Below are 265614 nucleotides of genomic sequence, written 5' to 3' on the forward strand. Positions count from 1 at the left end.
ATTATAACAGGAATGTTTCTGTCAGTAATGTAAATGCTATTTTAAATTATATATTTGGACTGCAATATCTCAAGTCTTCTAACATTATATTTAACCTACTTCAAAAGCCTTGTTCTGATGTTATTTAAATATATATATATATATATATATTACATTTTACTTGTATGTATATATATATGTATATGTATATGTATATGTATATGTATATGTATATGTATATGTATATGTATATGTATATGTATATGTATATGTATATGTATATGTATATAAAATACGATAAAAGAAAACCTTGAAAAATGCGTTTTTCACTCCAAACGTGAATAGATAATAATCTCCCTCGCATCACCTGTCATAATAATTTCCTGTGTGTATTTCTTAGAGTTTAATTTCAGATTTGTATAATACAATATGTAAATGAAAATTCTGTTTTTCTGCCTCGCAGCGCTATCTAGTGGCTCAACGATGAAAAAAAATGCTACGTTTTGTGCCGTCGGAATTATTTTCAACTAAGCCGGTGAAGGTCTGTAGTGCGACGGAGCACTGTGTACAACACATCTATATACAATATATACTGTTTCCAAACCATAAATTGATCAACTTTCCACTTGCATCTCAAAATATAAAATCAAATAAATGCAAATATGATCCATACGCAGTAATGCGTTCGCATTTCCGAGGGTCATTGAACCTGTTACAGAACCCTCGCACCTACGTCATGACTGTGGGACGGAAAGAGGTGAAAGGTAGCGCGTCGCTGTTGTGCTCTGCAAGATTTCAGTGGGTCAGCTGAAGGTATCGCGGCTCAAACATGAATTCTTGTCGATATTTGTTGCTTTTTAATTCGGTTCGCAACGGGAGCAGACTGCTGACACGACCGTCTAAAGTTCGCCAGCAGAGGTTTTTCAGGACACACTCCAGACAACTAGCCTATGCCAAGGACTTGTTTCTTGGTCAGTTGAACAAGGTAGGAATGAGTCTGAACTCAAGAGCTATTTGTTTGTTTAAGACACAAAAACATTGTTTAAACGGCATTCATTAGTATTGAATTTATTTCACCTAATATGAGTAGAGGTCAAGCTGAACAACATTCCTTTTCTGTAAGGTAAGGTAAGGTAAGGTAAGGTAAAACTTTATTGATCCCTCAGGAGGTCTCCTTTGGGAAATTGTTTTTTTACAATAGCCAGCAATTTTTCATAAACAATAAAAAATAATACATAAAAAATAAAATAAGAAGAACATAAAGAGGAAGAACAAGATGACACAATCTAAGTCTAAAGACAAAGACAAAGAACATAGGTCAAGGAAAGAAAAACAACAAAGACAAAGATACAAAGACTAACATGGAACAGAACATCCAGATACTCTCACTCCACTCCTGCCCCCGAACTCAGAATTGTACAATTTAATAGCCCGAGGGATGAATGAGTCCCTGAGTCTATTTGTTTTGCACCTGGGTAGGAGCATTCGTGCACTCATTCTGCTTCTCTGCTCACTGATGACAGTGCTGAGAGGATGACTGTCATCGTCCATGATGGACAGTAGTTTGTTCAACCTTTGAACACCTTTTGTAAACTGTAAAGAAATATTATTACACGTATACTATGAAACCACCCCTCTGAAAAAAGATATGGAGGTTTATTATATACAACTATTTTTTTCCCTTAATTTATTGTTATGTTTTTTTCAGCCGTTGGTTGTTGAATGAGAGCCTTTTCTTATTTATGCTTACAATTGGCTACTTGATCAGCTCAATATATATCCCAAGTTATAACGAGTTTTTTTTTTTTTAACTTTCACCATAAGTGTTATATTAATAGTGCAAATAAAAGCAAAACATTCATTCCGAGTCTTTAAAGTGACTGAACCTTGGGGAAATATAAACAAAACAAGTGCTGTGAACCGTCTTGTCAATCTTGAAAGATTGACAAGTGTGTGCAGGTTTCAGTACAGCCACTGGTTTCCAGGAACCATTATCCTGTCTGATGTGCCGATGAGCAGAGAAGAGAGCGGTTTTGCAGATCTGTTGTCATAAGTCTGTTGGTGGCACTGACGGACCTCTCTTCTGTCATGCACAACTTCCTGAAGAACAACCTGTGACTGAAGCTGCTGGGCTGTCGTTGGTAGAATCGAGCGTAACCCACGGCTCATGAGAAGTTGTGCTGGTGACCCTTAAGGTTGTCAACTGGGGTGTTGCGGTATTCCAACAAACTTAAGTATGGGTCTGTGGTTTTCAGCATAGGGTTTGTCCATCACTCGCTTTGACGTTTGAATTGTTATTTCTGCAAGGCTATTGCTCTGTGGGTAGTGGGGGGGCTTGTGGTAATGTGGGTGAAACCCCATGATTCTGCAAAGCATTTGAATTCATGTGTACTGTAACATGGTCCATTGCCACTGACCACAGTCTCAGCAATACCATGCCTTGCCATTGCTGCCTTGAGTTTGGCAATCACTTCTCTGGAAGTGCAACTATACACCCTCAGAAGTTCAAAGAACCTACTGTAGTAGTCTACTATGACAATGTTATCTTTCGACTTCCAGGTGAAAAGGTCAGTACCAATTGTCTGCCAAGGTCTCTCTGGTATTACCTCCGTTCCTTCATGTAACGCTCGGTCATGATATTCAATGGACTTCCTTGACAGCGTGTCAGCTACTGGAATGTCCTTTCCTGGGCGTTGAATGATGTTGATATTATATTTTTACAGCTGTAAAATCACCCTATGTAGCCGTGGTGGTGCTGCTGTAAGCTGTTTTTTAAGTATTGCTTCTAATGGCTTATGGTCTGATTCCACAATAACGCTGTGGCCATACATGTATTCATGGATGTGCCAAACAGCACAGCATACAGCTCCTTCTCTATTTGTGTGTAATTTTCTTCAGTGCTGTTGAGTGACTTAGATGCATAGGAATAGGTTTCTCGTCCTACAGCATCACAGCGCCAAGGCCGTTTTCAGAGGCATCCACTTGCAGTCGTAACTCTTTCTGGGGTTCAAAATAAGCAAGTACTAGGCCTAGCTCCTTTGTTATCAGTTCTTTCATAAGTTTGATCGTTTGTTCGTGCACCGCATCCCAAACAAATTCGTTATCCTTTTTCAGCAGCTGTCGTATTGGCACATTTATGTCGGAGAGATGAGGAGCAAACCTGACTAGGTAGTTTATCATTCCAAGAACATTCTCTAGCTCCGCCTTGCTCTGTGGTGGATGCATTTCTTTGATCGCCTTTACTTTGTGTGGGTCTGGCTTTAGACCTTCATGTGACAGAGTGTGCCCAAAGTTAATCACCTCCGACACACATGTGGCATTTTTCAGGGTTCAGCCTTACCCCTCTCTCTTTGGTGCGTTGAAGCGTGGCTCTTAGATTGCGTCATGCTCCTGTTTGGTCTTTCAAAACACAAGAATGTTGTCAACGATGGCTGACACACCCTCAAGGCCTTCATATGTAAGTAAGTAATATTTGTAGAGCGCTTTTCTAGACCAGGGTCACAAAGCGCTTAAACAATCAAAACAATACCCAATAAAATATATACTATCATCCAACCGTCGCTGGAATTCATCTTGGGCTGAGATGATCCCAAAATTGCAGTCTCGGGATGCGGTATCTGCCGAACAATGTGTTAAAGATGGTTAACATCGATGACTCATGACTTAGTTTGATCGACCAGTATCCTGTTCTGGCATCGAGACCACTGAAGAATTTAGTTCAAGCGAGCTTTGTGGTAGGTTCCTCTTAGGTAGGTAGAGGGTAGTGAGGTCCCGGTAGGGCCTTGTTTAAGGGTCTAGCGTCCAAACATACTCTCAGTTGTCTGGTTTTTCAACAACGAGTGCGTTTACCCAGTCTGTGGGCTCTGTGACTTAACAGATTATACAAAAAAAATTTCCATGCTGTCTAGCTCGGTTATTAGTCGGCCACGCAATGCTATAGGAATTTGACGTGGTTGGCAGACAACAGGTGTGATCTTTGGGTCAACACTGAAATTGCATTTGCCTGGGAATTCTCCCTTCCCCTAAACACGTCTGCATATTCCTCTATTGTGCTTTTTGAATTGGTGTTGAGTCGATCCACTTTAAATCGGACTCTTTTTGGCAGTGAGCTAAACTCACTAACTATAAAACATCAGCTAAACATCAGCATAAGCCTGTTCATTGCTATGGTCGTCATTTTCAACGGGGATGCTATCGATGAATAATCCTGGTTGGTCAATCTCATCATCTTCTGTGTCTTCTCCAGCTGCAGCTGTGTTTTCTTTAACATAACTCTCATAACTCTTAACTCTCCGCAGTTAAACAGAGTTGTCACATTCAACGGTGTGACCACAGTGACACCTTCTGGCCGAAATGTATAACATTTTTTAACAGTTATAAAGAGTAGTTGAACTATGAATGTGACTAATGGAATCAAGGGCACTTATTATTGCACTTTTCATCTTGTTTGTAATGTCTGAATATTATTTGGCACAGGGACCAGGTTTACTGAAATGGATCATTGGCAGTTCAAAAGTACTGCATTCATGAATTCTGTTCTCATGTTCTCTATAGGAAGAGGTCTTCCCCTATCCCGAGATTGGAAATGAAGAATTGGCTGAGATCAACCAGCTTGTTGCACCAGTGGAGAGGTTCTTTAATGAGGAAGGTAAAAATCAGATTCAAGTCTAGCAAATATGAATGTTTGCTGCATTTTATTGACCCTGGAAAGACCGAGTAGTGACACATCTCTCCAGAGATGTTCTCACTCTCACTCATCATTATGAATGAACTAAAATGTTTTCTGTTAAATGCTTCTGTCTTTCTTTCATCTCTAGTGGACTCTTCAAAAATCGATAGAGATGCTAAAATCCCCCAGGAAACTATGGATGGATTAAAGGCCCTCGGTCTGTTTGGCATCCAAGTTCCAGAAGAGTATGGTAAGTAAGTAAAGGTTTTTTGTAAAGCGCCTTTCTAGACCTGGGACACAAAGCGTTTTAACAATCAAAAACAATGCACAGTTGAAATATACTTTAAAAGATCAAGACACATAAGACAAACACAGGAGTACCAGAAAGTCAGGGAAAAGCCTGAAGAAATAAAAATGTCTTAAGATGTTTCTTGAAGGAGTCAGTAGATCATCAAACACAGAGAGAGAGGAAGATCATTCCAAAGCTTAGAAGCAACAGTCTGGAAGGATTTCTCTCCTCTGGTCCGGAAACATGTTCAGGAACCATCAGTAGATTCTGATCCACAGACCTCAGAGCCCGAGCTGGGGTGTAAGGCTGGATCAGATCACTGATGTAAGGAGGAGTCTGACCATGAATAGATCTGAAAGTAAGAACCAGAATTTTAAAATTGATCCTGAAAGAAACTGGCAGCCAGTGAAGAGTTTTAAGGATCGGGGAAATGTGAGTTCTTCTACTAGAGCAGCTCAGAATTCCCGCTACAGATGATTTCATCCCTTATTTACCGAACTCCTACCATACATTTGACTTTGAAATGTATTAATTGAGGCACTGGTAGTTAAAAAAGAAAATGCCTTTGATACCATTTGATCCCCAAACGGCTCTCAAGAAATCGAAGATAAAAGATAGGAATTAAAGATAAATATTTGTATTTCTCATCAGAGTCACAAAAAGCTTTTTCTCTTAAATTAGCAACACATTACAACAACCACAACAATTGTCTCTGTGCTGGTCACTAACCTCTTCCATGTCTCTGCAGGGGGTCTTGGATTGTCCAACACCATGTACGCCCGCCTGGGAGAAATCATCTCATTAGATGCATCTATTGCAGTGACACTGGCAGCACATCAAGCCATTGGACTGAAGGTAAAACTGATTTCTTAGTAACTCTTCACTCAGGTTTTTCCATCTGTCCTGATTTATGTCCCCAAACATTCTTTTCAGGGAATTTTGATTGCTGGGAGTGAAGCCCAGAAAGAAAAGTATTTGCCAAAACTGGCATCAGGAGAACACATTGCGGCCTTCTGTCTCACAGAGCCTGGAAGGTAACAGACTAGAATCTCAATTAGTGTCTGTGGAAGTGATGAATAAAAGAACCACAAGACCTGAGGGGAAAATGTTGGCCTGTGAGGAGACGGTAGATCTTCCTGATGAGAACTCATCTTAACCATTATAACATTATAGATAGGGTAAAGAAAATGAAAGATGCTGGTTTGAATCTTCCATGATGGTGAAAAAAACCTTATTCCAATAGAGAAAATGACACGTACAGTGAAATACAAATAGGTGATTTAAAAAAGCATTGAAACCTGTTTTGGTAAAATCTGGCGACCGATGTTCACAATAATTGAATGATAACTGAAACGGCACATTTGAACATAAACACACATGTAACTATTTCTCAATAGCACCATCTGTTGTTTGTGTTGCAGTGGAAGTGATGCTGCTTCCATTCAGACCAGAGCAACTCTGTCTGAAGACGGCAAAACGTTTCTCCTTAATGGCGCCAAGGTAAGTTCCGAGCGTCACATTTTGTTGACTTGTTTTCTCAACGGCTTCTCTCAACCAGATTTGGATATCAAATGGCGGAACGGCCGACATCATGACTGTTTTCGCGAGGACGGAGGTTGAGGTGGACGGAGTAAAGAAGGACAAGATATCTGCTTTCATTGTGGAGAGGGCGTTTGGGGGCATCACCAGCGGCAAGCCTGAAGACAAGCTAGGCATCCGAGGCTCCAACAGTAGGTTCAAACAAGTCTATTCAATGAGAAGAATCACCTCTGAATCTTACTTGAACATAAACAGCTTGTGAAGTGGCCTTCGACAACGTCCCGGTCCCTTTGGAGAATGTGATCGGTGAAGTCGGCGGTGGATTCAAGGTAAGCGGTCTAACCCCACATACTTGTCACGTGATTGAGCACAACACCTCATACTTTGCACTGTTTTCACTGTTTAGATCGCAATGAACATCTTGAACTCTGGGAGGTTCAGCATGGGAAGTTCGTCGGCCGGGATGATTAAAAAGCTCATCGGTAATACACTCTGATCTCTGTGTTTCATCAATCGCACTTGGATAAATGTCTCGTCTTCACTATGTAACCTGTTAAGACCTTACATGCTTACTATAACGTTTATAAACTCAACTGTCCATGTTTGCTCTAATATTAAGATGCTTTTAAAATAGTGATGGATTGATGAGGCTTCATCTCTGTAGCGAACACTCCTTATCACAGGGCTCTACAAAGGGTTCCACAAAGGGCCACGGTGGGTGCAGGTTTTGTTCCAACCAATCAAGAGGACACATTTTAACCCAATCATAAGTCTTAAGAGTTTAATCAATTCTCAGTCTGGTGTTGCTTGTTTCAGCTGAAAGAGTATTGGTAAAATGTACATGCTTGATCAGTTGGAACAAAACCACTTTGAAGTCCCTTGGCTTATCATGATACTGTGTCTTTACTTTGAAAGGCCTCTAGATGGAACTCCCAAGTTTGAAAAGCATGAATCGTTCCCTATTTCAAGCCCCCACTAGATGGCACTCTTCGCTCATCTTAAGCAACATTCTCTACGAAACCTATTGCTTTGGGCGTCACTTACTAAGCTCAAAATATGAGGATGTTGTTGAATAAAGGTTTATGACTACTTGACACTTGTACAGTATTAAGCTCTGTATTTCCAAATAATCTTATTTGAGAGCCTTTTAAATGCTACTATATCCCAATTGATCACTATAATAGACTTTAATTAAATCACTATGAATTGTTTTAAATCACCCCTTCCACGTAGTTGTTCAAAGGCAGAGATGCTGATAGAGTGAAATCATACTAATGTATATTATTTAAATAATTAAATGGAATATTGATGAACATGCCGAGTGCTGTGTACTCCCGTGAAACTGCTTTCATTGTTATTTTTCTGATTATTTAATTTTTTGTGTTTTTTTGTTTTTTTTAGAGCTGAGCTCAGAGTATGCTTCGACAAGGAAGCAGTTCAACAAACGTTTAAGTGAATTTGGAATGATTCAGGTGATCAATTTAAGATTCATTCATCAATTACTGATTTTTCTTTCTAAAAAAATGTATATTTTATATTTAAATATTGTTTTAGTCACAATGCCTGTCCGGTTCCTTTCTTGGTTACAGAAGCATGTATAATGTTAGTTAATTATAGAAATGTACAAATTAGGATTATGAATTATTTGTTGCCATATTAATTCTCTTGCCTTTTAAGCATATATTTTATTGGGTATTGTTTTGATTGTTTAAGCGCTTTGTGACCCTGGTCTAGAAAAGCGCTCTACAAATATTACTTACTAACTTACTTACCTATATTGAATTGTAGTTTCTGATAATTATGATAACATATCTTCAACACTTAGACCTTCAACTTTATTGATAAGATTTTATTTCAGTGAACTAACTTAACTTGTTTTTCACATTGAGAACGATTTTTGTTCTGTGGTGGTTCACACTGACTGGGGATGTTTGCATCATTAATGCAGGAGAAGTTTGCTATCATGGCCCTCAATGCCTTTGTGATGGAAAGCATGGCATACTTGACTGCAGGCATGATGGACAGACCTGGACTCCCAGACTGCTCCATAGAGGCCGCCATGGTCAAAGTAAGACTTTTACTCACTAAACCATCGAGTTGGTTGAATAAATTAATTGTTGGTCAAATCTAATCCCTGCTGCAGGTGTTCAGTTCAGAAGGAAGCTGGATTTGTGTGAGTGAAGCTCTGCAGGTTCTGGGGGGTCTCGGCTATACCAAAAATTACCCTTATGAGCGCTACCTCAGAGACTGCCGCATCCTGCCCATCTTTGAGGTACTTGTATTTCTTCTGAAGATCCAGTGTGTCACTGTTTCTCCTGATCTCTACTAACTGACCTCACCAATGATGGTTATAACTGTGTCTTGTCACAATATATTACTCGCTGTCTGTTGTGACTAATGAATTCACCAGACAGTTAAAAACAAAGTAGATAAATGTTAATGATGATATGTTATAAAAGATAAGGGAATGGGATTTTTGATAGCAATTATAAGGGTAAAAAAATGTTGTAAAGGTAAACAAATTAGTTTGGTGAATGAGAGAAAAAATGGAAATATATCGAGCATCAAAGAATGAAAAGAAATCAAATTCCAACTCCTACTTCCTGTTTGGTAAATATACTTTTTTTTTTAGCCCTTCGACTGCTAAAAGATTTTGGCCCCTTGTATGATTGAGTTTGACTCCATGGTTTTAATCTGTTTTAGCGATCAAACCTGAATCTACTTTTAAACCAACACACGTCCAGGGGGACAACCGTCTATACATTACTGTAAATGTGTCTCTTATTATCCAAATAATATTGGTATTTATATAATACACATGAAACTAATGTGGCCCTTACCAACTACTGTTATCTTGATTCTATTTTTTTTTTTTTTTTCTGGTAATTTCGGAAGATTTACAGTTTGTTTTTCTGGTTAAATGTATTAAATAAAGGTGCTGGTGACTTTAAGGCCTCCGTCTAATTTGGGAAACAAAAACCAGCAGCCTGTCAAGCTACTGCCTTTTAGCTGCTTTCTGCTCATGTACTTCTCAAGTTCCACCAGCAGATGTCGCGTTAGCACTGTTATCTTTAGTGGACTAGTGACGCTCGCAGGTGTTTCATTGATTTTGTTCTTTATTAGCGAGTTTTCTGACCAAACTATCCCTTGATCTTTGCTTTCAGGGGACCAATGAGATTTTGAGAATGTACATCGGTCTGACGGGGATGCAGCACGCTGGCAAAATCCTGACCGGGAGGATAAAGTAAGAAAAGTACTAGTTCATTAAAAAGTAACTACTGCAGTTCCGTTTTTTCCTGGAGGGAAAACCTGTGGCTCCTGTGGCTAAATATTTACCTGTGATGGATGTTTCACATGTTTACTATCTAATGAAGAGACCAGTTATTATTATTATGATTTGATCATAATGTCTACAATCTATTGATCTCACACAACTGATTTACTTGGTTTAACCTTTTTAAATGAATAATTTTAATAAGCATTAGATTCATTTTGTTATTTTCCTGGACTCATGTTTGACCTCTGCACCCCCTACAGGGAGATGAAGAAGGGAAACTTCGGAATGGCCATGGCCATGGTGGGCAAGAAACTAAAGTTGTCAATGGGCGGTTCGGTGGACTTGGGTCTGAATGGGAAGGAAGGCGTGGTGCATCCGAGCTTGGCGGTAAACCATTGTAACTGTTTTGTTAGATTAGAAAAGTGGATAATTATGGTCATTTCACTGATCAAGACAATTTCCATTAACGTTCCCAGAGAAAACCTCGGATTACTGAATTGTAAAAGTTACACCAGACTGATGATTCCCCACAACATGGTGCTCAAGATCTTGTTACTGATATAGACGGACTGTCTTTAATATGAAAGGCCATGTGTGCGTTTTTATTCCTTTTTATTGTTCTTTCATGCATCTTGTTTAATTTTCACCTTTTCAACTATAGATCACTTGTTATACAGGCTGGGCACACGTTGATTGATGTCGTATTATGTATTATGTACCTCTTTCTAAATGCAGCGATCTCTTCCACACAGGAAAGTGCAAATTTGCTGGAGCAAAACGTGGTCTTTTTTGGCCACACTGTGGAGAGTCTGCTCTACCGTTTTGGAAAGGTAGGATTTTGATGTCTTTTGCATTCTTGAAGCGTTTGTTATTTTCCTGCTTAGGTTCTCCAATATCACGGATTCATATTTTCCAGTCCGTCTGAGCCGAAGTTGATCTGCTGTCGCAGACGTCGTCCTGATACCGCCGTAAATATTAACTTTCCGCTCATCAAGAGCATAGCAAGTGTCGCCTGGAGACTCTTCCCGAGCAGTCTCTCACCAAGGCTTCCAAATAAATCACTGTCCCCCGAAGGATTCACGAATGTGCCATAGAGCAGCTTGACGTGAGCAGACGCCAAAATTAAATCTTTATTTTCAAACTGGCTGCTCTGACTTTCAAGTCTTGAAACGTTTACCAACCAGAGGAAAAATCGCATTCATCCGCCTGGACCATCAACTCCAAAATGTCAGAGACCAGGTTTAGTTTATGACCAGAAGCTCGGCTGATGTCAGATGGGTGAGAGATGTCTGTAGACATTCATGAGAGAAGAACCCATTTTTCTTTCTGTATTTGTGAGTTGAGTTGCTTTCATTCCCACGGGAACTGTTGAGCATCCATCAATCTTCTCCTGCACTCCTGGTACTTTAGAGTCACGCTAAGACCCAGACCTGCGGAACTGTGGACGAAATCCTCTTGTTTTCAATGGGACTTCCCTTGAGCTGGATTGAAAGCATAAAATCAATGTTATCAACCTGTTTCATTAACAACTGTATCTTTGATGAGCTTGACAATCCAGAAAAATCTGTCCATTTTTAAATATTCTTTGGCTCTGATCGACTAATTCAATGAAACCTGGCGTTATTTTCGCTGAGAGTGCCATCTTAAATATTAGTATATATCGAACATCCAAGCTTATAACAGTTGGAACTCTACTTCCTTTAGATAATTATACATTCAGTTTGGACGGCGAAAGGTTTTGGCATTATGTTTAACACCGCAGATCGTAAAATTAAAACTTGACTGATTTGTTTTTGAAGTAATTTAAAAGTTAAAGTTATGTGTGTGAGGCGATCACAGAGGGACCACCATGTTGAGATCACTAAATGAACAGTGGAAAAGGAGAGCGATAGTCCATCATTCTCTCACTTGGCTCTTTATTTCCATTTTCTAAAATCTGTACTTTGAACGGAAAAGCGATTTAGACTTGGTCCAGGAGCGGGTTCGATTCAAGAGAGCTCTGTAAGTGACCATTATACATGTGTCTGGACTTCAGGAAAGGTTAATGAGCAGCAGTGTTGGATAATAACCAGTGCCGTGGGAGGGTTTAATGCAATCACTTAATATCTAGTTCCACTTGTATAGAGCTTTTCTATGAACGACTTATTTCTCCCTGGTGATTCCAAAAGTCACACACGTGTCTCTTCTCGCTCTAGTCCATCGTAGATGAGCAGCTGATGCTGAGGAGAGTCGCGGACGTCCTGATCAACATGTACGGCATGACCGCCGTCCTGTCCAGAAGCAGCCGCTCCATCTGCATCGGCCTGAGGAACCACGACCACGAGGTGCGTCGGCGTTGAGGACAAATGTTTGACTATAAGTTTGTCCTTGAGTTTGACATCAAGGGGACGTTGTGATAATTACATATAATAATGATGATGGTGATAATATTTCCCCCACAATCCCCTCATTATGGCTCTATTTTGAGTCCATGTTTTGTCCGAAACTTGCTTATGTCGCCAGCTTAACGTCAATGCTTTGGACATGTGGGATTATTTGGTAAGAGAATAGGAGGAAGAAGACAATGAGGTCTGTGTGTATTGTCAGTGTGTGTGTGTGTGTGTGTGTGTGTGAAGGTTGGGGGGGAGAAAATAATTGAGTTAGACTTTCATCTCATCTCCACTCGTATTTAAATCCCTGAATATGAAACTAATTTCCGTGTTTTCTACTTGAACCACTATAAGTCACACTTTCATGAAAGTGGATTCTGTTATTTAAGAAATGAGCTCAAAAATAAATCTGTTCCATCACAGAGATGTTTGACTGTGTTCAGCTCCGGGCTCTCTCCGGCTCCATCTAAACCAGACCATCATGAGAGCAAACATTTCCATTTTTCCCGAATGGATTTCGGAGAAAATATGGCATCAATTTTCAAACGTTCATTCAAGTTTTAAAAAAAAAACGCCGCCTCCATGTGGGGTCGGCATGTTTGAGAGTTTGAAGTAGAAATATCCCACCAAGGCTGCTTCTGCCCCCCCCCCTCAGGAGTCTTTTGTTCTCTCGTTGTTCCTCAGGTGCTGCTCACCAACACCTTCTGCTCCGAGGCCCACTTTAAGAACAACTACACCATGATGCAGCTGCAGAAGAGTAAGTAAACACTCAGACAAATTGAGAAGAGACAGTCTTGTTTCTTGACTGAAGGAGCATCAATCCCTCTGTGTTGCAGACGCTCCTGAGAACAACGACGCCCACATCAAGAAGATCGCCTCCCAGGTCCTTGACAACCGGGCCTACGTCTGCTCTCATCCTCTGGAAAGAAACTTTTAAAGTGGAATTAATTTAAGAAGCAGCTTTCCAACTTTTGCACATAAGATCATTACAAACGGATGACAATACTGACGAATGATTCTGTAGAAATTAAAAATGTTTCTCAACAACCATTGACTTCTGATTTATCTCTTGAAGGAAAGAACACTGTAGTCGTCCAGGTCATATCCCTCATTGTTTCTCTCGCTCCGTGGACCTCTCTCTTTTTTTTTCTCTCAGTCTTTTCCTTAAGTAAGTAAATAAAAAAGTGATTATTTGTAAAACGCCTTTCTAGACCAGGGTCACAAAGCGCTTTAACAATCAAAAACAATACACAGTTAAAATATATACTTTAAAAGGTCAAGAAACATAAGACAAACAGGAGTTCTAGGAAAAAAGGGAAAAACCTGCACAAATGAAAACGTCTTAAGATGTTTCTTGAAGGAGTCAGTAGATCATCAAACACAGAGGGAGAGGAAGATTGTTCCAAAGAAGCAACAGCCTGGAAGGATTTCTCTCCTCTGGTCCAGAAGCGACCAGTAGTAGAGCCATCAGTAGATTCTGATCCACAGACCTCAGAGCCCGAGCTGGGGTGTAAGGCTGGATCAGATCAGTGATGTAAGGAGGAGTCTGACCATGAATAGATCTGAAAGTAAGAACCAGAATTTTAAAATTGATCCTGAAAGAAACTGGCAGCCAGTAAAGAGTTTAAAGGATCGGAGAAATGTGAGTTCTTCTACTAGAGCGGGTCTGAATTCTCGCTGCAGAGTTTTATATTAACTGCAGGCGAGACAGATCCTTCTTGTTAAGACACGAAAGTAAACTCTTACAATAGTCCTTACTCTATCTCTTTTTCTTTCTATTTATTTTCTACTCTCTCAGAATCAAAGTGAATTCTCATCTCTGTTTCTCTCCATTTTTCTTGCTCTCTAAATCTACACTTTGTTTGTGGAGCAGTAAGACAACATTAGAGATGGATAACGCTTATAAAAAAAGAAGGTTTATTCTTTACCCTTTATTGCAGGAGGTAATGTTGCCATTAAATAACTACAAAATAATGCGTCTATAGAGCAGAACCTGGGTCTGGTGGTTCTACTTTGGATGCTACACAGCCTCCTCCCAGAATGCAGAGCACAAAAGAGTGCATGTGTAGGGTGAGTATAGAGTCTATTATAATACCAGTGGAATTCGCCTGCATCTGGATCTTTAGATGTCCATGACGGTGGTGAGGATGCTCTTGTTAACTCGTTCCATGTTTGGATACTCAACCCATCCCCCTTCTCAACCCTGCTATGGTGTTTATCCTCGTGTAACGAAGCAGAATCAAGTTCTCTCCCCGATTTCTTGAAAACTAAACTTAAACTTCCTCATGATGTCCCACGAAGAAAGGAATCTCTTTTATTCTGCTGGTTGATGAATATTAATTTATCCTAACTGATCAATTTTTATAAATGTATTTGAACTCCTGATTGTAGGTTGATGTTCCTGCAAAGTGTCAGTTTTATGTCAAACTCATTGGAGAGAGGATCCTGTTATTAGAATTGCTTTGAACTTCCCGAAAATGTCCTGCTCCTGCCAAGAAGTATCTTCCACACACGGCATGACTTCTGGATGTGAAATCCTCCGATGCAGTGTGGGTGTAACTCTCGATGGTGTCCAACATCTGCATTTCTGCTCAATACACACAAACGTCTTTGTCAGAAAGAACTCTTCCCACACGTTAACATCCGGAAAACAAAACACGTGGAATGAACAGGACTCTCGCAGCTGTCTTTTCCTCTTAGGATCTCATACTGGCTTGTTTTCTTATCCCTCCGCTGACAGAGGTACCAGCTCTTGAATTGAACCTGGGGGGGGGGACAGTGACTTCAGTTGAGTGAACATCAACTTACATTTTATTTATTTTAGCCTGACTTTTGTCTGAATATATTGCAGCAAAACTGTGATATAAATGAAATAATGGAATTTCAAATAAGGAAATCTCTATTTATGAAGATAGTTTGATGTCATGTTGACTTAATAAAAAGATAATAAGGGCAAGATTGGAAAAACAAAGTCAACTTTGATGAGCGTCAGGCTGGGAGTCACGTCTCTTTTACACGATATGAAGTTCATATTTATTGCCCCACATCTGCTCATTGTGAGGCAAAGATGATGGATTTTTTTCTGAACCACTGTGAGTAGGATTATTCTCAAATATCAGACAGAGTTTCTGCTTTTAATCGTTTAATATGGAAGGATTTTTTTTCGTGATCTGCCTCATGATGACCTCACATAACAAAACAAAGATTTCTAAATGACGATTAAAGACGACGCTTGAATCATTTTTTTAAATCTTCAGTGTGAATAGATGGATGGATAAATAAACTTTATTGATCCCTCTGGAGGGAAATTGTTTTTCCAGCTCACAGCAAAGCAGACAATAGATTCATGAAACAAGAACACTAACAAAGTGCAATAAAAAAAGAAAGTGAAAGATGACACAATCTAAATCTAAAGATAAAGAACTTATTTCTAAGAGAAAAATAACAAAGAAAAAGGATACAAAGATTAACATGGAATAGAATCATCTTTTCACTCCTGCCACCAAACTCAGAATTAAACAATCTAATAGCATGAGGAATGAAATGAATGTCATGACATGTTATGAAATTTAACTTGATGATGAATCAATGCAGTTCCGCTATGTTGGTTATGCAGTCTGACATATTTTATGCATCATAACTTCACCTTATACTTTTAAATCAATGGTCCATAACCACAGCATTAGTTTTGTCAATTTATTAAAAAGAATAGTAGTGAAAAAGAGTAAAAAAATAATCTTGTTGCAGAGAAACTATCCCAGAACTCCTACTGATTCATCGTTAAGATGACATGTATTTCTACAGATTTGGTTTTTGCAAATCGTGCAATTTTATTTATGGTGTTTTTGACTAAAGAAGCAGAAAAAAAAAGCTGACATTAAAGTGGTCCGGGTGCAAAAAGGTTTAAGGGCCAAGGCTTTAAATGAAGACCAACAATTTGTACTTTGTGAGGCTCCACTATGAACTTCATTCATTCATTTTCTACCTCTTTATCCCTTATCGGGGTCACTCACTCACTTACTCACTCACTCACTCACTCACTCACTCACTCACTCACTCACTCACTCACTCACTATATAATATTATACTTCCCTTTGGACAATTTCCCCAAGTTTCCAATCAGCCTCTGTATGTTTTTGGACTGTGGGAGGAAACCGGAGTGCCCAGAGTACCCAAGCAACATGGAGAGAACATACACCAATGTGCCAAAAAACTGTTTGCATGGTTCAATAAATATTCTAAACGTAAATAAACTTGTAAAAAAAAGAGACGTGTAATTGTTCCGTCACTCATCTTCTTGCAATTGACCGAGAGTCTTCAACACCAGCTTTACAATCAGACCCTGTCAAGCTGTTCTGTTATCTGTGGCCAGAAAGTACTGCCGTGACTTATGGACCCTCTCAACTAAGAGGACATGTCAAACACTGAGGGCTTTCCTCACTTCGCACACTGAGTGTAAGATGTTGCAGAACTGAAGCCAAGATTCTGATTCATGGAAGTCAATGTGGGAACCCAAGTTCTAATGGCTGAGAAGAATCACCTGTTCCTCAAGCCTTCCTCTGTGTGTGTGTGTGTGTGTGTGTGTGTGTGTGTGTGTGTGTGTGTGTGTGTGTGTGTGTGTGTGTGTGTGTGTGTGCTTGTGTGTGTTTTATGATTTGCAACAGTGATAAATGTTATAGTGAGGATGTATGTCTCGGAATAAAGTCATGATGCAGGTTCAAATTTTGTGTTTCTGTGGAATTAAATGTAGGTAGAACTTGATTGATTTTTTTTAATTGTTTTTTTCCAATAAGCCACAGCAATACAGCAATTTTTCATTAAAAAAAATAAGAACAAGAACAAAGAGAAATAAAGAGAAAGAACAAGATGACAAGATTAACATAGAATATAACATCATGATATTTTTACTGCACTCCTGCAGTAAGTCGAAAAAAAATGTATGTTTAATTGGTTTGTTATTTTATTAATTATTATTTTGATATGTGTCATAAACTCCTCAAAATATATATTTATTACAGAAAAGGGACAAAAGCGGACATTGGCCATTTCCTTTACTAGACCATTTTAACAATTACACTTATATCTACATATCTATGTATTATAAATCCGTCCAGGAAACTCCCTGCTTCAGACCTTGGCTCCCGTAAGGATGTCTCCCACATCATTTAAAGTCACAGTGTCTTTGTTGTAACCTATATCTGTACGTGTTGCCGGCTGTTAAAACTGTTGGTGCAGGTTTGATTCCAGGAACTTTAGCCTCTCTATGTTGACTTTATCGTCATGCTAGCGTGGGTTTCACCTCATCATTCAGTTTTTCTTCCAACAATCCTAAAGCATAAGTAGGTAAATCTATATTTAAAAAATGGGCCACAGATGTAAACGCTTCTTTATCTACTGTATATCTGTGTTCAGTAAAGGACACTTCTTGATAGTCCTCAGCCTCCTCATGACCCCAGAGATTGAGTCAAAGAAAATGAATGGATGTGAGAATAAACACTTAAGTTTCAAGGAAATGTTAATGCAATCTGTAATTTAAAATAACGGAATTTTGATTTAAAATATTAGATACTAGTTTTATTTAGGACTTTTTATATATGTGGGGAAGTTTGTTGTATCCTTCGTAATAATGACTGAAAAGTCTGGGGATTTTAACACATTGTAATTAAGTAAGTAAGTAACTTTTATTTGTATAGCGCTTTTCCAGACCAGGGTCACAAAGCGCTTAAACAATCAAAACAATATTCAATAAAGTATATATTTTAAAGGTCAAGATAAAACTGATAACACAACAGGAGTCCCAGAAAATTAGGGAAAAGCCTGAACAAATAAAAATGTCTTAATATGTTTCTTTAAGGAGTCAGTAGATCCATCAAACACAGATGGAGATCAACAGCCTGGAAGGATTTCTCTACTCTGGTCCTGAAACGTGTTCAGGAACCATCAGTAGATTCTAATCCACAGACCTCAGAGCCCGAGCTGGGGTGTAAGGCTGGATCAGATCAGTGATGTAAGGAGGAGTCTGACCATGAATAGATCTGAATGTAAGAACCAGAATTTTAAAATTGATCCTAAAAGAAACTGGAAGCCAGTGAAGAGTTTTAAGGATCGGAGAAATGTGAGTTCTTCTACTAGAGCAGGTCAGAATTCTCGCTGCAGAGTTCTGAATCAACTGCAGGCGAGACAATTCCTTCTTGTTAAGACATGAAAATAATAATAGTCCAGGCGAGAAGACACAAACACATGGATTACAATAATGGGAGAATATACACTTAAGGTTAAGTATCGAGGAAAAGTTAATGCAATCTGTAATTTAAAATAATGGAATTTTGAAGTAAAATATTAGATGCTAGTTTTATTTAGGACTTTTTATATACGTGGGGAAGTTTGTTGTATCCTTCATAATAACGACTGAAAAGTGGGGATTTTCACACATTGTCAAGACCTCATGAGGTCTGACACAAACTACAAGTTCCCTAGAATGATCCATTTGTATTCCTGACCCACCAGTGTCAACACTTGAGAATATTCCAAATCCAGGCTGCAGGTCTGAGATCTGGACACAAATGGACTCATTAAAGCTGCACCTCTGACAGCATCAACACACACGTACCTACATCGAGTCAATGTGTATATTTATTTTACTTCCTGACTCATGGTTCTAAAACTGGGACTCCTAGAAAACTCTCCATGAGGTTTACACAACTGGTGGCAATTATTCCCCGACACTGTCATGGTTGGTGGTTGGAGAGTGAGGTGGTGGGAGGAACCCCTGCTTTTGGGGGAGTTTTTTTTTAGGGGGGCTGTGCTACTTTCAAAAATCTTGCTCCCACACACGCCCACTTCCAGAGTGTTCCCTGAGAAGCGGTCCACAGTGCTCAGGGGCCCCGCACGATCCAGGGTCTTCGGAAGATGCGGCTGCGGAGCGGCGAGGATGGACGTTGATCCATACAGGCGCCCGGCGCGCAGGACGCAGTGGATCGTCAGCACCCTGGCCTACCACTACGGCCTGGACCGAGGCGTGGAGAACGAGATCATCGTCCTGGCCACTGGGCTGGACCAGTACCTGCAGGAGATATTCCATCATCTGGACTATAACGGCGCGGGGAAGATCCCGGCGGAGGACTTCGACATCCTGTGCGGGATCCTGAGACTGAACAAAGAGGATGGGGGCCCCTCGGAGGAGGAGGACCTCACCTTCAGGAACTTCCACGCCAACCTGTGCGGGTACTTCAGCACCAGAGCCGGGTGTCAGTACGAGGACGGCAGGAGGCTGGTGGGCGAGGACAGCGAGCACATCGAGACTCAGATCCGCCTCAGGGGTCCCCTGAAGCGCCGGGAGAAGCCGCCCGTGGCCCCCGCGGACGCGACGCCCGGGAGACGTGGGTCCGGATGTAGACTCGGCTCCTGCTCCAGGGAGTGTTACGAGGAGATCGTGGCTCTCGAGGAAGCCGAGGACCGCGTCGCGAAGCTGGAGGAGGAGAACGAAAGTCTGCGGGAGCTGATCGAGGACATGCGGGCTGCGCTGCAGAGCAGTGACGCCCGGTGTCTGGCTCTGCAGGTGAGCACACCTGCACACACCTGCGCACTCCTGCACACACCTGCGCACAACTGCGCACACCTGCACACACCTGCGCTCACCTGTGCACACCCGCGCACACCTGTGCACACCTGCACACACCTGCACACACCTGCACACACCTGCACTCACCTGTGCACACCTGCGCACACCTGCGCACACCTGTGCACACCTGCACACACCTGCGCTCACCTGCACACACCTGCACACACCTGTGCTAGTCATGCCACATGCAGGTCTCATAAAACATAGTTGTCCTTAATACTGCATTGTTTTAAATCCATCTGGACCCCAAGAAAAAATACCTTTGGGGTCTTTCAGTGGAACATGTGCTGGTCGAATGTATTTATATTCAATGTCTTTATGTATCTGAGGTGAATGACTTAAAATGCAACTTTACTGACTGACTCACATGTTTCAAATGTTCAAGACTTCCTCTCCAAGATGCAGTAAGTCTCTCATCATGATGATGTTTGTAAGTCCTTACTTTTAAAGTTCTTCCCCTGTGTCGAATCTCGCAAAACGAGAGCTTATGAGATGTGATGTAATATTGGGTTTCACTCCTCCTCCAGTCGTTTGAATAACACTGCACTTTGTTTATGCTATGAGTCCCTTGGAGGTGGAGATTTTCGGGATTGATGACAAACCCCAAATCTTGACCAATAACGTCAAAGTGGGTGTAGTTATTGTAAACAAGTGTTTTCAGTGGGAGGGGCTTAAGCACATTTTCAAATGTAAATATTTAAATGAAAAGAGAGTTTTCTACTAACATATACTAATGAGTACAATGGAGGTCCAACATCCATTTAAGAGACACTTTAACACATTAGTTCCTTTTTATCATTTTTTCCAATGAATGAAGATCTGAAAGAAAATGATCTAAAATGTATTTTAATTTAATTTCATTATTTAAAAGGAAATCATTGTTGATACAAGGTATGTTTGAATCGATATATCGTATTGCTTTTATGTCGAGTACATCTAACTAAATTTTTTTTACATTTAAAGGAAGTCATTTCTGAACAAAGATAAAGTACAACAGTTATCTTATCTATATAGTCATTGTTATACCATAGCCTGTGATAAATAACACACACAATCCAGACAAACCTTTGTCAGCAAGATCTATGGTTTTTAACAGGATTTTGGTTTGTGTCAATATTTCACCAGTAAATAACCAGAAATAGAAAATAATGATGTTTGTATATAACTTTCTTCTGAGCGACTTCACTATCACATGTTTTCAATTTGTTGTCGTTTATACGTGGTCCGAACATTTGTCAGTTTAACTGGATAAACATTGAAAATCACTGATTCATTTAAAAAATTATTTCACTGTTTATTATCTTTTGGTTCATTTCCATCCCCTGATAAAATGACCAAGGTAATTATACTCACCAGACCAAACAATATCTGAAAATCATATATATTAAATATTGTTGGACAAAATCTAACAACGAACACAAAGGACTTTTAAAGCCAAACCTTTTGTGTGCAAACAGATAATAATAAACCCTGTGTTTATACTTAAGTATTTTGTTTTAGAAAATAATGGCTTTCGTTCTAGAAACAAACCACACATAAGTAGAACCTGGTCATTAATATCTTTCTCTCAGGTCTCATCTACATCATTCACAGGGTCGTCATGATACTTTTAATGAATTGAATTATCCAGTAAGAACATTACTTACAACAGTTTATTGTCCAATTTTTGTAGACTGACTCATGTCCCTTTGGTTGTTTTTGTTAACTAAATAATTTTAGAAGACCAAGAAAAACTCAAAATAATTCCTCTTATCATGGCCAGTCAGATACGATGTTGATCCACCATGCAGATTCCCAATTTCCATCAAGTTGTAACTGCCAGCTCCCACATTGTCATCCATCTCCAGACCTGAGTCAGTCTCTGAAAATGTGTTATGGTCTGCACAGGTGGGACTGTGGAAGAGTCACTCCAGACATAAACCAGACGAAGGATGCTTTGTGGATCAGCAGAAACTCTCTGTTGACAAAAACACTTCCAGCCTCAGCAGCTGCCCGTACAGCAGCTTGAAGAGCGTCCAGGACATCATCCACGAGATCGAGGTGCTGCAGGACTCCAGAGACCGTCAGGCCGAGGAGGCTCTGTTGTCCAACCGGCAGCTGGAGCAGGAGCTATGGAACTGTAGAGAGACTGTGGCGGCGCTGGAGGAGCGCAACCGCGTCCTGAAGATGGAGCAGGGGGCGATGAGGAGGAAGGTGGAAGAGGCCCGGCAAGCCTTGCTCACCGGTCTCGGGAAAGTGAAAGAGCTGGAGACCAAAGCTGGGCATGTACCGGTCCTGCAGAGACACATCCTGCAGCTGGAGTCAGAGCTGCTCTTCTACAGGTCAGTTACAGGAGATATGATTCTGCCTTAATGATCCACTAGCATCCAGAAATGACTGATTAATTTGACATCCCTTTACCATTTCTCTATCACATTACGAACACTTAAATACAGTGCTATACAAATATACATAAACATTTTAAATGTTTTTTTCAATATATTTATTTATAAACAAATATAGTTACAAATAATAAGTATCATGTTTATTTTTGAGTGTTGATGATTCGCCAGAAGAGAAAATAAACGCAACCTAAACAAACAATGAGAACCTTCACAGACAACATGAAAAAAGTTAAATATTATTTTAAATGATGCTAATATTGTAATTTACATTTCCATTGTTATTGTTTATGTGATATTTTTGTCCGCACAAAGACCCTGAATTGAAAATCTGATATTGTTGCTGTGATTTTATTTTCTTTGACTTTTGTAGACATGTTTGGTCAGTTTTTATGTTTGTCTGGTTTACTGTAGAAAGTTACTTAGTGTAGCTCACATCTCCACTCTTGTTAATGTAGATGACAGATTTGTGACTTTGAACCTTTGATTCTCAATTTGAAAGTTCTTGGTCGTTTGTTTGTTGGAGAAACTGACTTGCAACCTGGATGGTAAACATAATAATAAGAGCTGAATCGTGCATAACCATCTTAACAGTAAGTAAGTAAGTAAGTCATTTTTATTTGTATAGCGCTTTTCCAGACCAGGGTCAAAAGCGCAACAATCAAAACAATATTCAATAAAGTATAAACTTTAAAGGTCAAGATAAAACTGATAACACAACAGGAGTTCCAGAAAATCAAGGAAAAGCTTGAACAAATAAAAACGTTTTAAGATGTGTCTTAAAGGAGTCAGTAGATCTATCAAGCAAAAACATTATTTAAAAACTGTGTGTTTTTAAATAATGGAAAGTCCATTTGTTTATCAAAAGAAAGTCCATTGGTTTATCAAAATATTCTCCTAAAACTATTGTGTGCTTTCATGGTCATTTAACATCACATATCAGAGGTCGAATAAATTGCTTCTTCTCTGATTCTCAAAAGCAAGAAATACTAATAAGCAAGAGTACATGTAACAAAACCCTTTAAAATGATTTGTGATGTTCTTCCTCTCATACAAAAATAACTCCCATATTTGTGGGTTTTATAGTCTCGGATGGGTGTTGCCTTTCATGTGTATTTAGAGTCATTCAATCTCCTGCTACTGTGTCTTCTCGGGAGCATCAGAGAAAGAATTGGGCTTGATGACCTTGAAAAGAGGAGCTGGAGGTGGAGGTGGGTTGTGGTGTGAGAGGAGATCTGGGGCAGGAATCTCAAGCACCAGCGAGTTTTTCTGTGTATATCAGCTCTGACTGGACAAACAGAGCACAGCTATGATTCCGCTGTCGACTCTCAGGCCGACATTTTTCAATGGAAATCGTGCACGTCCTCATGAGACCCCCGGGGTCAAGACTGACCCTCCACGAAGCGTTGGCCTCTCCTGACACAGGCCTGGTCCCTGGCTTGCGCGCCTGCGGTAGTCTGCTGCGGCGTTTTTTGTGACGCTCTGATGTGGTCGGGCGTCACTATTTCAAACCTCGCTGTGTTTAACTTCATGCAACAGGCGCCGTGTGTGGCGCGGCTGACTCCGCTGCTGCCGGTAAATAGTCATTGTGGCCGAGGTAACGTTGTAATTGGACAGTTAGCAGGACGCACTTTGTTTATCTCTTCCGTCCGATCACGTAATCAACGTGTCTGCGGGTTAGAATCCGACATACATATCATCCTAAACCTACTTTCAAGAGGAATATATGAAAACCCCCGTTTATGTCCACGCCCGGTCTAATCTACGCCGACTGCATTCCCAACCTTTTCAGAAACCCCCCATTCATACCCCTGATGTCACATAATTCAAGCTCACAAAGGCTGAGACTTGTCGAGAGAAAGCGCCATTGAGCCAGGAGCTCGGCCCGACTGACCATTCAGCCTCGTCGCTTCGCTCCCAAACAAACAAAGCCATATAGGCACCCCCGTCCTATGGATCTTAGCAACCCCGGCTTTGTGAAGGCCCCCGTCTCAAAGACGCAACATTTGGTCGTCTAAATCCTCAAGCAAAGTCTGGATTAGTGTTTCTCTTTAAACCTGCCGTGAAATGTTAAAATATCTGGTTTGGATGACAGAGTTTGTGTAAGAGATATAAGCAATGAACTTTTGTCTACATAAAATTATTATTATTCTTCATGTCATGTATATATGAATATGTAATCAAAAATTAGCAATAAAGGTCAATATTTTTTGTTTTATTCTGATTTACAGTGTCCATTTTAAGATATTATGGAGTTAAATTAGGTGTAAATCCTCATCAAACTTAAGGTGGAGGTTCTATTGGTGTCAAGCAGCACTTAAAGGAAAACTAATGTGTTGATTTAAGTGTGTCTTGAATAGATGTTGGACTCTATTGTATCATCAGTATGTGTCTGTTTGAAAGATTTGAGTGAGCGACTCATGAAACCCATTAAAACAGTTATAAAAGCACTCAAACAATTACGTTTTTAATAATAATTTCACTATAGACAGACTATAGTGGATGAGAAACAGACTAATCTACGTACCTTAACCTTAGATACACTCCATCATTGAAGACATTGAAATGAAACCTGATTTTAGTTTGTTTGTTCATATAATTTTGGTTTATTATTATAATTATTATTATAATTATTATAATTATTATTATTATTATTATTATTATTATTATTATTATTATTATTATTATTATTATTATTACATTAAATTATTCTGGAGAGTAATGAGAATTTTCCACAGCATTATCTGTTGAAGACTTTAACAGAACTATCTTATATTTAAGCTCAATAAAATGAAAAAGTGTTGTTTTTTTTTGTATGTATATAATTATTTTTATTTCTTTTCTGTTTTTGTTAAAAAATATTTTACCACGATAACATGAGTTTATTAAATACTATCTAAGAACTGTCTTAGCCACAGATTGTGTGGTCCTGAGTACGTTTTAATTTGATGGCGAACACGCCAAAGTCTGTCTGAACTATACAATAAAGTCTCTAGTTTCCTATGCTATTGAAATTTGACATTTTTCTAAAGGTTTTTCTTATCCAAAAACACAAAAAAAGCTTGTGCCTCAAGAGGTTAAATATATGTTTAGGAAAATTAGAAGTAATTAGTCCTTAAATTGAATATTTTAGATTTTGCAGATATCTAAAACAAATTTCTCTTGTCCCTTGCGTTATCCCTGGGTCAAGGTGACCTAAAGGCCCGAACAAATGCGTTTGTGGTATCCCTTGTGCATATGTATTTCTGGAAGCCAGGGAGCTCGTTCACCTTAACCCGTAGGCAACACAATGGTTAATGTAAACCGACCAGTCGGAGAGATGTTGTTTGATAATCGAAGCGAACGAGCTGCAGAAACCAGGAAGAGCAGCATCGACAGACCGTCCATTGTCTCTGTAGTTTAACAGTCGGTATCAAAGGCACCAACGTTCCCACAAGCCAAACCCAAGTCTGTTTTTGTTTTCACCTTGAGTATTTAAGGATCTTAGCAAGCATGTGAGGTTGGTCAGCAGCAGATGTGTGAAAGGTCCCTCGACTTCCTTCTTGTGGTGATTTTCGTGTAATCTATCTCCAGTTAATAAGCACTCTTCCTTTTCCCATCCACACGCAGCTGTAGTCTGTTTAAAATGTGGTCATCAGGAAACTTAAGATGTGTGGGTGTCGTTGCGTAACACGCCTGCGATTGCTTTGGATCGCATGCATGAAAGGACTAAAGTCCGAGAATGTTTGCACGTCTGCAAATCGAGGCATCACTGCGAGGTGAATCCGTCTCTGGAGGGTTGGTGTGGCTCAGAGGGTTTTTGAACAATAGACACTGACAGACAAAAGCGAGAGGCAAGGAGGGAGGTCTGCGAGCTGAAGGAGGTTGTTCTAAACTGTAGTTTCTTGAAAAAACATCCATAGTAAAAGAGAAAATAAAACATGTTGGACACTCTTTCTTGAGCTGTCCAGATGTCAACTCCTCAGTGCCCTCACAATGTCTGCCCATAACTTGGGGACCCCAGGGGAGACACAATCTTTCCAGGCATTTGGTTCTCTCCGCATGGTGCCCGAGGGGGCAACAGGGTTTGACCGGACCCCAGTCGACCATTTCTCAGCCGCGGCACAAGAGTGGCAGCATTGTGTGCTGCAGGTGCTGCGGCGCTTTCTTGTTGCCTTTAAATCATGCGCGGAAAGACGAGCAGGAGGGAGGCGTGTTGTTCTTGAACCCACTTCAAAAACCTACACTTCCATGTGGTGACTTTTTTTTTACAGTTAACCGTTTCTCTTAGTGGCGAGAGGTAACGCTGACATCAGCAGAAATAAATCACACCCATATTCCTGTATATTCACCTTTACTTTTAATGCCCTGCCTTGTTGACTTTTACAAGCTGTTCTGAACGATGCTTTCTAGGGAAACACCAGAGGCCCCTGCTTTTCCTTTCCCCCCAACTTCATTCTGCTCGCACTTTGGTGGTGAAGGAAGACTGAATCAGCCCTATTTCCATCGTGGGCTTCACCACAGGATGAAATCTCATCGTTTCCTGACGTCCACGGGCCGTCGTGACGAGTGGTCGCCGGTCAGAGACAGACTGAGTTTGCAGGAAAGCATACCTGACAGAAAAATGAACTTAAACGAAATGAAAAAACTTGATTTTGGCAGCATATTTGACTGGAAATCCTTTTTAATGAATGGGTAGATGAAACAGCTCTATAGTGAAGACACTGTATCATAATGGTATTTTTAAACAGGTTTATTGAATCAGTATATTGGAGCAGTACAACTTTATAGGTTAGGTTAGGTAGAACTTTATTGATTGGATCACATCAATCCCCTGCTTTTTTGACGTAGTTTAGGCTCCAGCCTACAAGCAAAATCAAATATATTTGAATGACAATTCAAACTCATTTGGTCGACTGAGTACACTGTCCCAGTTTCCTTGGGTGAGAGGCGGGGGGACACCCTGGACAGGATACCAGTCCGTCTCAGGGCACAAAAAGACAGACAACCATTCACACACACACTCATAACTATGGACAATTTCCCCAAGTTCCTCTGTATGTTTTTGGACTATGGGAGGAAACCGGAGTGCCCAGAGTAAACCCAGGCAACACGGGGAGAACATACAAACTCCACACATAAAGGTCACAAGTTGGCTCCCTCCCGGCCTGGAAGTGAACCGGCAACCTTGTTGATGTACAGTGGCTTTAACAGGCTTCACCAGGTTTAATCTTCGACATGATTTGTACGTAACATGTTACTATTTATTTTTGTTTTGGAGAAGAATACAGCAACAAATCCATTGCAAATCTCCTTATAGAATGGCAGCCATATTTGTAAACCTAAAGTCAAACCGTCCCTTTTACAAAAGTCCTCTTGATAAATAACTGGTGTATAAACATGAACCCCCTCTCGTCTCCAAGTTCAAGCTGGGAAATCAATGACCTTTGCCTCCAAAATAAAAGTCGTCCTGTGACTGATGACACCTGAAGAAGGAAAGCGTTCTTCTGGGAGCAAAGGGTGGGGGCCCGAGCTGGTGAAAGTTTACGTCAATGCCATGCTGTGATAAACACAGGGATGGCTCCAGGGGTCCTGAGTCTAACAGCAAACAGCTGGACTCCCCCTGCAGAGCTACAAAGGCATCAGACTGCTATTAAGCCAACATACAGGATGTCATTCATTAAAAACGCCCTGACTGAGCACGCTGCAGCCTTTAAACCTATAGGAGGAGGAGGATCATCTTGACACGTTTCGGTGATGATATCGCCTCTTTTAGCTCCACGTCCATACATTTGTGTGCTTAAATTGTAAACGTTTTAGGGAAAAAAAGAAACGGCATTAAGTATATACAGACTCCGCATTCCAGGCTACTGACCTCTCCCAGAGTCTCTGGAGATTTTGAATTTATCAACCTTTTCAGCGTGTTGGGAAGTCTCTCTGGACTTGATAGTTTCACTTAAACATCTCAGGACAGGACCGGGTTTGTTTAACTGGTTCATAACAATTGGAAAATGAAACATCGTAAAAGTGCACCTTCCATTTAAAAACACAAAGTCCCCCATTGATAGCGAATTTTCTTTTTAGTTTTAGGATGGTGAAAGAAAATGTTAAAACTGATGGCTAGAAGATGGCTACTGATATTAATATTAAGTGTCTTTGTCATTCTAAAAATATTATATTACACTATGAAGAATGTTATACTGTATTATATGAACATTTAATGCATTTTTTTATTCGTGACATTTAGCTGAAAGTCTGGAAAAGCACAGCCTGCAAGTTATTAATTTCACATGCCTTCATAAAGACGTAGCAAAACAATAAATCATCTCGAATGAGTAAAGAATTCGATCGTTCCACAGCAAGAACGTACATTTGGGTGTAATGTGTAACAATATAACCACTGCAACTATTTAGTCTTTTTATCTTTACTTAATGTCTTAAATCAGTGTCAAAAAGCACATTTTGTCACGTTAATGTTGATTTATTTCAGTGTTTTGCTCTCTGTTTTAAAGTCTTTCAACAGTTTTACGCTATGTTAGCGTAGCATTTTCCTACAGACATGCTATTATAAACGGTATTCAGTCATGAGGCAGATTTCAACAGTGTGGCCTCAGATCTGTCGAACATAAAGATATTTATTTGTCTACTTTACTTGATTTGAGCACTTTCAGAGAGCGTTGATCATGTTGATATTCAAACTGTCTGTGGTGCAGTATTCACTTGTCGTCATGTTTGAAGAGGGGAAACCCCTTCACTGGGTCATTCAAGAATCGGACGGTCGCCACGGCAACCAGAAAGTCTTCAGTGTGCTCAACATCCATGCAGCAGTGACTGCAGCTGCTGTTCCATAAGGGGGACGACGACTTGCCCCGTTTTTTTCACTCGGTCCCCCCCCAAACAACACGTCTCTCTGATTGATCGTCTGAAATTAAGTTGCAATTATTCACCCTCCGGAAAGTCTGTGCAACAACAACAACGGCTCGGAACCAGACACGGAATCATTTTGTGTTACAGCGACGTCAGCCTGCTGCCAACACAACATATGCATGAGTGACTTTTTTCTCTGTCTCCTTTTTTTTTTTTTTTCGCCAAGACATCATCATCTGGAAGCACTTATTCCTTGATTTAGAAAGGCCCCCCTATCAGATTTCCCCTCGCACAAAAGAGCGGAGGGCAGGGAAAGCTCAACTATTTCTAACCCTACGATTGGTCCATTCAAATGTATACTTCTCTGTTGAGAATATATATATATTGAGAACAACTTTCATCTTGTGCCGCGCTTCACGTCAATTATTATGATTATACCTAATTCATTGCAACTCTCGTAGCCTCTGACCCACTTTGCAGTAAAACTGTCTTTTTGAAATATTGTCTGGCTTCAATTACCACACCCACTTTTGGCATTCAACGTTGTCTGCTTTTATAAAATTATCATAGCAATTGGATACTTTGTTCGTTACACACGGGCTTGCAGCGTTTCATGTTTCCCTAGATGCTCGAGGAAAATGTTCCTGGTTGTTTTGATTGAACTCTGATTTTTGATACTTTGATCTTTTATCTTTGCACCTTTATCTGTAGTTACTCGATCTGTTGTCTGACATGAATGATGCTGTAAAAGGAACGATTGGACAATATAAACGTGGATCATAACTCTGTACTTTTTATCTTTCAGGTTTAAACAACTCACGAGTTTCTACAATTGTTAAGTGTCTGCTAGAGGATCAATTATTTTATTGATATGATTCAGAATTAGCATAATTTTACCATCAGTACACAAGTGTTTTTTGCATACAGAAACCCAATATTAAGTTGTGACCATCTTGGAAATTCGCTAGAATTGTGTCAAGAAACTGAGTTATGAATCTGCGATGAAACCGTGGCCATCTTGCTTGAAAATATTTTGTCAATTATTGTTGACTTGTCAGTCAAATCAACCAAACCCCTTCATTCAACACATCCAGGTATGCAGATTGAACTGACTTTAATATATATATTTACATGTAAGTAAGTAAGTAATTTTTATTTGTATAGCGCTTTTCCAGACCAAGGTCACAAAGCGCTTAAACAATCAAAACAATACTCAATAAAGTATATACTTTAAAGGTCAAGATAAAACTGACAGGAGTTCCAGAAAATCAAGGAAAAGCCTGAACAAATAAAAACGTCTTTTTATTTGTGTACAGTGTGCGTCAATAGTGAATTGAAATAGGAAATGACTGTGTTAGATCAGTAAAAAAGATGAAAAAGGTGAAAATTGCAGAGTGCAACAATGAAGCCAATGGCTCAGAAAAGTTGTACGTCGTGTACCATCAGTAAATTAAGTTTTTAAACCAGGCTGTAAATATGTTACAACTTGCAATAAAAGTTTTTTGATTGTGTGTGTATGTGCATCAAGTACACGCCCTTTTTTGGCATAATATTATTAAATTATACAATTTTAATGTTAATGTTAAATCATCTTTAGTACTGATTAGAAATGGAAATGCATGTAAAAGATAGAGAAAGACCACCAATGGAATCATTCATTTTTATTTATGTATTAAATGGACTTTTTTGAAGAAACAAAGAAAACAAGGCAAAGGTAAATTGTAAAAAGTAAAAGTAAAAAATGTATTTGCCACATATATCCATAAAAATACATACTTTATAATCAGTAATAACAATATATAACATAAATATATTCTTGTCTTGTATTATCTACAGTATATTTCACAATATAGTATACTATATATGTATATACTAAGCAGATATCCATATAAATACATTATATACACACTACATTATTGTTATTAATATCCCCGTACCTTAATACCATGTATTCATTTAACCACCAACACTATAGTTTTTATAGATATCTTTTAAATACTGTATTTATAATTAGTTTCATGTTGGTCTCCAGATGGTCCCACAAAGTCACTCCATGTCTAAATGTGCAAATACTTTTCATATTATTCCAAGCCTTTTTTAAAGTCTAAGAGTCAATCCTAATGCTACACATTACACCCCTTGATATTACCCCTACCCCTCCATTATGCGAGTGACCGTGAGACGAGGGTTGTCTCAATTCTGAGTTGGATGAAGGAGAAGGGTTAGGACGGAGGGCCATACTCCTATAAGACACACTTGGGCTGCGTCCCAATTCTACGCCATACACCTACCCCTTAGCCCTTCGTCTACCCCTTAAAAAGCAGTGTCAAGGGCTTGAGGTAGAAATATTCCACTAAGGATTGGGACAGCCCTGCTATTGACTGATTGCTATGTCGTATGAAAATATGTTTTGAATTGACTCACAGGCACGTGCATAATGAAGAGGTGGGGCTACGATGGAGGGGTAAGGGGTAGTCACACTAAGACATATATATTTTGCCACTATGTTTTTTGCAAAAAATCTTCTTTTCCAACATATACAACAACTGTGCCATTACGTCTCGGTTGATCATGTGCATATGTGTCGGCTTTCAGACACTCGTAGATTATAGACTCACGTCTGACTTCTGCTTAAGGTCTGAGGTGTCAAATGTGCGCCTGACAATGAGCTCGGGTTCGGACCGCGCCATGATGCTCGGCGGCAGGACCGGGCAGAGATGTTGCTCTGAATCCCAGCACGATCGGCGTTCCCCGACCGGACGGGCGGTAACGACTCCGGACAAGAGTGAGTTCATTCATTTACGTGTAAACAAAAGTAGCACGATGTGCTGACACGTGAACGTTTGTGGGTTACAGTGGAGGAGCAGCTGTTCCGCTCGGTGGAGGGTCAGGCTGCATCTGACGAGGAGGAGGACAAGTGGACGGGAAACCAGCAGAGACAAGTGGATGAAGTTAAAAAGATTCTGACACGGTTGTCCGGCTGCGGAGAAAGGTGCTAACTATGGATTGTAAATCCTAAATCACGTGACAGAAGGGTTTTGCTCATTTGTTTTATTCATGCGGTATTGCTGTCCTTTTCCAGACATTCGACACTAATTGTAGTCTTTCAACAGAATCACAATAAATGAATTGATGTACTAGTTTAAACATTGACCCTCCACACTTTATAGATCCCTGGAAAAAAATAATTTGGGAAATGTACCTCCATATAGAATATAATATCAATCTCCCTGATTATTTACTTCACTGAATGTCCTTCATTTAATAGTTTAAATAACACGTGTCAGAGACGATTGTTGAATGATTGTCGAAAATAAAATGAAAGTAAATAATTTTCATGTTGATACCATGACCTGTATATATGTATGCCAGTTTATAGGACAATTAAAATGAACAGATATTACATCAACAATTAGATAAAAAGTGTAATGGGAGAGGAAACTTAAGATTGACAATACCACAGTCAGAATCACACTTCCTGTTACATACAGTCCAGCAAATCTTTTCGTCCCTAGTCTAAATTAAGATTTTTTATTTCCCCCCTTGCTTTTGTGATGAGTTGATGAGGCCTCATGAGGCAGCTGATGCCGTATCATGATACAGTTTGAAAGGCCACTAGATGGCAATGTCGGTGAAAATGATGCCAGGTTTCATTGAATTAGTAGATCAGAGTTAAAGACTATAAAGCACTAGATCACGATGCAGTATCAGTTGTAGATATATTGAATGAAAGTAAATTAATGTTCATGTTGATACCATGACCTGTTTATATGTATGCCAGTTTATAGGACAATTAAAATGAACAGATATTACATCAACAATTAGATAAAAAGTTTAATGGGAGAGGAAACTTAAGATTGACAATACCACAGTCAGAATCACACTTCCTGTTACATACAGTCCAGCAAATCTTTTCGTCCCACGTCTAAATTAAGATTTTTTATTTTTGTGATGGGTTGATGAGGCTTCATTTGGAAACTGATGTAGTATCATGATACAGTTTGACAGGCCACTAGATGGCACTGTCAGTGAAAAGGATGCCAGGTTTCATTGAATTAGTAGATCAGAGTTAAAGATTATAAAGCACTAGATCATGATGCTGTATCAGTTGTAGATAACTGAATAAAAGCCTTCACAAAACGTTAAAAACAAAACCTTTTTCAGGCATAGAATCAAAATGTGTTTCTGTATTTAACCTGTATGCTACTCTATGTTACTTAACTTTATTTGTTTGCTGTGTCTCTGTGCAGATGTGAAGACAAGGCTTTCAAAAAGCTGATGTCTAACTTCGGGAGCTCCCGCAGCGAAGAGAGCTGCAGTGCCGTCGTGGAGATGCTGGAAAGGGTAACCAAGTTACACAAGCAGCTGGAGGAGAAGGAGGGTCGAGCCGAGGCCGACGCAGACCAGGTACGAGCGACCTCTGGTCCCAGAGCCTCTCGCTGGACTGTTTACTCTGCTGTCGTCTCTGCTTGAACAAATGACTGCTGTGCTGCACGCCACCCGTCATCTGGAAAGAGTATATATATGTATGAAGTCGTCCTAGATTACAGAGAGCTCCTGATTCTTGTTATACAAGGAGAAGCATCCAAGTCACAGCTGGTCTGGTCCCCTCCAACAGCATCAACCAAAACAAACTATCTTAATCAGTGTGTGCGTGTGTGTGTGGGTGTGTTTACAGCTGCTTTTCGACGACCACAGAAACACTCCTCTTTGGCCCGCATGACACCGAAGGAAATGGCTTAAATTGAGGGTCTGTTGTAATAGTGGAAGAGCGGAAGGCAAATGTGAAGTCATTTGTTCCCAGTGGTCCTCGTCTCACCGAGAGCATGAAGGGAATCTAAACAGTTGGAGAGACTTTGTTGATGAATAGGAAGTGATGGATGGTACGTCTGCCTTTATTAAACAGTGATGAAGATTTGCTGTGATTCCAGGTCAGAGTAACACAAGCACACTGTCGCTCCAGTGGTTGGTTTATACTTCATTTTTTCTTTTTTTGGACCTCGTCTTAAGGATGAATGATTTCATTTGGTACCATGTTACAAAATAGTCCCAGAAACTACACTTACTCTGAGGTACAATCCTCTTATTATGGTGTTCAACCATAGTACCGTAGAGTATAACTTTTTATCCTTAACTTTGATAAACGGTCCGAAATAGTTCCGCTGATGCAACAAAGGAAAAGTACAAACATGTCACCATCAGTGTGCAGCCTGATGTAAAAAAAAAGGTGTGACTCGTCAGAATATGTTCAGAAATTAGACCTGGAAAGGGAGAAACTTGGACGGACTCAGACCAAGGGAACGTCTCTGAGTCACCTCAGGAATCTTGGAGCGATGGAACGGACACAGGAATCTGGTCAATGGATGGTTACTCGAAGGTCGAGTCTAATGTTCTGCCTCTGGCTCAGATCCTGGTCCAGGAGCTGCAGCAGAAGGCCGAGGAGACGGAGCTGCTGCAGATGGAGCTGCAGATGCTGGAGACCGAGCGGGTTCGTCTCTCTCTGGTGGAAGAGAAACTCGTGGACATCCTGCTGCTGCTCCAGCAGCTCCGAGACCTGGTTCGTCAAGACTCCTATATAGTGTACACTGTGTTGTTTAAAATGCATGTATACCACTCAAAACACTTGCATTTTCTTACTAATAAACATTATTTAGTAATTGTAATACTACTATAGTAATGGTAGCTTGTTGCAGGAGCCATATGAATGATCCGCAATACTTGGTAGTTAAATAAAGTTTTCTATTTATTTGTAAACTGAACTGAATCATACACTTGCTAGACCAAATTACCTTTGTGTAATACTTAAATATTTTAACGATAAGAAACTAAATGATTTAAATCTGAAATTAAACAAAAAACCTATAATTTGTGAAATCCAGGAGATACCTTTTTTTTCTACCATTGCGGTAGTATAGATGAATCCATCTGTTAAATATTAAATGATGCATGAGTCACAATTTCAAAGGTTAATCTGTGTGTGTGTTTTATTATATTATAATATTATATTTTCATCGATAAACTAAAATGATTGTCCTCACGACTGGCTTATCCAGGAGGATTTTGTGGAAATGAAATGAAGCATTGTACTGAATACAACTTTGAGGCTACAAAATCAATGCTACCGTGGCCACAATGATGGACCGTTTCTAAGATGACTATAATGATTAATTATGATAAAATATACCTTTTTTTCTTCTGCCGAGTCTGCAGAAAAGTTGAGTGAGTAATGAATGCAATGTTAGTTAGCATTGTATATTTAATATCTGTGTTTGTACATGCTAGCTAGTATATGCTAGTGTCTGTGGCACAACCAAAGGTGAGCTAAAGGAATTGGTTCGAACCTTATATACACTGTTGCTGACGCTAATGTGTACATGTTTTTCATTTTCAAGAGTCTTGTGAGAGAAAGAAGAAAATGAATAAACAAGCTTATATATATATATTTTTTTTATATAAATTATAGCATATTAGCAAAAGGCATTTTGGGAAAAGATAACTTAAAATTATAGGAATATATTTTATTTTATTTGTAGTTTACTTTACTCTTATCTAGTGATGGGCTGATGAAGCTTCATGAAGCAGTGTCATGTTGTTTAGAGGTCAGTAGGGGGCGCCATTAGTTTAAAAGTGATAAGTAAGTAAGTAATTTTTATTTGTATAGCGCTTTTCTAGACCAGGGTCACAAAGCGCTTAAACAATCAAAACAATATTCAATAAAGTATATAATTTATGTGATGTACAGTTGTTCAAAACATGAAGCAGTGCTGTGTTGCCGTGGATAGCAGTTAAAGCTAAATGAATTAGTCTTTCGAGTTTCATTAACTTCCCGGATAGATGAAACTTGACACCAAAATAAGTTTGATTGTCATTTGGACGCTGAAACATTGCTTTGACACAAAAAAAAAAATGTTTTGGTTTTCTCATATGAAGTCAATTAAGTGGAAAAGTTGTGAGCAAACTTCCCTTCACATGATCTGAAGTTCTTCTAGTTCATTAAAAATCACTTCTTCTGTAGGTTTCATTTAGGGAACGCTCCGGCGTGACCGACTCTTGGCTTTGATTAAAGAAGCCACAACACATGAATTTCACTTGCTGAACATGTGTAAGAGGTTTCTTGCAATTACACCAGCCGGGTTTCTGTTAAAGAGCCGTTTTGTTCTCTGAGAACTCTTTCTCCCCCTGCTTTGTTTCAGAATGTCTCACGCAGGTCTCTGGGGAAAATCCTGCTCAGCACATTGGAGTCTTGCAGCGACCCTCAACACGGTGAGTGGAGCCCGTGTGCCCCATAAAATCAATGTGAGCCTTGTGAAACGTGATAATGAAAAGCTACAGTTTACAGTGGGACTGGATCCAAACCTCTTTGTTGCTCCGCTCCCTGAACGCTCACATCTGTTTCTGCACAGGAAAGGCCCACATCCTGGAGGTTCTCAATGCTCTCTATCATGAACTGGCTGCCTGTGAGGTTTTGTCGACGGGTGGACTCTTGCTGCGCTCGGTGAGCCAGCAGTCGCTCAATGCGCTCGTCATCTCCTGCTAAGAAAAGCCTGACCCCTGCCGGAGTCGAGCAGCTCCACTTTAAGCTTGGTCTCTTTGAAATATACAGACATTTAAATTCCTGTCAACACTCCCAACTGTACACTGATAATGTATATATTGTATAATAAAGTTAATCTACCCACCATAACCACCAGGAACCTTCAGCGGATGTCTCCATGGTTCTGGTCTTCAAAAGACAAAGCTATGAACTGGTGACTGGGTGATGAGTTACTCGTGCATATAAAGGAGATTCAAGTCTTGATGTTTCTTCTTTGATCCTTGAAGTACTTTTGACAGTTGGTGAACACATCGAGCTAAGAGTCACCAAACCAGAGCTTTTGGTTTAGTTACCTTTGTGTTGAAACAGCTATGTGAATAGTAGCAGAGCAGGGATGTAGATTCTGCTTTTTTTATTTCTTTTAACTGTTTAAGCTGTATAAATGATGTATTAAACATTTTTTTATTTGTTCATTGTTGGTTTTCTTTCTTGTGGGTCGAAGGAGTAATCACATTGTACACCGACGTTCTTCCTCATCTTCCCTGCCTCAAACCACGGAGAGTTAATCTCAGCTTGAATTAAACCATTCATATATTGGAACAAACGTTGCAGGGGACAAAGGATTTCCCTTAAACCGTGTTGCTAAGTCGAAGTTACCTGCATTGCTTGAGGCTTGTTTTGTAGGTTTGAACCACCAATATCGGCGATGTAGGCCCCTTTAGATAAATGATTCCACTTTTCTTACTCAGACTCATGCCCTTCTTGATACTTTTACTTAAACGCGTTGGTTCCCAGTGACTGAGCATTTTTACACACAGACACTTTTTGGATATCATGTTTAAATCAATGAATCAGGATCGTGTATAGATCAGCTTTCCACAGCTCTTTCTCTGTTTTCTGTTTTTTTGTTGTTGTCCAGTGGAAGTGTATTACTGTGGTATTTAAACCCTATTGTCGTACATGTCGAGGCAAAATAAGTGAAAGTATTATGTAATACGTAGTGTATTTGTTACAGACATCTCCATCACCAATATAAGAAAGCAAATTCAAAATTTGCTGGATATGAGTCCAACCTGGAAAGCAAAACCTGATCAGCAGTTTCAAAATAAGATGAACATCAACCAGGAAAACAAAACGAAAAAATAGTTTTCTCAAATGCAGATATATCAAATATGTCAGGGTAACTAGCATTTAATGAAGCAAAATTAACCGTCCAACTTCAATATAACTTTAAATTATACTTGGAATCACAATGCTAAAATGTATTAAATGAGTTCTGAGCATATATCTTGAATTGGTTTGAACAAAGAAACAGATCCAAGGTGCCAAGATGGCTTTATTCTTTGTGGCTTTTATGTGACTTTGTTACAAGACGAGTGCAGTATATTTATTTTATTTATTCTACAGGAGGTGAAGACGACACTCTTCAGTTAGACACCTGTCTAGGTTAAGTAAGTAAGTCATTTTTATTTGTATAGAACTTTTCCAGACCAGGGACACAAAGCGCTTAAACAATCAAAACAATATTCAATAAAGTATATACTTTAAAGGTCAAGATAAAACTGATAATACAACAGGAGTTCCAGAAAATCAAGGAAAAGCCTGAACAAATAAAAACGTCTTAAGATGTTTCTCTCAGGTTATCACCACTACCACTGCTAACATCGGAACTAATGTAGAAAACTCTGTCAATAAACATCAATTGCGTTTATGTTTAAAGGTGAATAGATGTTGGATGCTTTGTTTTCCAACATAAATACAGATATCTACTATTGAAAATCCCTTTAATTGGTAAGCATATTTGTTCTATGCGATTGTATTAAAAAGAGATTATAATGGCAGGTCTTTATTTACCTTAGCATCATGTTCCTGGCACATTTGTTCTTGAAAATGAAAGTTGCCATTTAAACCTCCAGACGTCTATAATGTATATTGCATTTAATGTTTGTAATCATGAACTTATTTAATGTCTTGCAATGAAGCATAATTTAGGTCAAGGACCCAAGATGGAGAGCGATTGCTCCGAGTGCTACAACAAGGAATTGGGTGAGTCACAAGCAATTTTTTCTTTCTTTACTTGCTTAATGTTTTTCAGTGATTTTAAGCTACGGACTCATTCTTACTGTTCAATTATGTGAAAGACTTTATAATGATATTATAGCTGGTCAATTAGAAAGAGTTATTTTCCTGATGACAGTCGGGCCCCAATAAAGTGCTCTATCAGCCTTATTTTAGGAGCTTTTAAATGACATTGGACCCTAGAAGAGCACTGTAATAGCTGCCTTTTAATAAAATACATTTACTTAACATTATGTAGAGAAGAAAATAGTTTTTTGGGGTGAATTTTAGAGAGTATGTTCATATTTCTTATGACTTTCTTATCAGCTTGTAGGGTTAAAATAATTGAATATTGATGAATGTGCTTATAGTCCAATTTAATTACATTGTGTATTACATGATAAGCAAGAGACATTTCTCAACTATTGTAATGAGGAGCACAGGGATTTCAGGTGACCCCAGAAAATACAAATAGGTCCTATAATATATTATAAATGCAATACCTGTTGAATACATGTTATATAAAGTGATATCTGTAAATTCAACTACTTTTCCCCGGTTTTTAAAGTTTAAACATTTTGAATATCTACAGGCAAAGCCAGTTATTTCAGCTAGTCTTTTCTAGTTAAAATCTGAGAAGCTATGCTATGCTGTGTAAACACATCCTTTAGCCTCGCAACTTCATTTAGGTCAGTCTAGGTTAGTCATCATTCTGCGATGCCAGTTTATGTTAACTGTCTGGTGGGGGTTGCTGAGCAGTCGTGGCGCCCCAATAGTTTACTCATTGGGAGTGATGGCTCAGAGTTCATGAAAGTAAGGTCCTTTGCAAAAGCCAAGTTTAGGCTGCATTTTGAACAATAGAATTTGAGTTTTTTTGGTAAATAATATTTGTAATAAAATTTCATAATGAAAATAAAATTTCCTCCTGAAAACCTCAGGATTTTTTTCAGTCTTTCCAGATTCCTCGAGTGATAATCCAACACAGTGTGCGTTGACACTTTATCTTTCTTGCCAAAGTCTTGTTATTTGTGTTTAAATGTAGATGATTCATATAACCAGAAGCTCCTGACTGAGCACGAGAGATATGAGAAACTGCAGCAGAAGTACCAGCAGATGCAGGATGACTACAAGGAGCAGCTGAGGGCAGCCGATGACAACAAAAGCCAAAGTCTAGATGAGCTCAGATTGTTCTACGAAGCAAAGCTGCAGGAGGCGAACCGGCTGTCGGATCACGTCAGTGCGAACGTTTGAGTGGTCGTGTCCTCGTGTCTTGAATATAACGTCTTCATAATCCTGCAGTGGCAGACGTTCTCAGAGCAGGGGAAGTGTGAGTTTGAGGAGCACTTGAGGCAAGCGGAGGAAGATGCCGACAGAGGGTTGTATGATGTTCAAACCATGTACAACAAGAAACTACAAACGGAGAAGGAGAGCAACACGCGCCTGATGAAGGAAAGCAGTATCATGAAGCAACAGGTGAGTCACGTACCTGTGCTCCACTCATGGATCTGTGAAAAGTTCTCCACACCTTTGCTTCCTCTTACTTACTTGGCTGAGGCTGTCGTCACAGATCTACCACCAGCAGAGACAGATCCAGGACAAATGTATAGAGAATGCACAGCTCAAGCAGGAGCAGCAGAAGCTTCAGGGTTTGATTCGTAATCTAGACAGTGACATCGCGACCCTGAAGAGGAAGATCCTCGAGTATGAAAAGACCAAACCGGATCAGGTTAGTATTTTGCCGATTACATTTTGTTTCAATTACACATCAGAAATAATAGAGAAGCACTGAGACAGCACATACCTGCACCAAGGATGTTTGTCTTTGACATGACCTTAGGTCATAAATACACCAAACCATAAAAACAACTTTCATAATTCAAGAAATTGTAAAAGTTGCTGAAAGCGTTTCCTCACTGGGAACTGAACTTTCATGAAAGCACAGGATTTCTTGCAATACAACACCAGGTTGTTGGTTCAGGTGTTTTCCTGCATTTCAAGCTCCAGCGATTGTACTTCACATCCATAAAACATACTGAATAATCAACTACAGCACAACATGTTTCACATGGAAGTTGATTTATTTTAGTGAGTTGATTGTTTATTGTTTTATAAAGGGTTTATTGATCTTATTTATTCATTACTTATTCTTATTGCTACCTTCAATTGTCCATGCGTTTATGTGCTGGATGCATTTGTATTGACCATGTTTTATGGGACTTAGGCTGCAAACTCAATTGTTTTTTTTAAGGAATAAGGAGCTTGTTTGAACTAAATTGAATTGAAAATGTGATCTATTTTTTGGTTTAGCTGGAAATAAACAGGACACCACCAATATTGGATCACATATATGTTTGCCCAGTTTCTAAAGAATTCTGAAATTATTTCAATAGTTATGCTTGTTACAAACAAACCAACATGGACAGAATCATGAATTCTGTGACAAGGTAAATGTTTTCTGGTGATAGGACAGTAAGATGTTGGATCTTTAACCCTCAAATAGGAGAAACTAATTCAATGAAGCAGTTTGTATATAAACAATACACAGTTTGGGTTTGTCTTTTACATTTAAATATACATTTAGTTAGTGTAACAATCTATCCTCAGTGCAAGTGACTTTGTAAAGCTCCATCTTGAATCAACGTCACAAAAGAAAAGTTATTTTTAGTGTTTATAAAGTTGGTTAAAAACGTCAAGATTCAGTACATGCATCTCATGGAGTGCCTCAGGGTTCTAATCTTGCTCCTCTTGTCTTTCTTACCAAATAACTTTCTACAATATGGTCAACATCTCATGTTGCTATGGAAGAACTACTGAACATAAATCCACTCACACTTACAAGATGATTTTCAAACACTAGCATGGATCTGGAAAGTTACTTTAAATATACATTTGTTGTTTCAATGGAGCTGATTTGATTCTAAGTGTTTGGTCAGGCTCATGATCTACGACTGCATGTACGAACTACTATGATCTTGTTCCTCTCCATGTACACAGGAAAGAGTCATCTCTGAACTCAAGAAGAAGAACCATGAACTGGAGAAGATGACCTACAACCTTGACTCCCAGTTGAATGAGTTAAAGAAGCAGGGTGGTCCTGCACCGGAGATATTCATGGAGAAGGAGAGGAACCAACAGGTGTGAATAGACGTCTCACTGAAATGAGACACAAGGTCATGTCCCCATTTTGCATGCATTTTGTGGTCAAAGCACACCTGGAGACAAATTATCATTTATGTCATCACTTTCACGTTTTTCAGGTTTCAGTTTCATTTTTAAAAAACACACATTATTATTGTACCAGATCAAAGGATTGATATATAAGAAAGAGTTCATACAGTAATTTGTTGTTTTGAACAGATGCAGTTCTAGTCATTTAAATAAAATTCTGCTGTATTTCAGACTCAAGCGTTTTAGTCAACAACCTTTAGTTTACACTAGCAGGGCTGAATATTGCAACAGAAAGAAAAAAGAAAAAAAGGATTGGAATAAGCAGTTATTAATACTAATACATGTATTTGCAAAGTTCCATACTTCTACAACTGTTTAATCTTTGAAAGTATCTGCAAAATCAACATTCTCTTCTATGGTAATGATATGTGGGGTCATTTTTATCTAATATTAGCATGTACTTCTAAGTAAGCAGTGCAATTCTAGAGGTGCAGAATTCTATATTCTTGCTTGTAATTGTCAATCGTCTCTGAGACAAACAGACATAACTTGTACAAAATCAGCATTAAAAATGTGGTATTACATGTGATATTTTTGTACTTCCTCAGCTAGAAGAGGAACTGGTGCAAATGGAAAAGAACAACATTCACATGAAGCTGTGTGTCGCTGACATGAAGCTCAAACTGAAGACCAGAGATCATGAGATTGACAAAGAGAAGCAGAAGGTGACTGAACTTTATCAAGTTGATTTTAATTTTGATTGAAGAGAAACAACTTTGAAGTTACTTTAATGAGAGCCAGTCTGATGAAGCCATGTTAAGTCTTCCAGAATCAAACTTTCAATCAGCAAGAAATATATTGATTTATGGTAGAAATATTAACGAGCTGACAGGAACAAACAAGAATTTTAAAATGTCTTCATTAATGTTCAGCTGAAAGACTTGCAAATACACCTCGAACGCCTCAAGTGCGACCTCTACAACTGCGGCAGCTTCATCCAGGAGCCGAAGAAGTTAAAGGACCGAGTGGTACAGATCGTCGCTCACTACGTGCGAGATGGTGATGAGGTCGGTGGTTTCTTTGTTGGCGACGGAGTTCCTACTAAAAAAATCTTGTTTCTGTTCTCAAGCTGGAAAACAGTGAGCTTGATGATCTTCAGAAGGCGTTTCAGCGTCAGAGCGAGCACCTGGAAAAGACGGTTGCCTGCCTCAAAGCCAGACTGGCAAAATGTGAAGAGGAACACGAGAAGAAACAAGTGAAGCTCATGAAGGTAAAATGCTTCCTTGACGTGCCACAGGTTTCTCTTTGATATAATGCTTATTCTGAAGGTTCCAGAGCATCACATTGCAGGTCTGCCTTGAACAATATTGAACCTATTCTGTCCTTGACTCCACAGGCTAACGTGACGCTGGTAAACCAAATCAATGAACTTCGAAGAGATCTGCTAAAAACCCGGATTGAGTTGAAGAACTGCAAGATTCAGCTGGATATGGTGAAGGACAAAAAGCCACGCATATAAACAGGGAGAGGATCGTCCACCGAGTTTAATGTCCACCAACCATCTGCTTACTAAGATCTACAGAATCAGAGCTCAAGAGACTTTTTGTCTGGTGATGAATATTACAGCCAACATTTGGAAAAACCAAGTGACCACAACAAAAACACCACAAACAGCTTCCACACAACACATGGTCACATTCAGTACTGCGGGCTGGAGTTGATTTACCAACTCGCTGAGATATAAATGAGGCCAAGGTGAATTATATTTGCCTCATTTTGTGTGTGTGTAAAACAATTGTTTAACTAGATGATTAAAAACAGACTTTCCTTACACATGAAAAACAAATGATCATTCAACAATTACTTTTGTGTATTTATAGTGTGATACTGCGAATTTAGTGCAATAAGAAAAGTGCAAACAGAAGGTCAGAGTTGGTACAATACTGGGGAGAAAGTCTTAAATTTCTGTAATCACATGAAATATCTCCATTTCTTTTGAAATTGTGTTGGTTTTTTATCCTTCAGAACCGCATAGTGTGTATATTTGTGTGAATGGGACTTTCCTGGTTAAATTAGAATAAAAATAAAAACTGTCTACTATTTATCGATGTATTCTTTTTATTTATGGGTCTATTTATGTGTTAATCTATCAAAGGCAAAAAATGTATATAAAGCAGCAACAAGTGCTTAAAATCTCCGTCCAAAAAGAGAATGGTTTGTGTATAAAATTATTATATCACTATCACCCAACATTGGTCCAACATTTCCTTACATAGATTATATTCGCATGTGTTTACTTTTTAAAGCAACAAAAGGCATTGATATTGATATTGCACATTTATTCTTGACCATTTAGAATAGAATAGAATAGAAAGGCTTTATTCATCCCCAGAGGGGAAACACACTTTCACAACAGCGCAGTTGGAAGAAAATAAAGTGCAAGGAGAAAGAAATAGTACAAGAGATAATACAAAATAAAATAAAAACGATCTTAAAAATATACAAATTATTTACAAAATTAGAAATTGAAATTGAAATTTTAACTCATCAAATTGAAAGTAGACTTTGATACTGATCATAATTCTAGGATTCAAGGAGTTTGTATCAGCAGCCCAGTTACCTAAATGTATAAACTAGTCTACTATCAGTTCATCTGTGTTCCCCAAGATGAAGTCTGGATCATATCTATATATATTTCTGAACAGCAATACCAATGATTTTCAATCTGACTTCAATATTACCATCAGCGTCTAGAGTTTGGTTAATTCATTCATAGTCATCTTTCAATCCAATGGAAGTGTATTTACATTAGTATGCAAAACACTAACATTAAAGTTAAATACATGTTTGTGATTACAATATTCTTCCTATAAAACTACGATTCCTACATTTTAGACTTTTTTTTCTCCTGTTTTATCTCTGAGAACTACTGCTGAAGACCTTCAGCATAGATGTGAACCATGAAGACAAAAAGAGACATTTAGATTCAAATGACTAGTATGTATCTGATGTTGACCATCTTGTCTGCTGCAAGGTAATCGTAAATTGTGTTGCTAAATAAGGGGGAATTCACCTGAAATGCCATTTTAGGTCAATATATACATTTAAAAATGGGAATTATTAAAAAGAACATTTTAAAAAATCCATTTATCACATTGTAGCAGTACATTTTATCACAATCCACATGGATTACAAATTTTGAGTTTTCTTTTAGCCATATTTATGATGTTGAGGGATCATTACTTTGAGTTATCCCTCCTCTTGTGTCCTGAATATTTGAGCAGCTTTTACTCCCAACAATGAAAGTTATACTATCTTAGTATCTTACACAAATAAAAATGGAAACTAATACAGAACAATTTAGAATTAGAATTAGAAAGAATTGGCAAAACAAATAACTGAGTCTTCCAACTGGAATGGAAAGTGTCACACTAAACTAAAATGCAGCACGAAGCGTGTGCTGATTCTCCAATACAGCAGGTGGCGGTAATGCTCTTATAATACTGGTGACCCCTTTACACTAAACAATAACAAAAAGAAGAAGAAAAGCTACTTCCGGGTTCCGTGTACCGTTGTGATCGACGATGGCGGAGACTCTGCTAGAGAAAGTCTGCATTTTCTCCCGCAGACCTTCACGCTTCCTGTCCGAAACAACAGCCGAGGTGTTCCTCGCAGACCTGCTCCGGGAACTTCGCGATGACAGAGCCAGCGACAGCACGAAGGTAGGAGTCAAAAAGTCCCGTCTGTTGACACGCATGCTCAGTATGTTCCCGGTGCTCCCTCAGGTCCTGCTGCTCTCGCCGCTCCTCGAGCACCCGGCGCTGCTGTGCTGCTCCCCGGCGGTGGGAGAGGAAACCGCCCTGGAGCTGACCTCCGTCTTCCTCCAGTGTCCCGCCAAATCCGTGCCGCTCCGCTGTCACCTCCTCCTGGCTCTCACCTCCGTCCTGGTCTGCACCTCCTGCGTGGACACGCGTTCCCACGCCACCCAGGACTTCCTGGACCTCCTGCTGAAGCTGGTCCAGGATCTCCATGGCGACGGTGGTCTTCGGACCACTGCGGGTGACTGTCTGCGGGAGATGGAGGCCTGCTGCCCCGGTCTGCTAAGCCAGCGTCTGGAGCTGCTGGTCAGTCTCCGCCTGAAGGAGAACTCAAGACTGCACCAGGCGTATGCAGGACTTTACACTCTGGTCCTGAGGAACAGTGTTCATAAGCTGGCCAGAGCAAGTGGATCTACTGCAGAACATCTCAAGGCTCTTCTTGGGGTGGGCACCTCAGTTTCTTGGGAAGCGGAGCAGAATTCTCAACCCCTGACCAGGGATGACTCGACTCTTCTGTCCTCGCTGGTTCTGGGTTCTGCATTCCCCACTCTACACACCGGCCCAGACTGCAAGGAGCTACGCCTGATTCTGTCCTCGCTCCTGGAGGACTCCTACCTGCTGACCCCACCTTGTCAAGCAGCTCTTCTCCATAGACTAGTGGAGGTGGTTGCCATGGTGCCCGGTGTCGTTCCCACAATCTTTAGAGCGCAACTACTACGACTCCTAGGCACTAGTGAGGTAGGGGTTAAAAAAAACTTTCAATATGTTATTTAATAACACAATTTTTTTTTGCATTTTGTTACATGACTGCAGAGGTAAAAATACCCGGTTATAAATGTTTTATTTTCAACTCTAACCGTGTTTAAACTTTGAATATCTGCCACTATAAACCAAATAACTTGCATAACCAGATTATGAGAAGAATGGTGTGAATAGTAAGTAATACATTGCTTAATAGGAAGCTCTTTTGTGGTTAAATTCACTTGAGAAAATGTAATTCAGCATCTGTTTCACCTGGTGGGACATCAGGTTCAGATGTGTGTGTTCCTGGCAGAAAAACAGATTTTTAAATACCAAATGACCTACAATGTCAATAAAAAGAGGTATTTTTAAGTAAGGTAAACCAACGACAGTCTCTTTTTTTTTCATCTTTCATCTGGCCTTTCAAAATTAAGACTTTGCTTCTGCTGTATCATGAAGCATCATCAACCCATTACCAACCCTCTGTTAAACCTTCTGCTACTTTCAATTGCAGTCAAAAGTTTTGTTGCGATATCATTCATGATATCATGACATATGCTATTTATATAAAGGAGGTAGAGACAAATCTAGTAATACAATACACATGCAAGAATAACATATATACAGTAGGGAGAGAATATATTTCTGATATTGCTTGAATATTTGACGCAGAATTTACAGACTCTACAGACGGCTCTTGACGAATGTGTGACCCTCTTGTCTTAAAGTCAAAATGTCTCTCTCTCTCTTGCAGTTGAGTCTGTTCCACTGCACGCTGCTGATGAAGTGTGTGTTCACCGACAGCCTGTTCAGTGCCGAGGACGAGGCCTTCATGCTGAAGCGTCTGGTGGTCCTCTCGCAGCACCCTCTCCTGACCACGCCGGAGAAGCTTTTCTACATGGACTGTATTTTGCACTTCCCTGAAAACAGGCCAATCAGCTGCGATGACGTGGACGAGTCTCTGCCGGTGCTGCTGACCCCTCGCCTGGCCTTGCCTCTCCTGCCCACCATACTCAACGACGGGGCCACCATGCTGGCCCGGTTCAACCTCCTGTCTTTAGTGTACCTGGAAGAGGGCGAGGAAGGGGACGGCCTCGACTTCCTCTACGAACACCTGTGTTCCTTGCTCAGGGTTGTGGAGAACGGCAGCAGCAGGGAAGTGGTCGCGACTTTCTTCAGAGCCGCCTTCCTGTTCCTGCGTCACTTCAGCGGCGTGGATCGGTACTCCAGCAGCATCACGCAGAAGTTGTGCCTTCTTTACGAGCGTCACTCACACTTGGCGCCCAACATTATCAACCTGGCCAATCAGACCATCGAATGCCTTCCCGAGTCGCTCTGGGGTGTCGGCCTGCTGAAGGCGATGCAGGAAGTCATAACGGGTTCCTTGTGCAGCGGCCCGGATCGACGAAGCCTGCGCTGGCACCTCATGGTTTTGGCCAGAGTCGCCAAGGAAGCAGACATCACTCAGCACGGCACCCTGCACTTCCTTTTCAGCGCGTTGCCGTTCTTAGATGCCGACTGGCGCCTGGGGAACGCAGTCCTGGCAGTCTGCCGTCAGCTCTTGGTCCATCCCACCCTGGACTCTCTGCTCACCCGCCTGGCCGACCTCTTGCAGCATCTGGCCTGTTACTATGGCGACACGGATATCCAGGATCACGCCCGTCTCTACTACAGCCTCGTCACCACCTTGTCGGGAGAGAAGCTGGCCGGAGTGTTCGCACAGGGGGTGAGCAACGGGGGGAGTCGGGTCAAGCCGCGCTCGTTGAGCTGCATCATGGCTGAGAGTGAGGGGCTGACCAGTGCGCTGACCATCCAACGGACAGATGGACCCATTTTTCAACTGGTGGCCAAAAATGAGTCCCCACAAGTTCAAGAGGCTTTTTTTTCTGCAGGTGTTCCGACGCAGAAATCTCTGGGACTGGAATCGTACAGAGCTCAGTTCAGCGACTCAAACACACACTCTGAGATTTGCCTGAAATATCAACTGACTTACATAAATGAGCAGAATCCCACTGGCTTCAACCAGCTGTTCAGTATCTTCCTGCACTGCAGCATCACAGACCAGAACTACGAGGAACTGTGCGACATCAGTGTTCCCTGTCTCTTCAGAGAAAGACCTCCCCCAGAAGTGATTCTGAGACTGAAGCCCAGGCGTCCCTTTCCCACAAAACTCTGCATCAGTGGCATTTTCAGCACGGCAGACGGTCTCTGCTGGCACACTGTCCTGCCAGACGTCCACGTGACCTTTCAGCAGATCTTCACTCCTCCGCCTTGTCCTCCAGCTTGGGACAATAGTCAGTCTCTGTGTTTGTTTGACGAGTTGTGGGAGGAAATCGAGGCTCAAAGTAAGGAGGGAAGCGACTGCACTGTCAGTCTGTTTTGTTGCCAGCTAAAGGCAACACAGCTCAAGAAACTAGTCGAGAAAAACGTTGGTTCCTTTCTCGTATCAAATTCATCCGAGGACAGAGAGGAGTACAAAGTGCTGGTCTTCCTCCCTCCGCAGTCTCACATGCTGCTGAAGATCGTACCAGAGGAGGACGCTGTCCACTTCAACATTTCTACAGACGACTGGCAGATCTTACCTCATGTCAATTCTCTCCTGGCCACCTTGACAGGCTGCCAGGAGAACATCGGGTTATGATGCACATGATGAGTCACACGTTTTCCATTTTAACATTTTAGTCGAATCAATCTTGTCCCTTTAAAGCACTTTAATTCCATAAAATGACAAACCTTGTTTTAATTTAAAACAAATGTATTTTTCTTGTACCAAATTAAACAAATGTGATTAAATCGTTTACAATGTCTTAAGTACATTCATCTGTAGAATTAAGGAAACAGACACTTTTCTCTATTAATATATATTAGTATTATTAAATCAGCTGGTGTTTCATTGGTAGTATTTTGGCAAATCTTTATCTCAGTACCTTGCCTTTTTTGGAAGAATGTTCCGTTTACATATTATAGTTTTAAGGCGAAAAATTCAAAATAGAAAGAAAAATCACAATTTTATTTCAATTACTTAACTAGTAGAATGTTCGTTTAGCTCAGGATTTGTTCAGCTCTTTGGTTTGCCGGAAGAGGGCGCTAGACTCCCGAGTGTGTATTTTGCAACTGCTCTACTTATTTATTTCTTTGCCATTTGGTTTCTTTTTTGTATTGATTTATGCATTAACTAACTCCTGTCAGTGTTGCCTTCTTTAAGAAGGTTCTCGTTCACATCCCCATATCAGTCAAAATCCGTGAATATTAACAATAATAAAGTATCCTAATAAAAAGTAGGTCATCTTGTTTGTACAAATGTATAATAAGTAATTTACAACAAAATAAATGTAGCAGTTCTTGTATTTCGTTATAAATATATTAAATGGCTTTATTTTGGAATAACTGTTCATTGATATCAAGATGCGAAATCAAAAAGTTGTTACACATAATTAACAGAAAAATGGAGTAGATATTAAAAGAACAACCACACAAATATATTAAAGGTTATAAGGCAACATTACAAATAATCAACTTTGTCAAAACATGCCCTTAAGGTGTAGCAGCAAATATGTTAATAACATATGCTCAAATTGTAGCTAAAAACTAGATGCCAAAACACTGGTGCATTGTTACCAGGGTGGAGGCATCAGAGATAGAGTTCTAGAACTTCAATGCGTAAAGTAAATGTATCTGCATGACCTCAAACTTGATTCAAGTTAAACAAGACCTGATTGTCTCTATAAAAAAAAAACTCTTTCCCCAAATCTTCTCAATGGTTTGGGGAAAGTCCTTTTAGCTGACGTGGGTACAGAGATGCCGCAGGAACTCTCCCTGTGTTGTTGAATTTTCAGGAAAAACGGCTTGACAGAAGTTGCAAACGTGAGACTGAAATGCCAAATCTGACGTCAGGAACATCCCAGACTGATTATCACCTCTGTCCGCTCCAAGTGTCTGCAAGAAAGTGAGGTAAGTAAGTAATAGTCATTTGTAAAACGCCTTTCTAGACCAGGGTCACAAAGCGCTTTAACAATCAAAAACAATACACAGTTAAAATATATGCTTTAAAAGATCAAGACACATAAGACAGACACAGGAGTCCCAGAAAATCAGGGAAAATCCTGGACAAATAAAAAGCTCTCAAGATGTTTCTTGAAGGAGTCAGTAGATCATCAAACACAGAGGGAGAGGAAGATCGTTCCAAAGCTTAGGAGCAACAGTCTGGAAGGATTTCTCTCCTCTGGTCCTGAAGAGTGATCAGGAACCATCAGTAGATTCTGATCCACAGACCTCAGAGCCCAAACTGGGGTGTAAGGCTGGATCAGATCAATGATGTAAGGAGGAGTCTGACCATGAATAGATCTCATAGTAAGAACTGGAATTTTTAAACTGATCCTGAAAGAAACTGGCAGCCAGCAAAGAGTTTTAAGCATCGGAGAAATGTGAGTTCTTCTACTAGAGCCGGTCATTCTCGCTGCAGAGTTTTGTATCAACTGCAGGCGAGACAGCTTCTTCTTGTTTAGACACAAAAATAAACTGTTACAATAGTCCAAACGAGAAGATACAAACGCATGAATTAAAAGCTCCAGATTGTGTTGCCGCTCACCCTGGTGGTTCTGCCGAGGTCCTCCGTGGGTCTTAGAGTTGATGTGGCAGTTTCCTGACAGTGTTGAGGTACATTCATGTTCAACTGTGACCTATCATCAGCGGAAACATCTGGTTCTTTCCCCATATGTCTGGAGGTCCGTTGGACCCCAGAATGACCTGCATGATTGTGAGCCGCCCCTGAAACTTTGACGTTATCATCTCCACTCAAGATGGCAGCAACAGGAGGTATTCCACCTTTAAAACACAGTTAAAAATAAGTCAACCAGCAGAATCGCGGACAAAAGGAAGCGATAAACCTTGTTGTTGCATTGTGCTTGTGAGCTGCTGCAGAAGAGCGGCTTGTTTTAGACATAAGGACCTCAGCTTCATGAACTGCTGGAACAGTTCATTGTATGCTTCCTCCATCCCAGCAGTCCTGCAGGGTCAGACGTTATGAGCTAAATTAATTTCAAAGTTGCTCCAAGATCTTAAAGCCATGTACCTTTTTAACATCCTATTAACTTTCCATGCAGCTGCATGACTCTTTAGTGAGCAACAGTCTTTAATCTAAACATTATCTGTGGTCTGAACATTTTTAAAACAATTTTGGAACAAGGTCGACCGCAGTCGAGGTAAGGAGAGTTGAAGAGCTGTCACCGTGAACATGACACTTCCTCACTTGTGTGGTTCATCGAGTTCAACGCTTGTAAACGTACACTTGGTTCAACTTGTTCTACGATGTCGTAAAATGAAAGGCATGAGGAAGTGGCTGTCAAACACCATACAGTTCAAATGTTTAATCCTCTTTTTATTTATTTATGATAGCATGTATTATAACTGAAATAAAATGACGATCTAAGATATGGCCTCTTTTTTTTTGCAAATATTTGTTAATTTAGGTTAAGTTTTACAGATTGACACAAGAAGCAACAAACAAAACAAGTAATACCTACGAAACTATTTAATAATATTTGACACCTTACCGAGACTGACTGGGAGCTTCTGGTTTCTTTTCGTTGACAGTGTAGGTGGCTTGTCTTTGCCGAACCATAAACTCTTAAACCTTCCTCGAGGCTGTCTGTGAAAAGTAGTATTTCATAAACATCCTTGTTCTTCTTTCAGAGCAGGAAGTAAGTACGGAGAGTCAAGTGGCTCTAAAAGGCAATATCAAAATATGAGTATTGTGTAATGACAGTATCATGGGAGTTCTTCATAAACCCTTGTTTTTCCTGTTTTTACATTCTTGATCATCATAAAATACATCAAGCTGGTGAATTGAAAGTCTTTAAACAATGTCACTCAAGCTCTGCACACGTGTAGAATTTGATCTTAATAAATATAATAATATAATATAAAACAGTAGAAAACATAAATAATACAAAATGTGTAACTCCTTCAATTCATTTTTACGCTACAAAAATAATGAGCTGGACTTTCTACCTCCAATATCAACCAAACCTGTAGTACCCTGGAGAGAATTGGTATCTGAACCATATCCCCTTGGGTCCCCCAAAGGATCCTCTACTACATTAGCTCCCATGTTTTTTCTTTTTCACATGATTTGATTTATTCACCCAGTCCAGAGTGAGGGACATTAAATCAAGACTGTCCAGTGCAAAATCCCCAGGAGTATAAATCCATCATGTCCAACTCTACTCAGACGTGACCCCCCAACCTAGACTTCATACTCACCGTTGAAAACACGGTGCTCACTTCTTCCCACGTAGTTAAACCTCTGGGTGTGATACGTGACCAACCGGCCAACTCTAACTAGATCCTGCAGGTTCATGCTACACAACATCATGAGGATTTGGACGTTTTATTTAACTTTCTTTAGGTTCCAATTGACTCGAAGCAGAAATAGTTACGGTTTGTATTCAGTCATGTAAACGGAGGCCTAGGAAAAAGTGTCATGCTCATATAATTTTACATTAATGTACAAGAATCTACTTGTATTTTATCAAAAGAAATGCAACATAGTGCTGTATTGAGGTCTAATATTGATTTGAAAGCCAACTTTTTAAGCATTATAAATTATTTATGACTGAGCTAAATCCCTGGTATGTTTATTTGGTGAGACACAACACTAGCTTATGCAAGGGGCAATATAGGGTTTGACTCAGAACACTTTTAGCTGGGATGACCGCCAGCAGAGTCATACAACCTCCTGAGCCAGATCCAACAAGACTGAATCACAGTCAAGGACAGTTCGACTCATCGCCGGGATAAACTGCAACTGTTCCTCGATTATGTGACGGGAGTCTATGGTTCACTCAGCGAAACTCAACGTCATGCGGGCTTGCACATCTTTTCAAAAATGTTTTATACACCGACAACAATAAAAACCCAGATTGAAAAAGTTTGAGACGGATTAGTAGGTCAACCAGTCCAACCAGTGCAGTTGGGTATCGGGGCCAGCAAGGTCATATCATCTGTGTCTGTAGTGACCTACATACTAATATTTCTCTCCTTGAAATAGCTTTTTTTCCGTGTAGGTTTCAGCCCAACGACAGAAATCTTAGTTACTTTAGTAAACCAGCTTTATGAGAAAAATGCATCTCTCCCTTTTCCATATCTCCATTGGCCGAGACAGAACCTGACTTCATACCACATTCCAAGATACCCCTGGGTCCCGCTCGGTTGCAATTTGGGTAGGAAATAAATGGCTGAAAAAAAATACTGGAACATTACGGGTACATTGCTGCTTATCAACAGGTGGTTTGTGTGGTCTAAAAATAGAGCTACATTCAGACCAGAGTCTTCCATGCCTGCTGGTTGTCTACTTGTGTGGAGCTGTATTTTATGTCCTCCATGTCCACCACTGACAGCTGTGGTCCGAGGGAACACCTTGTGATCCGACTGGGATGCCAGTTCCTGCTCTTCAGACGTGTTATGCAACTGTGCCAGAGATACGAGCAGCCTCAAACTTGCTGACCTCAGCGGATTGGATCTTTGTCATGTCGATCGCACATTTCTTTATATAGAAATAAGTGAACGGCAACAGCAGTCGTTTTGTGACAATTTGTTATACGATTGTTACCACAAAGGAGAATTCTGCCACTAGAGAGAATAAATATTTGGAGTGTATGATTTCCCATCTGTTAATCAATTGATTTTGTAAGATCGTATTATTTAATATTAAGTAAGTAAGTAATATTTATTTATATAGCGCTTTTCGAGACCAGGGTCACAAAGCGCTTAGACAATCAAAACAATACTCAAAAAAGTACATACTTTAAAGATCAAGATAATACTGAGAACAACACATGAGTTCGAGAAATTCAAGGAAAAGCCTGAACAAATAGAAAAGTCTTAAGGTGTTTCTTATGACATTCAGTCTTTAATTGGTTATATTTACCAAATTTTAGTCCCAAAAAAATCATGTCAGGATTCTTGAGGATCTTCACCCTGTTAGAGATTTAATGGATGTTGGCAGATGCCAATACCAGAGCAGTCTGAAGGGGAAAGAAAGGCATTATTTCTGAAATCTCTTTATTAGTTGATTTCGTGGATTTATCAAGCATATCATCTATATAAAACTGTTACATCAGGAGAGTACATTAATTTGCCCTTCAGCACCATAAACTTACTTACTTACTTATGCACTTATCAGCCAAATGTAAGGACAATAACTGCACAATCCTCGACATCACAACCTTTCAGCCAATTCAGTAAAAACAAGTTGGCTGGAATGTCGGCAAAAGACTTCTACAGCAACGATAAAATGTTGTAATATTCTACCCAAGTTTTCTGAAAGAAACTATAACTGTAAAACTATATATGTTTTTGACGCACAAAAAAGTGAAAATTAACAAGAAGGAGCTGTCTCGTCTGCAGTTGATTCAGAACTCTGCAGCGAGAATTCTGACCCGCTCTAGTAGAAGAACTCACATTTCTCCGGTCCTTAAAACTCTTCACTGGCTTCCAGTTTCTTTCAGGATCAACTTTAAAATTCTGGTTCTTACTTTCAGAGCTATTCATGGTCAGGCTCCTCCTTACATCACTGATCTGATCCAGCCTTACACCCCAGCTCGGTCTCTGAGGTCTGTGGATCAGAATCTACTTATGGTTCCACGCACACGGCTCAGGACCAGAGGAGAGAAATCTTTTCAGGCTGTTGCTCCTAAGCTTTGAAACAATCTTCCTCTCTCTTTGCGCTTGATGGAGTCTACTGACTCCTTTAAGAAACATCTTAAGACGTTTCTATTTGTTCAGGCTTTTCCTTGAATTTCTCGAACTCCTGTGTTGTTCTCGGTGTTGTCTTGATCTTTGAAGTATGTACTGTTTTGAGTATTGTTTTGATTGTTAAAGCGCTTTGTGACCCTGGTCTCGAAAAGCGCTATATAAATATATATTACTTACTTACTTACTTACAATAATAATTATAATAAAAACTACTACTGGTTTACTGGTTTTAAAATAGCCAAGTAGAATTCAGTGCACTGGTGACAGTTGCTGAGAGGAGATCACTGGACAAACTACTGTCCATCATGGACGATGACAGTCATCCTCGGAACACTGTCATCAGTGAGCAGAGAAGCAGATGCAACACTAATAGACTCAGGGACACATTCATTCCTCGGGCTATTAGATTGTACAATTCTTAGTTTGGGGGCAGGAGTGGAGTGAAAGTATGATGTTCTGTTCTATGTTAGTCTTTGTATCCTTTGTATTCGTTATTTGTCTTTGTTCTATGTTCTTTATCTTTAGACTTAGATTGTATCATATTGTACTTTCTTTTTTTTTCTCTTTGTTCTTGTTTTTATTATTTTTTATGAATAATCGTCTGTATTGCTGTGTCTAATTGGAAAAACAATTTCCCGAAAGAGACCTCCTGTGGGATCAATAATGTTCTACCTAACATAACCTAACCTAACCTAACCTAACCACCCACTAAGAAGTATTCTTTAGAAAAGCTTCTGATTTAAGACACACTTTAATTATTTTGACTAAGCAGCACAAAATCGATGGATGGTGGAAAGACAGATGGATGGATGAATGAATGAATGAATGAATGAGTGGATGGATGGATGGATGGATGGATGCATGCATGCATGGATGGATGGATGGATGGATTGATTGATTGATTGATGATGGAATGGTGGAAAGATGGATGAATGGATGGATAGAATGGTGGAAAGATTGATGGATGGATGGAATGATGTTATGGTGGATGGATGGATGGATTGATGGAATGGTAGTATGATGGATGGATGGATGGATGGATTGATGGATGATGGAATGGTGGAAAGATGGATGAATGGATGGATAGAATGGTGGAAAGATGGATGGATGGATGGATGGAATGATGTTATGGTGGAAAGGTGGATGGATGGATGGATGGATGGATGGAAGGATGGATGAATGAATGGATGAGTGGATGGAAGGTTTCGATGGATGGATGGATGGATGGATGGATTGACACGTGTGAGTCATCAACTTATGAACGTTGTTGTCCTATTAAACAGGGGCGCAGTCCTTCGTTACTATCATCAAGCTCTTCCTCAACACTCCATCCTTATTTAAAAACTATCCACAATTCACAAGACACCAAGTTCCCAGTCTGGCGTGAAGCTTGAGAAACGAGAAGCCTTGAGAAGGCAGCAAACCTGCCTGTTGGTGTGTGTTTGTGAAGAAAAGAAAAGACATCAGATTTGATTTAAAGTCACAACGGTTTACTCATAATGAGGAGAAGTGAAATGATGAGTAAACTGTTGTGACTTTATATCACATCCGATGTCTCTTCTTTTCTTTACAACTTTGAGTCCTCTTACCATTCTGAAGTTTGTGTTTGCAAAACGATCCGTCCAGGTTGTTCCTCGCCTCTCACTTGATGACAGCTAATGTATAATGGGCTCCAGCCAAACCTGGTGTGCTAGGACTTTCCAGGACTTGGCAGACAAAGAATATACAAGTCATCGTACATCATGATGTTCCGATTGCAGACGACACGACGTAACACTCAAATATGTTCCATCATTTAGCGCTGAGTAACGTAACGTAGCACAACACACAAATATGGAGTTACAGTTTCTATTTGGTGGCAGTCGGTGACACACGCCGCCACTCCGACCGACCGTCTGTATGTTTGCTGGTTCGCACCATGTGTGTGCTCTGACCTTGAACCGACCGCACACCCGCACAACGTTCTTTGACCTTCCATGTCTTGTGACCACCTGATCTGTGGAGGGGGGGCGGGGGGTGCTCTTGGTAATGTGTCTGTGAAGGCGTGCATGTGTGTGTGAGCGAAGGCTTTGCTGTGAATAACTTCTAGACACACAGCCAAGAACTGTCAACTGCCAGTGCAACACTATCCTTCCAGTCAATCTTGTTTTATAATTGTACCATTCTCATATTCGCCAGCTGAAGGCACAAGTTGCCAGTTCTCAGGCAGAAACCCGCAATTCAGTCATGATCAATATCTTTTTTTTTTTTCTTTTAATAATTTAACAACAACACAATTGGAATTCAAATATGGCAAATGATTAACCAAATGAATGATTGTGTTAGTCAAAGAAGATCACCTAAGGGGCAAAATATCTTAACAATGTACATCACAGGCAAACAAAATGTATACAACCAGACCTTCTGTAACAGGAATTATGAATCTCGTGAGTTTGTTTTTTCATTTTTGTAGGCTCGATTTATCTTTATTATCCTCGTCTCGTTATAAGTTGTTTCTGTTCCCTAAGTAAGTAAGTAATAGTTATTTGTAAAGAGCATTTCTAGACCAGGGTCACAAAGCGCTTTAACAATCAAAAACAATACACAGTTAAAATATATACTTTCAAGGTCAAGACACATAAGACAAACACAGGAGTCCCAGAAAATCAGGAAAAAGTCTGCACAAATAAAAATGTCTTAAGATGTTTCTTGAAGGAGTCAGTAGATCATCAAACACAGAGGGAGAGGAAGATCGTTCCAAAGCTTAGGAGCAACAGTCTGGAAGGATTTCTCTCCTCTGGTCCGGTAGTATGTGTGCGGAACCATCAGTAGATTCTGATCCACAGAGTCAGAGACTTAGAGCCCGAGCTGTGGTGTAAGGCTGGATCAGATCACTGACGTAAGGAAGAGCCTGACCATGAATAGATCTGAAAGTGAGAACCAGAATTTGATCCTGAAAGAAACTGGCAGCCAACGAAGAGTTTTAAGGATCGGGGAAATTTGAGTTCTTCTACTAGAGCGGGTCAGAAGTTGAAGGAAACAGTTTCTGATCAGTTTTCTGCAGTGTCGAAGAGACATGTCTTTATCAAATACAACACCCAGGTTTCTCAGGCTCAGTTTGACAGACTGACCTAAGTCACCCAAGTACTGACTCAACCCTGGAACCTTATCATCAGGAGCAATAACCAGAGTTTCAGTTTTGTCCACATTTAGCTGCAAAGTATTTTTACTCAACCATGGAGTCAGTTGGATCAAATGAGCAGTTGAGCTGGATGTCTTCAGCAAAAAAGTGTTTCCTTCAACATCAGTTTAACTCTTATATAGACATTACTAATCTGGCTTCGTTATCTTATTTTACACTTGACATATTTATATGTTTAAAAGATAACATTGAGCAAACCGCCTGCGAACCACATCAAATTACTTGGCAGGCCAGATTTTGGCCCAGAGGCTTTAAGTTTGAGGTGTACTTTATAGATCTAAATCAGGTGTCCCCAATCCTTTTTGCGCTGCACACCAACTTAATTTCGCTTTTGCAGTCACAGACTAACCCTTCAGATAAAATCAATATAAATAAATATTGTTTGTCTTTTACTCACTTTCACGAGTTTAAGGTTTCTTTTTTTCTGTAAGACTTGACCTCAACAAGCTCTTCATGTGTCACTTCAGAGAACATATACTTATTTTTCAAAACAAAACACCTTTCAGACAGCAGTTCTCAATCAAAAATAAATTATATAAATTATTACGGACCGGGGGTTGGGAGCCAGATATATAAATGGATCAGTCAATCACATCTGCAGTTTGAAGGCTGGTTTAGGCTCAACCCAACAAGCAAAAGCAACTATCTTTTAAGTAAGTAAGTAAGTAATTTGTATTTATATAGCGCTTTTCCAGACCAGGGTCACAAAGCGCTTAAAAAATCAAAACAATATTCAATAAAGTATATACTTTAAAGGTCAAGATAAAACTGAGAACAACACAGGAGTTCCAGAAAATGAAGGAAAAGCCTGCACGGATAAAAACGTCTTAAGATGTTTCTTGAAAGAGTCAGTAGATCCATCAAGAGCAAAGAGAGAGGAAGATCGTTCCAAAGCTTAGGAGCAACAGCCTGGAAGGATTTCTCTCCTCTGGTCCTGAAACGTTCTAGTGGAACCATCAGTAGATTCTGATCCACAGACCACAGAGTCCGAGCTGGGGTGCAAGACTAGATCAGATCAGTGATGTAAGGAGGAGCCTGACCATGAATAGATCTGAAAGTAAGAACCAGAATTTTAAAAGTTAATCCTGAAAGAAACTGGAAGCCAGTGAAGAGTTTTAAGGATCGAAGAAATATGAGTTCTTCTACTTGAGCAGGTCAGAATTCTCGCTGCAGAGTTCTGAGTCAACTGCAGGCGAGACAGATCCTTCTTGTTAAGACATGAAAACAAACTGTTACAATAGTCTAAAGAGAAGACACAAACGCATGGATTAAAAGCTCCAGATCATGTCGTGAACATTTTCCTAAATTAAGAGATTTTTCTCAGTTGAAGGAAACAGTTTCTGGTCAGTTTTCTGCAGTGGTGAACAAGAGACATGTCTTTATCAAATACAACACCCAGGTTTCTCAGGCTGAGTTTGACAGACTGACCTAAGTCACCCAAGTACTGACTCAAACTTATTTGGATGAGTGGATAAACTTAGTGTATTTACAGTACATTTCTTTATCCAAGCAGGTCAGTAGATACATTTGTATGGCTTTTTATATAACTAATTCCATTCTGAAATAGAAGAGTAACAATTATTTTCCTAACTGGAAGTATCATCAACTTTTACTGTTGGTGTGTCTTTGCTAGAGTCAGTACATTTGTGTACATTTGTTTTGTACTTTCTTTCACGTCCAAGTTTAACTTTTTTTTTTGCCTTTGTCATGGCGGTCTGCAACACATACTGTTTCTGATGGTCACATGATGCCATGTAAAGTAAAACCTTATACTGTATATGTTCAGGCTTTTCCTTGATTTTCTGGAACTCCTGTTGTGTTATCAGTTTTATCTTGACCTTTAAAGTATATACTTTATTGAATATTGTTTTGATTGTTAAGCACTTCGTGACCCTGGTCTGGAAAAGCGCTTTATAAGTAAAAATGACTTACTTACTTACTTATAAAGGGTATTTTTAGTACAATGAAGGATTTGCCGGAATGACTTTGGTGTGAAACTAAAGGTGATGAAAATGGAACCAGTATTGTTTTTAGGATCACTGATCAAGTGAAGAGCAGGTGTCCATAACAGTGGTCATTTGATGTTAAAATATGTACAGGTCTTCCCCATTCATTCATACAATGGTACTGATTAAATGATTATCTTAACCAAATAGATACATCTACTGAATTTACAGCAATTCAAAAGTGGATTATGAACGTAAATTGATATCATAATTCTCGGTATCAGAAACATATAAAATACTCTGTTGAACTGAGAAGGGCATAACCAGAACACAACAGCAACTGTAGCACAAACACATTTGCACATTGCGTCCTCCTTCTGACAAGCCTGACAATTAAAATTCACTTATGAAGCTAATCCTGTTGGGACTGAAGCGAGCTGTCCGACGTACAGTTATCGCAGGGTTGGCATGAGCGATGACGTCCACCGACTCGTTTATCACGAGCCCGCCTTTGGACAGGGAGGCCAGATCCAGTTACAGAGGTTTCTATGGACTCAACAATGGTGTGCTATAAATATCCTCTCGACCGAGGGTTTTCCATTCTTAACAGCACACCCACTCGCATGCTGGTGTGCTTTCACAAATATATGTAGAGATGAGAACGATCAGGAGCTCGACAAATGATCACACATGACATTGTTTAAGCATTTTTTTTAATCTAAATCTCTGAGGAGAAAAAACTGTGCAGAAAAGCTCTATTTAAAGCAGGTATTACTGGTGTGTCAGGGAACATAAATCCATAGGTATGATAGAGGGGTACATAAGAGCGCATAGGGGCCCCAAACAACACTAAACACCTTGACAGCGTTATTTACAGCTCAATCTATCAATAAAACAACAGGTGCAACATCCGCATAAACAAACAAACCTATTAGCTTTCATCTCGCTGGAACAAGAGCGAGAGAGAGGGAGGGGCAGAGTAGGCCTGGACGGAGGCTGAAGGAGTCGTGACAGAATTAAAACGAAGAAGTTAGGTAGTAGGATTCTAGTCTAGGATTGAAACAAGTTTGAATCTATTAAAGGTGTTATTCTTCTTGAAGCAGGTTAATTTATCTTTACCACCCCTTAAAGTGCCACTAATGTGTTGTTTAAGTGTGTCTCAAACGGGTGTTGGACCTCTATTGTACTCATCAGTATGTGTCTGTTTGTACAAAAATATCTTTACATTGAAATACTTACGTTAGTAAATGTTTTCAAGCCCCGCCCACTGAAAACATTTAATTTATCTGGAGATGAAATCTTGCTTACTATAACCACACCCACTCTGCTGTGATTGGTCAAGCATCAAGGTTTGTCAGCGTGTGTCTCCATCTTCAAGGGACTCGTTGTATAAACGAAGTGGGGCCTGATTACAGCTGGCTGGAGGAGGAGTGAAGACAGTTGTTGCGTCATAATGGGTGAATGCGTAACTTAGTGTAAAGCGTTTTGGCTGCTGAATAAGCATAAAAAAGCAATATATAAGTAAGAGCCATTTACCAGAAAGGACGCCGCTCTCGTAACATCTTGTTTGCAGAGATTTCAGACGGGTGAGAACTTTATAAAGTAATAACTTCCAAACATTGTCATGATGAGAGACTGGGAAGCATGTGAGACTGTTTTACATGAAATGTGTGTGTATTGTTTTTGATCATGTTAAACATGCATATTATTAGTAACTACATTAATGAGTCTGTTCCCAGGACACTTGGGATTTAGCAATATGGGTAAAAACGAGTGTCATTACTAACCTAAGCTTGACAGAAACGGCACTGTTTCCTACTTACTTTGATTACATTCATTGGTCACTATTACAGTACTTATTTAAATATATGATTGGCATCACTTTACAAATAATAACACATGTTTACTTACCTATAAATAATTATTTCCTCGTGTTTTTCTGTCAGTAAGAAGTGGTCTCCTAATAAAAATTGAAAAGGAACATCAGCAGTGCCAGATAAAGTTGGACATCGTGTTGGGGTCGAGGAACATTTAGCAGTCAAAACATAATATGTGCAGGGTGTTGAATGCCAAAATGACAGTGTTGTATGTCAGGGCAGTGGTCACAAGCTGAGGGGTCTGAGGTTTGGTCTCACATCTAACATTTCCCCTTTTGGTAATTAAGCTCTGACTGGATTTATGGCGGGGTCAAGCCATCAGGAGGAGGCAGAGAAAGTGCTGCTGGTTTAAGACCAGAAAAATTGACTCCATCAGGTGACAGAAAATTGGCACATTTATAGTTGGTTAAGTAACTGTCATAAAACTGAGACTGAACTTAAGAGGGGTCTTAGCTGTTTTTCCTAATCAAAGCTAACTCATATTATAGGGGCTGTCGGTACATTTAAAACAACTTAAAATAATGATTTCAATGATGTAACCTATCAGGTGTTACTATCTCAGGCGGCTAAGATTTTGCTCTTTTTTATTCTTATTTTTACCGTCTTATCTTCTATTTTGTTCAACTAATGAATTCTTTCCAATCAATGCATCATTTCAACAGATATTATGGTTTGGGCTTCAGGACAACGCTACATTAGGATCTACAGTAAACCAACATTGGCTACAGCGTTGTCCAGTAGAAACCATAAGTCACTCCTTAACTATGATGGAGATATATAAAGTATGTTCTGCAGAATGAGGGACTTTATCTTGGGCTCTTCAAATGAAAGTGTATCCTAACTTTCTCTTTGTTCAACCTCCAGTTAAACCAGAGAAAAGACACCAAAGGAAGAACCTCTTTGTAGATTCCTTCAGGTCAACAGAATAAGTGACTCCAACCCAAGGCTACGCTCGATGACTAAAGAAAAAAATATTAATACACAACTGCCCAAAAATCTCAATTGTATCAAATTATCCGACAGAATTGAAAAGCTGAATCTTCATGTTCTTCCTCTGTACATTGGGAACATGATAAGTGCCATAATACAGGCTTTCATCTTACCTCCTCCCCTTCCTCTTCAACACTCTTTTTCCAGTCAGTCAGCCAATGCCAAACTCCAAAGAAGCAGAACTTGGATTGAGATCAAGTGTTCAGCAGCTGAATGGAGCCGGTGCTGCGGTCCGCATGGCACGGTGTCCTGTTTCTCCACTCAGGGATGTTGCCAGCATTCACACCATTTTTACTAAACACCAAGTCAGTGAGAAGGAGACAAGGGAATACTCTTAGTACCATTTCGTCACATCATTAATATATATCTACATCAGGGTATCTCATTAAGTGCTGCATTAATGTAAATATGCTCAAATGTTTGTTTCTGGCTCAAGTTACTGAATGTCAGGCATCACATTCTCATGTGTTTTATTGAACTGCTGGACTTTCTCAGCTGTCTTATTTCACTATGTCAACCAGTCCACTTCTTAAGAAGAGTTGGAGTTGCATGGCCTTCGATCTACTTCTCTATGTTGGTTTTTTGAACAACGTTTTAGTCCTTCCGGCCACAGACTGAAGTATGAAGCAGTTTTCCTGGATGTGGACCTTCTTCTTGGCTCTTGTGGATCTTCTTCTTGGCCTCTCAGCAAGAGATTTTAGGAAAACTCCTTAAGGCTACATCGAGAAATTCTTCACGAAAGTATTGTGGACCAATCTGTTGATAAAAGAAAGCCATGGTGGAATCCAACTCTTACTGGAAAGGATTCCAACTCATTACTGAAAATGGGACCTATAGAATGACACTGGTCATGCAGTGAATAGCCCGTGTGGTTAAATTTTGTACCCCATACTCCCGGAGAACCACTTCCACAGGGTAGATCGAAGCCTTCACCAAGACTAGAAACATATGAAAGGGTTAGGCAAACTCTCATCAAGCTTCCAAGACCCTGCTGAGGGCATATTTGGCACACTTGAGTAGAGATGAGCAGAGAGATGGCGATAGTGATATTCTTCACACCTCGGCTCATCTACAGACTTAAGCTATAAATAATACTAAAGAATTGAAGATTCATCAAAGCTGACAATCTTAAGCAAACATCTTAAAGTTTTTATCTGGTAACAAAATCTTTTAACCATTTTTACATTGAACTATATTCTTATAAATTGCGCAACCATCTGTGGCAAGCATGCTTTTATTATGTATAGCTTAAGACTATAGATGAGCCAAGGTGTAAAGAATCATCATCAGTTTTGCCTGTGGTAGTGGTTCTCCTGGAGCAATAAGTTGGAATCCTTTCCAGTAAGAGTTGGATTCCACCATGGCTTCCTTTTATCAACAGATCGGTCCACAATAATTTCATGGACAATTTCTCGATGTAGCCCAGCGAAGAGGTTCTTTAATTTTCTGACCATAGAAACGAATCACTTAAGGTAAGGCTCCTTTTAATCTAAGACCACCATCCTCAGTCAGCTAATGTAGGTATCCTTCTCGGGGTGGAGGAGTGTTAGTATCTCGGGGTCTTGCTCAAGAGAGAGGCAGATCAGTGCAATGCATTGGTAATTAGTAGTGAAAAATATGTTTTGTTTTTCAAGCCAATTACCCTCGATAAAAGCGACATTACACTTGTTTTTTTAATATCTTTTTATAGTCTCTTAGAATTCTCTTACATTGGGTGAGGAGCTTGGTCATTCAGGAGGGACTCAAACTAGATCTAATGCTCCTCCACATCAAGACAAGTCTGCTGAGGAGTTTCAGGCACCTTTTAGGATACGACCCTAATGTCTGGTAGTGTAATCGCCATGTCCAACTGGGAAGGCTTTCTTTGGGACATGTTAAAGAGCGGACTGTCTCACACTTGACCTGGGAATGCCTCTTTATTCCGTCACAAGCCCCGGAATCGGACCTTGTGTAAGAGGTATAAGATGGATGAATGGATGGATGCTTAATGCTTAAAATACTTTCTCTTCTTTAAATTCATGTAGCTTACTCACACATTTATGGTGAACACCTACACCACGGTTATTGCCTTTTTTCAAGTATAAACTGTTACTCACTATATGTGCTAGCAGTAAATATAGTGTTTGCATATAATGTTTGAGACTGATAGTTCATTCAGGAAGTATAAAATCAATCAATTGCAACAAATTAAAAAATATACCATTTTAATCCATCCCACAGATTTCATGCCATTTTAACAAAAAACAAGAACCATCTGAGAAAATCCACACAAAATATATGAATTTTCTTAATGAAAGAAATCACATTCTCTTTAAAAAAAAAAGGTTTTATCAAATGTTCCTACTCTTCAATACCTTAATGTTACAAAAAGCTGCTGTCGCTAGTTTCATATGATTTCCACAGTATAGCTGCTCATGTCATCACATCCCACTGTGATTGTTTAAGATTTCTCTGTTCTTCGTTTCAGGAGGAAAGTAGATAAACAAAGTATACAACTGTATGATTCAGAACATGTAAAAGGCTGTCCACAGTGAACAAAAAATAAAACGGGTGCAAAGCATCTGCATGGTGTCAGAAGGAGTTCATCCGACATAAAGCACAACCTAATAGCAAACGCACGTGATCAGTATGAACTTTAGATTTTCACATGATGTAATAGGCCAAACATATCTTATACAAGAACAGCCTGAAATGTCATCGGACTTAAATTAAAGTTGAAAGACGAGTGAATATAAATTTGCCGGCCCTGTAAACACATAAACAGGACTGCGTATGCAAAAAACACCTGCTGTCACTTAATGAATTATAATTTTAGAACACGCTCAAGTGCTCTTTAATCTTCTCAGGCACTTAATGAAACCATAGTACGGATAAATGACTAATGTCAAACTAGTTTATCAGCAAAAATAATAAATTAATAAGTCCACCAGTGTTCCTAAGGTTAAGATTAAGGCACATATTTCAATTCATCCTTATATACCCAGGTTTTGAATTACAGTTTCACTTTGCATTAGATGTGAAAATGGTCAGCACAGTTCTTATGGCAAAATGTTCACATGACTCTTTCCTGTCAGTTGAATTCAAAAAACAACTCTGGATTTTTTCCAACTTCGTTGTTGTTAAAAAACATCCATAGTATTTGGGGGAAATGTTGTTTTTCAGCATTGATTCAAGTTCATTTTGTAATTTCCCAAAAGTGTTCAGGAATAAGGCCACCGAGATTGCATGCGAAACAACACACCCGTTGATCAAAATAATGGATTGAATCTATTGGAAGGAAAACAGCGCTAGTGGTTTCAATAAAAATCAAAGCTTATTACAGTATAGAACTTAAAGAGGAAGTTTAATTTGGAAATTATGGCCTTTTCTGTATTATTATTCATTTTTACTTGACCTGATGACGTGGTTGATGCAAAACAGAAATGTAATCTGTTGCATCAGCATAATCTATAAAGTAGTCATGTTGACCCCACCACAGTTTTGGGGTAAACAATCTCACATTATTTGGGTGTTACTTTTCTGTTTCTGTCAGCATAAAAAGCAGAGAAGAGAAGAGGGTAAACCAGTCATCTAATACAAGCAAGTCAGGACCATTGTCTCCAGCTACCAGCTGTGTAGACAATGTTTTTGGTACAACCGGATCTAGAACACTCTTTAGGTTTTCTTGCATAGCAGGACAACGTTCACGCTGTTAAACAAGAGCGTTCACTTTAAATGCACAACAACAGAAATAACCTTTGCTCAACCACCAAAATAAGTTTTTCGATTACACATTTTGGTGCATTAAACTGTGGACAGTGCTGGTCTTTTGGCCAACACATAAAGAATTGATTGACAAATCCTTAAAATGTGCCATTTTCTTCCAAAGATCCTCCTTAGAACGGAAGAGTGTCCATGAATATTTTTTCCACAATTGGAGGTGGGGGCACCAGGTCCTCCAGTTTCAGGTAAAAGATGCGTTGTAGGCCTTGTGTAGAAAGAGTCCTCAGCTCGGGCAGTTTTCCAAGCAGACGGGAGAGATAGTTGGGCTGGGTATGATCTGACCTGTTTCCACTCACGTGTTCCCTCAAACTGGTGATGAGGTGACTCTGGAAGTCCTCAACTTTTTTTGGCTCTTTAAGACCATGGCGATCTAAAAAAAATACAAGAAACATTAAAGATAAATCAATGAAAAGGGCATTATCATAAAAAGGTGAACAATGTTGTTTATTTTTTTTTACCAGTGATGATGACAAGTGCTGACAGGCAGGAGAACAAAGAGACGTCTAGGTTCATACGCTGAAGGTTCTGAGAAAAATCCATAATGGAGTCGAGCCACTCTCCGAAGCTTCGAACACACTGTGTTCGGTGAAGGAGTAAGCCGTTACAAAAGATGAGCTTGTTCTTCTCCGGAGTTGACCTGCAAGTGTTCAAGTCAGGGGGTCATTTCTCGCTTAAATAAGGTGGAATTAGGTAGTCACAGTCGTAATAGAAAAGACTTACCTGTAGGCCAGACGCAAAATAAAGAGCTCCACAAATGCAGAATCCAGCAAAAGCTCCTGGTCCTCTGTACAGAAATCCAGGAATCCTGGTATTGACTCTGCCCAGCTTTTGATGGCCTTAAGAGAACCGGTGAGCAGGTCGTAGAACTGTTTGATGTCGCTAGCATCTTCCTTTTCGTTAAGGCTCTCCTCCGTTTCCTGATACTGAAGGTAAGAACATACAAAATGGTGTTACATTATCTTCTACATTAAAATAAGTCACTTGGTCACTTCATCTGAAGATTCACCTTTGAGTAGTCAAGTTGTCCAAAGCTTGGATTTGAATCCAAATGTGCTTTCACCAGAGAGGCAATGATGCCCACATTGGGGGTCGTGGAAGAAGCCTCCAACACGGCCTTGGGTTTGGATGGTAAACGTCCTCTGCGACCTTTTAGGCTGTCAGTCCGCACAACTATGGTAAGGCAGGAGTAACAGAAAGAATGTTAGGAACACTCACATGGCCACCACTGAACAACATGCACTGAAAAGCAGCTGCTATATCCATTTCAGATTCTCTCTTTCCAAGGCTGCCACTGTAATTCTCAGGTTACTCACTGTATGTGTGCTCTGTCTAGCTTAGCTTGCAACAATTCTCGGCCCGTTTTTGCCCCTGTGACCCATTCGTCATTCAAGGCCCTAAAGAGGATCTTACCTTCTTTCACCATTCCCACAGTGAGGCACTTCTGGAACCGACAGAATTGGCAACGATTTCTTCTTCGCTTGTCCACCGGACAGTCCTTGTTGGCCAGGCAAACGTACTTTGCATTTTTCTGGACAGTCCGCTGTGAGAACAGGAGAGAAAGCGAATGAGACAAGTCTAATTTCTCATTTCTTCATTGGTCTTAGATCAGGAGAACTAATTCAGTACCTTAAAGAAGCCTTTGCATCCTTCACACGTACGAACTCCATAATGTTGGCAAGAGGCGTTATCCCCGCACACGGCACAACGTCCCTCGCTGGATCCTGGAGTATACAGTTTTGAAGGCGTGATGGCCCCGTCCACTAGCCTGGAGTTTTCAAGAGGTGCATGCTGTAAGGACACGGCGGAGCAGTGGAGGGCTGACGTGTGTTGCTGGGGTGAAAGGAAGAAGGGATCATCCTGACCAGGCAAAGCATCTGGTGGTTGGCCCATGTGAGACTGCTCCTCCGGTGTGGGGCTGAAGGTAAAAAAGGAGAGCTGCTGTGTCATGGGCAGCTTATCCAACCCTGATGATGGAGGGCTTGTATGAACGCCTGGGTTGTAAGGGCTGAACGGAGAATCCCACAAAGAAGCCGTCTGAGTCTGGAAGCTGGGTGTCGAAGGAGATGAGGCAGAATACACCGGGCTGCCATAGTAGTCAGAGCCACATGAGGACAGTGTCTCATCGAGCGCGAAAGAGCCCGGGTAACAGCCATACAGCTGGACGTCGTCCAGCTTAAAAACTTGATTTTGCATTTGAGAGTTTTCGGCCACGGGGTTGTTGCCAAATGCAAAAGTCTGGGGCGACGGAGAAGATGTAATCTTGCAGGAATACGCGTCGAACTCCCCGATGTAGCCATTTCCCACCAGAGTATTAATGCTGGGCAAAGAGGAAGCTGACAGCTGGTCCTTCTGACCGCCGATGTCCATCGCCAGCTTGGCACTGAGGTCAGGATTCAGGAACTCGGAGCTGAAGGAAGTGTCATGGGGAAGGGAGACGTACTGCGTTTGGACGCAAGACATATCTGTAGAAGGAAATGAAAAAGTTACAAAAATGTTGACTCTGTTCTTATGGTGAAAAATCTCCCTTAAAATGCCATGCAACATTCGGTAAAAACGTTTTAAAATCTCGAAAATGTTCATTTGAATTCTGACCCACTGTGGACGCAACTGACATGATTTCCATGATAGACATACATAGTTTTGTGTAATTTCTCCAACAACGTGACCCCTATGTCGTCTTAATGACTTACTAGGGTCCCAGTCGGTCATTGTGTTTGTGGCCGGTAATGCCCTGTGAGCCTCCTTGACAGGAGGGCAACCCTTTTTCACAGAGCCTCTGTCATGGATCGTGGCAGATCGTATTTCAGGTCTGCTGATCGCAATGAGACACCAGAAAGGTGGCAAAGGCTGTTAATGCCAGTGTTTATATGTTGTACATCTATCTTTGTGGGGAGCACCTAGCAACAACATCCAAGGAATGACATTTTAAGAAAGTGAGAACATCTTGGATACTTTGCCTAAACTTATCCTATTGGCTATTTGAAGATATATTTTTTGGGTCAATTGTTTGCCCATAGATGAGCATCCACTTCAAATAATAGGAGCTATTATGCACACATTTTTTTTCTGTGTTCTATTAATACAGTCCCAAGCTTGTACAGCAACAGTACTTAAGTTTCAATCAAATCTTACACCATGTAACATGATTAAGGTGAAATATTAATTGCACAAGTGTTTTGAATATCAGTCAAATCATCAGTGACACCCAACTATTTGCTTGATATTTGATCTTTACAGAAACCTTGTTAAGATTATTAGCTAGGTATTCATTTTACTTATTAGACTTTGTGTCAGGAAAAACGTCCCCATGCAGTTGAATAATAATAATTTGTAAATATAAAAGCTGCATAACATATTATAGGATCAAATTCAAAAAATAAACAATGATTAAAAATGTGTTTTATTGTAAACCCATCATTTAAAAAGATTTTAAAACTGACCTGTTCAGGTAAATGTCCAGTTATTATGAAGATGCATAAAATCCACAACGAGACCTGGAGAACGTCAGCTCTGCTGCTCACACACTCCCTCACACACCGTCCGCAGACTCATGTACACACAGACACCCTGAGTCACAGTGGGGAGACTCCATGGGCTCGGGTTTTATTTCGGAGACTTCGCAGGTAGGCGTAGTTTTTGGGTGACCTGCCATATATGGTGCGGAGGCGGGGGCGGGTTCCGGTTTCCAGCCAATCGGCGTCACTTTGGAAACAGACGTACATGCATGTGACGCACGCTCGGGATTCCATTGACGCAACAGCCTCGCGGAGGATTCTAAAAATAACCGGCCGACGACAGCGACGCTCACGTGGAGCTATTAGTGGACGTAAAGATTCCCGAAATAGACGTCTGCAGGTGAACAGCACTGGTAAAAACCCTTGTTCATATTGACGTTGGATTTATTTTTCAGACGTAGTCAGTGTTAATAAAGATGTGTTATATATAAGATTCTGAGGAGAAGGGATTCCCTTTAGAAACAACCCCTTATGAAGGCCATTTATTATGACACTAATATACTGATTTGAGATCTGTATACTAGAGTATACTGTATATATAAATGTTGTCAAAGTAAAACATTTTTTAGAAGAAATAAAAAAAATAGAGTCTTACTTCTTAAAATGTTTCCGTTTTCCAGCATAAACTTTTCTTAGGACAACTATTTTAAAAACATAAAAAAAACATAATTTTGTAAGTTAGTAAGTTTTTATTTGTATAGTGCTTTTCCACCAGACCAGGGTCACAAAGCGCTTAAACAATCAAAACAATATTCAATAAAGAATATACTTTAAAGATCGAGATAAAACTGATAACACAATAGGAGTTCCAGAAAATCAAGGAAAAGCCTGAACAAATAAAAACGTCTATTTAAAACCATCTGAAGGAAGGGATATTGCAGAATTCAGACACGTGTAAGAAATGCATTAAAACAACTCGAAGGTAAATAAATATGTGTAAGTAAGTAAGTACTTAACTTTGCAGTGAGAATTCTGACCTGCTCTGGTATTTCTCTTTAAATTTAGATAAACGATGTCGCAACATAATCTGGAGCTTGTAATCCATCCGTTTTTGTCTTCTCGTTTAGATTGTTGTAACAGTTTATTTTGGTGTCTATACAAGAAGGATCTGTCTCGCCTGCAGTTAATACAAAACTCTAAAGTATGAATTCTGACCGGCTCTAGTAGAAGAACTCACATTTCCCCGATCCTTAAAACTCTTCACTGGCTGCCAGTTTCTTTCAGGATCAATTTTAAAATCCTGGTTTTACTTTCAGATCTATTCATGGTCAGACTCCTCCTTACATCACTGATCTGATCCAGACTTACACCCCAGCTCGGGCTCTGAGTTCTGTGGATCAGAATCTACTGATGGTTCCTGAACACGGTTCAGGACCAGAGGAGAGAAATCCTTCCAGGCTGTTGCTCCTAAGCTTTGGAACGATCTTCCTCTCTCTCTGTGTTTGATGATCTACTGACTCCTTCAAGAAATATCAAAAAACATTTTAATTTTTCCCTGGGACTCCTGTTTTTGGCTTGTGTCTTGGCCTTTTATAGTATAATCTGCAAATCTATATTTTGATGATACATTTGACTGTGACATGTTACAAAGGGTCACTAATTTGGTTTCTGTGGCCATTTGTCAGCCTGTTATATTTAAATGAACTTCAAAAAATATCATACCGAGGAATGTGGAACGACTGCTGCTGAGTCTTTTAATTTATAGATATATGTCCTGTATTTATAGATTTATATCATATTTTATATACAATAGTTATATTATATATTTATATTAGATGTATTATATACTTTAATTTCATTGTCCAAGCAAACATTATTTGTATATTTTATCGTATATTTTGCGGTTCGCTAGAGGATGCCACTTCTACATCTTATTTAATTCTTTTATTCTGTAGCGACATCACAAAAAAAATACCATGTTGTGTTTGCAACGCTGGCATTGAACGTTTCTGATTCTGAGATAGTTCTTGGCAACGTGGAGTCTGTCCTGTGCATATTTAAAATACAATCTTAACAAATTCTGCAATAAATCAGATTATTGTGTAACTTTTGCTCATGTTCGCTTTATTGTGATATTTGACTTTTGAATTCTCTAAAAAAGAAATCGTATTGTGTACATTTTTGTATACATATATTCATGATGCATATGAAATCAGGAGTTCTAAGGAACTATTAAATAAAGTGGTAAAAGCTTATCGGTGCAGCAAAACAGAAACCACGAAAAGCATGTCACAATATCCTGTTTGTCAGTAGAAACTATGCAACGGAACATTCACGGTAGGCCCCTTCTTTCTCGCACCTAAAGGAAGAGTGATGTTGTGGTGAGGCCACAATGCCGAGCCTCTGCTGCTTAAAAAACTGTCGTAGAAGAGAACATTTATACTCAGTCAGAGAAATGGTTGCACGTCAGTATCACAACAGGAAATCAGTCACTCCTCATGAGCTGCTGAGAACCGCTAAAGGATATGTCACTTCATACTGTAATGTCATAATGTCATCATTAGCCCTCTACAGCTGCAACAATTAAAACAACACTCGATACCACTTGTGTCACCACTTCCCCACAACAGTCTGTGAAAACTAAATACACTCAAACACTCCCCAGAGAGCCTCACATGTCGCTCGGTTTATTTTTTACAGCCTGACTTCAGTAAGGAAGATCACTCACAGTGTTTACAAAACCACAGATGGTACATGTATTTCGTGTATACCAGAGGTAACTCAATTATTACATTAAAATGAAGATCAACATCTATATTTATTTACTAATTAGATGTTATAGCATTTTAAATGTATGCTTTTTTCTTTTCAACCAGGCGACTGAATGTCTACGTAACAAATAATAAACTACGATCGACAATAGTCAATGTCATAGCAATTTATTTGACGATACAACAAAAACGAAAAAAAATAAATACTTAACAACAGCAGGTTACAACAGACAGTGAATTTTAAATCTTTTTAAGAGTCAAGTTGATATGAAATATGGACAACACAAACTGACTAAATCTCAGGACGCACAAGGATCAGCCCAACATTACATGAATAAACGTGTCGTTCTTAACGCAAAGCGCTCTTGGATGAATGATTTACTGGCACCACGAAAACACAACAAAATATGTCCATCACACAGTAGTACTTCTAAAGTAATCATTGATTGTTGTACAGAGTGCTAAAAATGCTCAAGCCCGTCTCTCCCATGGTTCTTTCACTTGAGGTGGAAAAAACCTGAAGCTTTTGCTGGTGGACCCATCAACATTTTGGCCTGGTTCATGTGCGTGATGTGGATCTGGAAGAGATTCAAAATACGATTTGATTGGCTACTAAATTCAATATACATTCTGAAAACAATTGAGTAACTTTTATATTTGTATTCCTCTGTCTATCCTATGTGCAAACTCAAAGCCCTGGGGCCAAATATGACCTGAAAAGTTGTTGTTTTTTTTGTTGCCGGGCATAAGATTGGCTCAAAATCAAAGTAGATTTAAGTTCCAATGGATATCATGACCAACAAAGATGGCAGTATTTAACATAAGATGAGGAATAAATGATAAAACTGACATTGAGATTTCTCAAATATTTTGGACCCTTGTGTGGCATCCCCTGTTTTCCATCTGTTACCCGACTTACAATCTTCACCCAAACATTCACCCACACATTTTCTCTCGTGTTAGGCTCCTGTCCCGAAAGATCAGGAGAATTTAGAAGGCCATGAAGCATCGACAAGACAACAACAGACACCACCCTTTGGTCCCATGCATAGGTGGCATTTTTAATCATCATTAAATGATAAGATAAACTCACGGTACAAGGCGGTTGCATCCATGGTTCCCCGTCGATTTGCATCGGCAGAGCTTTGACTGTCCTGCACAGACAGAAGTCCAGTTGTCAGATGATGATGATAATGTGAGTAATATTTACACAAATAAAAACTAAATACACAACCTGATTGTGATTTGTGATGCCTGTGCCAGTCGGTGTCCGGCATTCTTCAGTCCAGTGTAAATCTGACCCATCTCTATCACTCCTTCGAGTCCCACCACCTCCAAACGCTTATCACTCATCTCTGTACAGAAAAAACATGGTAAAATAATCAGGAGGAAACCCTAAAATAGGCGGGTCGAAAATAGAACAGATTTTGGTTGTCACCTTGAGGGATTGTTTTCAGGAGTTCTGGGTCAGTGATGACCTCACTGTGTCCAGCGTCTGGCGGGACATCAGACTTCTTGGTTTCGCCCCAGAGGTTTGAGCCGCCGTGCATGCTGGGTATGTTAAGAACAGCTATGCCGGCCAGTGACACCCTGCTCAGGTCTAAGGTTTTCCCAGAGCACTGGTAGAAGCAAAGCCACGACATAAATCACCAGGTATTAAAAATAGGTTACATTCAGTGATCACCAGGGCGTTCACCTCGATAGACAGACAATCCTTCAGCTTCTTGCAGGAGGCAGAGATCGTCTCGGAGGTCGCAAACTCTAAATACCACAGTTTGTTTTTCATTCTTGAAGCAAAGAAGAGGTTGATCAGCAATTTTCCTTTTCAAAAAGTTTCATTTTGGTGATAAAAACCCACCTGCTGTTGAACCTCTGCGGGTGCTTCTCTCTCATGGAGTGAAAGCGGTGAGCGATAGACGCGTCCTGTCCCACGACAAAGAAATAAAACGATGACTTCTGTGGTATCAATTCAAAGTTCACCAATAACAGAATCTATATTTGTGATATCACAAAACATTGTGGCTTTTTCAGTTTTATAAAATTACAATTCTTGGTAACACAAATCCAAAGTGTTTCAGTGATTTCAAAGTTGCTAACTCGTCACAGATGGGGGCAGAAAAGATGATTATATTCCATGTTAATCTTTGTATCCTTTTTCTTTGTTATTTTTGTGTGATCTATGTTCTTTGGATTTAAATTGTGTCATCTTGCACTTTCTTTTTATTGCACTTTGTTCTTGTTTCATGAATCTATCGTCTGTGTGGCTGTATGCTGGAAAAACAGTTTCTCCAGAGGGATCAATAACGTTTATCTATCCATCTATTTATCTATCTACCTAGTGACCTTTCAAACTTTGTCATGATACAGCATCAACTGCTTACTGAGGCCTCAGCAATTGCATTATGGGACTCTATTATGAGTGTTGGTGCTTTTTTTACCACCAGGTCTTTGACAATAGGAAATATGAAGTAGGTTTCATATAATTATCAGCCAGAGGGTTGGGGAATTATGACCACTGAATTCATTTTGACCCGTCTGCTTTGGTGCACCTGGCAATATTTCAGAAGCTTCATTCAGGTTTGCATGTTTGCCTCTAGGCCTACAAAGAAACAGCTGCTGTTAGGTAGTTGTTGCCATTAATAAACTCACAAACCATGAGTATAATATTTACTAAACTTATTTATACTCCATCTAGTTCTCTGTAGTTAGCTCTTTGTTTGTCTGTTAAAAGTTGTTTGTTAATAACAAAAATAAGAAAATTGATAGTGTGGAAAAAAAAGGTATTAAACTGTGACAAAACACTGCTGCTACACACTAACCAGAAATCACATGACAGCTTCTTCTTCTACTACTATTTAACGATGTTGCAACCAGCTGGTTGAACGCTATCGCCACCTGCTGGCAGCACGTTTTGCAACTTTGGAAAATGAAATAAAGAAAAAATATGAGAATCGAATTATTCGGGAGGTATTTAAGCTGGTATCAGCAGCGAAGACGTGTCATCCTTCTAATTCTGCTGAAAATACACCTGTAAGTATATGCATATATATGCATTTATATATGACGTAACTTCCGTTTAAAACATCACTAAGATGGCGGCTGTTTAGGGTGGTTAGTGTCCATCAAACCATGCTCAGTTTTGTGGGCGTTTAAGTACGCCAATTTAGTGTGCATGGCGCACTAAATTTCGCATACTAAATGCATACTAACGCACTAAAAATACTAACTTTGAGTACGCTAGTATGCGATTTGAGACGCAGCACCAGTAAACAAAAGATACTTTTTTTTATTTATTTAAATGTATTGGTCGGAACTTTGTGCTTTACTACTCTTCTATTTTTCAGCTAGCAGGTGAGCTTCTAGTTAGTTATGGTGCTTCTGTAAACATATAAGAAACACTCTGAAAAAATATTATAAATTGTAAAAAACAGTTGAAAATGATCTGACACCTACACAACACAGTATAGGTTAACAGAAGTTCATCAGAAATAGTCAACACTTCCACTTTTATGTTGATGCAACAGTGACTCACCACCCCGATGGAGAAGTAGTTGTTGATGATCTCGTAGGGAACCGGGTCTCCCGAATCTTGTGGATCATTTGGTATCACTTGGATTTTCCAACGATCCAAGTAAATAACTTCACTAGTCTCAATATGCCTCAGGATCTCCTTCAGGTCAGAACCCTCATATCCTTGAAAGAGTTAGAAAAAAAACATGATTAAAATCAAAACTATTGACAGAGGTCAGTGGGGTCACCTCCTCCCCAGCGCAGACAGCGAGCCATGTCGTTTCCAGTGCCCAGTGGCAGAACAGCGACCGGAGGGTGCTGTTGAAGCCCGGCTTTGTCTGAAACCACACAAAGAATATTCAGTAGTGTATCTTTTAACTTCCACCGAGCGGGACTTTCAGAAGCACCTATAGCATCCAGGAGCCAGCCCACCGTTCCGTCGCCGCCACACACCAAGATCCTGAACTCGTGAACGCTTCTGAAGAAATGTAGTCTGAAGAGAGTACAGACCGTCAGGACACACACTGAGTATTCAGATTGAATGAGCTGTGATGTAAGCGGTACCCTGGAGCTGGACCTCCGTTGGACAGGTTGTAGACTTGACGAGGGTTCAACATGTATTGAAACTTTCGTAGTATCCTGGAAAAGATCAACATACCATTCTTTTTACTGAACCATCTACCTCATCTGTATTATCTCATGTATGCACTACACCTGTGTTGTCCTTGACCCAGAGACAACACAATTATTTTTGCAACACCTTAAGACCATTTTTTCGGGCCTCTGGGTCACTTTGACCCAGAGCTAATACAAGGGTTAAATGAAGTATTTTGTCACGTCAAATAAATTAACGATGACAGTTGGTTAAAAATAATATCCCAGCTGTTTATCACACAACCATTTAGACAAACTGACACCTATGGACCATCCAGAGTCATTGAATCAACATATCTCGTTTTTTAGAAATTGAGAAGAAACACAGAAAAGACTGCAATCCTTGTTGCTGTCAGTGCTTTAGACTAACCATTACCACACCGGGCGTCCTACGAACAAATTTAACCCTGTGAAATTATGCAAAGAGGAAGTGGAAGTGAAACCAAGCGACACTGTGATTCACTTGTATGTCAACTTTTTACATCCAACGAAACTGTAGAAATGTGGGAAGCCTTGACCGATGACTACTGAGGCAGAGACGCTTTACTCACTCACAACTGAGACAATTTACACTCAACACTAACATGGCTTCCTACCTTACTCCCTGCTTTCCTCCACTTTTTGGATTGACAAAAACCAGCAATGGATGTGTGTTGGCAATTGGAGCGATCTGAAAAAAAAACAGACAACATCAAACAATAATAACAAATTACAAACAGCTACTATTATTATATTATTATATGTATTTGCAGTTAACTTTTCTTATATATACACACACACACATATAATCAAAAATATATTTTGATAATGTTTAAATAGGATATAATAAAAGGTTAGGTTAGGTTAGCTAGAACTTTATCAATATAGAAAGAATGAGGTAACAGTTTGGATAAAGAACATTTCCAGCCTCTTTTAAGTGTTGTGTATAATGTGGAAGATGGATTCATAAATTAAAGGAGAGAGGAGTCATAAGAGATCAGAAACAAAGGAATCATGGGTATTCATCTGACTGATAATTGTAGTTCAATTTGCTAAAAAAAAAGGTAATGGAAATAATTTTAGGTGCAAGAATTCAGTTATTGTTCATAATAGCCATGGTTTTATTCAATTAATTCCTGTCGAAGTATCTACATGTTTGTTCAAAGTATATTTTTGGATGCTGTCAGAAAAAAAACTGCAGCTGCAATGTTGCTCATGAGCTCCCCCTGGTGGCTGGTATACTTCAGTGTAAGCATAAGTCGTTTATATTTCTGTATTTTTTATCTTAAAATGTCACATTAATGTGTATAAAGTTTGCATGCGCACATTTTTTTTATTAACACTACTTATAACCTTCAGTCTATTCAGACACTGTCTGATTATAGTTAGGAAAAATCAACTCTAAATAAATATTAAATTGAAAATCAATAAACCTGTAAAACGTGTCCATCTGGAGTCACATTCAAGAGACTGGAGTCCTCCTCCTTCAGGAAGAAAAAAGAAGAATTATTAAGCCTTGTGCGGTATCTGGGTCAAGGTGAACGCCAGAGAGGAAACAAGAGTTCAAAAAAAAAAAAATACACAAGATCATGTCACTCTTTTTTACCCTTGAGACTGTGTAGATTCCCCAGGGAGGCAGGATATGGTCTCTCAACGGGCCGCAGTCGCATGTTGAAAGACCAGCCAATACACAATCATCGTGGCGCTGGAGCAGACAAACCAGTAAGCATGTTAAAAAATATGCTTGTATTTTTACAAATGTAATATTCTCACCAGCTCCTTGCACCACACACAACGCTTTCCAGCCAAAGTTTTGATCTTCTTGTGACAGACCTCACACTTTTTAGAGCTGCTCTCAGCTCTGATCCAGTCATGTGCTGCCACCTAGGAAACAAGTAAGAGATTCAGAAAATAATTCATATTTATTAAAAAAAACAAAAAAAAAACAGGCTAATGCATAAAAAGGAGGCAGTTGTTGATTCCACAGTCGTGTTACGTAAAAAAGTCAGAGGCCCTTTAAATAACCACTGGGCTTAATATAAATCCCTTGCGCACCGGAAACCCCGATGAACAAATTTAGACATCTCATCAGTCAGCAGCAAACAAGAATGAAAGCTTATTGTCCACTCTTGTCCAAATTAAGGACATTTAACAGATGCACAGTCTTTGCCGGCTGTAATCCGTGATTAAAAATAGCACTGATGCGCTGCACTGTAACCACCATCACAGAGTTACTGTGTGTCAGCGCGCTCACTGTTTAATGACTATAATGACACATTCCCTGAACATTGTTGAAATGTTTACTAGTAAGTAAGGTAAAGGTTATTTCTAAAGCGCCTTTCTAGACCAGGGTCACAAAGCACTTTAACAATCAAAAACAATACACAGTTAAAATATATACTTTAAAAGGTCAAGACACATAAGACAAACACAGTTCAGAGAACAGAGTTCAAGAAAATCAGAGAAACAAGCACAAATAAAAATGTTTTAAAATGCTTCTTGAAGGAGTCAGTAGATCCATCAAACACAGAGGGAGAGGAAGATTGTTCCAAAGCTTAAGAGTAAGTTCAGGAACCATCAGTAGATTCTGATCCACAGACCTCAGAGCCCGAGCTGGGGTGTAAGGCTGGATCAGATCACTGATGTAAGGAGGAGTCTGACCATGAATAGATCTGAAAGTAAGAACCAGGATTTTAAAATTGATCCTGAAAGAAACTAGTAGCCAGTGAAGAGTTTTAAAGATCGGAGAAATGTGAGTTCTTCTACTAGAGCAGGTCAGAATTCTAACTGGAGAGTTATGTATTAACTGCAGGCGAGACAGGTCCTTCTTGTTTAAACACCAAAATAAACTGTTAAATAAATAAATATAGAAACCTGCACTACTGGTATTATCTGTAGCACAATATTTGTTCTTCAAATGTACATGTATTTATTCTTATATTATAAGAGATGATAAATATTTGCACTTAACAAAGGACATGTGAGGTTGTTTAAGAGTACTCTGGCCCAGGAACGTACTAGGATCCCTCAATTCTTGCTAACTTACATGAATTTCAGCTTTAGATTTGACAAAGCTTCGGGCACAGGGTTCCGGGTTCTTGTTGGCACATTGACTGTGGACAGTGTATTTGCAGCCTGTGGGACAAAAAACTTTGTTATTGCTAAACTGTAAAAAAATAAAAATAAAAAATAAATATGAAAGCCTCTTTCAAGGCTTTTAAAGTAAAAACACGTAATAAAAGGCAGACGTATAAAATCATCACTATTGTTTTTCATTTTCCAGTGTCAGATTGAGAGGAAACATTATTTCTGTGATTTAGGATCACACAATAGACACAAATCGTTAATTTCCACAGGATTATTCACTCTTTGTGGCCGGACACAGCTGAGGGCAGTAGGCGGGGGGACATCCCGGGCAGGTTGCCGGTTCACCGCACAATTGGGACAGTTTATAGTCAGTGATTAAGCCTAAATGATTTTGGTTGTGTCGGGAAAACCCACACTATCACAGAGAGAACATATGAAGTACACACAGAAAGGACAGCACTATAATAGCTGGTGACAATCATTTCAAATCAGTTTTTTTCTTTGGATGCCTGGTGGCAATACTTACATATACAACACAGTCCCTGCTTGCCAAGTCCCAGCAGCATGTTCTCACACACACTGCAGTAGGTCGGCTTGTTGAAATGCTTCATCCTCCAAATATGCTGCCTGTCCCTCTCTTTCATCTGTGAGTGCATAAACACAGTTGTTTTTTCTTTTAAATAAAGTTTTTAATTCATGCTTTTGTCGTAAACGGAGCTCTCACCTTCAGTCCCAGCAATACAAGCAAGGGAACATTGTTCATGCCTCCTTTCAACCATTCCTCCTGCGTGACGGTGCCACTGTCGTCCACGTCCATCGCCGTCATCATCTCCTTCAGAACCTGAATCCCCCAAAATATCACACGTTCTATTAGTCCTTCCTGTCCAGACAACCACTTATACTTGTCGAAAAAAATATAATTCTTCAATAACAAATTCGACGTAAACATATATTTTTCTTAAAAACAAAATATAAAACCATTTCTAAATGACACACAAGATTTCCATCCATCAGGATTAGAGATTCATTCCATAAAAGAGGGGAGGGGTAAAGAGACAAAAACATACAGGTCTCAGCTCTGTCACGTCCCAGCCAAGATAATCAGCAGCTCGCATCATTTGTGTAATTATACGGTCCACTTCCTGTTTGGAAAAAAAAGCATACATATTACATAAGAAGATTACGCTTCATAAATTTGATGGCATTTGGTAAACACGCAGAGATTTTTTACCGCCACTTTTACGGTATGGAAACTGTAAGGTTTGTCGAAGCTTAATTAAATTATACATTTTGTTCATGTGTAGTTCAATTATGGTCATAACACTTGTATGAAAAGGATCTTGATTTATATATTTTTTTAGTCAATATCAATATGTACGCACCGAACTGTCCAGGAGCCCATTTCCATCCTTGTCATAAAGTTTGAAAGTAACTGCAAACAGAACTGTCGTTAGGTAAGTACCGAACAACGACAACAACCACAATTATTGACAGTTGTGAGTGTGTGTTTTTTAAGATAAGAGGAATAAACCAACACTCAAGTTTCTCGCGAGGCTGCCTGTCCTCCAGCACGGTGAAGTAGCAGGACACATCGCGCAGGTAGACGCCGCCTGTGGGGAAATATATCGAATAAATAACCCAAAAATATATGTATCGCCTGATAGTTTGTCTGATCTTACAACAAACTCAATCGTTTACAAATACTCAAAGCGTTAAGGATGAGTTAAGGTTTAAAAAGAAACACTTTATTAAGTAGCTTTAAATATTTATAGATATTTGCTTGTTTTGTAAGTAAGTAAGTAAGTAAGTAATATTTATTTATATAGCGCTTTTCGAGACCAGGGTCACAAAGCGCTTAAACAATCAAAACAATACCAGTTTCTAGCAAAACATGGGAGCAGGAAGAGTAAGATACTGCAGAAGACGTGTTCTATTTGTGTCTGTTACTCACTGAATGTATATACAGATTCTGGTGATTTATTTTTACAACCGTCTAAAAATTGGCGTCACAGAGCTCGGCATGTGTTCTTGTGTTACTCAAAACAACAAAGAATATAGATTTGACCTAACCAGTCTACAAGGGTCACTAAAAAAACGTGATCTGTCATGAAAGCTATTTTTACTTTTTGTCTAATGTATTTTGTATGTTGTGAGGTGAAAATGTCGATTCTATTAAAATTAGCCAATCACAGAAGGCCTGACGCAATATTAACCAATCAAAAGCAACAAAAGGCGGGTCTATCTGTCATTACAGCAACACTTGCCTAACGCTGTCGCTCTGGATTCTTCACTCTTAAAATCTTAAATCGGAAGATTTCTCGCTAAACTCTACGGTAAATTCCCCGAACGCCATTTAATATGAGGAAATAAATTCTTGGCTTTCTAATTGAGAGCTTTGAATCAGTTGCTTCTTCCTTTCAAATCTTTTTCTTTTTTTTGTACATTTTGAATGACGGTGACATTACAACAATGTTAAAAGACAACCAAGCATATTCTATCTGGTTTCTTAATATTTTATGTATTTATTTACTAACAAAACACAGAGTTGGACCACTGGGCGCTTGGTCTTGTGGGTAAAACTGTCTCTGTTTTCAAAGAGTTCAAATTTTATTATTGAACTGTGTAATATTTCCATTTTTATAGCGTTCTCTTCTTGTAGTTGTGTCCATTATGTTCTTAAATACTGACACGGTTTCATTTCATTTGTTTTTCATGAGTCACTTTTGAAGTGCTGTCCAAGGTTCTACATGTAATTTAATGTATTTAAGTTTATCTGTTGCTTTCATATGGTCAAGTTTATAATTTGCTTTGCAAAAACATGAACCATTCAACAAATACAGTTCCCACATTTTATTTTTGTGAAAATAAATACTAAAATATCAGTTTAATAAAAAATTTAAAAAGTATATATCATTGGTTACCACACATATGACTCATTTACAGTGAGTATGAACCCCTTTGACCTTAATAGTGATTCTCTTACCTCCTTTAGCTGAGACACACTTCATGGGTCCATCCTGATCAACCTGTTGGAAATACCGAAACAGCCTCTGGCCAAAATCTGCAGGAAAAGTCTCGACTTCCAGGTAGGTCTTCAGAAAGAGGCAAAACCCTGCTTCATCCACACACTAGGACAAACATACAAGACAAAATGGTCGTTTTTATAAAAGCAGAAAAACATGGTTTATAAAAAATTAATAATCTTAATGAATGGCACATTATCAATATCATAAATATATATCGGCCTCATTGATATCATAAGAAAAGTCAATTTGATACCCTCCATATTTTCAATTACACTGCAGTTTCTTGCCTGTTATTCAATCCAAGCTCGACTGGAATATGCTTTTGTATGTTAACATATTTAGAAATGTATAATGTCAAAGCAGAATTAATTTTTATTTGCATAATATAAATTGAAAATGTATTATTTTTGTTCTTAAGATATGTTGAGTTCTGGTGGTGTTTTGTCAGGACTGACCTCCTTGACACTGTGCTGGGCCAGGCGACCACCAGGGTGAAACTCCTTGATCACATCCTTCACTCTCAAACTGCTCTCTGGAAAGAAAATACAATATAACATGGTGGGAAATCTGGTAGAAATTTTTACGTGTCTTAGAAAAAAGATTCTGTTTCATCTGAATGCAAACTCATAAAGCACATGCTAAGAATCTCCTCCTCGTACTAAAGATGAGTTTTCTAACATTAAAAAAACCTGCTAATCATTCATTCTGAGTACATCATTTGTTACTGGTGTAAATGGTTATTGTCTGAGCCCTTCTAACTGTTGTGTTAATGCAAGAATCAAGTTCAAACACACACATGCACTTGTTCAAACACACACACGCACAAGGTTAATCAAGGATGTCACCTTCTCACTGCGGGTGTAAGGTTTGCAATTGTGTTTAGATCACTTGCTTAATCCAACAAATGTTTTGTATACTCTCATATATAACATTGATTCAGTGTTTCCTCCTAATGACTATAGTGGGCTAAAGTTACATATTTATCATTTTCAGTGGAGTGCGGTGAGGTTAGTGGTTGGTGAGGCAATGACTCCTTTAGTGTCAGATTTACAAGTATATAAACCCAAAAGTGAAGCTAATATAATTGGCTACTGTTTATTTTATATCTCACACACATATGAAGTTTAAAAAATATATGATTTAACTAATCATTTCTCAACAAGTCTATATTGAATTGTTGTGATGTGCTGTGGGATATTAGTCTACATCCTCTAGATCTATGGAAGTCATCGATTGTGGATAAATATTGATAAATATCTTCATAAACCGGTCATCTTTGACATTGGCATAAGTTATAGCTGAAATATTATGTTTTAATTATTTACAATTTATTAAAAATTATGTATTCAAAATCTTTAAACTGCCATATTTAATGATCTGAGACCTTTCAATTGGCTGAAAATCTAAATTTGTTTATAAACAATCAATGGATATAGAAAAATATGAATGAACCAATAAATAATTTATAAAGGATTAGCAAACATGGATTTAAACAGTATATAGTATGACAGTGATAGTAAAGGATTACAAGGAAGACGCAACTGATTCAAAGCTCTCAATTAGAAAGCCAAGAATTTATTTCCTCATATTAAATGGCGTTCGGGGAATTTACCGTAGAGTTTAGCGAGAATTCTTCCGATTTAAGATTTTAAGAGTGAAGAATCCAGAGCGACAGCGTTAGGCAAGTGTTGCTGTAATGACAGACAGACCCGTCTTTTGTTGCTTTTGATTGGTTAATATTGCGTCAGGCCTTCTGTGATTGGCTAGATTTATGCAAACCGAACCAATGTTTATTAAAGTGAAAAGATAAATATTGAGTTTTAAATGGGTCAATATAAGCGTTGGAAAAACAATGACGTTTTTAAATATTCGATCTCTTTTTTATAAGATTGAAATTTAAACTGGTCTGGTCTTAATTGTATCTGTAGAGGAACAAAAAAAAGAAAAAAAGTATCTCTGTATATTTTCAGAATTAAGAAATAGTTACCTTTCATTGGACACTTAAAACACATTTTAAAAGTGATATACAGAATGCACAGTCAGCTGAGAGTGTGATCTTAACTTAAAAATAAATTGATGTAAAATATCCTTGCAGGATTCATTATTGGTTGACAGTGAACTTGTGTCAAACCAGAAAACTTTCACACATTTCTATCCGACACATTCTTGCAAAGCAACAAAGAAATAACACACCACCCTACTCTCAAGCAAGTGTCTTGACACGGCAGCAGGTGAAGAACTGGAATGAAGATGTATTCTTTAAATAAAACAGCTTTCTTAACACGAAGATGTTTTACATATTTCATATTCTCTTGAATTTTACAAAACATTTTCCACTCAACACCCATTGGGTGAGTTACTTATATGACGATACAATTTTCTGCCAAAATTAAACCATCCAAATGTTATAAATAATTTAAAAAAAATCTACCTGTTAAATCGAATCAATCAATCATATGAAATTACACATTTAATTTAATTTTCAACACGACTCATTGAGTTAAGTGGATTCAACCGCGGTGACATGGTTGTTCAGAGCTGTCTTAATTTAAGATAAGTAATAAGTACAATGTCATTCATTGTTCTACTTAGACTTATCAGTCAAACATTTTTTTCACACATTTTTCCTCAAATTTTCCCATTTGATTTTAGGTAGGTAAATTGTTTTTTTTTCTCCAAATTATCCACAGCAAATACAGCAATTTTTCATAAAAAATAATCAAAATAAAATAAGAACAAGAACAAAGAGAAACAACAAGATGATACAATATCAGTTTTTATCTTGATCTTTTAAGTATATACTTTGTTTTGTACTATTGTTTTGATTGTTTAAGCGCTTTGTGACCCTGGTCTGGAAAAGCGCTATATAAATGACTTACTTACTTACTTACTTACAATCTAAGTCTAAAGATAAAGATAAAGAACATAGATTTTGAAGATTTTGATCCCTGCTCTTGACAAGGAATCGGAAGCAGCGACTTAATGTGTTTATGAAAGTATATTGTAACAGTAATTGTAAAGTATAGTTATAAAGAAAGTGTACGGAACGCTGGCATCCATTTCACAACAACACAAAGGGACTCAATATTTACATAAAGCAACATGTACTTTTCGTGGACTATGGGATGCATTGTAAAGTCAGGGGGGAAATGCTACAAAGGCTGAAGCAAACAGAAGGTTTTAGTGGCCGTACACCACCTCTGATGAACATATACATAATTCATCCTGAAGATAAGAAGTCAAAGGTCAAAGCTCACCATCCATGTAGTGCTGCAGCTGAATAAAATCCACTGGAGTCAGAGAGCAGTCGCAGTCTTCAGCAGAAGTCATGGCTCTCTGTGCTGTCACACTAGAGAAGCAAGCAAACTACATTAATGTACTTTAAAAGGAACCAGACTTCTTATGTCTCCTGTTTCATTCCGATGTGCAACAACAACAAACCCACAAACAGGTTTGACTTCATTTCTGGTCGCAGACATACAGAGACACTGTCGAACACTCCCCACTATTGTAGGAAGTTTACTTATGATACAGTCAAAAATATTACAAAGACAAACTAGATAACAGGTTCACGATAAAGTGACGAAAGGAAAAGTATATTTGAAAACAGACGCTTCTGAAGTCACCTGACGGACAGACGGGAATAAAAACTCGAGCGCGTTTCTTCTCAGTTTAAATGGGTCTCACCTGAGGATGAGGATCCGAACTCCCAAAGATCCGAACTGTTGTGTGTTGACCCAGCTGGCAGATAGATGTCCTGCCGCGGTTTTATCGGATAGAAAAGGGATTAAAAAGAACGAGCGAGGGGTGGAGCTTCTACCAGCGTTATTACGGTCGATGACACAACCCAGTTTCGTCGTGCGCGAGAGGGGCTAAAGCGCGCGCACGTGTTCGATGCCTGTTGAGTGGATGGATTCACAACAGATTCTGGTGGGAAGAGTTAGAGCTCAGAGTCCACTGAGGTCATTCAGAAGATAAACTTTAGTAAGAGGACATTTATGGAATGAGGATGACGAAAAAAGAAAAAGGATTTTTATAAATAATTATTTCATGTTTTAAAAAAACATTGAAAATACTAAAAAGATTGTAGAATAAAGCGTTTATTATATATAAAAGTAGAATCGCAAAAATATACCGGTAATAGAATCCAATTGCATCCATGCCCAAAATACCAAAACACGCATTTGACAAATAAATAGTACTTATCCTGTTATCTTGAGATGAACAGAAATATTAAAAATAAGCCTTTTTTTTGTCTGTGACATATTTCTTGACCCATGACCCTATTAGAACTCTGCTGCCCTTGCACTACACCACTCTCTCTTCTCTCCTTGAAAGGCCTCCCAGACTAGTCTGGTTCTGCTCCAAGGTTTCTGCTTGTTAAGCGTTGTGTTTGATGGATGACTCAAGAAGCATATGAAGACCTATTTATTTGTGCCGGCGTTTTCCTTATTATTTTGAGGTTATCGTGTTTATCCCCGTGTTGTCTTGAACTTTTAACGTTTTGAAATGTATTTGTATTTTAAGTGGGTATTGTTCTGTTGATTAAGCACTTTGTGACTGTGGTCTGCAAAAGACAGTTTACAAATATAAATCACCTATTACTTATACTTATTCTCTATTGTATTTGCACTGAAAAGTGTCTTGATATAACTTTGTTACTTGTTGAGACACTTGGAAAGGATTTGGATTGACCTTGAAGACCCAAGAACTCTCATCCCTCAATTCCCATTCACCTTACTTCTCATTCCAGCCCATATATTGCTCTATATATATTGCTCAGAGGCTTTCAAATTTATACTAGACCCAAGAAAATGCTTAAAATGTCTGCCTGCACCATAAGCTTTACTTGTTTGACTATTGGGATTTTAGGCAGAGAAACTAGAACAGGGATTACTTGCGTGTAAGTAAGTAAGTAAGAAATGCTTATGTATAAATCGCCTTTTTTATACCAAAGCCCTTGAACACTCAAAAACAATAAACAGTTAAAATATATACTTTAAAAGATCAAGACACATAAGACAAACTCAGGAGTCCCAGAAAATAAGGGAAAAGTCTGCACAAATAAAAATGTCTCTTGAAGGAGTCAGTAGATCATCAAACACAGAGGGAGAGGAAGATCGTTCCAAAGCTTAGGAGCAACAGCCTGGAAGGATTTCTCTCCTCTGGTCCGGAAGCGTGTTCAGGAACCATCAGTAGATTCTGATCCACAGACCTTAGAGCCCGAGCTGGGGTGTAAGGCTGGATCAGATCACTGATGTGAGGAGGAGTCTGACCATGAATAGATCTGAAAGTAAGAACCAGAATTTTAAAATTGATCCTGAAAGAAACTGGCAGCCAGTGAAGAGATTTAAGGATGGCGTTAAATGTGAGTTCTTCTACTAGAGCGAGTCAGAATTCTCGCTGCAGAGTTTTGTATTAACTGCAGGCGAGACACCTCCTTCCTGTGTAAACACGAAAATAAACTGTTACAATAGTCTCAGCAAGAAGAAACAAACACATGGATTATAAGATCCAGATCGTGTTGTGACATAATTTTCATAAATTTAGAGATTTTTCTCTAAATTTGAAGGAAACAGTTTCTGGTCTAATGTCTAGATTATGGTGTTTCAATAAACAATCCACATACTATTTAATTATTAGTTAATACAGTAACACTAAGAGTTTTCTTCTAAAATACATAATGAAAAAACTGTATATTCCGTGCAATAGATGGCGCTGTTCCTTGACACTCCCAGAAGAAAACCACAGAAGTAAAGACGCAGGTGTTTACGTTTTCCTGCTTCCGTGTTACAGTACTACGAAACGACGCTCTCACATTTAAACCGAATCTATTTTTCCTTGATATATTCGGTCGACTGCGTTATGATACGTGAATCCTCCAGTGGTATTCCGTGGTTAAGCGTGTTATTGGTTGTTTTTCGTCCAGTCTAGGCTTTTTCTTTATGTTTTTTTCCCTCAGCTGATCCATCACGTAGCTCGGCTAAAGCTAACCTAGCTAGCCTCGGGTAGGATCAGCAGCAGCGGGGAAGCTATAACTGAATGACAGATCGCCGCTAACTAACCAGTATTTAGCTTTCGTTAAAATATCCCAGTCATGGCGACTAGGCGTCTGACCGATGCATTCTTGTTAATGCGGAACAATGCGATCCAAAACCGGCAGATATTGGCTGAGCAAGTGAGTACATACGACCCCCGTCTGAGTACACGTAGCAATGCTGCGGTGAGTGGTCTGCATCGTTTTGACACTATTATGTTTGTGTTTGCATTTAGACAGGTTTAGGTAGACCTTTTGTGTTTTTGCACGTATCTAGTTGTTTTTCTGTTTGTCGTAGGTGTCGTATTATAGATTTAGTTTTTTAAGCCAACCAGGTAATTTGATAAAAGACTGTCAGATACAACATAGCATTTGGTGTCATAAAGTAGTTATTAAGTAAGTATTATTATTGGACACGTCAAGTATTAAACATTAATGTGTGTTACTATTCGTTTTTTATGATTTTTGCATGAATGTGCTCAATGATCAACTGTTGTTTGGATCAAATTGTTAACTGTAATTTTAATGATATATTCCACAGTTGCTCCTTATTTTTATTTTATTTATTTTATCTTGCCCTTTAAAATATATACTTTATTGAGTATTGTTTTGGTTGTTTAAGCGCTTTGTGACCCTGGTCTGGAAAAGCGCTATATAAATAAAAATTACTTACTTACTTACTTACTTATTGTTAAAAGTTTTGTTTTTGAGCAACACCGGTGATGAACAGAATCTATTTTTGGTAATGCTTAGAGTCAAATGGAAGAATACACGTTACGAAACTGCTAATAGTAAAGTTACGTTTACAGAATCATTTCCTTTTATTAATAAAACCTAATGAATAGATGTATATACAAAGCTGGTTTAAGCATACAAGGGGTAATGCAGTGTAACATATGTGCCTCCTATTACAAGATTTGTAACTGCTATTCAAAGTAAATTGAATTTCTTTCAAACAAAACATTCATTAAGAGCTGTGGTGTATAACCTCAAAAACCTTAATGGCCAAGACGGACAGTTCAGTACTGTACTGTACTGTACACATACTTATTACTCGGAAGCTATTGAATCTTCTTTGCAGCTTCTTTATATATCTGCATGCTCAATTTCTTTCCCAAACCCATGTTAAAATATTGATGGCTCATTTTATTTACTCTTTTATTACTCTCACCATGGGCCCTTTTGTAAGCCATCATACACAATCCTTTATTATTTTAGTGATATAGGGTTTTGTCTTTCTCTAATACTTTTAACACAGATGGCCAAAATATGACATTTAATTACCATAATAACCATGGATAATATGACAAAGGTAGTACTTAATTGTTTTCTACCAAGTATTTATATTAATATATCTGTTTTGGTCTTTAATCAAGTGTTAATCTTCATGGTGTTGATCTAATGGTCGACTCAATCCGTTTCCATGGCAATTGAACAACCTGTTTATCCTTTTAACCCATCTCAATCTGTGGTCATGTCTCAGTCCTTAAAACCTTTTTGGGGTATTTTTGCTTTTTTATAAACAGTCTGGAAGTCCCTTTAAATTGTCACTAAATAAAAAACATAAATAGTCCTGATTTTTCTAAATAAATAGTATTGGTTACTTCATTATATATGGGATGGAATTTTATTTCTACAATTAATCTTCACAAATTATTTTAAAAGTGTATTCGTTGAGAAAAATGGAACATAAATAGAATATGTTAGCTAGAGAGCCCCCTTGTTATATAAGCTTGTTTCTTGTACACTGCTATTTCTCTGGGTTTCACTTTCTGCCTTTCTTATTTTCCCTCTTCCTTTTTGGGATGGATTTCGATCTCTCTGCAATTGTGTTTAGGAGCTTGATGAGGTACTGTTGTCTTCCTTTATGTCAGCAAATTAGAGCAGCTCTAAAACTATGTCTGTTTTACGTTACTGAATATGATGTTTCCATGCTGTTTCTCCTAAGTTGGCTGATGATCGAATGGCGTTGGTATCTGGAATCAGTTTGGACCCTGAAGCTGCCATCGGTGTCACCAAAAAACTTCCTCCAAAATGGACAGAAGGAATCGATGAGGTAGGTTCAAGGTTCTAATGGAGCAAGCGTCTAGATCTACACAAATATTGTCTCCTTTCCTTTTAGATTCAATACGATATCACACGAGTTCGGCAGAAGATGAAAGAGTTGGCAGCACTACACGACAAGCATATGAATCGTCCAACGCTGGACGACAGCAGCGAAGAAGAGCATGCCATCGAAATAACAACACAGGAGATCACACAGGTATACAAGTACAACCACAATATAATGGAGAAAAGAAAATGGAGATGTGTGAAGCAGTATGTCATTTTAAATTCAACCAGTTTAAGTAACAATGAAAACTAAACACCTACTGTCTTAAATAATCACAGAAACATCATTAAACAGTTTAATGTTCAACACATTTTTAAATGTGTACAGTTGTCATTGAGTGAAGCCTGTCTGTGTTTGATTTTCAGATGTTCCATCGATGCCAGCGAGCTGTGACTGGTTTACAGTCTCGCTGTGGCCACTGCACAGAGCAGGAGGAGAGACTGTTGAGGAATGTGGTTTCGTCTTTAGCACAGAGTCTGCAGGAGCTTTCCACCAGTTTCAGACACACGCAGTCCTGCTACTTAAAACGTAAGAAACACAACGAGATGCTAACTTAATGTCCATCGAGAATTCAAGCACTTTAATAAGGACCCTGTTTTTATATATCTTTCAATGGATGTTTTTTTGGGTGAACTGTTGGTACACGTTGCCTTATCAGATTCACTCCACATTCCTAAGAAATCCTTTTGTTCTCAGGTATGAAGAATCGGGAAGAAAGATCAAAGCACTTTTTCGACTCCGGACCCCTTATGGAAGAGGACGAAGAATTGGCAGTGTATGACAGAGTGAGTGGGTTCTTGTGATGTTACTGACAATTTCACTTAAGCTTCTTTTTAGTTTACATTGAACAATGTGAACAGGAAAGACAACATTCAGAAAGACAAACAAACTCTCCAGCGCAGGAACAAAAGACTATTGTTTCTGCTGCTGTGTTTCATTTAGTTGTTGTCCTATCTTATCTTGTTCTTTCTCTTTATTTCTCTGTGTTCTTGTTCTTATTTTATTTTTATTTTTATGAATTATTGCTGTGGCTAATTCGAAAAAAACAATTTCACGAAGGAGACCTCTTGAGGGATCAATAAAGTTCTACCAACCTACCTACCGAAAATAATTCATTTCCACTATTAATATTCCACTATTAATATTCCACTGGAGACCAACCAGGTGGAAACCAGCTGATTTTGTTGGTCATTAAATTAACTTTGAGTAGTAACAGAATATATTTCAAAAACCCATGATAATGAATGGACTGGCTCCTCTCTCGCAGGGTTTCACGGACGACCAGCTGATGATGGTGGAGGACAACACGGTGATGGTGGAGGAGCGAGAGCGAGAGATCCGACAGATCGTTCAGTCCATATCAGATCTCAATGAGGTTTTCAGAGACCTCGCCACTATGGTGGTAGAGCAGGTATGTGAAGCGCGGGTCCACTCGTAATGTCGAAAATAAAACTATTTACAAATCTACAACATGCTTTTACTTTTCAAGTTTAGTATGTTTTCTTAACAGCAGGTGTTTACAGGTTGTCTTGTGTAGTGCAAATAAGACGATAATTATATCTGAATGTTTGATGTTAACATGACAAGATAGTCACAAAACTTTAGGCGGGTTTAATGCATTAACTGTAATGCTTGTCAACATAAACTACTGTTTAAAAAAAAAAAAGTCTATATTTTAACTCTATAACATGTATGATTGAAAATACGTTAAAGTACAATATTTCAAACAATGCATATTTAGAGATTGTTAAAACTACAGGTGATCACATCTAAAATGTTTCTTTCTTGCTTCTCCAGGGCACTGTTCTTGACAGAATTGACTTCAATGTGGAGCAGGCTTGTGTGAAAACTGATGATGGGTTGAAACAGTTACAAAAGGTAACCACTCATTTCCAGCCCATTGGTTTCTGGAAATACTCACTACAATTGTTCTTTGTTTCCAGGCGGAGCAGTATCAGAAGAAAAACCGAAAGATGCTGGTCATTTTGATCCTTTTTGTCATCATTATTGTTCTAATCATTATTCTTTTTGGCACCAAGTTTTAATCACACATTCCAGTACATGCTCTTTGTTTTGTTTCCGTGTGTCGTGCATCTGTGTGGACTTGTCGACTGAAGAAAGTATGCATGGAATATTTGCTGCTGTCTTACTTCCTTCTAATCAAAAGAAACGATCCCAGCTCTGGCTGTCTGACAGAAGACAGGTCACATGACCTTTGAACACCAGGACAAGAAGGACACTTTTCGCTGTAACAATGTGAGTTCTCGACTTGAACATGTAAATTGTGTGTGCAAATGATTCATTGTTTTGTTTGTTAGTGCAACTCGTTTTCCTTCCTCTTGAGTCGTGTGCAGGACAGTATTTCACCCTCAACACTACAATGGCAGTAACGTTTAAACGTTAAATAGTTATCATATACCAAAAAATAATGTTCATCTGTTTTGAACTCCATGTGTTGTGGAGAATGAAAACTTGTAACCACCGCTGTTTGCCTACTAAAGAAGTAAGGAGGGAGGTTCCCTCTGGGTTCTAGTCACAGACAAGTAAACCCTCATGTCGGTGTCTTCATTTCAAAGCCAACTACATGTTTTAAAACTCTCGTTCAAAACTCCAGACCATTGAACGGACATGTATATGGCTTTGATAACCAAGACACGGTTAATGAGACGTGGTTTGTCTGCACTACAATATGTTGTTGTTAATTTTATTAATCGCCTGTTAACTCCGAAGAAAGTGCTGATTTTTTAAGCTCTTGACTTTACTTTGCATAAAGTGCTATCTTTCTCTTTATTTAAAAATGCAGTTTGCACATTTTGGGGTCATGACCTTGAAAGCTAAGGGCAAATGTGATGGATGTAATACTACTGGCATCTATGTGACGAAAAGAGTTTATATATATATATATGGGTCTTGAGGAGGACCAAACATATTCTAGACATGTTTGTAGCCTTGACCAAACAATCATTGTCCAACACTTAACTGTGATGAAGCCCAAAACGAGTGAGTTTTATGTGGAGGATTTGTTTCCCGTTTCATTCTTTTAAAAGGTCAATCCTAGTCGTGTATGTTAAAAAGCCTTGGTGCGTTTTATTCATGGAAGATTAAGAAGATGGAAAATATTTATTTCACATATCTGTAAACTCAAATTGTTGACTAAATGTGAAAAATGTTTGGCTGGTACTCCAACTGTTTCCTCCAACAATGAGATGATGGCAACGTTTTTAAATAAATCTGGATCAAGCTCGTGTCGGTTCAATTCTTATTTCTTCTCTCTAGTATATGGTTTCAACGAAAAAAGAAACGTGCTAATAATGTCAATAAACGTATGGATGATGTTGAATCCCAGATTTTTCCCAGAGAGTCTTAACACGATTAACATTGGCTTGTGTTGCATCAATGTTTAATATTTGTGATCCTCCTGCTGTTCTAATTTGTTTATTTATATATATATATATATATATATATATACATACATACATACATACATACAGTATATATATATATATATATATACATTCATTGTCTACCGCTTTTATCCCTTACCGGGGTCGCGGAGAGACTGGAGCCTATCGGAGTATCAGGGCGAGAGGCAGGGGACACCCTGGACAGGACGCCAGTCTGTCGCTGGGCAAACAAAGACAGACAACCATTCACACACACACTCTCATACCTATGGACAATTTCCCAAAGTTATCAATCAACCTCTGTAAGTTTTTGGACTGTGGGAGGAAAGCGGAGTGCCCGGAGTAAACCCACGAAACACGGGGAGAACATACAAACTCCACATATCTATATATATACAGTGTATATATATATAAATATATATATATATCTATATATATATATATATATAGCACCAAGCAAGGCATTGGTTCTGTTTTAAAGCATGAATGTAAGCTTACAAAATAAAAACTAAAACAATAAAAAAAGAAGACATTTAAAAGTACCTACTTGAAACCTTACATTTCACGTTTGTTTAATACATGATAATTAGTTATTTTAAGCAGTGAAGAATAGAGAAAGCAACCTTTGCGTATTTTCTTTTTAAAGTTTTACAAGAACAGAAAATGATCGTTAGTACACGAGCCAGTAGGTGGCGATGGTGAGACTCAGAGCTCGTTGTCGACCCACATATAATGTCTAAAAGAAGTCTCAGTCGTTCGTTATCAATATACTTTCCAAACGCTGGGAAAAAATAAATATGCATTTGATGAATATGAAGACGATCCATTCACGGTTGCAGAGACATATTTGACATTTTGCGAAGGTCAAGTTTACATTCTATTGGGTCACGAACTGAAGAGCGCAGTGGCTGCCCCCGTGTGGGAATAAACACACACCTTTTGTTTTTCTTTTTTTTTTTAATTCTTTTATTTTGAAAATATTTTCGCAGGCTCTTCACTTATGTCGTTACATAGAAAAGTAAACTACTAGTTTTGAAAAAACAACAAACACGCTTTACCTTTGTGGGTTTTCTTATTTAGACTCCACCTAAATAAGGTTTATAAACATCTCTTTAAAGATGACAGGAAAGTGAAAGCAATCACTTGAGAACCCATTCAAGTCAAAGGGAAAACATATTATTGATTATTATTTATTCCTATACATGTTTTGGTTTGAACCAATTAAAAAATAATCATTTATTTAATTCCTTATTAATCTTTTGTTAGTTGTTGTTTTTGCCTTACGATGTGTGATAACAATCTCATTCCCTTGGCATGTTAAATGATAAGAAGTTTTCTACTATGGTTTGATAGAACATATACAGTCATATCTCTCAGGTTGCCTCTATGAACCAATGTAGTCCCAAAGATAACTGGTAAAATTGTGTTGTTGACAACACTCCAGAACCTCTTCTCAAGGGGCCACAATGTTTTAACAGCATAGTAATGTGGCCACTCGACAGCAAACAATCTCTTGTTCTTAATGACGTTTATAAATTTAGATATAACTATTGCAGCTTAATTAATGTACAAGAGTCTTGTTGTTGTTATACAGCATTTAAAAATGCATGATATTGAAATTGTGCTCAGGCATTAAAAACAGTACACATAACACAAAGAAGTCTGTTAGTATTAGTCAGATTGTCATTTTATCTTTTCATACTTAGTCAGTTCTTGGCTTGACTTAGGCCAGTCCGTCAAACTGAGCCTGAGAAACCTGGGTGTTGTATTTGACAAAGAAATGTCTGTAGTTCAACACTGCAGAAAATTGACCAAAAACTGTTTCCTTTAACTGAGAAAAATCTCTAAACTTAGAAAAATGTTGTCACAACACGATCTGGAGCTTGTAATCCATGCGTTTGTGTCTTCTCGTTTAGACCATTGTAACAGTTTATTTTCGTGTCTAATCAAGAAGGAGCTGTCTCGCCTGCAGTTAATACAAAACTCTGCAGCGAGAATTCTGACCTGCTCTAGTAGGAGAACTCACTTAGAACTTAAATCTCTTCACTGGCTGCCAGTTTCTTTCAGGATCCATTTTAAAATTCTGGTTCTTACTTTCAGATCTATTCATGGTCAGACTCCTCCTTACATGATGATCTGATCCAGCCTTACACCCAAGCTCGGGCTCTGAGGTCTGTGGATCAGAATCTACTGATGGTTCCTGAACACGCTTCTGGACCAGAGAGAAATCTTTTCTGGGACTCCTGTGTTTGTCTTATGTGTTTGTCTTGGCCTTTTAAAGTATATATTTTGACTGTGTATTGTTTTTGATTGTTAATGCGCTTTGTGACCCTGGTCTAGAAAGGCATTAGAAATAACCATTACTTACTTACTAACTTACTTGACATCAGTTTAATTATTACTTGAAGTCTCAATATAGTAATAGTTTTTGACATGTATCACCTCTGTAATTGTATGTTAAATGCTGACACTCCTATAGGTCACCATATCTGTTTTAATGAATCTAAATGTTGTGTTCCCGCAGTTTAAAACAAACTTTTTTTTCCTACACCACATGAAGCTTGTGTAACCTCTCCTTCTCACATTTTAGTTCAAGCAACAAAAACTGTTAAAAGTGGAATTCATGTCAAATATCAGGATATTAAATTGTGACTAAAAGACAAACAAGAGTCAATTCACAGTCGTGTGTTTCCCAATTACTGATTCTAGGTTCTAAATCTCTAATAAGATGTCTAGGTGCAATGAATACAAATATAAAACGATGATGTTCCTGCTTCAGCATGCAAAATTGTTGGCAAAAGTTGTATAAAAAAAGGGTAATCACATCCACAGCTCTGGGGTCAGCAGGATTTCTGTCTGCAGCCGGTCGACTGTTCTCACTTCATCCCCTCGTCCTGCAGTCTGCTGATGTACAGGCTTTCTGTTCAGCGGTGGAAATCCTGTTTGTCACGCTGGAGCGTTTGAAAGAAAAGAATGACAGCTCGCACGCTGCCTGTGCACACGCAACGGTTTAGTCTACAAAACATAAGATCCTAATCTTCACGCCAAGTCTGCATCCCCACATCTGACCTCTGAGACCCATCGCGTCATTTTTATTGTCCGTAGTCTTAATGGAATTTTTGTTATTGTGCAGTATAGTGAAAATAAAGACTTTTAAAATCTAGAATCAGCTGCATTTCAACTTATTAACTTCATTAAGAAAAAACTGTGTTTGCTGACAAGTCAAAAGAGTTGGCAACACCGTTTATTAGGCATTTTAGATGTTTGTGTCACTTGCCTTTGTGTGCAAGTGCATGTGTGCATGCAGGCGTGTGTGTGTGTGTCATGAGGGCATGATGGGAGGGAAAAGACCAACCCACTTTTAAAACTAGTCCTCCTCATCAGATCTCATTAGAGTTCCTTTACTCCGCAGAAAACAACCATCTCACACCAGCTATTGGAGGTACGTCTGATCGTCAGTGACACTGCTACACCTTTTATTAATGACAAACACAATGTATGACATATTCGGTCGTGGTTTTAATATTCTCAGATGCTCGACCACTAGATGATGGATCACTGGTCTGAGGGTCACAGGAGATTTCCCGCCTCTAAATTTGGGACAGTTCCAGCTCGAAAATGTCAAAACGTGTGAGTAGACTCTTTTGTTAAGGAATGTTGACAGTGAAGAAACTCTGAGAACTATGATGAAAACATGTTAACATATACAGTACATGTGCATGTATTTGTATATGCATATATACATAATGTACTTAATATTATAACCTGCATTTAACAACTGGGACAAGAGGGACCTAAAAGATAGACTTTGTCTTTACACAAAAAGTAGTTTTTGCAATAAAACACTTGAACAGCAACTACCATTTAATTTATTGATAATAAAGTAGCTGTTGTAGTAGTATTTTGTTGACATTCATGCTTTTGTTTTTGTTGAAGTACTGTGTAAAGTTGTTCTTACTACAGGATGGCGTCTGATAATAATTCATAAAATGATATTTGCAAATAAACATGTGCAGATGATATATAGGTATTTTACATCAAAATGTCTTTGGGTCATTAGGGGAAAAAAGAGAAATTAAGTGATAGTATAAAGTAAACCTTTAATTGAACTAAAACTAAGCAATAATTCCAGAATGAAACGTTACATGTTTAGTGTTGCATCATGTGAACGTCTGTATGCGACGATGGATTAGACAAAAAGATTTGAATACCATTAGACTTTCCTTTAGTCACACGTAGATCGTTTCAGAACTGTCAACAAAGAAAGTTTGTTCATGATTCAAAAGCAAACTACTGAGGTAATAATGTAAGGGTACAGTCTTCAAAAACTCTGTGAAATTTGTCCTCGGATTGATCATCCAAAACCTCCCAAAAGTCCCTAAATCTGCTTGTTGTTTCACTCACAGCTTTCCTGAACGACACCAGCCCCACTACCCGCCTGTCTACTACGATGCACAGCAGAACTACAACAGAGAGTCTGGTTACTGGACCGTGCCAGGATGCAGAACCGGGGGGATACTGCAGGAATACACCGACTGGTCCGACCGAGGACGACACCCTTCATACCCCCCTGTTTATCTGGACCATCATCACGTCCAGCAGCATAAAGACCACAGGGAATACGATCCCAGCTACACCCGAGACAGCCGGGACCTGATGGTACCTCAGCGAGCAGGTTCTCTGAGGGAAGACTGGCAGAGGAGATATGAGTCCAGCGGTTCCGCCCACTGTACCAGAGAGTCCACGAAGAGAGGTAGCAGCAGCATCAAAGAGCTGGAGGCCTGGGCCGCCCGCTATAGCCACTCTCTCCCCCGGATGAGACGCATCGAATCGGAACTACAAGGACCGGCCCAGAAGCCGGAAGAAGACTACAGAGGGGTTGCTCTGCGACCACTCCGATCGTTTTCAGGACCGTGGGATCGAGCGGTTAGACAGCCATCACACATACAACCCCCTGCCACCTACCCTGGTCGAAGCAGCGCTGAAAAGGCAGAGGTGATCTTCAGCCAACCACCTGGATATATTGCACCTCCTGCCTACGACGGGCCGCATCAACGTTCACCTGGGAAACAAACCTGGGAAGATGAGAACAGTCAGAGCTTCATGTCACGGGCTACACTCCACCCAAGTGCACCCATAGATCCGCGGTGGAGCAACAAACAGGATTCCTGTTTCCAAGAGTTCAAAGGCAGACCTTTGCAAGTCATGCAGGAAACGTTGCCAAATGTTCACTATCAGAAAAACACGCTGAACAACAAAACTTCCAAAGTGATAGAAGGAAGAAAGTTCAGCATCAACAAAAAGATGGGAGGATTCACCATATTCTGCCTGGTGTCTCGGACGGCAGCGACAACGGAATCCCCGAACACCACCACAAGTGTTTCCAGGGATCTCGACGAAACACAAAAGATCGCGGATGAAGTGGACTTTAATGTACCAACGCTCAAGGAAACTCCTCAAGTAAACGAGTCCGAGGAGGTGAATACAGTTGGAGACGAGAGGGGATCGGATAAAGTAGAGCCGATCGAAAACGAAGCTCAAGAGATTTGTGAGAAACAGATTTCCCCATCGAAGTATCCTCTATGGAAAGAACCCAGTCTCTCCTCCAAGTGTGAACATCCTTCCTACCAAGGCGCAGGAGGAGACACGACTGCCGTTGAGTCTGTCAGTAAAAATGCAGACTCTGGACTCAGTCACCTGGTCGTTGACAAAACACGCGTTGTCGTCAAAGTGGAAATGGTTCTGTTACCCAAGAAAAGTCTGGTGAACTATATGGGCTCCTCACAGGGAGACACAGAGAAACAACATGAGTTTGAATCTGTGGAAGCAAGTGAGAAGTCAGAGTCTAGGAGGGAAAGTCTGGAGGAGCGAGCTGAGAGGATCCTGGGAATCCCTCTACACAACAGTGCCAGAGAAGTACCACCTGATCAAGAAGAAGTGGAACCCGGAGAAGAAGAGAAAGAGGAGGAAGCCCAGGATGGAGCAACTTTGAGACAGAACATAGAGCCTGTAGGTTCAGAGGGAGATAAAATAGTTTCTTCTGATGAAGGTGAAACTAAATCAACAAGCAGTTTAACTTTAGCTCTCAACCAACAACCTGATGCTGAGCTCAGTTTAACCGACAAAACGCCTTCGCCGTCAGATATTTTGTCACCCACTGCACACGAAGATGAAGAAAAGAGTGAAGACAAGGATCAAACGTCGTCGAGAGAAGATGACGTTGCCGACGATGTAACTGAAGAAAAGAGTGAAGTCAAGGATCCAACATCGTCGAGAGAAGACCTACATGTTGCCGACGATGTAACGGAAGAAAAGAGTGAAGTCAAGGATCCAACATCGTCGAGAGAAGACCTACATGTTGCCGACAATGTAACGGAAGAAAAGAGTGAAGAAAACGATCAAACGTCGTCGAGGGAAGACCTACACGTTGCCGACGATGTAACTGAAGAAAAGAGTGAAGTCAAGGATCCAACATCGTCGAGAGAAGACCTACATGTTGCCGACGATGTAACGGAAGAAAAGAGTGAAGTCAAGGATCCAACATCGTCGAGAGAAGACCTACATGTTGCCGACAATGTAACGGAAGAAAAGAGTGAAGAAAACGATCAAACATCGTCGAGAGAAGACCTACACGTTGCCGACGATGTAACTGAAGAAAAGAGTGACGACAAGGATCAAACATTGTCGAGAGAAGCTGACGTTGCCGACGATGTAACTGAAGAAAAGAGTGAAGTCAAGGATCCAACATCGTCGAGAGAAGACCTACATGTTGCCGACGATGTAACTGAAGAAAAGAGTGAAGTCAAGGATCCAACATCGTCGAGAGAAGACCTACATGTTGCCGACGATGTAACTGAAGAAAAGAGTGAAGAAAACGATCAAACATCGTCGAGAGAAGATCTACACGTTGCCGACGATGTAACGGAAGAAAAGAGTGAAGAAAACGATCAAACATCGTCGAGAGAAGACCTACACGTTGACGACGATGTAACTGAAGAGAATTTTGAAGATGACAAAAGCATCAGCGAGGGAAGCTTGAGTGAAAAGCAGGAACTCGAGGAGATTATAAAAGTAGAATCTAGTGAAGCACAAGAATCTGATGAATATGTTGAACCACAGAGTGTTGAAAATGGTTGCCTTACACAAGTCCTTTCACATGAAGAAATCTTTGAAGAAGCCCTCAAGATTTCCGATGAAACTACGGAACAAAATCCCACCACCAATGAGGAGGATTCACTTGACGACCAAGAGGTTTTAATGGAGGCAGTGGTTCCATCTGATGATCATGATAATGCTGAAGATGGATCTTCAAGAGAAGATAAAACTGAAGAGGAAGCTGAAGATCAATCATTTGGTTCAGTTTTGGGTGAAGAAAAATCGAGCTCCCTTCCATCTGCACAGGATGAGGAATGTTCCGTTCATCAAGAAAGCAACTCCCCTGATGTGGAGTCACAAACCTGTTCCACTGACTCTCCAACTCTGAGATCTTCTTCTCAAGCAGAAAACCTTCCTGAAGAGTTTGGTGTCCCTGAAGAGTCAGAGTATCCAAAGTCACTGTGGGATGCTGTGAATCGGATTCGGAGACATACAGCGCCGGATTCTGAGAATGAAGAGGAGGAAGTTGGCGAGTTATGGGACCCTGAATGTGGAGGGCAGGAGGTGTGTCCAGATGTGGTATTTGAACTGCAGACCAGAGAGGATTTAACCATATCTGGTGAAACATCACAAGCAGTTACAGCAGCAGCTGCTGATGACGTGACAGAAGAGGAACCAACACAGACGGATGTGAAGACGCAGAAGATGGAGGACGACACAATTTCCTGCTGCAGCCACGACTCTGGAGACACTGTGATCGACGCAGTAGAAGACGAGGCATCGGACACAACATCTGGCGCAGATAAGGAGTTTTTGACAGAAGGCGAGGAGAGTCGCAGTACAACTGATGCAGGAGAAAGAACGAGTAACGAAGAGGAAGATAAATCTGACGAAGATGCTATTGAAGGAGGGGAGCGAACGTCTTCGAGTCCCGGGTCTGTTGCTGCCACACCTCCAGAGAAAAAGGTCATCACAGAAACAATGACGGGTTTGGACAACCTCTGAGATGTTCACCAGCATTGACAGTGACTCGTAGTATTGTTTGATTGTTTGGTAGGTGATTTCACATTCTTGCTGTTTCAGTAGACTGACTGTGACTAGCATCAGGAAAGAAAAAATAAAGTTTAATCTTTGATAGGGAACATGGAATGATGTGGCCTTTTCTATTTTTTAAATCTGATCCAATGAAGGTGCCTTTTTGGTTCCCCAATATTTGTAATACAGTATTTCACAAAAGCCTCATGCTATTTTTACATGACATTCGCAATGATTACTTAGCCTCTTGTAGCAAAAGTCCTCAAAAAATCCTCTACTTTTTTGCACTTCAGTCACAGATCTATACTTCAGCCACAGTCGAGTGATCTTATTTAAAAGCTTCTGGTCAGTGGTCATCAACATAGGACTCCTGGTTGATGCTCCATCACTCACAAAATGGAAGATTTAAAAATCATAATAATGTATGAATATATGTGGAGGATAAATAAGATAAAGCAAATTAACTTGCATGACAAGTTAACTTGCTTCATTTGTCTGATAATACAGTAATGCATTTACACTCTTGGGGGGAAATAAAAATGTTGTGACTTCATGCAAATACTCCTATTATTTTTCTACTACTATAGTAATTCAGAAATACCACTACTTTTGGTTATAGTTATCCACTGCGATGCAATTAACTAGTGATACTCCAGACCACCACTTTACACGAGGCTACGTATTAAAAATATTGAATTTAGAGGAATTAGAATTTATCTATTAACTCCACAAAAAAATGTTATCGAAAATATTCAAATTAAATTCCCCCCCAAAAAATACAGAAAAAAAATATATAGCCATGTAAACATTTAAAATATTAAGTTCAACCTTTGAATAATCTGATGTCACTGATATAATGGGTATTAGTGATGGATTGATGAGGCTTCAAGATGATAGTGTCATGATTTTGAAAGGCCACTAGATGTCACTCTTTGTTTTATACCATTTGGCTCTTACTAATTCAATGAAACCTGGCTTCATTTTTAAACCGAGAGCACCATCTAGTGGACTTTCAAACTGTATAATGATGCCGCATCAGCTGATTCATGACACCCCACTAACCCATCACTAGTAGAGAGTATTTCACAAAATAGAAGCTACAGCCACTGGCTTCTCTTTATGTCATGTTACTTGTTGCCACAAATACAGGAACATTATTTCATAACGGAATTATTCCGATATTTGTTCATCTTAGCAAGTATTTCCAACGCATCGGTAACATTATTTGTATGATTATTACATATTGTTGTGGGGGGACCTGCTCACGGGTGATTCTGCCAGGAACAAAGACACAAAACAGATGCAGGAAACTTACAAAGTTTATATAAAAGTGGAAAGATTTCAGAGAACGTTCACACAGGACAGTAAAATGTGACACCCAAATGAAAATCTCCTGAATACAGCTAGTAGATTACAGTACTCTGATAGACTCACTAACATGTTAAATACAACAGTTGTGATTTGAGGAATAATAATAGATGTTCATTTAAACTTTTTGTCAATGTCTTCAATTATTATCTCTGAGAAATCGTTTTACATCACAGACGCAACCTGTAATTTTTGTATGCCTCCAACTTGATTTTAACTTTATTTTTTCTACACGATTGGGAGTGTTAAATACAGAATACGCCCCAGCTCAGATTCACAGTTTTTATGACGGCAAGTTTAGAAGTTTATGTCAGCCATTAATAAATACCTACACATTGATTATAACAAGACAAAGACAGATGTTGTTGTTTTAGAGCCTGTCAACATCCTACCAAACTTTCCTGGTGACAAATTATGAAAGGAGGAGGAGAAAGTGAAATGTCAAAGTTCATCATGAGGAATCTTCAGAGCGTGGTCACATAGATCTGAAAAGATAGAAGAAAGGTTAAGTCTACCATTTATAAAATCGAGAGAAATTGAATTCCATGACATACCAGTTCTTTTACTGCAGAGTTTGTCCTTGACGTTTTCAGTTTCCCGGGAAAAGAACTCAAGGAGTTCATCTTCGTACTGCTCGACGATGCTTTCACACTGTGATCGTTAGATTGAAGAGAACGTTACGAGACTTCCCGTCAGAAGCAGCAAAGATGATGCTCGACTTCAACTCACGGAAAACTTCAAGCTGGAGGTGACTGTTGAATCCAGCTTGGCCTCAGAGAGGTCCATGGCCTCCCCAGTGCGGGATTTGATCCGTAAGTAGGACTTCCTGTTGGCTCCGGCGTCTACACGTTCTCCATAATCTTGCATGCGTTCACAAACATTTTCCATCAGCTCCAGAAGATTTCCTTCAGAGCGAGCCAGAGGAATCTGATGAGGGAAAAAAAAGATGATTAGACAGTGTGGTGCGACATTTTAAATATGAGCTTACTGTATTTTTTCTTGTCAAAAACAGAAAAAACATGACAAGAAAAAAAAATTACAGTTTCACAATATTACATATTGTTGTAGTCTGCAATTACCTTTAAAGACAATAATTTGATCGGTGGAAAGGCAGGTTTTGAAAGCTTAGAATAAAGATGCAGTAGTCAAGATTTTTAGATAAACAAATTAATAACGACATGTAGTCTCGAGTCTTATTTGGATGCATTTATTGAGGCTTATCTGATTTTTAGAAAATAATTATCAGGCAAACGTGACACTAGTGATGGGTTATTGATACAGTCACTTCATTTTAAAAGGCCACTAAAGTAAGGTAAGGTAGAACTTTATTGATCCCTCAGGAGATCTCCTTCAATAAATTGTTTTTTCAAATTAGACACAGCAATAAAGACGATTATTCATAAAAGTAATACAAATAAAAACAAGAACAAAGAGAAATAAAAAGAAAGAACAAGATGACACAATCTAAGTCTAAAGATAAAGAACACAGATCAAAAACAAATAACAAAGACAAAGGATACATAGATTAACATAGAATAGAATCATACTTTCGCTCCACTCCTGCCCCCCAGACTCAGAATTGTGCAATCGAATAGCCAGAGGAATGAATGACTCCTTGAGTCTACTACTAGTAAGTAAGTAAGTATTTTTATTTGTATAGCGCTTTTCCAGACCAGGGTCACAAAGCGCTTAAACAATCAAAACAATATTCAATAAAGTATATACTTTAAAAGTCGAGATAAAACTGATAACACAACAGGAGTTCCAGAAAATCAAGGAAAAGCCTGAACAAATAAAAAAGTCTTAAGATGTTTCTTAAAGGAGTCAGTAGATCATCAAACACAGAGGGAGAGGAAGATCGTTCCAAAGTTTAGGAGCAACAGTCTGGAAGGATTTCTCTCCTCTGGTCCTGAACCGTGTTCAGGAACCATCAGTAGATTCTGATCCACAGACCTCAGAGCCCGAGCTGGGGTGTAAGGCTGGATCATACTAGGCGTATGTATAACCTTTGTCTCTGATCTACTAATTCAATGAAACCTGACAATCATTTTGACTCAGAGCGCCATCTAGTGGCCTTTCAAACTGTATCATTACACAGCATCAGCTGCCTCATGACGCCCCATTAACACATCACTTTGAAACACAAGATGAAAACGGTTTTAATGGTCCGTGTTCCTGTAAAACACACTCTGACCTCTCGAATGGACTGGCTTCCATCTGGGTTGATCCGAAATGAGCCCGTTTGGATGGTCTTCTTTGGATCCACCTGAGAAATCGCCCACTCCAGCTCATCCACCAGAGCTCTGCATGCTGCGAGGAGACCACACGAGCATCATATATGTAGGCGGTGAAGACAGATGAAGACAGAGGAGAATGAATGAGAAACAAACCTCCACATCTGATGTCTTGTCCTTGTCTGGCTGCCTGGCACGAGCTGAGCAGGAGACACAGAACCAAACACGATGCTGTCAGGAAAACACCTTCCTTCATGTCGCCTCTGAAAAAGGAAAAAAACAAATAAAAACTTCCTCTCTCGCTGAATAAATCACGTGTCTTTTGACTTTGGCAAATCGAATGTACAAAGTAACGATCTGAACTTTTCATTCAACTTACCAGTTGTTGTGCCTTAACAACCTACAGCATCTCACTCTTACAATTTGGTGACGTAGCAGCGTGGGGGTAAACCAGCCGTGCGCACGATAGCGCCCCTAGAGGCCAGGAGGAAAACATGAAACACCCACGTTTACATACCGTTTCATTTATAGATTTTGACAATAACTTCATATTTATATTGTTCTTTTTATAATCCACCAACACTTGGGTCCCTCTCGACCGTATGGTCGCTACGTCTCACAAAAAGAAAGTAATAATACTACAAGTATTATTACTATATTATAATAATAAGTAGTAATACTGACTCCTTCAAGAAACATCTTAAGACGTTTTTATTTGTTCAGGCTTTTCCTTGATTTTCTGGAACTCCTGTTGTGTTATCAGTTTTATCTTGATCTTTAAAGTATATACTTTATTGAATATTGTTTAAGCGCTTTGTGACCCTGGTCTGGAAAAGCGCTATACAAATAAAAATTACTTACTTAATAAAATAAATGACTATAACCTACTGTCAAATCTTAGCATCGATGGTTTAAACAAGATTGACTTTAAAAACAATTTACCTGGACAACAATGTTTTGACAATAATTATGTTATAAAGGTCTTAAGTAAGAAAATAAACCGTAGAAAATGTCAGTCATTTGTTTTACAAACACAACTAAGGCAGGTGTTAAATAAGACCACACAAACTCCAGGTGAGAGAAAAATGTATATTTACTATTTCATTTTATAAATACACCTTTTGTATTTTATTTTCTACAGCAGGAAATAAGAGACATTTCTAACATAGCTGACAGAGATGTTACCTTTTTGAAAATGTGTATAAATACACAGTAGGAAAAATATTGACATCGTATTCTTGTGTAGAAGTATTTTTCAAAAGGGTTTTGTAAATAGGTTTTAAAACACCATCAAAGAAAGTACAAAACACAATACACTTTTCAATTCTACAAGGTATAAAACATGGTCTCTGACAAAATACACTGACTATTCAAGTTTTAATTTAAAGAGAGAGGTACTGGCCACTGCAGAGGCCGTAGTTCCCGGTTATAAAGTTACTTGATGGAATCAAAATTACTTAATTTAAAACAAGCATTAACAAAATAATTATTAATTAACTTAAATGTGTTTCTGAAGTGTGGACAAGGTAAACAATTAGAATGGATCTTGTGCATTTCAAACACCTGAAGTCACTAAAAGGTGACACATAACGTGTAAATAACTTGGTTTTGTTTTTTTCAGTTGGAATGAAGTACTTAATTCTTAATCTTTTAATTTTTCAAATGGTTGAAATGTTAAACAAGTAGCTCAAATGTCTAAAGATTGTTTTATCAAAATCAGGAAGTTACTGTACCAAGAAGTCTCTCCCTAAATTCAACATAATATTGAGGTTCACATCAAGATGGCATCTTTTAAATACATTTTTAAAACATTAAAATTGAGTTATTCTACAGTTGACCTTTATAGAACAAATATCAGATAGTTTTGGTACCTCTGCTACATTTTCACGTTCTTTGCAATCATTCTGAACAGCCACACTTGGAAAAAAAAGGGTTTTTAACCTAGACACAAACGTCTTGATACTTCCAAGTAAAATGTGCAATATTGCATAAGGACACTTGAATTGGTGTGAGGCACTGAGGGGTGACAGCGCTCATGTACTGGCCAGAGCTCCAGTGGTCCCAGGTCATATTGTCCCTTCAGCGTGGTTCATGTCCAGCCTGCTATCTGTCCTCAAAGGAGTTTGAGTCCATGTCGTTCAGAAGGTAAATATCTGTGTGGCGCGACAGTCCCAGCTGTATCTGAGGAGGTGGGGAAAGAGAGCGAGGTCATAATCGAGGAAAGATTAAAAACCTCAACAGGTCACAGAATCCACATCAAAGATCGGAAAGTTTTGATTATCAAATTAATAAACTGTAGCAAAGTTTGTCAGTATTGTCAGATCCGAGTTTCAAATTTCGTCAGTATTTTCTCTGAAGTCTTTATCAACAAAAGACGCCAACAAGTGACAATATATCCAAAAGTTTCCATTTATTTTGGACACAGATTAGACAGAAAGTCATCCGTTAAACTCCAGGTATACATTTTCACAGCAACATATCAACACTCATTTTAACACGAGTCCTAAAAAATAATGTTTTTGTGACATTCCATCAAAACAAAAATTGTGCATTTGCTTCCGAGCAGCAGACAAAAAATACAGTTCTCTAATAAAAACGAGGTTATTTGTGGATGGTTTATGACAGAGCTTCTCTTTATTTTAAACCACTGTAATTGTGATTTCTTAGTTGATTAATATGAAAAGACTGGACATGCTTAGACATCCTACTTTTCTAACAAAACAATGATATTTAAAATACTATTTTATTCTAAATGTATATTCTTTGCACAGCAAGGGATAATGTAACCATTATCAAGATCATATTTCATAGTAAATCTCGTCTTGTAAAAGAACTTGTCAAACAATCACTGTAACACAAAACAAAAAATAATACAAATATAATTCAACAGGCCACAAAAACTTTAACATTTTATTCACCCAATTTATAGAGATGTTGGATCTAATTTTTTAATCAGTAGCATGTTGTCAGTGAATTCTTCAGCTCTTTTTTTCATTAAACTTTGATTTACTAAATAACACTAATACAGGAACAAAGCCAATTTGGCAAACAAAAAGCTGAAGGATTTATGTTTCCCACATGGCTGGTAAAAATGCATGATTGGGAATAATCCAGCCAACAGTTATTGTATTAATGTGTTTTACATTTGTTTTAATTGAACTAGATGACACAGGAATGGCTTTTTGTGAACAATTCTCTTGAACTCTTTAAATCAAACCCCTTATCTGACACGCATTTTCATTTTGATCAGGATCTGTGAAGTATAGACTCATTTATTAAAAACCAATATGTGAAAAACGTTTCTGTGACTTGTTAAAACCAACAAAATCATGTTCAAAAAAAATCTCAGTGCCACAAAAAGACAGGAATGACATACATATTCAATTTCTTTAATCTGTTCTTGGCTATACTTTAAAGAATAGGGTTTTAGGCTTTTTAATGATTCTACATATTGTTGTAGATAAATACTGTAAATTTTATGGTGTTATAATATGAAGTCAGTTTGCATTTAAAATCACAACTAACCACCAACAAAAATGGCAGTAAAGTTGTGAAAACTGTGACAATATAAACAGAGCAGAAGGTACTTTGCACTTCAGCAGAAATAACCTTCACTCTGCAGCATCATGTGAAAATCCAGTGTTGCTATTTCCCAAATTACGGGTTACGATCAGGGCGTCAAATCTCCCTGTAAAGTACAGGTGACATCAGCAGTTAAGCTTACAACTCAAGATCCTACATGATCTTGGAGGTCCAAAGTGTTCAGAGCGTGAAGTCTTCCGTGGAGAAAGATGAATGCTGGTGGTTAAAGTCCTGTTGACCTTTTAGGTGTCGTACGCATACTGTTCCTCTATGAACACAGCAGGTGGATTGCTTACCCTGCTGCCAAAGTCCAGACAGGAAACTCCCAGAGCAACCAAACAGTGCCATGCCTGCAGAGAGCGAGAGAGTCAGAATCTTAGGAGGATCTTCATTATAGGAATTATGGTATAGTACAAATTGTGACTTTAAGGTTAAGAAAAAAGTGAATACAAAAAGTGAAAGATGATAATTCCATCAGTTCCAGTTCCAGATACATTCAAATACCAGTTGCAACAACATATTTATATCTGGTCCTTAAATCCATTTTTAATTTTCCTTAACACACGAGCAACAATTACTAGTAAAGAACCTTTTAAGTATATATTTTAACTGTGTATTGCTTCCGCTTGTTCAAGCGCTTTGTGACCCTGGTCTAGGAAGGCACTTTACAAATAACTACTTTTTACTTACTTACTATTATTTTAGCCATTTCGAACTTTAGACAGCTTTCTCTGCATGCTGTAGTTTTTTTTCTTCACATGTGCATCTTTTTTTTTAGGAATCAAACTACTTGTCTTCATCCTACATCCATCATTTTCTACTTTCATTTCGATTTTTTTTTGCATCCGATGCAAATCAATATGATTGTAATAAATACAAGAAGGATGAACATCGGTCAATGCAGGGAGACACATTTAAACTCTAATTTGTCTCATTCCAAAGCACGACATATAACACGTGTGAAGTAGATATTTCCATGCACCTGTGGGCATGTTCAGGAGTGGAAGAGGGAGAGTAACAACAGGTTTTTTTTAAAGTTGTATTTGGTGTGGTTTTGTGTCTGTTTCCCTGTAAGTATAAGCAGTTTGGTTCCTGTTTGTTTTGAAGGTGTTCTTTAACTATTAAATACAACAGTTAATGTTTTCAGGTTTGTAAGGCTTCACCTATGCTTTCCTCTGCCTCTCGTAACCCTTGGGTAATCTCTGGGTCAATGTGACCCAGACCCGAAAACAAACGTGTTTGTGGTATCCCTTGTGTTGTCTCTGGGTCAAGGTGAACGACTCCTTTGTTGTGGTTAAAATGGTCTCGTTTATAAAACAGTTAACATTATTTCCTTTTTTTGACTCAGAAGAAGTGGATTGTTTCCCTTTCCATTATTTCTAAGGGAGAAAATGTTTCCCAAACTAAAATTTATCAGCTCCTGGAGTTTATCAAAAGGCATCTGATAAGACATATTTGAACATGCAAACTCACCAGGTAGGCAACAAAACACAGGTAGGCAACAGACAGTAGAGCAGCCAGTACGTAGAACAGCACGCTGTTGAGTGCAGTTACATAAATGACCACAAAGTACATGTTGATGGCGCAGATGACCAGCGTCAAGATGCCTCCAGAAATCTTCCAGAATCTTAAAAGCAAGACACAAAGTTTAGGACATTTAAAAACATGGCTTTGGTTTCTTTCCATCAGATATATATCTAGCTTTTTTCTTTAATTTTTGCAACCAATAAATCAGACACTTTAGCGCCCACTGAGTTCATGTATAAAGTAAAGGTAGTGAACCAATGAGGGCTTAGTTAAGGAAACAGTTGAGGTTTGTGGCCCATCTACACATGAGACTAACCACGTGTATTAGTGATGAGACGACAGAAATTCTAGCAATTTAAAGTACTTTGACTCAAAAATGCAAACAAATAAAGCAAACATTTGAAAAAGTAGACTAAAGTGTGTTTACTTATTTCAACATTTATACACGACCATCTAATTTACTTTAGTCAAAACACAAGTATGTTTAAAAATATATTATTTAGTTCAACTTAATTTTAATTAAAAATCAACTCATTGAATATTTGTTCTGTGTAGTACATGAAGAAAATGTAATGCGAAATACATGGTGCAAGTTCAAAAAACTTGGGTTATTTATGGACAAACTTTCACCCTCTCGATCTCTCTCGCCCATCATCAAAGTTTAAATCCATTTACTGCCATTTTTTTTTTTACTTACAGGCCGTTGGCAAAGTCGTTCATCACAGAGGTCATACTGGTGAAAGTCAGGATTGGAATCAAAGCAAATGGAAGCTGTGAGAATAGAATGAATGAATTACTCACAAATAATAAGGTATTAATACCAGGAGTACTTTGATGATGATTATTAGTATGTTCCCCAGATGATTTAATGTTACCTGCATGCTCTGAAGCACATTCAGGAAATCATTCATCCCTGTCAGATGCTGTACGTCCTGGAAAATGGCAACCAGCAGCGTCGGTGTGATGGCGATGGATCTGGTCAGCAACACTCGAGCAAAACGGGACCATTGCAGGTTTAGAAAACCCTAAGAAACCAAAAGATAATTAACATTACTTACGGCTGTTATGCCGGTTTATTCGCATAGATTTTATTTTTTTTTACCTCCATTACAAACTGTCCAGAATAGGTCCCTGTCATGGTGGAGCTCTGACCGGCTGCAAGGATCCCTATAGCCCAGATATACAAGGCTGCTGGGCCAAAAAAGCAGCCCAGGACTACACCCTAGGACAAGATACACATGTTAATACAAACAGAACTTTTTAAGTTTGAATAAAGAGCACTGAAGTATCGTTTAATAGATTAAATAGAAGATAAAAAACAATCGTTTAAAAAAAAGAAAAATCAGACACACTCATACCCCTTTGTAGATGTCCACCTCCAGAGTTTCATTGTTGGGTTTGAAAATGCCTTTATTCGGGATGTTGGTTGAATTACACTGTTCAAACTGTAATAAACACAGACAATTAGACAAAAGCTAATAGGAGAGATATTTCCTAAAGTGTACTTACTATGTCCATATTAGTTTTTTGGTAGAAGGCCTGAGCAAACACTGCTACGACAAAAACGTTGATGAGAAAAGAGATGAAGAGAGCGATCGTGGACTCGATGAAGAAATACTTGTTGGCTTCTTTAACTTCTCTCTTGTTTTTTCGATCGATGTCCCGAGACTAGTGAGTGAGGGGAGATAAAACAGATTATTATCTTGACAGACACGTGATAGATGTGCATGTAACATTCAACTTTGGCTAAGAGGAGAAGTCGTTATTAGTCAGATTCATACTCTACAAACAGGTGTATTATTCAGAGGTAATCTTACCTAAAAAACATCCCTAGCATTTCTCGATGACATCATAAAACACTCACTTTGACAAGGGCCGAGTGTAGGTAGATGTTGTGTGGCATAATGACCGCGCCGACGATTCCGACCGCCTGCTCGAGCTGCACGGGGCCACAGTCTTCACAGTACGGCAGGAACATTCCCTTCAGGAGCTGGCCCTGGTCTGGCTTCACGAGCACATACTGACGGAAATAAAGGAAACATTTTAGATGAAGAATTTAGATCCATTTAAATGATCATTTAAACAATACCTCATAACCAAAACTTATTGCCATCACGGTGATGAGAAAGGCAAAGAAAGCCTCCAGTTTCCTCAAACCTACGGAATAAGAGAAAAAGTGTCAAAGTATACAAATAATGAGAAATTAGATCATCAAATATAAAGATTCAGACTTTTGAGCTCATCAAGCATATATATTGACTGGCCGTGTATCTATAAATCTAACTTCATTTCTATTTACATCACTGTTTATTCAATCATTTTTCGTTGGGAATCAATGATTAACAAAATCCTATATGAGGATTTATATCCGTCAGCACAACGACCCGTTTAACTGTTGACCTGGAAGAATGTGCCTGATGACGCTGTAAGATTTAGGAAAATGTTTTGGAAAAGTGGCATTGTAGGGAAGAGAAAGTATATTAAGAATGATTATTATTCTGCCTTATTTTGTTCTCAAGACAGATCAGTTGATAGAGACTGAAATAAATGTACAAAGTAATAGTTGTATAAGAGACTAGGCTGTGTTTCATCTTAATCTAAAGCCGACATAACAAACTGCCATATAGTAAAAAAACAAAACATGTATCAATATATAAGTACAAGCCATTAGTGTGTTTATAAATTCTAACAGTTTTCAATGGAAAATAACAAAGTGAACATTTATAATTATTCATATAACCTACAGAAGAAGATACAAATGAATCATAGTCTTTTGTAATTTGACATGTCCAGGCTATTCATTTTATCCATGTAGAAATTCCATACTTTTTCCAAAACTGACTTTTTCTTCTTCCAAGACCCTGACTTTATGTGATTTCACTGTATACTGTTGAAATACATTTTTAAAATGTATGCATTAATAAATAAACGACGTTCCTCATAACTTAAATAAATGTATTGGAACGTATACAAGAAGCATTTAAACTACTTTTATCGCAATGTTGACATGTAGAGACATTCTGTCAATCAAATTTAGCTAGAACCAAACGATAAAAGCTATGAGCTAACCAGGTTAATGTCGATCGCAGCTATTTAAATCTCCCCCTCTAACCACTCTGCTCAGGCTGTGATGATTTAATTAGGACTTTAATTTAGTCCTGTCTTAATAGACATTGATTAACATTGTGATATTATCCAATCAGAATCATCTACCAAGATTCAATTAATACATGTATAATAGTACTATATTACATTAAAAGTGTAGAAGGTGATAGGGCCCCCCCTGACTTTAAATGCTAAGCTATTTTACCCTCAGGACATACTTACCATATTTATCTAAAAAGAGGAAAACAAATGTGTCCGTAATTGTGATTAGAACTCCCCCCCAGAGAGGAATCCTGAAGTGAAGATAAAAAAATTGTGATAAGTAACACAACTTGTTACTTTAGTTTTACAATGTCTTCAGTTGTCAAAACGAAACAGGTCGTACCGTCCCACAGATAACAGGTTAAGAGCTATTGCACATCCGATGACTTCCTGCATGTCTGAGCCAATGATCGCCAACTCGACCATCAGCCAAAGAATGATTCTCGGAACCTACAATACCAACACACAACATACTACAATTAAAAGAACGAAAAGGACATGTACAAGAAAAACATAAAGGCTATTTATGAAATCCTAACCACGTAATTAATAGAAATCACATGTTTACGTATACTTATAGCAAGATAGTAAATAAGTAAGTCAGTAAGTATTTTTTATTTGTATAGTGCTTTTCCAGACCAGGGTCACAAAGCGCTTAAACAATCAAATCAATACTCAATAAAGTATATATTTTAAAGGGCAAGATAGGCTCACTTTAGCATACTGGCGATTACACATTTCTGCGAGGTGCATCCCAGTGACGACACCTAAACGTGCAGCCATCCTCTGCAACAGAAGTCCAATTACGGTTGAGGCCAGAAGAACCCAGAGGAGCTGCAGATTAAAAAGACATAGTCAGAAAAAGTTGCTACTTCGAAAAAAAAAAAACATTTTTCAATTATGGCTTCAAGTAATAACTTTTAAGAAAAAATTACCACAGAGTGTTTCTAACATCTCAAAAATGATAGGATTTACCCTAATGGAGTGAATGAAATCTCCTTAACTTTGTTTAGTCAAACGTATTTGAAATCTTATCAAAACTTAAACAAGCAACTCCTACAACATGTAATAATCTGGTATAATGGGTTCTCAGAATCACACAAAAGGGTTAGATTCCAGCACCTTAAAGCCAGCTTTAGCTCCAGACTGAAGGTCGGACTCGATATTCCCCGGGTCCAAATAGGCGATGCTCATTAGGAAGCCGGGGCCGGTGAAGGCCCAGAGTTTGCGAAAACTAAACACCTACGAAAAATGAGAACAAACCAAAATCTGTAATTAATTTTCTACTTCATACAAGTGCCATTAAGTCAAAGTATGTTAGATGAGCATCAATACCTGGTTCACATCGTCAGGGATTGGCACTTTCTCTTCAAAGTAGGTTTCAAAAGGTTCCTCCTCCACCACCGGTGAGGCAGGAGGTGAAATGGAGCTGTACTGGTTCGTCGGACTGGTGCCATCGTCCTGCATGGAGTCCTCTGAAGAAAAAGATCACAAGCAGCAGTTTTTAAGTATACATGGCAAGTGTCTTATTTAGTCCAAATAGCACATTCCTATGCAACATTAGTCCAAGCAGATTTCCCAAGTTATACACCGTATTATTCAAGAAGACTATTAATCGTAAAAAAAAGAATTGGGTTGAACCGGATGACGATATAGACACTTTTTTTTCAACTTCTCAGTGAGATAATGCTGTCACTGTTCACGATGGTTTTCACTTCCTCAAATGTAACAGTCTTGCAAAAGCTTTTGGACGCCTTTGGCCAAACTTTAGTCCACTGGACGCTCCCTTACCTATAACTGTCAAAACCAAAAATGTGAAAAGTACCAGTGAGATAGGAATGGGCAATTCAATTTAGTCAGGGGCCACACATACTGTGACTGTGGTGAGGGGCCAGCATGCCACAAGAGGGGAGACAAAACATAATGGAAATAAAACTTTTGAAAACCAATTTAATACTTAACCAATGATGCATTTATAAACCTTTCACAAAAGGTTTGATTGGACAAAAGTAAAAATAAAATTGTTAGCATGAGTATTTATTATTTCATATTATTTTCATATCTTCTATGCTGATCCGTTCAACCCTGACATAATGAGGGGCCGCATAAATATAGTCAAAAAGCAACAGGTGGCCCCTACACTTTACTCATGACTGCTGTACGACCGAAAGTGGACGGCTATGTTTCTTAAAAATATAAATTTGTCGATACTCAAACCAATGCCAAATCCTACTATTAAACCACTGTGTGTTGCCACTAAACTCTGAGGGTTAGTTTTGAAATGACACAATTTTAACAGGGGACAGATTTATCTTAAAGTTTAAACTGCATTTCAAGTCGTTTAAATGTTTGGACTTACTTAGTTTAGATCCTTCATTAAGTCCGTTCATAGCTGCAACTACTAGTCCAAAAGTCCACTGTCAACTGATGACTGTGTGTCAATGCTTTTATCGTCTTGTACAGTTTCACAACCACAGTCTGACATCACACTTCAGAATAACCCAGTAAAACAGGAACTCAGAAACGTTTCATTTATCCACATAAGCATTATTAAACTAATTACTGTTTAACAGACTTAATCAATAAAAAGTTTATTTTTTAAAAAAGAAGCTATTTTATCAATAGAACAAGTGGAAAATGGTATCCAAGGAAGCCAAGAATTCAAAGTTAAATGTTATTTCTAGATTTTCTGTCAGAGTGTGCAGTTACATTTAGAGACTGGGAATGAATGTGCCGAGTGTTTGTCCTCAAGGTTAAGTTTCCATTAGCTTGTGATCTTACCGTCCAGGAGGTCTCCATCTTGCTGATCCTTCATCGAGGAAGGCTGACACACCCCACAGAACTTGCCGAGTAAGTATAGTACTGTTGGAAAAGTCAGTGAATGACAAATAAATGAAGGTTAACAATGTTTAATTTTTTTTTCAAAGCACCTTGTTCAGTTGTTCAGTACCTTAGTGCAAAACCGTCTCCATCATATATAACAAGATGTTCCTTTGGTTTGATAGTCATGTCCACATACACAAGCCCCATGACTCTGACCAGAAACTGATTCCTTCAACTGAGAAAAATCTCTAAATTTAGAAAATTTATCACAACACGATCTGGAGATTGTAATCCATGCGTTTGTGTCTTCTCGTTTAGACTATTACAAGAGTTTATTTTTGTGTCTAAACAAGAAGGAGTTGTCTCGCCTGCAGTTGATACAAAACTCTGCAGCAAGAATTCTGACCAGCTCTAGTAGAAGAACTCACATTTCTCCGATCCTTAAAACTCTTCACTGGCTGCCAGTTTCTTTCAGGATCAATTTTAAAATTCTGGTTCTTACTTTCAGATCTTTTCATGGTCAGACTCCTCCTTACATGATGATCCGATCTAGACTTAAACCCCAGCTCGGGCTCTTGGGTCTGTGGATCAGAATCTACTGATGGTTCCTGAACACGGTTCAGAACCAGAGGAGAGAAATCCTTCCAGGCTGTTGCTCCTAAACTTTGGAACAATCTTCCTCTCCCTCTGTGTTTGATGATCTACTGACTCCTTCAAGAAACATCTTTAGAAATTTTTATTTGTGCAGGCTTTTCTCTGATTTTCTGGGACTCCTGTGTTTGTCTTATGTGTCTTGACCCTTTAAAGTATATATTCTAACTGTGTATTGTTTTTGATTGTTAAAGCACTTTGTGACCCTGGTCTAGAAAGGCGCTTTACAAAGAACTATTTCTTGTTTAATGTAAGTAAGTAAATAAGTGACATTTTTAAGCATTTGAAAAGGCATATCAACTGGTTTATTAAAAACACCTTTGTGTTAAAACCAAAGCCAGCGACAGATAATGTAGCTTATCTAATGGAGATGACACTTCACGCACACCTTTCAAAAACCCTTGTAGTTCATGACTTTATCCATAGTTGAATTATGAATGAGTTCTGGTCAAAGTGGTGCCAGGTCAGTCAAATAAAATGTATTATAACTTCTGTATCTGGCCCTGTACTAACAATACTTTATAATCTATTTTAGTGACAACATTTAAAGTTTCAATGAAATTATCCAGCTTTTAACTCCAAATGTGTAATTGGAGATCAAAACCAGCGCGAGTTCAGCCATCACAGTATGATATGGTTATTTAATCGACTTTACTTGTTATTTCGTTGACTTAGATTTTACAATGGACAACATCAAGAGTTTTTTGATTTAATTAAAGTTCAAGTAAGTCCTGGCTTATAGCAGGGAGGAAAAAAAGTGTGATTCACACACAGACGCACACACAGTGTGCACATGACTCCAGGATCACATGACAAAAAAGAACAGATTTTCCCAACAGTAAGATTTCACTACAGAGAAGTTTGAAAGTTTTGTGAATAACTCTATTAATAAATCTGCTTTAAAATGTACTGAAGGGGGTTGCATTTCAGGGATCCAGGCATACAGTATTGCTTTTAACAAATATACACGAAGTTTCATTTGTTACTACCAAAATCCTATAACATATAAAGCTTGAAAACATCAAATTTCTGAAAGTTATATCTTATCTGTCTAACTAGAACTTAATTTCTCCATTCTAGGCGTGAAAGGCATCGATAAATGTTAAGTGATAGTTGTTTTGTTTTTTAAGTAAAAATTCAAGACAGGACTCAAAAGCACTCAAAAGCAAATAGGTGTTTATCTCAAATGAGCAGCCACAAGTTAAGATCCGTGACAACTCCCAAACTGACGACAGATCTCAAAGTGTTTATCAAAGTTTGGTACCAAACATGCAATTATCATGAACGTCAGACAACTAACTGGGAAAATATATTAACTGTAAACTACATAGAATAAACACAAAACAGTAGAACTAAAGCTTGACAACAAGCATCATTATAGGAAATATAATAAGACTGAAAATATAAATGTTAACCATCTTCCAGCAAAAAACGATGGTGTCCTCATTACACTTTCTTTTCAAGCTGAGTTTCACTCATTTCTTTCCTCTTCCCTTCCTCCCGGCTTGACAACCTGTTGACGTTGCAACCCATCATCGCCCGACTGTGTGACTTTTCAATACTAACATCAAGTTAGCTTTTCTCTTCCAACCATTTCTCTCCTCTCTGCCCATCCTTCCAAGCACTAAACTGCTGTCTTAAACTCACAATCTCTCTCTGAAACACAAATAATACTTTCACATCTTTTTGTTGACCATTAGGGAGGAAAAAATACTCTAAAGAAACAACTAATGTGAGGCTTGACTTGTTTGACAACATCCACCTGTCTACTCTGGTGCCAGCCTCAAGTACAATAATAAGTACCTCTCATGTTTTGTATGCAGCAGATTTTGTTGAGGCTTTAAGGAAACAACCGAGCTGTACTTCTGACGTTCACTCCTTAGCTAGAATGAATGAGACGGATGTAAAAATAAAAAATAGTACGTAAGTAAGTAATTCTTATTTATATAGCGCATTTCCAGACCAGGGTCACAAAGCGCTTAAACAATCGAAACAATATTCAATAAAGTATATACTTTAAAGGGCAAGATAGAACTGATAACACAACAGGAGTTCCAGAAAATCAAGGAAAAGCCTGAACAAATAAAAACGTCTTAAGATGTTTCTTGAAGGAGTCAGTAGATAAACAATTTCCCGAAGGAGACCTCCTGAGGGATCAATAAAGTTTTACCTTACCTTACCTTAGATCATCAAACACAGAGGGAGAGGAAGATTGTTCCAAAGCTGAGGAGCAACAGCCTGGAAGGATTTCTCTCCTCTGGTCCTGAACCGTGTTCAGGAACCATCAATAGATTCTGATCCACAGACCTCAGAGCCCGAGCTGGGGTGTAAGGCTGGATCACTTGTTATGGACTTACAGCAGCTATTGGTTTCAATAAAATACAATAAAAACTGGGAAATATTTTTAGAATCTTATAGGAAGTTAACGTTTGTGAGCCATTAAAGTTCTGATTGATAGTTTATTCTAGTTGAATAACTTTGATTGTGTCACAGTGACCTTTTGGAAATGGTTCGCCTGGAGCGGAGAAGCTACTTTGACATACATTTCATGAAGATAGCTCGCAAACCCGTACAGTCCCAGACAAACAGAGCAGCCAACTCAATATCATACTCATATAATAACCATTTAATCCTTAAATAATGGTGCATACCGCGATAATCGATAGCTTTCTTTGTCATTGAAGTATCCTTAACGACACAATACTAGATCGCCCTTACCTGGATATCAAAATGCGATTCTATCCGGATCAATATGAACAGTTTTCGTAGATGACACGAGTGTGAATCTGGCCCAGTTTACACGTTCGTGTGCGGACGGCTATCTTTCCATGTCACCTGGAAGTTCACAACGCACTGCGCATGCTTACGGGAAGCTTACGTTGATTGGATGTTGGTCTAGTTGCTTAAGTTTGAGTTTTTTTCCCCCGAGTTTAGTCTGTCAGGAAGTAAACCTTAACGTTTGTTCGCCTATATTATACGATACATTAGAAATAATTTGCTTGTACAAATGTACAAATCCGTGTGATTACACTTAAAATATGTTTTTTTTAATTCTTATTATTTTAACACTTATATAAATCTATTTTACTATTATTCAAATCGCCATACTAAAAAAGAGTGTAAAAAATAAAACATTTCATAAACTATTAGAAAATCAATGATTAATTCAAACGTGTGATATTTGTGTCGGAAGAGCATAGTATTTCTATAAATCCGACACGTGATGTTTTATATTTTTTACGAGTTTAATTTGAAGTCTTCCCTCCAAATCGCGTTTACGGAATTTCTCTCGCGATATTACCGGCCTCTCTGTCCCGACAGCTAACCGGCTAACAAGAAACAACGGAGTGACATGTAATAAACTACTTGTTCAGTCTGGTTAAAAGTGTTTCACAGACTGAATAAACAATGGAGCGAAGCGACATCAACGACCAGGTAACTGAATATAACCTAAAATATGCAATACAAACTTTTTTTTAAACAGTTTTCCAACTACTGCAAACTACCGCTGTTCGTTTCAGCGACTTGGCGAGTTAAGCCTGTAATGAATGTTCATTAAAAAAGTACTTTTTCTTGAAGATAATTCTTGTAAAAACTTCTATTTGTTTCAGTGTCCACTGGTCCAGGCTGTATTTCAGCGAAATGTAGAGGAGGTCACATTTCTGCTGGACAACGAAGAAGATGTGAATTCACTGGTACTTGTGAACGTATAAGTTGTTTTTAACTTCTTTTAACTTTCTATAAGAACCGCACATGGTGTACATATGCATTTGTTGTGTCAGCAAAACTACTTGGATGTGTGAATCCGACGTGTCTTTCTCTTAAGGACCAGCAGCAAAGCACACCACTTCACGCAGCTGCATATTTGGGCGATGTTAAAATCATGGATCTACTTATAAACTCAGGTAAAACTTACTTCAACTTGTTTTATTACCTCAAACCAAACGTTAATAACAGATGTTTGCGACGAAGAGTTTACTCCTTGAGCACAAATTGACACTAGACTTGGTCCTAAAGTAATACCTTTTCTTTGTTCAAGGTGCAAATATTAACCCTAAGGACCAAGCCATGCTGACTCCTCTACACCGTGCAACTGCATCACGCAATGAGGTTTCTAACCATCAACCTTGCCTTTGCCTTAATGTCAAAAAGTGATTTCCAAAAAACACTATAAAACAGTTGTTGTTTTTTATTGACAGAAAGCTGTTGAGCTGCTTCTAAAACACAGAGCTGAGGTGAACGCCAGAGACAAATTCTGGCACACACCACTGCATGTGGCGGCGGCAAATTGGGCCACAGGTTGTGCAGAGGCTCTCATACCCCATGTGTGCAGCATGGATGTTTTAGACATCTCAGGAAGGACACCTTTACATCACGCAGCATACAGCGGCCACTCGGAGGTAACCGGGACTTTTGGGGATTGGGGTCAGAGTTTAATGGTTCATTGATTATCACTGTGTTACGACTATGATATCGAAAGTGCTGTTTTAGTTAATCATCTCTACTTTGTATTGTTCTTGGCAGATGGTCAGCCTGCTCCTTGGCAAAGGAGCCACCATCAGTGCAAAAGATAAAAAGGATAGGCAGCCAATCCACTGGGCTTCATTCCTAGGTATGAAAATGAGACCAAATATCATTGTTTTCATCCATACATTTTCTCTTGCGCTACTGCAATCCTTGGCCTGGTAAATATGACCAATGTGTTTTTATAACAATATAATCCTCTTTTTTTTTTTTTCCTAGGACACATGGATGTGGTAAAGCTTCTGGTTTCTCATCGAGCAGATGTGATGTGTAAGGACACACATGGCTACACTCCACTTCATGCTGCCGCTGCTGGCGGACAAACGGAGGCCATCAAATATCTAATGAAGCTCGGAGTGGAGGTGAAGTTGATTTCAACTTATTACGTTTGAGATTTTCTTTGTTGTATCACCATGTTGAAGCTACAAAAGAATGTATATACTGTATACTTGTCTGTGGATCAGAATCTACTGATGGTTCCTGAACATGTTTCCTGACCAGAGGAGAGAAATCCTTCCAGACTGTTGCTCCTAAGCTTTGGAACCATCTTCCTCTCCCTCTGTGTTTGATGATCTACTGACTCCTTCAAGAAACATCTTAGATTTATTCAGGCTTTTCCTTGATTTTCTGGAACTCCTTTTGTGTTATCAGTTTTATCTTGCCCTTTTAAGTATATACTTTATTGAGTATTGTTTTGATTGTTTAAGCGCTTTGTCACCCTGGTCTGGAAAAGCGCTATACAAATAAAAATTACTTACTTACTTACTTACTTATAGAATTTGATTTATTTTTAATTTATAAGAAATATAGACAAAAAAGTATACCTAAGAATTTGTTTTTTTTCTTTTGTCTTTTCCTGCCCATTTAAATTAATCAAACATGATAAAAAGTATATCACAATAGATGAAAAAGTCAATTAAATTCTCAACATTTTTGGTTCTATTGAAAATCTCCTCACCTTGTAATTCTGTGTGTATGTTATTATTAGATCGATGAGCCCAACATATTCGGGAACACGGCTCTCCACATCGCTTGCCAGGCCGGGCAGGATATTGTGGCGTCTGAGCTGGTAAACTTCGGCGCCAACATTAACCAGCCCAACAACAACAGCAACACACCACTGCATCTCGCTGCTACGTCTTCCAGCGGGGTCATGTGTCTTGAGCTGCTGATCAATAATGGTGCGGATGTCAACATGCAGGTAATGGGAAAATGTTATTGGTATGTTCAGATATATGCTTATTTGTGTTCATATTCTGCTTTCCTAACACAGAATAAAGAAGGCAAAATACCTCTGCACATGGCTGCTATGAATGGATGCTTCACAGGCTCACAGATTCTCTTGCAAAATGGTAAAATATGGACGACCTAAAAAGCTTGTTTTTGTTTTAGCTTCAACCTCTGTGTCTGTGTTGTCCTTTCACAGGTGGTGAAATCGATTGTGTAGATATTTACGGAAACACACCACTTCATGTTGCAGCTAGATTTGGTCAAGAGTTGTTAGTCAGCACTCTGTTGACAAATGGTGCTAATAAAGTCAAGTGAGTATTTTTTCCGTCCCTTTGGGTAATAATTTATATTCTGTACAAATGGAGTGAGTGACACTGAAGCTGTGCAAGTGTATGAAACATCTCATTAGTGAATGAGATGAATGGCTATACAGATGAATATTTACAAAACATTTAATCTTTTTTAATGGCGTATATGTATTTAAAAAATGAACACAATCCCTTATAGTGTATTATTTTAGTCGTGTATATGCATTAAATACATATTTTTTTATTTTATTTGCGCCTACTGACATGCATATGCATAAGATTACACCTTTTATTGTAATTATATTGTGGCATCAAACTCCATGGCCTAGTGAACAGATATCAGGAGGAAACTCTGTTGGGATGTCATGTAGGGAAACATTCAAATTGACCTCAAGTCAATTTGTGTGCACCAGGATGCAAACCCGATAAAACGATTGGCATAAACTCAAATGTTTTTGTTTTAGAAGCTGCGGATAAGATCAAGTGTTTACACAAAGAATTTTCATTCAGATTGGGCATTTATCCTGGTTACAGTGGTCTATGGCAGCACCGCTAATTAATGGAATTTATAAGGCAAATTAAATTAATTTCTTTTGACAAAAAGTTAGGTTAGGTAGAGCTTTATTGATCCCCCATTTGAACAAAAGTAAATCTTGGCCATTGTGTATTTTCTCTGCAAATGTACACATCGTTTAATTGTTGTCCTATTTTTAGGCAGGGGATTCATGGAATGCTTCCCCTTCACCTAGCGGCGCTACATGGTTTTCCAGACTGTTGTCGAAAGATGTTATCAAATGGTAAGAACAAGTGACAGAAAATGTTTAGCTCATGAGTTGTTTTCACATTAAATCTGTAAAAAATTAAGTTACTTTAGTTGACTTTTATATTTGTTTTTATTGGACGGATCCTCATTATTTTCAATACTTTTATCTATGAAGTGACATCCATTTTTAAAAATCTCCTTAGGCCTTTATAACAATACCATGTGTGAAACAAACCAATCGACTGGATTTGATATCAACACTCAGGATGACTATGGAAGGACGTGCCTCCACGCTGCTGCATCTGGAGGGTAACTTCACAGACATTTATACACTAGACCATATATCGGAGTTCTCTCCTTTGAGTATTCAAGGATGTCTAAAACTTGCATGACCTTGTTTTGACAGAAATATTGACAGTTTGAACCTCTTGATAAGCTGTGGAGCTGATCTTGATATAAAGGATCACCTGGGAAGGTAATCTAAGCTGCGATTGGCTCATTGTTGAAATTGCTTCTGCTTAATACTTGTTCATTTCTGTCCGACCAGATCGGCTTTGCACTACGCCACAGCAAATGGTAAGAGTCAAGCCACCATCTCATTGGTCAGGGCAGGCGCTGAGGTCAATGATATGGATCTGATGGGCTGCAGTCCGCTCCACTATGCTGCTGCATCCTTTACTTTCCCAGAGTGAGTGTTTGTTTTCAATCGGAAAGGATTTAGTGACACTTATTTATTCTTAATCAACTTTGTATGTGTGTTTTTTTCAGTGGCCCGAGCAGTGATCCTGACTACAATGTTGCAAAGGAACATGAAGCTTCTTTGTAAGTTTTGTGTTGTCATTATATTTTTATTTTCAGATGTGAGTATTATAATAACAACAGTTCTTCCTAATTGATCTGGTAGATTGTTAGAGGAAAGTTTATTCCTTAGGTGGTGCAGTTAAAATGTTCTTCGTGTCTGGTCCAAGAGTGAGAATAAAAATCGGAGACGTATTCATGCATAGCTGAAACTTTTCTTTCTTGGGCACCTATGCTGTTCCAGCATGTCCTTCTAGAATCTATATATCTCTCTTTACAACTGAACCGAGACAAGCTGTAGAATATGAATACAAATAAACAGCGAGTCTTTGCATTGCTTGTGCCTGTTTGTAACCACATTTTTATTTCAGATGTTTGGACTTTTTGCTGGACAATGGAGCAGACCCGACGCTTAAAAACAGCAGAGGTTACAGTTCTGTGCACTTTGCAGCAGCATATGGGAACAAGCAACACCTGGAACTTGTAGGTCACCTTTTACTTTCTTTCCTTTAACTGTTGCAAACAAGTCTGTATGAAGTGGGTCTTGACGCTGAGTATTAAATAATTCCTTTAAGAAGAAGTAAAACTTACTATGGTCTGCTTTGTGTTTAAACTGTATTTTAAAAGCCCCTTGCATCAGCATTATATTATAAACAAATATATGTGGCTGTTGCTGTTAACCTATAAAATCCTAAATTAATAAAGCATAGATTGTTTATCCGGCCATGTTATGTTTTCAAGAGGTTACAAGGTTCTTTAAAAAACTAGCCTAGGTTGTCATGCTTGTGTCACCATGAGCTTTGGGTAGTAAATCTTTAGTTCATTAGTCATTAAAGAATATCTGTAAAATAAAATGTTGTGCACACTACTTGGTTTCAGCTGCTGGAGATTTCTTTTAATTGTCTGGAGGAGGTGGAGAGTAATATTCCAGTCAGCCCTCTGCATTTAGCCGTGAGTAAAAGCTGCACTTTTCATAAGATAATATGATCTTAGACGTGGCTCTGTCACTAAATTGCTATGCTATGGTTTCAGGCATATTACGGTCACTGTGAAGCGCTCTGCCTGCTGTGTGAGACCCTCGTCAGTCTGGACGTGCGAGACATTGAAGGTCAGACTGCCCTTCACCTTGCTGCCCAGAGGGGGTTTGCTTCATGTGTGGAGGTTCTGCTGAAGCACCAGGCCTCGTACACGATGAAGGAGCGCAAACGGAAGTGGACTGCTCTCCATTCTGCAGGTGTGTTGGTTGGTGAATTCCCAGTGTCCGTTGCAGATGGATGCTACGTATTAATTTCTTGTAGGAAGAAAAGTTAGCAAAACATTTAGATGATAGATTTAGATGTTCCAGACGGCCTACTTTCACTCTCTGTACAATTAATACAAATTTGCTCTAAATCGCAACGAAATGTACGATCAAACTGAAAAGCCCGGGGGCCAAATCCAGCCTGATGTTGTTTCAAGTGGGCAGCAAAAGCTTTTTAATACATCAAGTTTTCACCAAAATCAAATTGTACCTTGAAAGTTACCCAAATCTAGTTAGAGATTAGTGTTCAACTTTTGCTCTTGGACAGGCTTCTTTGCACTAGGTATACAATTATTTATTAGTAAAACCCTTAAAAATGCAAAATATTAATGTGAATGAAAAGGAATGTGATTAAAGTTGCAACTAGGTTCTAACAGAACATCATTTATTCATCATTTAGCAAGTTATGTGAAATGTGTCCAAAATAAATAATTTAATTGATGCATGATTCTTAAAGATTTGTTTCAAGAATGTGAATATTGTTCTGGTCTTTGGCTAAGACCCCCCCTTTTTTTTTATATATATATTAATAACTGTTTCTTAAATTGTTTTGTGCAGCTGCAGAAGGTCAAATGGATTGTTTGCTTCTACTTGTAAACCAAAAATACAGCACAGAGATTCTGGACAGCCAAGACGTGGAGGGACAGTAAGTCATAATTTAATTAAATTAAGAAAAATGCTCAGAACTGTATGTGGATCATTTTAATTGATGCATAAAACAATGTTTACATGCAGTATCAAATATTTTCTATATTTAGGACGGCGCTCATGCTGGCAGCCTTAGGATGTCACACCGACTGTCTCCATATCCTGCTGGAGAAAGGAGCCTGTGCAGATGTTGCGGATAAAAAGGGCTTCACTGCCCTACACCGAAGTGTAGGTCAAACTCCTAGGTGGTGTCTTCCTGCTTAAAAAAATCTTGAAGGTTTTCTTTTTCATTGAATCGTTCAAAGGCTTCTTTGGGAAGTGAGAATTGTGTGTCTGCTCTGCTGGAACACGGAGCCTCTGCTCTATGCAGAGATACTCGGGGAAGGACGCCGTTACACTTCGCCGCCTCAGGGGGACATACGAAGCTACTCCACAGTTTGCTGAAGGTGGCTGTTAAAGCCGACCCCCTTGACTCCATGCTGGACCATGAAGGCTACACACCAACCCACTGGGCAGCATATCATGGTATGCCATTTGTCTTAATAAAGGTGTGAAGGCCTTCAAGGCATCCAAATCTAATGTGCTGAAAAACTATAGGATAAAAGACTCCTGGCAGAAGTAGATCCTTTGACATGCATTGAGGAGGATCATATCCTATTTATCATAAATATCATACACGATATGTAATAAGTTCGGTTTTTATTCGACTCTTAGTGCTGGTTGCTTTGGTTGAATAAAACAACCACAATCCTGCAGCTGTTGTGTCTACAGGGCGATGAAAATGTACAACTAGTAAAGTAAAAACATGTAAATAAGCAAAATAAATGTTTGTTTTAGTTATTTTTATGTATTTATGATGTGATGATACAGGTTTCAGACAAATTGTGATGGCGTCAAATGTCTCAAGTTGAAATCTTTGTGGTCTTAAAGTCTTAAAGTTATTGTGTAATTAAATATTGTCCATGTTTCATTTCTTTAGGTTATGAAGATTGTTTACGCATTTTGCTCGAGTGTAAGCCTTACAACATCCAGGAGGGGAATGCATTCAGCCCACTGCACTGTTCACTGTAAGTTATTTTAAATTTGTCCCCACAAGTGTTATCATGTGATTTCTTTTCAAGTGTAGCTAATCACAACAGAACCACAAATCAATAGGGATTAATAGTTCTTTACAGAAGTTGAACAGACATGAAGCTTTTTACAGACTTTACAGGAATTTATTTAATTGGCGTTAGAGGTTATTTTCCAGACAGGACTATAAAATTGTTTTATTTCTATGTGTTAGGTAACAGATTTAGAGCAGTTGAGCAAACGCGATTATTCATTTTGAATAATTCAAACACTCAGAGGATCTTAATTTAAATCTATTCCCCGGCAACAAGTGGAACGTAATTATCATTCAGAGCTATATCTGTCATTGATGACAGGATTTAAAGCAGTCAAGCCAGCTGGTTATTCACAGAAGGTTACAGGTTACTTTGATGGTTGTCTAGGATGTACACTAAAAATGATACTCATTTTAAATATGTTTTGTCGAATATTTAAAAAACCCTAACCAGTATGAAGGTCTTCAAAAGTATAAATGATCACTAATTTGGCAATGAACAAAATAAAAAACATGTCTCAAAAGATTGGTCAAAATGGGAAATGAATCCCAAAAAATGTGTTATAACTTGAATAAAATGTAAGTCTTTACAAGAATACAGGACACATGTAATGTTTGCATGACGCATATATGTGATCAAGCACATTAAGAAAATCCAAATTTTGTATCATCAATGATAAATAAACATACAACATAGATTGCCATTTATAGTTGGTTAATAACAGTTTAAAATGTTAAAATTGCTTGTACGTGTTTTTATGTATAGAAATCAAACTTTATATTGCTGTTGTACTATTGTATAAAAGTTACAACTGTACTGTAAACCAATGTGAAGGACCATTAGATTTAAATAAGTAATAATTATAAAAGCAACAATATTTAACATTTGACATAATTATTTTATCTTCAGTAATTATTCGTGCAGGAAAATTCTTCAGCTATTTTTTTTTAACAAACGCTCTTCACTCTGTAAATTTGTCTGGATGACCCTCGTGGAGAGTCTGAGTGTCCATGTGACTTTAAAAGAGTGGGTCAAAGACAATTTATTAAAGTTATTTAATGATAGACTTTTTGAAGGGGACAACAGGAAGATTTTAGTTTAAATATTTTTTCTGTTAAGTAAGGTGTGTGTCCATCCATGGTAGAAAGACAATCATGTTTGTTGTTTGACCTTCTCTACTTCTTTACTACTTTTTAGAATAAACGGACATGATGCTGCTGCTGGACTTCTTGTCAGGACTGTTGGGCCTGAAATTGTAAAGACAATTGACACCAAAGGAAGGTTGGATTGATTTTACTTATGACATTATAACATAATTTAAGTGATTCTGCTCTAAATCCTAATTATTGTAATCGTTGACTAAACCGATCACTTAATTGTATGGACTTGTTGTTTGTTGTTTTGCCACAGGTCTCCCCTTCATGCAGCTGCTTACTCAGGTAGTGTCGCCGGGCTCCAGTTAGTTCTGTCTCAGGGGGCAGAGGTCAATGCTGTGAACCATCGTGGATCTTCTGCTCTGATGGTCGCTGCTGGCTGTGGACACAACAGGGCTGTGGGTACGTCTGATGCCGCATTCAGTGTGAATGTAATGTCTTTAATAAACTTTATTTATCCTTGTTGTCAACACGGAACAATCACAGCGCACAAGTAGACGATCTTTAACATTCAACAATTCCATGTTGTGTTACAGAATATTTGCTGCAGAGTGGAAAGTCTGACCTGACCCCGATGGATGTGGACAATAACACTGCCCTTCACTTGGCCTGTAGCAAGGTCTCACACCAGCATGAACTGTGGCACCGTCACCCTGCATGTGTTCTACAATGTCTAACGCTGTGTACTGGAAGACTTTTTTTTTTTTTAAGTAAAGGTGTTTTTTTCCTTCCAGGGCCATGAGATGTGTGCCTTGCTGATCCTGGCCGAGATCAACGACTCCTCACTAATCAATGCTGCAAACAGAGCTCTGCAAATGTGAGTCTGCTGAGACTTCCTGCATCCCAAGTGTTTTTATTCAATTGTTGGAACAATATATTATTAAGAAAGGGAGCATTTTGTTGTTTACAAGCATTCGATTGTGTGGAATCTGTGTCTATGTACTTGGCAAATTAGACTGAAGGTACATGTATCTGCCAACTGTACTTACTAGTGTGAATTCTCACCTTTATGAATACAGACTTGTGAACATAGCACCTCAAGTTGTTGTTCTTTCGACTAAATTTAAGTTTCGTCATAAACAAGGGGTTTTGTTAGAGGTTAAATCTGTTTTATTCTACCTCCAACAAGCAGCCTTTTTCATTTGTGAACAGCTTACTGGAAATTGTGTGAATTAACTTTCTCGTTATTGTTAGGATTGGTCACAATTGTGGTAACTTGGCTTCATTTTGGTGTTTACTTCACTGACTTGTATGGCTTTTAACCGTGTAGTCCACACATTCTATTCACTCTATTCAGAAGATGCAAAAAAATACCCCCCACCTTCCACCCCAACATTTCATCAATATATATATTTTTTCTTGTTCTATCTGGCAATGGAGACGAAATGTATTCGTTGTTGACATATTTTAGTTGTTCTTTTCAAGCTTTAAAACATATTTAATTCCTCTGCTCCTCTTTCATGAGGGTTGAGGAGTTGTTGCCGTGACAATAACATCATAATGACCGAACCATGGAACGTTTGTAGTTGTAGAACTCTTATTATCAGGGTTTTCTAAAAGGTACATTGATGTTTCTTGTTTCTAGGCCTCTACACATCGCAGCGAGGAAGGGTCTGGCCACAGTGGTGCAGGTGTTGCTCAGCAGAGGCGCAGCAGTCATGGCTGTGGATCAAGAAGGTGAGCAGATCACAAGGTCCCGGAAGTGCCACTATATCCTTGTAATTATATCTAAAGAGTGTGTTCCTGCAGGTCATACACCAGCTCTGGCATGTGCACCAAACAAGAACGTTGCAGATTGTCTGGCTCAAATTCTGTCGAGCATGAAGCCTTTTCCAGCCCAAGAGTCGAGCAACGGTCCGACGCCTCTCTGCAACCCCGTCCTCAAGAACTGTAGCATCAGCGCCTCCTGTGGCGGACTTTGTCAAAACTATGCCAAGGATCGCTCGTGCACAGTGGGTCTGAATGAGTGAAGCTGAACGTATAATGGATTATGTTCACAGCAGCATCTACATAGTTGAAGGTTATTGTTGCTTTTATTTTTATACAACCGGTTTCATGTGTAGACTTCCAAAGGGTGGCTCGTGGATGATGGAATGTGGGTCGACTAGATTGAAAGGGTTGAGTGGCATCAGGATGTGTGACAGGTTTGCACACAATAAGCTAATGTTCTCTGTGTATTATCGTCCTTCGTGACACTCTGACTGAAGCAAAAAACACTTGAAGACGGAGTAACAAGTTGACAACACTTGACTATAAATGAAATGGCTTTTTTATTAGACGAGCTGATGTCGGTGTTATTTAAAGTTTCTTAACTGACATCTAGCAAACCTGTATTATGCTGCTCTTAAGGTTGACTTCTGTATGAAAGTATTGAAAGTGTGTGTGCTTCTGCGCGACGACATATCACCTTTTGAAACCTGTTCACAGCTGCTTTAAATTTCTCTACGATAGATCTATGCTATCATTGGTTTTAAATGAAACGGCTTTCGTTTTTTTTATCGTTATTGTTTTTCGTTTTAATGTCCAGGTTAAAGACATATTTACACGATTCTATTATATAGTTCAAATACTTCGGCATAATTATATTTGCTGCTCCTCTGTGACTAAATTATGTGTTTTTGGATGAAATAATGCTATGTAATGTGCCTTTAGTAGTTGGACGTTAAAAAAATAAATAAAGGTTTATTTTGTGACTGAATTCAATATAAGATAGATAAGTGTTTTTGGATGAACTGTTTCATTTAAAAAAATAATTAAATAAATTAAGTCTTGACTGTCTTTGTCTTTTGTTTGATGAAAATGTACCCTTGTTACTTAATTTTGCAATATAGGAAAGTTAATAAATGTGTGTTACTTATTTGAAATTGCAATCAAAGATTCCGTCTGTGAATGTTGTTAGGGGCCGTCAAGCAAAAAGAAAGACCAAAAAAATACCCCTTAAAAAAGGATATGTGTCATTAGGCCGTGACATTTATTAAGCTTAATAAGCTGGAATTTTATTCTTGAATATGAGTTTTTTTTCAAAACATTTCTTCAACTAACTATGTTTTGAGGGATTAATATACAGGTATACTCAAAAAATTACACACAAGAAAGGAGGGGAAAATGAATGTAATGTAAATGAATAATAAAAACAAAATACATTTTTTAATGCATTAGAACCATTTATACATGATCAAACTTTGACTTTGCCCAGTTCTGATCTACATACTACCAGCACCTGTGCTATGGTCATGAACGCTGGAACTGGGAACACTTTGGGTCCCCCCACGAATGGCTGGACGATCCAGCCGGGGTTTAGGAAAGTCTTGGCACCCCTGCTAACCTTTGACCCAACCCTGGATAAGTATATATATTACATTTACTTATTTGCTTTTGTAGGAGCAAAGGAAGACCTGAAGTAGTTCCACAGCTCTCGTCCATATTATATATGAAACTAAGGTATATTTTGTATTCATGACAACTGGGGTTTAGTGTGCTTTGTTATGTTAAATGCATCTTTCAGGATCAACTTTAAAATTCTGGTTCTTACTTTTAAAACCATTCATGGTCAGGCTCCTCCTTCCATCAGTGATCTGATCCAGCCTTACACCCCAGCTCGGGCTCTGAGGTCTGTGGATCAAAATCTACTGATGGTTCCTCGCTCACGCTTCAGGACCAGAGGAGAGAAATCCTTCCAGACTGTTGCTCCCAAGCTTTGGAACGATCTTCCTCTCCCTCTGTGTTTGATGATCTACTGACTCCTTCAAGAAACATCTTAAGACATTTTTATTTGTTCAGGCTTTTCCTTGATTTTCTGGAACTCCTGTTGTGTTATCAGTTGTATCTTGCCCTTTAAAGTATATACTTTATTGAATATTGTTTTGATTGTTTAAGCGCTTTGTGACCCTGGTCTGGAAAAGCGCTATACAAATAAAAATTAATTACTTACTTACTTAAACCGGCCATTGTGTTGTATTTTTATTTTCCTTCTTTTGTTGGGCTGTGTTGTGATTTATTGAGATAGTACAACACGTTTCTTAAAATAAATAGCTCAAAGCACATAGAGAAATGTGATTATCTCTTTCCAGAGTAATCCAAAGCATTTTTTTTTACTCGGTGTAGTTCATTTTCAAACAGGTTGGTGTCAGTGAAGCGTCATGAATCTTTTTCACCGGTATGTCCTCCCTCGGCCGCCGTCGTCAATTAGTTAATATAGTCAGGAAGAGCCGAGCGCAGTGTCATGAAGATGGCGAACGTGGTGCTGGAGTTCAAGGCTTCTGCCGGCGACTCCGAGCCACAGAACCGGCCGGTTCTGATTCTGGGCCACCAGGCCAGCCTTCAGCAAGTGACCTGGAGTCAAGTGAAGGGAAAACTGCAGCCGGTCGTGAGCAAAGAGGTGAAGAGTCGTAGCTTGTGAAGCTAATCCTTAGCATCTTTGCTAAACTTGTCAAACTGGTGCGGGTTATGTTTGGAGAAAATATCCTGCCGTTCTTCTAATGTTTTATTGTGTTATATTGTTTGTGAACTCACCACGCATTATTAAATTATATTTAATATTATTGTGCTTTTGAATATTAAAAAAAAAAAAAAAACTGGTAATGAGGAAGCGAAACAAAAACGCTGCTTTGACATTAACTCGGTTTTATTTTATGGTCACTTTTGAAAAAAAATAAGCAGCCACTCAGTCTTGAGGTCAAAGTCTTCATGACAGAGGATTAATGTTTATGACCTTTTACAACCAAACCCAAGATACTCCAGTCTTGTGACGTTCAAGTTCAAGTGCAGGTGAACCAACGAAACAAGCGTTACCTTATTTAAGTAAGTATTTTTTTATTTGTATATCGCTTTTCCAGACCAGGGTCACAAAGCGCTTAAACGATCAAAACAATATTCAATAAAGTATATACTTTAAAGGTCAAGATAAAACTGATAACACAACAGGAGTTCCAGAAAATCAAGGAAAAGCCTGAACAAATAAAAACGACTTAAGATGTTTCTTGAAGGAGTCAGTAGATCCATCAAGCGCAAAGAGAGAGGAAGATCGTTCCAAAGCTAAGGAGCAACAGCCTGGAAGGATTTCTCTCCTCTGGTCCGGAAGCGTGTTCAGGAACCATCAGTAGATTCTGATCCACAGACCTCAGAGCCCGAGCTGGAGTGTAAGGCTGGATCAGATCACTGATGTAAGGAGGAGTCTGACCATGAATAGATCTGAAAGTAAGAACCAGAATTTGAAAGTTGATCCTGAAAGAAACTGGAAGCCAGTGAAGAGTTTTAAGGATTGGAGAAATGTGAGTTCTTCTACGAGAGCAGGTCAGAATTCTCGCTGCAGAGTTCTGAATCAACTGCAGACGAGACAGATCCTTCTTGTTAAGACATGAAAACGAACCGTTACAATAGTCCAGAAGACACAAACGCATGGATTACAAGCTCCAGATCAGGTTCCGACAACATTTTCCTAAGTTTAGAGATTTTTCTCAGTTGAAGGAAACCGTAAGACTGGAATTACAGTAATGTCTGCTTGAGTGTGATTTATGGTTTACCAACGAATCCATTATGAATTTTTAGACCAGATGCGTAGTGGGTTTCATATGCCTCATAAAATCAATATATTAAAAAGTAAAACTAAAATTGTCATTCAAAGCTTAAGATGGCTCTTTCTTTTTCAGATCTGGCAGGCAGCTTTGAGTAATCTGAAACCAAACCCAACGGATAGTTGCCCTCTGTACCTCAACCATGCAGTCGTGGCGTCTCTTCCTTCCAGGCTTAGCAGACACAACAGTCCGTCTGCCGCTCACTTTGTGTCCCGCCTGGTGCGTTCATGTATGCCTGGAGGAAACAACCGCTGCATTGTGGTCAGTATAACAATTTTATCCAGAGTCAAGAATATTGTCTTCTAACCTCAAAATTCCACCTTCTTACAGATGGTGTGTGAGCGTTCAGAGGTGTTCGCATCCTCCTGTGCCATCGCCAGAGCGTTTCCCATCTTTTCCAGACGGTCCTCATCCTCCGCCAGGACCGAGAAGAAACACGTGACCATTGAGTTTCTGATCGTAGGCCAAGACGGCGCCCCTCTGGATGCTTCAGACTTGAAGGTATCCGCTGTCATGTCTCCCGCATCTGCATTATTGAGATGTTTGTCAGCTTTTTGTAACTACCACCAGTGAAGTTAGTTGACGTGTGTAAACTCATGCACACACACACACACACACCTAACTTTGTTCCTGTTCGTATCCACAAAGAAAAAACAACCCAGTCGTAGACGCATCATAATTTATATTCTATCAGTTTCTATTGAATGCAACAAAGGGGTAACATGGTCAGAAAAGTGGGCTCAATGAAAACAAGACACGATGAAACGCCTGCTCATTCTGTATGTTTGTAGAGTTTGGAACCTTGGAATGAAATTCACGGTTCAGTATTTCACTCATATCTCTTCAGTCCATTCTTAATTATAATCAAAAATCCAATCAACCGAAAAAAACATCATACCTGTAGCACATGTTAACCTCTAGCACCAAGACCATGATTCTGTCTGCAACATTCCTCGCATCGTGTTTCTTTAAAGTGATGCTAACACTAAAAAAATGGTTTGCACAACTGCCACCGTTTGAACAACAAAGCTGCTTACTTCGAGGATAAACATCCTTTGACATTTTATTCCACATGTCATTGATGTATCAGTTCTGAGCGTATTATTGGTTTTGACCCGTAGTTTATTGGACAAAACGTATTTCACCTCCATCTCTGACTGGTTCTGTGCAGTGCCTCTCTAACGCAGCGGATGGCATTCAGTTGGCTGCTCGCATCGTGGACACTCCCTGCAATGAGATGAACACGGATCATTTCTTGGATGTGAGTTTTAATTATTCTGCTTTGATTTTTGTGTGCGTTTGTTAAACATTGTTTCTGATTAAAGGAAATCAAAGTGGTCGGAAGGGAACTTGGAATTACTCCAGTGATTATCCGAGGAGAAGAACTTAAGCAAAAAGGCTTTGGAGGTACGAGCTCATTTTCTCTTCCTGACTTTAAGTTGTCGATTCCTAAAACCAAGGCACGAATAGCTACAGATGCGGATCATCCGAAACGGGAACTCCTCTAAGTTCCTTGAATGCACTTTCAGTCACATGGCTGTGGTGACACCATTCATACTAACAAAAAGGAAGTGGTAAAGTTATATTTTGGGAAGTGAAATAATTGGTTGAGATCTAAAATAATTACTAATATATTCTATATATTAAGTTAGAAAGCTGCTGTTGCTACTACTGGTAAAATATAATAGGAAATTGAAGGATTATTATACAAGTCAACTGTTTACTAAAAGAATATTACAACTATTCTTCCAGGTATTTACGGGGTTGGTAAGGCAGCAGAGCATCCTCCTGCACTCGCAGTTCTGAGCCACAAGCCAGAGGGGGCGACTCAGACCATCGCCTGGGTGGGCAAGGGCATCGTCTACGACACTGGAGGACTGAGCATCAAGGGAAAGGTTGGTGTAATAAACATAAAAGTACAGGTCAAGATGAATTTATAGGAAACTATTTGATCGTACAATCTTTCATCTTTAGACATCAATGCCTGGCATGAAGAGGGACTGTGGTGGGGCAGCCGCCATCTTGGGTGCATTCAGGGCCACAATTAAGCAGGTGAGTTAAAACATTTGTTGTTTACATTTCTTCAAACTTATTAGAAGATATGTTTTTCATGCCAGATGTTATGCTAGCAGACTTTTCTTAATGACCTTTTTTTTTTTTTTAGCACCAGTAATTGTTTGAAAAGTGTTGTCTGATGTTTGCGTTTCCTAATTGTGTTAAATTTGAGTTGATATGATGATAAAATACAGACAAAACAGATTGAACTACAAGGATATGACCATCAAATCAGAGATGGTAACATTACTGTAAATCTCTTTCTTCATGCAAGTAATCAACAGTCTCTGGAACAACTGAGAGCACAAATAAAAATATAAAAAAGATCGAAAAATAAACAATATGTCTGGGAAAGAAATGACGGATGAAGAAAGGGGAAGGTGTAAGACAATGCTGTAAAACTCGTTCACGTAAGCGGCCAAAAATCGTTTTGAACTCTCGGCCAAAAGGAAATGTACATTCCTTTCCTTTTTCTCCTTCAAACCTATTGGAGGTTTTTGTATGGTTGTTAACATCTACGTGATCTGTTTCTATCTTTGCTTAAACACCGATATCTTTATAGAAAACCTTATCAACATGAACATTGACATTTTTTTGGAATTCTTAAGTTGACAGCAGTTGTGTTAGTCTGTTGCTGTAAATTAGATTGATTTAATATTAGATCTTAAGAGTGCTATGAAACATCATCATCATCTTCTCGGTGCATAAGCTAAGGGCTGCCAGACATAATGATGCATATTTGCTTTGTTTCAATATGTTGTATCATCACTTTTCACATCAAGATGCTCATAAAAATCAAAAATATATTGAAATGGATTGTGAACGGTTTGAAATGTTGCTACTAGGACTTTGCATCCTAATGACGGTAAAGCTATACAAACGTTCTCATCCATGTAAAGACCGATCACAGTCTTTGTGTTGCATGAGTTTGCGGAGTCGCACAATCAATAAGCCATGAAAACGATCTTGTACGTGAGCTTCTGCTGTTCCTCTCAGGGCTTCAATGACAATCTTCACGCAGTCTTTTGTCTGGCTGAGAACTCTGTCGGACCCACAGCCACACGTCCAGATGACATCCATACTCTTTACTCTGGAAAGTATGTCGGGATTTCTTGTTCAAGTTCACGTACGAGTGCCGTTTATATTTGATGGTGTCGCCCCGAAGGACGGTGGAGATCAACAACACGGACGCCGAGGGCCGACTGGTGCTGGCCGATGGTGTCGTCTACGCCAGCAAGGACTTGTCCGCCGACATCGTGCTTGATATGGCCACACTGACTGGAGCACAGGTGAGAGAATCAGACTCATTATGAACCTATAGGAACTCTGTGGTCTGGTACAAGTGTGGTTCTGGTTGTGTTCAGGGGATCTCTACAGGGAAGTTCCATGCGGCCGTGATGACCAACAACGAGTCATGGGAAGCCGCATGTGTGCGTGCTGGGAGAAGCTCTGGAGACCTGGCACATCCACTGGTCTACTGTCCCGAGATGCACTTCAGCGAGTTTACGTCGGCCCTGGCCGACATGAAGAACTCTGTGGCGGTAAGTAGCAAAAATCAAGACGTTAAACATGTCGACTCCTCTAAACACTTTTCATGTCTAGACCGTGTGCACCATTGTTTTGCAAGGGATTATTTTTAACGCATTATATTTTCTTCATATATATCCCAAATACAAGCTGTATAAACTGGATTTGGGCATATGGGGTGATGTGTATTTGTGGCCTGAGGAGATCAACACCATGTGCATCATTATAAGAAGAGGCTTTCTTCAGGCAATGTGGGTCAAAAAATAAATTAAACTGACTCTGACAAGTCCTGAATCGTCTTTAATAGGGATGCACCACTTGCCACTTGTTTAATCATTGAACCATTTGAAAGGCCTCTCAGTGAAAATATGACGACTACTTAATTAAATTGGTAGATCAAAGATTATGAAGCAGAAATGCTGCTGCTGTATCACGAGGCCTCATCGACCCATCGTTGGTCTTGAAATGGCTGAAGATATTTGGCCAGAACCACAGAATCAAATGGTCAACGGTGTCGTGAGAAATGTGTTGATGCAAAGACACTATTTCATTTTCAAAGATTGGGAGAAAAACGAATGTGAAGTTACCAGGAGCCCATTATCCTCTAGTGTCAACATTCCAGAACTACGACCTACCTGGAGTGCCAGGAAGTAGGTTTCACTGCTCAAGCACCCGAGACTTGTAAAGACTTGAAACATGCCAGGAAATATTTTATGGACCGAGGATATGATCGTGACTCTTGTTGAACCAGCTGGTTCAGTGCATCAAAGTATTCTAGTGCTCAGCCTTGAAATCTTTTGAGTCTTTAAATGAGTGACATGTCCCTTTCCTCACCTGACTTGTTAAGAGAACCTTTTGGACCCTTAAGCACGAGATGTACAGTCAAAGTGTACGTGTGTGGTTGTGGCTGCACAAAAGGTGGATTCTAGACGGACAAAAAAAACGGACTCCATTGATGGGAGGCTTGTGTTCATTTGTACATTTGTTGAGTTGGTTTAATATTTTCATTTTAATGGATTAAGAAATAGAAATGGTAAATCTTTACCAATTCGTTTCAAAGTAATTTTTCACATATGTATCTATTATCCTAAGATGGAAAAAAACTCAATTTTACTCTCCCAAATGTTCCTGTTTGATGGATTAGTATCATTCAGATTGATTAAGAACCCCTTAGGTGTTTAATAACGTGATGAATCCTTAAAAATACAAGTTAATAATTGTGCACACAGTGTCTTAATAATCTTTGTACAGACATTTGGGAATTTATCAGCAGTTTAATTCTGATAAAAACTAACATGAAAATGTATTTTATTCCAGGTTTTCTAAATATGAACTCTGTCAGCTGGGCTTGATCCATTGGACATGTGATTTGTGTTGCAGGACCGAGAGAACGCTCAGAGTTCTTGCGCCGGACTCTTCATCAACTCCCACCTGGGCTTTGACTGGCCAGGGGTGTGGGTGCACGTGGACATTGCATCCCCGGTTCATGCCGTGAGTTCTAGTGAATTTTCTTCTTCTTGGTACAAAAATTCAAACACCAACCCTCGTGGTCTTTCACCTCTTGCTGGACAGAATCTTGGGTTCCTCGTTCATAAGATCGTGAGACCTTAAGACGCCTTTGTGTTGGCAAATGCTTTTGCCTGACCCTGCATGCACGTTTAATTATATTGAACAGGCAATAATCTTAAAAAAAAAATATATATATAAAAAAAGCAATAGGGACAATTTTACATCCATAAAGTCACATTTGGATGTGTGACCAGATTGTAATCATTGAATTAAAGTGATGAAGTGCTGATCTAAGGTCAAACTTGAACTGTCAAAGCTTGTTTGTTATCTGGTGAACATGTTTATCGCATTGGGATGCACAGTAAATGTCGTGGCTGATAAAGTTGTGGGTAAAAGAAATCTGGACAATCAGGCGTTAACTGGTACTATATAAGTAATTGTTATTTTTAAAGCGCCTTTCTAGACCACGGTCACAATCACAAACAATACACTGTCTTATGTGTCTTGATAGTACACATTTTAACTAACACAGGAGTCCCAGAAAATCAGGGATGATTTCTAGCAAACAATTGACTAAACTGTTCAGCCTCTGGGGCTCAGTTGGATGAAAAAAGCAGTAGAGCTGGATGTCATCAGCAAAAATGTGGTAAGAAACATCAGGAAATCTCTGAATGATTTTTACCCAGGGAAATAAAGTACAGCAAAAATAATAAAGGACCCAAAACGGAACCTTGAGGGACTCTAAAACGGTGTTTTTTGATTGTGAATTTGGTGGGATTGGGCCATAGTTTACTGACACAGTCTCAGAATAATGAAAAACATTTTCAACAATCAATCATCTTTCTCTGAATCAATATTTCAAACTCTATTTAGCCTAAAACCAAGTTGGACTTAAGTTGTGAATTAAAAATGTGTTACAGGATGAGCCAACAAAAGACTGTACAATGTCCTCTCATAAACCATTACAATTTATGAAGCCTCTTTTCTTTTACATCACAAGTTGTTGTATAAAGACACCGAAACACGACGTTCTTCTGACCCGTCAGCACTCCACAGTTTGTTGTTCAGACCTTTGCTCTTGTCCACTCAGGGAGAACGAGCCACCGGTTTCGGCGTTGCGTTGCTGATGGCGCTGTTCGGCCAGGCGTCCGAAGACGGTCTCCTGAAGCGAGTGTCTCCGTTGGGAGCCGCCAGCAACGTGTCGGACGAGCAGATGGAGCAGGACTGCAAGAGGAGACGGCTGGTGTAGACCCCTGAAGACCCTCGTCGCTCACACAAACCACTTCTCCTGCTTCACCTGAAGTCTTGATCTCGTTCACCAGTGATGATTGTATCGTGGGTCGAGCAGTTCTATCGACATGTTTTCCAACGTGTCAATCAAAAAAAATGTGGATGTTAAATTAGTAAATGATGAATTGGATGCAGTTTTTGGGGGTAGCTACGCAACGTCTGGCCTTTGTAATCGATTCCTTCATAAGTGGTTAATAAATATTGCTACACTATCATTTCTCTTATGTGTTTCAACAACGATGTATTTTTTTTTGCACTCGGAATTCCCACAGTCCAAAAAACATCAAAATTGTCCAAAGGTAAGTAAGTCATTTTTATTTGTATAGCGCTTTTCCAGACCAGGGTCACAAAGCGCTTAAACAATCAAAACAATGTTCAATAAAGTAAATACTTTAAAGATCAAGATAAAACTGATAACGCAACAGGAGTTCCAGAAAATCAAGGAAAAGCCTGAACAAATAAAAACGTCTTAAGGAGTCAGTAGATCCATCAAGCGTGTGAATATTTGTCCCGCAAACAAATCTGTATCTAGTCAAAATGATGAGATTGAACCCATAATAGAATGCAAATTGATTTAGTGATAACATCTTTTTTAACCTCTGACCTTTTGTTTCTATCTACATACGATCTGCACAGATATTTGTATATTTTAAAAAAAAAGTTTTATTTTGATAAATAATTGCTAAAAAAAAATATTAAACCTTGGTTAATGTGAATATTAGTATTAAAGTATTCCCTGGTTAAATTGTCTTGATGGAAAATCCAAAATAAATCATTTTTATTTGTATTTACTTTTTTTAACCAGATAATTCCGGTTTATAATCAACGGGGCTTATTCGTTACTTGTTAATCATTTGACTTCCAGTGGAAGAGGAAGTTCGCTCTGTCAAAAAGCGATGAGTTAATCGATATATTTAATGTCTGTTTGTAGAGGAATCTGGATCCGTCCGCTCACGTGACGGGACGACGTCAGAAGCTTTTATTTTGAAGGGGCGCGGGGCGGTGCGTCAGAGGTTTAAGATCATAAGTAACAACACAGTTTAATCTTCACTACAGTTTATCTAAAGCAGCGCCGAGAGTCTCCTGCACCAATGGCTGCTGCGACCGGTGTTGTGTTCGTGTTGTCGCTGCTGTTGTCGCTCTCGTCTGCTGGAGTGTTTAACGCCGAACGACAGCCTTGTTATGTCCGCAATCCTAAGAGACACCCGGGCGTAAAGTAAGTTAGTTTTTTATTGTGTTATTATCAGTTAAAATATTCATTTTTACTGTGATATTTAGCTAACGGTTGGTACTCCAGCGGTGCTAACCAGCTGCTAGCATTACGTTTTTGAATGACTTTCCTTTGTTAGGAGAAAAAAGAAGTAGCTTCTTGTTGATTTAAACTATAAAGAAGGTCAGGTTTGATAAGAAATGCAAACAAAACATTTTTAAAAAAAGTCACGAGTGGTCAATCTGACTACGGAAGCTCGCAGCGCCCTAAAAGCATCTTGTTTGTTTAAAGACTCAATAAGTCAATAAAAAAAAAAAACTATTTTATTTATGAAGATATTTACACTTTTTTTTAACAATCTTTGTCAAAGCAATTGTTCCTTTTTATACCAAAATGAAGTCATGTAAAAACGCATTGACAGATTCTTTGATCATGAAGCGTTTCTTCCTGCTTTAATGTCGTTTGTGTCAAAACGTACAAAAATTAAAATTAAACTTAAGCTTTTACTGAGTGGAATACGTATCATTATTGATTATTGATTTATATTTATTGAATTGAGAATTCATTTTCTGATATGAAGTCATCTCATGAAAGAAACTACTGAATATCATCATCTCTTATTTCCACTTCAGAATGTTTTTACTGCTGTAGCTGCTAAGAGTCTCTTGATGGAGCGAAGCATGTTCAGAAAGATCAATGATATAATCGGTGTTTGTTTCTTGACTTGACATCTGTTTCTAACTAAATATATGTCGAGGTTGAATGGATTTCTAATTCTTATACGTAATAGACTGATGACTGTCATCATGGTTTTTTTTTAATCTCGGACCTAAAGGCATTTCTCTTTGAACTTTGACTGAAGATCGAACAAAAAACTTTGAAGATTGATTCCATCTTTGACCTGTAATCTCACGCAAGTACACACGGCATAGGATGTGGTAGTGTAAGCACAGGAAGTCACCTGGGTTAGACAGGAAATGCAACACAAGTCGTCGCACAAAATGAATCATCATGTAAATTAAAAAATAATAATGCATATAAAAATGGAGGTGATTCGCAAAAAGAAAAAAACCTTTAAACGCTTTGTGACCCTGGTCTAGAAAGGCGCTATATAAATAGACATTATTATTATTATTAATGATTTACATAACAAAGGATCTGAAACTGATGGAACAGGCAAACTAGGACGTCAACAAAGGATCGTTGAATTATAAGATGTCTGGTTTTAACAAGGTTTTCTCTTCTCTCGCAGGTCAGGGCCTCGTCCTCACGAGTACCTAAATGTGTCGGATTTACCGGAATCCTGGGACTGGAGGAACATCGATGGCATCAACTACGCCAGCACCACACGAAACCAGCACATCCCTCAGTACTGCGGCTCTTGCTGGGCACACGGCAGCACCAGCGCCATGGCAGGTACAGAACCAGAAGCTCATCTCACACTTTTTTTTTTGTGTGTTATTTCAAAAACAAGTGTTTCCGTCCATCAGATCGCATCAACATCCAACGCAAGGGGGCGTGGCCGTCGGCCTACCTGTCCGTCCAGCACGTGATCGACTGCGCCGACGCCGGCAGCTGTCACGGGGGAGACCACAGCGGCGTCTGGAAGTACGCCAACCACAACGGGATCCCGGACGAGACCTGCAACAACTACCAAGCCAAAGACCAGCGTGAGTCCGCGAGCGGTAACTTCACTCCGGGGCGGCGGCGGCATCACACCGACAACCTTCTTGTCTCCTCAGAGTGCAAACCTTTCAACGCCTGCGGCACCTGCACCACCTTCGGCGTCTGCAACATCGTGAAGAACTACACGCTGTGGAAGGTGGGAGACTACGGTGATGTGGGCGGGAGGGAGAAGATGATGGCGGAGATCTACAAGAACGGACCGATCAGGTTTGTTGGAATCTACCGTGGCCTTTTTTTTCTATTGTCCAGTTGTGTTGTTAAGTAGAACAAATGTGTGTCTCTTTCCTGTAGCTGTGGCATCATGGCCACCGACAAGCTGGACGCCTACACCGGCGGAGTCTACTCCGAGTTCAGCGAGAGTCCCAATATCAACCACATCGTGTCGGTGGCAGGATGGGGGGTCGAGGACGGGGTGGAATACTGGGTCGTACGCAACTCCTGGGGAGAACCATGGGTAAGTCTGTCTCAATTTAAAAGAAAAAAAATACTTTTTTTCTGTCAAGAACCCAGGAAGGGTCAGGAAAAAGATACATTTTTACATCAGACCCCCCCCCCCTGTGATCGTCACATTATCTGTTACAAATTGACCCCGGCCCCCCTATCAGAGAAGGGAAAAGTTATGTGGCGTTCACTGGAAAAAAGTTTGGGGACCCCCTCCCTTAATGTGTGGATTTGTTTGCAAAAATAAAAATGCCTCTTTTATCCTTCAGGAGACTTCAGGAAATAAAAAATCCTCTCAGCCACAATGGAAATAAATGCAAACACCATCTCCTAACATTGGCCTAAAGCAGTTTGGTGATGATAATGATAACAAAACGATAGCTTGAGTTTTAATGCACAAGTCACGACTGTTCCAAAACCAATTTAAATGATAAAAAAAAAGGTCTTGAATGTTACATAAAGCAGTTTTAAAGAATGTAAAGAATATAAACGAGGGGTGGGCAATTGAATTTCATTCATACAAGGGGCCACATTTTTTTTTGTCGGAAGTCATTTTTCCCTCAACATCGTTTTTTCCTGTTATTGGAGTTCTCTATACAATCGTTGACATCCATAATCTCAGTTCTTTATCTTATCTTAATGACGTGGGCCTCACCTGTCGTCCCTGCAGGGGGAGAAAGGTTGGCTCAGGATCGTCACCAGCGCCTACAAAGGAGGAAGTGGAAGCAGCTACAACCTCGCCGTGGAGGAGGACTGCATGTACGGAGACCCCGTCCTCGTCAAGTCCCACCACTAGACCCGAGACGCTCGTCTTCCTGCCCGAGGTGTTCGTCTGAATCATGGCAAAGGGAAGGTGAAGAGTCCGTTAAAAAGAAAGTTGTTCATCACTACACGATTATCACCAGACTGTTGAACAGTCTGACTCACCAGTCGTCTTGAAAAAAAACACGGGTAAAACATGATCGCCACGGTTGGTTTGTTTTTACAAATGCCAGTTTGATTTCTGAATGTGCCTTTTTTTTTAAATGCTCCGTTTTTAAACCTGCGAGTAAACCAATGGGAGTGTGCCAATAAACACTTGAAACATTTTTGTGGATGTCAATGCAAACTGGAAGATTGTTGCAAGAGTTTAGAAAATAAAAATGGATGAAGCAGTTCTTCAAGATTGCAAACTAGTAAGAGGAAGAACTGCTCGATGTCTTTTTTTTACTGCAGCCTTAGACATGCGGCAGGTAGATGGCTCTCATGACCACTTATGTCGCCAAACCAGTGTCATGTGGTTTAGAGGTCAGTAGGTCACTTTGAAAACTTGATTTTTCTTTAATATATGGAAAATAGTGCGCCATCTGGTGGAAAATAATGACACTGCTTCACTAAGCTTCATCAGACACACAAGACTCAGTAAAAGGGTGAGGATATGCAAGTGTGCTATTTCTCGGATACTTTGTGTACTACTTTTTTTTTTAAATTGGCATAAATCGGAGTGATCGGCGCCATATATTACGCCTGTTCTCTTGTATTAAACAATACTTTGACCAGAATATTCCTGAACAGCCTTCAGATCATTCCGGGATCCGTTGAAGTAAAACACATCAATACAGACAGTAGAGCTGCCATCTCCTTTATTTAAAAAATAACTAAAAATAAAAAGTGGTGAAAAGTCTCTCTGTCCCCCCCCCCCCCCCCCACACATGGTTGTCATGGCAACCACAGGTGTCTCAGTTCATCATGATGAAGTTCGACTTGCAGTGAGCTGAAATAAAAAAAAGAGACAGTTTTTAGATTGTTCGGCGAACAAATCCAGGAACAAAGAAGGCGGAGTTACCGATGAACTCTGCCACGGGGTCGTTCTCGCCCTCTGTGCGGATGGTTCCGGCGATGCTGTCGTTTTCTAGGATGGGAAGGAAGAGCTGGACGAAGTCCGATGTGTAGGGAGGAGCGATCACGTCCAGCACCTGCACACGGAGCCACAAGCTTTAGGTTCATTTCCAGAAGGGCAAACAACTCTTCTTCGCCTACTTATCGTCGTGCATAAGAGGTTCTGTTGCCAACCTGCTGTCTAATGACTTCTCTGGGTCCATTATTTACCTCAGTGACGAAGTATCGGATGAGAGAAATATCCGTGTTGAGCTTCTCCAGGCACTTGCGGATGTATCCCACCACAGGAAGGACGTAACCACGACTCAGCAGATGAACCATCCGGTCCAGAAGAGTCTTCTTCAGCTCCATCTGCAGACAAAAACGTCAGCCAAGGCGTGTTGAAAGTGGCGACGCGGCACAAACCTGCTCCATCACGTCCAGCTGAGAGTGTTCTGTCTCAAAGAGCTTGACCAGCAGTTGGAGGACCTGAGGGTGCAGCAGCTGGTGACACGTGCAGATCTGGGAGGACGAGAGAAGAAAAAAAAAAGACTCTAAACGTTCTTCATAGAGAACCACAGAACCAGGAGTTCACACCTCGTCCAGCAGAGCTAGATGAACGGGCGTGTGATCCGTCTGCAGCTGGAAGTACCGCGGCTCAGACACGGTCCAGTCCACCCACTTCAACACGCCCATGGCCACGACGGGGAACCTTGGACACACAACGACAACAAGATTACATTAAAATACTATTCACTATTAAAAAATATTATATTCGCTTGAACTATGGAGAGATTGATTCATTGTTTCATCAAAAAAAAAGCCAGAAATTCAAGTTTTAAGTTAAAGGAATAAAGATGGACGCAGCCTCTTGAAGGTCATAGTGGAGTCGATTAGGAATAGACTGTTGATCTGAATGTTTAAGTTTTTAGTTAAATTCATTCTTGCAAAAAACTATTTAACATTCAATTTGTGTCTCTTTTTTTTGTGTGTTTTTTAAATTCGTTTTCTTCCCAGACCTTCAACAACAGCGTAACAATTACAATGAAAAATATGAAGCAAATATTTTATACAACCATATTTATCGCTTCATCGAAGAAATTAAAAGGATAATTATCTTTTTCCATTTATACATTGTTATACTATTTTTTTCCATTTATAACAATGAAAAAATTGTTTTCTCCTTCATGTTATTTGTTAAACATTCCATTTTTAGCTGCGATGTTAAATACACAGCGACACAGAAAGATGAATGAGTTCCAAAGCTTTCTAAGCAATGGTTTGTATTAATGGTGATGAAGCAGCAATACATAACATTTTGACATAATATATTTCAACATTCTCTGAAATGATTGTTTCAATATTAACCGTGTGTGTGGAAGAATATCAGAATATTGAACGGTTAAATTTAACGTTTCAAATGTTGAAACTTTTATGATTTTTCTTTTTAAGCATTTCATTGTATTTGAATTTAATCATTTGTACATTGAAATATTTGAATTGGTTATTAATAATGTAATTCAATACTTTAATGTTGATAGGTGTTTTCTATTTATAATTGTATTTATTTTTTACATGTTTTAACATACGAGTTTGATATTCTGATTCAAAAGAATAAATGTTTTAAATTCTATATATTTTTATTTATAGTCTTTTCCTAATAAAAAAGTTTCTTATCTTCTGCTGCTGCTCACCTGATGCACTGATACAAGGTTCCCAGTTCCGCCACCAGCTCCGTGGCTCCCTTGTTCTCATTACAGCACAGGTTGTGGACCGTCTCGATGGCCTTGGAAGTGGACTTCAGCTCGTCCTTGTTGATGTTGACTCTCTTGTTCTATAAGAAACAGGAGCCAGGAGTCATCGCGCTGGAACCTTCTCTCAGAAAAACCTCCCGCACCTTCTTCCAGGTCTCCACCACACTGGCCGCGTACGCCAGGATGTGGATGTACTTGTGCTTGTGCTCCTGGTTGATCTTCGAGCCCGGCTTGAACAGAGACTGCATGAACAGGTCCAGGAAGGCGGGAACTCTGATCTGTGGAGAAGGACTATGAGTGATGAGTACAGGGGTTGAGGGGGGGGTCGACAACAGGAGAGGCTCCTCACCAGCTCCACGGGTGGAGGGTCCATGCTGCTGAACATCTTGAACAGAACCGTGATGTCGGCTGGATTCAAGGCTCCTTTGGACAACATGGCGCCCAGAGCCTGGCAGGCTCGAGGGTACGCCGCCGCGGTCCCGAGCGCGAGAGTGATTTGACTGGCATCGTGACCCCTGGGACCAGATTCAAAACAGAACAAATGTACCTCAGCTGCTCAATACTCACCATCACACTTTGAAAGGAAGTAAAGTAGGATTTGTATTGCTTTGAATTACAGTTTAGTTATAGCTTTAGAAGCTAACATACCTTTTGTGAGCCGACTTCTGCACCTCCTGGCCGATCCGCCTGACGGCTGAACCGCCCTGCTCCTCCTGAGCCAAGATGGACATCATAGCCTGAGCGAAGAGGTACGTGTGTTCGCCATGACAGACCATCTTCTACAGGAGAGAAAACATGTGATCGGGGGAGAAAAGTTAAAGATAAAATATTTTAAAAAAAAGCAATGATAATTAGCATTATTGAAAAATAGACTCACGGCGAATTCCGGCAGGTTTTTCTCCAGGTTTTCTTCTCCTCCGTCCAGCAGCGTGGCCAGAGACGTCCTCAGCACCCGAGAGAAGACCTCCAGCTGCTGACAGGCCGTGGACACGCTGGTGATCTCCCCTTGGTAGCCCGCGTCGGAAATGAGCTGCAAGAGCAAACAAATACAGAAATTAAGTGCACAATAGCAACACACTTCTACCTTTCACACACACGTACAAACACAGCCTTATTCGCCGTCTTTTTAGGTCCAAAAAAAAAAAAAAAGACACAAAAACGACTTCTAAGCACGTCTCACCAGACGATGAATTGACTATAATAGCAGTTAAAGCCTTGTAGCATCATCAAAAGATGACCTTCCTCCGACCTCTCTGTGTGCCGTTGAACGAGGGGAGCATGTTCGGTACCTTGACGGTGAAGTTCAGCATCAGACAGTCGGGGTGAGCCTCAGCCAGCTTGTAGAAAAGATCCCTCCATGTGGTGTGTGCGATCATCTGCTCCAGCCAGGCCGGAGTCTGAATAGGAAGTCAAATGAACCCTCGTGACCTTCAATTCAATTCAATTCAATTCAATTTTATTTAAAGTGTCTTATCATAACAAAGTTATCTCAAGACACTATACAGTTGAAATAAGACTATAGTTGATTGAGGAAAAATAGATCCCAGCAATTCAACAAAGAGCAAGAGCAGCGAATATAAGATATTCCTTTACACAACGACATTTGTATGTCACAGAGGCAGGTTCCTAGTAAGGTAAGGTAAGGTAAAACTTTATTGATCCCTCAGGAGGTCTCCTTCGGGAAATTGTTTTTTTTCCAATAGCCAATACATACAGCAATTTTTTATAAAAAATAAAAAATAAATCAAAATAAAATAAGAAGAACAAGAACATGAAGAGAAAGAACAAGATGACACAATCTAAGTCTAAAGATAAAGACAAAGAACATAGATCAAAGAAAAACACCAAAGAAAGAAAAAAGAAAGAAAATAAAGTATGAATAGTACTAATAATAATAATAATATTATTACAATATAATTATAATATTATTAGTACTAATGAATAGTAGTAATAGTACTAATTAGTACTATTATATATGAATAGTAGTAATAGTGAATAGATAGTATGAAAATATTAAATGAACAATTAAAAATAATTATTTAAAAAACAATTATAACTGTACAATAACAATAATATAATTATAAAGAGACAAGTTTTTAATACGACAACATATAGTATGTTATGCCACACAGTAAGGAAGTAGAGGGAGGGAGTCAATAAATAGTTGAATAACAAAAAAATCCAAATAAAATCACAGCAGAATCGCTTCTTCCTGCAGCACATGGATGATTTAAAGCTCTCATGTTGTATAAAAAAAACCCTTTCTGGTATTTATGTTGCTATTTTGGACGTTTGGTGCTCAAGCATGCATGTTAAATATGAAATAATAGATGGTATTTTTTTTTTATTTGAGCAAACAGTCCTGAGAACAGCCAGCTAAAGGGTTATTTTTCTGGTTGGATCAGATAAAACATAAATTAAAATAATTCTCTTTTAACCACCATAATAACAAAACTGAGGCCTTGTGAGAAATATTTTCCACACATCATTTGAAAACAAATTCTCCGGTGGATTATTGTCAATTCAAGAGCATCATTCGGGAGCTTTAAACGTCTTACCTCTCCCTCCACTGTGAAAATAGAATCTGCTTTCTGTGGATCAAAATGTTTGATCAGAAGACTCTTCAGGTGATTCTCAACTCTCTCCTGGACCTGTGCCGGCTCCACACCTGAAACCAGCATGAGGTTTAGACACGTCTCCAGAGGCGGCGGCCGGAGAGTCACTAACCCATCTGGATGAGCCACTCGGCGAGAAGATTCACCGTCTGAGCCACCGCAGAGTAGTTCTCGCTGAGGAGCTGGATCACATGTTCGGGTGAACCACCGGCCAGGAAATACCTGTTGGACAATCAGAGTCTGGGACTGTGTCTCTGAGAATAATCATCTTTCGTGTCTCCTCTTACATTTTGAGTGTGCTGAAGATCGCTGGCTCCATGATGTAGTCTCTGCTGGTAAATTTCTCCAGACATCCTTCCTGGATTTTTCCACCATCCTCTCCTTCGCCATATCGTTCTTCCTGTTAAAATGGAAAACGCCTTTAAAATATCCACATTTAAGATTCATTAAATGTTCATATAATTCTTGAAAACTTTGTATAAAAATAATAAATAATTATAATTTGATTTGTCGTCACCGCGGGAGCTCAAGAAGCTTCTATACTGCGCTATCTTCTAGAACCAGTCAAATCAAGCTACATATTACAAAGTTACGATACTATTAATCCTTTTTATCAGACGTGGAATCACTTTCAAAAATATTTTCAAGGTATTTAATTAAATCAATTTGCGGGGCAATTAAAAATCACACAAAAAGGATAATAAAATAAAAATTATATAAATAAATAAAGTTTCTACATGGTCTTTGAACTCATCAGTGCACCATAAATAAAGTGACCCCACCATCCTGGATGAAATATTTTTTACTTTTTAATGCAGAAAAAGAAAAATATTAATACTCAAACAATAAACGCAATTATTATTAACAAAATGTAATTAATGTTGAACAATACAATTTGAAACAATACAATATTAATACATTACAACAGACCTGGGCAAAGTGCAGCCTGTGTGAATAATACTATAAAACTGACTTTAAATGTTTCGATGTTTATCTAACAATTGTAATACTTGAAGAGTTATACATATAACTGGTTAAAATATTAGTGATTATTTTTCTTTTGGGCGTTTAAAAAAAAACTCTTACTTTTAATTTTCAGAAAATAAAGCGCTTTTCCCATTATATTTTAAACCCAAATTTATAATAAATGAAATATTAAAAAACGTTTTTATGGCATAATACGTTTGAAATAAAAATTGTACATTAAAATATATTTAATTTTACTTCTTTATTTAGAATCCTTGAATAGAAAACCTTTAAAAAAAATTTAATAATATCCAATCAGATCAACAATAAATCTTATTAAATGATTTCCTTTTATTTATTGTTTTTTGTTTGTTTATTCTTTCTCTTTGCTTGACGGCCCCTTATAACAGTCACAGTGTGTAATGTGGCCCCTGAGGAAATGTATTTGCTCACACCTGCATCACAACATAATACTAGTCCATTAGCAATTGTAAATGTCTCCACTTTTGTGTGTCTGTAACACAACTTTATCCGAGTAGACAAGAATAATCTGCACATGAATCTTATCTTTTAAAATACAGTTTCATACTCAGGTTTATTGTTTATACTTAAATAAGATCGCTTATATGCACCATGGATCCCCAACGTTTATTTGAATTGATGGTTCGAACTAAAACATGTACTTGTATCATAATAAAAGAAACAATTGAATTATAATAATCGTGAATGTTAGGCTTAGATTATGAATAATAAACTCAAAGACGAACCTCAAGTTTATCAAAGCAATAGCTGTTGACAGACATCAAAACTCTTTGAGAATATATATGTATGTATGTTCATCTGGGATGAAATTAAACATTGCATTAGTCTGTCTTTGGTCAGTTAATATAAGATAAGAAAGATATAATGTTAACTGTGAGTGCAGCGGCTCTGCTGCTGACATGCTAACATGCTAACGAGGCTAAAGAGCAACAAGTCTCACCGTGTTCCCCTCCCAGTCTCCGGCCCCGCTGTAGTACTCCTCGTCCATGTCCGCGGGGACCAAACAGCGGTTGGTATAGTTGTTGCTAAGTTTATTTTTTATCTCTAAAGCTGTTCATCTACAGGGAAGCTGCAGGGAGCTATTAGCCATTAGCTTGGTAACCAACAACAACAAACAGGGGGAAAATGGCCAGACCGGCTGGCCACGCCCCTCTAGGTAATCGTGTTTCCCGGAGTATTGACTTGTAGGGTCAATAATTGAAACACCATGTATAGCTCTGAAAATATTCCATATGTTTTGATACTAAAAACTCAACTAGTAGTATATGAATCGTTTTAGTTTTTTGTTTAAACTACACTTTATTATTTAAATCATTTATCCAGAAAAGAACCGAGTGGTTGTAACTAAACTGAAGTTCACAGTTCAACCAGCAGGTGACCACAGTAAAGGTTGATCGTCATCCAGTCGCACCTGATTGGTCAAAACAGTTAACCTGTTGTTCAATGGAGTAACATTGCGTCATAAACGATATAAACTTATAATTCAAAACGAATCATCACGTTATAAAATGGAATGTTAATAACGGGAATAACATTCGGTTGCTTTTCAATCTGCATGTATCACTAGTATATTTGATAAATGTATAAAATAAAAATCTCATTGGTACGTTGTTGAATATCGTCGTGTTATTGTTTTAATTTAATTTATTTATTTAATCTTTAACAGTATCTCGTTATGAATTTGTCTTCTTTTTTTAAAGTAACATTGACAAAATGAACCAGTCATTTTTACCTGAATTTCGACAGCATCAGTCATAAATTCACCATAAAACTTGTAATGCACAATGATATAGAAATGAATGTGTTTTAATGTTTAATAAACCAAAATTAAATGGAGATAAATTTTCAAGAGTGAATCATTGTTCACAGAACATTAACTGTAAAATAAAAAAAAGAAGCAAAAAGCAAACAAGCTCAGTGTGAAATAGGTTTATTACAGAAAATCCCACCAACATTTTATATTATAATGCAAACTGCAAACATATGAATTATATTATTTACTCAAAGGAGAAGAAGTTGATTTACCCGTGGCAAAGAAATCTGTGTTAATTCTAAGTCCAACACAAACGCTTCCTTCCAATTCATCAAGGACGCGTCCACTCGAAAACAAAAGTACATTCCTCCGACGTCAGACAGTTCATTCTCGTTCTGTGAACAATAAGACTTCTTCACTCCGTGTGCAGGACAAAAATAAGTTATCTGATCCCGAATCGAGTCACTGCAAATCTCTGTAAAAAGTTCTTTTGCACATTCTGATTAAAAAGTGCAGGCAGTGAGACTTTCCTTCAGCGCTGCCGCCTCCGACTCTTCCTGTTCACATCATTCCACTGAACTGTTGGATATCAGAAGGATTTATAAAGTGATTTCTGAAAGGGTCTCCCTCGACAAGGCCTTCTATTCTAAGCACAAATATAGCTTAGGTGAGAACTGAACATGAACTACAGTTCAGTTATTGCTTAGATAAATAATATGGACTCTACTAGAGAAACTTCACATTGCTCAGATGCTTGTTTAAAAAAAGGTAACGTCTTTTGGTTGAAAAATCCCTGCGTTGCAGCCGTTTCAAACATCGTATGCATCTGCATCAAGTCCTGGAAAGTTTCAGAAAGGATTAGTCAATTGGCCGACGGAACAGCCAAGTGAAGAAAAAAAACAGTGTCAAATGTCTTTTTGTAACCATGGAAACAATCAGCACCGTATTCACTAAGGGCAAGCCAGTAGGTAACAGGGTAAGACACGAGGGGCCGAGTTCATGTTTGCACTGGGGAGTGCTGCGGGTGCAGAGACGCATGGCGAGGTCCTCACTCGCCGTGCTCGTAGTCGGGCTGTGTGCAGCTGATGCAAACATAGTCCTCGCGCTCCGCCCGCTCGGCTGACAGTCCCACACAAACCTGGTGGAACCACTGGTTGCAGCTGCCGTCGCACTGGACCCAGTTCACCTGCGCACATGAGGAAGGAAGTCGATTCAATTTAGATTCAAAACAAGAATGTGAGGAAAACATTGATAAACTTAAATATCTTTAAAACCCTTAATTCCCTGGATTTTCATTCAGCATGAGACTATGTGCTTTTTACTCGTTTTCTTTTCTTTTAATGCATCATCTTGGTATTTTTAACTGTTATCATTTCGTGCTACATTTTAAGTTCTTGTACAGCACTTGGTGTCGTTTTAAAGTTCTCTATAAATGAACCAGAGTTCAGTTGAGGAATATCATTTCTTTTTTTATGATACTTCGAATCGATATTTTAAATAATTTGATAACTTGTAGAAATTGTCTGTAGGTATAAGTGCACGCGTGAATGGTTGTGTGTCTTTCGGTGCCCAGAGACAGACCCCCGCCTCTCGCCCTATGAAACTGGGACAGGCTCAAGCGACACGGAAAATGAACAAATTCATTTGCTTTTTCGGATTTAAAATCGTATACATTTTTTTTATAGTTCTTTTATGGTTTATATTTTAATAAGTATAATTCCATTTTTTTTTATTAACAATAAAAATAAACTAATTAAGCTTAAATTAAATTAATTAAACTTCTGAGTATGAGAGGATACAGTGGACTCCAGCAGCTTTTAAAGCTGATCGTTGGACATATTTTGGTTATATTATAGCAGTTATCACAATATATTACATGTATTACAACATGTTTTGGTTATATTATAGCAGTTATCACAATATATTACATATATTACAACATGTTTTGGTTATATTATAGCAGTTATCACAATATATTACATATATTACAACATGTTTTGGTTATATTATAGCAGTTATCACAATATATTACATATATTACAACATGTTTTGGTTATATTATAGCAGTTATCACAATATATTACATATATTACAACATGTTTTGGTTATATTATAGCAGTTATCACAATATATTACATATATTACAGTATCACAATATATTGTGACTGTATCATGATACTGTAAGGCCAGATTCATGCGATTATAAAACTTCTACTTCTAACACGAACAGACGGCTGGACGCACCTCGTCCCCCTCAGGCTCTCTGCACCACGGCGCAGCACACAGCGAGTAGTCTTCCTCTGAATCTGATCCAGCAGGGTCGGACACCGAGTGTGTGGGCGAGGGACTTCGCATGGTTCCCTCGCTGCGCTCCTTGTTCTTCTTCGACTTCTTCTTACGCCGTTTCTTCGCCTTCTCGCAGGTCTGAGAATCGGTGCTGTCCTTGCGCCTCTTGGTCTTTTTGCTTTGAGCGTTTACATCCCTCTTGTGATGAGAGTTCTGCTTCGCCAAAAAAATGACATTCAGCCAAACACAGAAAAAGAAATCAAATACTTTTGGATTAATGTTTACCTTTCTGTGCTCGTCCTGAGCTGTGCCGTTTCTGCAGGGGCTGTCGTCGGAGGGCAGCGGGGCCAGTTTGTACAGCAGGTATCTATACAACTCTTTAGTCTCTGGAAGTGTGACCTGCAGGAGAAACCCTTCCACCATCAGCTCCTCCAGCTCAGGCTCCAGCCCTGCGAGGAGACACCAGGTTAGGCAAAGAAAGACCTACTTGAAGAAGCAACATGGCAGTTGTCCAACTCACCATCGAGTGGAATGGAGTGATGTTCAGTATAAAAAGACTTATTTAGGTGTAGTCCTGAGACTTGACTCGTTTTGCTACAATGTCTCCCCTGAAAACATCAGAGAAGATCACAATGGAGAGCCCGTTTCACAAACTTCTCTTCAAATAATGGAGCCTCACTCACCGTCCTGGATACACGTTCCAACATTCCATCTGTGCACGCCTGTTGGACTCGGTGCTGCCACCGCACCGTCCTCTCGATGAGGAAGCGCAGCGCGTCCCCCTCTGGCACCCGGACCCGGATCCTCTGCAGTGAAGCCAGCAGAGGCAGGACTTTGTCCAGGGGGGGTTTCCTCGAACGGTGACAGAGAGGACAGAACCAGGCGTCTCCGTGTTCTAGTTCCGAGGCCGTCGAGACACAGTCGCGGTGGAAGAGTTCCCGACAGAGCTCACACTGGATCATTGCACCTGACGGAACCTTTTGGCAAATACAGACGATAAGTGCGCTCGCGTTTTCAGCAGGAAGAAACTTGGACTCGTTGGAAGTCCTGAGAGCCAACAGTGTCTCCATCTCCTTCTGGCAGACATCGGCTAACGTGGCCATCTGTCAAAGAAAAAAAAAAGAGTCTGAAAGGAGAAACATTTCATCGTAACAAGTGTTACCAATACAACAAAACGACGAGAACTTCCTTTTAAAAGCCGTTTACTTCTCTAAACATGCTGCTTAAGCATTTTCATTGTGATTCATGTTCCTCTACCAACCTATTGTGCCCTTAAACTTCTGCCAACTCATAACATGACAGCGTCATTTAATCACAGTCCAGTAGAACGAAGGAACAACAGAGGAAATGAGGAAACGAGAACCAAGAGGGAGAAAAGGAAGAAAATGACATAGTAAATAAGGAAAGTATTAAACTCTACAGGAACTAAGGAAAAATAGGAAACAAGTTATCTAGATAGAAGGAAATGTGAAAGGAAATAAGGACACAAGTAAGGAAACTAGGAAACAAGATAGAAAAAAAAAAGGAATAGGAAACTTGAAACCGAAGAAGGAATCAAGGATGCAAACGAGGAAACAAGGAAATGGCAGAAAAAGAGATAGACAGCTAACTAACAGACAGATAACTAGACAGCTAGCAAGGAAACTAAATAGGAAACAAAACACAGAAGAAAGAAACAAGGAAACAAGATATGACATAAGGAATCATTGAGTGGAAATTGTGGCCTTTTAAATGTAATAGCGGTTGGGAAATGCAGCTAAATTAGTATAAAGTCTATTAAGTATTTACTTGAATCTGCAGATGCTAAGAATGTTTTCAAACGAGGGTGAAGAAGAGCGACACTCACAGCGGAGGCGGAGTCTCTGCTGTCACACAAAGCTCTTTCGACGTCACACAGCGAGTCCAGTGCCGTCGGCGATCTTTTGCTGCTCGGTGAGATTTCTTTTGACTTTTTTGATCTCGACTTCTGGTATCCAGTTCCTACACCACACCTTGGACTGAGTACCTGGAGGAAGAGAATATCACCACGTTATCGATCCTGGAATGTTTCGTCCGATTGTTGACGACATTAAAAAAGCGAGCAGAGGCGGAAACACCATCACAGATTTGGTTCAACATGTTATTTCGAGTTTACCTCCAACAGTGAGAGCTGGGAGTTTTTGGGCAGGAATGTCTTGGCTGCGCTCTCCTTCCACACCTGCACGTCGCCGATCAATGACTCCAGTCGGCTCAGCGGTTTAAGCCACACCGGGATGTCTCCGGCCCGGAGTACCAGCTCTGAGAGGCTGTCCAAGACGGGAATACGTCCGCCGAGCTGCAAGCACAGTGGAAAGGTTCAGATCTCAGATGTTTTTTGGGATGACCAAGACACCATGATGGCTGATGATCTCACCTGCAACGCTTCGGCTTCGGAGAGCCACTCTTTCGCCCTGACGACGACGTCCTTCAGCTCCAGACAGTTGGGGAGGTACGCAGGAATGTTTTCTACCTCTAGGAGAGCAGCATCGAGCACGTCCATATTTTCAGCAGGTCTGCAGAAATTCATCTTCATTATTGGACATTTCCTCATGACAGCCAAAATAAACATACTTTAATGCAACCCAGTTATTTACACGGAGTTTCAATTTACTTATTTCTATCTTTATTTATCCTTTACACAGAGTTTGCTGAAGCTGCTGCGCCCGAAACCCGTATCCAGATAAGCGGAAGGAAGCAAGACGAGATGCTTGATATAATCAATCATGCGACAAATAGACAATCACGTCACTGTTCTAACATATAATATCAAGTATCTTGGTACCCTTTTTACCATTGTCTGGTGCCACTATGATGCTAACATGTTTTTATATGGAATTTAGAAGACTGAAATATATTATTTTGGAATTATTGAAATAAAAATAGACTGCATTAAAAAAACAACAACATTCATTTGAAATGTTCAAAGAATTTAATTAATTATTCAATGAAACAAATTCACAATTTCAAAATAGAAATTGAATTAAATATTATAACAAAATCAATTAATGCTTAAAAATATTAAGTAAAAATAACAATTTAGTTTTAAACATTTGGAACATTAAATCTAGCCATGGAATATTCTGATGGCATTGAAATACTTAAATATGTATTTACTGTAAATACACTGTTACACATTTATATATTTTGAGTTATAAACCCTTCGCTTTCAGTCATGGTCCGAAAACTTTGTTTGACCTGAAAAGGTGCTTCTGACTTTTTCTTTTTAACCAAGATCTTAGCAATCCGTAGGAGTCGAGCCACATTTAAAAAAAAAAACGCTGAAAGACATAAACATAGAAATGATCTTACGTGGAATCCATGAGACTTGAGGCCCGCTCCTCCCACTGCTCTGAAACGGTCAGAAGCTCTTGCAGTCGTGCCATTGCTTTCTCCACAGAACTGTGAGGGGCCAGTCCGACGCCTTGGTCAATGAGCCGGCGCATGGTGTCCAGACACAGCGTATCCGGTCTATTGCTGGCCTGCTGCACCGCCTCCAACCACCGGGCCTGCTCCAGTCGCTCTCTGAGCTGAGGCAGCTGAGGCAGCTCCACATCCAAGCCCAGGCTCATATCCAGCAGCTCCTGGAGTTCCGGTGGGCTCGGTGACTCTTCGTTGAGAAGCTTTTCGCTACGTTGCTGGAAATCATCAACCCTGGACAACAAGTCCTGAAACCAAAACATATGAATGAATTTGAGCCGAAGAACAACAGCTCATGAGGAGAGACGGATCTCACACCTTCAATAAAGGTGCTTGTCTGATGTTGCAGGGGAGGCTGTCCAATTGCTTGACAAACGCCCTTAGTTCTTCCACAGTCTGCTCGTTTTGGTTTTGAGACTTGCCTCCACCCGAGCGATACCTGCAATCAAACATGACAGCTTTTAATCACATGGATCTTCTTTACAACACATCAGAGGAAGATTGTGAGTTTCTGGTGTGAAAGTCCTTTTTTAATACCTTGTCTGTCGCTTCCCATTGAGGAGCTGCTGCGCCGTCACAGCAACTTTGTCGGCCTCAGAAACAATGATGCGCAGCTGATCGAGGAGGCTGGTTTTGGGGAAACACTGCGTTTCCACTTGCTCAGCCAGGCTATGAAGTTCCTCCAAACCTGATGAGACAAAATGAGTTCCAGTTATTATTCAATTGGTTAACATCAGTGAGTCCCAAATAATGTATTTTTTTAAAGTTAAATATCACAACCATTCCTAGAGTGTTGGTTTAGGATTGAAGGGTTTCTTTTTGTCATTTAAAATAAGGACCTTGAATTTAATTTTTAAATAAAATGCAAAACAAGATCATGAGTCATTGGAGTCTGTTTACTTCGCACCTAATAAGTCTTTACTTCTTTAAATATCACTTTAATTAGATATTTCATTCATTTTAACAAACAAAACAGACCTTTGGTTCCAAAATAAATGCATGTTCTGGTTTGGCTTGAATCAAGTGTCTTTCAAATCTCAAGCTTACCTTTTTTCTTGTTTTCTTTTACTTCAAGGACTTCCTGGACACTACACACCCACTCTTTGTACGAGTCTGCACGCTGTGTCACGGACTCCATCATGTGGCTGAGCTCATGCATTGCAAACTTGTAACTAGTACAAAGAAAATATGTTAGAGATACAACAATTTTGAAAAGAGGCAACATTCATTTATTCAATCATTTCAAGTTTACTTAAAAGGAAAAAACGGCAAAAATACATTTTACAACAGTTTGAAAGAGATCAAAATCAATTATACAAGGGCCCAAAATGTGAAAAAAATAATCATTTGACAAGTTGATTGTGACAGGAAGTAAGAGTCTAATTGTGAGAGTATTTTCATTGCCCTTATTATATAGATGTTTTTCCTCCTCAATCAAAACACATTTTTTCCTTTAACATTGGTTTTACTCTAATAAGAATTCTCTGTATAATTGCTGACATTCATTATCTCTGTTCCTCATCTCATCTTAAACCAGGACATCTTTATAGTTTAAAATAATAATATAGACAGTAGCATACTTTTATTTTAAGACAACCACCCAGCCACATTAAATGAATAGGCCAGATTTGGTAACTGGGCCTTGATTTTGACTTGTTGTTGTTTCTAAAAACTCACTTGAGTGTGAGGCTGCTGAATGGACAGGAGCAGTGGTCCTGGGCGTGGTACAGGCAGACCGTCTTTCCAGGGCTGCAGGCGCAAGTGATCCCAGAAAGATAGCAGGTGGTCCGACATTTACAGCACTGCCGCTCCTCATCGGGGAGAACCTCGTAATCGACTTGCTGTGATCGAACCACACCCTGGGGAGTCAAGATTCATATTTGAGTAAAAGGAAGAGCGACCAGCTGGACAGAGATAATGGTTTTATTTTTCAGGGGGATCAATAAAGCATTAATCCATCCATCTTTAAGGACTCAAAATCTACTGTGTCCATTAATCTCATGTTTATAGTGCAGCAAAATTAAATGTAATAACAATAAAAACTCACGTGAAAAGACATTTCAGGTATATCAACCAAATAAATAAAAATGTACAGGAAATCCAAATTTACAATCAAGCTCACTTGTTTATAATTGACGAAATGAACATTTATTCTTTAGCTTTTTAAGGGATTGTGGGCAGTACTTTGGACTTTCATATGGACTTAGCCCAAGTAATTTATCTTTTCATCTTTAGATTGATATTTATTTGCAACAATCGTTCTGGACAGTTTACATGGAAAACCACAAAGTTTTATAGCGACATGTACAATTATCTAAAGCAAACTGAAGAAGTTCTTTCTCCATCTTACCATCTTGTTTATTTTTTCCCTCAGCTCCTCTTCCTCCTTCAGCATGGAGGTCATCTCTTTCTTCACAGCATCTGCCAAGTCTACATCCATACTGACCGCCTTGCAGGCCATGTTGCAAACCATCTCGTCGTGGGAGAAGACGCAGTACCTGCTCAGCTGACGATAGTGTGTCACACATTTTCGTCCAATGGGCATCTACGGGGACAGAAGAAAAATTACTTTTCATTTGGATATGTGAATTAATGTGGATCTGAAAGCCAATAGTGGATCTTTACTGGTCTTATATTGAGCCAGAAAATAAGCAGCCAAGATAATATCGCTTGCCGTCAATGTTAGATATTGAGAAATAAAGTCTACTGTGTAATTGATAATGTAACTGTTGAATGGTTAGGAATGTCCTGGGAACCCTAAATAACCGGTTTACACGTGAACAATTTGAATCTTCTAATGCTGAATGATACAATCTTGCAAGATAAATAGCCTTCATAAATTGTGAGATGAGTGACAAATATCTTCTGTTCCCATTACACATGTTAGATGTATGACAAAATACTATATAAATATACTATATACTGTACATATACTATGATAAAAACACATGGAGATCATGTTTAAAAGGGACCAATCAGAATCTTCAGTCATATGTAATTAAATGACATTCAGGAAGCTTATTTTCTTTCATGGGTAAGATTGACTTAAAGCTGCTTTTTGTAAGGAAAAGTGTACATTTAAAATAGACTCAACATGAATGTTGATGAATGAAAGACACTATCATTTTAAGATGCATGTTAAGAAAAACAATCTTACCCAGTCCATGGTGCAGAAGTTGACTGCTTCTGCGAAATTAAACCCTTGGTTGAAGCCACTGTGGTAAGCTCTTGGGAAAGTGATGACAAATTCCCCGGCACACTGATTAGTCCGGTAGATCTATGGAAAAAGAAAACATTAGCAACAGACTTCTGTCATAGACAAAAGACACATCAATGTTGGTGTGTGTAGTTAGTTACCGGAACACCATTGTTCATCAGTGTGTTGGGATTCATGATGGTGACCAGCTGGTGAAGGAGGTCTGGCTGCGACTCAAACAGCTCCGGGGCCAGTTTCCTCATGACCGACTCTAGGTGCTCCGCGGCATAGCCCGGGGCTCCGTACCACGTCTTTGGTTCCCCCCTTAACAAAAGAATATGGCATTGAAAATGGATCCATTCATGTGTTGCTAATGACAGATAATTAAATGGTATCAAATAAAACACGGGTTATGTACCAGTGAAGGTAGTTGATGGAGTAGCTCCAGTGGTCCTCGATGTGCCAGCAGAAGGAAGAGAAGCACATGCCCACATACAGCCACGGTAGCTTCATTCCACAGATGTCTGCTGTGATGTGTGTCAACACTGAGGAATCCAACACAGGCATGTTGTTCAGGTTCCAGCCGCTGCTCAGGTAATGCTGGAAGTCCCAAACGACATTTTAATGGTCACTCAAACATAAATGGAATTACTATGTATTATTATGAATTAAAAAAAAAAATCTGTATCATTACTTAAAAACATTAAACTTTAAAATTTGAATAATACACAACAATATAAACAACAGGTTAGTTGTACCTCGTCATCCTGGGAGACTTCAAAATGGCTGTTTCCTAAAGGAAAACCACTCCCGAACTCCTTGGAGGCAATGTCGGCTCCATATTCAACAGTCACATCCTCCTCAATCGTGCCGACTAGTCTCCAGAATTCTTTCTCCACGAGCTCAGTAGGAACCATCTGTGTCACACCAAAATATCATGAGACTTTCGACAAAACCAGATGTTGTGGTATAATGCTGCAAGGTTGAACATTGACAATAAACGTCATATTATCATATTTCAAGGGTAATTACAGCTTCCATGACAACTTGAGACATATTAACAACCATGTTAATGTTGCTCACATCGGTGGACACATGCAGTGAGATGACTGAAGCTATCCATTGAAAGCATTGCACTACATTTAAATCAATAAAAAATGATTTAAAAAGGCAACAAATGAAAAAGAATGTGCAAAGGAAGTTGCATGTTTATTAAAAGAACTTCAGAAAATCAACCCTGGTAATTATAAAACATGTTAAATTCCAAATTTAACTTGGGAATCAAGTTATTGTTATGGACCTTTGTATTGCTAGAGAGACGTGTATTGTTATAATTTCAATAACAGTGAGACTTCTGAATGGACAAGGCTATAATACAAAACTTCAGACAAGCAAATGCAGTCGTGTATATTCAAACTTGATAAACGGGCGGTGCTTTAAACTCACATGAACCGGCATATTAAAGTAATCCGACTTAAAGGAATCTGCCATGTCCCCAAACGACTGAAGTGTGTAGCTACGGGCCGCCTGCTCAAAACCAAACGCTACAGCAGGTTTGCCACATTCCTGTGAGGAACAAAAAACATAACATTAACTTCTGTTTAACTGTTGGCCGTTTGCCATTTGACAACACATAGGATTCATCTCACTTGTGCAAGGCATCTGGGGCATCTCCAGTCTCCTTTAGGTACTTCATGGAGTGGAGGAATCAAACAGAAGATGTGATAACTGTCGTCACAGCCGTCACACAGTAGCAGACGGTCCTCAGCAGTGCCACTGCCACAAACCAGGCACAAGTATTGCTCAACCTGAGAGGCAGAAGCAAAGAAAAAATCAAATGATTGTGAATAAATCACGACACATTTGAATTAACGCGTAAGAGTTTTTACTTACTTTATTCGGGATGGGTTTGTCGAATGTGCATTCCTTAACATCATCCAGTTCTTGTAAAATTGGCTCTTCTTTCACTTCAACAGCTCCCATTCGCCCTAAGCACACATTTAAGAAAATACAGTCAAGACAAAACTCTGAGAACTATTGGCTGTAATGACGATACTTACCATAACTTGATTTTGTAACCATGCGCTCAACTGGCTCTGATTTGGCTACAAATGTTCCCATCCTCCTCCGCAGATTGGGCCGATTCTCACAAATTTCTCCTGGTTCATATTTAACCCTCTGAGAAATATCAAATGAAAAACCGTGGTTAGTGAAGAACCAGATTTAAGATCAATAATGTTTGAAGGATTTAAATATTAAAATATTTTCCATTCAGCTCAGACAATTTATGATGTCAGTCATCATAATTTATTGGTTTTGAAGAACCTTTTCAAATGACAAAATATTTGTATGAAAAATCATACAATCCATTTCATAATGTAAACTTTAATCATAACATTTATGCATTCATTACAAGGAACAGAATATTTCAAATTGAATCTAAAAATCCCAATTTTTCCCCCCTTCACAAAAAAGCAAATTAATCAATTCTCAGTTTTTTAAATGCAAGAAAGAAAAAGGTTATTCAGAAAACTTCGCACGATAACGATCACTGAGTGAAAGGAAAAATATTTTTTTTTTTTTTTTTTTTTTAATAATAATTGTAGTAACTAGTGCTGTATCTCAAACTATATTTGCAAACAACAAGGAAGTATTTATGGTGGTTACTGCACCCAAATGTTTTGCATATGGCTGTTTTTAAGGAAGTGCGATTTTTTTTTCTCAACTAAAACTACCCAGGGTTGAAATACACAATCTGTATCATTTAAACAAGTGTTGTTTGAAGTAATTATTTTATTATTATAAGGTGAGGGGCTGTAAATATAACTCAAAATCAACATTTCTAAATGTTGTATGAATTGTTAAAACATAGGCCTAATCATCTTGACTTAAACACATCACATTACTCTAAAACAGATCAAACTCACTTCAGATCTCATTCTTTTAGCACGGCGAGCAATGGTGCAGATCTCCTGCGGCTGCACTGACTGCCGCTGGGGAAGGTCATGTGGATGGTACTCTTTGTCTTTTGTGTCATTTGTCAAGGTAGCCTTCTGCAAAAAAAGGAACATGGGAGAAGAAATCACAAACTATCTTAAAGTTTTAATGCAGAAATGAATAAGGGTGAACATGCTTTATTCCATTAAATTCAACCAACGTCTGATCGGGAATCATGTTTGATTTACCATTATGAGTTTGATAAAAGAGGATATGACCAGCATACTAGGACATGAAGACCGATTACTATCGGCAAAACCATTTCTGGAATTTTGAGGGACAGAATATACCAAATAAGTAATTTAATACTTGCATCTTACTTGCATCTAAGGCTATGTTAAAAATAAATCATAATTCTTTTAAAAAAGTAATTAATTAAAAAAAAAGAAAAAAAGGATTAGTTCAGGATTGGAGAGTTTGTTTTTATTTAACTGGCAAATTTAGAAAAGGTCCCATTTTAACTTCCAAATTGAATAAAACGATATGAAACATTTTCAATAATCACTTATCTGAAGCCTTTTTTTCCACTTATTATAGCTTTAGCATGCTGGCGTTTTTATTTCACATCCGTAGTATATTTTTTTCTACTCCGTTTTAAATCAAGTAAAAGTCTTTCCTGACTGTCTAGTCTCATCTTGATCAACAGAAACACATTCAATAAGCTAGAAATAGAACCTGGCATTAGTAAGCCAAATTGCTTGATTAAATCTGGTCTCTCCTTTTCTCCTCTGCTTTGTTTATGTGAACTTGTTTCTAAATGGTGAGAACAACAAAGTGTTAAAAGGTGAAGTTGAACTTACAGGCAAATTGGCTCCAGTCTGAAAGAGGTTGTATGGAAAAAGAATCCTCTCATAGTGCGCCCGAAGATGAGAGCCAATGGCTTTTCCCGGTGCAAAGCCCATCTTAACGGATATTTTAGTCCAGCGCCGGTCCCTGCAGACCGCCTCGAAGCCTCCTTCTTCATGTACCAGCTGATGATGTTCATATTAAGTAGCGTTAGGCTTTGCCTCAAATAAATAAACAACATGTTCATTTGGAAAAAAAAAAGGTTCTTACCGTATTAAGTTGGTACAGATCCAAAATTTTTCTTTCCACATGTGGAATTTTTAATGTACAGCCCTGAAGCTCCCAAAACTTTGCTATTTGGTCCAAAAAGTTGAGCTTTACTCTGGTTTGAGCCTTAAATGGAAAAAAAAGGACATCATTAAGTTTAGAAAACACCACCAACACCAACAGCAATGGCTGCCAATAATATTTGCAGCATATGGGTCAGCATGGCCATCTATATTTACTTCCATTGCAAGATTTTCTATAGAATAACAGTTCTTCAGGAACTAATGCGCAAATACAGAATGTTTCCTATACATTTGTAAAAGTATACATTTGCAGCTTGCCCCTACCAAGTTCAGTTGTACTGCATGAAATCATAACTATTGACAAACATCAGTTGGAATCGGAAGGCAAACCAAACAGCGGTTACATTGAATTGTATGTTCGTTTCAATGTAAAGTTGATTTAGCTCAGACACAAAGATCAAAATGTATTTAAAGAACAAGTACTGTGTTGATTTAAGTGTCTCTTAAATTGTCTTGAAACACTATTGTACTCATCAGTATGTTTTTACAAAACCCTCTTTTCATTGAGATATTTACCAACCACTATAGACAGGAGGAGTGAAGACTATTATTACATCAAAATGAACTCTGCTCTAGTAACCTCATTTGCCGAGATTTCAGAGGGGGGGGGAACTTAATAAAGTATATTACATCACATTAGCCGTCTTTTAAAGTGTTTTAGAATTTCTATCTGTAGTTGAAAACCTGAAGAATGTGCTGAAATATAAACAAACATACAGCATTGACAATAGGAACACCTGGTTAAAGACTAAAGAGATGAAAGTGGAATTATGTACGTACAACTTGTGGAAACACTGTTGAAAGGAAAGTGATGCCAGCAAAGACCGAATCAACTTACCTCCAATTCATTCAGCCTCTGAATCCTAGGCGTGAATTTCAATCGGTCCACGTCACAAGCAAATGGTGGCTGCCAGTCCTACAACAAACAAACAAGATAAAAGCCTCAAGATTATTAAAATCGATACAAAACAGAAGCAGGTGTGTTAATATTTTAAAACTAAACAAAAAAACATAACTTAGTTCAAATACTTAAAACAAAGTCCTGTTCAGTTTCAGAGCAATGCTTCTTGAAATGAGACAACATTTAAGACACAGACCCAGACAAGTTTCAGGTTCACATTCTTGGTCAGATAAATTATACAAGACACAAAAGAGACACACACAAACTTGGTGCCAAAATTAATTCAGAGAGTGAAACACTCGACAGAGTGAGCTCTAACAAACGCACAACTCAGCCACGACTCACTCGACTAAGCAGGGTGGCAGTGCCTACGACGTAAATAAAAGCCTTTGTTCCCTCCCATCCAGTACACAATGGACAACTATTTGCAAGTTACAATAGCCAACAAAAACTTCACAGTGCCTAAAAGGTTATTCACTTATTTTTGTTGAGCCTCTATTCATCTTGAATCAAACTATGAAATTTGACGCAAGCTTATCTTCCTCTCAATTAAATGCAATAGTAGTAATAGTAAACAATGACCCGCGTAAACATTCCATGATCTAACCAAATAATGGAATCCATTTTTCAAATAATAATCATTTTCATTTCATGTGACAAACACTACTATTACTTAGGTGAAAGATTCTTTAACAGACGAAGAAATTGGGGATAACTTTTTCAAAAGAGATATTTTTGGCGTTTTGAATCTGTGTCCCTACTTGGATTAAACAATGTTTTACTTATCAAATGAATGTATAATGAACGGTTAGTTATATTGAATGACAAATGTTTTCAAACCAAAAGCAAGTTTCACTTGAGCAAATCAACAAGCACTCAAACATGGAAGTTCCATCACAACAACATTTACAAGGGTGCAGATATTTTAACTACCACATTTGTAACAAATAACTGAAAAAGATCAAAACACAATTAGTCTTTCACTTTCACATTTAATTTCCGTTATGCCGTTGAGCATGTAGGTTTATCCATACAAGCGTTTATTGGACATCATTTAAAATAGATGGATAGACTTCGTTACAAAAACTGACTTGCAAGAGAATCACATCTTATACCCTTATACCCTATTTTATACCCTTTCCCTTGTGCATTTCACTCTTACGACATAATTCTCTAATATTCAACTATAAGAGAAGCCATTTTCCATATACTATTAAGACATTCACGTGCAATTCAGACACTTATGTCTGAAAAAGTTTCCTATTCACACCTTTTACTGGGTCTCTGCAAGTTTAGATGAGTCAAATTTAAAAAAAATTCAAATGCATGCTGATAATAAAAACAATCCTCAGAAACACCAGTTCTTGCTCTTTACTTCCTTTACAACCATATTTTATTAACCTTTACTTATACGGGTAAAATCTCATTGCAGACTAAAGGAGACACAACACACACACATATAACAGTATAATATAAGTAAGTAAGTAAATGTTATTTGTATAGCGCTTACATACGTTTTGCATACCATTTATTCAGACAAACGTATCATGAGGAAATTCAACTTGCATGCTATTTTAACTTGCCATCTTTGCGTGAAAAGCCCTGCTATTAACAAGTTTCATTCACTACCAAAACTATAAATGGGTCTGCAATGCGTCACAAAAATATAGGTGAATATTCACATGCTCACATCTCACGAGCTCATGTCTGATCTCTGATGTGTAAACAATTATGCCAATGCTATCAAAATCAATAGAAGAACATCAGCTAAAAAGCTCAGAGGGGGTTACACTGTCACAGAATCACATTTCTTTGACTTTACTGCATGTTACGCCACTCGTCCCTCACTTCAACATCACTTTTTGATGAACTGATAATTCTATTCAACTCCTTTTTTGGCTCTTATTTACAAAAGTGTGATTGTTGACTGACAGGATAAGAAGTGGTCTAAACGTGTTTCTCAACTTATAGGAAATGAAGTAGAAAAAAAATTGCACTACATAAACAGCAGTTTTGCTTACTACCAAGAACACAATTAGGTCACAAGAGACACTAAGTGCACATTTGGTCCAGCCTCCCCCACCACACAGTACCAAACGACAAACACAGCCGTGTAGTGAGAACCACACCACTTATCAAGCGTCCGTGAATTTCATTTGCATTTTTGTCATTCACTCAAGGAGACTCTCACGTACACAAGCCCAATTCACAGTCTCTGTGTGTGTGTGTGTGTCTGTGTGTCGGTGTGCGTGTGGATAAACATCTAACGTTCAACAAGTTTTGATAGATAGATAATTAAGACTTTATTAATCCCTCTGGAGATCTTCAGGAAATTGGATTTCCAGTTCACAGCAGACAATAGAAGGTACACTAGTGAACACTAAACAAGAACAAAGTGCAAGTATAAAGAACATATATCAAAGGAAATAAAGTCATGAAAGTCTTTGTATCCTTTGTCTTTGTTGTTTTTCTTTGACCTATGTTCTTTGTCTTTATCTTTAGACTTAGATTGTGTCATCTTGTTCTTTTTCTTTATGTTCTTCTTCTTATTTTATTTTTTATTTATTATTTTTTATTGTTTATGAAAAAATGCTGGCTATTGGAAAAAAACAATTTCCCGAAGGAGACCTCCTGAGGGATCAATAAAGTTTTACCTTACCTTACCTTAAAAGGCAACAAAGATCAACATAAAATAAAATACATCATGCTTTCACTCCAATGAGAGATATATTGTTTTCATCTGTAGAACAGTATGGGTATCTTCCCGACCTTGAATACATTGCATAGTTTGTTTTCAGATTACATAAACTATTTAAACACATTTCTGGTTTTAAAGGAAAGACTAATTTTAGGCTATACAATAAATCCGGTACATGACTATTTTGGGTTTATAGAAATATTTTACTAAAATAAATTCCTTTTTTAGTCAAGAAAGGAATATATTTTACGAGATTTTAGGACACATTCTTAAAACATTGTGTAATAGCAGAGGTAATGTTCAGTTTGAGATATTTCAACTTCCTTTATTGTCACAACTACTTGTCAAAAAGAGAAAAGACTTGTTAAAACTTATTTTACTGATCCACACTGATGTACAATCCATACAAAGTAAAGTACACCTGATTGTTCTGCATTTATATCGTGTAATAAAATGTCACAAAACATTTTTTAGAGAACTTGGCCTGGTCAGTTCACTCAAACCACCAACAGGCCCAAAACTACGACATGAATGCACAACTTCCTGCTTTTTTTTTTTCTTCCATTAAAACAACGACACGTTCACCAGCCATCGTTGAGTCTTTACTTGAACACTTAACACAACAAAATGGGGGCATCTATTATTAAGTGGTGCCAAGCTTTCGAATTCGAAGCTAGAATTACCCTTTACCTCGCAGGACACACCCTTGAAGAGGGTTTTATGCCCTAACCCAACACAAAGAATCTTAAGAGAGGACTTGTATGACACCAGTATTTGCTTTAAACTACTGCAAAACTAATGGCTGCATTTGAAAATAAAAATCATGTGGTTGAATTTAACGACTTGTTTGTTTTGTCTCCGGTTTTATTAGTATAATAGTAAACGCATATTAAGCCATGTTGGAATTATTGCGTTTCCTAAACTATTTAATATATTTTTAGGTACAAAAAAAAAACGATGATAAAACCAAGTCCGTGTCCTTCAATGACGCCGTGTTTGCTGCTGCCTGTCTCCATAAACAGTCGGCCATCGAGCACGTACATTAGTGGGCTTTAAACAGGCCCGACTCGCACTTGCAAAAAATATGTCAAAGTGTGTAAAGTTAGCTTTTGTATCAAACCAAATAACAACACATTGATATGAATTCCTTCCTCTCAACTCCAATCCACGAACTATAACCAGACGTAAAACGTAAACAATTGCTGTTATAGGTCTCCACTTGGAACTTTTTTCTTTTTTTTTTAGACAGAAAATACATGTTTATATCTATATCAGAAACCTCTTATTGACAATTCGCTATCATGTGTCGGTACTTAGCGTTAATAAATAAATGTTAGATAATAATAAATAAATATATTTCGGACTCGGGGCTAGCTGACGATTCAACTCTGAGCCGCAATCCGCCATGTTGGATCCTGTCTAAAAACACAACTTTGCTGCTAGTTCAAACCAAACTGTCCGCTGTCATGGAAGCAAACACGCCATGGTTTATATTTAGTAACTAGTAAAATATATAGAGTTACTCACTGGTGGGGGTCTAATTTTGCAGATGCCCGTTTTTTCTGCAATAGGTCGTATTTTGTTGATGTACGCAAAAGGATCGGCGAATTCCTCCCAGCTGGGCTCAAAAACAGGACACTCCGGGGGAGGAATGAACTCATTCTGCTGTGGTTGACTCATCCTTGCATCTTCTGTGTGATAGGGTGGTCAAAAAAACAACAAAAATATATACGTGCGAATCGCTGAGTTTAAATATGTCTCGCCATTTATTTTCAGCCTTTCAGTTCATGTCCACACTCCACTCATTGAACTCAAAGGCGAATTATCTACTTAGGAAAGACGTGACGTGTGCCTCCGCCTGAAAAAGTAGACACACGTTCTTGACGTGAATTCGTTATTTCGTGTATTCGTTAATCCGACATAAATCGTAGCAAACGAAATAAAATGGCACATTTAAGTAATAATATAATACATAATTTTGTTTATGGCAACAAAAAGTCACTAATGCGCGCCTAAAAAATACGTTAAATCAGCAATAGAGATCGCGATCGAGCATTAACACAATTTTGCTTAAAGAATAGCATTTAATCCCTAAATTTAAATTGATTTTTATAAACGAAGATACAGTAACTATTGCATTATAGTGTCGGGATTATTGGTTCCGTATTTTTCCATACAGATGATTACGTCCGTATCATTCGACTTCGTTTTCTCCACCCGGTGATACCGTATTGGAACCGTTAACAACTGAAACGAGCGAGGTCCGTTGGTAAATCCTCACCCCGCCCGGCTGCACTGAAAGAAAAGACACGTCCGGCGGTATGAAAGGTTTTCAAATCGAGCTATCCTGACAAGATCTTGCCGGATCTTTGTTTTTAAATGGTCAGGGGAAGCGTGCCGATTGGTGGTTAAGAACAAGCCCGCAGTCACGTGTCCACAGTTCTTCTGTTTGTTTTACGAACACTTTAATAACACACAAAGGATCAGGGGACTCCCACATCATCTTCAATTTAAAAAAAAACAAAAAAAAACGTTACCATATAACCACACTTGGTATAAATATGTGCGCAGTAAAAAATAAAAAAATATCTAAAATATATTTACATTTTAAAGGCAATTGTAAATGTGCATCAGCGATACCTTGCCTCTGACTTAAAAAGGAAAACGAATCAAACATTTATAATACACTTTTAAAACCCCGTTATGTGATGACGTTTTGATGGCATCTAGTGGTTGAACGAAGACCCTACACATGCCCACATGTTATTGTATGACTCAATTGTTGTTTATTTATAAAGATATCCTTCTTAAGCTTTTACACTGACCCATATTTGTACATGAATACTTCTAGGTCTAACTCATAAGTCTGGACACATTTAATTCACGAATACACATCGTTTTCCTGGAGTTTTATAAATGAACTTTTGGGGTTTTACATTATATAACAAAAGGTTATGACAAAAATTGAGCAATGTATAAACATAGAGCAAAATAATCAAGAAGTCAGTTTACAAACCTGTTCTCTCAAACACCTACACATACAAGGTGTCCTCGGTGCCCATGTTTGAGATTTAGGTCCATTCTCAATGCAAATCCACCAAAATTTAGGACTAATCACAAGTCCGGCCGGATTCATTATGCATGGTTAACCCGTTCTAGAGACACATAGTAGCTATTTTTATCATCCAAACAGTGCCACCCGATCGGTCCGATCTCACAATCTGCGCAGATGAGATACTTGATGTTCCCGACAACTTTAGTGAAGCCAACATTCTCAAAGGTGAACATGTCTTCCACGAGCCAGTGGGCATTTAACGTGTCACTGTCCACTGAGCCGTCCGTGCTTTGGACCCCCTCTTTCTTCCTCATGGACGGCATGACCAGCTGTTGGTAAAAAAAAAGGGATTATTAGGATAAATAAACACATTTGTACATGAGAACCATGTGGTGCTCAAGTGCTAGTGACAAGATTTTAGGAATGGTTGATTTTTCAATTTCAATAATAGGCTTTGCAAAAAACAAAAGTGTAATACATGGATCAATTGGATACAAAGTAGATCTAAGGCACAAGATCTAAGTTTTTTTCTGTTTGCATATGGATTACATGCATGTATACAGAGGAACAAGTGAGACGTCACCTCTTTTTCAGCAAACACTGCACTTCCTGGAGTCAAAACCTTAGATCCACAACGTTGACACAAGACAGACTTAATGTTCTTCCCGTCTTCAGAGACCAGGTCAGAACGATCAGGTTGGTTACATGTGTCCATTCTAAACTCACAACAAATATGGTTCAATTGCGAAGCGAATCATACAAGAATACATTAAAAAAAAAAAACAATGATCATTTGAATACATATTATAACGTCATAAAAACATACAGAAAGATGGTTAAAACATATATATTTCGAATAAAAACAACAATTAAAAAAGTAGTAGAAGCAGTAATAGAAAAAAGTATAATTGCTATCAAACCTTGAGCTTGAGTAGTAATACATTTAAACGGGACTTGTCATAAAAACATACAGAAAGATGGTTAAAACATATATATTTCGAATAAAAACAACAATTAAAAAAGTAGTAGAAGCAGTAATAGAAAAAAGTATAATTGCTATCAAACCTTGAGCTTGAGTAGTAATACATTTAAACGGGACTAGCTCTTGTTACACCAGAAAACACTATTGTTTTATGCGTGACTTACATATTGTGTTATTGGCCTCAATAACGTCCACATCGATCAGAAAAATGCGAAACATGTACACAAGAAAAACATTGCGCGGACTTAAAAGACTTTAAACTAGTTCTTCCTCGTGAATTAATGCTCAGTATTGAGTTCGCACACGTATATTAATAGACATCATTACATTCACGCTTGAAACATAAATGACTATTGCTTACCTATTAAAGACAGTGTAGCCAAATCAATCGAAACGTAAATCGATGGGAAAGTGTTGATGTGTATGATCCGTGAGAAGCTAATCGAGAGCTAGCAGTAGCTGATGCTGCCGACGCAGAAATGTCCTCGTCTAGAAACAACTAGGGCTTATAGTTCCGGTTTTATATTATAATTTTTTAATAATATATTATTAACAAGTAAACTATTTGAGGTTATAACATAAATGATGATTCGTCTCGTTTAAACTAGTGCACTTCATATTTTTGAATTTCTGGATAAATTATTCATGTGATATTTATTTTTTAATCGAAAACGATACAACTATAGCAAGTTTAAATTTAATCGAGAGCTGTATAACAGCGTGAACGTTTCTACCATTTGATATTACGTGATATTTTGGCAGGGACTGTTCTATATTTGTTATTTGTAGACATACACGGTTGCATCCTTCTTTTGGCAAGTGCAGGGGTTTGGGACCATTTTCTTTAACAATGTCAAATTTTTTATTTTTTAAATTTTTTTTTTACAAGTACTATTATAAACAGTGTTTAAAAAAAGAGTTACTATTCTTTCTCTGTTATTATATTATATTATTTCTCCATCTTAGCTTAACCAATTTAAAATGAGACAGGCTGTCATAAGAAAACCAAGGAAATAAAAATATCTAATATAATTTTACACTTTTTGCCAATAAAGTTTTACGAACCAATTAAAAAAGAACACACAGGGAAGACCAGTGCTATTTACAACCATTTTATTTTGATTTGAAAAACATTTGACAAAAATAATATCACATAAACACAGATTTTAATAGAAAAAGATCTTTGAAAAAAAAAAAAAGAAAATAAATGCAATAAGGTAAAATTTAGGTGACATTTTTTATATTTAAATATTTGCAGCCATAACATGCCGACTTTAAACGGCTTCTGGCCAAGGGTAACAAATAAGTGCTTATGTTGGTTCAGGCATATTAATTGAATGAGGCATGATTTGGCTACAAACCACATTGGCAAATTGATGCCAAATCCATGACTTCTTGTATAAAAGATTCATGGCAGGCAGGATTGTAGATAATGAGCCAATCTCCTTCCTGGACAGCCATTGCATTCAAATGAAGCTCGGACATCGGCTTCTCTGGAGCACGGTGACCCTTCCCGTGCTTTAAAAAGGGTCATATGGAACACAACTGAGCGAAGCTGTGACCATGGCAACACCATTTTGTGGTGTTCATCATTTAACTAGAAAGAACAGACTTCAAATTTAATTCAGTGTTCACCTGAAGCAGTTCGACAATAACCTAAGAGTAATCATTAATGATTCCAGGATTTGATTAGATTTTTTTTTTTTTTTTTTTTTTTTTTACATAATAAGTTCCATGTCATTTGTCTACATTTCAAATGACACAATGTTTTCAGAGAGGCATGTTAGAGAGCCAATACCGCTCATGTCATTTATGAAAATAAATTAGTGATGGTAAGAAAAGCAGCAGCACAGCTTGGACAAGAGGGAGAGAACCCTTTCATTCAGTGTGCTTGACTGGTACACTGCAGGAATGATGGAGGTGAAGATGCAGAGATTTGAAAAAAAGTGGGATGTGGGGGGACAGACAACCGTTGCGGTTGTTGGACAACAGAGCAAAAGCCAGACTAACAGTACCAGGTGGAGTTGAAACACACATTCCCTTTACTGAACTCTTCCCTGATTCTAGCTTAACTCTCTTTGCTTTGCTCTGGATCACTTCATATGATTAAAGTACACACCTGGAAGATTGTTTTAGTTAGGTGCTAAAAATACAAAAAAAAAAACAATGTTGTGAGCAGGGATAAATCTTTTTGGAGCGAGTGCAGCCTCCCAAATGCCAATCTGGGCCCCATTGGTTAGAGTGCAGGCACTATATTAAAAACACTCCTGGTATTTTGTGCGTAAAAAAAAAAATATGAGGCAATGAAAAACTGTACAAAAAAGAAAGAAGAAAATATGAATGACTTCATTATCTGGACTCTCCCAAATCTTTGAGATATCTCTGAGGTAATCATTGAAGTATGACTCATTAGATAGCAATAAATACCAACACGAATACAAATATTACAAAAGTAAAAACAGAGGCAAATGCTTAATGCTAAAGCAAAAATCTGAGCTAAAAGAGGTAGGTTTTTTTTTAGGTAGATTACGGTGTACATCCATTGTGGACACTCCTTTTTAAGAACTACATTAAGTTGATTCTATTACAATCCCCGTCCTAATAGGAGGGGCAAAAAGACTCACGAGTCTTAATAGAGATGGCCTACAGTTTTCTGTGAGTGAGAAATCTATTTTACAAGCACGATTACATGTTGAACAAAAAAAAAATGTAGAAAAACCTATTACCTGTAAAGCTTGCTGGTGATAGTGTAACATGTGATGTAGTGTAATGTAGATTGCAGCTTACTGAGTACTTTCCCAAATTTGAAGGGTATAGTCAAACTTCTCTCTGAACACCTTCACTAGAAAGAAGCAGAGAACCTGCATATATGAACTATACAATGCATATCAGATGAGGGGGGGGGAAGAAAGATCACATCAAAACTTCAGCCTGGTGAAGTATTTAAAGGTCAATACCTAAGGTTTAAACCCACCAAAGTCATTTTTACCCTGTTCATTTGTGAAGGGAACTCTTCCTGTCACTTACATGGTCACCAGCGTCACTGAACACACAAATCAACACCATCCCTGCATCTCGAATAGCAGAATCACATCCCAATACATACGCATGTATTCCAAAAAGTCCTTTAGCAAGAGTTTCCACAACTTCAAAAGTCAGTGTTCAGTAACTAAGCACATCATACACCTGATCAACTGCACCAACATACGACACATGAGTGGTACCGCCTAACCGAGCCTCTCACAGCAGGTACAATTACTTTGTGAATTCACACAACATTCAAATATTTCCTGAAGGAAAATGGGAAATCTGATCTTAAAGCAAAATAATACACACAAGTGGAGAAGACTATGATTTTTGAATAGCGGAATATTACAGTGAATGATTCGGTAAAGTCTACAGAACTGAAGTGTTGCCTTAAAAGTGGACCATGCTTGCATCATCTCATGCCAATCAGTTTTTGGTGGGACGTCCTCAGAATTTCAACAGGTCATCTTTTAACTTCACCCGACGGATTAACATCAATTGAGGATCCCAAAGAGATAACAAGGTTGCTCCTTTACAGAAGCTCAGTGTGGCCGATTCAATCAGCAATCATTTTCAGTTCTATTCGGAATACATTTAAAAATAATACATTTTTACAAATGTATAAAAAATGTCTATGAATTTTTGTAAGATCCGGTTCACAAATCACGTTTTATAATCACCACACAACCAGAATATATTCACAGTTTAGATTGTGAACTAATGTATTTCGCTAGATGAGTCAAAACACTAGGATTAGGGGACAGTGTTCGTAGAGAATAAATAATACACATCAATATGTTGTGGCTAATAAGCTCTTTGGGCTTCAAATGTTTGACAAAAACTCTCAAATGGTCTAGTTAAATAACTCTTTTCAACTTCTCTTTTGGACAAAATTAAAGGGGCTTTTGTGGTCAAAAACTCATCAAAACACTATACCTGTTGGCCCTCCTATGAGGCTTTAGGTCTGATAGATTTTAGAGATTGATTGCAAAAACCAGCTCGACTGTTGCAGAAAAAGTGACAGGCCTTAATAAACAAGGGAAACAACATCTTTTAAAAAATAAACTTTGATTAACTTTAGCTTAAAGCTCCTCATGTCAAGTGGCTCATTGATAAATAATCTGCCTTTGGCAGAACACCCATTTCTTTGGGGCTCTCAATTTGATGTTGGACAAAATGTATTACATTTATAAAAGGATTCCCTATCCAAGTTCAATAATCTAATGGTACACGTTCTTCCTGTGAATATCTTTCATTAATGGGAACTATAGAAGAACAACAAATCACAACTCATGCCAACAATAGCGACAACATCATTTTAAGTCTTCCTCTATCAGGCATAGATACAAAGTACTAAATGGAGGTTTTTTTTAAATGCCTCATCTGCTATCTGAAATATTAATGTCCCTCAGGACCCTTTTTTGTTGCTCTCCATTGTTGTGGTTCTTTTGAATCGTTAATTGTAGTAAAAAATAAAAGGGGTTAATGCTGAAAAGTCTCGGTCCTGTGTGGCAATTTGGACCGTGAATGATTTTTATGGAAAAGCCGCAGCAAAGTGTGAGATGAAGCGCAGCCAAAGATGACCAACAACACCTAGAAGGCAAACGAGCTGAACACGACACGATGAAGTGAAAGAGTGTCCACAGCTTTGCAGTCATCATTAAACGTGTGCACGTCTGTGGTAGAAAATGTGTGGATCTGCTGTATATGGCTTTTATTAGAGAGCAGCATTGTTGAGCTTGTGTTTCTTATTGTAATATTGACTAGTTAGACAACCCGAAAAAAATAAGAAAAATTTGACTTTGTGTTGAACACGCTTGCAAGCCCTGTTGATGCAAATTCCACCTTATACTTTCCAGAAAGACAATTAACTTCCAAATCATTACAAAGCAACAACATAATAAAGGATTCAACAATATACTTGCATATATATTTTTGAGTGAAAAGAAATTTGCCTAGAGAAATATCTATATAGCCCTATATACAGCAGCGGTCATTACGTGTATCTAGATATAGTTCTGGTATTTACACGATACAGCCACTAGAGGGCTCTGCATCTTAAATCCCCGTCATCAGGTGAGCCTGGATGAAAATCGCCTTCCATGTTCTAGAAAATCAACTTTCTATTCAGAAAAAAAAAAAAAAAAAGAGGTCCGATGTCTATGGATGTGATATCTGTAGAGGTCTGAAGCAGCTTGCAAAACACAAAGTACTCACTGAAAAAAAACAATTCATGGAATTGTTTAAATGACGAACAGATTAAAAAGAAAAATAGCAAAGAAGATGTACAGCCATTAGATCCGTTTGTTAGCCAATGCCATGTATGGTAGGCTTGCTATACACGGACGAGCTCTCGTCGGAGTCGTGTTTCCTATTCCAGCTAGATTTGGCATTTTAGCCCTTAAAAATCTGTGATAATATAGAATCTGTATATTTCAACATAGTCTTAAGTAAAATGTAATATAACAGTGCTCAGGATAAACATAGTAGCAATTGTCTATTTACAGGGTAAACAAATAAAAAGGGGGGGAAAAACAGATTTAAAAGCCAGAAATTCGGCATAGTTTGATTTATCAGAAAAGTAAAATAGGTGTAACATAGTGGCTAACTTTCAACTATAAATCAGGCACCCAAAAAATCCAATGGAAACCTTGCTAAATAACAGATTACATTCTGTACTCTGGCACGACAAGCAGTGACGTTTTCTTTCTTGGGCCGTGAGGTCAGAAAGGCAGATTGTTAGCATGTTTAGCAGCTGCATGAGTAAAGAGTCAAAGTCGTTTGAAGGTACTCAAACTTGTGAGAAAGTTCTCGAACCATACCTTTGGTTAAAGGTTGACGGCATGTGTTTGAAGAGCATACACAGACGTCGTATAGGTATGCTGCCATGGAGAGAGGCAGATGAACACAAGGGTTCTTGAGACAACCATATAATACAAGTGTACAGGCACTACTCTTGAACTGATGTTCTGAAATGTACTTGTATCTGTAGCTTTGCTTTGTAAAGGTCATAGTTTCACAGAGGTGATGCAAATATGAAATAACCCCAGTAAAAACCAAGAGGTAGCTTAACTAAAATGTATAACTGAGAGTGTTGTGTAGAATTACACGAGCAACAGATGTCCAGGTACTTAAAGCAGCATTTTGTTAAATTAAATACAGGAAAATGAAAAAAAATATAATCTTGTATATTTACATACACATGTATGGAGCATATACATATATATGTAAATATGTAGCTTAATTGTATTTGAATTCCCTTATTTACCGTTAACATCTGCCTTCTCTCCATTTGGACTTCTAGAGTCAATATAGGTATAGAGACGTGCGCACACACACAGCACTTTCCTCTTCCACTTTCTCAATTCTCCACACCTTCTTTCATACTGCCAGAATCCTTCTCTTCAGCTTCTCCCGCATCAATCAGGCTGGACCACTGACTAGGAGACCTCGCTGCCGAACACCTCCAGCACCAGCGGGGTGAGCTGCATGCTGTGCTCCGGCTGAAATGAGAGTGAGCGGTATTGTTTGGAGTGTTCCTCGTTGAGGCTTCGCAGGTCGGCCAGCTTCTGGATCATCTTGGCGTACAGGAGTCTCCCTCCTGGGTGATGTAGCCGGATGTAGGCCTGCAGTGTCTCGGACAGACTGTTCTGTAGGGCTTCGATCCTGGTGTGATCCTGGACTCCTGGGCGGTCTGTGGATGCAAATATATTTCAGTTGTAAGATTTAATAGATATTTAAAGCTTTAAAATAATAGGGATTTTGAAAGAACGTCCATTAAACCTCATCTAAGGATTTTTGCAGGTTTCGCCATGTGAATGTTTATCCACCATTTCAAATATTAATTTCCCTGATGAATCTGCAAGTGGCTGTTTCGTTCCAATTTCGCCAGGATACAAAACAGACTCAGTGTTCCAATAATCGTTTTTATAGTGCAAGCCCCCCTCAATTATGAATATTATAATTGTCGCTTTAGTTGTTGATTTGTCCATGTAGACATAAAAATGGTTTAAAGAATAAATTATTATTTATAAACTAACAAAAATCATACAGATTAAGGCGAATTTGAGTTGAGATGCTGTATTATGATGCAGCGTCTTAATTTTGAAAGGCCACTAGATGGCACTCTCTGCTTTATAGATACGTTTGGCTCCGATTTACTAATTCAATGAAAACTGGCTTAATTTTCACCGAGAGCGCCATCTAGTGGCCGGTTAACCTGTATCATAATCCAGCATAGGACTATACAGTCCTTTAGCGGGGGAGGTGCGGAGGGGGGGTCTGCGGTCCTGTTACAGTTAGTCCAAATTAGATAAAAACACCCCATTTCCCAACGTATGTTGATGATGCATTAGATCTCCGCTATGCAGTGGACTTGATGATCGAAGAAAGGTTATTTTGCATCCTGCGTTTAATTAAAAATGAATATATATTTCCATTAAAAAAGTATTTTCTCGTTTCCCCTCAACACCGTGAATAGCAAGGAGAACAGACTTCAGTGGAAAACAAAGGGAATCCTCTAAATTGATTTAATCCAGAAAATACGTTTTGTTTTTTATTTTGGTCAACCGCGCAGAATAATATAGGATTGGAGTAAGTTCATCCATGCATTGTTAATGAAGTGCTTTATATAGCTAAAGGAATGCAAATACCCAGTTATGCATGCTCTTGCATAATTACGCATGTATAATACATGTTTGGCTCTCGCCGCACATGCATGGACACGAGTAGAAAAAAACTGACTGGGAAAAGGAAAAAAAAATTTGATCGCAAAAACAGACTTCGCCAATATGTTGCTTTAAGTCTTGAGTCTTTAAAATTATTAAAAATAAATGATGAAATACAAAGAGCTGGTCAATGTTGATCAGAACCACAGTACCTGGAGAAAGCAGGCAGATGGCCATCAGCAGCACATGTTCCTCCTCGTGCAGGTTGAGCTTTTTTAGACCAACCTGGAACTTCACAAGAGGCTCCAGCAGTTCCAGAGTGTGACCCGCTACAGGAAATGGGCAATGGAGAGTCATTTTATTTACAGAAGCATCATACTATAGAAAAGACAATGAGCTTTGAATTATGTTTCCTTATTCCCTACAAGACCAGCTGTGATGACCTTATATATGTTCAGGTTCTTTCTTTTGCAGAGCGGAGAATCTGCTCGTTCATTAAAACCACCTCCACAGGTGATTTAATTTAAAGTTGCACACAGAAGAAAATGTTTGACGCCATTTTATATAAAAAAAAAACAAAACAAGGGGCAAAAGAGCCATGTACATAATGCAAGTAAGTAAATAAGTAATTTATATTTATAGAGCGCTTTTCCCAACCAGGGTCCCAAAAAACGCTTTAACAATCAAAATAATACATAAAATATATACTTAAAAGATCAAGATAACACTGAGAATAACACAGTAGTTCCAGAAATTCAAGGAAAAGCCTGCAACTATAAAAATGTCTTAAGATGTTTCTTAAAGGAGAATGTAACATTGTTTAAAGTCAGGTAAAGAGGCTGGAGTAATTTGATGGTTGTTCAAGCATCCACTTATTCCGCCTGTCTTTTAATAAATGCGTCTATTTTCAGAGTAAATTCCAAGAACAAAAATGACATTTCCTCTCAGCACTGAAATCAACACAATCAGGCAGAAAGATAAGAGCATAACTATCCACTCAGCTCAGCAATCTCAATTATATGTCTACTACCTTCTTTGTTTCTATTATACATTAATACGAGTATATTCAATATACTTCAAGAGCCAGTGACAAATACTGAAGCTAAATCTTCTCAAACATCTTGAAGTGTGAAACAACTGATGTAAAATAAGCTGTCAAAGTCTATTAGTAAACACAGTATCCTCTAATAAACATGTCAACTGCAATTAATGTCGGAACCCATGACACATGCAAAGCAAGCTAGAGCATAGGTCATAGACAGATACAGACAATGAGGTCAAAGTTGGATCTGTATACGTCAAATCCTGGTTCAAATCCATCGTCAATTTAGCGGCGATTAGAATGATGATAGAATGAAGTAAAACACATGACGCTAATAAATGCTTAAAAAAAGAGAGTAAATAAATCACCAGCAGTGTTACAACACAGACACTGTTCACTTGTTAGCATGGAACACTAAACTGAATAAATGTAAGATTGACTGATGAATTTCAATTCAAATATTATCATTTATATATATTCTCTAACGCAAGTTACTCTAGCTAAAGACATAATATTCTAGAAATCTATGTTTTGACAAATTTTTCCACATATTGCTTTACCAAATAATACTTTTTTAATTGTTGCTGAAATGCCATTCGTTTCATTGCCAGGGACAACAGGTCAACTGTAAAAATAGACATAGATAAAATGTTTCCCCATTCTGAACTCTACAAATAACAATACTGTGCAAATGAAAAGAAATGCAGACGTGGACCGACCTTTGGTGACATCACTGATCTGATACTTGAAGTCTGGTGCACCGCAGCTCCATGACATGTCTTCCAGGCTAAAGCTCTGGTTCGAGCGCAGCATGATCACCTCGATGGCACTGGACTTGAGCAAGGCAATCTGATCCTCTGCAGTCAGCTCCCTGAAAGTGACCGATCATTGAGGCAGCTTAAAAAAATGATTTTTTATCTTTTGTGTTAGTTAGCAATTCATTGTTTCGGATTACATTTCCAGAGACTCAGATTACATTTTGGATAGTTTCATAGGGGAATGCAGATAAATTAAAGCCACTTAACTTCTCATTTCTGAGATGGGTAAATGGATTTCAAACTTGTGTGTGCATGATTACCTTTTTATATTCTTCCTGAGAGCTTTAAAATTACTTTCAGTATTTTAGCCATTGTTGAAATTAATTGTTATTTCAAGTTGCGTGAAGAGAAACCTTCAGCCCGTCTTCATCAGTACAAGTGTGAGCAGCTTGCTGAAGCCTGATAAGATGACAAAGATCATGAAGAATCGATGCCTTTTTTTGACTTACAGGCGTTTGGTTAGTGCAGAACAATGACTTGTCACACTTGGATATGGGTAAATATCGTTTGAGGACAAAGTCAATAATAAAGCCTTTAGAATTTCAGAATTTATGAACAGGAAAGTGGCATTATAGTTGCTGACATAATTTTCTTTGTTCCACATTTAATAAATAATTCATTCTTGAGGTTTTTGGTGAAAATAAATTGCAGCACCCATTGAAACAAGTATTTAGTTTTAAAATATAGGGGAAAATGTAAATGACAGCGACGTGTTTGGCGAATATACTATTGAATCTAGTTAAATGCTTCATTTTTCAAGGCGTCACTGCAGTCCCCTCAGACCAATGTTGTGTTTGTAATTACTTTAGCTCATAACAACCACATCACTTGTCAAACATTTCTGTTAAATGTACGATGTTGTGAACACTGGCAGTAAAGCAAAGTTCAAATCTGTAGGTCAGTTTTCAGGGCTTAAGAGGAAAGAGCATAAGTGTGCAAACATTCCATAGGTAATCCGACCACATCCATCACTCACCGCCATTGGAAGTGACAACTTTCAGGAAATACAGGCCCTTACTCGTTTTGGGCTTGTCTACGTGACCCCTAAAATACATAGTGGGTCTCGTTTTCAACACACTTAAAGATTTGGAGCAGCATTTTAAGATCGGAAAAACAACCATAAAAATATATATTTTCTAGCCAATAATATATTTTGTTGACAATGAAAAACAAAGAGAAATTTGTCAATGTAAGGGTACTATTATCAAGCAATACAGATTAAGAAAAAAACTGCACTTATTAATATTATAATAAAGTGTTATTTATTTCTGTCCCATTCTCTACCTATCAGACTGATTTAAAGCCTTTCAGAAGAGATGATAAGCCAGCATGGTTAATTATCAGACGGCAAATAAAAAGTCGATAAGGTGTAATGATTGTCATGGTTCACTTTTCTCAAGGCCTGAGCCATATTTGCTCCCAGAAAGTCTTGCGGAAAGAAAGTATTTCTACATGCCTCCCGGCTAATTGACATATTTAAAAAAGGGCGAGTTGCTTTTCGTGTCATATTAAAATAGAAAAGTTCAAATTCTGCAAAAGAACACATTTTTAAAAGTGAGCCAACAATCTAACCTGAATCCTGGGATCATCTTTGCAAAGCCAATGACTTTCTGGATGCTGTAGGAGACCAGGTCAGCCAGGTGGGGTAACATTGACAAGCTTGAGCCCTCCTCTTCGCTGGAGACGGGGCTGCTGCCCTGTTCCTGGTACATCATCAGCAAGTTGTTGAAGTTCATTTTGGTGTCAACAGATTCTGCAGAAACAAAAGTTGATCATCAGTGTTTACTAGTCAGTAGTTATGCATCTTCCTCATTTATTCCAGGTAATGCATGTATTTTTGGTAAAGGACAGTCATATAAAATGCGTTCAAAAATCCCTTAAAATGGGACACCTCACTTTAATTTTCCAATAAAACCAGAGTAGTGTGTTTATAAAAAGATAAACACTACATTTATAAATGTAAAAAAAATCCAAACAACATCTGCATGTTCTCTACAAATGTCAAGTAAAAGTGAAATTCTAGAACTTGATTCCTTTTAAACACCATCATCCCCCAGCAGCTCATCCTCAAACTGGACCAGTTGGGACTCAACACCTCCCTGTGAGGATCATTGGTGTCTCTCAACCCCCACTTATAACTCCCGCATCACCAGCAAGGCCATCAGGATTGCTGGTGACCCCCACTCACCCATCCCACAGGGAGGAGAGTGCGCAGTCTTCAGGCCAGAACCAGCAGGTTAAAGGACAGCTTTTTCCACCAGGCTGTCAGGAGATTCAACTCCCTCCCTGTTCTACCATCACCCTCACCTCTGCTTGCACTACCTGTGCATACACTTTGTTTTTTTGTAAATATTCTGTTTATTAGTCGATTATTTATTTAATTTTGTTGGTTATTTATTTTTATTTATTTTCTTGAATGTCTTAATTAATGTCCTTTCAACCATATTCATGTTTTGCATCGTGGGTCTGAGAGGACCACAATTTTATTTACGCTGTATGTCTTAATACATGCATATTTGACAATAAAAGAACTGGACTTTTATAAACACAGTTTCTGAGAATGGCTTTTCGTTTTTGTTACATGGAGTCGACAAACTTGTGGCACCGGGATGAGGTTTTTCCTGCCCACAACGTTCCAAAATTATTCAGTCTTTCTTGATTTCGCCTCAGAAACTTTTTCATCTCCATAACTTGGTTTCGAAGATTCGACTCGCCTACTGGAATGTTCAGGGTTGTTGTTTTGTTGAAACTGACATTTTAAGGGCACTTCCTTCTCAGCAAATTAAAATCATTATCTCTATTTTTTTATATGGAAACGGATAATGTTTTATGCAAATGTAAGAGAATCATACCCATTTCATATTGCATTTTATCAACATGTGAGGATTTGGTGAAATCATTCCCAGGCATGCTTTGCCTCAGAAGTCAATCCACAGGTAAAAAGAAAGCAAGACGAATGCATTATTTGGCATCTTTCAGATTCAGAAATGTGTGCAAAAGGGAATTGGATTCACAGTGTTTTCTTTGTGCATCTTACCTGGAGAGTGGCTGAAGGAGTCGGAGGAGGCCTCGGAAAGAGAGTGAAGTGAAGCAGCTCGACTGGCACTTCGTGTCACCGGACCCTCGCGAACAGGCGGCTGGATGAGGGTAGAGGTCAGTATCATGGTGAATATGAGACTTGAGAATTTACACACTGTAATATCAAAAAAAAAGGGGGGAGATGGGTAGAAGGTGGTGAAGTTCCACTTTCAAATAAAAGACACAGAAATAGCGGGCAACATCAAACAGACAAATAGACTAATAAAAAAAAAGATGTAAACACAGACCCTGAAGCGACAGAAGTCAGAGTAGGAGTCATCATATGTTTTGTGGTGCGCCTCCACCAGCGTGGCGATGACCTGGCTCTGCTCGTCGGACAGGCGAGGACGACGAGCCTCCCTGTCGGCTTCACGCTGAGCCTCCTCATCCTTTCTCCGCTGAATTAGATCCTTCTTTCTCTGAACTTCTTCATCCGTCAAGATGACTGGAGGTGGCATAAATAAAATAAAAAAAAACAGAGGTGTACCATGTTATACAATTTGTTAGGAATTCCTATAAATCTTGACACACTGATGAATTGACAGTTCCCGTAAATTTGCAAGTTTATCTGAGAGAAATGTGATCCGAGGAAGCGAGGATCATCAGGACAGTAAGCGTGGTGAAGGACATGTTTGAGGACAAAGAGTAGCTGTGCTGAATGAGTGAATTAAACAAGAGAAAAATTGGTTGAAAAGCCAATAGTTATTTTAAGAGATACCCAACTGAGAAGTTGTAGTTGAGCCATTCAGATTGCATCCCTCTTGGCTCACAAGCCGGAAGATATAAAAGATTTTGCAGCTACCCCTCGTTGAAGTTTCTAATTTGTACAATGAAAATCGAATCCATTTTTTTTGTAGGATTATTCCCACTTGATGCATTTAAGATAATGGCAACAATATTCTCTTCATAATTTCTGTTGTGATGCGTCTCAACACGACACATATTAAGATAAAAGAACATCACTCTTGGTGAAAACCATGCATTTAGGCTATCAAAGACGACACTATTTTTATTTTATAGTTCACAGACATGTTTTTCTAATCTCCATTGGATCCATGCAGAACTCCTCATTAGCTTTCTGTATGAATTTCTTATTTACATTGCTGGCTATACAGTTTTATGATTCTGAAATGTAACATTTATGGGACATTTAGTTTAAAGAACCTTGTATTGCCTCACTTCAATCAAATGTCAATTTAAAGGTCGATATAATGGGTACAATAGAGTCATTTTACGTTAAGCAAAGTCAATTAAAATAACGCTTTTTTTCTTCTTCATAAATACATCACTTCCCAACCATCACCCCACAAATTAGCCCATGTTAACTTGACAGGAGTTACTTTAATAAAGATGAATATGAGGCAAAAGCTACAACCTTGACATGCGGAAAGAGTCCTATGCTTTTCACTATTAACATACCATTATTTGAACACGTTAAGGAATTTTAATGTTAGCTTAAAATCTGTGAAGGTTCTGTCATATTAAATGATAAAATAAAACATCTCATGATGCCTGGTGACAAATTAACATTTCCCCTTTAAACCAAGTCAATGTTTCTCTGAATTGGTAACTCCGGGATATGTGTAATACAGGGCAGGGATATTTAAGCTGCTAGCAGAGACCATCAATATTGTATTCTGTTGCAACGTAAACCTGATGGTAGTTATTCTCTGGAGGAAATGGGCGGGGAGGCCTCAACATAGGGACCCCTGCAGCACGGAATAACTGAGAACAACTGTCTTTGTTCCATCCCCTCTATGTTTTTGTAGCCAGTGAATTAACTGGCACGTAGAGAAAGAGGGAGCAATGAGCAGAAAAAGAGAAATGGGTCTGGACAACCAGCTGACAGTAGCATTTCGTGCCATAATGTCCTGTTGTACAATTTATGGCAATATCAGTTTCCTGACTCTGCTTTACCGTTCAAACAACAAAAAACTTTGCTTAAAATGCTTGACTTTGCATAATAGAGGCCAGAGACAATTGAATAGATAAATATACTTCAGATGAAGGTTATTTATTGCATTAACCCGAGTCTCTGTTGGCTCTGTAAAAACAAAACTTGACCCTCAAATATTATTTCACCGAATCCATTAGATAACTGACGAATAGAGGAAACATTTTAATTGGCCATTTAAAAACATCTAAACCTTGACTTGCTCATAAAATCAAATTACATTTTTCATCTTACCTTCATCAAAAATGTCATTATTGTTGTTGCTAAATAATAAATTCGGGCAATATTTAAATGTGCTTCAAGTTCAAGTTCTTTTATTGTCAAATTTGCTCCTTTATATACAAATACAGAATAAGATCCATTTATTTTGTTTTTAGGTGCTTCTTCGGTGTTTCACTAGTTGTATTAGTCTAATCCAACACAACTGTAGAAGAATACTCAAGTCTAGAAGTACTCATGATTTTGAAATGCTTGTTTTTCAAGCCCAATATCCAACAAGGGAAAAGTCATTAATGATGAGAGTCAAGGTCAATCTAGTCAAAATTGACCAAATTCCAGCATATTTTCTATTATAACATTATTATTTAGGCACCATGACATCTCATATAAAGATAAATGAGAATACATTAATTAACACAAAACGATTCAAAAACATTTCACAAGCACTTCCAAGTCACTTGAATGGCCAATTAAGCCGAAAAAACAGTTATAGAATAACATACAACTTTCTACTTTTAGGTGACCTTTACTTACATTCTTTCATCATGCCAATGTCCACACAGCGTTTAAGTCGACATGCCTGACAGTGGCGCCTGTTGTCCTTCGTAATGGTGCAACTACCATTAAAGGGACAGGTAAAGGAGGCCTTCCGCTTCATACTGCGCCTGCAAATAAATGCGTGTTAGACTCCTTTAAATAGCAAATAAGAGAATGTTACTTAAAAAAAGTTTTTGTAGACAATAATCACAATGCTGTTAAGAAATTAAAACAAGCAGTATTACAAAAGTGATCCCCAGAAACATGGATACGGGTCCGTAATTGCACTGACACCAGATGCAAATTTCATGTCACGACTTATTGATTCTGCATTTTTAGATTGTCCACGTCCTACAGTTGTCATATGCCGGCGACGGCAACAATGCGTTTATCCTACATGTTGAATATCGTTCTAGTATCTCATCGCCACGTTGAAGTCCGGGTTTTGATTGGCTTACCCGCTACGAAGAACAGACTTAACAACATTAAGTTGAGGATCAGAGGTGGCTGGTCTTTTCTGTCAACGCTGTGACACTGCAGCTTCTCTTCACTTCACTTCACTTGTCTACCGTGCCTCAACCCGACTTTACATTTGAACCATCACTAGACGGGTTTGGTACTACAACCAAGTAAGTGGTAGGGCTGCACGATATATATCGATATCGCTACATTAGCACGTGCGATATGCATATCGAAAACATGTGTGATAATTTATCATTGTATAAATCAAGCATTTATTAAATGTACTCTTTGACCAATCAGTGTCACGTTCTATAAAGTTTTCAATTTGTACTTCTGTGTCTCGTTGTTTACGTCTCGGTCTGTCAGTGAGCTGTGCGGTGCAGCTTGCTACGCTCAGTTGCTATGGCGATGGGTTTGCCGGTGCACTGACTTAGCGTGGGTCAGTATATACAGGGAAGTAAGATTAACTTATGAACGCTACTCAAACGCGAATGATCCAGTCAGCAGCTGCTCGTCTTGTATGTACTTTTCATCTCATCTCAGTTGTATTCAGCATTTTTATAAGATTGCGGAACTTCCAAAAAAACCTGTGATCTATGCAATACGCTAATGAGCTAAGTTGTTAGCGTCAGGTCATTTATAAACTGTTATGTGTGTGTGTAAGTAGGTGGGACTTATTGATTTGGTGATATCGCGACGCGCCGGCGGCTCCTCTCTGAAGTCGCTCAGTTGAGTAATAAGAGTAATAGACAGCATAATAAGGAATATTTTTCTCCAATCATGTCTGCTACATTTTTAGGTGAAAGAAAATAATATTGCACTAATATCAATATCGCAATTCAAGACACCAATATCGAACATCGCAATTATTTCCAATTTCGTGCAGCGCGTTGTCATTTTACTGATACCTTAACACAACATCTGTTTTTCCACCATTTTGGATGCGGGGAAGTAGTATTTCATTTTCCAACTAAGCCAAAATATGATTCCAACTTGAAAAAAATAAATATTAAGAAATTAAATATGAATGTGTATGCATCTCATGCAGAAACACATTAAAATGTGATACATTTTAAAGACATTAACAGCTAAATAAATCTCCATATAAAAATGTATATAAACCTAAATTAAATACCAAATGTTTGTTCAATTTTAAAGTAAAACCAAAGCACACATGCGCCTGTCTGCATTTGCATCTCATGGGTCTAGCATGAGACCACCAGCAAGGACATGTGCATGCATGCTAATGTGCATGTCAAAAACCTCGTCAATGTGCTTTTTGTTTTCACTTGGTGGTATCTTCCCTCGTGCAGTCCAAGCAAAGTCCACACTTGGTAAGTAAATATCCTGGACAATTTCATTTGGCTTGGGTGCTTGTCCAGTGGCCCTGTGCTATTAGCATACCTGAAAAATCCCTTGCAACCCTCACAGGTCATGGCGTTAAAATGAAATCCGGTTGCTTTATCGCCACACACGCCACAAATCCGTGGCACATTCCGGTCAAACTCCTCCGGGGCCAAGGTAGACGTGCTCACAACAGTGGACTCCATCACTACAAAAATAGAGAAAATGTTTTTAAAAGGGATGAAGACAGCAGAAAGTGTTAAGTAACAGTAATAAGTGAATAATAGCATACATTTCATTGCATGCCTTTACCATTTATTAAGAGCATTGCGAGGGAAAAACACATTTCGCTGTGAGGCAAGCATCCTCAAAAACAAACAATCATTGTACTTTTCACAAAGCGGCTATTCTGAACATTAACATTGACTGGATTGCAACAGAAGAACGGAAGCAAATGAAGGAATGTGAGAACACAAGGGGGGGGGTGAAATTAAACCTGATACAATCCCCAACAATGTCACAAATCAAACAAGACATAAAAGCTGAATTATTTAAAGTGTTTGGGCCAATCCCGTCATGATTCTCGGATAACTCGGATTTAAAAGAGAAAAAAAAACAGGCTTCGGGTCCTGCTAATGCAAAACTAACATTCGTTATGAAATCAGACTTCAGAGATTTATCAGAAGATTAAACGAGTATCAGAAAGCATAGACTAATTCTATGCAAATGAAGCTCCAAAAGAATAAAAAGCAGCTATTGTTGTCGCTAATGTAGTTTACTATGGTTTGATTTCTCAAGGGTAAAAATTCGAGGTAATAAGAAAAACATGCTCAAAGGTGAATTAATCCAGTCTCGTCACTACTTCTAGTGCCACCCGGGACTAGCCTACAATTTATTTTATTTATTCTCATGTAAGAGGAGCCATTCTTTTTCCACATGGGTGACAAGGAGGCAATGTATGTATTATGTTCAACCTATTTCAAGAATCAGTGTCATTTTCTGTGGCTACCTGATGTTTACTAGTGTTCCTAAAAACACACTTGAAAATTAGATTACAGTGCTATATTAGTAAAGAAGCAGTATAAATATGCAATACTAATTATTACTATACAAGTATAAGGACAGCATATACATTGCGATAACATCACATTTATAAACCACCATACAATCAAATAACAATAAAATTTTGATTCAAGAAATGGTTTGCTCATGGCAGTAAGAAAACATACAAGTGAAGGATGAGTTTTTCAAAACTTCCGTTAATCCAAACGAAACCTCAGAAAACCCCCGAAAAATAATCACCCTGTACTTGTCGCATCAACAACATTTCTTAAAATTCAAATAAAAGTTTAATTAATTTCACAGATCATTGCAGACAAAAAAAATATTGGCCTGGGGTTTATTTAAGAAAAAAAAATGCATTAAATCAGAACAACTTTAACTTTAAATTTTCCATAATTATTCAAGTAAAAATGTGGTTATGGTTGCATGTGTTCCTGAGATGTAAAAATGCATGCCCTACTATAGCAGTGTTGCCACTTTTATTTAGCCATTTTATATATCCAGTATATAATGGAAATCATTCAAATATACAGCATGATTTATCTTGTTAGATGTTACACTACCAGCATTGACATAAATGCACACCTCTGTAAACTAGCGGGGAAATACAACCATTAACCAGGCGTAAACTCATCGGTGAAGTCACTCATCTGTGAGTCCATTCAGCTTTGACAAGTCCATTAGACAAAATGAGTCGTATTGATAGAGATTTAAATTATTCATCAGGTTATTCAACCAGAGATCTGTTCATTCCAACCATGTGCAGCAAATAAAAGGGAACAGTTCATGCTTTCCCTAAAAGGTCTGATATGATTTAATCACATTCCGTGAAAGACTGAGAATCATTAGTGAAAATAGGAGTCATCATAAGGCAGAATAAGCACAATAATGCGAAACATTCCTTCAAGTCCAGCAGAGTTCAATAAAATAGACATAAATGTATTTTAGATGCGTGACCCTTTTTGTAACATCGATCTATTCGATGTTGATGAGGTAAGTGACGTTGTTCTTTATAGGCTTCCGATTTTACTCCCATTACAGGTGAACTATGAGTCCATTACAAAACAAGAATTCTGGGGAAAGAATAAAAGGACGAGAGAATGAAAGGCAAAATTAATTATATCTATTCATGTCAATCAGTTTAACAAATGATATCCTCACAATCTCTCTGGAGTGCATCTTCACTTTGGATTCGATCATACCTGTCCCTGTTAGAAATTAAGTAGTGGACCGCTTTCCTTGTCGGGTGGGAGTTAGTAGTACGGTGGCAATTAAGTATTTTAAGTAGGGAAGCGATTGAATTTGTTCAGATGGTTGTCAACCAGTCTAGCACTACAATGATGTGTGTCGGAATATAGAATTGGTAAATGGATGTCTTTTAGGAAGGAACAACACTCGACTCCTGACCAATCACAGCTAAGCTGGGTCGGTGGGGAAGTAGGGACCGTTTTAGCTCAATTAATTGAGTCTTCTCCAAGTAATTCAGAAAAGGTCATAGTAGAAGCAGATTTTGGTTTCCAGCCTACAAAAGTACACAGCATAACTAATCAGGTATCTGACGGACAGTCGGCCGATTACAGTCACCTGAACGTACCCTTTGTAGGTTGGAACAAAAACCTGCGCCCACTAGGATCTTTACTAGATTAATTGAAGATACAAGAACAGAGCGACAGATGTTTAAGCAAATATTTAGCGAAATAGGTTAGTGAATAATTGGTTAAAGAAGATGGCAAATAAGAGAAACAACTCCAATGCAGAACATTGGAAGAAAAACATAAGGCAAATAAAACAACTACATTTGCATACAGAAAATATATCAAACGGAAAAATTGAAATCAAGAAATGCAACCATTTCTTAACTTTGGTGAAAATCAATAAGTAGTTACATAAGGTAAATCTGGTTTGCGGCAGGGATTTTAGAGAGACTGCAAACCAAGTCTGGAGGTTAATGTTTTAGCTGGTGTTTAAGTGCTTAAATGTACAAGTGCCATTTCTAGTAAGCAGCGGTTTTGTTACATTATGTTAATTAAAAATTCTGCCCAGCACAGTTCGAGCAGTTATCAGTTTTTAAAAGAAGGCACTACACTCTGTGTAAACAGCATGACTCATGTTGAGGCTTGGTGGCCTTTAAGCCATACAACCACAGAAGAAGTGTAAAAGGTCCACGTCATTACCTCAAACCCCAAGGCAATGGACAGTAGTAAAGAAATTTGCTAAAGAAAATAAACTTACATGGATTTCACAACAATGGGTCGATATCTGTGCACCAGGTATGACCTTTAGAACAGATTTTAAAACTCAGCTTTAGCATTTGTTTAGAAGCAGTGAGAAGCTACTGCAGCACATGAAGAACTTTGCCGGGTTGCCCTTAGTTATGACAGTAAATACTGTATACGTGGAAGATACTAATAAAATCATATTTGCATTTATGGCCCTCTTGACTTCTTACAGCACAAAATTCGAGATGACCCTGCAGAGAATTTGAAAGAGAGGGACGGCCTATTTTTACCAACAGTTTTCAAGATTTCTAAATATAATCTGCTACTTCAATTACACGCTGGTTATAAATAAAAGTGTCAGCACAACATCATTCTTATCTTAAAATGAATAAAAGACATTCGATTTTTCCATATCTAACTCTTAATTCTGGTCTTGTCGACTTTGGTGGTTAAAAATTGCCCAGAGAGAATACCCAGTTGGCTAGACTATTAGATAATCTAAGACGTTATCAAAATAATTATCCTATGACATAATGGTAAGTGCCCATGTCAATGCTTGCTTTTAGTAAAATAACTAATAAGTGTCTATAATGTCACTCATCCAGGGAAGGGAGCACAATTTCTCCAGATGTGGCAGTGGGTGCTATATGTTCAGAGAGCCTATATTTTTTGCCAAAGCTACCAACTACTTTAGGTGTCAAGCTGATGAAGAAAATGAATAAAAACGCTTGGCAAAACCACCTACACATTTGTTTCGCTTGCTAACACTAATTAATTCTGACTCATTTATGCTTCACTAAAATGAATGCATTTCAATCAAGCGGTTGCTTATGATAATTGTCACATGCTCTTGAAAGAGTGTTTACAGGTTTGAAGCTTGACTATCATTGTGCTTTAGTACATCAGGAACAAGTAGAACAAGTAAAGTTAAAAATGCAATAGCAACACAACAAACCTCTCCTGACACATACTGAGAAGTCATCGTAAGCAGCCAATGAAATGCTAGTGTTTACATCTGCTTTGACTTTCAAAAAGGAAGGCTATGAAACTCCGTCTATGGTCAACTATAGAAAACCATTAATCTTTAAGTTGTATGCTATAGCTTTGTCCATTACCTCCTCCGCCCCCCCGCTGCTTCTCTTGAAAAGATTAGTCGGGGTCAGAGACAATACCAAAAGAGGCTTGGCCAGTCCATCATTGGCCTATCTATCCTCTTCCACCCTTGCATCCATGTCTTATTTATTTTTTAAAGATAAAGACAAAACAATTGTATACTACTCGCTCTTTGTAGACCTGAACAATTGTGTTTAAATCATTTCCTACAAATTCCATACAACTTTAGAAAAAGTTGATGTACAATTTAATTTTAAAATTGTATTCTTGATTCATAAATACAACCTAGATCACAAGGCCAGACATTAACGTTAACATGATAAGAATACACTGATAGGCCAATTTGATTGGCCTTTTAAACAATTTTCTTACACAAAAGTCAAAATACATTTTAAATCAAGTTGATCAATGATTAAGCGGATTATGATTCAAGATCTTTACACTCTAATTAATCAACAAAAATATTTTTTAAATCCAGAGTTTTCATAAACGATATAATCAGTTACAAAGAAAAGTGACTTCATTAATTAATTACCCTGTAGAAAAGGAAAAGCAACACATAAAGACAGAATCCAAAACAAATTAAATGGTATGTAACTGGGTTGTTTTGAAAACATGTGCAGTATTTATCGAATTGTAGGTAACAATCTCTTTGTGTTACAAATGTTTTATTTTCTTTTATTTCGTTCAAATAAATGTGAGAAGCTTCATTCATTTTAAAATGATCCTGTACAATTATATTCATAGAGGGTCATGGTTTTTTTGTCCTACTCTAGGACACGTATCACAGAATATCAAAGCAAATGACAGAATATATCCAACGGTCATTGGAAAACTACACTATGGTAAGAAAGCACAGAATTCATCTGTAAAGACAGGGAGGAAAGGGTATTTGGTTCAGCAACGACGGGTTCTCATCACCACTTTTTACAGATGTTGTTCTCTCGGGCCGGGACCATCGGTCTGGACTGCTTCACAACACCGGAAGCTAGTAGAGGGGACTTAGAAGGTCTTTCAGGCACATCCAAAGGGTAAGAGGAATCAAGACATGTTGCAGAGACCATCTCCTTTCATTATCCTAACTGGAAGAAGATACCGGAGAGAGTAAAGTCTGGGCCTCTGGTTTAGGACTGTAACCCCCCACTACCGGAATTCAGATGAGCAGTAGAAGATTGATTAAATCGAATGCTAAACCTCTAATATTCAAGTGACAACACTCAGTTGACCAACTCACTGGGTGCCTACATCCACTATGATGCTATCAAGCTCAATTTCATGTAAATAAGATGATCGAAACACAGGGACATTCTTCTACCTTTAAATAGCAGGTCAGTTAATGAGCCTCAAAATGAAAAACGAGTTTGCCAAAGCACATCTCTTTTGATAAATTCACTTTCAATGAAGCATATCAAATTTAACATTATCACGTCTAACAAATCAAATTGTAGTTGATAGGAGCGAAGGTGCTGAAAGTTAATGTGATTGAAGACATGCCGGACCAAACGGCGTAGGCAGTCGGAGGACTCGAGCAGCGATTCCATTTCATCTGCTCATAGAGCGCAGTACAAACGAGAAGGAGAAATCCCTGTAGCATTATGTCCCACGAACGCTGGAAATTAAGTTATAGACCACATCCCCACATATAACAGTCAACGTCAGAATCACATCAAAGACATGATGACAACGGAAGAGCAGTTGCTGTGGAACGCATAGGTCAAAGTAAGAGGGGCCTCTTCTGGGTAGCCAATAAGAATTCTTAGTTTGCATCACGTGAATCAATGCCAGAGATGGCATAACAGGCATAAAAGATAAGTAAAATTAGACGGGTTAAGATTTGAAAATGCAGAATGAGAGGTATGTACCACGTTTAAATAGCACGACAGCTTAAATGTTCAGTGAAAATAAGGGGAAAAAGCTGGATTTTTAAACTAGGAGATGTAATGACATTCCAGTTGAAGAAAACATGTTTCGGAAAAGGCTTAGAATTGATGAATCAAGTGTAAATGCAGCTTTATCAACTGGTGAGGAGACTAGTTCAGTCCTGTCTGCGAGACTCTCCCCCTCTTTCCACTTCAAGCCGTCTCCTCAGCGCTGTCCTTTGCTTTTTCATACCATCACATTGAGCATGTTACAGCAACAGTAATAGCACATGACAAGGTGACCTGTGCCCCACACAGGATGGGCTAAAATGGGGTGGGAGTTCCATGTCCAACCCTATGGTCTATGCAATACTCCCCCTGACCAGGCCCCACACTGCTGGCCTGCAAAAGGAGAGAGAGAGAGGCAGTGACGGCAGCCTACCCCCTTAAACTGGGCCCCTTGCTGGACTCTGGAGAGGGGAAAGAGACGAGGCAGGGAGAGGCCCACTCGACACACACACCGAAAATCCTGTTTATGTCTATGCTGAATTTAACAGAGATCGGACATTCTCAAGCACACACTGAGCCAACTGGACTCAACTGGTCGGACCACCGACATGCACACACAGTAGGTCAAATGATCACATAGTTAAGTTACATAAGCATACATTTGATTTTATTTATTCACATATGATTTCTGAAATACTTAGCAATAATATATAGATAGCAAGCGGGACAAAAGTATTTACATGTAACATTTTCCAAAAATATTTATTATTATAATATAATATATATACATACATATTTATATATCAACATTAATTTTTGCATTTCAAGCTTTAAAATATGGATATATGGTCTCTTTTAATATGTTAATAGAATCATATAATCATACTACAAATAAATACTTTAAACACTTCGACCACAGAAGGTAACCACAAACGGTGTTGACAAGAAGTTGTTTTCATAGGTAAAATGAACACATGGGCAAAGCATTCATCTAAAGACAAGAGGATAGGCAAGATGGTCTTCACTGTTAAGTACAGAAAGCCTATTTCTTTCTATAGGGTTACATGTGAGAGGAAGCAACCAATTACTGTAGTCACGAAAGGGGGAGGGGAGGGAGGGCATAGTATATAGGATGCCTAATGGACTGTACCATCTCTTCTCCCCATGAGCATGATCAATCCGTAGTAGCATCAAAGACGCTATGCCAGGCTTCGTTTTGTCCTCAGGGAATTAGCTGATCAGGAACGCTAGTACAAACGTGAACATACTCAATGTGGATAACATCCTGAGGAATTCCAGTGACTGTATTTATAATGATTTGCAAACTGCTTAACAGTCAGGTGGATGAATGGGGAACCCAATATATAAAACAGGCAACAAACAAATATGTGTATAAACTTTATTTTCTATTAACGCTGTACTTTGGACGTCAGTCTGACTCATTAAAACCCCATTTTAATGAGGGGAAAAAGAGGATCATATGTATTCTCTTTAAATCTGAAAACAAGTCGGCAGAAGTGCCGCAAATATTTGTTTGTTTTAGTGTAGCAGTAGAAAAATAATGACTAGGGTTTAGCGTCTTTAAAACAATTGGATCAACTGTGCTGGCAAAATATTAAATGATTAGGTTATATATGGGTTTACAACATCAAATAGCAATGTATAATAAAAACTGATTTAAATAAAGTCTCTTAGCAGAGACCAAAGTCAGCTTATTGTGGTTGTGCAACAAAATTATGACCTTCAGAAGAATATATCTACTATAATACATCATCGGATCTGACCATACATTCCCATTACATGTGATTCTAAATACATCCGTGTTTATAAGATTGTATACAGAGAACGTAATGTAGATTTGGTTGCGATGATTTATTAAAAGTACAGCAGAGAGAAAGAAAACATGAGCTTTATTTATACTCTTGATAACTGCAACTACACAAATAACAACAACAACTTCAGATTGGTTTAAAGTTTGCATTAGTAAGTATATATTCTCTTACACTTTTAAAGTGACACTTAACCTTATATTATAAATTACCTTTAATAGTTTGAAGTACAAAAGAAAAACATATATGGAACAATTTCAAATGATGGTTTTAAACATTTAAAAAACAAAAAAACAATTCTCACCTGATGTTTTAGCATTTCCTTGAGCAATGGGGTAAAGACTTGAAACCGTTCTCCACTTTATCCGAGATTGTTAATCCTGTTAAAAACACAAGATATATGTCACAAGTCATCGAGTGGTGGGCCTTTTTCAACCCCCTCGTACCTGACCTGCAGTCGCTGTTTATGTAACGCTCAACTGTTTTCAACTCACACACTGTGGGTTAATGTACAAACCGGTGTTACAAGCTGCAAAGTTAACAAGACATGGACCAAAAAACACGTTTTTTTTTTAAAGGTGGAGCGGGTTTGGTTTTTTTTGGGGGGGGGGGGGGGCTCGATCTGACAAGAGTTACTGGACTTTTGTTTCCCCCTCTTGTGCAAGCGAACTCGTACCTTTTTTAAGCCCCAACTTTTTCCCCACATGAAGACTTTTCGATCCAGTTTTTAGTTTCCCGAGAAAAAGACTGTCCTTCCCATGTTGACCGAGCGTTTCAGTGGTGGCGTGGAGAGAGGGGGGGGGGGTGCGTTTTTCTAACTCGTAAAAAAAAAAAAAAAGGTATGGAAGCCACGGGGAAGAAACTCGTCCGCCCTTCCAGACGTACCTCTCGGTAGTAGCTAGCGTTAGCGTGGTTAGCTTTGGCTGCTTTTAACCCTTCAACGCAGGCGCCAAGTTCAGCTACACGAGCCCACAACGTGCGGCAAAACATCCAACGCGGAAACTGTCGCGACGCAGCGGGGTCTCCTCGACACACAGGCGAAGGCGTTTACGCTAAACGAACCTAAATTAGACCTACCGTAGCGCGACGACAAATATCCCTCCTTCTCCAGAACCCAAATAGATAGCCATTACTTTTTTGTTGCACCGCCCCCTAAACCCCTCCTCCTCCTCCTCGGGACCTCTACGGCAAAGAGGGATTTCCCCCCTCGGCCCCCTTCCGCTAGCCAATCACAAGGGGGGTCGGCGTGTCTTCTACGCCCTGATTGGTCACATTTACACCTAGTATGCCGTTGATTGGTCGATCTCGCCGCTTGTCACCCTGCGACGCCCCGCCCTTGAAATAGGGGTGTGTCGTGACGTCAGAGGTAACGAAGAGGTAAACAACTTTGACCGCGTGAGGTTTTAAAGCAGCATCCTTGTGACTCGGGATCTGGTGGATCCACAGCGGGGCGTAACCGCGTCAACGTCGAATCAATGGGTTTAAAAATAACAGTATATTGAGGTCGTGTCTGTTTGCTGCATCAAAGCGTCTTTGTTTTGTTTTTTTCTGCTACATATTTTGTGTTTTAGATCCTCGTTTCAAACGATATCTGTACCAGATTCGATATCACGCTGATAAAATGCGCATATGCGGCTATTGTGATTCAAAACATGGGGTTTGGGGAGGTTTACTCCATTATTTCTTTGACACCATTCAAATGTGTGCAGTCAGGCGAGAGTGTGTCGGAGGGGTGTGTCGACTCTGCAGTACACTGGTAGGCTGAGAGGCGATGCCGCTGCATGGCCATGTTGTTGCCATACATTTGCAATGCATGAGGTAGAGACAGGACGACATCAATAGACAAGAGAAACACTGTTTAAAAAAATGCCACTCGTCGCGACTATTGATGTGATTTATGTTGTTTCATGTTTTTGTTTTTTTTTGTAAATACACATATAACGTGTTAGCTATTGTTGGATCACACACATGTTGTTCTGGAATGCAAAGGGAAATGGCTAGGCCTGGTGTCAGGGGCCAGGGTGAAGGCCAGGGGTGTGTCTGCAATGTAAACACAGTAAAAGGGGACAGATATCAAGGGGAAAAAAAAGAAAGAGGGAGGTGGGCCTCATCCGGTTCTGAATATCCTCTTCCACCTTTAAATTGTTTTAGGTCTGCTGCAGGCTGTGAAGAGAATTTATACTGTAAGGACAGTTAGGCTAAACATGCTTCGTTATCGTTTCATCCTTTTATGTATGTATTAGGCTGTTGCTCCTAAGCTTTGGAACAATCTTCCCCTCTTTTTGCGTTTGATGGATCTACTGACTCCTTAAGAAAGATCTTAAGACACTTTTATTTGTTCAGGCTTTTCCTTGATTTTCTGGAACTCCTGTTGTGTTATCAGTTTTATCTTGATCTTTAAAGTATATACTTTATTGAATATTATTTTGATTGTTTAAGCGCTTTTTGACCCTGGTCTGGAAAAGCGCTATATAAATAAAAATTACTTACTTACTTACTTATTTATTCTGAACTGCCACCACAAAAAAATTTCACTCTTGGGTTTAAAGCACTCGCCATAGGAATATATATATATATTCATAAAATACATTTATTTAAAATGTAATCTACATTTGTCTCTCTCTCTCTGTAAAAATATATATATATCTTTAAACTATTTACAATTCACAAACCAAAGAATCTATTGTAATCCGTGTGCAGTTGTAGATAACAGCACCGGAAAGACCAGCCCTAAACATTGACACCATTGTCTAGTGGCCTTTTACTACTGTTTGGCGGAACAGTACAGCTGTGAACAGATATTTACGAGATCTCTGGTTACACAGGCGTGTTTATGTTCATTTGTAATCACATTAAAGTGGAGTTGATCCTTGATCTGTTGTCTTGTATCATCTCCAACTTGGGCACCGACATTGGTTCAGGTTGTTCTGCCAACAGGGATTCATTTGGCCCAAAGACACGTATGCCAAACACAGATCCTGGCCGGGGTAATATGTGTCATTAGACGCTCTTGCGTCACAGTAGACGGCATTGCTGTTTTGAAACAACCCGAGCAGAAATTAAATCAGAAACACATGACCTACTACGTGCATGGAAATTACCTGTAGCAGAAATTTGGTGCCGCAGCGATGGTTTTTGCTAATGACACCTTCAGGAAAATTAACTGTCAGCTTCATAGAGTGCAACATAATTAAATTATAATGTTAAATAATTAGTCTCTACTTTTAATATTTGTTTATTTTCTCTGATCTCCAAATATTTTATAGCCTCTTTTCCAAAACATCAGTTAGGTAAAGTGTTTTAGCATTCGTTTCTATAATATTTCTATTATAATTTTTTTTTTAATAATAACTTATTGATTTGCTTGATATAATGTTACTCACAGCAAAAATATACACTCGAGGATCATCATCATCATCAGTGAATCAATAAAAGGGGTCAAGAACTTTCAGGAATCTCACAGTAATTTATGGTTGATGAAGAGAAATCAATCACTATTCCAGCAATCACACCCCTGACGGTTAGTGTGAATGGATGTCTCACAGTGGTGAAGAGGAAACATACTTTTATGGAAATCAATTACAATTGTTTCATCATCACATTTATATTCCACCCAGTTTGTAGATGTGTAGATATTTCCATTTATGAAAATGATCAAGGTTTTTCATCCAACATTGCTCTCATTTCCCTGTTGCTTACACTTGAATATAAACTTTAATACATTTGATTAACACACATTAAATTAAACATTTTCAGACATATTTGGCATTCTTGATTTAATCACTTATACTCAGTATCATGGCAATGTGCCTCAGAAATTACCTAAAGAAGTTTTTCAATAAATAGCAATACAAAAAAACAATTAGATAAAAACATAGAGTTACAGGAAGATGCATTCATTCGTTATTTTGAATGTTTTCATAAAAAAAAAAAAAAATTAAAAACATGAGAAGGTCATTACACAGTCATGAGGGATACAAAGAAATCTAACATAACTGGTCAAATGAAAAGACTGTGTATCACATGCGTTCCTCTCCTAGCTGAGCATCTTTCATGAAAAGAGCCCGAGGAGTTCAGACTCCAAGTAAATAATAATCTTCTTTGCCGTTTACAGTGAACTAATGGTACCCCCAGACTCTGTACAAAGTTCTCAGAATAATGCTTAAAACATAACAACATTTTCAGAGGAAATTTAAAATGAAATAAAATCAAGGCACCTTTACTACATGTTGTCAAAAGAGGATACTTTATTACTACCCCCAGTATTACTTAAATTAAATCCACCTTCAATGCACATATATTTACAACATCTACATTCCTAGAGATTATGTTTGTGCCGATTACTGAAACCTGTTGACCCTCAGGCACTTGTTCATCTTTTAACCGTCAGTTCAATTCATTCAAACCCAAAACCCCAAAAAGCATTTCCTCCAGGCTCAACCTTTTTTGCCTCGTTTTTAAATGTTATCTTGTCATAGCTTGCATTTTATGCTGCTTCCAATAAGCCAAAATGTACAAATCACCTTCAGAAAGAAAGGGTTGATATATCGAGGTCACCAGACTTTCACTGTGACTTCTTCTTCCTTCTTCATGCATTCTTTCTGTCTATGAGAATCATAATAGACAATGAAGAAACCAGATCGAGATCGGTTACAAACAAAAGTAAGTAAGTAAGTAATTTTTTTTTGTATAGCGCTTTTCCAGACCAGGGTCACAAAGCGCTTAAACAATCAAAACAATATTCAATAAAGTATGTATTTATGTAAGATCAAGATAAAACTGATAACACAACATATGTCATACTTTTGCCAAAAAGGCCTCTTGTTAAATTAAAATATTGTCAGCTATTTAATGTTCAAGTTTCCTAATTTATTGTAAGTGGATGCACCACAGATTATTTGTAAATCCGGCCTGGTCATAAAAAGTACCGTCACAGTTTGAAAAGCAAGCAGAAGTTGTATGATAATAGAGCACAAGTTGCATACTTTCCAAGCTATTCTCCTCGTGACCCACATGCTTTGTTTTTGTTTTTCAGTTGGACTGCAGACACACATAGCCCACGTCAGGCCCACTCTACTCAAATGTAAGACTGTGCCTCGCTTAAGTAAATAAAATAACTTTATTTTTGTAGTGTTTTGTATGTTGTAGTACCTGAAAAATAAATCCCGAGGTAAAGCGTCTGACGTTCCATCATGGGTGCCCATCTCTTGAGTTCAACCCGCCACCTGGCGTCCATTCTGGAGATTGCAGGTGTATATTCAATCGCGTCATACTGAACATTATAAGTAAGTTTCTCTCACTTTACTACATCTGTTGCTGCAGTAAGAGGAAGAAACGCGAGGACACTAGAGAAAACACCATTGTAATGGCGCTGTAAGTGCAGGTAAACACACCAGTCACTGAATCCATTACTGTCAGTCGAGGAAAATACTGATTCGACAATAAACGTGTTGTTGTTTTTTTTTGGCCACGCTTTCAAGTTTTCCCCTCGTGATCGGTTGGTTGCCAATTTATGGAAATAAGCGAGGGTTAAGACAAAAGCAAGGGCCGATGCCTTAGAAATCTTTTGAAAATGGCGATTTTAAAATTATATAAATATATGATTACTCACTTAAAACGCAAAATAATTACGAAAGGTACAAATATTTGTATTGCCTTCGCGTGTGCGTTGTCGGTCCCATGGTGTAATGGTTAGCACTCTGGACTTTGAATCCAGCGATCCGAGTTCAAATCTCGGTGGGACCTCGTACATTTTGAGCGGTCCCTCTGAAATGGTTATGGTTTATTTTTTAAAATCAATGGATTGGTCAATTTATCTTTATTGTAACATTTCCATTAAAAAATAATGAAAAAAGGGCACCATCTGGTTTATCAGTTTATTATCAAGAATTGTGTACACGTTTGGTAAAAGTCTTAAAATATATTACCTATTTAATAGTGAAATTACATTAAAATGTAGTTTTGCAAAGAAAGGTGCTTTATTTTCTTATTATAAATCAAGAAATATTGAATCACAAAAAAACGTTGTTCTTCTGTAGTTGTTGAAGTAAATGTGAATAAACAATAAGTGTATATTGTGAGTATTAACAAAACAGGAAAAACAAAAGTATAAACAAACAAAAAAACACTATTTTTCACACTTCATCGGGTGTTTAGCATATCCCGTACCTGTCAAGTAAAATATGCAATAAATAACTTTTATAATGAACATAATTCAGAACCTTTCGGTCATTCAAGAAAGGAAATTAAAACAATATTCATATCTACTGAATATCTCATCTCATTTCTGGTTAAGAGCTTTTCATTATTGCATATGATTAAAACAACAACCTTTGGCTTAAAAGGAACATAGAAGAACATATTTTCCGTCTCTTTTGTCAAGGTAAATGGAGGCGAGTGAAGGAACAGCCAGAAGAATAACACTGGTCTGGCACCGTGGTGTCATTTGTCAAACGTATAATTGCACACACAACAACGCGCTGCTTTAAAAGTCCTTTTTGTGTCATTTTGTCTCAGTCTTCATCTTCGTAGCTGCGGTCCAAGCATGACTTTATTGATAAAGTTGACAATAGCTACAGCTGGTTGCTCCGGGTCGATCTCAGCAAAGAGGTGGCACACGTTTTCAGTGGTGCAGCCAGTTCGCCTGGCCACAAAACCAAACATCCTAAAAAAACAGGAAATAGAAGGTCAAGTTATTCTGTAGAGTTGTCTTAAACGGTGCTTGAATTGGAAACCATTTGTATGAGTGGCCATGCAATCGGCAGCTTAGAGAAGTGCATGCTAACACAAGCACTTACTTGCTTGATGTGTTATCACTCCATCTGGAGCGCGGACGCACATAGAAGCAAAATGCAGACACATGAAAAACAAGATCATCATTTACTACAAATAAGCAGACAGATTAAGAAAAAAACTGATCTTATATTTTCAGATTAAAATATAAGCCAACAGACATAGGAGCCCAGCTTTAGATTTCTTCATAAAACAAGCTTCGCCTCACCTCTTGTCTTGGGGGTCCAGGCTGCTGAAGGTCACACTACTAATTGGATAGTGCCTCCTGAAGAAGAGCCTGCAAGCAGAGAGTTGGTTGTGATGCCTTTAAAAAATAATGAAGTGGAAGAGTTGAAGAAAGAAGCAACCCTTTACCTTCTTTTACTGTCAGTTAGAGTAATGCCCTGTGAAGACACCTTAAAATGAACCACTGTGGCCACTGGACGCGGGTTCAAAGCCACAGTGCATTTGGTTGCCTTGGAAACTGCTTCGGGCCCAGTCAATGATTCCGTTTCCACGGAGTTCAGGTAGAGCACGTTGCATGCTAGATAATTGGTGAGGATTATTATATGGATTTTTTATTATATGGATTTTTAAAAGAAGAAATTAATCGTTGATCAACTATTCAGGCCTGAGTCGTACCTGCTCCCTGTTTGAGAAGATCTGCAGCGGTGCTCGTACTTGTTGCCGTTTGAATATCCTGGAGCTCACCAACCAGATCTGAAAGACAACAGTCAACATCACAATCATATCTTCATAAAATAACTAGTTATGCTCAGGTAAGGAAGCAATTATTTACAATCCCCTCTCGTCACATTTAATTTTGTCAAGACATTTTCTGTTTGCCTCTGGATTCCATATTTTAGCTGGAAGTTAAATACATGTTGGACGTGTTTCAAGACGCACGGCTGCCGGGAATATGCCAATCCTACTTCTTATACGCTGGACTTTCCACAGACCGGCGTCATCTTAATTTACGGTTCTGCCTGGTATGACTTTGACTCTCCCTCAATCCCTCGTTTGTTCATGGATCAAATTGATTTGTGGTTTTTTGGACTCTTTGGATCTTTTCTTGCTTTCTTTTGTGAGCGATTTTAGTCACTCAATTTTGGTCATTCTTAATTTAATTACTAATTACTGGTTGGAGCGTCTGGCCGCCCACTCGTTTCTGAACTTCTTTTCAGTAGTGTCTAACTGAACTGTGTGATTTGTTAAATAAAATGTATATTTTAGCATTTAAACGTTCGCCAAAACAGTGAGTAGTAACAATTAATTGGAACGGTTTTCTACTGACAGCTTCTAAATATCAGCAGCTTTCCCTCTAAATAAATATCATGCACATAATAATTGAATAAAATTGATTTTCTTTCTGTTTAAAAAAATAAATACCTTTTTCTGGGATTCTCAGGGCACATGGAAGAGAGATAGGAGTGATTGAATGCTGGTAAACCAAAGCAGATAAACTTCCTGATGAAGACAAAAAATACAAACATGTCCTGTATTTACAGTTCAATTTAAAATAACATTTTACAATTTCACACTGGCAAAGGTACACCACTGCTTACCAAAGTAAGACTCATTCTGGCAGCCCTTGATCTTCACTCCTCTGGGTCCAGTCTCAATAAGAAAGTGTCTCACCAGATGCTCCAGAGGATCTCCTGAGATGGAGGGGAAGGAATGTGGTGAAAAACAAATTCTCATCAACGAGGATTCCTCACTAATAAACAACACTAACTTCCTTAGATGCTAATGTTTTACATTGTAGGTTCTTTTGAATGTTATGAATGATCCAAAAATAAAATATATTTAAGTTATGGGACATGTATTTTATTCATCTTTTCAATGTTTCCTTAAAGGTGCAAAACTACTCTTAATTCGAATAATCAGATTCCCCTGCAACCTTCTTCGGTCTGTGGTATTGTTTAGATTGATGTATGATTTATGACCACTTCAATGCCATGAACACAATTTTTTCAACTGTACCTTTGGTTGTGGTGATGTTAGCATTGGGAGGGGGAGTGGCCACTTTGAGGGCAAGGCCATATGCCCCCTGGAAGGAGTTGCTGTCCCTGATGAGAAATGAGCCCGGGTCCTTGTCTTTCAACACCGCTATAGCTGTACAGAGAATATATGTGAGTAAAGTAGCTTAACATTGGCATTACACATATGAATGATTAAAATCAGGTTATTTATATATCATTAAAGGAAGGATTTCTAATGAATAGGAAAATCAGTGAATATTTTTTATTTGTAAGGATTTATTTTTTTTTTACATACAGACATAGTTTTCAATACAAATAGTGTTTATTAAAATCTGAGATTATTTTTGTGACACAAAATGAAAATTATTGAATAAAAAGAGAAAAAAAGGGACACATTGGAATGTTAAATTAAGCCTTTTACATTAATTTAATGATATAAAATATCATTATTTAGTTTAATAAAATGCTTTGTATGATAAACCTAATTTAAAATCTGGCACTTTTCCTGAATCTGTTGATAGTTATTATTGTGGTTCATCCAATACACTTGCAAAAATCAGTACTTTTGAAGTGGTGCTTTAGAATGAAGAATGAAGAAGAAGGAATGTGTCCAAGAGGAGTGTCAACAGGTTGGACAGGTTGATCAGGAGGGCTGGTTCTGTGGTTGAAGCTGGACTCACTGGTGACAGTTGCTGAGAGGAGATCTCTGGACAAACTACTGTCCATCATGGATGATGACAGTCATCCTCTGAACACTGTCATCAGTGAGCAGAGAAGCAGATGGAGCACGAATGCTCCTCCCATGATGCAACACTAATAGACTCAGGGAATTATTCATTCCTCGTGCTATTAGGCTGTTTAATTTGGGGGCAAGAGTGGAGCGAAAAGATGATATTCCATGTTAAACTTTGTATCCTTTGTCTTTGTTATTTTTCTTTGACCTATGTTCTTTATCTTTAGTTTTAGATTGTGTCATCTCGCACTTTCTTGTTTCAACAATTTCCCGAAGGAGGCCTCAAGAGGAATTGTTTATCTATCTAACGGAAAATACTAATGGAAAATACCCAAACCTTATCTATATTTGTGAGTTTATGAGTAATATAAAGGATTCTTTCTTAATTTATGTTAAATATGTATCCATTGGACTCATTTTGTTCTGTAACTATTATCTGGGGTTTAAATTTGGCCTTTAATATAGATTTTAGAGCGCTTTGGAGAGAGAGTTGTAGCTGTGTCAGCTTGAAGTTCTCTTAACCCTTGTGTTATCTCAGGGTCAAGATGACCCAATTGGCCTGAAAACAAATGTGTTTATGGTCGAGGTGAACGACCTCTCTGGCTTCCATAAATACATATGCAGTGGCTGAAGTTGTTAATCTAGACCCAGAAGCAACACAAGGGATAATATAGACACATTCGTTTACAGGCCTCCGGGTCACCTTGACCCTGAGATAACACAAGGGTTAATATTTGAGACTGTGTGAATGTCTGTATTTTTTAGAATGTAAAAAATGTAAGGAAATGAAAATGAATCCAAAATACAGCATGTTTTAGTGTGAGAAAATGTTTCTTTTACAGATAAAAGAGCAACAGATGATTATCATTTGTGGGTCTGTGAACTCTCACCTTGATCCCTAGAGATTCCAGGCTTGTACCAGAATTTGGAACTGTCTTGGACAAACTTAGCATTGACCCTTGTGTCCCCCTCCTCCCTACAGAAGGACTGTGCAGATCCTCGCCGCTGCTCTCGCACCGAAGTAGAGAAAGTCACATGGTGTGTTGGGGAAGGGGCCGAGGCGATCCGGCAGACGGAGGCATGTCCATTGAGAACTCCTGGGCTTGACGAAAGTCTTTTCTTCTCTGGTAGTGGTGGCTGAATGGCAGGGATGGTCACAGCAGTATAACCAGTGTATGGCACATGGGGTACATTTAGCAGTGGATAGTAATAAGATGCTAAAGGGAAAGTTGGTGTGCAGTAACCGTCTGGCACAGGGGACGGTGGTTTGTTGTCGGGCGTATTATCTCTGCTTAGAGACAACCTCTGCCCTGTCAGGTCGGTATTTGAAGTATGGCACTGAGGAGACGGTGGAGGGTCTGGTGAATCAATGGGAGAATTTAAGGAAGCGGTGGAGGGGCTAGAACTGAGACTGGTAGAAGCCTCGGCTTTACTGCTTTCGGTCGGTGAATCAACCAGGATAGTCGAACCATTAAGTTGCACTTGCACTGGTGTGACTATGGTGGGTGTTGAAGACTGTTGATCACTATTGTTTGACACTGTCGGCTGGTCCTTGGTGTCTGCAGCATCATCTGAATCTTGTTTTGTAGGTTGTGTAGAGCTTGTCGATATGTTGGAACTCTGAGATTCTATAGATGCTGATGTTTCTGGGTGTTCTTGGAGATCAGGAGTTACACTGCAAAAACAACGATCTGTTAACACGTGTGTTCATAACAAGACATTTATGCATCAGTGACAGCCAAGGGGAGTGAAGCAAATTGGAATTTAGGTGGAGAAGTGGAAAAGGCCATCGCAGCACACTCACAGGAGACAATAACTTACATATTTAGTGTGCTAACATAGACAATTTAGAGCCTCTTGAAATCTGTGAGCACTTTTCATAACTATTAAAACAGTTTGCCCAGGATAATGCTTGAAGATGACAGAAGACGTATACTTCATAAATTAAGTCTTTCCAAAGTTACAGATGCAGTTAGAACCCTCTTTACATTACATGTAAATGTTTTTTCCACCCACCTCTCCTCCGTGTGTGTAGGACTATTCCCACCAATGAGTGTGTAGTCAGGATCAGTGTCCAGGCCAAGGCTGCTCGATCTGTTGTTGGAGTCTGATTTATTTTCTGAACCCTGGAATGTCTTGGCTTTTTCCACTTAAATAAAAAAGACAAATTAATTTCATTGAGCAATAGGTTTACAAATCATGTCACACTTTGTTTATTATTCACCTTCGTTACTTTCGGTGTATTTTGGGTCTCTGGCACCAGGGGAAATGTCTGGCAGTCTCCCTCGATCCGGAGAAGGACTGCTTGCCGGCAAAGGAGATGCTGACCCCGACTGATATCCAGAAGCGTAACCTCGGCTCTCATGGCTCTCCACTGGAGACACTGTGTAAGGAGTGCAGGGACAGGAGTGGCGGGGAGGAGGCGGAGTGTGATACCCACTGCTAGCTCCGTCCCGTACATCTATCAGAGACTGGGGACTAGGATATCTTTGAGGGGGTCCAATAGATAATCTAGACTGCTCTAAATGTAATGCCGGATCTACAATGTTGGGGTGGCAGATGCAGAACGATGGCATGGCTGGTTTGCACTGCCAGAACTCTGACTCTCTTGGTACATCCCATGGATTTTCACTTTCCCATAATGGAACGGCTTCTCTTGTCCTCTGTAACCCTGTTTGCTGGTCAGGATGCGGTGGCTGGAATGATCTGGCGGACTGTTGCTCTCGCCTGCTGCGACACTCTCTGCAGGCACATCCAGATGACGTTGTGTGTGAGCCAAAGAAGAGTTCCCTGTAAGGTCTTGTGGGCAAAGATGGTTGGGAAAGGTGAGAGGACGGACCGTGATTGGAGTAATGGAGGAGGTGGCATTCTTCTCCAGGGCAGAGTCTGTTTATGGTGGGTAAAGTGTGTGTGTGTGCGTGAATGTGCTCAGGGCTAGAATAAGGTAAGCATGACCGATGAAGACAGGGCAGGGGCATGGGTGGTCGTTCCCATGGTAACTCCGGCAAAGGGTGAGAGCTATGACGGTGGCAAAGGTCCGGATGAGGGGGTGGGGACACTGATTTGGTGGGTATGGCGGGCAGGGTTTGACTTTTCGCTTGCTTTTTGATACTGCCACAACGCCCAAGACAATGACTGTTGGAGAGGCAGAGCTCAGGTTCCCTCTCCCACTTCATGTCAGCACACTTTGTACCTGGGCGACCACAACAAGATGGCCCTCGTCGGATCCCCCCAGGACTAGACGGGTCACTATCCTCCAGGATTTCTGTCTCCCTTTCTTTTTCTTTTGCCTTCGAATCGTTTTCTTCTCTCCTAAACGGACTCTTGGTACGTTCTTTACCAGCGGATGAATGATCGTCCAAACGATCCGATGGCAGCGAGTCTGATGTATAGATTATTGACTGGGTTTTGCTAGAAACTAGGGTCGTGACTGTTGGACTGCTAGTCAGGCATCCGTTAGAAGATGCTGCTGAAGATGTGGAACCTGGTCCACGTCGTTTTCTGACTTGGGCATAGAGGCTTCCATCCAGAGGACCTCTCGTATGAGAAATGCCTTGGCAAAACAAGAACCATGTTGTTGCAATGTCAATTTTCTATGTAATGAGAGGAAGAGATCATTGGTGTGTATTTACTTACTTTCTATGGTGTCCTGATGTTCAAGATTTATATTCTCGTAAGAATCCCATCTTACCACAGGGTCCAAGGTGTTGTAGTTCACTTTGACAGAAACATCAGCCTTGCGTTGTTCTTGACCTGGGAGGGTGAAATTAGATTTGAAAAAATGCATAACTAACAATATTGAATAGAAATAATACCAACCTCTTGTTTTTTCTGGCCCATTTGAAAAGATAAACTCCACGGAAGCATCAGGAGGAAACCTGTCATCTGCACAACAAAGGATCAGAAGAGGATGCTAAAAATATCCTGATTGTGACAATAGACCTACATATCACAGAGAATTGTAATTTTCACATAATAATTATTCATATCCTAAGAAAGAATAAAAAGACAAGAACTGCATTTTCCAATTATTCCAATATAATCTGAGCCGGACAGAGGTTACGTAATATACTGTATATCTATATATATGGACTGTACATGTTTGTGCGTCATTATTATGCCTCAGGTCATTGAATTAAGAATGTATATGGGCATATTCTCCTGTATTTTGACCTCTACTGTCATTGTACACACAATGTATGGTACAGTATTATTCAAAGACAAATCATTTGTTGCAAAAAAAAACTCTTATTAAATCTGTTTAAATAGGAAATGATCCTTACAGTGTATGTTGTCGAAACATCTGGGATGTATTCAGTAAAGATAAGTCAGTGTTTTATAAAGAACAAGATATTTCATTTTGTGTCATTCTCATAAAGCCATAAACATCTTTCCCATACCTGTAGAGGCCACATCCAGTTCAGCCTTCCCAAACCACAACTGAGCCCCATGAACAGTGCAGGTGTGGAACTGGACCCTGAACACCACCTCTCGCTCTGCTGCCTGACTCCGTCTATGGTAGCACTTCACCTGAAATAATGGGAAGTCATTTGGTGGTGTTGTGTTTCTCTTGTCGCTTGACCTTCCAGGCCATTTGTGCAATCAGGAAGTCCACAAGAAAAAGAAGGTAAACTCCCTTCACACCTTGTGTATTTTGTTATGCTTTTGTTTGTCTTGTCCTTATGTAACAATTCCAGCATCACATCTTCTGTAATACATTGCCTTATCCCCAGGATAATTCCTGTGTAGTGCCTTGTGTTGGTATAAAATACAATTCTTTACTCGACATCTGCTATGAGTCATTGGGTTGAAACCCGATTATTTGCTGCAAGAGACATTTCCAGTTCTCATACATTCCCATCAGGTCTAGCCGCAGAACGTCAAGCTCCAACTACAAGTTGTAGTCTTTATGAACTCAATTACCCTCTTAAAGTTGATATGGAAATATTTCAGATGCAATAATCCAATTGAACCTTGTTTTTGTCCCGAAAGCATCAAAATGGAAAGGATGAGTGTAGGACACAGCAGCCTACAAAAACCTCTTGAAAACCGACATAAGTCTGAAATAACCCTACTGGAGCACAATGCGATGTTTACCGCGTTATACCCTTGCTAGCTCAACATCAACGGGATTTTTAATTACCGTTGGCTGAAGATGACAGGACAGAAGATGAGCAATAGGTAGAGTTCGGTACGGATTTTTAAGGTGTTCAGATTTGCAGTATAAAGATTTTCGATGTGCGAATTTCCACCATGAGGATTTTCTAAAAAGAATCGGAGGGACAGCTCACATAGAGAAGTTTGGTTACAAAGTAAACAAAGAAAGACTGGGAGGGTTTGGTGAGATGAGAGACACGTTTGCCATGTTTGACAAAGAATGCCAGAGACAGGGACAACACAGCTGTAATTACACCCCACTTTGTTTATACAACGAGTCCCGAGGGGGAGACTTCTGGAATTGATGACGTGTCGAGGAAACTCAATGCTTGACCAATCACAACAGAGTGGGTGTGGTTGTGGTAAATAAGATTTAGTCTCCAGAAAAACAAAGGTATGGCTTGATAAAATTGGAAATAAATGTCTAATAAATAAATATTTTTACTTTGTTTCTACAATTTTACACTCAGGTGTTTTCAATGCTTAAGCACATTTTCCAATGTAATTATTTAAATGAAAAGAGAGTTTTGTACAAACAGACACATACTGATGAGTACAATAGAGGTCAGAGATGTTTTTGAGACACAGTTTAATCAACACGTTAGCTGCTCTTTAAGAGAAAACTAACAAGGTTCATGGAGTTGGTAAACAGTTTCATAGAAGGTAGATTCATTGACAAGAGGATGTTCAGTATAGTTATGGTGGAGGAGACTAACTTAATGTCGAAAAATGAGTTGTAGAACAGTACTTTTGAACTGTGTTTAACTGAATATTATAAATATCATAAATGTAAAGTTTTATATTAGCTGCAGGAACATCAACACAGAGGCAGGTTGTCTTCTGTTTTAGGGATCATAGAAAATGCTTTTGCAGATATATTTTTTGCAGGAGATATAAAATATAAATCAATATTTTCATTGAGCATTGATGGAATAAGGTTAATTCACACATTGAGTCAGCATTTGCGACCCAGCGTGGTTTGTAACTGCTTTTATATCAACCTGAAATTAGGTACAGACACAGAGAACTTGCACCTAAGTGATATATATATTTGCCTTAAGCTGGGTAGATTACTTTCTGGAAATTCACTATTTTGCTGCTCAAATTTGGACAAGCTCATCGTGTAAAATGTCTTATACATACAATAACACATAAACATACTATATAGTACACAATTTCAATACAAGGCAAAGTGTGTTTTGATTAAAAATACTAATATCCAAGTGAAAAACAAGCATTTCTCTGTCTCTCACCATAATGTCCCCCTTTAACAACAATGCTGGCTCCATGGTGACACACAGCTTTCTGGCCCTGGAGGTTTGAGGATCACTGGTTGAAACACACAAGCGCACACACTGAATTAAACCTGTTTTCACTCAGTTTTAAACATGTCTCAGATGGCTAAAACAGAAGTAAATAACATTTAGGATGAACATAAACACTGCGGGCTGCACCTAAACACACAGTGAGCTCTGGAGACAGTATCTGTCAAGCGTGAAGAGAGAAGATGGTCAACTTACTAGAGACCTGAAGTGTAGACCAGCTGTAGAGACTGATATATCTTCACAAACGGATAGAAACCTGTAGATGTAGAGGCCGAATAAAGATGCGTAGTAATCAGTTTTATAAAAAAAAGTGATGGTACCACATTTATTTTAGTTAAACTCACCTCCTCCTGGCTGGAAATTTGGAAGCGAGGGAATAAATATCTGGTGGAGGAACAGCGGGCTACTGTTCATTTTGATGGTACCTGACAACAGTCCGTCAAAATAGTAGATGTACCTGAAATAGACATGCGATAGGCCAATGAGAAACTCATTTTTAGTACCCAACATACTATTACTTTGAAATCATCGTGTGTGTCAAACTCAAACGAAATGTTAAAACAAATCGATGTCACTGGCTCAAAAAATTAATTAATCAAATTGAATTTTTACAGGGAATAACTGACTTAAGAACAGATCACAAGAGTTCAACCAGAATGTCATATTAATCATCCTCTTAATTAATAAACACAAGTTTGTGAAGCGGAATTTGAGTTTGACACAAGCGACTTAAAATTTTAGTTGGACCTGTTCTGAGACGGTTGCAGAGAAGCTGTGACTTTGTCCTCACAGAACTTCCTCATGGCGAGTGTGGTGAGAGCCTGGTCTGCTCTGCTGACAGCAAAATCACTTTGTTAAGTCGTAAAAGTTCACATGCAGAATCCATCACACACAAAACAGGGGTGCAAAAAATGACCATTCAAAATTGGCATCAAGTGATTTTCCAAACGCATTTACTTTATAGCTTATTGTATTCTGTTATCATGAGGATAATTCACTGTAAAACCAGGAATAAGATGTTTTTTGTGGCAACTCCACTGATCCAAAACAAAATCTTACCCTGCTGATATCTTGCTGTAGTGCATGTATGCTGCAACAATGACTCCGGTCCTCCCTCTGTGACCCTGCCACGAGAATAAAAAATGGCGGCTATAAAACATCAAAACAATCACCACTAAAAAAATCTTGTTAAACTCACCTTGCAATGGAGGACCACCACATTCAGGGGGTCTGACGAAAGCCAGCTCTCCATGGCTTTACACACGGAGCAGATTCTGTCCAGAGGGGGAGCATGAAGGTCCGGCCAGCCAAAGTCCTGCACCTTAAAACACACACAATCCAAGCCACCTGGTTATTAAGCCGATATAAAAGGTGTTACGATATATTTAATGTAGGATTTACAACCTTATGATTCAACCTGGTGATGTCATGCCTCTTCTCTGACACGTTCAAGAGCTGGAAAAATCAATTGAGCATTAGAGAAATAATATTATTGTGGAAAATCAATCTGCAAAACTGAAGCTCAATATGATGGTTAGTTTGTTTTCTGGCTTGCAGCTTCACAGATGTTGCTGATATTCAGCATAACCTCAGTAGGATATTTAGTTTATTTTCTCGGTAAGTAACAGCAGGACATGAAGGTAGACAGATGGATGGATGGTCTCGGGTCCCACCTCTGTTACATATTCATTTTTTTTTAATCTTATGTTGAAATAGAAACCATTGCAACGGTATTTCCTTATTTAAACTCTCAAAACAAATCAATTGACTTTTTCTAACAAGATTAAATATTTTTGCAAATCGCACCAGGAACTTGTCTTGGTGCTTTGATTTCAGCATGGATGTCACTTCCTGTATATTCCGCTGATATTGTTCTTCCTTCAGCTCCGGTAGGAAGAAGACTGAGATGATCCTCTCTGTGATGTACGTCAGGTCAAAGTCATAGTGGCGCTCCATCACGTTCTCCTTCACTTGTTCCTCCGTCCTGCTTCTAAACCACAAATCCCAGTTAAAACCCCTTTTTTGTTTGCACAACCTTTCCTGTTTTATGTACCTACCTTCGCACGGAGCTTCTTTTCCTCAGTGATGCAGATTTAATGGAGGTGTGCTGTGAGCAGGGGAAATATTATAGTGTATTTTGTTTGCTTTGAAAGAGCCGGAAAATAAAATAAACTTTCATTACCTGATATGGAATCAAGGCACAGGTGGGCGACACCTGGAAGACAAAAACACACAGGGTCAGTCCAGGCAGCGCTCGACGAGTACACACTCTGGTTCACACGAGCAGAAGAGGAATAAAGCAACATACGGCAGGTCATGTGATTGTGCTATTGTGTGCTTAAATGATCCTCGCTCCAGTGGCACGGATGAGAAAACTCGGAAAGCAGCAAGAGATGTTCGCAAGAATCACTCTCGCACACGTTATGTGGAGCAGCTGGTCGGAGCCACTCTTGTATCTCCATATATATTGATGTTCTGATCGTCACACACACACGACTCAAACACCCACATATGCTCCTGATGCATTAGGTTTTCATCAGCATCAAGATTCCAACACCGACTTCAACACTGCACGTCGCAAAGTGACCTTTTCACCTTTGAGGTACGATGATTGACAGCCCAGCGGCCCTCCATGGATCATGACTGACAGGTGCTGGCAGGTGTCGGCCAGCAGGTTATAAGTCAGGTTACCATAACAGTAAGTTAACAACCTTCATGTTGACTTGTAGAAATACTTCTACCTCCATGTGGTGCAACAAACGTCCCACAGTGTCTAGAGATAATATCTTCCAGGGGCTGTTTGTTATACAGGTTTAAAACCACTCAACCTGGAAACAACACCTCTTGTTCTACTCGTGTTAAAATAGATATTCAAGGTGTTTCAGTCGCAAATTATCATGAATATATTCCATTAATAAAAACAGTGTTCTGTTTCTGAGGATGACTCATCGATCCATTTGATTTTCACCAAGCTAGAGACAAAGAGAAGATGGTCTTGATAAAGTTTAATTAAGGTCTAATTAAATTAGAGTTCCACGTGACAGAGATATTAATAATAATAATGAATGCCTTATCAGATAAAACTGTATTATTGCCAATGTGCGACACATTGCATCACCATGTGACACTTTGGCTGCTTTTTTGTCTTCGTCTTATAGTATTCCGAGGAGCATCAGTTTAGATTTAATGACTAATGCACTGAAAAATATCCACTCAAAGCAAATGTTCAAGACATTCTTATGTGGCTGTTGTGTCAGCGTGTCTTGGCTGCTAATAAAGAGTATATTGTGATAAGACTCACAGTAGTTTTAATATCGTGTATCTGTTCTTAGTCTGTTTGCCCAAAATTCCACAAGAAATATCGGAAAAATAGAGTGACCCAGAGGCTGGAAATCCTTCTGAAAATATGTCCCTCAAAATTTGAGTCGAATAGGACTGATGTACAGTAAAGAGTAACATACATAGAAACAGTATCCTGTATACTTGATTAACTGAACCACAGCTACTTTTTTTCACAGGCTGAACACTGCGACTCATACAATGATGCAGCTAAACGAAAGATTGAACTAACACCCTCCAGATGAACAAGCGGTGGCAATAATGCATGGAAAACTGGAAGAAAATGGTAATTAAAGAGAGAGAAAAAAATGAAAGTTTGACTTTTGATGTGATCAATTTGTGCATATTACACACATCCATAAAAAACCCAGTGAGAAGTAAATATTATGCAGCAAAATGACAACAAACACCTTTAGGTGATAAGAGCAGATGGCCTGAAATAGACAACGAATGCCCTTGTATGATCGTGATTTTTTTTTTTAACACTGCAATGTAACTTCTACTGCATTAGAAGCACCAAAAAAGCGTTAAAAATTAATGTCTAATCTCATGTTACAATATGGACACTTTAAAAATGAAGTTGGTGGGGCTTAAATGAATGTGCACTCAGTAAGACTAAACAAGTATATGTAGTGAGTCAAGTCATCAGGGCAACATAAAGTTTACTATTGCACCACCAACATTAACAACATTATTTAATTTTGTGTTTGGACAAAGGCATGTGCATAATAGTAAAATCTGAATATCAATATAAAAATCCCTTTAAATTTGGATTGGGTTTTGTCTCACTTTTTCCACTTCACAGTGAAAAGTATACTTTACTGGCAATAAAACGGTTTCTGATTAGTTAGAGTGTGAAGCTGCTGGACCACCTTCATGTCGGATTCCATGATTCTCAGAATTAAAACCTTACGGTGTTCTCTCAGAATAGATAAGTGATCCCCTGGAGAAAAATCTCTCAACAAAGTCGCATTAAAAAACTCCTGTGATCTAGTAAAAGACAACAAGCTCACAAAAAATGAGTAAAGAATTCTTAAAATATATGAATGAACACTGTTATCTGTGGAAATACTGTACACTAACCTCTCGCTGTTGACATAGATGCATCACACACACGCCTACAACTGATAGCCACAACTTAAAATCAGCCTCTGGGACAAACCATTCTTTCTAAAAAGGCTTAATAATGCAAGTTAAATGGAAGACGTTAGTCTCCAGGAAGGAACAGTGGGAGACAGACACAACACTGAGAATACACATGTAAATACTGGAGTAGACCGGAATAGTACCTGGAGGGAACGACCACTGGCAGGAAGCATGAAGGAAGAAGACACCAGAGTCAACAGGAAACAATTTGTAGCGAGACGTCAGAGCAGGTCAGTGTGGGTTAGTCAGACACAAACATCCAGAGTGTACACACACACACACAAACACACACGGACAAACACGTGTGTCTCTGGAGCTGCTGTGAGCTGTAGGGTCTCCATAATGCATGTGGGCTGCTCACAGGAGCTACTGAGCCATCTGGTTCAGTTTGTCTTGTTCATCAGTTGATTTTTACTGAGGCGCCACTGACAGCAACCAATCGCACCCCGAGGAAACGACTGACAGCTTGTCGGTGAAACATGCCTGGTTAAGCTCACATTGATTCTGCTCAGATGCATGTTGTCGGCTGATATTAGCAGCTATGGCGACTACAAAGATGTCAACATGTAGCTTCAGTAATAATCGACTGCGTGTGGATATGAAAGTAGATCATGTTGCAATTATACAAACAAGAATAAGAATTTTAATGCCAAGTATTTTAAGTGTCCTTCAAGGCCCTCGAAGACAAAATTATAAACAAATACAGACATAGTCACAGCTGTGATCCTTGAATAACAAACTATTGTTATCTTTACTAATCCCTGTTAAAAACGACACAAGCCAAGAAAACAAATTGATTATGAAACAATACCACGAGTCATAATCGAATACAGTTTACAAATATGATTATATAGTATAAATATACACTTGTTTTCAACGTCTATTAACAATAGTAACAAATGATTTATTAAATAAAAATGTTTCATGACAAATGAGAAGAGGGAACATGCAATAGTGTTAATAATTGAAAGAGCAAGAGAACATTTGTGACGTGGTTGACCTTCAAGAAGTTTTGTATCCAAACAAACATCCTTATTGATGCACTTTCTGATGCACTTCACCTTAAAAAAAAAAAGCGGTGGTCCATCTATGTTCTTAAATTATAGACGAGTCTTTGCAACTGGGGCGAAAGTAAAAGTCAATCTAATATACAGCGGTGACTTCAGGAAAAGTAAGATTCTCTGTTGATATGGACCGATAATTAATCAAATTTATATCACCTCTGACCTCTGAGTAATAAGAGTATAAAATATAAAGTTCCATTTAATTGGTGCATACCAGAACTCTTTAATCTACATAAGCTGCTGCCACATATTAAATCTCTCGTGGTTCTACGGACAGATAATCCCTTCACACGACGGGAACTGACAGTGACGATTTCCCCCTCATGTTTTGGAATCATCATATTTATTCCAGCGAGAGGAAAACCCAACACATGCTGAGTCATGGAGGAGGATAAATGCGAGCGTTTGAGATCCTTGCGTTGTTATTCCGTTTTCTTTGGTTCAGAGCTGACATCGCAGATGAAATGAGGTTTTTTTTGTTTTTTTTGGTGCTGCAGAAATAATCACAGCTTATTCTTATTTCCATGACCATGAAGCCAACATGTCGGCTGACAGAAGGGAGTGGCTGTGACGTAACGGAGGTCCTATTAAACTATGACTCCGGCTGTGTTCCTTCTCTCATTATCGCTCTGCCTCTCAGCCTGTTTCTCTCATCTTTGATCCTTCGTTTCTACACTTCCTACCCCCCGCAGTCCGTCACTCCCCTCAGCCTCTCTCCGCCTCAACGACTACACACTCCTCTCTCTTCTCTAGCCCGAGGACCGGATGTCCACACACATCCTCGCTGAGACATAATCAAATAAAAAAAAAAGAATTGTGCCGAATAAACAGCGGCAGTGATGGATATGCGGTGCTGACAAACCAACTGTCGAGGAGCAAAAACATGTCGAGTTATGAGTGGAAATATTGGATGTGGCAGGGTCACGCGTGCAGACAGAAATGAGGGGCGAGAGATGAGAGACACAACAGCTGAACATGCCTTCCTACCACACATAAAGATCAGACAGATTTCTCAGAGCTATTTTGATAAAGCTTCTTAATTTAGACCAAATATTCCTCAGATCATTTAAAGGCTTATTTCATCTCATTTGCTGGTCAGTCTTTTTTTAAACATCCTGCAGCAGCGAGACCTACATATATAGTGTGTCCTCAATCAGAAAAATCCAATCGTCAATCATTACAGCATCACATGGTTAATGTGCACTTCACAAATGTCTTTTTATTAAGTAGGAATATAAATACATTTTTATGACACTGTTATGCTTCTACCAGGTCTTGCCTTGGTTTTGGTGTAAACATCCTTAATTGATTTATTATTATTTATTTGTGGCTAAGAAAAGACAGATGTGAATATCTACTATTCATCATCCTCTGAACACAGTCATCAGTGAGCAGAGAAGCAGATGGAGCACGAATGCTCCTCCCCAGATGCAAAACTAATAGACTCAGGGACTCATTCATTCCAAAAGTGGCGTGAAAGGTATGATGTTATTCTATGTTAATCTTTGTATCCTTTTTCTTTGTTATTTTTCTTTGATCCATGTTCTTTATCTTAAGATTTAGATTGTGTCATCTTGCACTTACTTTTTATTGCACTTTGTTCTTGTTCTTGTTTTATGAATCTATCGTCTTTGTTGCTGTGAGCTGGAAAAACAATTTCTCGAAGGAGACCTCCAGAGGGATCAATACAGTTTATCTATCTATATATATATTATTAGCTCTTTCAGTGTTTTGCACCTGACTAAGAATAATATTCAAGTTGTATTTGTACACACAGTGTACTTGCACCTTTTTCCATAAACCATATCCTTTAATACATTGAGACTGATACACTATAACACACTGTAAAAGAAGTAAAACATGTTGACCTCTTTTCCCTAATGAAATGAAAAACCTTACTAATCTGAAGCTCTTTAATAATAATAATAATAATAATAATAATAATAATATCTGACGTCCCCAACATTTTGTTCACCGCGAACCAGTTCAATATGGGCATTATATTCACTATCGACCTTCATGTAAACATTTTTCCACTAGTTTACAGTTTTTTTTGTTAACTTGACTGAAACAAGGATCTTGATGTGTCAAGAGTCACAGACTATTGTTACTTCAGAGAAAATACCTTTAAGACAGTAATAATAAATAGAACAGAAATTATATGAATATTTTTTTCTTTCTGTGCGGCCCCAGGAACTAATGCCTTACGAAGTGGTACCGGACCAACTTAAATGACTACATTAAAAAAACAACACAAACTAATGGCTAAATACATCCAACATATTTAAAAACATAAATAAAGACCATTACATCAACAACAACAAAACAATAATTAAAATGAATAAAATCTTTGGTTCAGCAAAAAAAGAAAGGTCTGAGAAAAAGGGAAGAAACAATACAAGTTTTAATTTTTTAAAGCTATAACCTTTTTATAATAATATCCAGCATTGTATACAATTAAATTTAAAGGACTTGTATATGTAAACTGATGTCAATTGACGAGATGAGGTTGAGATAAGTACATTAAAAATAAAAAACAAGATACAAGATCAGTGAAAGGAAAGGCTAGTGATGGAGGTCAAGCCAAAGAGCAATATTGTTTCCATCAACTGTTAAGTATTTTAGTAGTGTCTGATTACATCACGTTTATATGCTCATGTTAAAAAACAACAACACTGTTACCAACATCTGTTTTCACACATTTTTGTTCATGGAGTTTTTATGCAGCCTATTCTTATTTCACAATGACAAAAACATTTGAGGGGTTCCATGAAACTATGTTTCTGCTGTTTTTTTAATGAAATAAAACAGTGTTTTTAGATATGCTACAATTGTAAATAACCCGTGCCGTGTGCGTGCCACATATACAACATATACTCTGCACATTAATGTTTCATTCAGTTTGAAAAAACACTTCATGGTTGCCTGCTTCTTCTGCTCGCTGACCACGTTGCTATAATTGATTGTGTCGAGTAACTCAAGGCAGAGATAAACAATGAGCTTCAACATGCTTCGACGTACGTGCCACAGAACCACCTTGCTGCTGCTCCAGTCATCGAGAATAACTAAGCAGATTAAAAACCCTAAACTGTCCCAAACTGGCTTGAACATCCAAACATTGGCAGCACTGGGTACGTACAACCTCCTCTTAATCCCGATCGTTTCACGAATAAATATCCCGGGAACATCAGATAGAACAGCTACTGCACAGTGTCACCATGGTTAGTGTCTGAATATATATATAAGGAATCATCCCATGCTGACAGGACCTGTGTTTACCTATGAAGAAGTTACATTCTTCATCATCACCAGACAGATGGACCTCACATGTTTACAGCACATGGATTGCCGACACACTGAGAGTAGAAAATATCTAAACGGATAGACCTTGTGACTATGATGCATTTTTAGCAAGAACAAAAACGACTCTCTGAGCCCAAAAACTTAGTTGATCCATTCAACTTTTAATTCTAAAAACACAAGAATATTTTTAGGATTAATGACCATTAAAATAGGGTCTAGAAAAACATGAAATGTAATATTTTCTTTTACCTCCAAGCGAGCAGCGCCAGTGTTCCCTCTGTCGTCTGAGCCGTCCTGTCTGCACTGTGATGCACACCTCTCCTCTCTTCCTCTCACACAAACTCTCTGCTCAGTCTCCCTCAACAACTCTCTCTCCCTCTGGCCGTCACACACACACACACACACACACACACACACCCACTGAGCCAGCAGTTCTGCCAACATGGCTTCTGCCCGGGTCACACACAGACACACAGACAGTAAAGCATGTCGACCCTGCAAGTGCTTTTCCCTCTCACACGTGTTCCCTCCAACACATCAGTATTCTGCGCACATACAATGGTTTATATTGCCGCCGCGTCTCTTTCCCTGAGCTTGCAGACTGACACCGTGTGAAGGATTCTTTCTCATGTCATGAAACAATATGACAAAATTTGTCCAATGCTTAATCAGGTGAAGGTCCTAATTGAAGAATATTTTGCTGGAAATACAAAAAGCTCTGCAGCCTTTATTTTCTAGAAAACAGTTTTGATAACAAATCTTGAGAAATATGAAGAAGTTTGAGAGAGAACACGATATCTAAGGCAGTTTCGAAACCTGCGGTACCATTTCATCAATGTGTGCTGTTGAGCAAGGGCTGCCCGGACAATGGAAAATATTTTTTGCCAGTTAAAGAAGTGGCCACATCTGTTTCCAGGACGCACAGTCATACAATTAAAAAATATATATATTAATAATAATGTTTTAATGATTATAACTGTCTTATTATTACTCATTATTACTGAAAGGTCATTGTTTTTAAAAAGCCAGCTTTTCTCTGAACAGCTTTTCTCAATTACTTACAATTGTTGATTTCCCAAATGATTTTTAATCTATTCTATATTTATTATTGAACATGACGTGTCTCCTTCACCTGTCTCTTTGGGGTCCTGTATGATGAAAAGGGCAATATAAATTTAAAAAATATATATTTTTATTTTATTATCATTATTATTATAACATAATATTCCTTTAATATGTTCCAAATTCCTAAGCTTTGGAACGATCTTCCTCTCTCTTTGCGCTTGATGGAGTCTACTGACTCCTTTAAGAAACATCTTAAGACTTTTATTTGTTCAGGCTTTTCCTTGATTTTCTGGAACTCCTGTTGTGTTATCAGTTTTATCTTGATCTTTTAAGTATATACTTTATTGAATATTGTTTTGATTGTTTAAGCGCTTTGTGACCCTGGTCTGGAAAAGCGCTATACAAATAAAAATGACTTACTTACTTACTTACTATAATAGATTAAAAAAAAAGTCTTATAACTAGAAACTAACACTATATCTTGTTGCAGGAGATCTTACTAATTCAGTGTTATGGTGAGATTTATCTTTCATGTACTTCACGTTTGTTTAATTGCGGTCACGCTGTTTTATTTTTACCGTTTGTTTTGACCGAATATAACATTAAAATTGTCCACTGTGCAAAAACAGTTAGTACCCCCAGGATAAAGTACAGCATACAGCAAAGTTCAAAATAAACATTTCCTAAATATCCAGGTCAGCCAGTGTGAAAGAGCAGTATTTTAGTGAGTGACAGTGTAAAAAAGATCTGGAATAAACAAATGAAAAGAAACGCAGGTGACAACATTCAGATATTAATAAAAACGGGAGACGATTGTGTTACAATATTGCTACCGTGCATATTTCAATGGCTTTACTACATACTACATAAAAACTGTTTGTACTCAGCACATGCAAGGTTCCATCCTGGTGCAGAGAGTCACTGAATCCATGAACCGTATTAAATGTTATGATAAAATGGCGAAAGCTAATAGCAATTATTTCACTATGGTCCGCGGATGTTAGTCTGATACCAGGCATGCTGATTGTTCTGGCTCATTTCTCGGCTGACCGACAATTTGGTTGCATAGTAAAGTCCTCATAGATCCTCTGTGCATCTTTTTATAGCATTATTTCTCTTTGAATCTGGCAATCTGCCTTCTATTGAAACCAAGTCTCACTCCTCGTGAATATTATTCGTCAGCTTGTGATCAAAACACATGAGAAATGTCAGATTTGGATTAAAAGGAATGACAAATATCACAAATATCACAACTCTCTCTCTCTCTCTAGATGGACTGCTGAAGGAGACCTTGACTCCAGGTTCTGCTTGATGTGTGAATATGTCTGGACGGGACTGATTCCATGCTCAGCTTGACCAGCTGCCTCTCGTCGCACCGACCGCTCTCTGGAAAGCATCTGTGGCACTCTTGCTATTCACTATATTTACCGCTTCTCCAATCCAGATTGATCAACGACCACTTTGGTCTGCGGCGCCAGTCTCTCCTGAAGAGTTGTTTTTGGCAATCGCCGTGGTGACCAGAGGAGTACAGTGACAGAATAAAAAAAAAAACTCATCTTTTAATACACACTCAACGAAACAGCTGCTGGTTCAGAAATATACCTAGCGTGTGTGTCTGTTTCTGTGGGTGTATGTGTGTGCATTTGCATGTGTGTGTATGTTTTCAAATGCACATGTACGTTCAGGTATGCTTGTTGGTGCTTGAGTGAGTGTGTGTGTGTGTTTCTCTGTGCATGTGTCTGTCTGTTTGTGTGTGTGTCTGTCTGTGTGTGTATGCGTGTGTGCTTGTGTGTGTCTATTTGCCTGTGTCTATCCGTGTGTGTCTGCTTTTGTGTGTCAATCTGTGTCTGTCTGTCTATGGGTGTATGTGTGTATGTTTGTGTGTGTGTGTCTATCTGCGTGTGTCTGCACGTGTGTGCTTTTGTGTGTCAATCTGTGTCCGTCTGTCTATGGGTGTATGTGTGTATGTTTGTGTGTGTGTGTCTGTCTGGGTGTGTATGTGTGCATTTTCATGTGTGTGTGTGTTTTTAAATGCACATTCAGGCATGGATGTTTGTGCTTGAGTGAGTCTGTGTGTGTCTATTTGCCTGTGTGTGTCTGTCCGTGTAAGTGTCTGTCTGTGTGTGTATGTGTGCAATTGCAAATGTGTCTTTGTGTGTGTGTGTGTATGTTTGCAATTGCAAGTGTGCGAGTGTGCACCCAAGGCCACCGTAGTGACCAGAACCACTCCTGTTGTCACATGTACATTTACTGTGTTTATTCACATCCAGATTTGGGTCAAATTGTAGATCCATTAGTTTAACTCAATTTGAATTAAATAAAGTAATAAAGGACAAATCATGAACTTAGTTTCCACCAGCAAGTTACACCAAACTGTAGCTCGACTGCATGTCGTTGAATGAGGAGCTGAGAAGGAGGAGAGTTGAAGACCAAGACCAGTAGTGCACCCTCTCTGAAATAGGGACTGGAAACAGTAGGTCATTGAAGGTCTTTATTGACTGGAGGGACTTGAGATCACATTATTAATGACTCTTTAGTTAATGAATGTATTTGTTCAACGTGGATTAATAAGTCAAACCATTTGAAGACTTCCTAATGCGACGTTAACACATGACTGAACCACTCTTAGCAACCTGGTTGGTCGCCGGGGCGTGGGGGGGGAGGGCTTCTAGAACCAGACATTTGGGTCATCGTACACGGTTCACCCACTTTACACTCGCCTCATATTTACGTTGCCACCCATGAGCTTCCGCGGCAACATGCTTTGTCGAATACGGAGGAATGTCGAGTGTGTCCGGCTTACCTTTGCTTCACACATCTTGTGAACAGAAACTTTGCATTCTGTAAAAGAAAAGCCAAAGTTTATGTTCAATAGATCCGCTGACGTGGCGAAGACTCACCTTTACAGAAAGAGCCGGGGTTGATGATGTCCTGTTGGCACACATCACAGACCCGATCCTTCTTGAAGGTCTTCTTCGTGAACGTGTGGCTTCCTGACTTGACAAGCTAGTGGACAAAGATGGAGGAAAGACTGTAACGTATGCCTCAAGTAAAGATGCTCAAGAGCTTCAGGAACACCTGCCTCTGATTCCCGTTGTCTCGTCATTTAACTTGACCTAATTCCGTCTCTGTCTGCTGGAAGATGCTGCGAGACGATAAACATAATGTGTGCATCCGCCAAATTTATTTTTCCTGGGCTCTGTTGTCCCGAATTAATTTATGCGTTCACAGTATCGGTCGGATTCATCTATCGCTTTAAGGTATTTGCCAACTCGGCAATTTTATGCCGTTGACCTGCTCAGTCAGGAGGAATATCGTCAGGCGGAACCCACTCAAGCAATCAAACCCGCGACACCCCTCAAAATGTGTGAAGAGGAATCGTTTAAATATAGAAATCTCAACATGATTTCTTCTGGTAAATGTTACATTTATATTCAGTAATGCAGTTAAAAACAATTTCCATTTTTGTACTAATAGTGGATTTCTTACTCCGGATATTTTTGTTTTAATACTCATTATTGGTGTCAACAGAGTGTAGACCTCTGCCGAGCAGATCATCATTCCCATTGAGCTACTATATATATTTATTTACGACCAAATAATACATCATTCCTATCCCAGATTAATAACTATTGACAAGATTAAACCGATAGGACAGAAAAAAAAAAGAAATTGTAAGTAAAAAAATTAGATAAAGGAATAGAAAATAAGAGTTCATATGGTAATATGAGCTTCCAAAAGTAAAAAGAAAAACACAGTGACAACATGATGATATTAGAACCAATGTTTTCCAGGTCAGGGGGAGAGTTAAGGGGCGGGGTTTGTGCTGGATCTGAATGTAATTTGCATATTAACAAACCTTCACTCTGCGTCCAACAGTAACAGAATACAAAAATGATTACAGAAATGTTCGACTTTGAAATTTCTTTTTGGACTTTTGAAGAGGAGAGGAGGATAGAAGAGGAAATTTGAGCATTGAAACATAGAAAAAGGATGTCGTTTTCTTTTCTTTTTACTCAGTAGAAAAACCAGACTATGAAAAGAAATATATTTACTTGATGTGTTTTATCTTTTGTCTACTTATTTTCTCTTCTTCAACATTGCTTTTTCAACCAGTATTTTCATCTTCAATCCCATATTTTAATATTTTCTTTTATTATTATTTTTTAATTCAAGCTGCCTCTGTTCAAAGCTCTGCAATAAGGCCTCTAAAACACCACCACACTAACACACACTAAATACAAAATACAAGCTAGGATGAAAGCAAAATAGAAGCTTGCCAGCACACTAACGCAAACAACAACAACAACAACAAAAAACTTGTAAAGACAGAACACAATGTTGACATCCTTCAAAGGAGCAGACCATTTATTGGTACCATTTTTACAATCGAAGAGATTCATGTCCTCACTAATGTTTAAGTTGGTTATTTGTATGTACTACTAGAGAGATCATGATGCTAGAGACTCCCACTTGTGTCTCTCTAAAAACACCCGAATGCACTATTAATTAGAAATAAAATAAGCCATCACATAGTACCCAGATCACGTGGTCATGGTCAGATTTTAGCTTGTTTTCTCTAAAATATCTGCGTCAAACTTTCCCATTAAAATAGAGGGCACGTAACCAGTGGTATTTCTACCAGGAAATCTTTAATCCCATGCCTCATGATTTTCCTACCGACGTGCTGGAAGTTTGTGCGACACTTAATAGTTAATGTAATGAACAAATGGAATTTAGTCTTTTTTTAAACTGTTAAAAAAAAAAAAAACACCACAAATGCAGGAGCAAACCAACATGAACCACCCTTTTCCTAAAACACACATTCGTTCCACGGTGAGTCATAATTCCTGCATACAAAGTCCATTTAAGCATCTCGGAGTTCATGAAAGAGAGTGGGGCTCCCGGCAGCATGTGAGGCGTATTCAAGCACTCAATGTTTCCTTCAGCCCGGAGAAAAAGGCGAGGCTGGAAACATCAGAAGTGGACCGGTGTTCTGGATGTTGAGTAGGTGGGCGTTTTTTTTTTTCGGGGAGGGATTCGTAAACACTGACGTTTCTCTTACTGTTAATGACATTTTTCTGGCCTTGGAAAAACATCAGGTTTTCCCCACAGAGGTGCGATTGAGCGTTCATGGTCAAGCTCTCACAAACACGTATTGACTGTCCCAACACTGCAGGCTCACTTCGAGACACCGCCGCCGAGTACGAGGCACAAACCGACTCCTTCTACTTAAGCCAGATGCATTATTAAGGGCCACATCTCTAGAGCGAAACGTGTGCACTGACTGAATCCTTTATTCGTCTAAATTTAGAGCTCCTCCGCCTAGCTTGGTAAAAAATCCAGAGGAAACAAACGTGTCAATGTCGTCAATGTCTGGAGTGATGACAAAGAGGGTATTAGGGAAAGAACAATATATACACAAGCTCAACCAGAGTAACGTCTTTGGTCTCTTCAGCTATGAAATCCTGTTGACAAACAGAGTGATCCGGGCCTGGGGAAATAAAGTGCATGTACGGTAAAGCAGCATCAACTAAACCCGTCTTCACATGGAGGGAAACAGGCCTGGAAAACCTCTTGAGTAGGAGAACAAATGACCTTCTCACATGATGCCATTTAACCATCTCATCCGTCTACTTTAGCTTTTTATGGTAACATTGACATTGGAATTTATTCATCTAGTAAAGCGGTGGAGCCCTCTGAGACATTTGTTACCGAGCCTCAGAGCAAGAGAGAAAAAAAAGATGTTCTATTTATTATTACTGGGTAAAAGGTGTCTCATTTGGAAAAAGAAAACTGATTTTCTCTGAAAAGGTTCATGGTTGGTGAGGCAGTGACTCCTTTAGTGTCAGATTTACAATTATATTAACTCAAAAGAGGGGCTTATTCAATTGGTTACTGGTTATTTCATATCTCATCAGCATTATTTACACACATATGAAGTTTAAAAAATATATATGATTTATTTAATAATTTCTTGGGGAATTTACTGTAAAGTTTAGCCAGAACAGATTTAAGTTTGACTGAAGAATCCCCTCAAGTGGCTCTGTAATAAAGATAGACCCGCCTTTTGTTGCTTCTGATTGGTTAATATTGCATCAGGCCTTCCGAGATTGGCTAGAATTATGCAAACTGAAACAATACTTATTATAGTAAAAAGGTAAATATTGAGTATTAAATGGGTCAATATAAGAGTGACAAAAACAAAAAATATTTTTAATTAAGGCTTAATTTTATGTGTAGATAATTGCAGGTATCAACACAGTTTGTGATGGATTGCGCATTGAGAGGTGAGGCACTGCCTCACCTGCCTCCCCTGACCGCATGTCCCTGGTGTCACTCTTGATCAGTAAAAATTTGTTAAACATCAACTATAGAAACAAAACTTCAGAGACCTCATTCCTTAATAAATAATGCCTAAACACAAACTCACACTTTGGCACAAAGCCTCCAAAAGGAGACACACACATACAGAACACCATCATCAGCATTGAGTGAAATGCACATAGATGCAAATACAAAAACATCTTGTTGTAACTGGTTTTTATTGTGAGAAGATTTTTTTTCAAACACTTATTTATATATATTTTTCATAGCTTAACATGCTTATATTCTATTTTTACTTTTTTCTATCTGATCGTTGGTTCTCAGATATAATCCTGACATTTAACCGTGTCCATGTAGTACCTTACAGTATTTTAGCATATGACCAATTTATAAAATAAAGTCAAAATAATCTACCCACTATAAACATTCAAAACATACATTCATTCATTCATTCATTTTCTACCGCTTTATCCCTTACCGGGGTCACAGGGAGACTGGAGCCTATCCCAGTATCATAGGGCGAGAGGCAGGGGACACCCTGGACAGGACGCCAGTCTGTCGCAGGCCACACAAAGACAGACAACCATTCACACACACACTCATACCTATGGACAATTTCCCCAAGTTCTCAATCAACCTCTGTATGTTTTTGGACTGTGGGAGGAAACCAGTTATAAATATATTGATAAAAATTGTTACATGATCTGATCCAGCCTTACACCCCAGCTCAGGCTCAGAGGTCTGTGGATTAGTATCTACTGATGAACACGGTTCAGGACCAGAGGAGAGAAATCCTTCCAGGTTGTTGCTCCTAAGCTTTAGAACGATCTTCCTCTCCCTCTGTGTTTGATGATCTACATGTTTTCCTAAACATTTCTAAAACTATTTTCCCTGATGTATAAATGTCCATTATTTATTTTGTTTATGTCATTTTCTTCAATTCATCCGGATTATGGTCTATTTAATATTTAATTCCTGATTTACAGAAATTACATTCAAATATACAACATGTACAAAACTAAAAAGTGTGACGAGGTGTTAAATTTGACCCCAGTACGTCTGGAGTTACCACTGTTATCATAAGGTTAAAATAGCAAGTGTAGGATTCCTTTTAAAACACTTCATATAATAGTAAAACAAATGAAAATGTCAATGTAACCGTTTATATAAATATTTTACATGTTATAGAGTGACTTTTGTGGTTTAGATTACCAAACTGCATTTAATGACTAAAATGAAACAACATTTAAATTCCTTTGCTTTAGACCTTGGTTCCTGCAAGAGTTCGAGTTATGTCATTTAAAGTGAAAGTGTCACTGTAGAAGCCAGAAAAACTATACTGTTTCAAACATGAAAGGCTTAATTGCATAAGGAAATGAATGAAATGATGATTGAATACGTTTTGTCTCTCACTTCAATTCACAGTTTGGATGTTTTGAAAGACATTTTGAAACACAATGAAGCAGCTTCATTCAGTGGCCATGATGGGATCTAAGAGAGTGTTAACATAGTTTTTGTCTCTCCTCATTGACTGGACTTGTTGATATTTGAAAAAGCTTTTAGACCTAAAGAACATCAGAATCAAAAAGTGTTATGGCCAGTGTTGGTAACACAACATTTGTTTGTGGTGGCATATGCTTCCCTGATTAAATATTTTCCACCAGACAAACAGCAGCTGAGTGACACTGATAAACCTGTGAGGGCAAACCAGGGCACAGCAGGGTCGCCACAGCATTTTGAATTTCATTATGTAAGCTGGAATTTTGGCAGTCAGATCAATACTTAGACTTATGCAACATTCAATTGTAGCAACAGGATGGTGGGAGCGCTGAGCCTAAACAAACAATAACAATATGGATATTCCATCAATAAACAAATATTTGAATAAATATGTTGAAATCATAACACTGTACCCAACTCAACACTCTTACAAGAGGTCATAAGGTCAAATTGGAATTGAAAGAATCAATAATATTACTTTTAGTGTTTCTATTTAGTGTTTACTTGACTTTTGTGACGTTTTATTTCACATTTTTTTAAAGCGATTTTTAACAGTTTAACATGATGATATAACAACATTTCATCACCAGACATTAACATCACATCTATATTAACACTCACTATAGGATACTACAGTTGTTTTATTCTTTCAATCCATGCAATGAATGTCGCAGAAGGATGAAAATAACAAGGACCATCCTAAACTTTCCATCTCCTGAAACAACTTCTGTCATCGCTCGCGCACTTTATTGTAATTCTGTGTTTACTTTAGTGTAACACCAGCCGAGGCAACAGCGTCACCTGGTGGTGAGTAGATTTTACTACGACTCACCGTCAACGACAGAAGGTTTTTGTCACTGACTTTTATCTATCAGTTATCACATTAATACCTAATGGATTTTACCTTCAAATATTATATATTTAATAACTATACTATACTTACTATACTACAAATATTTTGTAAATAACGGATTTAATTGTCGATATATATACAAGAAAAATGAAGAAAAATACAAGATTTTTTTTTTTTTTATGAAAAATTGCTGTATTTGCTGTGGATAATTTGGAAAAAAAAAACAATTAACAATTAATTAAATCAATAAAGTTCTACCTAACCTAACCTAACCTAAAAAGATGCCAGAAGGCCCAAAATAATCCTGTATCAACCCTCTCAGACTTTGCATCTTTGAGGTCATTTTTTTGACTATAGAAACCAATCGCCATCTATGATGTCAACGTTTACTTTCTTGTAGTTATTCAGTTTAAACTGAATTTAATTTTCTATAGCAGCCAGCAAAAGTTCTCTAAGAAAAAAATAGAAAAGTAAAATGTGTAGAAACATTAGTGACCGATTTAAAGAGTTTACAACTCACAAATTAAATACATTTAATTTACCTGAATGTTGTGATGTTACTCATGCAAAGGGTGTTTTGTCTGTCATTTTAACTCGCCGTGTTTGCTGAGGTCAGGCCAAATATGTAGGATTTTCAGCTGTATTCACTAAAAATTAGCTGCTTTTTTTTTCGATGCATAGCTATCATTTCCTATAAGAATGGATTTCACGCCGCACCCATGTGGACATTAGCTGCCAAAATTGAAGTCACTCTTGAAGCACGTCCAACACTTCCAGCTCGTCGTTAAAGAGATCTCTGAACAAATCTGATACTCGGGGGCTCATGTGACTGGACGGACGGTCGTGGCATTTCATCGGTAAAACCTTGGCCGACAGGTGGTCTGTCATGTGATCAACAAAATAACCTTTTTGAATCTGCAGGCACCTAAAACATGACATATCTGCAAGGGGTGCTCTCGGACAGGGACACTCGGCAGGTGATGACATGCAGTTGGGGGGGGCAGGTGGGGGTCAGACATGCACTGGAAGAGACAGGAACAGGTGGCAAGTCAGAGGTATGCTGGAGTTCTTCAGGGGTATTTATAACGCGTGTGTGTCTGCGAGAGCAGGGGCAATCTCCCCAGAAAATGCTGAAAATAGTCGTGGGAACGTGTGTGCGGGAATCACAACAAACACGGACTTAAAAAATAAAAGTATGACAGAGTTCTCGTCCCTCCACCCATTCATCGGGGAGCATGGTATCATTGTTTGGCAGAGACGCGCTCACACATAATTGCTGTGTGAAACTTGAATCCACATGTGATCATGTTTTTGTTTCATTTAGGGAGAACGCTGTCTGCTTAAACCCGCTAAATCCCATAATGGTCGTCACTCTGGGAAGAGCACAGTCCGAATAACTACGGAGCTCTGATGATGTGCGACACGCAACATGCCTCGGTGTGATTTACCGTGACACACGAGAACACACATTCTGCCGTGGAGCCTTCCTTGTTGAACCTTTTTTTAAATGTATTTTGGTCTTCATAAACCCCTCTGGAGGCTGACATAGGGGATGTTCCTAAAGCCATACGTGTTCCTAAATAGCGTCAGACGGACGCTCGGAGCTGGCGGTAACTGACACTACTTCCTCTTGACCCTTGACCCTTGTGAGGATATGATCGATTGTGATCCACGAGGGCATCTTCCATTACAGTGTCGGACAGTCTATTACGGGAATGCCTTTTTGCTTTAAGGGAATTAAACATGCAACCTTTTTAGAGAGTAAAGAAACTGACCTCGGCGAGCTGCAGGATTTCAGGGAGAACCTCAGGCTCGTTCCTCATCAGAACCTCGGCTCCGTGGTCCGTAATCCGTCTACTGTGAACGCAGCCCATGATGAAATCCCTTTCCCTGTCGGTTATGATCCTCCGGGCGCTCCCCTCAGTGCTCCATTCTCCGGAGAGCCTCCCTGGCGTCCTCTCAGGGGCCACTCCTTCGTGCTCCCCAGCTACTCCTCACACCTCCTCGTTGACACGCTTCTAAATGCCCCGCGGATGACTTTTCCACATTCAACCTCTCGTCTTACAAACTTCCGTCTCCCCTCCAAGAAGTGTCAGGTCCTTCAACCGCCCCTCTTATCTTACCACTCGCCGTCCCCCCCCTTCAAAACATGAACCCACTCTTTTCCAAACTTGCCAATTCCTTCTCTTCTCAACTTCTCCAGAGCCCTCAGATGTCTCTCTCTTTCTCCCTCCTGCTGCACACTCTCTCAGTCTTCTTCTCTCACTCCATCAGACTGCCCTCAGCATGGGGGGAAAAAGGGGGCAGCTGTTTTGGCTTGTTGATCTCAGACCCTTCCCCTTTGCTTTTGGCCTGACTTCAGCCTCGACTCCCTCTCCTCTTCCTGGAGGGGAAGTGATTAGACACAACTTCTTTCAATCACGTCATGCACTCGAGAGAGCGTTACAGATTCCACTTCCTCCTCTCATCCAGAAGAGATACTTTACGAGAGTGAAGATAAAGGATGTTTGAATGACACTTGTAAGCCCTGGAGATTAATTTGTCGGTTTGTTAAAGATCTATTTCTTAAATATTAATATAATCAAATAGTGTTGTGTTTGCAGTGGTCAGTACCAAAAGGAATATAACATATTGAGTCATATTTGTGAGCAGGAGAGAAAGTTGTTGTGAGAAATATAACAAGACCAATAAGTAAGTAAGTAAGTCATTTTTGTATAGCACTTTTCCAGACCAGGGTCACAAAGCGCTTAAACAATCAAAACAATATTCAATAAAGTATATATTTTAAAGATCAAGATAAAACTGATAACACAACAGGAGTTCCAGAAAATCAAGGAAAAGCCTGAACAAATAAAAATGTCTTAAGATGTTTCTTGAAGGAGTCAGTAGATCCATCAAGCGCAAAGAGAGAAGAAGATTGTTCCAAAGCTTAGGAGCAACAGCCTGAGGAAGTTATTTCTTATTTGACTTTTTATTTGTGAAAAAACGCTTTCAGTCAGTTAACTTTTAGTTTATTCAGTCGTAGATATGATTTGATAAATCTGTGGCAGATTAAATATATAAAAAATATGAATAATCCATTCATATGAAAGCTATATTTTTATTAATAGATATTATTATCATTTTTTCTCTCATTTTGAAATATAATCCTCATCCAGGACTAAAGTGAAACGTAGCTTTTATTTAAATTGAACTGTCACGACAGTCTTGTAAATTCTATCAATAAAGTAAAATCTTATAAATAAAGATCAATAAAGTTCTACCTAACCTAACATAACCTAAATTGCATAAAAAATGCAACCCACTTTTCAAAAATATTTATGTAAAGCTTGCAGCATCATTCCACTAAACTCTTACTTATGGGTTTACAAGAAAGGTTAGAAAGGCGGGACAAATGGCAGTTGAGTTTGATTGACGTGTCACAGAACGTGTAAGTGATTGGCTGCAATTGAGGTGTGACAGGGATTAGAAGCATTTTGATCAAATGTTTTTGAGGATAATAATGTCTTCCCAAACTGAGGTCGGCTTCTCTTATACATTTTTTATTATTATACGAAGGGCATTTGACACAATACCGTACATGCTCGTTTTGTGAGACAATTGAAAGAAGCTGGACAAGCCTGCTGTATATGCTTTGTGGTAGTGATGGGTTGATGAGGCCTCATGATACAGAATACGCTGTATCATGAAACAGCTTCTTCATTTTTCAAGGCCACTGGATGTCACTCTTTGATTTAAAATCTTCGGCTCTGATCTAATTCAATCAAACCTGGCATTAATTTTAACTGAGAGTGCCATCTAGTGGTCTTTAAAACTGTATCCTGATACAGCATCAGCTGCCTCACGAAACATCATCAACCCATCACTAGTTTGTAGTATTCTCTGAGTACTTGACTCAGGTGTTGCAGAATTGAAAGACCACACGACTTTGGACGAATTCTTAACTGATTTCAATTATTTTTAAACCAAAATGGGTCCAAACATCAGATTTAAAAGCTGCTGGTTTAAACTGTATCCTCTCGTCCTCAGTCATTGTGAGTTTTGTTCCTTTACCTGCAGAGGCTGTAATGACCGCTGCCATTTGTGGCCGTTTGTTTAATTGCGACACAAAAATGAATGCTGATAATAAACACATTTTTTAATTGAAATACAGTTTATAGAAATAAAAACAATAAAATAACTATGATCAAAATAAAATGTAACTTGAATGCAAAGAAAAAAAACAAAAAAAAAACACTGTTAAATAATGACAAATGATAAACAATAAATATAAATAAATAAATAAACAAAAAAGCGTGTGTATCCATATTTGTTCCCACCCCTATTCTCTTGTCTATATAGTTCTTTAATGTAATTTCAAATTGAATTATTATATGAATAAACTACAACTTTTCTTACACCATATTCTGGTTAAATCATCTTGCCGTTTCATGTTGTTTGGTTTTGCTTGACGGTCCCTCAAAATGGTCCGTGTTTATAATGTACCGCAATTGCTCACCCCTTCTCTAGCATCATCCTTATAAATGTTCCTCCTTAAGAGAGAATATAGTTCAGCTGATACTAAACTTTGACATGTCTCCATGACCCCGCGCCCCATCTTCCAACTGCAAACATTGCACTGTACTTTCACTCATGAACATTAATGTCTTGTTTATTTCCCGGACCTTCTCAAGCGACAATGTCCGGCTCTGTGCTTCCATCGCCGCATTCCTGTCTCTCACACTCGCACCACTGTGCCCCGGAGATTTTGGGCCTAAAGCAGGGAAGAAAAATCCAACAATACCGTCTTTTATAAAAGCGTGTTCATGTGGAGGAGTTAAGCGAAAATTGAGCAAGAGTGAATCCTTTTTTATGTATCAAGACTCAAGTGGGACTTGAGGGACTTCCTGTCCTCGTGGACTTTCAACAGATTGACAGACAGCAAAACCTGCAGAATCGAGAGGAGAGAGACCCTCCTGTGTGGACCAGCTGCTGAGGCCACGTGGGACGGGGGCTGGTGGAGTCCGGACATGAGACGACGATGCTACTAACACTAATAACTTGGAGGACGTGGATCTCCAAACTTGCGTTTCTTTTTAATGAGATATACAAACTCTCATCTTCATTTTATTGACAACAAATTGAACTGTGGGTTTTTCTGAATATCATATATAATTGATATCGATTTACATCATCGGTCCAGGTTTCAAGGTTTTTTTCTCTCTTTAAATTCATATTCAATGAACCTTTAAAAACAAATGATGTCAGCCGGATTTAAGGTACAATATTCTGTTATGTTCAACACAAGTTGACGCTCTGTGAGAGTTTCTCACGCCTTCCTGTGGGTGATCATGCTCAGCAGGATCTGACCCAGCTGCCACCGAGTGCCTCGTCCTCAGAGGGGGGTCTGACTCATGAGACCCTGCTGAGGGGGTCCTGTCTCCAGACCACACCAGCAGATGAGTCCAGGTAGGGTCATATTATTTTGTTGTTGTTGTTGTTGTTGCATGAGAGCCAGGTGAAGAACATGAAGCACTGACGGCTGTGGAACTATACAATTATATTTAGTAATGTTACATGTTTGAAGAAACAAGTTTTAAAGATTGTACATGTCTAAAAAAATCATATATTCTGTTGCTTTAAATTGTGTCCTTGATGTATTTTTTTAGTGTAGGTTTATGATCGTCTCACAGTTTTAAATACACGCTTTAACACTTACGAGTTGTAAGTAAGTAAGTAAGTATTTTTTATTTGTATAGCGCTATTCCAGACCAGGGTCACAAAGCGCTTAAACAATCAAAACAATATTCAATAAAGTATATACTTTAAAGGTCAAAATAAAACTGATAACATAACAGGAGTTCCAGAAAATCAAGGAAAAGCCTGAACAAAGTGTTCCTTAAAGGCAACTTGTGTAAAAACCCAACTCTCCTGACTCACTGACGTGTTTCAAATGTTGAAGTCTTCCTCTCCAAGATGAACTTTTTACTATAGAAAGCCCCTCCCCCTCCCCCCCGTCTTAAATCTCAGCGAACGACTGGTTACGAGAGCAGAGCCTGAAATCGCTTGAAGGTGGAGATAGTGAAAAAGATTGAATCTCCAGAAAACCCAAGTGTTTTCAGTGGGAGGGGCGTAATCACATATTCTAATGTAAATTTGTGTACAAACAGACACATACTGATGATACAATAGAGTCCAACATCTATTTAAGACACACTTAAATCAACACATTAGGTGCCCTTAAAGTGACATCATTCAATCCCCTGCAGGAGCCCAAACATTCACACAAATGTGATGTTTTTTGGTGGTTGGGCATCTTAGATTTCGTCACGCTTCACTACTAAATGGCGGAGTTTATATTGACAATGTCACAACATAGTCTTACACTTTTGTGTCTTTATCATGTAAACCAGGTCTTGACGCACAACAGCTACACTAGTCTGGTGATCAAACGAATTACAGTAACAGGAAGAAGGGACTTTTTTTTAAAGCTGGTTTACCTTCTTTCTGAGGTGAAACAACACCTGTTGTGTTATCAGTTTTATCTTGCCCTTTAAAGTATATACTTTATTGAATATTGTTTTGATTGTTTAAGCGCTTTGTGGCCCTGGTCTGGAAAAGCGCTATACAAATAAAAATTACTTACTTACTTGACGAGGGATTAAAGAGTAAATGGCAATGACGATTATTAACCACTAGATGTCGCCACAGCCGAAAGATGTTAAACCCTGGTTTCAAAAATAAAATTATATTAACTTTTGGTCCCGTTAGCTTTTTGCGAGGTTTTGTGTGTTTATCTTCCACGTTCATGAACTGACTGAACTCTCTCCATTATTTCTGGAGATCGACAAACAGTTTAATGCGAACCACTCATGAAATAAATATTATTTCCTACAGATGTTGACGGTTTTTTTCCACCACTCCAGTGTTGATCTTCTGTGCGCAGGGAGGCCGCACTGCAGCAGGTCAGAGGTCACACCGTCACCTTTTTTTCCACACGAAGAGAAATAACGCAAAGCAAGTTCTCCATGAAGTTACAATAGGAACTTCAGGGCTTTAAAGGTTAATGCGGACGTTGAAAAACACGTTTAAAGCATTAAAAACAATTCCGGTTAAAACGTGTTCGCATTTTTTTTGGGGTCATATTTTAAGTGATTTAATGCATAAGTATACATTTGTTTAAGAGAATCGATCGACTGTAAAGTCAAGAGCATATTTACTGCAATACACGAAATGGGCGCGGTTTTTCCGACCAATCAAAATCGAGCCCGCAGACAGGAGTGGATTTCCAAGATGGCTGCGAACACGATTGTGTAGCAAATCGGGTAACGTTTGATAAAACCATGTTCTAATTGAATAGACTACGATGAAATATGCAACACAGGCTATGTGCCAATGTTTGTGCAAAAAATAAAATAAATTATATAGCAAAAACAATATGATGCATTGCCCTTTTACATCAGGGGACTACAGTTGAAAAGTAGCCTTTTTGATAATTCTGGCTTTTTTTTTTAAAACCACTGTCCCCTTTTAAATGACTAATTTTAATGATAGCTTTTCCACTAATGTCAAGTAAATACAAGCTAATAGGAAATAATAAAGCAATTTTACTTAATCAGGATGACTTGAGGAATACTTTAGACGGCTAGAAATGAGACCATATGAGCTTTTAATCGAGATCATTCAGAGGGTGTAGAAATAGACATCTGTACAATGTTTGGGGAAAGAACAATGGCACTTGACTGCCTCGGACAACTTTCTGTCCGACATTCACCGCTGAAACACCGCTTCTTCAATTACAACAGAACAATGAGCTCAAGATCAAACACGTGGTAGAATGCAGCGATACTAGGTTGTTTTTTTTTTAACTGGACGTTAGTTTCAGAATCATGACCATTAGCGCTGGAAGACAAGATTCATGGCTAGTTTTTCAATCAAGAAATTTAATAAAAGAGATTTAGTGATTCTTAATAAAACCCCAATAATGGATATTTTGTTCTTTTTTAATAAATGAAAAATATTTATACAAATTAAAAAAAAATGTTTTAGTCGGCTACATGACCCTTCCTTAGCAGGGATCCACAAATATACAAATGTGATTAATCCCCACTTTTCATTTATTTGATACAATTAATTCATCACGTTACCATGACTCCATTATCCATTTAAAACAAGTCCAGTATGCCACTATTGTTTAGAACCTGAAAGTCCTTGGGGGGGTGACACAGGGAAGGGTGGGAGGCTTGAAAGTGTAGCTTAGGGTTGAATAAGGGAGAGAAATGATGTTCCCCCTGGAGCCTCTTCCTTGAAAGAAGATATTTTTTATAAGCTATGCGACGTTTGTTGCGTTGGTAATTCGTCCCTCTTCATGCCATTGTTTATTCAACATCAGCGGTCTCATCTGCGTCCCCTCCGTCCATTAGCAAGGCAGCGTACTTACTGGCTGAGCTGAACTTCTGAAAAAGACAGGAAGAGGGAGGGAAGTTAAACACTACGTAGATCACTGCCTCACTTCTTGTGTTCTTAAAAAAAGGGCCACAGAATGTAAATCTGTACGTGCCTAAACAATGGGGAGGTGGACAAGAAAAATGTTTGCATCTTCCATTTACTAAACAACATCACAGGAAGCACAACATTGAGGAAAAGGTTCTTGTTCACTATAACTAATCACTAAATTCTGACCGTCTACGTCTCACCTGCCTGATGAGAACAATCTTTTTTTATTTATAGGGAGTCAAGTAAACGCTACACATATATACACACACACCTATATACATTGAACATCAGAAACGTTTACTCAGAGTACCATATTTTAAAGAGTACCATATGACGCTGATAGACAGACTTGTATGGCTCAATCTGGACCAGCCGTGGACATTGAAGGACAAAAAAACAAAACATAAAAGTACCGTTAATATATCGTTGACTTTACAGGTTGATCTTTAGCTCAGTTATTAATGTCTGGTATCAGAATTTACCATTTTTGGTCAAGTTGAATAATGATTCATAAATGATTTCATTAGCTGTTAAAAAGTAACCCAATTGAATTGAAGAGTTCACAGAAATCTAAAATGTTTGATGCCAAAGAGACAAGCAAATGGAGTTTTAAGGGGGAAAAAAACTTCTCAAAACAAACTGGAGCTTTTACATCCACCAACATATGTTTTACCCAACTAAACGCAGAACTGTATTGAATAACATTTAAAAAAAATGTTTTGGTTGAAAATGGCTTGCAGGAGTCAATTAACGGTGCCAGAGTTCCACACCCCAATTAAGGTCCGGCATTTGTTAAATATAAAGCGTCAGTGGCAGCCAGCCCATGGGCAAACACAGATGAGCATGGAGGTATTAGGCATCCGACATAAGAGTTCACCTTAAATGGTCCACATCAATTGATCTACCAGCCCCTACGGACTTGTCGCCCCGCGTTAGCAAGTTTCAACTGGTTGAAAACTGGCTCAACTCTGGGATTGAACACAGATCACAGTTGTCAAGTAGCAGGAGAAAAATCGATGTACATTCTGTGGGCCTTTTAATGGCAACACAAACCAATATGAGATCAAGGAAAACATATCCAGTTCCGTGCTTCAGGCAGCTTTATCACTTCAATGATTAAAAGGTGAATACTTTGTCACTCTGTTAATTCATGTTTCAATCGTAATGCCCAGTAAAGGACTTACAGGAGTTGGGGTTTCTCCACATTTCTTTGGCTCTGGTGGTGGTCTGGAGTCTCGGTCTCTTCTGATATCCTTTCTACAATCAGAATGAACCCTAAAGTTACATTTTCCTTAGAGGTGGTTCACCATCCAAAATTAAAACAGCTGCAGTCTATGCACTGGGCTAAAAATCACTTATTTGATGCATTTTATACATTTAGCCATTCTGAATCACACAATACTAGTGTACTGCATTATACCTTCAGATTATTTACCTGTAATACTGGACAAGCATTAATGCTACATGGTGCAGCTGTCAAATGAGTGCCACAAATATTTGGGTGCATCCGCCGCTTTCTAAAAATCTGATTTAGAAGAGCAGGACAAAGACGGACCGAACACAAGCGACAAAAGTTTAGAGGTTTTGAGGTCCATGATCCAATTAAATTTAAAGTACTTTCATGCCACTTGAAAAGTGACTCATTAAAAGGAAAATTATAGGCTCATTTTAGAATAGAGGTAGCAGGAAGCACACAGAGGGCGAAACAACCAATTTATTTACAGGAGAATTAATTTGAGAATAGTGTGCTTCGCAGCCACCACCTCTATGCAGTTGTGGTACCATGTAGCAGAAAAGCTGCCAGTCAAGTGTGCATCACCTGATGGTAAGAAAAGTGAGTGCACTGCCTTAAGGCCGCCCCATTAAATTAAATGTTCAGCTCCTGGTCTTTAAGGCTGACCTGTCTGCCTCCTTTCTTCGGTCTTTGTTGGGACCCTCACCTCGGCCCCTCCCTGCAGAAGGGCCTGTAGGACTCCCTCTTGCCCGCGGGGGCCCCCGCTCTCGACGCACACCATCAGCCTTGTTCTCATCTTAAAGGAGAAGCCAGATAGTTGAGTGGACGATGTGTTTTAAACAGCAAACTACACTCAACACTGTAGCATCAGAAGCCACTGGTAAAGGCAGGGGGAGCAAAGGCAGTTAACATCAAGGAAGCGCTTATCAAGTTGCCGACTCAAAAAATGAAACAAAAATCAAGCCCAGCTTGAATCTTAACTATCAAAGTCAGCGCAAGTATTGCAGACGAGCAAAAAAGCATTTTGCAGACAATGATGCCACAGCACATACCAGACAAGTCATCAACCTTGGACAACCTTGAACAGTGAGCCACGCGACTTTTATTATTGATGCCTTGTCCACACGTTGCCAAATCTCTGCTGAAGCCGATACACTTATGTACAATTTGGCCTGTCATCGACACAACAGTCCGCGATTTTGGAAACGGACCAAATTCCAGATTTTGCATTTGAGAGCGGACACAGATAACCAATGTTTAAATAGGCAAACAAACATTCTCTACAATAACCTTTGGATAAACGTCATGTACCATGTACTACTTTATGTCAGGCTGAGGACAGCATTGATACCCAGACAAGTCTGCAACTTTAGTTTGACATTTACTTCTAGTAAGTTTGTTTTCACCAATTTACATCATGCCACAATTGGGGATGGGCCAAGCTAAGGAAGCTTTCTTAGTTCGAGTATGAGAGAATGAGTCTAACTTTTCGCAAATTACTACATTTTTCCGCAATAACTTAACATGTGTGGCATGATTGTTACTATGCTGACGTTAGGGGTTGAGAATTTGTTAAATTTAAGCATTGGACACGTTCGTTTTTTTTTTTTACTTTAAATTGGTCATTGCTATTCTATGCTTGCCATCTTCATATCTTAAATAAAATCACCGTGCCAACATGTTAATCCAAACATATCAAGCGGAAAAGTATACAATTTTCAAGTTAGACATGTGCAATCACCTAGTATTAGGAGTAAGATAATAGCTTTGAAGGACAGGCTCTTTTTACTCGTGGATGGGAGACTAAATCTTTTTTCCCCAGATGTGATCTCAGAGTCGCCATGAGTCAAGCGTTTCGTTTTTGATCAAAATGCCATTCAATGTTTTCCACAAAATCTATGACCAGTCTTACCCTTTCCAGACCCTCTTTCTTCTGTAGAACTTGAGCTGGAAGGAAATAAACAGAAGAGAAAATAAATTTTTAACTATTGAACACTTCATGCTCGTTTGAGATGACACAACTGCCGTTGGTGCTTACCTCAACTTGGGAGGGGTTGATCCACTAGAGTACACTGGAGACAGTCCATCTGCCTCATTTGAGCCTGTGCTGGTTGCACTTCTCCTGGCCCATGCGTTCTCCTTGGGAGGAGGAGCAGGCATCACCAACTTCAACGGCTCCTTAGAGGAGCTGTTGGTTGGTGGTGGTCGAGGGGAAGAAACTGGGGATGAGGGTTCCTCTTCTTTTCCACTAAACTCCTCATTGTCCACAGCGCGATCGGCATCTCGGGACCTTAATGCTAATGAGCAAAATGCATTAAATTCGTTGTCATTAGATTTACCCCCAAAAAAAACATTGTATTGTCTGACTTTGTTGTACAATAATCCAACAGTAAATAACTAATGTCTACAAGCTAAATAAAAAGTATTATTTGAATGCTTGAAAATAGTGTACCCCTACCAGATGAACCTCCTAGGTTCGAAGGCTCATTTATGACGCGTGAACGCTCGGAACGATTTTCTTCATTTCGCCAGCTTGGGTCCCTATAGATACGAAAAAGAACATACCTTTTATAGAAAGTCTTGGTAAATATTTTTGATGGTACTATGAAAAAAAAAAAAATCCTAACCCGTCACGCATCTTCCTGTCGGGTCCTCGACCTTTGTCTTCCTCGATCTGCCTCTGCAACCTCTCCTCCTCCTTCTTCAACCTCTCCTCCACTTCTCTCTCTCTGGCTGCTGTGTCAACAGGTTTAGCAGCTCCAAAGATGGATGCAGACCTGTTGCTGGCAGGTGGTGGTGCCGCAGGAGAATTACCCCCACTGGTCTCATCATCCTTGGGAATGCTACGGGGCTTTAAGTTCAACTTAGGTCTCTGCATAGGACCTAAAATGTGAACAGGAAATTGAGATAGAAACAAGTCAAGGTACAACCTCAGCAATGTTAACAACATTGTGCCATTAAGAGAATGAAAGCTCTTTGAAGATCTCTGCATGGTTGATGCAATGTCATAAGACTATACATAGAGGCCCACAATAAAAAAGTTCATACACATGAAAAACAGAAAGACGGTGTGAACTATTCCCAGTGTTCTCCACCAATCAGCATGATAAATATTCCATCATCTCAAATGAACAAGTTTCTATTCAAGACATTGGTGTTGTTTGAAGTGCATGCAAAACAATAAATTCCCATTTTAAATGTCATTGCTAAGCGCAACAGATCAAGAAGCATCCGGCAGCTATGAATTTGTCCGTTAAAACATAAAGAGGACTACAAAATGTTTAACATCTCAAATACAAAACCAATATCACCACAAATCTCTGGCAAATGATTCAATTGCTTAGAAGTATGCCGCTAGTATCATGTTTACAGGCTGAAGGGGTTTGAACTTGGCCAGTTTCACCAATAAATCCTTTCGACTTGGGCTCCTCACTTCTGACTGGGCAAAATAAAAACCCTGTAAATCTATTCATCTCTTACAAGCCAGAGCTACTTTTGAGAGGAATGCACTTGCTAAATCTTAAAGGGAATCTTTTAGATGACTCCAAAATTATTAAGGCATTATTCACAAAACATGTTTACTCACCTTTATCATCACCACCACGCCTTTCAAACCGGTCATCGCGCTCAGCAAAACGATCCCTATCTCCCCCTCCACCCCCATAGCGATCGCTGCTACCTCGAGGAGGAGCATCATCATAATCACGGCGGAAGCCACTGCCGAAGGCACGACGACTTCCACCACGAGAGTCAAATCCTAAACAAAAGGGGAAGGTGCATTAGAATTTATTTTTCCTAATGACTCAAGGACTATTCAAAAACATTGAAACATCTACTCACCCCCTCTATCGAAGTCTCTGCGGTCTCGGTCATCATAACGATCACGGAATCGGTCTCCTCCTCCACCTCCTCCTCCAAAGCGATCATTGTCTCGTCGAGGTCCATCTCTAAAGCGATCCGACTCTCCGAAGCGGTCTCGTGATCCTGCAGGATTTAAAAAAAAAAGTTGAACTAGATAAGAAATGTTATAGTGACAAATCTAAAATACATTTAGTTTAGTTTAATAATTTGATAGGGATCGCCTTCATATTTCACGCCGACATTAATGGTCACATGACCTGATCTAGAGCCGAGAAAAAGATAGTGAATTACAATTAAACATTTCTTATCTAAATAAAAACACTGTTGTCATTATGCAAAAAAGCTTAAACCCTGTTAAAGTGCAAAAGCTCAAAATAATGAGTATAATGGGAAGAGCAATAGCTTTTAATGATAGACGTTGACCGAAAGGCAACATTTGTAAAAATGTATGATTTACACACATTTCAGGCAACAGACTTATATATATATTATACTTATAATATTATACTTATAATATTTTCATTTTAAGATTATTTAGTTGCTTTAACTGAAGTTTTAGCAGTGACTCTCCATGACAAATGTAGCTGGTTTTAATGGAAAAGACTGAAACATCTTTAAACATGTTGACCACAGATTTGATTAAAATTGGGCAAACAGTCCAAAAACTTACAACTCAATATAAGATGTAGGGCTTAAGTGCACAAATCAGCCTTTTATGGAAGATTAGCAAGCAGAAACCCATAGGAAACAAATGAGCCATCATTGCTGTCATTACTATTAAATACGAGGAAAATATGGCTGAAGTCAGAGTAGAGTTGATTAAGTGGCAATGGGCTTAATTAAACCAGTAAGTAAGTTACCAAAATGCATCAAAACATACGTTCTCCGAAGGCATCATCTCTTTTTGGTGGACCATCATCGTCTGCACTTGGCCGTGCTCTCCAGTCACTGTCTGTCTTGTCTGGACCCATGTTCTCCATTCGGCCACCTCTGTCTCGGCCACCCATAGGTCCATTATCCCTCTCTAGTAAAGGATAATGAGCATTTTTTTTATTAGTCAACAAGAAGCTTTATAATCATGTTGCAATACAAAATACTTCAAACAGCTCATGCGAGTTGAAGGAACTGACTACATTGTTTTTTATTTACCTTTATCGTTGGACTGGTCAGCAATGTCAACACGGATCCTTCTGTTACCAAGGTTCTATTTATAGAGTGGAGATAAGTGCAAACTGAGTAAAAGTCTTTATCTACGGGAAATAATTGCATCTACTCACCTCGTCGCTGAGGCTCAACGCACTCAGGAAGGATTCAACATCATCAAATTCTGCATATCCAAAGCCCTTCAGCCTCTCTGGGTTATTGGGCTCGCGAGGCAGGCGCACAGCACTGATCTGAAAATGACACATTTAATAGTTTAGTAAATAGTTTAGGGTTCAAAGCCAACATGAAACAAGGAATCAAAATAATCCTCCCTGGCCAAAACTGCCTGAAAAACTAGCTGAACAAGAAAGCCAAGTAGTTGTAGATGTTACAAAGTTCCAACCCAAACAAGTTTATAAAACAAGTTTCGAGTTGTCAGTTTCAGATGTTAACGAACAAAATAGGGTTCATTCAGTGATAGCTTCAATCAAATTCCTTTTGTATGAACAATATAACAAATTGTAGCGTGCAACATGCAATTTGGGTAAACTGGTCACACTTACCGCCAAGCCATGAAAGAAGTCTTTGATGGATTCCTCTGAGACATCATACGGGAGGTTGCCCAGAAATGCTGTGTATGGTGGGCTGCGGGGCAGCTTGGATCTGTCAATATTAGGCTCTCGGGCTGAACGGGGAGCTGTGGGCAGGATGGATCTGTCGATGGCTGGTGCTCGAAAGTTATCCTCTTCTGTGTGCCAGCTAGTGGACACTGCCAAGGGACATACAAATTAATAAGACTGGAAATGTTGAAAAACATACTCTTACCATATTTGAAATTCATTGTAAATACAAAATTTCCTTTTAGTAATTAATTTATAATGCCTTATAAAAAAAATGGTAAAATAACAATAAATAAAACATTCATTTGGTCATTAACCCATCACTTACCATCTCCATCCAGATCATCCGTCTCATCAGCCCAGCTTGAAGAAGTCTTTGTCGGGTAGCTTGGAGCAGGGTTATTGCCACTACTGTCCTCAGCCAGGAAATCAGTCAGAGTGAGGGTCTTACCCTTCTTATTCTTCTTCTTAGCTACAATGAAAAAGTGTAATGTTAATACATGGAGCAGAAACAGAAACTTGAAATTTTTGCAGCCACATTCTGTGGACGATGACCAACCAATAAAGTAAAGTAATTGAGTCGTTTGTCATGATAAATAGGGTGGGTCCATACTAGAGGCAAAAATACCCAATACGTTTATAAACAAACCAAGTACCTGAACACTTACTGCGAGACACTGGGGGGGGGGGGGCATAAACTATAGACTTATTTAATATTTTTGGAACAGTTTCTCATGTCTGGGTTTCAATTCAAGAGGGATAACATGGACGAGCAGTATATGGATGTCTTTTTGGTCGAATAAAGGTCAGCCCTGTACGCAACTATCATAAGAACATGCACCCTAAAAATAGTCAAAAATGACTGCCGAAATTCTACAACCCCTTAGTAGACATGATGGTCAGTAGAAAACGAGTCAAATTTGTTTTTGGATGAACTATCATTTTTTTCCCCCCAACAATCTGCAATTGCAGTGGTGCAGTTCCCTAGTTCCCTGCAGAGTTATCCATCAACACGAGTCAGGTGTTGGTACTACTGCGATGTGGACACCGCTAAAATATAGCTTAATGCTTAAATGTAAACATTTTTTTAAAAGGACATTTGGAGAGCATCACCTTTCCCCCCCAGAACACATGGCGTAGAACAACTGCGTCTCTAAAATGGTAATATGTGAAGGTGGGGTGGATCCAAACACACAATCGATCTAAGGCTCTTATAACAATAAATGTGCCGTGGATCAGATGCATTCGTTTGGCGCAAAACATACAAATACTTGCTGCAAAAACAAAAAAAACACTAAACACGTTCCACGTTAAATCCCTTGTTTGTCCTCATGCTAATGTAGCTTACTCAGCACAGAAGTGCTGACGAGATGCACCGCTGTTAGCTACAGCTAGCTCAGGGCCTAGCTCGCCCGTCAGCACCCGGTCTAAGTGCGCCATCTTCGTCATTTCCTTTTTCCCCGCAACACCAGCGAGAAGAACTAACTATGTAGTGAAACTTTAAATACGTTTCGGGCGCTACCAATACAGCGTTAAATAAGATTATTTTAGGTCTAGAAACAAGATGCCACGGAGTTCCACTGTACACGTGGGGAGGGTCCCCGGGAATGTTCGGCCCCGAAAACCTCCGGCGCTCTTTTAGCCTCGGTTTAGCACAACACTTCGTCCAACTCACCCCCGCGAATAACTCTTCACACACTACTCCATTTTAACAACACGTTTATTAACATCCCCAATATGAAAGTCTAGTTAGCTTCAGAAGAATATAAGCTAGGCTGAGCTGGTTGGCTCGTCCATTCGAAGCGACTAAAACATACATCAACAAGGCCCTAAACCGCCGCGTTAAAAGGAGACATCGACCCGAGTTCATCGGACAACGTGTGCCACGGTCGGTAATTCGACCGCAAATGCATTATAACGTAATAAGCATTGAAAATAAACACCCAACCGATCGCATTCATAAACCTCACCTGACGCCGCCATGTTGGAGAACGAGTTCGTAGTAGTTCCCGGATGAAGGCGTCAGAGGTTTATTATCGGGGGCGCGCATCAAAGTGGACGAGCGCGAGTCTCCTCCCTTGTTTACTGGCCAATAACAATAATAAATAATAACGGTAAAGCTTGACAAGACAAACAAAATGTGTCCCTTTTATAAGGTTGATGTCACTCGTGAATAAAGTAAATAAAATGTAAATATTAAAATACTTACACATACATATATCTGGGTATGTTTGGAAGCCGATTGTCTCTTTAAAAAGTTTATTCTGTTTGATTAAGTGTTTGAATTGAGTCACTTTGGTTGGCGCATCCTTTTTGTAATGGCTGTTTGATAAGAAACGTTATTTTTTGTTCTCCGGACGTCCAGCGGTCAAATATGAACTCTGGAGGATGGAGAACTTTCAAGGGAAATGTTGCTTTGATGATTATCTCTCACCTTTATTACTTAAGGATACTCTATGAATCACATTAAAACAAACCACTATCGGTCACCATAATAATGTTTTTTAAATGTGTTATATTTAAAACACAGCAACTCATTCACCTGAATCTATATATTGTTTCTTTTTATATTTATTCATTCTATTCTTCGATTTAAAATGATCTATTTTGTCTAACTGTTTTTCTTGTTGGACACTGATTTTAAATGTTACATGAAGTTTTTTTTATTATTATAATAATTACTATTATTTTACAAATTGCAGCTAATTCCAGAGCCACACACAAGGCAGCGGTTCCAAACCTTTTCCATCTCAGGATCCACTATTTAATCTAGAAAATGTTAAAAAATCTGACCCAATGAATACTGAGGCAATAAAATATCGTCATTTTATGACTTTTTTTTAAATGGGAGATTAAATATTGGTCTAGCAATTAAAATAAAGTTCCAACCCCACCCTCATACTATTTTGGAAATTATTTGTCAGCCTACTTGCCTTACCCTAAGGCTGGGAATTACTAGTCTAGTATACTCTCCATCAACTAATCATCCTGAAATGTGATATAAAGTCACGTATGTTTTTCAAAAGTTGGAAGAAGCCCCCCCTCCCCTAAAATCCATGAGTTTTGCCATGAAAAAGAACACATGGCACTTTTTAAGTGAGTAATTCTAACTTTTTCTGGTAAAAAAGAAAAATCAAGATAAGCAAAATGCCATGTTGATAATTCAGCATGAATGATTATTTATTATCAAAATGTTGATTATTTACTATGAAAATGAAATAGAATAATAATGCCAACATCTACCAATGAACAGAAGTCAGCTTTGGGTGCAGTTTGCCTGCAAATGCAGATAACATGATCACACCCTAGCACTAATGTTTGTGAAGGTGGCCTTTTTAAAAGAAATGTACAGCAATAGCTATATATTTTTTACATATTTAGAAAGGTAAATATATTATATCTCATATTTTTTATATATTTTTCTCAACATTTTCTCATGTCTGGCCTTGAGGACATTCACAGAAAAGCAGTTGGATATTCACTGCTGCCCGGACAGCGCTGTAAATCCAAAAAGGCAAAGATTATTTCTAAATTCTTCGTAAACACGAGGTTGAACTAACCCTTAAAAATATGTTTTATAAATTTGTCTTATAATGCAAAACATGTTTAATACTTTTGCTGTGATAAATGCAGTGAAAACCATAAAAAGAAGCCCAACACTTTAAGTTTTTCAATCGTTTTATTGTCTCCTTTTCTCTCTCGCATCCGCAACAGCTTAAGCTGATTAAAGCAGGGAGTTTCCAGTCTGAATAGTTGTGGGTTTTTCTCCTCAGTTCGGCTGGTCTTGTGTCTTTGTCGTCAATTACAGTGAGTCCAGCTCGTCCACTGCAGCGTCGAACCTACTTGTAACACAAGTACAAAATATTAACCATAGTTGATATTATTGTTATGTATATATTTGATTATTTTTTTCTTCGTACTTTGAGTCTCCGCCGTCCAGCAGGATCTTGTAGGTGTTGATTTCTGCTTCCAATTTGACCTTCAAGTTAAGCAGCGCCTCGTAATCTTGTGTCTGTCGCTGTATGTTTGCGCGCAGGTTTGTGAGCTCTTCCTCCAGTCTCATGATGATTGCGTTGTACTTCTCCATCTCCATGTTGTTTCGGAATTCTGTGTTGTGAAGCGTGTCCTCCAAAGACGCTTTCTGATGATGGAGCGGACACAGGAAGGAGTTGTTTAGGTGGGAGATGAATACTCGAAATTGTGAGTCAAGGAAGACATGCTCACCAGGCTCTGTTGCGATGCAAGTTCAATCTCCAGTGTCTGTATCTGCCTGCTTAAATCACCCTTCTCTACCTGTGCTCCCTGGAGAGCCTCTGTGTTCTGTGACACCTTCGCCTGCACATCCGCCGTCTGAAAATAAATCGATGCAAGATTTTTTGTGAGAAATTTCCAGCAGATCTTGGTGTTTGGCAAGTTGCAATCTGAGCATTTACCTGACTTTCATGCCACCGTTTCAGTTCCTCTGCATTCTTCAAAGCGATCTTCTCGTAGTTGCCTCTCACATCTGCCATGACCTGTGACAGGTCTTGACCTTTAGGAGCATCGACGTCTACTTGCACCCCCGACTGAGAGGCCTGATTTCTCAGCTCCATCACCTCCTGCCGGGTTTGTCAAACGAAAGCTTGTCAACAAAAGACCAATAAAAACTGTGAGCAGATTTGTTTTTCTCTTACATTTTCGTGATTCTTCCTGATGAACACCAGCTCTTCCTGGACTGCTTCGATCTCGTTCTCGATGTTGATCCTGCTCATGTTAGTTTCATCGATGACTCTCTTGAGTCCACCGATGTCTGCCTCCACAGACTGACGGATGGCCTGTTCGTTATCAAACCTGAAACAGCATAGATACCGTTTAGATACAAGCATTCATTGTTTTTCTTGCATTGACCATTGCGCAGCTTTATTGACACCACAGTGACAATACTATTCAAAACAAAATACAGGAAATTTCCTAATCAACATACGTGTGAAGAAAGAAGAAAACTAAATAAAAAACAAGTACTTTTTTTCATAGCCACTAGTTTAATGTGGTGATCCAAACAAAAGGCAGTAAAAATAGTTTTTCTGTGCAAGTTAGAAACAACCACCAGAACAATGGAGTCCGGAATCCAGCAAAAATATTATACTCTCACATATGTCTGGTCCTTCTTTGGTTGAAATAAGTTAAGCAGTGACAATAAAAGCAGACTTACTTGACTTTGAAGTCATCAGCCGCCAAGCGTGCATTGTCGATCTGGAGCACAAAACGGGCATTTTCCTGGATCTTGTCAAAGATCTGAAAAGGAAAAAAACATTTTTTTATTTAATTCAACAAATAAAAGGGTAGAAAAAAGTAACACTTTTCTTAAAGCGTAAAGAAAAAGATTATAGCTGGGATGATTCACAGTTTAGTCTGAACCAAGACCAACTGTTGGTTGATACTGTTTACCGGACCCAGGAGATTAAACATGTGATTAAAAACCTTTTGTTACATAACACGAGCAGCAGAGGAGTCTGATTACAGATTCAGACCAACATTCGATTGGCCCTTTCTGCAGATTCACTGACAGAGAGGAACCACAAACCCAAGAACAGGAAGCAGAGATGTTCCGCTGTGCCAGATCACGGTCTGGTTTCATTTAACATCCTCGGAAAGATTCTTCTCCGGTTTGAATGAATCACTTCACATTTTTATGCGCTCTTCCTGTCTTTGACTTGGACTCACTAAGTGAGTAAAGATTTGAAGAACTAGGGGAAAATGATTGTGTGTGAATGTGTCAGCGTGTGTCTGCCTCCATCCATAAATCATTTAAGCAGCGTAAACTGCAGCTGAGGAATGTGACATTCGACTCTACGGACCGGAGCCGATTGTTGAACCAGCCGTTCACCCACTCACATCTGTGGTCGCACATTCAGGAGGCAAATGTGGTCCTGTGTGTGTGTGTGTGTGTGTGTGTGTGTGAGTCACAGCCACACATCTGTTTCAAGTTGAGGAGACAGCAACAGAATGCAAAGTGGACTGTGGAGAAAAAGAATGAAGAATAGAAAAATTTCCACTCAATTCTTTTAGTGCCCCATCTAGAGGCACTAGAAGAAAAGTTCTAGTACCTCGTGTGGATGAATCATCAGAGGAAGCGCTGAGAAGTTTTTATAGTGAATGGGGGAGTACAAAGGGGGGAGGGTCATGTTTTAGCGACAACCACACCCTTCATTCTCGTTTTAGAAATGTGATAACTCATAAAAAGCAATCTAACGCCTCACATTGTTATCCGAGGAAGAGAAAGATAACCGAGAAGATTGAAGAGATATGTGTATTGTTTGAGTATATGGGATCACATGACAGCACTGATTCGGTTTTACAAGTTCATCAATGACATTATTTGATATATTATATCACCTGTGTTCTGAGGTCTTCAATGATGGGATTATACTTCTTGTAGTCCCTCATGTCTGGACCTCCCTTCTCCATGGCTTCCATGATCTTCATCTCCAGGTTCTTGTTGGCCTGCTCCAGGGTTCTGACTGTGTCCAGGTAGTTAGCCAGACGGTCGTTGAGATTTTGCATGGCTCCCTTCTCGTTGCCCATGATGGAGCCAGAACTCCCTGAGCTGGACGCGGATGCACCAAAACCAGCGTTACCACCACCCATTCCACTGCTCACCTTGTAGGCAGACGAGGAGCTCAGAGGAGCACCGGATCGGAGCGAGGAGGCTGAAGACATAGAGATGCGGGTTCCCTGTCCTCCAGCACCACCATAAATGCTGGCAGATGCCCGTGGTACAGAGCGGTTCATGGAGAGTTGGTAAGAAGGTGTCTGATGCTCAACGTTGGTCCTCCTGTAGTTCATCTTGAAGTTGAAAGAGTCGGTGGAGAGAGAATGGAGATGTTCAGGCTCAGTGCTGGCTGGCTTGAAAAAGAGACGAACACAGAGGGAAGTGGGGAACTTATACTCCGCCTGCTTCTCTCTCAATTACTGGCTGGCAACTTAGACCCGTCCCACTTGTGCATCGCCCCAAACTTTCTTTCCTGTCCCCCCCCTCCTCCTTTACCACACTCTATGTCACACTATATGAAACTACAGTTTTGTCACCAATTTTACATATAATGTCTTGTCAATACACACATGAACCAATGTCGTTTAATCAATGTTGAAGTCAAATACTAGAATAAAAGTTGGTTCTGAAAAAGAAAATCAACAACTTTTGGAATCTTGTAAACAACATGATACAAATTCTTTTGGTTTGCCCATAAAAGGCTTCATGTGTGCTCTGTGCTGGATCAACCATTCCTAACATATTACTGTTCAAATATACGATATCTCTGCTCGCTTTTTTTACTTAAAATCTGAGGGTGGAGAAAAATGTGAATCAAGCGTTTGGATTAGATTGATGCAACTAATGGAAAATTACAGTCACATGATTCTGATCACATGGAAACTTAAATGGCAGCTTTGAGTTCATCTTACTACTTGAATGTCTTTCTTAACTAATCAAAGGTTTTTTATTCTATAATGTTAAGAACTTTGGATGAATTTCAATTGCCTTTTTTAAATGTACAAATTATTACGCAAAGTTCAGATTTGGATTTGATTTGACTGCAGTCGAAAACAGGAAACACCGAAAACAGCGTAGCAACTGATAAACATTGATAAACAAAGTTTTTTCCACAAACCAGAATATGCTGAGAAGTGACCCAGAACCTGCAGTGTTTACATGGAAACCTGACAACACTCAATGCCTGTGCAAGACAATACATCAATATCAATGGAGACCTGAGACGATGCTTCAACAGTGACTTTATAACTAGAATAATAGAAGAAGATTCTGAGATCATTTACCAACCAGGATAGTTTTAATTTACCCCACTGAACTAAAAAGTTCAAAAGATTAGATTTTAAAGACAATGGAAACTTGATATCAGATATAATTTCAAAGAATCTTTTTAAACTTCCACAAATTCCTGGAGGTCATGGACCAAATTACCAAGATCTCATATAACATTTCACTTTTATGTTATGTTTCTCAAATGTCAGTCCATTTGTGTTAAAAATAAAACCTATACAGTTCATCTGTGACCGGTCTCATGACACAACTGGGCAGATACAGAAAAGGAAGTGGCATAAGAGTGACTCATACCTCATGACATGTTTGTAACTGACTTATTAAAACACTAGCTGACAACCTAAAAAGTGGGGAAAAAAACACTGATTAACTCAGGATCTCTTCTTTTACCTGGTGCGAGGAGCCATGCTGATAGATGTTGACGATGTCAGTCACTTGTTTGTGAAGATAAAAATACAACAGTCCTTTCTGTCCTGATGTTAATGAATCAGAAAGAAAATCCACTCCTTGCCCTTTAAGATTTTCACCCCCACTAACCAACACCGAACTCTACATATAGAATAATATTTGATTTTAGTCCAATTATAAAAAATCACAAACATTGTTCTGCTGTGTGATTTCTTGAATATAAATGAGAGATTAAAACACTTTCTAGGGTCTGAGAGCGATTAAACATTTGAAAAGTCGTCCTACATTTCTTTTCCCAGATTCGTTATCTAAGTCAAACTTTCAGATTGTTTACAGACCTTTGATAAGGTGATACAAGTGGAATCCCAAACATTTTATCATGATGAATGAAAAAGATAACTTGACTTTAAAATCAGTTTTCTGTGTTAACATTTGGGATGTATTTTTTGTTATCCATGTGGACCTGGATCTGACCTATGGTTTCCTCTTTAGTGACTGGCCTGGTAAACCTACATAAAAATGAAACAATGGAGAAAAAAATGAAATAAAAAAAGAACACTAAACGCAAAAAGAAAAAAATAACACAAAAAACTAACCTTTCCTTTACCTTTTTAATAAAAGAGAAATAAGAGTGGTTCTGTACTGAATGTTATCATGAAATCTGATGATTATAAATGAAATGTAAGCAACCCAGTGTCAGTAAGCTGACTAAGTCATTTTCGTTGTTCACCAGCACAATGACCTACAACACACAAAAGGTACCCAGAACAAACGATGAGCTGAAGGACTGTTATGGCTATTGCTGAGATTACTTGAAAGAAGGCCTTCTTGAAATCTGAACGACCCTGGAGCAGTTAGCAACAATCAGTTTGAAACGGAATTCAGCTTAAAGAGTTGTTACAGTTATTATTTACATTTCATGCCACCAAATATGAAATCAAATATGACAAAAATAATGTTGTACATTCAATTTTGTGGACTTTTCTGTAGCTTGACTTAAAATTCCCGGATACTTTGGAGCATTCTGTTCTGGTCTGTAACTGTTGCAGCGGAGTACCACACAGTGATGGGAGAGGTGGTGATGGACTCCACAATGGCAGTGTTAAACTGCACCAGTATCGACTGTGGGAAGTGGAATTTTCTCAACTGATGCAGGAAGTATATCCGCTTCTGAGCCTTCCTCACGATAAGACCGATGCTCATCACCCACCTCAGATCTCCAGTGAAGATATAAACTATTGTTTTCCATAACCACACCCACTCTGCTGTGATTGGTTGTAAGTCTCAACATCCAAGTGACTCACTGTAGAAACCAAAGATATGACCATTGATTCAGGAGAAAATGATGCTTCCAGTCTTCTACCCCCCTGGACACATCTTCAAGTTTGAAACAAAGAATGACTTGTTTTGTTTTAAATGCCTGGAGTGTTCAGCATACATAGAATTCCATCTTAGCCCACAAAAAATCTGTCAAATTTGAGTTGAGTACTTTTGGAGTTCTGTTACGGTCCAAAATATCTGCATCCTGCCAGAGAGTACTTTTAGAGAATCGTTATAATAAACAATAAAAGTATAATAACAGTCCAAGGATTTTACTCAACCAAAAAAAACATCCATTTGCACAACATTATTATTAATGACATTTCACTTTATACTGATAGAACATCCAAGTGAATATATGGGCTTGTAACTCTTTTTTAAATATATACCACCAAAGGGGTGACGCTACGTTTCTATGTTTTAATTGTTTGGTGTTATGGCTACAGTATATACTGAACACCTCTTACTTACCACACATCTGTGAAAATACCAATTTTACATGCAGCAACATTTATTAAAAATATCTATAATTATTACAAACATATACTAGTTAATTATTATTAACCTGCAGAATATTAACACTTATAAGTGGCATGTCAGTTTAATAATAAATACAAAGATTCATATATATATTTCAAATCATTTAAATCCGACCTGAAGCTTGAATATTCTTCCCTTAATTCCAAACTTAAACATAATATTAGACGAATACACATATAGTAAACTACTATTACACACCTTGGAACTTAGACTTATAATTAAAAAGCGAAAACCATTTCAAAACATACCTTTACCGCCACCTGCAGGAATCTTTGTTAACTAAAACCTTTTAACAATTGAAAGCTTTTAAGGAAACTTTTAAGGATGTTAAGGATACTTTCCCATAATATGGAGTCTCTATTTACGTCATGTGGCCTTTCCTTTATTTCTTTTGGCTGCTCTGTTCAATATACTTGATGAAAAGTACAAATAAGATTTAGAAGTGGAGTAAAAGAAGGCAAGAAAGAATGAGGAAATAGATGGATGAAAGACAGTAAGATCTAAGTGGCAGGTTAGATGACAGTTTTTATTCATTTAATTTTTTAAGGTGAACTCACAAATGACTGACGCCTCTGTGAACTGCTAAATGTGTCAACATATTCTGAACATCGAGTCAATGTCCATGTGAAAAAGGAAAAAAAGTATTTTTTTTAAATTGAAATACAGAAAATCATTCATTGTACCTTTGCTTATTACCCTATTGCTACAGAAGGAATATTTTTAAGGATCGCAGGAAACTGCTATGTAGTGAAGGCTGATATAAACCTTTCATTTAAAAAAATAATAGCAAATAAATAAAATAAACAAGTAATTTTTTTGTGCATACTAATGCTCAAAAATAAAGGAACCTTATAGCAAAAAAAAAAAACTTTTTTCAGAATTAATGCAGCTAGACTTTTATAGCCAGATATCAAAAGTGTTGCTTTTGATATTTGCAAAGATTCACACTGGGCATGTCTAATGGTCATAATTGGACCAAGTTTAATAAAAGTAATATGTGTCCATGTAACTTATCAAACCTGATTATCATGTATGGTAAGGTAATTATTGGGGAAACAAAGAGAGTAAGTTCAAACAAGAGAAACAGTTGATATTGTTATAACACAAGGCGAATCGGGTGGGTTATAGAATCTAATATTTTATAGTTTTAAATTTTATTACGACAAACCAGGATATTTGACAAATAAAAGAACTTGAACTTGAACTTGAAACTACAATGAAAAGGAACAAACATATTGGCACTTTATATTTTTTTTATTGAGTTAAAATAGAAAGGTATGTTTAAATCCTAAACAAGTAACACTGTTCGGAAAAGTCTTTACTGTCCAGGAACATTTTAGATGGAAACAATACTAGGTTTCATTTATGAATCAGTGAAAAAAAACAGCAGGAGGCGCATCAAAACACGTTTCTGAGAAGCTGTGTGTTTCAGACATCTGGTATGAATTAAATTCATTGGTTTGAGATTCAGACTCGTCCAGCGTTGTTGTGTTCTTTGGGAAACAGCGCCACCTGCTCTCTTAGGGTGGAGCATTTGTCTAAAAGGCGTGATTTTAAAATGTATAGAAACCTGTCATCTGTTAGTAAATCCCCCCCAGTTTAAAAAAATCCAAGAACAATTTTCACAACCACGCCTGGTCATTATCATTGTAAACATCCCATACATTCAATTTAATAATAATAATAATACATTTTTTTTAGAAAGCAAACAGCTGGATATTAGTGCTGTGTTTGGCAGTATTACTCTGATTTACATGCATATATTTATATGAAAAACCCAAAGAATTACTATGAAAAATATAATGCAAATCTAATCCTAATAAAAAAGATAATTCATAAAGAAAGAATGATATTACAGCAAAAAATACATTAAATCATTTTGAAGATAAATACAAGAACAAATCACCTGCAATGATAGAATATGGAAATGTCTTGAATATGGTTATTACTTGTTATTATAATTGTTATTATAACACTGCAGAAAACTGACCAGAAACTATTTCCTTCAACAGAGAAAAATCTCTTAATTTAGGAAAATGATGACACAACACGATCTGGAGTTTGTAATCCATGCGTTTGTGTCTTCTCATTTAGACTATTGTAATAGTTTATTTTTATGTCTAAACAAGAAGGAGCTGTCTCGCCTGCAGTTAATACAAAACTCTGCAGCAAGAATTCTGACTCTAGTAGAAGAACTCACATTTCTCCGATCCTTGAAACTCTTCACTGGCTGCCACTTTCTTTCAGGATCCATGTTAAAATTCTGATTCTTACTTTCAGATCTATTCATGGTCAGACTCCTCCTTAAATCAGTGATCTGATCCAGCCTTACACCCCAGCTCGGGCTCTGAGGTCTGTGGATCAGAATCTACTGAGAAATCCTTCCAGGCTGTTGCTCCTAAGCTTTGGAACAATCTTCCTCTCCCTCTGTGTGTAATGGAGTCTGCTGTCATATTGTTGTTGAACTCAGTATACAGTTCATCCATTTTTTCTCTAGAGGGAGTATTTGTCAAATCGAACTTTACGACCAGATTTCACAAGTATCTGTTCTTTAATTTAATCTCTTCACCTATAGGAGTCTAACATGTGACTTTGTGGACTGGAGTGAGAGGAATCACTTGAAGCTGAACACCTCAAAGACCAAGGAGCTGGTCTTGGACTTCGGGAGGTCCAGTACAAAGCCACGTCCAGTGTCCATCAGAGGCGACGAGGTGGAGATAGTTGATATCTATAAGTACCTCGGTGTGTGGCTGGACAGTAAACTGGTCCTGCAACACAGACTATGTATATAAGAAAGTTCAGAGTAGACTGTACTTTCTGAGGAGGCTCCGATCATTTAACATCTGCAAGAAGCTCCTCTGCATGTTCTACCAGTCTGTGGTGGCCAGTGTCCTGTTCTATGCTGTGGTGTGTTGGGGTGGAAATGTGTGCAAGAGGAGGTCAACAGGTTGGACAGGTTGATCAGGAGGGCTGGTTCTGTGGTTGAAATGAAGCTGGACTCACTGGTGACAGTTGCTGAGAGGAGATCATTGAACAAACTACTGTCCATCATGGATGGTGACAGTCATCCAAAACAAATAGACTCTGGGACTCATTCATTCCTCGGGCTATTAAATTGTACAATTCTGAGTTTGGGGGCAGGAGTGGAGTAGAAGTATCATGATGTTCTGTTCTATGTTAGTCTTTGTATCCTTTGTCTTTGTTATTTTTCTTTGATCTATGTTCTTTATCTTTAGACTTAGATTGTATCATCTTTCTCTTTATTTCTCTTTGTTCTTGTTCTTATTTTATTTTGATTATTTTTTATGAAAAATTGCTGTATTTTCTGTGGATAATTTGGAAAAAAACAATTTCCCGAAGGAGACCTCCTGAGGGATCAATAAAGTTCTACCTAACCTAACCTAACCTTATCCCCATTCATACATGAATACATTCCAGTTGTTTGAGTGCAGACTACAAAGTAAAAGCAGGAAGCCAGGTTTACTGCTGATGGTTCTGATAACTCTGAAGGATTGGCAGTAAACTACAAAGTCCATCTGGAAGACTAATGTCAACATGAGGTTGCTCAAAGTGTTTCCTAAGTGATACTCTGAAGTAAAATGTTTTCTATAATTATCTCTATATTTAAGCAACATTTTCAAGTTTAGAGCAAAATAATATGGTAGGTTTTGTTCCACCTCTACCTTGACCTTGAACTGTGTTTAAATATGTATTCTGATAATGTAAAATATAATAGAGATATCATAGAAATACTGTTTTGACGATACAAGTGCATGTGTTTAATGAAGTTTCACCTGCAAAATATATCATACAGCAGCATTGATTTTATTTTCCGGGAAGTTTATGTTTAAGTTTTAGAAATTATCTTCGACATTGTTTTTAGGAAGACAACATAAATGGAATTAGGATTGTACGGCCCTTCCTTAGTGGTTCATGGAGTCTTGAGCCAGTAGGCATGGATCGTATCCAGGCCTGTAGCTGTCAATTTCTTTATACCTGGACATTTCTTGGAAATCTGCTAATGTGAAGGTCAAGGCACTATGTTCAGGATGATTGTTGTGGTGAGCTCTTGGATCTATTAGCCACTGGTTATGGGGGCTTCTTTCTCCCATATGCCTATCCAGTTGAGAACAGCTGGTTCATGGTTGGACATGGTTTCTGGTGCCTCCTCCAGGGTTGGCACTACCCTTTGTTCATCTCCGTGATGCCAATCTGGTGTCCAAGCATCTCAATGATCACTGTTCCTGTACTGTACATTGGCTCATTGGTCTCAGTGATGTTGCAATGGTTTCCATCAGTGCATTTACATTGGCTAGAATCTTTAGAGCAGCGGTCCCCAACCTTTTCCATCTCAGGGCCCACTTTCTCAAAAACCTTTGCGGCTCACCTCGGACCCCATAAATATGAAGGCATTATAATGCGTTCTTTTTTTTTTATTGAAGATTGAACATAAAGGACTGAAATCAATTAAGGAGAAACATATCGGAAGAGCCACAGTCACTAACACAGCATCTGTTACATGTTGCAACACCTTTAGTATTAGATGCACCCACACACATGCATAGACACGTGCACACACACACACACAAACACACACACTTGCATCAATCGTGTCCATCAACACCACACATCAGAAATGACAAGCAAAGGGCTGTCTATAACAGGCTAATAAACAAATAATTCATAAAAAAAGGTATCCTTCAACAATGTAGAATTGCATTCACATAACAAATTGCAACGAAACAAAATTAAAACTTTTATAAAGCCGTTGAAAATGTTCAATATCCTTTTAAACTTAACGAGCTTTAACATTTAAAACTTTTAATTTTTAGATAATTACATCCAACCTCCCACAGAAAAATGATACCATTTTGGAAACATTTTTGCTGCCCACTTGCAATACCATCAGTGGCCCACAGGTTAGGAATCAATGTTCTAGCGGTACCTCACTTTTGTTGCTAATCTGTGTCGTGGTTGGCAGATGCGTATCTTGGCCATGATCTTATCTCACTGATCGATAGGTACTCCCTTTCTGTAGCATAAACATGTCGCGCTCTTCAACCTGAAGATTGTGATTCTGCTTGTGGATGTTCGGCTTCGAAGCATCCATGGCCTCTTCATGTTACCTCTTCATCGTCATGGTTACTGTCGTAGTGGCAACGCAACAGAGCCTTGTTCTCATCTTGTGTCCTCTTTGCCTTCTATGTTTTGTTCCAGTTACCCATGTATCATCACATCCTGATTCCATGACATTTGAAGAAGGCCTTGTTGACCCGGACTATCTGAGTCAGCTTGCAC

General features: G+C 38.7%; 21 protein-coding genes and 1 non-coding gene across 38 annotated transcripts; 10 read left to right on the forward strand and 12 right to left on the reverse strand.

The window, feature by feature from the left end:
• Nucleotides 1-741: 741 nt before the first annotated feature.
• Nucleotides 742-13172, forward strand: acad9 (acyl-CoA dehydrogenase family, member 9). Its single transcript, XM_087801261.1, has 18 exons — nucleotides 742-964; nucleotides 4534-4627; nucleotides 4797-4898; nucleotides 5686-5792; nucleotides 5871-5971; nucleotides 6359-6437; nucleotides 6496-6667; nucleotides 6732-6805; nucleotides 6883-6958; nucleotides 7878-7948; nucleotides 8425-8544; nucleotides 8620-8748; nucleotides 9641-9720; nucleotides 10014-10140; nucleotides 10506-10583; nucleotides 11949-12077; nucleotides 12807-12879; nucleotides 12959-13172. The coding sequence occupies exons 1-18, from the start codon at nucleotides 809-811 to the stop codon at nucleotides 13057-13059; spliced, it is 1869 nt and encodes a 622-aa protein (XP_087657387.1). The 5' UTR covers nucleotides 742-808; the 3' UTR covers nucleotides 13060-13172.
• Nucleotides 13173-19031: 5859 nt separating this feature from the next.
• efcc1 (EF-hand and coiled-coil domain containing 1) lies at nucleotides 19032-36975 on the forward strand. The gene is made up of 8 exons (XM_087800839.1): nucleotides 19032-19680; nucleotides 21631-22064; nucleotides 31607-31755; nucleotides 31827-31962; nucleotides 33221-33377; nucleotides 34378-34527; nucleotides 36164-36233; nucleotides 36374-36975. The coding sequence occupies exons 1-8, from the start codon at nucleotides 19054-19056 to the stop codon at nucleotides 36505-36507; spliced, it is 1857 nt and encodes a 618-aa protein (XP_087656965.1). The 5' UTR covers nucleotides 19032-19053; the 3' UTR covers nucleotides 36508-36975.
• Nucleotides 36976-37932: 957 nt separating this feature from the next.
• On the forward strand, nucleotides 37933-43253 carry LOC148070500 (cilia- and flagella-associated protein 57-like). The gene is made up of 10 exons (XM_087800966.1): nucleotides 37933-37955; nucleotides 38487-38550; nucleotides 39605-39795; nucleotides 39862-40035; nucleotides 40130-40288; nucleotides 41557-41697; nucleotides 42339-42455; nucleotides 42663-42797; nucleotides 42860-43000; nucleotides 43127-43253. Exons 2-10 carry the CDS (start codon nucleotides 38511-38513, stop codon nucleotides 43247-43249), a joined length of 1221 nt encoding a protein of 406 aa, XP_087657092.1. The 5' UTR covers nucleotides 37933-37955; nucleotides 38487-38510; the 3' UTR covers nucleotides 43250-43253.
• A 2031-nt stretch (nucleotides 43254-45284) lies between these two features.
• On the forward strand, nucleotides 45285-49053 carry ap5b1 (adaptor related protein complex 5 subunit beta 1). The gene is made up of 3 exons (XM_087801262.1): nucleotides 45285-45452; nucleotides 45516-46286; nucleotides 47044-49053. The coding sequence occupies exons 1-3, from the start codon at nucleotides 45315-45317 to the stop codon at nucleotides 48928-48930; spliced, it is 2796 nt and encodes a 931-aa protein (XP_087657388.1). The 5' UTR covers nucleotides 45285-45314; the 3' UTR covers nucleotides 48931-49053.
• Nucleotides 49054-49682: 629 nt separating this feature from the next.
• LOC148070502 (uncharacterized) lies at nucleotides 49683-51980 on the reverse strand. The gene is made up of 4 exons (XM_087801263.1): nucleotides 51842-51980; nucleotides 51176-51294; nucleotides 50878-51113; nucleotides 49683-50225 (listed from the first exon to the last, which is right to left on the reverse strand). Exons 1-4 carry the CDS (start codon nucleotides 51907-51909, stop codon nucleotides 50067-50069), a joined length of 582 nt encoding a protein of 193 aa, XP_087657389.1. The 5' UTR covers nucleotides 51910-51980; the 3' UTR covers nucleotides 49683-50066.
• A 13265-nt stretch (nucleotides 51981-65245) lies between these two features.
• nr4a1 (nuclear receptor subfamily 4, group A, member 1) lies at nucleotides 65246-70368 on the reverse strand. Its single transcript, XM_087801143.1, has 7 exons — nucleotides 70240-70368; nucleotides 68426-69261; nucleotides 68210-68339; nucleotides 67806-67969; nucleotides 67520-67722; nucleotides 67258-67436; nucleotides 65246-67169 (listed from the first exon to the last, which is right to left on the reverse strand). The coding sequence occupies exons 2-7, from the start codon at nucleotides 69257-69259 to the stop codon at nucleotides 66913-66915; spliced, it is 1767 nt and encodes a 588-aa protein (XP_087657269.1). The 5' UTR covers nucleotides 69260-69261; nucleotides 70240-70368; the 3' UTR covers nucleotides 65246-66912.
• Nucleotides 70369-73177: 2809 nt separating this feature from the next.
• LOC148070504 (diacylglycerol kinase alpha-like) lies at nucleotides 73178-87070 on the reverse strand. Its single transcript, XM_087801259.1, has 24 exons — nucleotides 86969-87070; nucleotides 86539-86630; nucleotides 83737-83813; nucleotides 83239-83383; nucleotides 81791-81865; nucleotides 81638-81687; nucleotides 81323-81397; nucleotides 80980-81096; nucleotides 80782-80899; nucleotides 80215-80303; nucleotides 78942-79052; nucleotides 78775-78873; nucleotides 78602-78652; nucleotides 77786-77859; nucleotides 77100-77174; nucleotides 76943-77028; nucleotides 76784-76873; nucleotides 76558-76718; nucleotides 74884-74948; nucleotides 74722-74812; nucleotides 74464-74644; nucleotides 74260-74380; nucleotides 74119-74179; nucleotides 73178-73603 (listed from the first exon to the last, which is right to left on the reverse strand). The coding sequence occupies exons 2-24, from the start codon at nucleotides 86609-86611 to the stop codon at nucleotides 73523-73525; spliced, it is 2166 nt and encodes a 721-aa protein (XP_087657385.1). The 5' UTR covers nucleotides 86612-86630; nucleotides 86969-87070; the 3' UTR covers nucleotides 73178-73522.
• Nucleotides 87071-89055: 1985 nt separating this feature from the next.
• Nucleotides 89056-94676, forward strand: stx16 (syntaxin 16). 3 transcript variants are annotated; one of them, XM_087801267.1, is made up of 8 exons: nucleotides 89056-89504; nucleotides 91267-91374; nucleotides 91441-91581; nucleotides 91797-91959; nucleotides 92128-92216; nucleotides 92699-92842; nucleotides 93229-93309; nucleotides 93375-94676. In XM_087801267.1, exons 1-8 carry the CDS (start codon nucleotides 89379-89381, stop codon nucleotides 93474-93476), a joined length of 954 nt encoding a protein of 317 aa, XP_087657393.1. In that variant the 5' UTR covers nucleotides 89056-89378; the 3' UTR covers nucleotides 93477-94676. The 3 variants fall into 3 exon arrangements, with proteins under 3 accessions (XP_087657393.1, XP_087657394.1, XP_087657395.1); XM_087801268.1 differs by having other exon boundaries at nucleotides 89056-89459; XM_087801269.1 differs by lacking the exon at nucleotides 89056-89504 and adding an exon at nucleotides 89584-91167.
• Nucleotides 94677-98392: 3716 nt separating this feature from the next.
• Nucleotides 98393-102935, forward strand: LOC148070506 (uncharacterized; the record flags this gene model as incomplete). The annotated part of the gene is made up of 2 exons (XM_087801081.1): nucleotides 98393-98463; nucleotides 99242-102935. Coding segments are annotated over 2 exons (3765 nt in total), but the record flags the coding sequence as incomplete, so codon positions are not given.
• Nucleotides 102936-104266: 1331 nt separating this feature from the next.
• cnpy2 (canopy FGF signaling regulator 2) lies at nucleotides 104267-107018 on the reverse strand. Its single transcript, XM_087800703.1, has 6 exons — nucleotides 106947-107018; nucleotides 106724-106830; nucleotides 106528-106643; nucleotides 105063-105260; nucleotides 104888-104984; nucleotides 104267-104818 (listed from the first exon to the last, which is right to left on the reverse strand). The coding sequence occupies exons 2-6, from the start codon at nucleotides 106821-106823 to the stop codon at nucleotides 104775-104777; spliced, it is 555 nt and encodes a 184-aa protein (XP_087656829.1). The 5' UTR covers nucleotides 106824-106830; nucleotides 106947-107018; the 3' UTR covers nucleotides 104267-104774.
• Nucleotides 107019-107642: 624 nt separating this feature from the next.
• On the reverse strand, nucleotides 107643-121150 carry LOC148070508 (natural resistance-associated macrophage protein 2-like). 3 transcript variants are annotated; one of them, XM_087800270.1, is made up of 17 exons: nucleotides 121016-121150; nucleotides 117605-117685; nucleotides 116159-116298; nucleotides 115946-116065; nucleotides 115538-115657; nucleotides 115167-115273; nucleotides 115004-115074; nucleotides 113766-113833; nucleotides 113541-113696; nucleotides 113186-113344; nucleotides 113035-113121; nucleotides 112779-112898; nucleotides 112552-112701; nucleotides 112374-112447; nucleotides 111623-111776; nucleotides 110446-110499; nucleotides 107643-108748 (listed from the first exon to the last, which is right to left on the reverse strand). In XM_087800270.1, exons 2-17 carry the CDS (start codon nucleotides 117636-117638, stop codon nucleotides 108671-108673), a joined length of 1692 nt encoding a protein of 563 aa, XP_087656396.1. In that variant the 5' UTR covers nucleotides 117639-117685; nucleotides 121016-121150; the 3' UTR covers nucleotides 107643-108670. The 3 variants fall into 3 exon arrangements, with proteins under 3 accessions (XP_087656396.1, XP_087656397.1, XP_087656398.1); XM_087800271.1 differs by lacking the exon at nucleotides 121016-121150 and adding an exon at nucleotides 117754-117837; XM_087800272.1 differs by lacking the exons at nucleotides 117605-117685; nucleotides 121016-121150 and adding an exon at nucleotides 117183-117233.
• A 447-nt stretch (nucleotides 121151-121597) lies between these two features.
• On the forward strand, nucleotides 121598-132901 carry LOC148070509 (serine/threonine-protein phosphatase 6 regulatory ankyrin repeat subunit C-like). 2 transcript variants are annotated; one of them, XM_087800841.1, is made up of 28 exons: nucleotides 121598-121732; nucleotides 121909-121992; nucleotides 122124-122202; nucleotides 122337-122407; nucleotides 122497-122697; nucleotides 122822-122909; nucleotides 123041-123183; nucleotides 123810-124022; nucleotides 124095-124173; nucleotides 124248-124362; nucleotides 125074-125156; nucleotides 125326-125431; nucleotides 125529-125597; nucleotides 125670-125810; nucleotides 125891-125944; nucleotides 126292-126403; nucleotides 126800-126871; nucleotides 126953-127154; nucleotides 127779-127866; nucleotides 127979-128096; nucleotides 128174-128393; nucleotides 128848-128935; nucleotides 130172-130255; nucleotides 130385-130530; nucleotides 130665-130747; nucleotides 130863-130945; nucleotides 131714-131805; nucleotides 131878-132901. In XM_087800841.1, exons 1-28 carry the CDS (start codon nucleotides 121706-121708, stop codon nucleotides 132096-132098), a joined length of 3162 nt encoding a protein of 1053 aa, XP_087656967.1. In that variant the 5' UTR covers nucleotides 121598-121705; the 3' UTR covers nucleotides 132099-132901. The 2 variants fall into 2 exon arrangements, with proteins under 2 accessions (XP_087656967.1, XP_087656966.1); XM_087800840.1 differs by having other exon boundaries at nucleotides 123810-124173.
• Nucleotides 132902-134333: 1432 nt separating this feature from the next.
• Nucleotides 134334-142294, forward strand: npepl1 (aminopeptidase like 1). The gene is made up of 12 exons (XM_087800842.1): nucleotides 134334-134506; nucleotides 135777-135962; nucleotides 136032-136202; nucleotides 136873-136962; nucleotides 137027-137108; nucleotides 137454-137596; nucleotides 137676-137753; nucleotides 138753-138853; nucleotides 138922-139045; nucleotides 139121-139297; nucleotides 140664-140774; nucleotides 141883-142294. Exons 1-12 carry the CDS (start codon nucleotides 134351-134353, stop codon nucleotides 142039-142041), a joined length of 1578 nt encoding a protein of 525 aa, XP_087656968.1. The 5' UTR covers nucleotides 134334-134350; the 3' UTR covers nucleotides 142042-142294.
• A 796-nt stretch (nucleotides 142295-143090) lies between these two features.
• On the forward strand, nucleotides 143091-146507 carry ctsz (cathepsin Z). The gene is made up of 6 exons (XM_087800844.1): nucleotides 143091-143298; nucleotides 144545-144708; nucleotides 144783-144962; nucleotides 145035-145185; nucleotides 145270-145432; nucleotides 146090-146507. Exons 1-6 carry the CDS (start codon nucleotides 143174-143176, stop codon nucleotides 146213-146215), a joined length of 909 nt encoding a protein of 302 aa, XP_087656970.1. The 5' UTR covers nucleotides 143091-143173; the 3' UTR covers nucleotides 146216-146507.
• Nucleotides 146508-147024: 517 nt separating this feature from the next.
• On the reverse strand, nucleotides 147025-153769 carry nelfcd (negative elongation factor complex member C/D). The gene is made up of 15 exons (XM_087800843.1): nucleotides 153594-153769; nucleotides 151933-152045; nucleotides 151758-151867; nucleotides 151589-151698; nucleotides 150320-150427; nucleotides 149908-150060; nucleotides 149679-149809; nucleotides 149380-149545; nucleotides 149174-149308; nucleotides 148971-149110; nucleotides 147874-147988; nucleotides 147703-147798; nucleotides 147508-147648; nucleotides 147245-147374; nucleotides 147025-147172 (listed from the first exon to the last, which is right to left on the reverse strand). Exons 1-15 carry the CDS (start codon nucleotides 153639-153641, stop codon nucleotides 147138-147140), a joined length of 1731 nt encoding a protein of 576 aa, XP_087656969.1. The 5' UTR covers nucleotides 153642-153769; the 3' UTR covers nucleotides 147025-147137.
• Nucleotides 153770-154567: 798 nt separating this feature from the next.
• On the reverse strand, nucleotides 154568-173078 carry kdm5ba (lysine demethylase 5Ba). Of its 2 annotated transcripts, none has more exons than XM_087800845.1 (27): nucleotides 172583-173078; nucleotides 168295-168372; nucleotides 167377-167499; nucleotides 167121-167291; nucleotides 166251-166376; nucleotides 165384-165501; nucleotides 165217-165311; nucleotides 164973-165131; nucleotides 164770-164889; nucleotides 164082-164240; nucleotides 163742-163923; nucleotides 163485-163647; nucleotides 163285-163404; nucleotides 162478-162672; nucleotides 161805-161986; nucleotides 161175-161299; nucleotides 160665-160815; nucleotides 160446-160566; nucleotides 160020-160375; nucleotides 159085-159223; nucleotides 158827-159006; nucleotides 158539-158697; nucleotides 157376-157795; nucleotides 157213-157300; nucleotides 156978-157141; nucleotides 156651-156908; nucleotides 154568-155592 (listed from the first exon to the last, which is right to left on the reverse strand). In XM_087800845.1, the coding sequence occupies exons 1-27, from the start codon at nucleotides 172733-172735 to the stop codon at nucleotides 155455-155457; spliced, it is 4443 nt and encodes a 1480-aa protein (XP_087656971.1). In that variant the 5' UTR covers nucleotides 172736-173078; the 3' UTR covers nucleotides 154568-155454. The 2 variants fall into 2 exon arrangements, with proteins under 2 accessions (XP_087656971.1, XP_087656972.1); XM_087800846.1 differs by having other exon boundaries at nucleotides 156651-156905; nucleotides 172583-173077.
• A 737-nt stretch (nucleotides 173079-173815) lies between these two features.
• Nucleotides 173816-175572, reverse strand: rabif (RAB interacting factor). Its single transcript, XM_087800733.1, has 3 exons — nucleotides 175454-175572; nucleotides 174694-174826; nucleotides 173816-174439 (listed from the first exon to the last, which is right to left on the reverse strand). The coding sequence occupies exons 2-3, from the start codon at nucleotides 174823-174825 to the stop codon at nucleotides 174191-174193; spliced, it is 381 nt and encodes a 126-aa protein (XP_087656859.1). The 5' UTR covers nucleotide 174826; nucleotides 175454-175572; the 3' UTR covers nucleotides 173816-174190.
• Nucleotides 175573-177647: 2075 nt separating this feature from the next.
• LOC148070515 (vitamin D3 receptor B) lies at nucleotides 177648-201485 on the reverse strand. Of its 2 annotated transcripts, none has more exons than XM_087800185.1 (10): nucleotides 201409-201485; nucleotides 200636-200711; nucleotides 192301-192448; nucleotides 190432-190562; nucleotides 187973-188169; nucleotides 187684-187783; nucleotides 186219-186399; nucleotides 184548-184699; nucleotides 182999-183115; nucleotides 177648-181813 (listed from the first exon to the last, which is right to left on the reverse strand). In XM_087800185.1, the coding sequence occupies exons 3-10, from the start codon at nucleotides 192444-192446 to the stop codon at nucleotides 181560-181562; spliced, it is 1278 nt and encodes a 425-aa protein (XP_087656311.1). In that variant the 5' UTR covers nucleotides 192447-192448; nucleotides 200636-200711; nucleotides 201409-201485; the 3' UTR covers nucleotides 177648-181559. The 2 variants fall into 2 exon arrangements, with proteins under 2 accessions (XP_087656311.1, XP_087656313.1); XM_087800187.1 differs by lacking the exon at nucleotides 201409-201485 and adding an exon at nucleotides 201008-201378.
• Nucleotides 201486-206004: 4519 nt separating this feature from the next.
• On the forward strand, nucleotides 206005-206076 carry trnaq-uug (transfer RNA glutamine (anticodon UUG)). Its single transcript has one exon. It is a non-coding gene; the product is annotated as a tRNA-Gln (tRNA).
• Nucleotides 206077-206233: 157 nt separating this feature from the next.
• On the reverse strand, nucleotides 206234-237061 carry LOC148070517 (tensin-2-like). Of its 6 annotated transcripts, XM_087800474.1 has the most exons (27): nucleotides 236672-237061; nucleotides 229117-229222; nucleotides 229020-229057; nucleotides 218482-218514; nucleotides 218357-218406; nucleotides 218106-218289; nucleotides 217704-217754; nucleotides 217498-217620; nucleotides 217359-217423; nucleotides 217047-217130; nucleotides 216644-216756; nucleotides 216495-216555; nucleotides 216228-216303; nucleotides 214218-214347; nucleotides 213637-213702; nucleotides 213454-213570; nucleotides 212042-213370; nucleotides 211834-211966; nucleotides 210708-211492; nucleotides 209086-209217; nucleotides 208668-208760; nucleotides 208492-208569; nucleotides 207745-207822; nucleotides 207478-207646; nucleotides 207332-207400; nucleotides 207129-207152; nucleotides 206234-206995 (listed from the first exon to the last, which is right to left on the reverse strand). In XM_087800474.1, the coding sequence occupies exons 1-27, from the start codon at nucleotides 236768-236770 to the stop codon at nucleotides 206851-206853; spliced, it is 4431 nt and encodes a 1476-aa protein (XP_087656600.1). In that variant the 5' UTR covers nucleotides 236771-237061; the 3' UTR covers nucleotides 206234-206850. The 6 variants fall into 6 exon arrangements, with proteins under 6 accessions (XP_087656600.1, XP_087656598.1, XP_087656597.1 ...); XM_087800472.1 differs by having other exon boundaries at nucleotides 213454-213702; nucleotides 218106-218286; XM_087800471.1 differs by having other exon boundaries at nucleotides 213454-213702.
• A 5466-nt stretch (nucleotides 237062-242527) lies between these two features.
• Nucleotides 242528-252320, reverse strand: eif4ba (eukaryotic translation initiation factor 4Ba). 4 transcript variants are annotated; one of them, XM_087800560.1, is made up of 15 exons: nucleotides 252200-252320; nucleotides 250558-250701; nucleotides 250173-250378; nucleotides 249744-249860; nucleotides 249616-249670; nucleotides 249347-249490; nucleotides 248446-248589; nucleotides 248192-248362; nucleotides 247233-247488; nucleotides 247064-247146; nucleotides 246644-246902; nucleotides 246518-246552; nucleotides 245272-245401; nucleotides 244556-244628; nucleotides 242528-243331 (listed from the first exon to the last, which is right to left on the reverse strand). In XM_087800560.1, exons 1-15 carry the CDS (start codon nucleotides 252210-252212, stop codon nucleotides 243254-243256), a joined length of 1908 nt encoding a protein of 635 aa, XP_087656686.1. In that variant the 5' UTR covers nucleotides 252213-252320; the 3' UTR covers nucleotides 242528-243253. The 4 variants fall into 4 exon arrangements, with proteins under 4 accessions (XP_087656686.1, XP_087656685.1, XP_087656687.1 ...); XM_087800559.1 differs by having other exon boundaries at nucleotides 247058-247146; XM_087800561.1 differs by lacking the exon at nucleotides 244556-244628 and having other exon boundaries at nucleotides 247058-247146.
• Nucleotides 252321-253889: 1569 nt separating this feature from the next.
• LOC148070519 (keratin, type I cytoskeletal 18-like) lies at nucleotides 253890-257129 on the reverse strand. 2 transcript variants are annotated; one of them, XM_087800689.1, is made up of 7 exons: nucleotides 256605-257129; nucleotides 255421-255503; nucleotides 254903-255059; nucleotides 254663-254827; nucleotides 254454-254579; nucleotides 254150-254370; nucleotides 253890-254068 (listed from the first exon to the last, which is right to left on the reverse strand). In XM_087800689.1, the coding sequence occupies exons 1-7, from the start codon at nucleotides 257052-257054 to the stop codon at nucleotides 254032-254034; spliced, it is 1239 nt and encodes a 412-aa protein (XP_087656815.1). In that variant the 5' UTR covers nucleotides 257055-257129; the 3' UTR covers nucleotides 253890-254031. The 2 variants fall into 2 exon arrangements, with proteins under 2 accessions (XP_087656815.1, XP_087656814.1); XM_087800688.1 differs by having other exon boundaries at nucleotides 253890-254071.
• Between the last annotated feature and the right edge of the window lie 8485 nt (nucleotides 257130-265614).

Source organism: Callionymus lyra, chromosome 10 (assembly GCF_982586985.1).
Source record: "Callionymus lyra chromosome 10, fCalLyr1.hap1.1, whole genome shotgun sequence".
In the NCBI taxonomy this organism is placed as follows: domain Eukaryota; kingdom Metazoa; phylum Chordata; class Actinopteri; order Syngnathiformes; family Callionymidae; genus Callionymus; species Callionymus lyra.

Bases quoted from the DNA above. Each gene is read 5' to 3' on its own strand.
- LOC148070504 (XM_087801259.1), bottom strand. From the start codon at position 86,611: ATGACTTCTGCTGAAGACTGCGACTGCTCTCTGACTCCAGTGGATTTT. The intron at 77,860-78,601 runs GTTTATTGATTT...TTTTTTTTTCAG, and splicing joins CAGATGGACACGTTTTACAG to ATCGCTCCAATTGCCAACAC. The intron at 74,180-74,259 runs GTTGTGTATTTA...CTGTCTGTGCAG, and splicing joins GCATCACAAATCACAATCAG to GACAGTCAAAGCTCTGCCGA.
- cnpy2 (XM_087800703.1), bottom strand. From the start codon at position 106,823: ATGAAGGAAGGTGTTTTCCTGACAGCATCGTGTTTGGTTCTGTGTCTC. The intron at 105,261-106,527 runs GTCAGAGTGTGT...TTCCCTCATCAG, and splicing joins GAAGCCAGTCCATTCGAGAG to ATTCCTCTGGCTCGCTCTGA. The intron at 104,819-104,887 runs GTATGTCATGGA...CTATCTTTTCAG, and splicing joins ACTCTGCAGTAAAAGAACTG to ATCTATGTGACCACGCTCTG.
- LOC148070515 (XM_087800185.1), bottom strand. From the start codon at position 192,446: ATGGAGTCCACTGTTGTGAGCACGTCTACCTTGGCCCCGGAGGAGTTT. The intron at 190,563-192,300 runs GTATGCTAATAG...ATTTATTTGCAG, and splicing joins GGTTGCAAGGGATTTTTCAG to GCGCAGTATGAAGCGGAAGG. The intron at 188,170-190,431 runs GTAAGTAAAGGT...TGCCACCTCCAG, and splicing joins CATTGGCATGATGAAAGAAT to TCATCTTGACGGATGAAGAA.
- eif4ba (XM_087800559.1), bottom strand. The intron at 249,671-249,743 runs GTGAGTAGATGC...CTCTATAAATAG, and splicing joins CGTTGAGCCTCAGCGACGAG to AACCTTGGTAACAGAAGGAT. The intron at 244,629-245,271 runs GTCAGCCTTAAA...TTCTGATTGTAG, and splicing joins CGAAGAAAGGAGGCAGACAG to AAAGGATATCAGAAGAGACC.
- LOC148070500 (XM_087800966.1), top strand. From the start codon at position 38,511: ATGGAGAGCGATTGCTCCGAGTGCTACAACAAGGAATTGG. The intron at 42,798-42,859 runs GTCGGTGGTTTC...TCTGTTCTCAAG, and splicing joins ACGTGCGAGATGGTGATGAG to CTGGAAAACAGTGAGCTTGA. The intron at 43,001-43,126 runs GTAAAATGCTTC...TTGACTCCACAG, and splicing joins AACAAGTGAAGCTCATGAAG to GCTAACGTGACGCTGGTAAA.
- kdm5ba (XM_087800845.1), bottom strand. From the start codon at position 172,735: ATGAGTCAACCACAGCAGAATGAGTTCATTCCTCCCCCGGAGTGTCCT. The intron at 162,673-163,284 runs GTAAGATTGTTT...CTGTCCCCGTAG, and splicing joins ACTTCTGCACCATGGACTGG to ATGCCCATTGGACGAAAATG. The intron at 160,376-160,445 runs GTGTGAGATCCG...TTTTGGTTTCAG, and splicing joins GACAAGCACCTTTATTGAAG to GACTTGTTGTCCAGGGTTGA.
- ctsz (XM_087800844.1), top strand. From the start codon at position 143,174: ATGGCTGCTGCGACCGGTGTTGTGTTCGTGTTGTCGCTGCTGTTGTCG. The intron at 144,963-145,034 runs GTGAGTCCGCGA...TTGTCTCCTCAG, and splicing joins CTACCAAGCCAAAGACCAGC to AGTGCAAACCTTTCAACGCC. The intron at 145,186-145,269 runs GTTTGTTGGAAT...TCTTTCCTGTAG, and splicing joins TACAAGAACGGACCGATCAG to CTGTGGCATCATGGCCACCG.
- rabif (XM_087800733.1), bottom strand. From the start codon at position 174,825: ATGGACACATGTAACCAACCTGATCGTTCTGACCTGGTCTCTGAAGAC. The intron at 174,440-174,693 runs GTGACGTCTCAC...TTTTACCAACAG, and splicing joins CAGTGTTTGCTGAAAAAGAG to CTGGTCATGCCGTCCATGAG.
- LOC148070517 (XM_087800471.1), bottom strand. From the start codon at position 236,770: ATGGGCTGCGTTCACAGTAGACGGATTACGGACCACGGAGCCGAGGTT. The intron at 218,290-218,356 runs GTAGGTACATAA...TTTGTGGTTTAG, and splicing joins AAAAGAAGCTCCGTGCGAAG to AAGCAGGACGGAGGAACAAG. The intron at 207,153-207,331 runs GTGAGGCGAAGC...TCCGCGCTCCAG, and splicing joins CTGGACCCCCAAGACAAGAG to ATGGAGTGATAACACATCAA.
- LOC148070519 (XM_087800688.1), bottom strand. From the start codon at position 257,054: ATGAACTACAGGAGGACCAACGTTGAGCATCAGACACCTTCTTACCAA. The intron at 254,371-254,453 runs GTGAGCATGTCT...CTCCATCATCAG, and splicing joins TTGCATCGCAACAGAGCCTG to AAAGCGTCTTTGGAGGACAC. The intron at 254,072-254,149 runs GTACGAAGAAAA...TTGTGTTACAAG, and splicing joins CTGGACGGCGGAGACTCAAA to TAGGTTCGACGCTGCAGTGG.
- LOC148070508 (XM_087800270.1), bottom strand. From the start codon at position 117,638: ATGAAGGATCAGCAAGATGGAGACCTCCTGGACG. The intron at 115,658-115,945 runs GTGCTGGAATCT...TTTAATCTGCAG, and splicing joins GAGCTAAAGCTGGCTTTAAG to CTCCTCTGGGTTCTTCTGGC. The intron at 113,122-113,185 runs GTAAGTACACTT...TGTTTATTACAG, and splicing joins AAAAAACTAATATGGACATA to TTTGAACAGTGTAATTCAAC.
- efcc1 (XM_087800839.1), top strand. From the start codon at position 19,054: ATGGACGTTGATCCATACAGGCGCCCGGCGCGCAGGACGCAGTGGATC. The intron at 31,963-33,220 runs GTGCTAACTATG...GTCTCTGTGCAG, and splicing joins TTGTCCGGCTGCGGAGAAAG to ATGTGAAGACAAGGCTTTCA. The intron at 36,234-36,373 runs GTGAGTGGAGCC...GTTTCTGCACAG, and splicing joins TTGCAGCGACCCTCAACACG to GAAAGGCCCACATCCTGGAG.
- acad9 (XM_087801261.1), top strand. From the start codon at position 809: ATGAATTCTTGTCGATATTTGTTGCTTTTTAATTCGGTTCGCAACGGG. The intron at 6,806-6,882 runs GTAAGCGGTCTA...TTCACTGTTTAG, and splicing joins AAGTCGGCGGTGGATTCAAG to ATCGCAATGAACATCTTGAA. The intron at 7,949-8,424 runs GTGATCAATTTA...TCATTAATGCAG, and splicing joins GTGAATTTGGAATGATTCAG to GAGAAGTTTGCTATCATGGC.
- nr4a1 (XM_087801143.1), bottom strand. From the start codon at position 69,259: ATGTCTTGCGTCCAAACGCAGTACGTCTCCCTTCCCCATGACACTTCC. The intron at 67,970-68,209 runs GTAAGATCCTCT...GCCTTACCATAG, and splicing joins TGTGGGAATGGTGAAAGAAG to TTGTGCGGACTGACAGCCTA. The intron at 67,437-67,519 runs GTAAGTCTTTTC...GAACACTTGCAG, and splicing joins ATTTTGCGTCTGGCCTACAG to GTCAACTCCGGAGAAGAACA.
- nelfcd (XM_087800843.1), bottom strand. From the start codon at position 153,641: ATGGACGAGGAGTACTACAGCGGGGCCGGAGACTGGGAGGGGAACACG. The intron at 149,810-149,907 runs GTGAGTCTATTT...TCTCTCCTGTAG, and splicing joins AAAACCTGCCGGAATTCGCC to AAGATGGTCTGTCATGGCGA. The intron at 149,546-149,678 runs GTATGTTAGCTT...ATCTGGTCCCAG, and splicing joins CAGAAGTCGGCTCACAAAAG to GGGTCACGATGCCAGTCAAA.
- stx16 (XM_087801267.1), top strand. From the start codon at position 89,379: ATGGCGACTAGGCGTCTGACCGATGCATTCTTGTTAATGCGGAACAAT. The intron at 89,505-91,266 runs GTGAGTGGTCTG...GTTTCTCCTAAG, and splicing joins GTACACGTAGCAATGCTGCG to TTGGCTGATGATCGAATGGC. The intron at 92,843-93,228 runs GTATGTGAAGCG...TTGCTTCTCCAG, and splicing joins CCACTATGGTGGTAGAGCAG to GGCACTGTTCTTGACAGAAT.
- LOC148070509 (XM_087800840.1), top strand. From the start codon at position 121,706: ATGGAGCGAAGCGACATCAACGACCAG. The intron at 124,363-125,073 runs GTGAGTATTTTT...TCCTATTTTTAG, and splicing joins AATGGTGCTAATAAAGTCAA to GCAGGGGATTCATGGAATGC. The intron at 130,946-131,713 runs GTGAGTCTGCTG...TCTTGTTTCTAG, and splicing joins GCAAACAGAGCTCTGCAAAT to GCCTCTACACATCGCAGCGA.
- ap5b1 (XM_087801262.1), top strand. From the start codon at position 45,315: ATGGCGGAGACTCTGCTAGAGAAAGTCTGCATTTTCTCCCGCAGACCT. The intron at 45,453-45,515 runs GTAGGAGTCAAA...GTGCTCCCTCAG, and splicing joins GAGCCAGCGACAGCACGAAG to GTCCTGCTGCTCTCGCCGCT. The intron at 46,287-47,043 runs GTAGGGGTTAAA...TCTCTCTTGCAG, and splicing joins GACTCCTAGGCACTAGTGAG to TTGAGTCTGTTCCACTGCAC.
- npepl1 (XM_087800842.1), top strand. From the start codon at position 134,351: ATGAAGATGGCGAACGTGGTGCTGGAGTTCAAGGCTTCTGCCGGCGAC. The intron at 134,507-135,776 runs GTGAAGAGTCGT...TTTCTTTTTCAG, and splicing joins AGCCGGTCGTGAGCAAAGAG to ATCTGGCAGGCAGCTTTGAG. The intron at 136,963-137,026 runs GTGAGTTTTAAT...TTCTGATTAAAG, and splicing joins ACACGGATCATTTCTTGGAT to GAAATCAAAGTGGTCGGAAG.
- LOC148070502 (XM_087801263.1), bottom strand. From the start codon at position 51,909: ATGGTTCGGCAAAGACAAGCCACCTACACTGTCAACGAAAAGAAACCA. The intron at 51,114-51,175 runs GTTTATCGCTTC...TGTGTTTTAAAG, and splicing joins AAGCACAATGCAACAACAAG to GTGGAATACCTCCTGTTGCT. The intron at 50,226-50,877 runs GTGAGCGGCAAC...ACTTTCTTGCAG, and splicing joins ACCTCGGCAGAACCACCAGG to ACACTTGGAGCGGACAGAGG.